At 41.4% G+C, this 246,624-nt stretch overlaps 17 protein-coding genes, 4 long non-coding RNA genes and 1 other non-coding gene across 41 annotated transcripts; 8 read left to right on the forward strand and 14 right to left on the reverse strand.

Moving 5' to 3' along the window:
• Positions 1-3,860: 3,860 nt before the first annotated feature.
• LOC130165350 (dTDP-D-glucose 4,6-dehydratase-like) lies at positions 3,861-8,943 on the reverse strand. Its single transcript, XM_056370559.1, has 12 exons — positions 8,724-8,943; positions 8,250-8,316; positions 8,022-8,090; positions 7,785-7,875; positions 7,542-7,690; positions 7,352-7,450; positions 7,150-7,209; positions 7,031-7,074; positions 6,751-6,916; positions 6,591-6,646; positions 6,261-6,358; positions 3,861-6,169 (listed from the first exon to the last, which is right to left on the reverse strand). The coding sequence occupies exons 1-12, from the start codon at positions 8,768-8,770 to the stop codon at positions 6,075-6,077; spliced, it is 1,041 nt and encodes a 346-aa protein (XP_056226534.1). The 5' UTR covers positions 8,771-8,943; the 3' UTR covers positions 3,861-6,074.
• A 466-nt stretch (positions 8,944-9,409) lies between these two features.
• gpr180 (G protein-coupled receptor 180) lies at positions 9,410-15,070 on the forward strand. Its single transcript, XM_056370075.1, has 10 exons — positions 9,410-9,642; positions 10,244-10,387; positions 10,534-10,628; positions 10,867-10,972; positions 11,428-11,608; positions 11,775-11,824; positions 11,987-12,144; positions 12,278-12,475; positions 12,561-12,638; positions 12,821-15,070. The coding sequence occupies exons 1-10, from the start codon at positions 9,504-9,506 to the stop codon at positions 12,974-12,976; spliced, it is 1,305 nt and encodes a 434-aa protein (XP_056226050.1). The 5' UTR covers positions 9,410-9,503; the 3' UTR covers positions 12,977-15,070.
• A 547-nt stretch (positions 15,071-15,617) lies between these two features.
• On the reverse strand, positions 15,618-15,699 carry trnas-cga (transfer RNA serine (anticodon CGA)). Its single transcript has one exon. It is a non-coding gene; the product is annotated as a tRNA-Ser (tRNA).
• A 758-nt stretch (positions 15,700-16,457) lies between these two features.
• Positions 16,458-18,352, forward strand: LOC130165125 (small integral membrane protein 11-like). The gene is made up of 3 exons (XM_056370076.1): positions 16,458-16,610; positions 17,439-17,654; positions 17,817-18,352. Exons 1-2 carry the CDS (start codon positions 16,596-16,598, stop codon positions 17,625-17,627), a joined length of 204 nt encoding a protein of 67 aa, XP_056226051.1. The 5' UTR covers positions 16,458-16,595; the 3' UTR covers positions 17,628-17,654; positions 17,817-18,352.
• Positions 18,353-18,495: 143 nt separating this feature from the next.
• On the reverse strand, positions 18,496-23,167 carry LOC130165126 (uncharacterized). 2 transcript variants are annotated; one of them, XR_008826722.1, is made up of 6 exons: positions 23,103-23,167; positions 22,797-22,919; positions 22,571-22,629; positions 22,332-22,430; positions 19,770-22,227; positions 18,496-19,248 (listed from the first exon to the last, which is right to left on the reverse strand). It is a non-coding gene; the product is annotated as an uncharacterized LOC130165126 (long non-coding RNA). The 2 variants fall into 2 exon arrangements; XR_008826721.1 differs by having other exon boundaries at positions 19,770-22,430.
• On the forward strand, positions 22,440-23,984 carry LOC130165127 (uncharacterized). The gene is made up of 2 exons (XR_008826723.1): positions 22,440-22,674; positions 22,820-23,984. It is a non-coding gene; the product is annotated as an uncharacterized LOC130165127 (long non-coding RNA).
• A 1,513-nt stretch (positions 23,985-25,497) lies between these two features.
• On the reverse strand, positions 25,498-36,128 carry LOC130165123 (protein NLRC3-like). 7 transcript variants are annotated; one of them, XM_056370071.1, is made up of 16 exons: positions 35,992-36,128; positions 34,178-34,255; positions 33,673-33,828; positions 33,209-33,328; positions 32,848-32,926; positions 32,475-32,700; positions 30,369-32,154; positions 30,087-30,260; positions 29,591-29,764; positions 29,453-29,499; positions 29,190-29,260; positions 27,509-27,569; positions 26,749-26,858; positions 26,564-26,664; positions 26,333-26,391; positions 25,498-26,187 (listed from the first exon to the last, which is right to left on the reverse strand). In XM_056370071.1, the coding sequence occupies exons 2-16, from the start codon at positions 34,234-34,236 to the stop codon at positions 26,138-26,140; spliced, it is 3,273 nt and encodes a 1,090-aa protein (XP_056226046.1). In that variant the 5' UTR covers positions 34,237-34,255; positions 35,992-36,128; the 3' UTR covers positions 25,498-26,137. The 7 variants fall into 7 exon arrangements, 6 of the variants coding, with proteins under 6 accessions (XP_056226046.1, XP_056226047.1, XP_056226045.1 ...); XM_056370072.1 differs by lacking the exon at positions 26,749-26,858; XM_056370070.1 differs by having other exon boundaries at positions 26,564-26,858.
• A 1,183-nt stretch (positions 36,129-37,311) lies between these two features.
• LOC130165344 (voltage-dependent L-type calcium channel subunit beta-4-like) lies at positions 37,312-61,027 on the reverse strand. Of its 5 annotated transcripts, none has more exons than XM_056370541.1 (14): positions 60,770-61,027; positions 59,296-59,379; positions 52,244-52,414; positions 51,972-52,094; positions 51,705-51,832; positions 49,058-49,134; positions 48,546-48,565; positions 46,859-46,939; positions 45,127-45,185; positions 44,740-44,849; positions 44,420-44,571; positions 43,202-43,297; positions 42,758-42,943; positions 37,312-42,293 (listed from the first exon to the last, which is right to left on the reverse strand). In XM_056370541.1, the coding sequence occupies exons 1-14, from the start codon at positions 60,830-60,832 to the stop codon at positions 42,033-42,035; spliced, it is 1,611 nt and encodes a 536-aa protein (XP_056226516.1). In that variant the 5' UTR covers positions 60,833-61,027; the 3' UTR covers positions 37,312-42,032. The 5 variants fall into 5 exon arrangements, with proteins under 5 accessions (XP_056226516.1, XP_056226515.1, XP_056226517.1 ...); XM_056370540.1 differs by having other exon boundaries at positions 37,312-42,296; positions 60,770-61,023; XM_056370542.1 differs by lacking the exon at positions 49,058-49,134 and having other exon boundaries at positions 37,312-42,296; positions 48,546-48,564; positions 60,770-61,020.
• A 4,674-nt stretch (positions 61,028-65,701) lies between these two features.
• On the reverse strand, positions 65,702-104,921 carry LOC130165403 (semaphorin-5B-like). 2 transcript variants are annotated; one of them, XM_056370649.1, is made up of 23 exons: positions 104,691-104,921; positions 97,391-97,447; positions 83,337-83,525; positions 79,893-79,992; positions 79,712-79,757; positions 79,327-79,389; positions 79,119-79,217; positions 78,695-78,908; positions 78,296-78,581; positions 77,973-78,108; positions 77,144-77,351; positions 76,842-77,049; positions 75,952-76,069; positions 75,584-75,768; positions 75,063-75,206; positions 74,618-74,765; positions 73,644-73,869; positions 72,419-72,640; positions 72,163-72,333; positions 70,464-70,613; positions 70,296-70,331; positions 69,497-69,708; positions 65,702-69,347 (listed from the first exon to the last, which is right to left on the reverse strand). In XM_056370649.1, the coding sequence occupies exons 3-23, from the start codon at positions 83,479-83,481 to the stop codon at positions 69,186-69,188; spliced, it is 3,279 nt and encodes a 1,092-aa protein (XP_056226624.1). In that variant the 5' UTR covers positions 83,482-83,525; positions 97,391-97,447; positions 104,691-104,921; the 3' UTR covers positions 65,702-69,185. The 2 variants fall into 2 exon arrangements, with proteins under 2 accessions (XP_056226624.1, XP_056226623.1); XM_056370648.1 differs by lacking the exons at positions 97,391-97,447; positions 104,691-104,921 and having other exon boundaries at positions 83,337-83,674.
• Positions 104,922-106,836: 1,915 nt separating this feature from the next.
• On the forward strand, positions 106,837-118,561 carry kpnb3 (karyopherin (importin) beta 3). Its single transcript, XM_056370196.1, has 26 exons — positions 106,837-106,991; positions 109,581-109,661; positions 110,503-110,695; positions 110,914-111,016; positions 111,101-111,197; positions 111,282-111,386; positions 112,230-112,352; positions 112,444-112,564; positions 112,668-112,755; positions 113,063-113,169; positions 113,299-113,423; positions 113,546-113,635; positions 113,754-113,927; positions 114,051-114,269; positions 114,364-114,447; positions 114,543-114,675; positions 114,897-115,018; positions 115,211-115,307; positions 115,473-115,645; positions 115,766-115,877; positions 116,016-116,071; positions 116,208-116,330; positions 116,523-116,742; positions 116,841-117,069; positions 117,150-117,291; positions 117,426-118,561. The coding sequence occupies exons 1-26, from the start codon at positions 106,914-106,916 to the stop codon at positions 117,510-117,512; spliced, it is 3,282 nt and encodes a 1,093-aa protein (XP_056226171.1). The 5' UTR covers positions 106,837-106,913; the 3' UTR covers positions 117,513-118,561.
• Positions 118,562-118,571: 10 nt separating this feature from the next.
• atg13 (ATG13 autophagy related 13 homolog (S. cerevisiae)) lies at positions 118,572-127,011 on the reverse strand. 2 transcript variants are annotated; one of them, XM_056370200.1, is made up of 18 exons: positions 126,844-127,011; positions 126,132-126,212; positions 125,759-125,839; positions 125,505-125,624; positions 125,164-125,210; positions 124,635-124,775; positions 124,408-124,448; positions 123,964-124,060; positions 123,740-123,847; positions 123,275-123,365; positions 122,996-123,094; positions 122,492-122,575; positions 122,016-122,125; positions 121,656-121,797; positions 121,227-121,304; positions 120,946-121,053; positions 120,630-120,758; positions 118,572-120,511 (listed from the first exon to the last, which is right to left on the reverse strand). In XM_056370200.1, exons 2-18 carry the CDS (start codon positions 126,198-126,200, stop codon positions 120,434-120,436), a joined length of 1,623 nt encoding a protein of 540 aa, XP_056226175.1. In that variant the 5' UTR covers positions 126,201-126,212; positions 126,844-127,011; the 3' UTR covers positions 118,572-120,433. The 2 variants fall into 2 exon arrangements, with proteins under 2 accessions (XP_056226175.1, XP_056226176.1); XM_056370201.1 differs by lacking the exon at positions 122,996-123,094.
• A 202-nt stretch (positions 127,012-127,213) lies between these two features.
• harbi1 (harbinger transposase derived 1) lies at positions 127,214-131,290 on the forward strand. The gene is made up of 7 exons (XM_056370203.1): positions 127,214-127,277; positions 127,960-128,125; positions 128,238-128,440; positions 128,606-128,693; positions 128,793-129,000; positions 129,093-129,268; positions 129,469-131,290. Exons 2-7 carry the CDS (start codon positions 127,961-127,963, stop codon positions 129,667-129,669), a joined length of 1,041 nt encoding a protein of 346 aa, XP_056226178.1. The 5' UTR covers positions 127,214-127,277; position 127,960; the 3' UTR covers positions 129,670-131,290.
• On the reverse strand, positions 129,804-162,786 carry creb3l1 (cAMP responsive element binding protein 3-like 1). Its single transcript, XM_056370202.1, has 13 exons — positions 162,420-162,786; positions 152,088-152,220; positions 150,362-150,448; positions 141,270-141,424; positions 141,082-141,163; positions 140,661-140,860; positions 139,491-139,637; positions 139,162-139,220; positions 136,523-136,591; positions 133,833-133,935; positions 133,582-133,735; positions 132,968-133,133; positions 129,804-132,882 (listed from the first exon to the last, which is right to left on the reverse strand). The coding sequence occupies exons 1-13, from the start codon at positions 162,528-162,530 to the stop codon at positions 132,846-132,848; spliced, it is 1,503 nt and encodes a 500-aa protein (XP_056226177.1). The 5' UTR covers positions 162,531-162,786; the 3' UTR covers positions 129,804-132,845.
• A 4,698-nt stretch (positions 162,787-167,484) lies between these two features.
• On the reverse strand, positions 167,485-172,438 carry zgc:110699 (uncharacterized protein LOC325371 homolog). Its single transcript, XM_056370206.1, has 8 exons — positions 172,336-172,438; positions 172,125-172,226; positions 170,685-170,741; positions 170,519-170,592; positions 169,875-170,013; positions 169,091-169,184; positions 168,709-168,780; positions 167,485-168,488 (listed from the first exon to the last, which is right to left on the reverse strand). The coding sequence occupies exons 2-8, from the start codon at positions 172,174-172,176 to the stop codon at positions 168,380-168,382; spliced, it is 597 nt and encodes a 198-aa protein (XP_056226181.1). The 5' UTR covers positions 172,177-172,226; positions 172,336-172,438; the 3' UTR covers positions 167,485-168,379.
• A 986-nt stretch (positions 172,439-173,424) lies between these two features.
• Positions 173,425-179,733, reverse strand: LOC130165189 (NADH-ubiquinone oxidoreductase 75 kDa subunit, mitochondrial-like). Its single transcript, XM_056370199.1, has 19 exons — positions 179,635-179,733; positions 178,516-178,592; positions 178,135-178,226; positions 177,595-177,702; positions 177,356-177,432; positions 177,193-177,274; positions 176,824-176,954; positions 176,527-176,712; positions 176,194-176,328; positions 175,895-176,009; positions 175,547-175,692; positions 175,327-175,455; positions 175,079-175,208; positions 174,829-174,989; positions 174,585-174,739; positions 174,275-174,450; positions 174,046-174,180; positions 173,840-173,912; positions 173,425-173,739 (listed from the first exon to the last, which is right to left on the reverse strand). Exons 2-19 carry the CDS (start codon positions 178,586-178,588, stop codon positions 173,648-173,650), a joined length of 2,196 nt encoding a protein of 731 aa, XP_056226174.1. The 5' UTR covers positions 178,589-178,592; positions 179,635-179,733; the 3' UTR covers positions 173,425-173,647.
• Positions 179,734-180,168: 435 nt separating this feature from the next.
• unc50 (unc-50 homolog (C. elegans)) lies at positions 180,169-183,501 on the forward strand. Its single transcript, XM_056370205.1, has 6 exons — positions 180,169-180,267; positions 180,919-181,190; positions 181,399-181,519; positions 181,604-181,743; positions 182,446-182,553; positions 182,820-183,501. The coding sequence occupies exons 2-6, from the start codon at positions 180,923-180,925 to the stop codon at positions 182,954-182,956; spliced, it is 774 nt and encodes a 257-aa protein (XP_056226180.1). The 5' UTR covers positions 180,169-180,267; positions 180,919-180,922; the 3' UTR covers positions 182,957-183,501.
• A 668-nt stretch (positions 183,502-184,169) lies between these two features.
• LOC130165194 (inosine-uridine preferring nucleoside hydrolase-like) lies at positions 184,170-186,930 on the reverse strand. The gene is made up of 8 exons (XM_056370204.1): positions 186,821-186,930; positions 185,950-186,124; positions 185,665-185,841; positions 185,409-185,520; positions 185,156-185,292; positions 184,833-184,910; positions 184,499-184,615; positions 184,170-184,401 (listed from the first exon to the last, which is right to left on the reverse strand). The coding sequence occupies exons 2-8, from the start codon at positions 186,121-186,123 to the stop codon at positions 184,249-184,251; spliced, it is 948 nt and encodes a 315-aa protein (XP_056226179.1). The 5' UTR covers position 186,124; positions 186,821-186,930; the 3' UTR covers positions 184,170-184,248.
• Positions 186,931-187,034: 104 nt separating this feature from the next.
• On the reverse strand, positions 187,035-200,287 carry LOC130165188 (protein-tyrosine kinase 2-beta-like). Of its 2 annotated transcripts, XM_056370198.1 has the most exons (31): positions 200,263-200,287; positions 200,104-200,163; positions 198,987-199,294; positions 197,954-198,132; positions 197,779-197,866; positions 197,440-197,519; positions 197,276-197,338; positions 196,784-196,838; positions 196,546-196,686; positions 196,174-196,245; positions 195,964-196,059; positions 195,427-195,544; positions 195,026-195,065; positions 194,740-194,771; positions 194,521-194,568; positions 193,741-193,835; positions 193,450-193,531; positions 192,248-192,348; positions 191,932-192,047; positions 191,602-191,702; positions 191,297-191,386; positions 190,871-191,075; positions 190,600-190,705; positions 190,120-190,167; positions 189,255-189,380; positions 188,892-188,924; positions 188,432-188,456; positions 188,251-188,291; positions 188,021-188,155; positions 187,818-187,898; positions 187,035-187,519 (listed from the first exon to the last, which is right to left on the reverse strand). In XM_056370198.1, the coding sequence occupies exons 3-31, from the start codon at positions 199,188-199,190 to the stop codon at positions 187,277-187,279; spliced, it is 2,844 nt and encodes a 947-aa protein (XP_056226173.1). In that variant the 5' UTR covers positions 199,191-199,294; positions 200,104-200,163; positions 200,263-200,287; the 3' UTR covers positions 187,035-187,276. The 2 variants fall into 2 exon arrangements, with proteins under 2 accessions (XP_056226173.1, XP_056226172.1); XM_056370197.1 differs by lacking the exons at positions 200,104-200,163; positions 200,263-200,287 and adding an exon at positions 199,418-199,638.
• Positions 200,288-202,036: 1,749 nt separating this feature from the next.
• LOC130165644 (uncharacterized) lies at positions 202,037-204,002 on the reverse strand. Its single transcript, XM_056371091.1, has 2 exons — positions 203,927-204,002; positions 202,037-202,699 (listed from the first exon to the last, which is right to left on the reverse strand). Exons 1-2 carry the CDS (start codon positions 203,951-203,953, stop codon positions 202,037-202,039), a joined length of 690 nt encoding a protein of 229 aa, XP_056227066.1. The 5' UTR covers positions 203,954-204,002.
• Positions 204,003-207,048: 3,046 nt separating this feature from the next.
• Positions 207,049-230,655, forward strand: arhgef7b (Rho guanine nucleotide exchange factor (GEF) 7b). Of its 5 annotated transcripts, XR_008826762.1 has the most exons (27): positions 207,049-207,484; positions 208,830-208,913; positions 212,282-212,366; positions 212,742-212,866; positions 212,998-213,202; positions 215,015-215,106; positions 216,899-216,993; positions 217,195-217,290; positions 218,122-218,244; positions 218,496-218,634; positions 218,842-218,901; positions 219,000-219,146; positions 219,327-219,413; positions 219,500-219,578; positions 220,320-220,456; positions 220,543-220,767; positions 220,983-221,076; positions 221,656-221,745; positions 222,238-222,396; positions 223,079-223,175; positions 223,447-223,501; positions 224,001-224,372; positions 228,168-228,288; positions 228,998-229,081; positions 229,485-229,584; positions 229,697-229,721; positions 229,941-230,655. XR_008826762.1 is itself a non-coding variant. In XM_056370400.1 (22 exons), the coding sequence occupies exons 1-22, from the start codon at positions 207,320-207,322 to the stop codon at positions 224,121-224,123; spliced, it is 2,562 nt and encodes an 853-aa protein (XP_056226375.1). In that variant the 5' UTR covers positions 207,049-207,319; the 3' UTR covers positions 224,124-226,718. The 5 variants fall into 5 exon arrangements, 1 of the variants encoding a protein (XP_056226375.1); XR_008826761.1 differs by lacking the exon at positions 229,697-229,721; XR_008826763.1 differs by lacking the exons at positions 228,168-228,288; positions 229,697-229,721.
• A 127-nt stretch (positions 230,656-230,782) lies between these two features.
• Positions 230,783-238,134, reverse strand: LOC130165285 (uncharacterized). The gene is made up of 6 exons (XR_008826765.1): positions 238,067-238,134; positions 237,749-237,883; positions 237,523-237,581; positions 237,299-237,382; positions 234,737-237,194; positions 230,783-234,210 (listed from the first exon to the last, which is right to left on the reverse strand). It is a non-coding gene; the product is annotated as an uncharacterized LOC130165285 (long non-coding RNA).
• LOC130165286 (uncharacterized) lies at positions 237,355-238,919 on the forward strand. 2 transcript variants are annotated; one of them, XR_008826767.1, is made up of 3 exons: positions 237,355-237,428; positions 237,539-237,626; positions 237,772-238,919. It is a non-coding gene; the product is annotated as an uncharacterized LOC130165286 (long non-coding RNA). The 2 variants fall into 2 exon arrangements; XR_008826766.1 differs by lacking the exon at positions 237,355-237,428 and having other exon boundaries at positions 237,501-237,626.
• Positions 238,920-246,624: the final 7,705 nt, after the last annotated feature.

Consider the following 246,624-nt stretch of genomic DNA (forward strand, 5'->3'; position numbering starts at 1 on the left):
TTAAATTGTTGACCAGAACTGTGTTTGAGGTGTCCCAATAAATTATTTTAGCACCAAACTCATGATATGAGTAACATACTATAGTTTCTACTGCAGCATTGGTGGACCGTCTCCATCTTAGATTTCTTACGAAAACTGTTGAGTATGAAGGAATAAGCAGCAGGAAGATAGAAATCAGTAACATGACAATATGTTGCAAATAATGTTGCAAATGACAATCAATTTTGAGGGATTTGCTTAGTTTAAAACTCACTTTACACATCAATAGAACTCTTTTAAGTTGCACTTTTTTTTAAATAGTCTTGGGGACACCTTGAAATGTAGAACCTTTTTTTAACCAGCTGACTTATGGACAGTTACTTGATAACTGGCCAATTCTAAACATGCACATCTGACTTCTAGCCTCCATGTTGGAGGAGGCTGAAGCTCATTACCTTCCAGGTAAAGATACACACTCCTTACTGTTGCATTACCTAATAGCGTCCTGAAATCCCCGTATTGTTGATGCTTTGGAGCTGTTTGGAGTTGGGACGTTTGGACGCTGGTACCAAACCAGGGTCTACCTTTAAATACTGACTGAATAACACAAATTTAGAGCTTGACTGAATTGTCATCTGACACTGTCACATATTCCCTGTGTGAGAAGGGATGTTGTCAGCATTTGTTACTTGAATCCATGGCTGTTGCCAACCACAAACGTAGTATGCAGCTAGTTTAGTCTCTTGTGTTTAATAAAAATGCTAAGTATGTTAAAATACCCTTCGGAAGAATATACAGCGTCAGAGACAAAACACTTGAATGAATCTGGTTCAGTGTGTAGACATTGCTGTGCCTTCTAACAGCCACTAGGGGGCAGATAGCATAACCATGTAAAAATGAAGGAATGACTGAGCATTTTACGTGTAGTGACGCAGATGCTAGGAACAGTTGTTTTGATACAAGATCTGAGTATATTGTTGAATGCTGGTAGTGTAGATAGTAATTTTTAATTTTTGAGTTATACAGCAGGGAGTCATGGAAGGTCAAACTTCAGTTTACCTCACTTTTCATCTTGTTTATAGAGCAATCTTGTCGAGTAGTAGTGTTCATAGTATGCACATAAATATGCAATGTATTTAGGTCTTTTTCTAGGGAAGACAGATTATATCTATCAGCTGTAATTACTTTTGAACTGTGTTGGAGCAACACTTAACTACCACTGTGCCCCAAACCCCCTACCCTCCTCATCAAAATCCCCGCTTCCCAGGGCACTGAACTTCTACAGTAAGTGCAATAGAGATCAGTTATTTGTGGCTTGCTTTCACTTTGCTGTCACCAAGATTCATGAGTTTTGTTAGGGCTGTTTTCTGTCTGTGCTCCGTTTGGATTAAAGCACAAACTGGCACAAGTGAAATCAGCTCAAATTCGTGCACGGTGCCTTGAATTGACTGAATCAATGATTCACTAAAGACTGAAACGTGGCAGTTAGGGCTGGGTATTTTTCAATATAGATGTAAAATCCAAGCAAAAGTAAATGCATTATGTAGGCGTGGGTATGAAGTCATCACAGTCATCAGTCCCCAGAATGGCAGACACACAAGTGTTGAACAGAGCAGGGTGCAATCACACTGAAAAACACAATTAAAACGTTGCTTCAAAAATTGTGTCGGCATTTAACTGCCGTTGTGTAACGCTGGCACAAACAAATTTATTAACCATTTCTTGTCATTGATGTTACATGTTTGATTAAATTCTCCGTGTTGACTTCCTTTTGTCAAATGGACCCCTGTCAGGACTGTTGAGCAGTAGGGCTCTGTGGACGGGAATATAGGTCAGTCAGTTGATGTACCACTTTGGACCAGGATGAATCCTAATGACCCCTGTAGCATTTGGTTGGACCATCAGTTGTACTAATTAGAAGTACAACATGCTCAGTTTTATTTCCTGTGAAAGAAATCCAGCACTTTAGTTTCAGGTTTTTGAATATTTTCAAAACCTTTTGATGCCTTAAATTCTAGGGTGATACCCAGCCCTAATGGAGCAGGTAGTGAAGTTGGTTACACTGTATACAGCGTTACCATGGCAACAGATACACTGACAGTGTCACCGTGGCAAAGGATTCCGTGTCACTACGGAAACTACCTTACCAGCAGGATTATTTTGATCGTCAGTGAACATTTAATGGTGCTATGCTCCCATTGCTGCGGCCTGCAGGCCCCTCTGTTGTAGAAAGACTTCAAACCCCAAGTTTTACAGGAAATACTTCAGTTACTTTGTTTAACCTTCAGCTAAAGTCTTCTGTAGCACATTTCCTTCAAAACCTCCGAGAGGTATGTGTGAGTGAGTGAGAGTGACTGAGGTGTAACACAGCAAGTGTCAAAAAGAGAGGTTTCTCCACAGTGTTGTGTGTGCGTGCGTGCGTGCGTGTGTGTGTGTGTGAGTGTGAGAGAGATGTTTGGACAGGTTCTTCCAGATATGAAACAGTTTTTCTTTTTTAGTTTGTTAGTTTTATTTTCTTTTTGTTAGTTTTTGTTTTGGGACCAGGTGGAGATCTAGTTAACAGCAAACCGTAGGATTCAGCTGTTTGCACACAGAGTTCTCGAGTCTACTTTCGCTGCTAGTTTGTGTAATTTATCAAGCATTTTTGAGAAATATTTATTTTTATAAGCCTAATACAAAAGTTGATATTTTACAAAGTGACTTGACCAAAAGACAGTAAACAAAAACACTGGCACTTGAATGTTGAATGTCATTGGTATGAGTGAAAATTTCTATTTTTCTGGGGTAGTGTGAGCTTTTTAATGTTAAAGATGCAACGTGTAGGGATTTCTCTTTGGATGTCACTGTTACAAGCTTTGATAATAACAAATGTAAAAAGGTTTTAAAAATCCAAACCCAAAAATAACAATACTGTCACTGGTGCCAAAACACTTAAAATCCCAATACACCAGTTCTCTGCTAAAGGCCAGTACAAGGGCACTCACACCATGTGCACATCTTTTTTCTGCCTCTTATCAGATGTAGTTTTCTGAAAACAAAGTGCAGTAGCGCTACAGGATGAAGTGTAACAACTTCCAGTATGTATAATTTTGTTTTGCGATATCCACATAACTGTAGTATCTGGAAATTCAGTTTAGAAACCATTTGTAGATAAAATAACCAGTTACGTTTGTCTGTTCTTGGCTAATACAATTAGCGGTTGTTTTTGTTTTCGATGCAAACCTCTCGAAAATCTGTCAGTAAACACGTCCGATGGCCATAACTGGGCTCTACTGTCATCTCCAACAACACGAGAAGATGTGCACGTGGTGTCAGTTGTTTTACAGTTAAAGTGACTGTGACATATGAAGAGAAACATCCTACACGGGTTACCTTTAAAGTCACATTGGACTCAGTATCAGATCCATAAACCTGTTTGTGCGACAGGTTCCATTGCCAATAATGAAAATCAACCATAAACAGCCATTTTTAATTGGCAAACAAAATTTGAGACAATACCACCATGTATGCCAAGGTTTGGATAAAAAAAATAAATAAAAAAATAACAAAATGTTACGATCAAAGACCATTTTGTAAAAAAAACAAACAAACATGCAGTACAAAAAACAAGTGTCCAGATTCTCTCCAAGTCAATTGTTGTTTTTGTTTTTTTCTTTTCATTTGAGTCTTTACACTTTTCCTTCCCGTTGATACCCTTGTTGTGAATGTCTGGCAAGTGGCGACCTTTAAAGTCTTCATAACACAGAATTAACTGTGGTTCTATTGCTATGTTGTTGTGATTTGCATATTTTCAGGCGTCAGTGTGTTAATGCTGTCACGGGGGAGCTTCTGGCCAATCAGAAATGAGGATCCATCCTGCTGTCTTTGTTAGAGTGACATGCTTTTTTTTTTCTTTTTTTTTTTTAATTGCAACTTGCAGCTGATCCATGGCTCTTCATCTGTCTTGCATGACAAGAATAATGTCATTAATTCCACTTTGCACAAACACTCAGTTATACTGGGACAAATCCATTTGTCCAATGACTGGAGCCTCAGTGGACCAGAAAGCAATGGAGCCAAAGTAAATCCACGATCATTAACAGATCAAACACATGGCGCACAGGCAAATAATCACATTTTACAGCCTCTTGTGTGCAATAACACAAAGTTTTGTGACGATAAGTTCATGGCTCTTCTGTAGTTGTTGTCAAATGGCAATCTGGGATGCAACGTACACAAAAAAAACACTTCACGGCTTCATTTCACTTTCAATGTGAGTAACTTTAGAAGGTGATCTATTGAGGAATGATTGCTGTTTAGAGAGAGATCTGAATTGAAATGGAGCCCAGTGTCGTCACCATTACCGACTGGCCAGATCCCCTTAATGTGGACACACAGCAGCACCGGCCTGGTAGTTAGTATTTGCTTTATGTATTAGTTTAGCAGTTGTGCACGAAGAGGAGCACTGCACGAAGAAAAAAAACTGTGCATATATTCTGATTTTACCACAAATAAAGGTTTGGATTTGCAAATGTAACTGGTGTTTTGATCTGTTTCTTCTTCTTCTTCTGTGTATGTGTGTCTTGTGCGAAGGATTGTTTGACAAGTGCCAGATAACTTGAAGATATTAAATATTAACTTTATTTGTTGTTAAATACATTCTACAGCATCATGATTAAAAACATTTAGAATGTGTGCAGTGTAAAAACACCTGACTGAGATGTCTGGACTTTGAATTAGCTCTGTTCCCTTCTCAACCTTTTATAATATGGCTGCTATTAAAACTAAAACATTTCAAACTAGTCAAAATACCATAAAAGGTTCACATTTTAAATTTGAAATGTGAAGTTGCACCTTCAGTACAGCTGCTAAAACTTGCTACACATGCTGGATGTTAGGGGCTGGCATAAACAGGGGTTTCCTTCTTCCTACTCTTGTCTGTCAGTACATTAACCTGCACGTAAGTAAGTAACCAGGTTTCAGCCGTCTTTCTGCGGAAACTGGATTTGTGAAAAGTCACGAAGAGGAGAAACCTGCTTGATTTCTCCAGGAAATTGCTTTCTCTCTCTCTGCCACATACACATGTAACCAGGTTTTTAATTGGCTAGCAAGACGCAGCCTCCAGCATTTGACTATTTGAATAATTCAGGCACATTTGCGCTTAAGGAAAAGCAGTGCTTTCATTACAGTCTGTCCACCTCTGAAAACAGAAGGAAGCTGCATATTGCACCACTACAACTGTTAAAATAAGGTCAGTATTGGGGGAGAAATCACATTCTAGGCAGATTTACAGTCAACGGGTTATTAAAGTGCATGTTAACACACGACCTTACCTTACTTACTGTGCATGTAAATGTACTGCCTGCGTCTTAACCTGTTCTGAGAGGCACCACTAAAATATTTGGTTGTTAGATTGACAAGCTGCCTGCTGGCTTTGAATCCTGCGCAAAAAGCCTGCAATCATACCCTGTGGAAATACATGAACGTACATGCCCCAAAAACTCATTCAAAAATGTCAAAATAAATTCAGGGTCTGACACAAGTGTGATGCTGCAGTTTGTCACATGGCAGCGAGGGATGAAGCTGTCTTTGATTTGTGCCTGTTTGGTTTTTCACAACTGTCACTGCAGCCCAGTTTGACCCGTTTCTGTCGGTGTTACCCCTCAGGGAAGTAAATAAAAACAGACTAGCATCCCGAATGCTGCCGCCTTTACAAGAGAGAGATTTAACATTGTTTCATGGAGCTTCCACATACTTCCACAGAGTATGTTTAAACATTTAAAGATTGTACATCAAAATTGAACAAGCCCAAGTTGAGCAAAATAAGACCACTTGTCAACATCAGCTGAATCAGTAATTAACATGAAGATAAAGTGCATTCATTTGAATGTTTGATTTGGTTGAAGGGAGGCGCTGCCTTCCTGTTGGCAGGCACTTCAGGGCCCGCTGGTCCAACGATCATTCAGAGACAGTTGAGAAGAATGAAGCAGCAGTGTTCTGTAGTTGTTCCTTGAGCTGTAAATCAGCCATAATAGCATCTGTGCTGCATAAATATCATCTGAAATTTGTTCAGTCGGCATCCTGTCAGTCGAGACACAGGGCACAGCAAAGGCCACTTATTTGCTGGGAGCTTTTTCAAGCTTGCTTCTGATTTGTCCTTGGTCCTTGCTTGTGTCTGACCAGAAGTCTGGGTTGTCTTGGTACCATTTGACTGTAAGATGCACAAAACACAGGAATTAATAGCACACATATAGAGATTTTATTTCTAGAGACCTGTGGTGTGTGTGTCTGTATTAGTATACCAGTCTGTCTGATGCCTTCAGCCCAGGACACCTCAGCTCTCCAGCCCAGCTGCTGCAGCTTCTCACAGTTGATGGGGTAGCGCAGGTCGACCCGCGGCCTGTAGAGCATCAGTACATTCAGATGTGTCTCTTGGTGATATGTGAAGACATAAGCTTTGATTTTTCTATGAAATATTTGCACACTGATGTGTCAGTCATCGTGTTAATAGCTGTAATAATAGAATTTGTGCAAGGGTGTGGCTATTTCCTGGAAGCATTACCTACCACTGCCTGGTAAATACTGAACTCGGAAAACATTCATACATTCATTTTTTTACTTTCTTGACTCACCTGTCGGGCACAAACTCGAGCCAGTCATTCACCTCAGAGTCTGGCACATTCTTGACCTAAAGAAAAAGAACACACTCTGTTTTAATAAGTGATAATTTTCTGAAAATTTGCTACCTCTTGCAAGAATGTTTTAAATTAGAAAAACACTTCCTAAACCCACCATCCTAATAAGCTCCCTGGCCAGCTGCATGATGGGAATCTCACAGCTCGTCCCTACATTGTATATTTCGCCCACAATCCCTTTCTCCAGAACCAGCAGGAAGGCACTGATGGCATCACTGACAAACAAGAAATGGCGGGATTTAGGGAGGGTTCCCTGGATGGTGCTGCGGTAAAGAGGAGAAAGAGAAACTTGATTTACTCTACTTTGTTTTTCTCTAAATATCAAACAACTACTGAAGCTGATTTATAACTACAAGGTTTCTCAGTAAAAACTTTACCATTTATTGTTCATTTGCAAGAGGGAGAGAAACCTCGGAATGACCTGAAAGATCAAGATGACAATTTATTAATTGAGAGAAACTAAAATTAGCAGCAGTTGTTAGTCAGGATATTATACCTTCTCCGTGTACTGCCTGGGCCCGTAGATGTTGTTGCTCCTGGTAATAACGATTGGGAACTGGTAACAGATAGAGAGCAGAATTTAACACACAAAGAAGCACAAAAATGTTTTTAAAGGCCTATAATTTATATAATTTAATACATCAATGTCATTTACATTTACTGTGTGTGTATGTGTGTGTGTGTGTGTGTGTATGTACCTTATATTTGTCCCAGTAGGATCTGACCAGGTACTCTGCAGCTGCTTTAGTGGCAGAATACGGGTTGGAGGGCCTCACTGGACTGCTCTCATCAAACACCTACAGGGAATGAAACGCCCGCTATCCAAGTCAATAAATGACCCAAACTCTGCATATCCACCCAACGATCTATCAAAGAGTCTCCACTGACCTCATCCAGACTGGCTCCATACACTTCATCAGTGCTGACGTAGATGAAGCGCTGCGGCTGGTGTCGGGCCTGATGGGCAGCTCCCAGTAAAACTCTGGTTCCATCGATGTTAACCTGCTGGAAACTGGACGGAGATTCAAACGACGACTCTGAGGGAACAAAAAACACAGTGAGTGGCAATTAAAAACAGTAACATCAGGCCGGTGTACAAGCCTAACCTGTGTGTGAACAACTGCTGCTCACCGACGTGTGTTTTGGCTGCTAAGTGGAAGATCACATCGATGTTTTCTGTGTTGAAGATGTGATTCACCAACCGTGAGTTACACACATCTCCCTGTTGAAGAAAGCAGTAGATTCAAATGGTTGTACCACTAATTCATTCAAATCATAATAGTACAAATGTCGCTGTCTACTTGTGGAAACCAGCTGCTCTCAGATTTTACCTTTAGTTGTACAACATTATTATACAGCAGCTCTCACCCTGATAAAGGTGTAGTTTGCTCTGTCTTCAATGCTCTCCAGACTCCTGGGGCTGCAGCAGTAATCCAACTGGAAAAGATCAGACACTGAGAAACACACTCACAGCCTCACACATGAGTATTTAATCCGTTATAGGAGAGTAATTCAACACTGAAACACATACGTCTATAGATCCTTTCATCCATCTGTGGACACACACACACACACACAGAGACAGTGAAGACTTACGTTATCCAGGTTAATAATTCTCCAGTCAGGGTGCCTGTTGACCAGTGAACACACGAGATGGGAACCACTGGGAGAGAGAGAGAGAGAGAGATGCAGTATATATATGTCAGAACATCTCAAAGAGTCATGTGTGCCCTGACTCACTGTCCTCTGTGTCTTTCCTGTAGTTCAGTTTTGAGGTATTTGTACTGTACTATTTTATTTTCTCCTACTTTATAACACAGATACTTGATAATTACCATAATTATTAAGATCAAAACCTGCATACTTGTTATTACAAACACCTACCTATAATAAACATTAAATACACTAAATGTAAAATACGTAGAATAAGCTGCTAATGTGTTAATGCAGCAGTAATAAAAGTCCAATATAATATATTCATGAGAGAGGTCAGGTATTGTTGCTTTAGGAAGCTACAATTAACATTAAGTTAATTGTTTGTAATGAATCGGAAGTGATGTCTGAACTCACATAAATCCAGAGCCTCCAGTCACCAGAACAGTGCTATTAAAGTCCATCCTCTGCTCTAGCTAATGTCACTTCACATTACTGTCTACATAATCACAACATCGTCACTGTTTTATATTCAGTCGTGGAGCCTCTATTCTACTATTACTTTACTATTTTACTCTATACTACTTCTCTATTTTCCTCTATGAAGCGGATTCGTTGTATAATGTGCAACAGTAGCGGGCTGTTTTACGGCAGTGTTGACACGTTGAAAAAGGGTGGGGCATTAAACGCAAGACGGCCGCTTTCTGTTCTCTGATTGGTCGTTCTGTGTGACGTACTCATAAAAGTGCTCTTTGATTGCGTGAATCTCAAATCAATCAAACTGTCAACGGTGCCTACCGGGCTGGGCAACGGTGTCAAGTGAGCTACAATAAACATATACTTTCCGGAAGTTTTTTTTCTAAATAAGAGTGTTCAACTTTTTGTCAATCTACTATTTGTCATAGATTACATATACTGAACCACGGTGGTGGAATATAACTAAGTACATTTCAATGATAATAAAATAAAACTTAATAAAAGTCTGTACTCCATTAATATGAATATTATTTGTACTTCATTTACTCGCCAAAAATAACACACATAACGCTTTTATTTGAGGGCGGAAAAACCTGACTTCCGTAACCCTAGGTAACTTTGAACAACTTGACGCAGCTGGTTTACTTCTGGCTTCGTGGCTCATTGAATTGAATAGCTAACGTTTATTTGTCGATAGCGTTAAACTGCAGAAGGGAAAAAATGTCGTGTTTACTGGTCACACTTGTAGCTGCAGTGCTGTTCAGTTCGGGGGCTTTGGGGAAAACTGTGACGGGACTTTTTAAGAGCGAAGTGGCGAGACAGCAGAATGGCCAGTTCATCACTAAATTCATGTACCAAGGTAACGATGCTGATGTGCTGCTGCTAACGTGTCACTTCACCAGTGCTTATATTCTCATTATACTGCCATTCATTTTAATGTGGCCTGAAGACACTGTGTTAGTATTCACTGTTTTTGTGTTGTTTATTTGCCACTGATGGGTGTAACTATGTCATCACTTTATCTGATAACTAATGAGTAACAGCATTTTAAATAACCACACTTTGTATTTTTTTTTTTTTTTTTGTAGTTAATAGCAAATTTTCCAGCATCATCAGATCATATTTTCATTTTTCATTATTTTTTTGTTTAGCCAGTGAGAGCTTCAGTAACTTGCTCCAGTATACTTCCTGTGAGGTTAGGGGTCCGCTACAGTAGGGTGGATGCTCACTGGAGGATTTGCTGGTTAAAACTTGTGGAGCCACCATGAGCAGGTCAGAGAGAAGCCACAGTATGTGTCATGGTTTGAAGGTTCAATTAAATCTCATTTTTCATTAGACTCTAAATTTCCCATGGCCCTTCAGTAAACCACTTAGCAATCAGTACAATAAGAGAAATGGTAGGAAACTCTTCCCACCAACCACTGATCCAACACCCTTTTCCCGTCTCTGTCTTTGTGTAGGTGATAATGGTCTGTTGGTGTGTCGACTGGACAACTCCGCTCTGGCTACAGAGAAGGAGTCCAGACTGCTGTTGTATCAGGATATGGACTCAGACCTGGACAACCTCAGCTGCACTGAGAGGCTTGCTAAAGCCCACTTCACCAGTAAGAACCAGCGTTTCCACTAATACCAAGTGCTGACTTGCGATATGATGGATGTGGTACAGCTGTATTGATGTATTCTTCTTATTCCTCTGCTCTCCTCGCTCCACGTTGTCACCTCATCTCATCTCTGCCTCCCCCTGCTTCAGTTTCTCTCCACAAAGAGGAGTTCAACCAGACGATCCCTCGCCAGTCCTCCCCCACAGCCTGGCAGGCCCTGTATACTGACAGATATACATGTCAGGTAACATGAACATTATAGATTCCTATGAAACTAACCCCCCTCCACCCCCCACCTCAACCACTGAATTTAAAGAAGTACATGCAGTAAGTGAAACAAAAGCTTAAACAACCGCAAAGATGTGTGGTTTTTAATATTTCTCCAGTTTCAGTGATTGTATTGATGCTGAGTACAGTGCACAGTCTTTTATCACACTTAAGTTTTTTTTTTTCCTCTCTCTGTTTCTTGTCTGTCTCTCCAGGAAAGCGCAGTGATTCCCTCTCATGCTGACCTCAGTTTTACTCTGTTGCTGTTGAACGCTGACTCAGCTGGGAATCCTCTGGAGCACTTCAGCGCAGAGGAGGCAGGTCAGACATCCCCGAATACTCCCATCAGCACAGCTAAGAGGCGTGTCGGTGTAATGTCCCCGGCTTCCAAGCGATAAACAAATATGTTTGTATTGATTCATAACAAATAAAAGATTATATTTTCTTCATAGATTTGTGCTTGAACCTGCAGGATTCTCTCTTAGAGCTCCTCTGCTTTATGCTTGTGTGATTTAAAAAAAAGATGTTTGTGTTAATTATTCATAGGATAGAAAGGATGTAATGGCCAGCTGCTGTGTCAAATCTGTCTCATAACTGTTCTCTGCACATATATGACATTATAACTGTAATGTAACTGGATGCTAGGATTTGTAGAGATTGCAAGGATTTGTCCTGGGGGATCTGCAACACTCATGTGCAACAAAATGTTTCCCCTTGACTCGATTTCCTCTCTCTCTCTCTTTCTCTCTCTCTCTCTCTCTCTCTCTCTCACTCAGGTCTCCACAGTTTTTACTTCCTCCTGCTGTTGGCCTACTTCATAGCCTGCTGCATCTACATCCAGCCTCTGTACCAGGCGCTGAGGAAAGGAGGTCCCATGAACACAGTCCTGAAAGTGCTCACCATGGCACTGGCGTTACAGGGCTGCTCTGCTCTCTGCAACTACATCCACCTGGCCAGGTAGATATGATCCACAGCCAGCGAGCAATTTTCACTTAGTCTGAATCACTGCTATTTAATGCCTATTCCACATATAGTTTTTAATCGTGTTACCTTTGCAGGGATGAATAAGAAGAATATGAAATAATGCCGTCGTGTTTTCTGTCCCTGATCTTGTGCTCTGCAGGTATTCTCGAGACGGTATTGGTATTCCTCTGATAGGCAGCCTGGCTGAGTGTAAGTTCCTCTTAATTAAACATGTCTCTTCTTTCCATTTGTGTTTATATCTGCTTCTGAAGTTAGATTCAGTAATAAGAGTAAGAGGAAATTCTCTGATGAAATAAAGAATGTTATATACCCTCTTCTTTTTTCACTTTTTCGGTTCCTGTCCCTGTGCAGTCTGGGATATGGTGTCCCAGGTGTCCATGCTGTACATGTTACTGAGTCTGTGTATGGGCTGGACTCTGAGTCGAGGCAGGAAGCCTCAGTCCAGACCTCTGCAGTGGGAACAGTCTCCGGCCTCCACGGCTGTCGCTGTTGGTGGAGTCGTTACACAGGTACGCAGATTTACACCGAAACTTTATTCAAAAAAATATTACAGGCTCATGATGTGCTTTTTTTTTTTTTAATGAAATTTGGTTCAGGAAATATGACTCAGAGCTCTTGAAAGTGAATCAGTGTAATTTTCAGGGGGTGCTGCTGCTGTGGGAGCAGTATTCAGAGTCAGAGAGTGACCATCACAGCTACCACGCCCAGCGGAGTCTGGCAGGTGTCCTCCTCATCGCTCTGAGAGTGGGCCTGGCCCTCCTCCTGGCCTCTGTCCTCTACCAGATCATCTCCACTGAAAGGAGCACCCTGAAGAGAGACTTCTACCTCTGCTTCGCCAAGGTAAACTACACCGTACACGAACCTGCATTCTCCAGACAAATATTCACCTCCAGCTCTTCACGTGGTCACGCGGTTTTCGTTGCAGGGATGCTTCCTGTGGTTCCTCTGTCACCCCGTCCTCGTCCTCATGTCTGTTGTCTTCAACGAGCACCAGAGGGAGAAGGTTTGAACACACAAACAAACAACATTTTAGCAAAGCACCACCATGAAGTGACATGTGATTGACCTTTGGCATTGAAGGTCTGCAGGATTGCAGAGAAACACAAAAGCTACTGAAGTTAAGATAAATCCACAAAATCCACATGGCGTCTTTAACCCTCTATCTCGTCGGTTCCTTCTCTGTAGGTGGTGACTATCGGCGTTATCCTCTGCCAATCCATCTCCATGGTGATCCTCTACCAGCTGTTCCTTTCTCGCTCTCTCTACTGGGAGGTCTCCTCTCTCTCCTCTGTGTCCCTGCCGCTCACCATGTCCAGGACAAACCACAGGGGGCGCTACTGAGCACATCCACTGTCACGACTCACCCGATCATCTCGGGAGGGAGGGAGAACCTGCAGCGACACCGAGGCTTCTCCTCACTGAACCCACGCTGTCAGAGGAGGGAGCATGAAGACGGAAAGGAGACGCTGAAGCGACTGCTCTCCTTTGCTGTTTCCTGGGAGAATAATCACCACTAGTACGCCAGTTACCAGGAAACAATAATACAGGTCAGAGACTGACCAGAGGACAATATTTACAGCAACGCCCTACCTCTAGTGACAGGTGATTTTTGACTGGACATTGCTGAGCAGGGGGACAAGTAATTTAACGCAGGACCACCTAGAGAGGAGACAGGAGGCTTTCAATAGGTGTCTCATGCTTTCCATGACACGCTAGATGTCCCAACTTGCCCAAGATTTAAAGGATGCATCTGCTGTTGAGAGTGAATCAAACGACAGTGCAGAAGGTAGAGATGGACGCAGGCCATGGTCTTCTTTTCTTCTTGTGAGGCTTATCGTTGTGTTTAAGGCAACTTCTCTGAATTTGCCCTGCACATTGAACAAGAAGTAGATCACATACCCAAAGAGATAGGTGGTTAAGATAGATTTTAGAAAGACACAAAGAAAAAGAAACTTTTTTTTTTCTGTCTTGAAGGATGATGCTGGGTGTTATTCTGTATTTTTCTTATTGCCAACAAATCCCATGAAAAGAGCAAAACCAACGATGCAACTCTCAATGATTTTCTCACTTTCCTCCTTTGTGCAAATGTGTAGCTCCCATATGTAATCACTCAGTAGCTTCCTAAAACAGCTGGGCACTGTAGCTTTTAGCAAACGTTACCGTTACAGGATAAATAGTGCACTTGTTGGGGACTAGTTTCAGCTGCGGATTAATACACATTTTGCACGCAAGTGGGAGTTAACGGTAGCAGAACGGTACAGTGTTTGACACGATAAAGGAACACATCAGCCAGTGCTGTTCATCGGTCCATCCACAGTAAGATAAACCAGGCTCCGATACACAGCAGGATCATCTAATTGTTGTTTTTGGTCTTCTCATCGGATTTCTTTTCACAATAAGAGAAAATATTGATAGATGGTTAGGTCAATAGATCATGTGATCATGGATTGACTGGATAGATAAAGGTGATGAATGCATAGGTCAAATTTGGACAGATTGATACAGTATGTTGACAGGTGGAGAAAAGGATTTTTAGAAGGCTAAATGTAAAGGATTGGTTTATTTTTTTGTTTTTGCACATCCAAAGTGATGAATATGAGCCAAAAGATGAGTGTGTGCCGTCCCCTGCACTCACACATCAAGCCGTGCTTTAAGTTATTTCCTCGCTCTCGACGTGAATTTATGAGCTGACAGCATGTGAGAACTGAACCTTTAAAATAATATAAACCGCATGACTTTTTCTATTTTTGATGTTTTGTGTAAAAAGCAGATCAGGACAAACCAAAGTGTTGTATAAATACATTCCAGTGATAATCCCAATTACACATCTTGATTGTTTCTCTCTCAGATTATTTATCTCTGGACACACTGTGACTCATTACCTTCACAGTGACTCTCAATAAAACTTTATTAATGTCATATGGTAGCCCAGTGGGAACAGGCCCATCTTTTCATTTAAGAATTTGACACTTTTCATCTGATGGAAATATGAATATAGAGAATGACATGGAGTGCACACAAATTTATTGTGCATTTATTTTTCAAAGAGAAGCTATACTTGAATATGTTTTGTTAATCACAAAATGTGCAGTCTGATCTGTTCTATTAGCTCTTGTTGCTGAAACAGTACATGTGTTTTCTGTGTAGCATGTGCTGTATTCGGGTGCAAGAGAGTTCATACTGTATTTTTAATTTGTCCCACAATGACAATCTTATTCTAATTAGACAACAACAAAATAAAAGGCCTCTGGTTGTACTGTGTGCTTAATATTTCATAATATTTCATCCTTAGGTTGTTGGAATTGCGTTTGGGTTTTTTTCTTGAGTTATCATGCATCACTTGTATTTATTTTCTGTAACCTGTGGAAATACAGGATCTGTGATCATGACAACTGTACACGGTAACTGTAATAAAACACATTTTAAAGAAAACTAGCAATCCCTTGTATCATCACTAATGTCCTTCATGCTGCAAGCTCAACTAATGTGACTAATTGATGTACATTAGTTAAAGGATCAGAGCATAAAACACCAGTCATTGGGACATTTACTATGAATAAAATACTGTTTTACTTTTGGGATTTGATGGACTCTTAACGCAGAGCAGAACAAAATAACCTTGGCCCACTTGGTAAAAGTAACCCAGTTTTTTTTTTTTTTCTTTTTTTACAGTTTTAAAGGCAAAAGAGTGGTCACTTCAGGTTTTTTTGTTCACTGCACTTTGTATGTGTTTAATTAATAAATAATAACAATTTTAGTGCCTAAAATCTATGCACAGTACTGTATGTTAAATCCCCTCTGTGAATAAAAAAACGGTGATGCATTACAAAAAAACAATTCAATTCAAGGGCTTCAAAATTGTAGACGCTAGAATAAATCATATATAAATTTTTAAACACACAGAGGACGGTGAAGCTATGCTTTTTGGCAAACCAATAATATTTCTGATGTAAAATTTAGGTAGGTGAAATAAATGAAACGTCGTCACGAACAGGATTCGAACCTGTGCGGGGAAACCCCATTGGATTTCGAGTCCAACGCCTTAACCTCTCGGCCACCGTGACTGTGCACGTCACAGCCGCGTACGCTAATTTATCAATGATTGTACGTAGACGCATGCGCTACTTTATATTTAAATGTTTTTTTGTCGGTTTTTATGACAATGTTTAATAATTGTTTGTACTTTGTATTAAGCTACGTTATACATGCAGGTAACGCAGCAGAAGCAGTTATTTAATAGTAAACGTGGCTAGATTTACCGTTAGCAAACACGTCAAGTTAGGTAATCAATCTGATCTTCGTTACTCCCCGAAGATTTAACAAATTTTTTGCTATGTCTGCAATTGTTTTTTTGAACGAGAAAACACCATTAAAGAAACCACAGCAACGTTGTGAAGGTCAACGCTTTCCTATTAAAGATAAATAGGGGTTCAGGAGATCCTTTGTCCCCACTGCCATCAGGCTGTATAACACCTCAGCCAAGGGAAGTATTTTAACCATCCATCCATCCATCCATCCATCCATCCATCCATCCATCCAGTAAAGTAGCTTAAATCTATTTATCTACTGGACTGACTAGATCCTTCTAGCAGGTTCTAGTCAATCTTGCTACACAAGACTGTCGAGAGTAATGATCTATTCTTGTTCTACAAAGAAAATTGTTCACAAAAGTTATTAATAAACATTAAAAAAAATGTATTGCATTTGAAAACACTTCATCGCAACTTTAAGTGCGCACAGAGTGGCTGAGGAACGCTAATAGGTCTGTTGAAAACGACAACCAGTTATATTTGATTCAGCACGTTGTTTTTCCCTGTGAGTTTGAACACAACACAGATTACGTCAAACAGAGACTGCATTTTGATTGGTCCTTCGCTACAAGACCCACCTTCTAAAAGGAATACCAATAGTAATCTGGCTGTCACAGTGAACAAGAGAAGTCAACACTATAGAAGATAAAATGATCAACTGGAAGGTAAATAAGCTAAAATATAATAATAATATAAAATAAGAGACACATTGAATGCCTTGTTATTACTGTAAAGTTGCCGTTTAATTTTTGCCTCGTATTTTCCCATTATTAGTCACAGCAGTCTCTAGCATAATGCTAACGTTAACAGCTGGCACGTCTCGCGTTATCTGTCACAACTAACTTTGCATTAATGTACATGGTAAAGTTACGGTTAAATATTGCGTGTGTCTGTCATGTCGTCTTCCTGTGTCGATGTTTGAGAAGTGTCAGGTAATGCCATTGATTCACTTCGGGGCTACGTGATATGGTAATGCGTTAATGCTAACCCTAGAAAGAGAATACAGGTGTCATGTGCTTATTAGGAAACCTGTGGGTTTTTTTTTTATTTGGGTTAGTATGTACAGAAATTTGAAAAGTATCAGTTTTTTAATGAGGTTTTGTGTATGACCTGCTACAACTACAAGCCCAGAATGCACATGGTTTGCAGCTGTTTCTCTCTCTCACACACTACCCCCCCTTTCTGTGACCAAATTAACTCCCACCTCCCATCTAGACAGCTGAGGCTTCTGTTGATGAGGGGGGGGGGGGGGGGGGGTGTCTTCTCGAGGATCCCTGGCTCTTCCACAGCTTTCTTTTCCCTTCTTTCATTTCCTGTTGTGCAATCACAAGTTTGTTATATTGTCATCATCATCATCATCATCGTGAAAAATTGGGCCGCTATGAAATCAGAGCTGCCCTGCGTCCTATACAAAAATGTACTTTGTTCTGTAAAAATGTCTGAAGGCAGAAAACACAAAGTCCACCTCAAAGATAAACTCTGTCTATCCTCAGGCTTTGGACAATGTCCCCGTCCTCCTGTACATCCTGGCCCTGAAGACACTGCTGCTATGTTTGGCATTCGCTGGGGTGAAGATCTACCAAAGCAAGAAAGCAGAGGCGGCCCTGATGAAGCAGCAGGCTGAGAAGAGGAGGCTGGCCCAACAGACGCAGGAGCTAATCGACAACTTGAAAGAGGACTGAGCAGAGGAGAGAAGCTGCCTTACACAGGTACGGCACGTTGTGTAGTCTAAAATAGATTGTTAAATTGATGTGCCTTCAGGGAATCTTTGATTAGGTGATAGCTGATGCAACAAAATATGAAGTGAATCAGTTGTATTGACAGGTTATTGTTCGAGATCCATCTTACAGTTTTCCTTTTCTCTTCTCCAGGGAAACATTTTACTGACCTGAGCAACAAGCCGCTTTCTCCAAGATGAGCCACATGTCTGGCTGTCAACAGGCAACAGGAGGGCTTTCCCGTGCTGCAGGAAACTGTTTGTGTTTGTAGGACTGGGACTGTTCACCATGTCAGTTTTATCTATCTTGTGTAAGTGTTTTACTGAAGCAGGTTTTTATAAGATTAAATCACAGCAGAAAACGTGGGCTCCTGAGATGACACTGAGTCCTGCTCAGTGAAAGAAACAATGCAGGTTTAGCATCATCTTGTCATTTGCCAAACATTCACTCTGCTTCCTCAAACATCATCTGCCTTGCTTATGCTCATTCAACTGCTCAGCTGAGACATCAGCCAGACACACAGAAAACAACTGTAACACTTGAATATATTTCAGTTTGTACACCACCAGATAGTTTGTCAAATGTGCTTATTCATATAAATACAGCATGGTGTTTATTCTGTGATATTCCTTTGAAATTGTCAATCAGCTTTGTAAGTTTTGTAATTATATTAAATCGTTTGTTCCACACGCTGTGATTCCAGTGAATTTTCTGTCAGTTAGAATAAAAATAAAAAACAGAATGTATTCCCTTTTAAATAACTTATATCTGACTGAATGTCTTTTGACACTGTCCACTCTACCCGAAAAGTAGTAAGATCAAATGAGATCTGAACTCGCAACCTCTGAGTCTGTAGAGTAGTCCTCTAACCCCTTCAGCCACTCTGTCAGAGGTGAAAACTTACAACTTAAATAATTCCAGGGTGTTTTAACCACAAGAGTTTCAGTCTTTCCTCTGTGTCGGCCCTTAAAAGTTCATATGATTGGCTGACATTTCAACATACAACCTGTACAACTGCTGTTTTTCGGGCAGCAGCCAAACACCCCCCTGTTCTCTACCCCGCTTAGTACGATCCGGGTTCCCCCTCCTATAAATCAAATTGGATTCTACCACCTCTCGTTTGACAGTCTGACCTTTCACCTTGGTTTGGAGGGAGCACGGATGGGAGCACATGCTACAAACATTTGGGTAAGTTCAATTCATTGAAATATCACTAAACAACTATGAAAATAAGTAACATCAAATGCCTTTGTGTTGCTCTTCCATTAACTTCCATGTCATGTCAAAGGAAATCAGAAGTGAGTAGTCTCAAATTCAAAATAACCAAATTATTCACAGTTAGCTAATTTGGCAGGCTGAGTTAGCCCCACATGCTCAAGCTTCCGTGTTGACTTTCAAACATCCTAACTGGTGATATCATTGATAGGAAATATTGGAAAAGGCAAAGAAAACTCAAAACAAAGGGTCCAGAGGGAAGGACGGTCTGCAGTTCTTTAGTCAGGAATTTGACACCACATTTCATGGTGTTTGTGTTTGTGTGCACTTCAGGTCTTCTCTGGCCCGTTTTCTCTCTTCAGTCAGCAGCCTGGACAGAAAACGTGTATAATTAACATTGACAAAAGGAAGATGTCATGATGAGCATCTCTGCTCAAAACATGGATAAAAATGAATAAAATCAAAAATGATTTACTTTGTCAGCATCTATTAAAGTATCTTACTGGTCTCAACATTGAACACCTGTAGCAGCCCTCAGACAACAAACATTTTCATAGACTGTAAAAAGTATATCTAAGGAGGCATGACAGGTAACTACATTACACAATTCACAATAGTGCTTATTTACCAAAGGTAATGACGAGACAGTATACTATGTTGTTGTTGTTGTTGTTGTTGTTGTTAGAAATCAGTGTTTGTGTAGTTATTGGTTGTTTTATTTTTGGAGCCTCTTTGTGTTTCTTCAAACATCCGGTGGAAGTTTAAGGGCACAACATTGTTTGTTTGTTTACTTACTAAAACATCAAAATGTAAAAATGTCCTGTATCAACATGTCTTTGTCTTCGTGTGTGTGTCAGGGCTTGAGGCCGGAGAGGTGGGGCTCGTGCTGACCTACGCCGTGACGCTGATAGGAAACTTCCAGTGGAGCGTGAGGCAGAGCGCGGAGGTGGAGAACATGGTGAGGACGGAGCCGCCGGTCCGGGGGGGTCGAGTCAGAGCCGGAGGGTCGGTGCGGGGACTCAATCAACCTCTTTATGTCCTCAGATGACCTCGGTGGAGCGGGTGGTGGAGCGCACAGCGCTGAAGAGCGAGGCACCCTGGGAGACCCAGAAGCGTCCTCCTGCCGACTGGCCCAGACTCATTCACATGCTGATTTTCTAACAGGTTGTAAAGTCCTTTTTCTTCATGTTTGTCCTCCTCAGACTCCGGCAGAGGGAGCATCCACCACCATCTACGCTGCAGTCGCCTCTGAGATGGAGGGAGTGGGGGGCTGTTACGTGTACAATGGCCAGAAGACGCAGTCCGCTGACCTTTCCTACGACTCTGAGCTCCAAACCGAGCTGTGGAAGAAGAGCTGTGAGCTCGCGGGCCTTCAGGAGAACTGATATCCTTCAGACTGATGCTACCTCACTTTATCATGTTTGACCGTCCACCTTGAGTTTTCCTCAGGAGCAAAAGCCACAAACCTTAAAGAGGAACAGTCAAAATAAATGTGTAAATTGTTTTAAGTTAACATGCAAGTCTGATCAGGCAAAACAAGTTAAAACAGCTTTAGACTCCACACGTGGGGCTTGGATCCAACTTCCTGATTTCTAATGGTTGAGATAATGTTCTATCACAGAGGCGTCTATCATCGGACCAGTGGGAAGGTCCTCCGAAACGTTGGTGTCTTCATTATAACAAAGCTGACTTTGTCTGTGAGACGTCAGCAGACCGATATATAATCCTGAATGCTGTTAGCCGATGTTTTCATTGTTTATGTGTGTCAAGTTTTGTGTGTTTTGTTTGAAGTTTATTCTCAGTTCTTTGGCTAACCACAACTCTGCCCAAACTTGAGAAATGGCTTGCTCATCTTAGGAACGCAAAGGATAACTCAATTCTTTTGATTCTTTATTTTCTTCCAGATGGGGAGGATGGAATAATAGAACAGAATGCATTGAATCGAACGGAATAGGTTGAAAACCTTAAAGATAATAGAAAGACATGCATTAGTTCAAAATAAATGCATACATAACATTTCCTTAAAGAATATTGAAGACTAAGACAAAGAATAAATGTTAATTTTCCAACTAATGACTCAATTCACCTAACACAAAAGTTTCAACTTAGAAAGCATGTTCTCAAATACAAATAGAAAAGCCTACAAAGCACATAACTTGGTTTGTCCTACCAGTTGCGTCTGTAATGATGAACATGAGCTGTAGCTGGCCTATTGTTCTTCAGCAGCAGCAGCAGCAGGTGAAAGAGTGACCTGAGCTCCTCGCCAAACATTTATAACTTCCCCTTCCTTGCTTCCTGTGCACATGGGTGCACCAAATTGTGTGGTTTCCCCCTGCCGGTTTGGAATGCATGCTGGGGAACCTGCCTGTGCATTTTGTGACTGGTTTTGACACAAAAATGTGTCAGAAATAAGATTTTTAATCCGGCGCCGACGTTTGGTAGCATGTTTTTATCTGCAGCGTTTGGTGGATGGGAGGCGATGCACTGTGTGAATGTATGACATGTGACTATTCAGAACAGTATTGAAACCGCATTGTATGTTAATATATGTAAGAACAGAGGCCTGTTGTGAAGGATGAGTTAGTACGATCTGAGTTTCCCCTTCTAAAAATCCAATTGGATGCTCCCACCTCCTGTTTGAAAGTCTGACCTTTCACCTTGGCTTGGAGGGAGCACATGCTACAAACAATTGGGTAAGTTCAATTCAATGAAATATCACTAAACAACTGTGAAAATAAGTAACATTTAATGTCTTTGTGTAGCTCTTCCATTAACTTCCAAGTCATGTCAAAGGAAATCATAGTAGTAGTAATTTAATTTGAAATTCTCTGTTGACTTTGAAACATGTTCACTGGTGATATTGATATAAAATGTAGGAAAAGGCAAAGAAAAATCCAAACAAAGAGGGGAAGACAGCCTGTGGTGCTTTAGGTAGAAAACTTTAAACCACAATTGTGTTTGTGTGCACTTGAGGTCTTCTCCAGGCCCTTTTCTCTGTTCATTCAGGAGCCTGGACAGAAGACAGACTTGTATAAATGACATTGACAAAACATATTATATTTTCTGACAGTTAAGGCTTTGCAGAAAACAGTGTGTATCTTTGCTTGTGCAATAGTTTGTTGCAATGGCATGAGGAGGACCAGCAGAGTCCAGCAGATCACTCCAACTCCAGCCTGAGATGTGCCACATTCACCCATGCTGTAGTAAAGAGACTGGAAGGTGGCCATCATTTATTTAAAGTATTTATTTAAAGACTTACTTCCTTACAAAAATACCAAAAACCACAACATTTTTTAAAACCAACCAAAAAATACTCACTTTGTTTCCAGCTGCTGAAACAAACAGAGGCCTGATGTGAAGGATGAGTTTTAATTGGGTGTGTATCTTAAGAGGGGAACTCAGTTAAACACAAGATCTAATCAATGTGGTGATATGTATACAAGCAATAGTCACCAGCAGATGTGTGTCCCGCGGCGTCCGGTCTGGTCCGATCCGGTCCGGTCAGTTGGACGTGGGAGGGCGGAGCGCCAAAGAGGAGGTGGAGGGTTCCAGCTGCATGTGTGTAAATGAGCAAAAAGACTTAGTCTAAAAGAGGCATGTAAGCAAAGAGCAAGAATATACAGTATTAATGTAAAGATTGTAAAAGTTGATTGCAGAGTAACTGATATGAAGTTTGTAAAAATGTGACGTACGTGATGTGTGTTCCAGGCGGCGGTCAGAGCTGAGGCCTGCCGACTGCGCCGTGATCCTTCTGTGAAAAATGAAAATGGATATAAGGTTTACATATGACACACTGGTATGAATGGCCAAATGATATTTTTGCTAAATAGCAAGAGTTTTGCTGATTAATTGCAATGAATAATATAAAAAATTGAATAGAGCATGTTTGTTTTGTGATCCTGATATGAGTGCCATTACCTTTTGTGATGGGTGGCCGCCAGCTTCCGGTGTGATGGACATGTGAGCGCAAGGAGTGAAGAGCCGGAGTTGGAGCGGCGTGCCGGTCCTGGTCCTGGTCCTGGTCTCCTGGTGGCGGGACATCTGCATTCAAAGAAGACACAAGCACAAAGTCAAAGTGTAAGTCCTGTACATTGCAATGAGAAGAACTCAAGAAACTGTTTCATTTGAGCTGCTTGGAAGTTAATGGAAGAACACAAAGGCATTTGATGTTAGTTATTCTTGCTAGTTGTTCAGTGATATTGAATTGAATTGAATTGAAGTTACCAGGAACGTTTGTAGCATGTGGTCCCGTCCGTGCTGCCGCCAAGCCGAGGTGAAAGGTCAGACTGTCCAACAGGAGGTGGATGGATCCAATTTGATTTATACAAGGGGGAACCCGGATCGTACCAAGCGGAGGAGAGAACAGAGGGGTGTTTGGCTGCTGCCCAAAACAGCAGTTGTACAGGTTGTATGTTGAAATCAGCCAATCACATGAACTTTGAGGGCTGACAATGAGATGACATTCACCTGCCTTCAATGTATGTACATATTCTAATTACATATAATACACTCGTTCTGATGTTAGTAATTATTGATTATGGATTTAAAAAATGTATAAATCACATAGTAATATAGTAGTCGAATGCGCACGTGTTGGACAGGACGTGTTCGACATGCTGGCAAATATTCACATTTAGTCTTTGACGTCAGAGAGAGGAAAACATTTAAAGGAGTTTTTAACTTTAATTCTGTATTAAAACATTTAAAATCATTATATATATATATATATATAATATATATATATATATATATATATATAGAGAGAGAGAGAGAGAGAGAGAGAGAGAGAGAGAGACAGAGAGTTATATTTTTTTAATTTAAATTGTACTGCTTTGATAATATGAAACAACTTATACAATACTGTACATTTTCCTAAATCCCTATAAAGTAAACCATTTGTAAACTTCAGTGGATTGATCCAGTTCTCAGATTACAGATTTACATCCAAAAAAAATGAATGTACTAAAATACTAAAGCGCCAGATTTACAGGTCATAGAGAAATATTCCACATAACTTTACCCCACAGAGCTGATGTTTCCTCAGTACGGAGGAGAAAGAAAAAGAAACAAAGCAATTATCCAATTAAATGTATCTGGTTGCTTGCACAGCTTTGTGTGGTTTTTGTGTTTCTTGTGAACATCATTTAACCTTATTCTCATTATAACAATAACTTAAGTTGATGTTTGAAGTCCATTCTTGTTTATCAGAAACAGTAGTTAAAAGCAAAATGAGTTCAATTTTTTATTTTGTATCTGAGCCCTTCAAGGATTTCTCCTGCATGTTGGCTGAAGAAGAAAATGTAATCACACAGAGGACAGAGTGAAAGAAGATGAAAAAGATGCTGTTTTTGCATCTAAGTCAGTGGCTCAAGGGGTTAGAGGGCTACTCTATAGACTCTGAGGTGAGGAGTTCAAATCTCATTCGATCTTACTACTTTTTGGGACCAACACACAGAGGACAGACTGGAAGAGGATGAGAAAGATGCTGTGTTTGCATCTGAGTCAGTGGCTCAAGGGGTTAGGGCGTTACTCTGTAGACCCAGAGGTTGAGTGTTCAAATCTTGTCTGACCTCACTTCTTATGAGACTCAGTGTATTTATGAAGTTCAACAGCCAGATAATGGCATGAAATGTGAGAAAGAAAGGCGACATTTGTGTGTGAGCTCAGGCTCTTAGAGGACTGCTTGGGAACCTCAAGGTCATGGGTTCGATTCCCGTGAGACTTATTTATGATTCTGACTAATTTATGAGGCCCAAGACCCAGAGTGAAGAGTGAAAAGCGCTCCGAGAGTAGTTCCGACAGCGAAGGGTGCTCGGTAGCGTGGTGGTTTGGTGTGTGTCACGAAGGTCGTGCAGGTGCGGTGACGGCTGGTTCGAATCCCCACGGTGGCTGGGGATCTGCAGCGGGAAGGAGCCAGGTGTGCTTCACAGAGAGATGCAAACAGAGGGTTATACAATATATAACAATAATTGGCTGGCAGTTTGCTAAAATTTCCAATAATGGGGGGGGGGGATAAAGGGGGGGGGGGTGCGTGAGGGAGCAGGGGGCGCGAGAGGGGGAGCAGAGGGGGGTGCGAGAGGGGGAGCAGAGGGGGGTGCGAAGGGGGGAGCAGGGGGGGAGCAGGGGGGGGGCCAGAGGGGGTGCGCAGGGGGGGGGCCAGAGGGGGTGCGCAGGGGGGGGGCCAGAGGGGGTGCGAAGGGGGGAGCAGGGGGGGGGCCAGAGGGGGTGCGCAGGGGGGGGGCCAGAGGGGGTGCGCAGGGGGGGAGCAGGGGGGGGGCCAGAGGGGGGGCCAAGGGGGGAGCAGAGGGGGCGAGAAGGGGGTGTAGGAGTAGAGAAGACGCGCGAAGCGCGATGCGCGACGCGCGAAGCGCGACGCGCGTCGCGAGTAGCCGCGTCGCAAGAAGAGAGTATCTGGTGACGCGCGAAGCGCGTCACAGCGACGCGCGAAGCGCGTCGCAACTGTCTTCGCGCGAAGCGCGCCGCGAGAAGAGGGAAGCGAGAAGAGGGAAGCGAGAAGAGAGTAGGAGAGTAGAGAGAGGGGGGAGTAGGAGAGTAGAGAGAGGGGGGTGAAGGAGAGTAGAGGGGGTGTAGGAGAGTAGATAGAGTTAATTTTAGTAGATAGAGTTAATTTTGTTTTTATTGCTTATATACATATCACCACATTGATTACATCTTGTGTTTAACATGTCAGGGCACACTTTCATTCTTAAAGTATATTTTTAGGGCTTTTTATGCCTTTAATGGACAGTACAATGGCGAGTGACAGGAAACGGGGAATAACATGCAGCGAAAGGCCATCCGATGCGGGACTCGAACCCGTGCCGACTGCAGCGAGGACTGTAGCATGTAAAAACGGGCGCCTGCTTAGACCACTACGCTACACGACATGTAATGAGCAGCATTTGACTAGTGTCTCACAGGATGGTAAAAGCCTGCTATATGACAACAAGTAGTTTTCTAAGACTTTTTTGATGTATTTGTTTGCAAATTTAAAGCAGCTTCTTACTGCATGACATTTGAAATATGTTAAGACACAAGTGTATCTGTGGAGTTCCCACTACTGAAGAATCCCAAACAGGTGTAACTAATCTACAATAGTGGCTTACAATTTTACAAATACAATTTTGTTTAGCAAAGAAAATAATGTACTTTACACATATAAATAAGATGTTATATAACATTGGAAATGTGTGTGTGTGTCCCGCGGCGTCCGGTCCGGTCCGGTCTGGTCCGATCCGGTACGGTCTGGTCCGGGCCAGTCAGTTGGACGTAGAAGGGCGGAGCGCCAAAGACGAGGTGGAGGTTCCAGCTGCATGTGTGTAAATGAGCAAAAAGACTTAGTCTAAAAGAGGCATGTAAGCAAAGAGCAAGAATATAGAGTATAAATGTAAAGATTGTAAAAGTAGGATTGATTGCAGAGTAACTGATATGAAGTTTGTAAAAATGTGACGTACGTGATGTGTGTTCCAGGCGGCGGTCAGAGCTGAGGCCTGCCGACTGCGCCGTGATCCTTCTGTGAAAAATGAAAATGGATATAAGGTTTACATATGACACACTGGTATGAATGGCCAAATGATATTTTTGCTAAATAGCAAGAGTTTTGCTGATTAATTGCAATGAATAATATAAAAAATTGAATAAAGCATGTTTGTTTTGTGATCCCGATATAATGAGAGTGCCATTACCTTGTGTGATGGACATGTGAGCGCAAGGGGTGAAGAGCTGGAGTTGGAGCGGTGTGCCGGCCGGTGCCGGTCCCGGTCCTGGTCTCCTGGTGGCGGGACATCTGCATTAAAAGAAGACACAGGCACATGTAGTGACAGACAGACTCTGTGGGCTGAGATGAGGGAGGGCGGGTACTCTGCCTGACATTTGAGCCGGCTGTGATGTGATCTGGTAGCGTTTGTGATTTGATGTTGAAGTTCCAAGTGGTCAGCATGCAGAGAAGAGAGCGAGCAGAGTCCATATGCAGCACACTTCCTTCCATGTTGTGAAAATACAGAGAAGAAAAAAGCAGACAAAGCGGCGACGGGCTGAATTTAAGACATAAGAAAGCTTGTAGAGAGACTTTTCCTCTGAAGATGAATGAGAATGTATAAAAGTTTAGAATAAAATGAAATGAGTGGTGTGAATTTTGTCCTGTCCCCGTTTGAGTCAAAGTGTAAGTCCTGTACATTCCGATTGTAATTGTAATCTGATATTTTGTCATTGGTAATTTTTAGAAAGAAGTGTTATTTTTATTGCCTTTGGCTGTATAATTTTTTTAATTTGAGCTGCATGGGTGAAATATACAGATAAGAGTGAATCGACATGACTGATGTTCTGTTCTGAGTGAGAAAGATTGAAGAGCTGCCACATGAAATAGGAGTTAATGTTCCCACACATGTAAAGTGGACTCATGCACAAGCAAAGATACACAGTGTTTTCTGCATAGTCTTATCAGAGCATGTGTGGTGAACTGGGCTTGCTAAGTTAGCTAAGTGTGAATAATTTGGTTATTTAGAATTTGAGAGCACTAAGTTGTGATTTTCTTTGACATGACTTGGAAGTTAATGGAAGAGCAACACAGAGGCATTTGATGTTAGTTATTTTGATAGTTGTTTAGTGATATTGAATTGAACTGAAGTTACCGGAATGTTTGTAGCATGTGGTCCCGTCCGTGCTGCCGCCAAGCCGAGGTGAAAGGTCAGACTGTCAAACAGGAGGTGGATGAATCCAATGTCATTTATAGAAGGGGGATCCTGGATCGTACTAAGCGGAGTAGAGAACAGAGGGGTGTTTGTGCTGCCCGAAACAGCAGTTGTGCAGGTTGTATGTTGAAATGTCAGCCAATCATATGAACTTTTAAGGGCCGACACTGAGAGGAAAGACTGAAGAAGTTTGAAAAGATCATTTGAGATAGCTGATTTGAGAGTGTAGGTTGAACTGTTGTGAGAGGCAATACATTTGTGAGGCCCAGCATCCAGATGAAAGGACTTATGAAAAGAACTTCATTGTGTCTCTGGCCAAATAGCTCAGGCTGTAAGAAGACTTCCCGGTGAATCAGGGGCTGTGGCTTCAATTCTTACATGATGCAATAAATTTATGAGGCCCAGCATCTAGATAATGACATAAGGACTGTGAGAAAGGAAGCTAAGCTCTATGACCAAATAGCCACTGGAGGGAGGGAGGGAGGGAGGGAGGGAGGGAGGACATGGGTAAAGGGGTGTGGGTGGTATATGGAGTGGGTAGCTACTTACACTACACTTGTACACTTATGTACTTACACTATTTATTTTGATCAGTCCCCCCCCCCCCCCCTTCTTGGTGACTACTGCATAACATAGCAACACATTGATTCGATTTTGTGTTTAATGAGTCAGGGCAGATTTTCATTGTTAAACATGTTTACTTTGTGTAAAGTATATTGTTTTTCTAAACTACCATTCTAGCTTAGCTATTACACAGTGACTCACAAGAGTGCTACTCTGACAAGTATTGGCAGCTAGTGAAATATATTCATCCAATAATCCCATTTTTGTAACAAAATAATATAGTCATCTGTAATATAGTATAGTACAATATAATAAATACTTGGGCATGAAGTCTTTATTTTTGCAGGATATGATAAAAATACTTAAAGGTTATATATATATATATATATATATACACACACACACACATAGAATCTTTACATATAACGCTATATGATTTTGGGTCCAACGTTTTCCCTGTCTACATGTCAACACTGAAAACTGAGTTTCTGAGCATCTTCATCCTGCATGCATTTTTGCAAAAGGTCAGTTTTCAGTGATCTAAATGCCTGTCTTCATGGACCCTGGCTACGCTACTGCTCTACGTCTACGGCTGGCACAGAAATGCTGAGGAGTTTAACTTCACCCCATATCCAAACCCAGCGTAAAGAGGTTCAGTGAATGTGGTGTTGAAGGTGTACAGGTGGGTCAGTGTGTCAGAGGAGACTCTGTAAAAGGACACAATGCCAGCAGGACAGTCCAAGTATACTGCCACTCTGTTAGAGACACAGGACGGGGAGGGAGGAAGGATGAGTGTCCCACTGTTGTTGTGCCAGGCATTGTATCCCCCATCAGTGCACGTCAGACTCCAGGACTGATCACTCCCTCCAAACTTGGAGCTATCGCCGTCTCCATTCCTTCCAATTCCCCTGTAACTCACAGCGATGTACACCTTTCCAACCCACTCCACCTCCCAGTAACAGCGACCAGTCAGACCCTTCTCACACAGCACCTGGGGCCAATAGTCAAATCTCTCTGGGTGATTAGGATACGGGTGCTCCTTCCTCAGGTCAGTCACCTTTTTGTTGCTTTCAGACAGTTTGAGGAACTTGTGTGCTGTGTTTGGGTCCAGCGTCAGTTCACAGAAATCTGATGGAGAGGACGACACACAATCAAAGACAATTAGCACATCAAAAGTCAAGCAAAGATTTGAAAATAACTCTAACTTTGGGGAACTGTTTTTGATTTTCATAAGGCGTGGAGGGTACACAGAATTCAGATTGAAAAATCCATCTATTTGATATGTTTTGTTTTCCTGAATCAAAGCAAAAACACACTTACACTTCCTCAAACCTGGTGTCAACCACTGAACTCCATGGGGGTCGACTCTGAAAGATAATAACATCAAGTCAGAAAAGAAAGCTCTCTTTGTCATGGTTAATGTGTGTGCACACTGTTATTGACAGCATCTCTCCATACTTGAGAGTGTCCAGTCTCTGGTGCGGATCCTTCAGTTCTTCAGACAGCTGCTTCACTCCAGAGTCTCCTGGATGATTGTAGCTAAGGTCCAGCTCTCTCAGGTGGGAGGGGTTGGAGCTCAGTGCTGAGGCCAGAGAAGCACAGCCTTCCTCTGTGATCAGACAGCCTGACAGCCTGCAAACACACAAAACAACACACATGGCAGATACTAGTGTAGCATATTGGTGTAGCTTAATGAATTTCCAAATCCAGTAGTGCTTGAATTAAAGAATGAAAAGTCCAATTTCCATTTCAGTCAAATATAAACCATATCAGCAACATGTTGTATCAGAAATTGGCATTACAACTACACAACTCCATACTTCTTTAAATTAAATGCTTCAAATCAGTTTTAGTCAAATATTAAATGGGTTTGTATGTTGGAGGTACGTCGGTGCCTTTGAAATAAATAAACTAATTGAAACAACACAGTAAAAATACAGACAACTGGTCTGACCTGAGAGCCTCCAGTGTACAGTGTGGACTCTCCAGACCAGCAGACAACAGCTTCACTCCTGAATCTTTCAGGTTATTGTTACTCAGGTCCAGCTCTCTCAGACTAGAGGATTGGGAGGTGAGAACTGAGGACAGAGCTTCACAACTTTTCTCCGAGAGGTTACAGCCACTCAGCCTGGAGAGGAAATAATAAGCAGAAAATGTTTTAAAAAAAAATCTTTCGATGTAAATCAATATTGTCACATTTAAAGCACTCTGGAATAAATACAAATCTCACACTTACAAAGCTTTCTTGGAGGCTTTGATCACTGGCATCAGCCTCAGAAGAGCCTCCTCTGAAGCAGAGTATTTCTTCAGGTCAAACACGTCCAGATCGTGTTCTGAAGACAGTAAGATGAAGACCAGAGCTGACCATTGAGCAGGAGACAGTTTGTCGGTAGTGAGACTTCCGGACCTCAAATACTGTTGGATCTCTTCTACCAGAGAAAGATCCTTCAACTCATTCAGACAGTGGAACAGATTGATGCTACTTTCTGGACAGGGGTTCTCCTCGATCTTCTTCTTGATGTCCTGGACTGTTTCCTGTTTGCTCCATGAGCCACTTCCTGTCTGTGTCAGCAGGCCTTGTAGGAGTGTCTGATTAGTCTGCAGTGAAAGACCCAGGAGGAAGCGGAGGAACAAGTCCAAGTGTCCATTTGGACTCTTCAAGGCTTCGTCCACAGCACTCTGGTAGAAATGTTTCTGTGTACATTTGACTTTTCTACTTTTAGACTGTTCTTCTGACAGCAGACTGACTCCAGAGTTGGTGAAGGTCAGATGGACATGAAGAGCAGCCAGAAACTCCTGAACACTCAGATGGACGAAGCAGAACACCTTGTCCTGGTACAGGCCTCTCTCCTCTTTAAAGATCTGTGTGAACACTCCCGAGTACACTGAGGCTGCTCTGATATCGATGCCACACTCCGTCAGGTCTGATTCATAGAAGGTCAGGTTTCCTTTCTGCAGCTGCTCGAAAGCCAGTTTTCCCAAAGACTCAATCATCTTCCTGCTCTCTGGACTCCAGTGTGGATCCGTCTCACGTTGTCCATGATACTTGACGTTGCTCAATTTGGACTGAACCACCAGGAAGTAGATGTACATCTCAGTCAGGGTCTTGGGCAGCTCTCCTCCCTCTCCGGTTTTCAACACCTCCTCCAGGACTGTAGCAGTGATCCAGCAGAAGACTGGGATGTGGCACATGATGTGGAGGCTTCGTGATGTCTTGATGTGGGAGATGATTTTGCTCGCTAGCTTCTCATCTGTGAACTTCTTCCTGAAGTACTCCTCCTTCTGTGGGTCAGTGAACCCTCTGACTTCTGTTGCCATGTCAATACACTCAGGCGGGATCTGATTGGCCGCTGCAGGTCGTGTGGTTATCCAGAGGCGAGCGGAGGGAAACAGTTTCCCCCTGATGAGGTTTGTCAGCAGCACGTCCACTGAGGTGGACTCTGTAACATCAGTCAGGATCTCAGTGTTGTGGAAGTCCAGGGGAAGTCGACACTCGTCCAGACCGTCCAAGATGAACACGACCTGGAACTGATCAAACCTGCAGATTCTTGCATCTTTGGTTTCAGTGAAAAAGTGATGAACAAGTTCCACCAAGCTGAACTTTTTCTCTTTCAGCACATTCAGCTCTCTGAAGGTGAATGGGAATGTGAACTGTATGTCCCGGTTGGCTTTGTCCTCAGCCCAGTCCAGAGTGAACTTCTGTGTTAAGACTGTTTTGCCAATGCCAGCCACTCCCTTTGTCATCACTGTTCTGATGGGTTCATTTCTTTCAAATGAAGGTTTAAAGATGGCTTCACATCTGATTTTTCTTTCAGTTTTTACCACTTTCTTTGATGCTGTTTCAATCTGCCGGACCTCATGTTCATCATTGACCTCTCCGGTCCCTCCCTCTGTGATGTAGAGCTCTGTGTAGATCTGATTCAGGAAGGTTGGGTTTCCTGCTTTAGCGATCCCCTCAAACACACACTGGAACTTCTCCTTTAGGTTCGATTTGAGGTTAAGCTGGCACATAGCAGGAGATCCTGAAAGAACAAACAACATTGTTGAGTATAGTTTTCAGAAAAAGAGCGACAAGCTCACAGGGCGTGTGGGGGCTGCAGTTGTAACGTAAGTGCTTCTTAGTACTTATTATAGCCAATCAGAAAGGCTCAGTTTGAGTGACTCTGAACGTCAAACTGTCAAAGTTCAGATGACCAATATATTGCCAAGATGTAAAATAAAGAAAGTGCTTAACGCAGACCAAAAATTCAGCTGTGAAACAACTTACAACTTCTTGATGTTTAATAAGCGTTTACTGCAAGTGGAAAAGAAAGATTTGTGAAGATGTGAGAAATCCTCTTACTGTTCTGCAGACACTCAGCCAGCTCCACTTGCTTCATACTCCTCAGGAAGTGCAGTGTGATCTTCAGAAATGCCTCTCTGCTGCTTCGCCTCTGCTCATCCTCACAACCTGACGACACCTCATCATCCCTGTGACTCCCTAAGCACCCTGGGTAATCCGGGCTCAGAACCTTCTGCATCTCGCTCAGCTCGTCCTTCACAAAAGCGACAATTTTCTCCTCCAGCAGCTGGAACAGAGAACTATATGAATGATAGATACTAAAATCACAGAGCCAAACATCAGATCCATGTTGAATCCACTGGTCTAAAAAGTGCAGCATGGAGATTAGTGTGAGCAGAATAGATGTAAAAGTAGATGCTTTACATGTACAGACCTTGAATATGGATTCCAGATGTGTTTGATGCTGCTGGGCAGACTGACCGCCGGGAACCTCTGGGATCTCCTCATCGAGTCTGTGGAGGAATCATGAACAAAAAACATGACGGCTCACAGTTTAACAATTTGGACATTTTTCCACATGTACGAAACGACCCAAAATTAATCCTGTATGTGGACTACTGATTACCATTAGCAAATTATTTCAAGCAGCATTTTTAAACATGTATTTGTATGTATGATTCCATCCCAAGTTATTTGATCCACATCCAGGTTGTTGATCACTGAAACCTCCCTTCTTGGGTATGCTCCTAATTGAGCCGGGTGTAACAGCATAAAAAGTGAATTAAACAGCTGACCTCTGTTCAGAACTGGGATGTCCATCTTTTAACATAAGAGGCACAGACATGGACTTGAGGGACACACAGCTGGGTCCAGGATCAGATTCTGGGTCAGAGGCCTCTGGTCTCTGGTGGAGCCTGGTAGATAGAGAAAAGACCATCAGAGAGGGGAAATCCCTCTTTAGTCTTCAACCACAGAAGCTGCTGAGAAAACACCAACAATCAGGTTTAAAGTAACACAGACCAGCAACATTCAGACCCAACTGCATGTGAAGACAGGATTACTTTACTGCACTCTACTGTGTTTTGTCCATCTCAGGCTGTTGGTGTCGCAGCATTGCTCTCTTTCATTGTCGGGTTGTATCTTGAGTGCACACTCGAGACTCGTTATCAGACCCGGTATCAGTAGATAATCAATATTCAAGGACTCATCAGGATCAGGGAAAAAAACTTTATGACATGCAGAGTTAGTAACAGCTCACCTCTGTTCAGGACATGAGAATCCATTTTTAAACATAAGAGGTATAGACATGGACTGGAGGGACACACAGCTGGGTTCATATTCTGGTTCAGATTCTGGTTCAGATTCTGGTTCAGGTTTAGGTTCAGGTTCAGGGGAGTCTGGTCTCTGAGAGATCCTGGAAGACAGAGACAAGACGAGGACTCAGAGGGAAACTCAGTTTTTGGTCTTTAATCATGTCTGTTATCGCTGCTTGAAGCTTCTCATTGACAATAAAACGCATCAAAGAAAAAGTCAAGTTTAACCTGCTGATTTGATCTTTTATTGGTTTTAAAAGCAGAACTTCTACATCTAACAAAGTATTTTTAAAGTGTCATATTGAGGCTCAACACGACAATACTTTCTGCTGAAAAAGTTTTAAATTGAAACTACTCCTTTAATAACATGTTACTCGACATAATGTTTTTTTTCCTGCAAAATAGTTTGTAATGCTGCTCAGGATATAGATCGGCAAAACGTTGACTTACGCTGTCTTTAAAGAAGGTTGTCTTTGGAGTAAAATGGCTGGTCTCTGGTGGCTCTTCATCGACACACAGATCAACTTCCTGCCAGCAAAATAACAAACACACATACACATTATAAATTATATTATAAATACATCAATTATTATCATTATTGATTAATCTGCCAATTCTTTTCTCAATTAACTGATTAATTGTTGTATAGAGCTTCAGAAATAAATTGATTAATTTATTAGTCAATTAAAAGAAAATTAATTGGCAACTATTTTAATAATCTATTAATAGGATAAAAAATATATTAATTGGTAAAAAGACGAAGCTTAAATATTCAACACAACCTAAATTCTTTAGTTGAAGAAATCAATAAAATTATTGGAGCAGCACACATTACAACACATTTCCTCTTTCAGTTGTGTTTCACTGTTTCTCTTCTCTTCTACTCTGTCTCTGTTCATTTCTACATTGTTATTGTTTTTATCTTTTTTAATGACGTCGCACTTATATATGATGTCATATTGGTTCTCCTGTTTCAATATTTTCTTCAAGAAATTAACATAGAAAAAAAGTATTATACACAATAAGAGCATGGAAATATATGATTCTATTTGTAATCATCTTTTCACAGCAGTTTGTTTTGCTGTTTGTCTTTGACATCTGATCTCTGTGTGTTACGGAACATCTAGAAACAACGTGGTATGGGGGGTATGGGCGGTTTTTCCAGTTAATATTTTTAGGTTGAGTGGAGGCACAAGGTCAGACCGCAGAGTTTCGTCCTCCTGGAATCAGATGGGGAACTGGTATTTTGGACTGAAAGGTTGCGTAATTTATGATATATATTGTTTTATGAGTCAGGAGCAGCCTACGGGTCAGGCGGGTTCGCCACCCATGTAATTTTTCTCCTTAAGGACACAGAGCTGTGAGTACAGGTGTTGTGCCAAAAAGTGACTTCCTGGTTATGGTATAATCTTCTAAATATAACTCTGATGAGTGATATGAAGTCATTTTGTGGCAGAAAAACCCTTTCAGTATCAAATTGGGAGCAGGAATCAATTTTTGGCAAGTAAAAAACTGCATTTTATGCATTACATTGGCCCTTTACAGAGTTTTCAATAGGTAAAGAGAACTGGTTCTGGTATAATCTTCTAAATATAACTGGTGAGCTATGAAGACATTTTGAGGCAGAAAATCCCTTTCAGTCCAACATTAGCAGATGGACTCAATTTTCGGCAAAGTAAAAAACGGCATTTTATGTGTTACATTGGCCTTTCACAGAGTTTTGAACTAGTGAAAAGTACTGGTTATGGTATAATCTTCAAATCATAATTGTGGTGAGTGATTTGAAGTAATTTTGGGGCAGAAAACCCTTTCAGTCCCATGCATACATAAGTCAGACATACATCATGTTAATTACAGTCTATTTAACAACGATATCAGACATAACAAACACACAAACATAAAAATAACGTTATTGACAAATCACGTTAATATCATGCCTGATTACACTATAAACAACAAACACGTTTATGGCGCTTTCAGCTTTAACAGGCTGCGCGCGCTCCCGCGACACAACACCGGTGTAAAAAAAAAAAAAAAAAACCCAGAATCTCTGTAATTAAAGCTGTGACTGTTACAGCTGGTTGTTTCTGACTGATTTTGTGACAAATCTGTACAGGTAAACACGAGCCCTGACTCAGCTGCTGTGAGGCACGTCACGCGCAAAAATATTTGGGGTGGAGGCTGAGCAGCGACTGTCTGGAGGTGAGCTGAGAGAAAAGCAGAATAAAGAGGACATAAAAGAGTGAAAAGAGGGAAAACTTTACCTGTAACCGCAGAGAACAAGGTGCGTGGTGACACGAGGATTCAATGCTTCTTGCGGACGCGTTCACTGCGAGCTGCGGACACCACCGACGTAAGGACGTTCTGCAATCCTCTGTCATCAAACAGGAAATTACCAGGAGGCGGGGTTTTCCACATCTCTGCCTCCTATCCTCAGATTTCAGTCCGTTGCAAAGAAACCGAAGTGTCCAACTTCTACTTTGTGCGGATATAACTTATGACAGATGTCACGTATAGTATCCAGATATCAGTTACATCAGATCAGTTAGCCAGTCTGTCTGTATTATTTGGATTCATATTTGTATATTAATCATTGCAACAACAACAAAAACAAAAAATATTTATTTGTATTTGTTATTTAGTGCAAACTAGCCTAATTACAATCAGGTCATTAAAAATAGGAAAGAAAAGAAAAGGAAAATAATATTAAATTAGCAGTTTCCAACACAGTTCATTTTTCTGAATCATAATTAGCTTTATTTTCACCTTTTCCTGTCGGTGATAAATGTCATTTCAGTTTGAATTTGATCCTAATAATAAAGTGTGAATCCTGTTAGTCACATGTCAGTGTAATGTGGTGTTGTACTGACTCAATGTGTCCTGTGGAGGGCAGTAGATGCTCCATTACTTCAGTCAACATCAGTATTAATGTGTATAAATATGAATGTGTTGTATGGAGAGAGCGGCAGTTACTCACTCTGACCACTGGAGGGCGATGATCACTCACACTCACATCTATTACATGGATGTGTTTCTTTCGTATGATTTCACCTCAACACTGAACAGGTCTGCTGGACTCTGCTGGTCCTCGTCTCCTCGACTGGGAAATCTGCACTAAAAGAACACATGCACACACAGAGACTTATTTCTTTCTTGCCTCCTTCCTGCTCTAACTGTTTCTGATTTCATGTACAAGCTACAGCTCCTCAGCAGGAAGAAAATGTGCTGAATAGAGTGGAAATATATTATCAAAATGGTACGGCTTGATACTGAATTATCACTTTTTTATGTTTTCTTTGGTATCAAATTAATCCGGTAACAGCTGTCTGTATATTACTGGCTACATTGCAACCAGGAACTGCTGAGAGCTAATTCGGCATGCTTTTACTGGTGCCAGTTTTGCCAAGATGTAAACAACTGAAGGATCAAAACCAAGGCTCAAGGTGTAGCCCACAGCTAACTCTATAACTCTATGGCAACATTACATGTTCACTTGCAAAAACACATGGAAGTACCTGCTTTTCAACACTAGATGTCAGGCATCACACAGGTTCAGGGTTTGGAGCTGGGTTACTGCTTAAAAATACTGAAAACACAAAAGTGATTTTATTGTGGTGCCAAAATTTCTGCCTTTTGCTTGTCAATGATTAAAAGTCGAGAGAAAGTGTGAATCAAAACATCAACAAAATACATCACAATACAAGAAAATGAGAGTGAATCTTGTTTGTTTTTTTGATAATCAAACATTCACTACAGTAAAAACATACTTTACACAAACTTTAGAACCACTCTTTTATTTTGAAAAAGAAATGTTTGAAGTCACTTGTAGCCTTGCCTTAAACACAATCACCTCCAATTTCATGTATTTTTCTTTAACTTCTTTTTATAAATTAGAATGGTATATTATGCATGCAATACCGCATTAGCCTCTTAGGTTTTCATCTTCCACAGAAAAAAAAAAACAAACAATAAACACAAAAATTCCCTTAAAAGTCCAGATGAAGCTGCTTGGAAAAGGGTGGTTGGTTGGAGAAGCCACAGCATGAAGCGATGTACACAGTTTGCGGTTGCATAGTACAGTACATGAAGATCCTCATTTTTAAAACAGCATGCCGTTTTTGTATTGCACATTACTGAAACTTTGTATACTGGACCTTGCTGTTGCTCCAAGCGTCCCACATGGGTCGTCGTCTCATTTCAGCACATGTATACAGCAAATAGCATCTCTCAAAGACATTATGTACATTTATTTGTTATAAAAATAATTGCCAGCAAATATTCATCTATTACTTTTCTACTGGAATAAATGTTTGTTCTTTTGCTTCTTTTGTTTCTTTTTTTCTTTTGTTTTACATTTTACCAAAGAAAAATCTCCCTATAAGTTTTGTATTTTGTGGTCACCTTGAGATTTTATCTGTGAAAAATAAAAACAATGAATTTTGTTTGGAGACAAAAGTTTGACCACAGGTAAAGGCGAAACAAATGTAAAAGAAAGCCAGGACGGGCAGTTTTTTTTTTGAGGTCGGTGAGTGTGGTGTTATTTTGTACTGATCTAATTCCACAGCTCAAAAGGGCAAATGTCTCTCATCATTTTAGGGCATTCACAAAGAGAGGGATGGTGGGGCGCTGGTCTGGAAATCCCTTCTGATTGTCTCAAGCAGCCCAGCTCAACATTGGTTGGTTTGATTTCAAATGGAAAATGGCTCCCTGTTCAATCAACCAATGGGATTTTTATGCTATGGGGCAGAATGAGACAGAAAAGCGTGCTTGTAAACAGTAGCATTATGCACTTTAACACCTTCTTTTTCATTTGCAGTCTTCTTTATGGGGAAAGAAATTCTTAAATTAATCTGTCCTTATAACAGATTCACATTGTAGGAACAGCTGCTCAAAAACCACCTTGATTTTTTTTTACTTCCTCTTTTGTGCTATACACATTGTTCAGCATTACTTTTTCCCTTTTATCCAGATCTATACAAAGTGATCCATCTATATGAGAAGATATGACCCCTATTCTCAAGTTTAAATCAATAAATTAGGAGCTGTTTGCACCAGAAAACATTTTCTCAGCATTTAATGTCAGGTCAGGCTTTAAGTTGTTGTCAGTGGCGTGAGGGGAGGAGGAAACTTATTCTAATTAGGTCTCTTCAAGACGTCTTGCAACTGTGTCATGCTGTAAAATTATTGGGGACAGTCAAATATCTTTTATGTAGGACAGAATTTATGTCAACAGCAGCATGAAATATCCTCCTGAATAGTGTTCTTAGTAATTAAAGGAGATATTATCAAGACTAAAAGAGGAAAGCTAAATCCTACGAGCAACCAGATTATTTATTCAACCTTTAGTATCCCTATGAATTACACTCATATTGGTTTTAGATAGCACTCTGTATAGATCTCAGACAAGAAACAACATTATGACTCAATATTTAAGGGAATGGATCATCTATTGAGCCAGTATTTATTTTTTAGAGGTTCATTCACTGCTTGTAAGGCAGCGAGCTAATCTGGTGCTGCAGCTGTCACTACTGTGCATCGTTGTTGTTAGAAGGGGAGAAGTCTAAAGGTTAAAAGTAGCTTCAAGATTCGTCCAAACATGCCAAAGAAAACTCTTTTTGACGGATGTGTTCTGTTTCACATTGTACACATTTGATATCAGAGAAAACAACAGGAAATTCAATTGTTTGTTTCACTTTGAAAAATATATTTCTCTGGCAGTGCGTCTGCATTGGTTTATGCCACAAGATGAAGGAACAATCTTGACTTACTAGAAAAAATAAATTGATTGTGAAAGTGTAAATAAAAAAGCATAAAAACTTTTTAAATGACATAATTCATTCATCAATTCATTTAGGTATTAATTTATGTCAGGTTTGGTCCTCCATACTGGTATAGAAAATAACATTACTTGAATTTTATGTGGGTTGTAGCATTTTGAGGCATTGCAATGCAAACTGTCTACTTGTGTGGTAAAACAACACAGAACAAAGACCAGTTGAAGACACACTGCCAGGGAAGTACGTGAAATAGTCAGCGCACATATCCCCCAACGGAAGCCAAGAGCAGCCAAAATGTTATAAACCTTATTATCTTCATATCTTTAGACTACAGACTGTTGAGATAACAAATTTTGCTCTAATGGCTGTTTTGTCACTCAAAGATAACGACTTAACTATCTCATAGTTTCAGGATAGCAAATGGTGCTTTATTTTGCCGGATGTCTTAAAGACATTTAAACTAAGGAAACACTGAGTATTTTTGTTCAATTTAATCTTTTATTTTGCCAAAAGTGTCATTATTTCAAAGCCTTGGCCTTAAAATGGGCTAGCTACCACGGTTTGTTATCTGAAAATGATAAGATAAGTCGTAATCACAAGACAATTTGATATCTTCAAAGAATAATATTTGTACAGTGTATTTTGATCATCACAACAAGCCTTGGAATCATGATTAGCAACCACAGCAGCTCTCTGCTTTCGTACAAAGCACCATGTTTGTTCGGTAAACGATTGCCCATGTTATCTCAACAGAACGTCTTTGTGAGGGCTGGGGCTATATCACTGTTTGACAGTTGTTTCAGTGCACTTTCTACCATATAACAAAATTCTGAATTAAGAGAAACTATTATCATTGTGAAGTCCCCTCATGCAGTCCACTCAAACTCTTCCTGAATGACATAAACCAACACTTTAAGTTTTCAGTGTGTCATTTCAGTGTATTTAGTTACAAACCTCATGGTTCCAGAAATATCATTCATCTGTAATCTGGGCCATCTTTTTCTTTTTTTTTTCTTTTTTTTTTCTTCTTTTTTTTTTGTTTTTTTCGGAGAAAAGTGCCCTATACTTCTACAAACATCAACTTGATTACAGAAGGGTTCTATTTTACGTTTGGAGGGAACATGCTCTGCAGTCAGGACAACATGCCAGCTACACAGAGAATGAACATGATGCAATCGATTCCTGCCATGTCACATTTTTAATGCTTTAATCCCCTAAAACCAACAGAAGGAACATTGATAGCAATTAACCAATTGCATGACTTACTATTGACTTGGTAACCAACATGTACACGTTTTGTTTTACCTCTAAATGACTGATTTCATTGCTAATAAATGCAAAACAACCTGTAGCTTCAGCAGCAGATGCTCCTTCAGGTCTGTCAAACTAAAAAAATAAATAAATAAAAAGTTCCAAATCTTATTATTCACGCTGGCAGGGGCAAAAACATCAGACAGAACATCCCAAACTGCTCGAAAGGTTCTCGCAGCGTTGGTTTTTATGCTGGTCCACATCTCAACAACATCAAATGCATCTCAAGTAGTATTTTGCTATTGTATTTCACTATACTATCTGACAGACTGTCACATCTATTTCCTTCTCTAACTCGCTAAGTGCTACCTGTTTAGAACAGAAGCAGTATTGCCTTCCCCTACAGTGTAACTGAGATCTGATCCCAGCACCATCAGAACCTGTTTCTGCTTATGACGGTGAGGGTCTTCACCCAAATGAAATCCTAAAGCTATGCTACAGAAAAGCTGGCCTTGCTCAAAGTGACTTTCAAATAGCAAAATAGTTTGGGAATGTGAAGCACCAGTTTTCAAAACTAGCAACCAAATATCATCTTCACGCCCCACCACAAACCCAGCACCTTCCGCCTATCCACAGTCAAGTGATTTAGAAAATTGGACCTCCGTGTCTACACCTCATCTCGGGAGAATCCAGAACGCTGGGTACAAAATATCAATGAAGTGGATGCGGAGGTTGATCATCTATCAGCATGCAATAAGCTAAATGGTGAGAGGATTTATACATGGCCCACAATAGGGGTCAGCAGCCTTCAGCAGTCTGTGTGCAATGGACCTCCCTCCGACCTGGTGCGATGTCCCAGGCACTTAGAAGCCCATACACCATCACCATCTGACCACTATCCATAATTAGCTTGCTGACACAGGCAACAAGCACAATCTGCGCTGCACGTCTGCTGAGCATCGTGTTAGTACAATCCCAAAAGGTCCCAGTAACATAAATTAGAGGAATTGATTTTACAGCATAAGTTAATGTTGGCATCCTGAACCTCTTGACTACTCACGCTGTTGATTGATGGGGTTGCCCTGGCAGCTTGATTAAAAACAAACACCTGAACATGACTTTGTTTGACTTTGAAAGAGAAAAATTGCCAGGTAGATAAAACAAATGAACGCAAACTAAAACAAAAAGGTACAATTTGGGACCATCTTGGCTCTGTTGCAGTGTTTATTTTGGGTGGTATCTGGGCCATTTGGGCCCCGGTGGTGATAGACTTGGGCTCAGAGCCGGTGCCGGGAGTCATGGCTGTAGCTGCCCGGTGAACTGCGATTGCGATGTGGCTTGTATGCATCCTGATAGGGGTCCTGGTAGTCCTGGTAGGGGTCCTGCTGTTCTCGGCTATGCTGTGAACCAGACGACATGCGGTTGCGTCCCTTGTGCGCCCGCTCGTTGTGGTAATTCTCGTCCGATGTCATCAGGTTGCGTCGTTCGTTCGGGGTGGAATGATCTCCCGTGTGGTTGCTCTGTCGCATTCTTTGGCTCTGCTAATCACATGGACACACCAAGGACACGGGTGAGGCTGGGGCAACAATGCAGTGCTCCGTTTTTCTTTTTATGCAACTGGTCAGAGGGAGAGCGTCTGAGCTCTTGTGGCCATGATGATATTTTGCTTTTCATGCTTCATAATCTCGGTCAGAGATTGAAAGGATGGTGAATTTCACTGACTGGCAGTGGGTCTGATGAAATGTATAAATATATATTTATCTATGTATATGTGTATATTCACTTTATAATACTCTATGTAGATTATGTACATTCAGGAACAATGTTTTGCTCATGCTATTGCTTCTCCATCTGTGTTATTAAACTGACATGGATTTCACTGGTCAAATGCTCATTTCTGGCAAAGAAATTTCATCACAACGATGGAATTAAATTGTATATTTTGGTCGCAAGAACTAACAGAAACACAAGGCTTTAAATTGTGATGGGATGGCTTCTGTACCTGCAGTCCAGAGATGCTGGTGGGATAGGGGGTGAGAGTGGTTGGGCCCAGGTTGCGTCCCAGCAGGGGGTTTAGGGGCGTTGCCATCGAGGTATGGGTTGCTTTCCAGTAGGCCTCCAGGTATTCGGCGAGATGCTCGCAGGCGTCCTCCAGCTGGTTCTCATCCAGGATGATGTCAAACATTTCCTGTTAGCAGCAGATGGTCGGAGGAAGGAAAGTAAGATGAAGGTAACGATGAAAATGAGATGGAGCGCTTATGATCTCCAGGCTGACACTGTATGTGAGGTCCTGCTGTGTTACTATGTACTGTGTAAAGAATGCTTTAACATAACACCGCGCACACAGAGAAACTGAAATAAGACACAAAATATAAGATTCAGGAAAGCTTTTAGATTTTGTGAAAAAGTGAAAGTCATCAGCCAGTATACGAGGATGGCCACTTACTGGGGGACACTGGGCCAATTTGTCTGCCGCCACAAGCTGGACATTCAGGTGTTTGCTCTGGGACTTTCCTCTGGACTTGACTAGCCTCTGCAGGACCTGGACGGCGGGATAAGAAAGTACATGATGCTCCAGTCATAATGAAAGTATCACAGCTTTGGCTGCACTCTTTTCAGGTCACTCAGTACCCTCCTCATCACATGCGCAGTGCAAAAGTGGTGGAGGGGTGTGGAAATTCTAGTTTATAATGAGCAACGGGGCATATTAAAAAACTGCAGATGTATGTGCTGTTTTTCCTCCTTTAGACTCGTCCATTCATATTGATAGTTAGTTTGAATATCTGTTTTTAATCATTTTATCATGTCTGTCTTTCTATTTATGGACTATTGATCTGAAATGAAGTGAATTGATTCATTAATTCATTACATGTCAGACATAAATTAAATAAACTATAAAAAATATGTAAGAGACCGCACTTCTAATGTGTATGCAGAATTATTGGAAGTATTTATAGAATCCTGTCTCCTGGTTTTACAGCCGATGTTGCTGCTTCCTGGTCGGTTTTACTGGGTCAGCTGTAGCAAAGCGAGCATTTTGCGTGCTAGGAGGAAGTGGTGTAAAACCAGTGAGAAAGACCAGAGTGCACCCTCTCAATCAAAACTTGAAGACACACATGAGTAGTATTTGGGAGGTTCTCAACTAGTCTGAGTGGTCATTACTGTAGCCCCAGTGTAGAGGGAAAAAGTGCAGCAGACGTACTCCTCCATGCAAAGGTGCCTTGGTGCAGATCTGAAACCAGACCTGTACTGACTCCACACACTACGGTTAAAAGTCTTGCGTTTCAGTCAGAGGCGTTCAAGTCCAGTATTTCATGCTGGTTTTGTAGGGAACACTGTGTTTGTGCTGAGCTCTTACACCAGTGGAGGGAAAGGATCAACCCGACATAGAGACTGTTACCTTTAACATGTCTAGGAGTTCTTGCTGTTGGTCTCCACCAACTGAATGACTCTGTGGGACAGTAGCTGTAGAGATCACATCATATGCTTAAGCTTTGTCCAGGCTTTACATGATTATTAGGTTGTAACCCACTAAATAAAATAGTTATGTGGATTCACAAAACACTACATAAAAACTAAATGCAACCAGCTGTTGAGTTAAACTGATCTTATTACTTTGAGATGTGTCTTTTATGTTTATCTGTCTCTTCCCATCATACAGTACCTTTGGCGAGGAGACCTTGACATGCACGATGATGGGGGCCAGGGAGGTCTTGAGCAGCTGGGCTGGGTGGTTGATGGTGTCAGCATCCAGCACCACCAGCTGCAGGGAGCGCGCCAACTCAAAGATCCTCTCGATCTCACTTTGCACCTCAGCTGATGAATCAATGATCAAATAGTTAATTAACAACACTTCCCTTAAATCAGCCCGTGCCACTGTCTATTTCAAATATGTAAGAGTTTAAAGGTGAAACGATTAGTCGATTTATTGATTAGTACTGAAAAGATAAACTGAGCACAGTGAAACATGTAGAGCTTTCTTACCTAAGCTGGAGCGAGTGTTGGATCTTTCAATGATGGCCCTCTTACTGGGGTTGTTGAGAACAGACCGCTTGGCTAATGATATATCTGCCGTGACACGTGTGATAGATATCCTGCAAAAATAGGACAAATATGAAAATATATACTTTTGCTCTTTTACATCTGCTATTGGAAAAAAAAAAATAAAACTCACATTCATCTTATGTGCAGCTGTAAATTCTGACCTGTACACTTTTTTTAAAAATTTTTGCTTCCTAGGGTGAAGAGAATCCAATGTAGACACACTAAAATGCAGTGATTTGCATCATTCCTCCACTTTATCCTGTAGTGTCCAAGACATGACTTTAACCAAAAACAAAAATAATCAAACTCTTGTCACACTTGTCTTACCTGCCATCAAATCTGTGCTTGAGGAAGTCAAACAGTGCTTTCTGCATCATGTCTGTCACCTGTGTAGACAAACAGAAGTTGTAAACAGCACTTATTGTTGTGGTTTCATTGTTTAAGATGGTTACTGGGTTGATTTAAGGTGCAGTTTATGTTGTTTTAAGGATTCAATCTTTTCCATGATTGTAACAGAAACATTATTCATGATTTTAGAATCACGTTTCTGTTTAATCCTGATCTGTCTATTTTATCTGTCTATAATCAATTTGACTGCTGTCTATTTAAGACAACACCTTTTCAAAAACATGTTTAATTTCAATGAGGCTTTCCTGGTTAAATACAAAATAACCTTGTGGCATTTATATCCAGCTGTTTCACTATGAAAACGAAACTCAACCCAGGTTCTGTCTGTGTTTAGCTTCAGTTCAAGTTTGGTTTCCTTCTTTGGTTTCTAATTGCAGGTGTAAATAGTAATGTAAATGTGCGTGTCTCTGTGTTAGAACTGCCACAGAATGATAATCTGTCCACAGTGTTTTCCCTGGCTCCTGCCCAGTGCATGCTGGGAGAGGCTCCAGCCCCCCCCCCCCCGTGACTCGAAATATGAATAAGCCCCCATCCATCAGGAGGACAAGACAGATGGCATTTCTTGTGTTGCTAAAAAACAAGATGACATATGATGCCTTATCTGACTAAACAGGATTGATCTGTCGTCATCAAATGTTTCCCATGTTACCAGCAGTGGAATAAATTAATGACGCTGACTTTTATTTTATTGTGACTTTAAATATTTTTGCAGTTCGTATTTTTTCTTTTGTCTATTGTGAATTTTAAACTCCATCCTTTGCGTTGTCCATGTTTTCAGTATCAGTATTATTGTAAAAAAGACACTTTTCTAAAAAGGTGTCACACTGATTTTTTCAATATCAAAAAACGTGACTAATGTTAAAGCGGTTGCTGGTTGTGATGAACCCACTGAAAATATCCCCCAGTTATTTGGAGCTATTCAGCTGCTCATTGTTTTGGTCTTACAGCCTTAAGCTCTACTGTGTATTTTAGAATAATCAGTTGTTGTTTCAGTCAGTGTTTGTCATCCTCATATTGAAAGCATTAAATGTTGTGAATGTTCCTAATACGACTTTAATGACTTAATGACTTTAAGCTCCATCCACATCCTCATTGTCTCCTAAATATAACTTGTAGGCGTCAGTATCTACATCCTTCTCATGTGACAGTTAACAGCTCTTGGGTTTCATCAACTTCTGTATTTCATGACAATTATAGAACTGTTTATTTTTACCAATATTTAGCACACGATTTGTAAACAGTGCCTTTATAGAAAGCAATGAAAGCAATGAAGGCAGTTAAAGGAAGATGCTCTTCCCAAAAAAGCTCAAATCTGCCAATTATACAACATATTTTCATGTGACCTCTTAGTCTCCTCATTAGTCTGGCTGCAATCTGGATGTTACGTGGGCGATGACACATTCACCATTAACTGCGCCAACAGCGAGCTATTTTGGGTGACTGAGGAAAAGACGTACAGGACTCAACTCCTTTCTGTAATCTTGTCATTTTTGCATCGGTAAAGATCCCATTTAATACGCTGTATATTTAAGCTTTCATTCAGTGATGCTGAATCAGTGATATTTACCGTGTGTGAAAAAAAAAAACAACTCTTAATCAGTGACAAAAGTAAAAGGATATTTTTGATTTTTTTCCAACAGTGGCGGCTCACCTCATAACCCTTGAGCGAGGGTCCCACCAGCACTACAGGCCTCATGGAGGGAACCACGTCGTACGGGGGAATGTGCTCCGTCTGTTGATGCAGAAATATTTTATCAGCAGTGGTCGACTCATCACAAGCAAAACAATGGACCCAAAATAACTCCACAGAAAACAGTGTTTCACATAAAACCAGAGAGTCAGCTGAAATTCAGTCACAATTAAATGTCTTAAATGGTATATTGTGATGTTGGGGCATGTAGCAAATGATAATGTACTAATTGTTGTAACTTGTCAAAATGTAATAACATGAAAAATGAAAATAAAACAATTTGCAAAGCAATTAATCCATGCAAAATGTCAAATCACTTTAACAGAGACTGTCTGCTTTACTTTTCCTGATAATATAGGACATTATTATTTGTTAATTTAATTAATGAATACATCTTTTGGCAAATGACCTCAATAAAAAATTTAGTTTCAAAACAATTAGCAGAACATGTTGTTACATATTGACCGGCTGATAACTACAGTCTACAGTCTAATCCATTCACACAATACCAGACCAAATATCACAATAAGAAGGAGCACCACAACACCGTACCATGCGAAAGAGATTATACTAGATATTAATAGATATTATGTAGATATGTAAATGACTTTGTTTAAAGATGCTGAGCTGACGAGCAAATGAAAAAATACTACAACATTCCTATAGTAATGTTAAAGCAACACACAAGTACGTTTCTTGGATTCACAGAATTCATGTAGTATATTCATCACTCCACAAAACTATATTCACGTCGATAGAGGAAGTTCATTCTTGACTTTAGGAACAGTAACTTAAAACAAACTCTAGACTGCATCTCATTGTCTTCCTGAGTGGGTGGAGTTTGGGCAGTTGTCACGGAGACAGTGCAGTAATATAGTGACTGTATTGTTCACTGAGCCATCTCCATGACAACTGAGTAAACTCCATCCACTGACGAATTTAATGACTCAATTTACCATCCTTTCAAAATAAGACATTTCTCTGCTGCAAGCTGACTGGTATTTCAGGTTCATCGATAACTAGTAGGTTACATTTCACAATGAGATATTTCAGTCGCTTCCACAGCAGCTGAAGGTGTCTTCACAATCAGCAAACTTTCTGAGAACATTCAGACTTCTTCCATTTCTAATTTAATAACTCCATGGACTTTGTTGTAGTCACACTTTTTCTTTTTTTTTTACTTTGGGTTAGGGTGATTTGGTGGTGTCAATCTTCTCATCTCACTCTTGGCAAGAAAGAAAATAAGCATATTTCCCAAAATGTGAAACTATTTCTTTGATATAGATGTTTTGGTCTGGTTGCCACTAAAGCTGAACTGCAAACCACATACATAACATGATGGACGAATACAGCAAGTAAAAAACAAAACAAAAACACAACTGCATTCCCAAAACTATTACCATCAAAAGTAGTAAAGTTGCAGTTATGACACGTGGCACTAAAGTACTTTGGCATCACAGGAATGGTGATGATTTGTCACTGTATACTTCAGTAGGGCTGGAGTATACAGTCATGTGTCCTAGGATGTGGCATGAGGTTGTAGTTTCCTATCTGACAAAATGTGTCAATGCTGCTACTTCCTGTTGTTTTCTGATGGAGAAGAGGCTAGTGGATGGTAAATGAGTAGGTTTTACCGTCACCAACTTACCACTTTCTGTTTCTGCTTTCCTGTGGGAGGGGAGAGAAGACAGCGACAGTGTCGTCAGTAGCTGCTGGCAGGGGAGGCGTCGCCATAATATCTCAGAAACATCCAAACATGCTTCACATGAGCAACTTTTCATCACAATTCTTAGCAAATGAAACCTATCAAGGATAACCAGCACGATATAATATGAAACATATAAACAAAAAGTGTTTCTATTGTCCTAAGGTTATATTCACAAAGTCACATGAGTGCAGTTCAGAGGGGGGTTCATAGTCTTGTCGTTGGGTTCACACTGTGGTAAGCTCCAGTCTCAGAGCGCCTGCAGTCCTCAACTGGAGGAAGAGGAGGATCATGGGAAAATGTACCAACAACTCTACACAGTGAACTTGTGCTCTATGCAGAGACATGGGAAGGCTTTAGAGTCTTATTCTCTCTATGTTGTTGCGGTTCAGGATGCTCGGTCTAATCTGGAAGCTGGCTATTAACAGCCCTCTCCCCCTGTCCGATTCTCTCACCTGCTGAGGATATTAGGGGTCGGATAGAGGCAGATACCTCATCCTCTACACTGGAAGAAGAGTTCCCTCCAGACTTACTGGAAAAGACAAGAGGGAATAAGAAAAAAAGACAGAAACACACCATGGTATTAATGCGGAAACCGACAAAAGGAAAAAAAATCAAAAATCAAAAATCAAAATCAATCAAAAATCAATGCTATCAAGGCTTAAACTAATCATTCACTGTAGAGGAAAGGTGTAAAACAGGCAAGGAAAATCAACTGCTAAATGTTCACGTTTAATCAGTAGTTTGGGGGTGATATCTGATTTCCTCTACTTGGCATCAAAAAATTGTGACACAATTGTTAACATAGACAGGACAGGCAGCCAATCCACTGATGCCAAAAGTCCATGGCCATAACAGTAAAGATTTTAAGGTGTAATGGCAGTAATACCAAGGACATATGAAGGCCTGCAGTTTACTCTCTTTGCCCAGATCACCATCAAAATCACATGCTTTATGGCTATTCCTCAACAAAATCTAAAAACCAGGTCACATTACCTAAGTTGTTCTTTCGTTACAGGTGCCCAGTTATTAAAGACTATTACTCTTTCTGATAAGGAGCTTCCTGCATGGTCCTTGTGTATCTGACTGAGACCTAGGCTGGCTTTAACACAGGATGAGAAAATGTGAGCAGCATGCAGCGAGAAGACGTTATGCTGAGTTCCATGCAGAAGATGGAAGTCTGAAGTTCCCAGCTGATGAGTTACAGTTACAGAGGACCATAATCCAGGAGTTAAAACACCCGTCAGATATTGACGATGTTAATTTGCTTCTAACTACTTGTGGAGACTAGTGAAGACTGCCATCATTATTTTCCAAATTCTTCAAAAACACCTTATTCACTATTTGCTCAATTTGTTGCTGAGTGTTACAATGGGAATTAAAGAAATGAACCAATGTCAACAGGAAACAGCTATTATTTTGAAAGTGCTGTAACTGTAAATTAATCATAGTGTGGCATTTTATTTCCTACATATTTTCTTGGTCACTTCTCCAGTAGATAGACATCAGAATTAATATGGAGATACTTATTGTTTAAAATGACATTTTACAGTGGTACATGTAAAACCAGATATTCTATCATAAACAGCTTTTCCATTAATTTTCTTTTTTTCCCATAAGTCCTGACTTTACATCATCTCTGGAAGGCAGCATACCTCACACTGTTTTCCAGTTAGTGAAAATGTAGTCCTGGTTAATGGGGTTTGAATGTCTCTCCTTGTCTGAGAGGCTTTGTGACAAAAAGCCACAGAAGTCAAGCTAGTAAGTGAAGCGCTGAAGCGTTCCAGTCTAGTAAGATTAGTATTAAACTCAACAACAAGGCTTGAGGAAGTACATGTGATTTACTGTACAAACTCTGGACGACAGAACCTTCAAGACACATTACACACACAAGGAAACTAGGAGGCTGATAGGAGCGCTAATTACAGCTATTGAAACTGTTTCGCTGGTACCGTCGGCATGAGTAGAAGTGATGGAGTAAATAGGAATGATTCATGAGCAGACCTGGGTCAAAATAGACTTCAAAATAAATCAGCGAGATTGACAGAGTCTAAGAGATTTTAGGGCTTTTACCAAGGAGCAAATGGACAGAATTTACACTGTCTGGTTAAAGAATGTTACTGTCTTTATTAGTCTCACCCAGGTCTGCTCAGGATGTATGGACAGACACCAGCTGTGTCTTTGACAACATAATTGAGCCTCCAGAGTACATTCAGCAACAAAATGTGTAAAATGTGAGGCTGACGAATACAATTTACTATTAAAAAAATTTCACTCTGCCTCTTAAATAATGAATTAAATGATAATTGTTTGTTCAACAGATGAAAAGTCGAAGATATTCAATTTACAGTAAATTACATGACAAAGAAAAGCAGCAAAATTGCATAATTTAGAAGCTGGAACTAACAAATGTTTCTGGTTGTTCAACTATTAATGAATGAGTTTTTTGTAAAGTTTATCTCCCAATTGTATTTCAATTTTTTTTTTGTTGATAACTCTCCAGTGGTAGTTACAGCCTGGTACAAAATGACCAAATGATACCACCTACAATTTTGTGCAGACTTGCTCAGCATTGTTTTGTTTGTCTACCACCGATACTCATAGAGTCGCATGATGGTTGAAGTCATAGCTTAAGGTAACGAGATAAAGTGGCGGAAAACTTGTAATGCCAACATCTGCAGCAGCTGTTCGGACATTAATGTACAACATAAAGCTTCAGCATGGAGATGGAAATAAAGGACAATGAAAAAATGGTCAGATTATATTTTTCAAGTTCAGACATTGAGCCTGTTCAGCTGCTTATTAGCCCCAAACAGGTAAAGTAAAAAATAGTCTCTTTTTGGAAAGTTTTTATTTCCTTCCTTCCAGTGATTTGATTTTTATCTTATTTTTGTTCTAAGACAGTTAAACACTTACATCACTTCGGTGCCATTAATGTTTGTTGTACAGTTGTCAATAAACCACATTTCCAATTAGTATGAAAAATAATGTACAGAAATGACCTCCAATATTCATTTTGTGTTTGCATTAACTGTTGGGCGACCATGTAAAGTTTAGTGTATGAATCCAACAGTGAGACCAGTGTGTTTTTCTGTTACTTACCCTTGGACTCGTCCTCTCTTTTGCTCCTGCTGGAGCCGGATGTTCTCGAGCTTCAGAGGGCTGGGGATGAAGCCGATCTCACAGCCCTCTTTCACTAACCGACCTATCCACCAGTCATTGTTGAACTTCTGAGGACGATAACATTAAAGAAAGCAAAAAAAAACAAAAAAACAAGGAAAATGGAAGATGTTTACATGATTAAGTTCATGTTTCACAGATTTTTGTGTGTGTGATTTTGTCATGTTTAATTAAAAAGTACACATGTACCTCTTTTATGTGGAGGAAATCCTTGGCGTCGAAGGAGATGGCTGTGGCTGGTACTGGAACATCCTCATCCAGTGCACCACAATAGCTGACGTTGGTCCTTACAGCAAATGCCACAGGTTTAGTCTAGAGGACGGAAAAACACACACAAACAAAATACAAATAATCACTGATCTAAAACATTTATCAGCCTTTAAGGACAAAAACAGTCCGTGTATGTGTGCATAGACATAGCCACAGATGAATCTGGTCAAGTCTTGTCACGAGTTGGCTACCTTGGCTCTCTCCAGTTGAATGGTGGCCTGCTGCTCCCTCTCCTGACGGCTCTGTCCCGGTCCTTGGCTCTGGCTTGGGCTCTGGCTCTGGACCTGGGCCTGCACCTCCCGCTCCTCCTCCAGAGAGACATCTGAGTCTGATGGTCTACTAGTATACGAATCAGCTGAGCCCTGCAAACAGAAACCACACCTTAGCTTTACTAAAAGTTGAGATACAAAACATACATTCTTGCTTCACATTCGTCTTCATTTGTCCTGCGATCTTGTGTGTGTGGGGGGGCCACTGGGAGGGTTTGGTCACCACGGAAATGTGTGAAACAATGGGAAAACATAGCCAGACCACACTCAAGTAATACAGCCCTACTACAGGCAACTAAAATAGTCTCACCTTTTCTGTCAGCCAGAGCTGCTGTAAAAATTTCACCCTGCACAGCCAGTACCGTACAGTAGGAAAATCTCCATTTAGAGTAACAGGAAACTAGATTGTAAAATGTATGATCAAAGCATGACTAATGCAGATGAACAGTAGCACTCTGCTCTTAATTCACTGACGATTCACTGTTGAAAACCCGTTGAGGAGAGAGCAGTCGGGAATCATGAGAAAAATTACACTCAACACCTCTTCACAGAGTGAGACCATGTTCCAAAGTCAAGGACTTAAACTGAAAATCCTGTGGACAGATGAACTAGAATGATCCGGATCGTCTCTGAATAGACCAAAAAGGCACAAAAGCTCTGAGGTTCATACAGACACGACACCGGCTGTGTTATAAAATGCACTGTAGCTTTATCTCATTGACTGTCAAATAATCAGAACTGCCAAGAACAATGAGATCAACTGAGAGAAAAAAAAAAAAAATTCTTTATGGAATCACTGACTGTCATAAGTTTAAGGGTTCACATCGTCTCGCATTGGGAGTGCCAAGTCCTGAGTGGTGGCTTGGCACCGTGAATGCAGACCAGGTGAAATGGATGATGTAGAAAAGAGCAGACTGCCAGGAGCATCTCAGACAAAGTGGAATTTCCATTCCTGTGCTGTCAGCAGTTTGTATGACCACACGCAGCCAATCTCACGTTTCCAGACAATACTGGAAAGACAGACAGATTTCTGCATCTTCTAGACAAGGAGTGACTTCTTTTTTTTTCTTTTTACTTCTCTCATACAATCATCCCATTCGGTCACAAAATGTGACACCAACAGAGCCCGAGCCCGAGAGAGTAGTGACCGTCAGGTGCCATGGGGCTCAGGTATCCACCCTCTATTGTGCTCACTTTCCACATATGATGGAGAACAGTACAACTTAAATGTAACATTATATAAAAATTACTGAACGTAGCGGCAACATGAACATCTCTGTCCAGAAAAAATATCCTGGTTAAAACAAAAAATATGAGATACAAGTCAAAATGTATATATAAAGTCAGAATTATAAGGTACTAAATCAAAAATGTGAGATAGTAAGCTCAAAGATAAAATATATTAACTAGTAGTTACATTATTGATATTCATATTTGATCATATTTCAGTAAGAAGCCTTTTTTCTCAAACGCCTTGTGGCTGTTTGTTATCTCCGCCAGCAACGTGTCTGTTGGTTTGTTCGGTTGTTTGTTTGTTTGTTTCACTTTCCTTAATACTGCTGCACATTTTCCTGAATTTCTCAAGAAATAATGTAAAAAAAACAACAACAACAACAAAAAAAACAGACATATTTATGGTGCAGATCCAGATGATAATCCAGATGTGGTGGAAGAAAATGCAGAATCTGCATTATACACAGAGTTGTGCTTAATATCAAGACTAAATAACAGTGCTATAAGAGGTAGACTTCTTGATGCGCTACACCGACATGCACAACCACAGATCACAGAAACAGCTTGAGATGACTAATAATCACGTATTTAAAGACCTACAGTCATTTATCAGCTTTTCCAACTAGCTTCATTTTCTTAATGCACGATAGAATATAGACAAGGGCACAGATACGTTCATAATGTTTAGCATAAGCAACATTACAGGGGCAGCAGAAGGACTTATCTATGTTTTGAAATTGGACAAAAATTGGATAAGTATGTACTCTGTATTATGTCATTAGCCCGACATGTGATACAAGATTGTTTGACCAGTTTACATTAGTAGTTACAGCTGCTAAAGCGTGTTATTGATTTCTAATCTATGATTTCATTTAGTTTTTGCATTGATCCTACACTATTTTGCCCATCAAGGAGGTTACAGAGGCTCTTAGTGGATATAAAAAATGGTATTTCTAAACTCGTGGTTTTGTGTTTTGTTTCCTTGCTGCACCTTTTCATTGGTCTCTCAGGACATGCTGGACTTGCAGTCGTCCACTGCCACACTGAGAGAATTCCAGTAATGCAATTTTCTTTTTTTTTGCTAGGACATGTCTGGACCAAGTGCCTCTTTCTGCTGTGTTAATCTAAACAATCAGCAGCTAATGATGATTCAATTAAGGAAGACCATTAGTCTCAAGAAGATCAATCAAGCTTGTCATCCCAGCTAAGCACTTTTTCGCTTTTTACAAGCTAGCAGTGGCAGGGCCTGACTTCAGCACACCGCTCATCTGGATTGTGTGCATGTAATCACAAAGTGCCACGTTCAGGAAACAATCAAGATTTCTTTTTTCTTTTTTTTTGAAAATACACAGATGAGAGGATTTTAGAAGAACAGAGTAAGAGATGCATCACTAACAGGAAAAATATTTCAGATGATTTTGGTAAAATGGGCATTCCTCCAATTTTACACATCAAGATCCGTTGGTGTATCATGATGAGTGCTACTCAGCCTTTGAAAACACTTGTATAATATCATGTATGGCTCCGGAGCAGCTTTGTCAAGACTAAGAAAATAACCCTGATGACATCATTATGACATCATCAGGGTTATTTTCTTAGTCTTGACAAAGCTGCTCAGCTTGGCAGTGGAGACTTGAAATCTTTAAGAGAAATCCTGTGTTACAAACATTGACAGAGAGACATTTATCAGGCAGGGAGTGCCTAGTGAAAAACGCTACAGAGTTGGATTATGGGAATTGTAGGATCCAGTGTTTTTGGGAATGAACCCATACTCTGAACTAAAAGTGATGATATCTAGTTCTTTTCACCCTTCTCTTCCCAAAATCTATCTCTTGCAAGTTCACCAAACTTTATGCATGTGCGATACTAGATTACTGGAGTAACCCGGTAACAGTCACAAATATGTTGATGTTAATCATGCAAGCATAAATTGTGTGGACTGTAATTGTGTGAGTGTATTTTCTTCTCGAGACCAATTTTGCCTCCATTTCTGAAAATCCTCTAGTCCAACACTAACAAGTCATCCTGAACATCATTTCGTTTGTCCGTGTGGAAGCGTTGAGGTCGCACTGTAGCATCTAAGCCATTATCCAATGGAGTAGCTTCAGCATGTGACTCATCAACATCAGAATCCACTTAATGACATCACGATGCATGTTCCACCGAGCCTCGGCAGAGCCTGTACAACACGCAGTCGCAGGGTCAGACAACGAAATACTCGGCTGCACATTTTTTAAAAAGTGATAAATGTAGAAATGTGACACAGGAGGATTTATCATTTGAGTGTGGCTGTGTAATGGGCAATAGGGGAGAAATGGGTAATTAACATCATTCCATCTTCCTCTTTGAAACAGGGCTAGGTCCATCTCTGAGAGGTACAGAGTGTGATGAGCACTAAATGGCTCCTCCTGGCTCTGGTGGCTTCCTGACAGCCGTTCTTACAGCCTCACAGGCGGATTGCAGCCACATATTCAGCACATACAGAACCACACATCACACGGACATACATATTTAGAGAAATATATACAGAAATGTGTGAATGTCACATGTCAGAAGCCATCTGCCTAATGTGCCCCCCCCCCCCCCACACACACACACACCAACACCCACCCACCCAACCCCCTTCCAGCCAAGCATAGCCCACGATCACGCTACAGTGTACTGTTGGCTAACCCATCAAAGGCCTCTTATGTGTGTTGGTGTGTGTGTGTGTGTGTGTGTGCACAGCTGAGCTACTTCCATCAATAAACACACAGCAAGAGAGAACAAAAGCAGATTCACGCGCACACATCCAAACACTCACCGCCTCCGAGTCTTCAAATCCATGCAGGTACAAATTGTCATACATGGAGGTTTGATATTCCAACGAGTGCCTCTAGAAGAATGAGGGGGAAAAATGAGAGTGGAGGCGGAGGAGGCAGGAGGGGGCACCACAGAGAAAAAAAAAAGGATGGATGGGGGGATGACGACAATCCCTTCTCTCCTCAGCAGAGAACAATAATTAAAAAAAAATATCTCCCCTCCCGTTGGATCACGCCTGGTCCTCCGGAGGCCCGTCACTTGATGGATGCAGCTTCTCCCTGATCCCACAGTGCTGCTGGCTGGCTCACATTATAGGATGGAGAGGCTCTCCCTGGAGGTAGCCCAATCCTGGCATTTCATTTCATCAGGCTTCCACGCGCGCGCACACACACACACACACACACACACACGCCCACACAGACACTCACATATACATATACACAGCGAGAGCAGCAGAGGCGGCAGCAGCAGCAGCAGCAGCAGCAGCGGAGCAGTGGATCCTTCCTCAATATCCAAGCCTGATGACAGAGCCAATGTGCAAGGAGCTGATTGGCTGGCTGGCTGTCCACTCAGCTTGGATGAGCGCTCTCCTTGATTTTTTTTTTTTTTTTTTTTTTTTGTGCGGGAGGTAGCGGGGAATCGGGGGAGGGGGGTGGAGGAGTAAGAGGGGAGCAGCATCCTCCATTTCCCTGTTACCTCTCATCCTCTCTCTGCTTATTTATTCTCTAGAGGGCAGAAAAATAGATTTAATCTGGCTCTGATAATAAAAGGAGGTCTTATGAATTTATACATTTGATCCATGTATTTAAAGGAATGGCAGTGTATTTCCTCTTGGGAATCAAATCATGAGTGACATATCTATACTACAGTAAAAATCTGAAAAAAAAAGAAAAAGACAGGCATATCATGCTTTGGTGTGTTTTAGGAACATCTAGGATTTTAGAAAGTCCAAGATCCCCACAATGCACCTCACCTGCCAATTGTTTTTGTGATGTTCGACTAAACTTTTAATTGGTTAATCATTTCAGCTTTACACTTCTTACATCCAAATGAATGAGAGGGTCAGTCAGTCTTTTTTATCACAGCATAAAATCTCAAATAGGCACTTTCTGAAATTGTGTGATTTCAGTCGATGACAGAATATATGCAATTTTGAAATTTGGCCATTTATTAATCCTGACGTGACGAAAAAATAACAACAATAATTTAGGAGAAGGTTTGATAAATGATGATATAAAATATGATAAGCAGCGAGGGGAAAATAGCACTTTCTTTACCTCAGAAGCCATAATGTCACAGCTGTAAATAAGAGACAGGATGTACTGTAATGAACAGTGAGTGCTCATGTTGAGGTCCAGTTCAGAGTCTTACTAAATGATGAGCCTCTGTCCAAATAAGTACAATTACAAACGTCAAGCAAATATACAGCACCATCAAACAGGCAGCCACAGCAACCACTTATACAGTACCTCCTCTAGACCGTCCCAAAACCCACTGACATCCATTAGCACCTGGTACAACTTGCTCAAAGTACTCAAACTCAAAGGAACTCTTCAAAACCCTTGTGTTTTGAAAACCTGTTAGAAATGTTCGCTAAAACCTGTGAAACCTATTCAAACCTCTGCATAGAAACTCTTTAAAACCTGCACTTAAACAACAGGCAGAAACATGCCTACTGTAGGTGTCAGGGTTTAGTGGGCACCCTTACTTACTGATGTTTTGATAAGTTAGGCCTGTGACACTTCAATACGGTTCAACAATGTGACTGTGTCCAATCTTAACAGACCTATTTGCAATACACCGCCATTGTCTCCACTTATGTTGACAAAAACAACTTATCCTCTATATTAAGTTACAAATAAAGTTACGTAACACAGCTGTAACTTACGTCAGAAACACTACACACTCTGTCTGCTGCCTACACGTTGCCGAAGCCGACATATTCTGCTTGGCACTTGATGATATGTAGTACTCCACGTCATGCCAGGGGCAACTTGCAGAGAGAGGGGGGCAGTCTGCATGTGAGCTGAGAAGTGAAGATTAATATGGAGGGTATTGCAAAATAAATAAATGCTTCTAAAATCTAATTTGTTCTCTGACAGACACCTGTGCTGCCACTTGGCTTTTGTCATTTATTATGGGAAGGAAATAATAAAAGCTGACCCTATAACACATGTAATTATGTTTTTTTTTCTCCATCCAACACACGACAATTTGCAGTCACATATGGATGTTATGCATATGTTTCCTGTGGGGTGCTAGAAAAGGAATAGTATTTCAGGGGGTGTCTTAATTGCATGTTTTTCTAATTAAAACCTATTAATATTCACTTCTAATGCTGCATATTTGGCTTTAGTCACAATATCATCTAACTTATGAGGAAAATATGCAATATATCTTATCCTCTGTTAAACAGTGAGTCTTTTTTTTTTCTGGGAAAAAAAAATCATGCTTTATGTAATAAAAAATTGAATGTGTTTAAATTAGCTTTCAGTCTTCTTTGTCTCCTCTCTTATCGGTGCACTGCAACCTTCTGTTCGCAGTGAATTACTGCCCTCTGCAGTCGACAGCCGCGTGCATCGTGTCGCTCCTGTGCCTGTTATGTGCTGGTAGAAGATGTGATACAAACAAGTGCAAAACAGGCTCACCAAAACATTGTTTGATTATCAGTATACTAGTGTTTTCAAGCAGGTCGTATCCTCTTCTCCATGAAGTTATCAGCCAAACTGTGGAAAACGCTTTCAGGACCCCCAGCATTACTGTGGTGTCATGAATAACGTCCCCATTTCAGGAGAAAAACCATTGAGATACAACAAGCAGTGATCCTGAAAGTAAATGTGCCAAATTATCTGACTTTTCTAAACTGGAAAAATCACTCCAATCCAGAAATGGCACAGTCATTGCTCTTACATCCCAGGCTTTTCTTTGCAGTGCACTACCTGTCTGAGGATGAAGCTGGTGGAGGTTGTGCTGCCATCTGACCTCTTGAGTCGGCTCCTCCTCGAATAAGTCCCTCGGTTCACCTGCGTGAGAAAAACAACATCTCAACCAGCAGGAAAACTTTTTTTTATCTACAAAACTTGTAGATAAAAAAATGCCACAGCACCCATATGACACATATAACACAACTAATCTTGCTTATGCTGTATGTTTTTGCATTGTGTGTGTGCCTTGCCTACTTATTTTTTCCTTACCACCTGACTTTTTCTTTTTCTTTTCTGAAAGTCCAAATATACCAGCAGTGGCCCTCCCCAGGGAGCTAAATTAATTATCTGCCAGTGATTTGCCCCATTTCTGTTCAAGTCTCCAGAGTTAATGACAATGTCACCGTTAAAACGTCAGAGCCTACTTCCCTGAATTCATAAAACAGGGCCATTAATCTGGGTCACCATCTCTCTTCTGTCTCCTTCTCTCCATGTCTCTCAATTCAAGCTAACGGCCAAAACCCAAGAAGAGATATGAAGGATAGAGTCTATGAATATCCTGCTATTAATAGCAATGATCAATTAAGCTGCAGAAACATAAATTATCAGCCACCTAACAGGGGCTCATACATTCACTTATCTTTATAGACAGACTATCGGGAGTCAAACACTGCAGATTTTTGGCAGAAGCTCTTACATTATTACACCTTAACAACAATTAAGTCCTTAAAGAAAGTACTTGATTATTCTGTTTTGTTTGCATCTTTTGACTTTAATAAAATGCCAGTGTTTAAATGTGATATTCCTCAGCGAAGCCCACCATGGTGCCTTGTGTGTACAATTACCTGATAAGTGAAAGAATCTCAGCAAGATGACATTAGATATTATTATTATTATTACATGAAACTTTACAGGGATTAACAGGACAACATGGTTACAGTATGACATTTAAATCATCAGGTTGAACTAAAGGTTGTATGACAAGAAATGTTTTTATTAATATTTGATGTAATTTCTTGACTCAGAGAGAGTTTATATCACTTTCTCCATCTGCCATATGTAATGCTGTACCATGTACATAAAGAACTTGCACCAAGCACTTCATTAATTTTACTTTTAGGTCATATGTGTCCAATATTATTATTACAGTAGATGGCTATTTCACAGTAGAATTTATGACTATTTGTCTTTGTTTTTATGTGAAACCAGTGCTAACAGTCAAGGCAAGTTTTCAAAGTGCGTCATGGCATTAACTTTTGAATTAATGTTGGTGCAATTTAAATTTCTACCAAGACTTTCTCTCTGTCTTAATTTAAAAAAAAGCCTGTCAGCCATTCCCAACCTCCCTGATATTTGAATGTAACATAACAGGTACAATAGTGAATATTGTTGGTTGAAGGTTTTAAAGTATTTGTATGTATCCCATAAACAAGGAAACTGTCGTATATTGAAGTAAAGCAGGTTTGAAGCTCAGGTAGAAATGACCGACCTGAAAGATGGGCGCCTGGATGCCCTCGCCAATCTTGTTCCGTATGTAGATGTGTCGGGACATCTCGGCCAGGACATCGGTCCAGAGGGCTGGCTGCTCCGGTCCAGCCCAGCGCAGGGGTGGCGGGTTCCGGGCTGCGTGCTCCAGCTTCACGCCACACAACAGAACATGAACGCTCGCTTCTCGCTGCTTTCCTCAACTGTCCACCTCGGGACAGGTGTTCAGCTTGTTCCTGCTGCGCGCGCTGGGACGGTTGTCATGCACACTGCCGCCGCTTGCGCCACTCAAAGCCAGGTGCACCTGAATGATGGACGGAACTATTTTAGAAACCGGGAGGGGTGGGCGGGGGCTTAATTTATCCTGAAGAGTAGCATAACTTTCTTAAAGAGGCACGAGGTAACTATTTTAAACACAAAAAGGAACTATTTTAGGCTCAATTAGGAAATAAGAAGAACTTAATTGCTATTTTACAATTTAAATAACACACACACACATACATATATATATAGTATATCAGATCACACCTACATATCAGACACACAAAACGACCACACACAGGTTCATAATGACCATAAAGAGATACAAGGAGACGCAAAATAAAAAATTTACCAGATCTAGCTACTAAATCATTTCCATTTGCAGTTAAAAACTACTAAAATGTCATACATACTAAATTCAATCATGGATCCAAAAATACACACAGATTTCAATCATTACACCCAACACTACGCAATATAGCCAATATAAATAATTCTATATATATATACAAACGTGTACTTATTACTAGTATGTGTCTATATTACAGAACAATCCTTTGGCTGAGGTCCAGGACAGCTCACCTGAACCAGTCCTGAAATAATAAAAATACCAGTAAGTTGGCATGATATTGGGCCCCCCCTGCAGAGGTCAGTTTTATGAAGCCATCTTGAATTATGCGTCATGTTTTTTCCCCATCTCTACAACCTTGAATTCTGCTAGTTCAGAAAGTAGGCAAATAAATAGGTCATGCATGTTTTGAGGGGACTGTGAAAGCCTCTGCAAAATCTTACTCTTTCATTAGATGTGTAGTCCATGGTTGATTTTAAGGTAAGTTTTCTTTCCTCTACCTGCACAGTTTTTCTTGTGCCACTGGCTGACATACAAAATATAATAATATAATAATTCACTCCCATGCTTAACGATTGCCAAAGCTTTCTTCAAAGGCTTTTTTACTCCCCAGACATACTGTTGTTTCATGCGGCCAAAGCACTTCCAACAAGCTTTTGGTTTATATCTGAACATTGTGTTCAAGCCATTTATTTTCTTTAGTGTTGAGATCACAGGTAAAGTTTCCATTTGATGACATTTCTGTGTGCAGATTGTGAAACAGACTTCATCTGCATCCTCTCTCTTTTTGTTCATTTTGGAGAATTATGTTGCTTCTTTGACTAAAATATACAAAATTGTTTGCAACATTTTGAAAAAGTACTGGAAATTAGAGGTAAATTAGAAGTATTTTAGTAGATAATGTTAATTATGCAGCTTGTGCAGCTTGTTCTTCCTCTCAGGAATATCTTTTCTCCCTTTGTCCAGCAGATGTCAGCATTATCAAAATAAAGGCAACAAGGGGAGAAAAAAAAAAAGCATCACAGCTAGTTTTTGGAGCCACTGGTGTGTGCAGAGCAGAGTGAGGTGTGTTTTCACTGCTTGGGCACTAGAGGGTGATATTGTACCACAAATACCTGAAATGACACAGAAAAGCAGCAGATTTCTACCTTCAACATCCAGCCACATCAGAGGATGCTACTGATGACCAGACAGGTTTAATCTCCATAACATTTTACACATGTAGCCTTTACTTGACGTGTTCATGTTAATTTCATCTTGCTTGGGGTTGAAACTTTAACCTTTATTGTGTAGGAATGCAGGATAGTCACTGATTTAGATGACATCATTTAACCATAATTGATGGCCCTTCCAATTATGTCATTAAGGCATCATGATGTTTGCATCAGACTCATTTCCACACAACCTCAGAGATGTGGAAAGTTCTTTCTTTCTTTCTTTAAAAGTTAAAAAAATCAATAACACCACTTGATGTGTTGGTGGTTCAGAAAATTGTGTCCATGCCGTGCAGAAGAACAGATACAGGCACGTTTTACATCTGTCTTGTGAAGTTTTACTGCTTACAGGAGCAATGTGTTGCTATGGCTTTTCTTCTTTCGACCCTTCAAGTGGACAAAAATAACCAAAGGACACGCCGCTCCTGATACATCTCCACTACTTAGTCAGACATCTAAGTCGATGAGTGGTCCGTGCTTTTTCTGCAAGGTACCGGAGTGTCTCAACGCTCACCTGTCTGATAAAGCAGTTATATCGACTGCCTCAAAATATCTTAGTCACTATGCTTTAGATAGCCATGTCTTCCTTCATGTAGTCTGTTAAACCTGTATACCCAGAGGAATAGTCCACATATAAACCCACTTTGTTTCCTGACACTGCACGATTCCCTTTAGACAGCCTCATGGATGAAAACATCCTGCTCCACTGGCACGGATACGGAAAGCAAACAGACATTTTGTTTGTAGCTCATACAGAGGACAAATTTCAGTGTAACAGCTCTCCGTATGTGTCTGAGCACTTTTGTGTCGCCCATCAAACAAATGAGAAAGACCCACTTTGTTTCATGGACTTATGTCTTCACATGTTCAGACACACTTTGATCAAACAAGTGAATGTGGTGGATTAACTGAGTTTAAAGTGGGAGGATTAAGCTGTTTTGCTCTGGTTTTGACTGGTCAGTGTTGTAGGAGGTTAACTTCAAGCCAAAGTTTCTGTCAACTGTACAAAACAAACCAGAATAAATGGGTGGAAAATAATATTTCCAAATAGTTTTTTGACTAAGTAGTTACGTGTTATGGCTCAGTGTTATGTTTAGGTATGAGGCCTATGGTTGGAATTATGAATTAGGTTAGAAAGCACATCCCCAAAAGATCCAGGGGTAAAATTTGAAAGTGAAGATTAGATTTTGTTGCCCTGAGTTTGACCTGTCAGGCAGATGGTTATGGTTGGGAACAGTTACAGCTGTTAGGATATTACAATTTTTTTTTATGAGATGACTGAAAAAGTCTACTTGGAATTAAAAGGAATTACAAGAAAATAAAAAAACTGTACATAACAGCTTTTTAAATATAAAACTTTACACTTCAAAAACTGTAAATAATAAAATAAGGTGCTAAGTAAGTGTGCAAGTAGACAATGAATGAACCCATTTTCATGAACACGAGTGCATCTTCTATATTCTGTGTAATATTTATGGACTTTTGCTCCAGTTTTTTTTTTTTTTTTTTCTTCCAGTTGCTAAAATTCCAATGAAAAAATAAATAAATAAACACGGAGCATACAGAGTACACGACGGTCGTCTATTTTGGTGTCCCAGTGGTTTTACCAGCAGATTAAATTCTCAGACAGCAGAGTAGTGCTGCTCATCGGACTATGAACAATAAACACTAGAGTGCAGCCTGTTCAGAGCAATGATGTGAGAAGTCAGTGGTTTAAAACATTTGGCAGTGGTTGGGTCGACACTGGTCTATTATTAAAAATGTGAGGTCATCCAATCACATGGAATAAAACAGATATTAAAACATTAAAGTCAATTGCCTGCACTCATTAAAACAATTTGTCCAATTTCTGTACGTTTCTATTCAAGTCTATCCCAGCATGCAATGTGTCAAGTACAACCGAGACACACATGCACATGAGTTACAGATGTTGTGTATTAAATAGTGTTTTAATCATGCAAGAATGTGGCAGTGAGGTGTGGCTTTTTCCACTTCAGGGCTGTTATTGCAGTGATCAGGCTCAGCACACTGCACAACCACCTGTCCAGTGTTAATGGGAAACACAAACAGGATTATAGCCTCGATCACGGGAAGCAGGATTTCCAAGAAGTGAGCCTCGCGGTGCTTTTTAGCTCACGGAAGCATTAATCCCCCAGACAGCAACAGATCTGATAGAAACTTTGGAAATCTATCAATACAACATCTGCATCAACCTCCTAAAAACATCTGTAAAACAGCATATATGTCCATTTAGGCTGTGTGAGTGCCTATGAGGGTTATGGGGCCAAGAGGAGCTAAGTGGAGTCCATATGGGAGCTTATCCTCAGCTACACCATGTGTCCATTTACAGTATAGTGACAAAGGAACAGTAGGGTCCAAATGGGTCCAAATGCCCTTCCCTTTTTCAGGTGCTTCTATTGCTTCTATTATTCAGCAGCCACAATCTCTTGACCTGAAATATAGAAACTTAATTGCCATGCTATACAGAGACCTGAAGGTCTTTACGACTTACCTGCCAGCTGTCTGCTCTCAAGTCCTGTCAATTATTAAAGACAAGAGGCAGGCTGATGGAGTGAAGTCACTAAAAGAGGAGCACCTTGTCTTCCTGCTTGTGCATCAGTCCGAACCACTTAAATGAGAAAAAAAAATCCACCTTAAATTGGTTAAAAAAAGCTTTCAGCAATGAACTCTTCACTTTTTTTTTTTTTTTTTTACATTTTGTTGTGTAGTGTTGGGATTTGGATAGTTGGCTAAACTGAATTATTTCCAGAAGACAAATGAGCTTAAATAAAGAAATAAAGATCAGAAAGAAGTGGAAGAAAATATTACCTCAGCTACTGTAGGTGCTGATTAATCAATAAGTCGATTGGCAGATTATTCAGCTACGTGTTTCATAATTGGTTTATCATTTGGACACTTTCTCAAGCAAAATGCTGAAAATTCAGACTCCAGCCTCTCAACTCTGAATATTTTCAATTTTTTTTCCCACAAATCTTTAACATCCTGTTGTAAAGTTCTATCATAGGTAAGGTAGGTTTTAATAAATAAAAAAATCACTATATCCTCTCTCTGTTAAAAATCATGGTTAAGCTTTTTGCATGGATAATCAAAATATTGGCACCAAAATTGATTTATTCATCTTGATTTTTTTTTTTACAGTGTGCATTATACAAAAATATAGAGTACCAAAAGTTCACAGTGTCCAAAAGGCAGTGATTAGTCATATTCACACCGATCATAATCAGCAGAAGTGTTTTTGGGAGCAAAACAAATTTCCATTTAGGGATCAATCAACAAATTGTGAGGATTTGCTGATATCAGATTTCACAACAAAGGCAAAACACAAACGTCTAAAAATGAGTGTTTCCATTGTCTTGGCCAAATACAAACAAACATATCTGTACAGTTTACACAAACATGTTTTGTATATTCATGTATCAGTGCATGCTGTTATTTGTACGCAAGCACCGAAACTTAAACACACACATTATCAGGGCTGTTTGTCTCATGCTACATAACACTGCAAATGTTGACACCTGAATTCATTTCGTGGTATTTACAATTCAGAAGCAAGATACTGTATGCAAGATACATTTCACAGCACAGATGAACTTAAATATCAACAATGTCGTCATGGAGAGAAGAAGAAAACTCAGATGGTGAATATTTGAACATGTTTTAAAGGTTTAACATTATTTAAAGCACCTATGTGTATATTTGTCTGTGACTTTAGTCAGATATTATCCTGGTGGTTTACAGTTTTGTTTGTAGAATAATGAGAAATCCCAGAAAATGTCAGATTCATGAATGTAGGGGGCGGGGTGAGTGTATATTTTTCATCTTACCAGCAGAAGTGGCTAAAATCTTTAAACACTACATATTGTGTCTTTCATAGCCTTATGATTTGTTTATTTTTTCAGCAGTACAACTTGTGAAAATGTTTTATTTTACATGTCTGTAATGTCAGAGTGATTCTTTTAATAATTTCAGCGACGCTTCCTGCAAACATCGGTACTTATTACAGGGAAAACAGAGACAGCTCAATCGCTAAACTTCCAGTTGATTAATTCCAATTAAATTTCCAGTCTTACGTCGGTGTACAGCGAGTCAGCTGAACGTGTTTACAGGCATGCATATTCACCATGTATGAATAACAACATATATAGAGAATAATGTTTCCAATAATAAAGGACACATGAATATCTTCTTGGTTTTAAATGGAGCAACACTATCAATGACGCTCCTGTTTCCCCCTGCAATCCGTACGAATGTATACAGTTTTTTTTTCCAGGAAACTTCTTGGAAATGATGTGTTTGTATATCACAGGGATCATGTAACACACAATCCACAGTTTGTTGAAATAAGCGGCAGAAAAGTGAGAAACATTTTTATATAAGTGTCTGATAAATGTCACACTTCATCCAGGAGGTGAGTGTCTGATCTCAAACCTCACATGCTTGAAAATTCACATACAGACAAACAACCATGCACACTCACATTCACATCTATGGACAATTTAGAATATCCACTTCATAGAAATTGTATGATTTTGGATTGTGGGAGGAAAATCATGCAAGGTCAAGGAATGTGTTTTTTTTCTCCAAATGTTCTCACTATTAGTTGTATTCAGAAGAATAAGAGAAAAAATAGTTATAGTCCATGAAAATCGCTTTTGCCTTGCCTTACATCAAACCAGTGTTTAGCATGTTTTATCAAAACAAATTTCAAAGTTATAACTTAATTAAAATTCTGCAGAACATTGTCTACATACAAGTCTTGTACTTGTACTAGTCAGTGTTTTCCACTCAGTTCAGTACACCATGAAAAAACAAGATATAAAGACTTGAAACCTGCTTGAGCAAGTTAATCCATCACAGTTATACATATTGTTGTGTTACTTTTGCCAAAGTTTTACCTTTTACCTTTTTGTTGAAAAGCCTGTGGCTGATTTATGATGTGTTCATGCGCTTGTGAGGGGCTCTGAAATGTACAGGTATAGCTGTATTTTATTTGGTGAGTTGTTGAGCAATAACCTTAATGCATTACAATCCAGAAAACAGGAGTGGGTGACAAAAATCAAAAAATGCCCCTTATATAGTAGAAAATCAATCTTTTTTTTTTTTTTTTCAGGAGATAGATACAACACCCCTAAAACAATTCATCTAATCTACTGACAGAAAAGTCAGCAGACTGCAGTGATGTACAGTACATAGTGAGGCTGGTCAAAGACGTCCTCTTCAGTGTTTTCTGCTGTGGACGCTGCTAAACATTAAAATTAAAGCAAATAAGCCAGAAATCTGCAAGTCTCTGTTCATTTGTTCCCTCCATTCACACGCAGTGAAGAATGATGTCGGGATGTTTTGTAGAACAGATAGTTTGTCTGTTTTTTTTTTGTTTTGTTTTTTTACAGATATCAGTCTTTACTGAGGCAACCGACACTTAGCAAGTGTCCAAGCTGCCTATATAGTCCATATACAGTATTACTAAGTCCTCTGAGCTCACCTGCCAAAAATGCATAAAATACATAACCAGCAGATGAGTCTCTTCTCAGTCCAGTGGAAATCCAGGTACGTACAGTGTCTGAAGTTTAGCTGAAGCCCTGGACCTCGGGGTCCTACCCTGCTTTCACACTGCCCTGAGCACAAGTGGAGCACCTCAGGGTGGGTGAAGTGAGAGGAGGTTTCAGTTGTAAGTGGGTGTTTGAGAGCATGGTTCCTCCTTGAGGAGGGGAGGGCGGCAGTAGGTTGGTAAATGTGCAAAGCCCTTCAAGAAATAGGATATTTTGGGTGATATGCTTATTTGCTTTGTTCCAGGGAGTGAAAAGAAAACATAAGCATCGATATCAATCTCATGTCTGTGCGTTAAGTACAGAGTTGCATTCAGGACGTAGCTGGCTATTTAGCTTTGCACGTAGACTGGAAGCAGGGGGAAACCTGGCTCTGTCCACACTGCCACTTTTGCCACTTTTTAAAAAACACTTTTAAAACCCGTACCTCATTTGTTTAATCCATTAAAAATGAGATGCAACTTGTTAGTTAGTAGCATTAGAGGTGTTGGTATGTGTGTGTTTTTGAATTCAGGCTAGCTGTTTCCCCTCTCTTCCAGTGTTTATGCTATGCTAAGCTAAGCTAACCATCTCCTGGCTCCAATGTGATATTTAACGGGCAAAATGAGAGTTGTATCTGCTAATCTAACATTCAGAAATAAAGTGTATTTCCCAAAATGTCAAACTATTCCTTTCATTTATTAATTACTTGTCCACTGTACCATGCTCTGAACCATCTCATACTGTCCTCTGCACACATGCAGCAACTTAAAAACTGCACATAATGCAGTGGTACGTGCCTCTCACACCTAAATACAATGGGATTTCACTGTGGTTGTCACAGAATTTAAAGATTGAAACTACTCTGTATTGAAGAAATAATGAGGAATACACAGATCAAAACAACTTACTGGAACATTAGAACATGATTTTGGTGTTTAAGACTTTCTCGACCAACAGGACAATCTATCATAATCTTGGTTGTATTTGTTTTGAATGAGGAAACCCTTCAGGTTGGTGTTTGTGGTAGTGTTAGAGCCTTGCCTCCTCTCAGCTGTGCATGTAGGTCCTGCAGGGAGAGTCTGGATGGAAGTCGTACTTGCTCAGGCTGGGAGGATAGTAGGTGGTGGTGAACATATTGCTGGAGGGCAGAGGGGAGGAGAAGTGGTTGCACGTCTCGTCGTTCACGTGGAGATTGTTCTTGTTTAGCGTCTACAGTGTAGAGACAAGATTTTTGTTGTCAGATAAAGGCACAAAGAGCAGCAATTAACAACTTTTCTCCCCCTTATTTTTTCTTGTCTCTCTACAGAGTCAAGATCAACCGACTGCACCACTGCTAAGACCTCATAAAACCAGCCTACCTTAAACTCCATGGGGATGTACTTCTCATTCTTTGGCGCGGTGTTGCCCTGCTTGTTGTAGGTGAGGTGGTTGGGTGTACTGGGGTGGATGACTGCTGACTCCGCCGACGGCCGGTTCAGGTGGTGGCAGTAGGTGTAGGCCAGCGCCGACAGTAACGCTGCAGCAAAGAAACTAGCTAGGCCCACCGCTACCAACTGGAACAAGGTGAAGGCTGGAAGCAGAGGGGTGGGAGCAGAGGGCAAAAAAACGGCGTCAACTTGCAGAAATAATAACTCTAACTCAGACTACACAATGAAAAGAAAACAAATAGCACATTCGATTTTGTGGAAGTGGAAATTGAATGGACTTATGGTAATTATAGGAGGGTGTAATTATTAAGATTCATCCTCTAGGGACCATGAATATCTAGAGGTTTTCAGAGATATCAAGTCGAGGGACAAGTGGCAGGAAACAAGGACTTCAAACTGAAAATTGATGTTACCTGGCTGCAATGAAACGTTAACAAAGGACCAATAATGGTTCCACACTTAAGCCTGTCCCACGCCACATGGGGCCAAAGCCACAAACAAAAGTCAATATGCTACCAACTGTGTGGTGCACAGGCGAAAAAAAAAAAAAAAAAAAGCCAATAACTTTGTAACCTTGGGACAATAACTAGGTGTTGCAGCATGTTCAGAGACTGCAATCAAACCGAGGTGACATTGACTTGCTTCGGATGCAACAGGAGAGAGGGAATTATAGTAATAGGTAAACACATACAGGAGATGAAATGGAAAGATGTCACTTGCTTTGACTTACATCCACAGCTGTGTTCCTCCTGTCCAGGTAGAATGACTGGAGAAAGACAAACAGAAAATATCAACTGCAGCTCAAATATCTCTTAATTTCTACAGACACAGAGTGAAGTCAGCATTACATTGCGTCTGATTAAACGTTTTAATCATCCTCATAAGACCATGTGTTTACCTGGCACCTCATGGGGCTGGCATGGCCTGGACTGGGTGAGGTTGCCCTGGCAGGGACTGGCCTCAGCCTCCTGTTCCTCGCCACAGCGTCGAGTGCGATGCTGCAGACCCTCGTCATCACAATCCCCCCACTCCGTCCACCCACCCCAACCTGATGACCAAAAGAAAAGAGCAGAGAGAAATAATGAAAGCTTGAGAGTCAGAGAGAGAACCTGAAACAAAGGCCAATAGCTGGGTTTCTTTCCAGGTAGGTGTTGCTTTAAATGAATCTCTTAACGCTATAATGCTTTTCTAAAATCTACATATACATAAAAAAAAAATGCTCAAATATCTCTTGGCTGAGGTAGAAAGGTTTGCATATTGATAAAAATAAGATGCCCTAAATGTTGACTGAAACAGATTTGTTCAATAAACGATGTTTTGGGATCTGCTTCTGTGTCCTTATCTTCTTGGTACATATCCTGCAGTGCAGACATAGCATCGGCATATCACTGCCAACCTATATTAAACACCTCCACTTCAAAAGAAAGCCCTAAAAAGATATTTATTTAGAAATTAATTGGATTATGTAACAAGACCTGGCCCACATGTGCTGGTTAGGAGATGACTCAGGAACAGCAGTAGGAATTCTGCATATTGGCTAACCCTAAAAAGACTGCAAGAGGTAGCTGTCTTGTCCTTCTCCTTACTGTGCATTCACACAGTCAGAAACAAAGTCAAACGGCCACTGACAGGAAGCCAGTGACCAGAGAAACTGTGTGGACGGCTAACAAGAAATGTTGGCCGCAGTGCAGTGGTCATCATCACTCAACAGCCAGAGTTCAGCCTCCTTGTGTTTCCTGCTGGGGTTATTTGTTTACTGAACAAAAGTGTAAAATGGATGAGAAGTTGATTACACCAATTTGCTTCCCATGTCTCTACTTACAAATGAATGGAGGTATACAACGGTTGCATCCATCCATCTTTGGATCAGTTGTAAAAATGTGAGGCTAGTTTATTAATGTTTTTTTTTTTTTATTTCTGACTTTGAGCCAATGCATGCTGGGATAAGCTCCAACAACCATGTTGTTTGCCTTCTGAACACAAATATTGATTCACCACTTGCTGTGTGGGTGAGATTTCCCATCAGCATCCATATAAACACCATTATTTAATCTAGGGTGACAGGGGGAATCTATGGAGAATATTTATGGTGTAATGATTATGATAAATGACAATAAGCTCTGTATAGCACTTTCCAAGCCAAAGTTACAAAGTCCTTAAACCTGGAAAAATGTCTAAAACAAAAAAAATGGTTGTCAAAATATGCAAAGTATTGTAATCCATAACAAATGATTTGTTGATGTGATAGAAGAAGATAAAAAATGACCAGATTTACATGGAGGAGAAAATTTCCTCAACAGGTTCTTAACATGAACATTCTGTGTCATCATTTTACTCACTGTGTGAATCTCTGATCTGATCAATGACTCCGAGAAAACTGCAAAGCCATTATGTGTGCACTCATTACATTACATTATTCATTTTACTCAAAAATCAGAAATCCCACAGAAGAACACAGTAGCTTTAAGGTTACTATAGCAGCTCTATGCTAACAGCTCTATCCATGTGGGGTGGGGGCGCTCCTTTTTTGTTTCAGCCACATTTTGTGTTTCACAGAAAAAACCTTCTGCAGTGCGACTTTACATATGCTTTCATACCTTCACAAGCGTGTGTGTTGCAGAGGGCCTCTTCGGTGTGCAGGCCTATACAGATGTCTCCTCCATTGGCAGGGGGTGGGTTGCTACACGTCCGAGTCCGCTGGTAGTGTCCGCCCCCACAGCTGGACGAGCACTGGGACCAGGAGGACCAGCAAGACCAGGCCCCACTCACTGGTACACACACATACAATAAACTTTATCTATACAATTTAAATTTTCTGCTTTTGCATCTAAACTGCCGAAACTTTGCAGTTACCTGGACAGGGTTGAGTGTTGCAGTCCTGATACTCCACAGGGGATCCTACGCAGGCGTTTGGGTTGGTCCTGCCCTCCGCCGTCGAGCAGCTACGTTTCCGGGTTCGGAAGCCTCTGGAACACTGCTGTGAACAGCTGGACCACGTTTCCCAGGATGCCCAGCGAGCACCTTGGGGCTGGGTCAGAGTTCGGCCACTAGTCTTCACCAAGTCTTCAACCAGGGCTGGAAAACACATTTTATTTGCTTTATTGAAAACTAAAATCACCATATATGAAGGAATGATTTTTTTCAGTCCTTCACATGATAAGAGAGAGAAAAGTGAAACAACTTTCACTCATCATCATTTGACACAACCTGCTAAATGAGTGAATGCTCAGAAAATCAAAGCTTTGAATTCTTTTTGAGATCAAATAAGAATCGCAGAACTTTATCTCTTTATTGCCAAACTCAGCAGACAGACAACTTGTCATGAAACATTAATTAGTGACGTGCAATGTGGGTCAGGTTGAAAAATGAACTGGTTTTCCCTGAACACCCACACACACACACATAAGCAGCCATAATCACAAATTATTTACATATGAATCAGGAGTAGTTCCTGAGGCTTCTAAATGAGGCCAGCACAAATATTTAATTCTGTTCTTTTTTTCTCTATTTGCAAGAGGATGAGAGCAGACACACAAAATGACATCTTCAGATCATCAGTTATTTTGGACTAAATATCCAAAATGATTTCATATCCAAATCCCATTTTTATGGTGTATGAAATAATCCAGAGTCCATGAAGAGGAACACCTGCATGTCCCTGAGGAGTGAAGGAAGTGGACATCTGCTTCCCCATAATGGTTCAATGATGTTTAATCAATCTGCTGATTGATATCCACAGACAGGAAACCAGCTGTGTTTATTATGGCAACCTGGGAGTTATGCCACCAAACAGCACTGTTTAAAAACCCAGACAGATGCAGTTTTATAGAGTTGGACCAGGCTTTGCTTTGCTCTCAACCTGTTTAATCCAAGTTAAGCAGCTGCACAAAAACAAAGACTCACAACATCAAACCTAAAAAGTTTCCCTCAGTGACACGGCCCCCGGGATACACCTGCATTCTAACGGGTAACCACTGCACCAGCTGTGCCTCAAAACGTGGCTGCATTTGTGATTTGCAGAGTGAGAAGGGAGAGAGTTGCTGATGTTAGTTGTTCCCCGCTAATTGTCTTTACTTACAGTCGGTCTGACAGGCTCCAGACCCGTCATTGGGACAGAACCGGGTCTCCATCTTCTTCTTGCCCAGCTGGAGCTGCTGGGGGTCGGGTAGCAGCGCCCGGCAGGTGTACCTGAATCTCTGCTCTTGTCGTGACCCATCATGACTGACATTGACTGGCATCCAGGGAGTCCAGGGGGTGTTGCGGCGTACTTCAGGGCAAGCCTCCAGGTTACAGACCTTATACTCCTGGAAGACACAATGGATGAAGCCTATAACCATTAATGCTAAAAAAAAAAAACTGTAAACCCATTTCTGTGTCACAGATTGAAGCTTGTTTGCTTTATCTCCCAAAGCCATACATCCCGTGTTTCCAGTAATTCACTCTTAACATCTTGCAGAGACACATTGCTACCCTAATAGATTCTGCTAAACAACGCTCATATTGCAGTTTTTCCTGGAGGGAGTTAATTATGCATCTAATTACTGTGCTGAATGGGACTATTTAAACAAGGCTGCATCTAGCTGTAGACATAAAATGATGCTTCACAGTTATTTCTTACGGAGCATATTAATCATGGTGTAAGAAATATAACATTAAAAATCTTCCATTTTACATATGCTGGCCTGCATCCACAGCTTAAACCCCAGGTCTCACTGATGGGTGTTAACACTGAAGCTCATATAAGACAGTATAGTGTAAGGCTAACAGAATGTGCCTGACACCAAACAGCTACAGTCTTTTTGCCATGCTAGCAAAGTGTCAGTTCATTTTTTTTGTGTTTTGATTCTTTTCAAGTTTGATGTGGTTTTATTTTATGGGTATTTATTTACTATGCTCTGCAAGTTTGGGGTAGATATTCATATTCCTCACAGAATTAACCCGTTCTCATTAAGAGATTTGCTCCGCTCTGGCTCCATCATCAGGTCTAATTGGAAACTTTGTGGACTGTGGACTGTAAATTTGTTATTTTTTAATATCCAAGCACTGCAATACCGTGGCACATCCAGGACAAGTGTTTCCGTTCTCACAGGTTCTGGTCCTGGAGTGGACCCCACCTCCACATTCAGCACTGCAGTGAGCCCAGGGGCTCCACGCTGTCCACAACACTGGCAGGGGACAAGGCTTTTTCTCATTGCACAGCCTGGAAACACAAAGACCTCACTTAGACTTGGTGTCAATAAAGACTCTTTATCTGGATTAACAGTAGTGAATGAATGATAAAGTCTACCTGGTTTTATTTATTGGCTGTGAAGCTTCAATGTTTCAGGAATACTTCAAATCTCAAACATCTGGCTGAAACAATGGTGACATTTGTGCCCAGACAGACAAGGTTTCTACTGATGTCATTTCTATCCAAAGTGGTGACGTTTTAAATCTTAACAATGCCTTGCAGTAATGATGACAGTGGTGATGATTACATCTTCACGTTCCTCCTCACCTCTCCTCTCGACCCTGGCCGACACAAATTCGACCGCCGTGGCGAGGCGAGGGGTTGTTGCAGGACCGCTGCCTCACTTCAAATCCGATGCCACAAGTGCTGCTGCACTGGCCCCATGAGGACCAGGGAGTCCAGCCGCCGTTCCTGAGGAGCAGGATGCGAGAGAGGAAATGTAAATACTGTTACATGTAACTCAGGAATCACAAGAGCTCCGCTTTCATCAACCTTGTTTCCAGTTAGGCCCACCGCTACCAAACGTTAGCAACTACCTCGCAAAGGTAGCAACAGCTGAAGATGATGAGCCAAATATTTCACAATGACAACTTCACAACTAGCTTCATTGCCTTCGACCTATTCATTAGTCCATTATCCACTCTCTCCTTTAATGAGGTGATATTAGGTTGTATTAATATACCAGATTTTCAGATTTAATAAACTAGATTTCCCTGGTAATTGATCTCTGAAGTACTGAAGATTACTCCTTGATTTGAGATTATGAATATCTGCATAAACAGATGTACCTAGAACAGTTTGCCACCTGGATGGTGGGGCCCTTGCATTCGACGCCACCACAGCGGGCCGCCGGTCCGTCACATGAGCGGGAGCGACACGCACAGCTGCTGATGGAGCCCTCGCCGTCATCGTGGTTACAGGGCTGCCACGGTGCCCAAGGTCCAAAACCACCATCCTGCGTTAGGTTCCTCATCTCCAGAAAGGATTTGAGGTGAACATGAAAAGTTAGATTTAATCTCAGGTAAATGAAAGAAGAATCAATGGATGGATGATAGTTTTTAGACATTTTTTACAAATTAACTTCCCATTACCAGCTAAGCATTTTTAAATACATTTAGAGTACGGACCCTTGCACAGGAGTAAGTGTGTGTCTTACTGGGCACTCTGTGATGTTTTGGGTCCACTGGTTCATGTTGGAGCTCTCCTCGATGGTGGTGCAGCGCTTCTGTTTGTGATCCCAGCCACAGTAGGGGTCCCGAGCTTCCATGCAGTAACTAATATGAGATCAAACAGTCAGTCAGTAATTGTTTAAGTTGCAGAATTTTCCAGATTCCCTGCGACACAGTCGTGTTTGCGATGAAATGCTGATTCAAAATGATGTCAAAAACTCCAGTAGTCTGCACATTTCGACAGTCTCCAATCAGCAGGATTGTCTAGTAAAGTATTTTCTCTCTATCAAAGAACTTCTGTTGTGTTTTAAGTAGCAGGACTGAGAGAGGGGCTAATATTGAAAAACTACTGTACATCATACAGTGTTTTGTAAGGTTGTCAGGATATTCTATTAGTGCATTCACTGTGAACAAATTCATTAACAGCCTACTTATTTAATGTCTGCTCTGAAGCTTGCCAAAATATGGACTGACAGTCCAAAAGTAGTTTCTTCACAGGGAAAATAAAATGGGCTCTTAACATAATCATCTTTGTCAGCGTTTGCTTTGGGTCTTTCAGACTTGGACACCCACGTGTGTTTGTGTCTTTAATGGCAGAGAGTTCATAAATCTTTTTTATTTTTAAGTTGAGTTAGTAGATTTGCACACTCACCGACACCAGCAGAAAATCCATAGACTGAGCAGGCTCACAGATCTTAAGTGTAACTTTTACTAAAAGATTGTGGGTTTGCATATGCTTTATACTTGAATTATATATTACATCTTATTCATACTGTTATATCTCCCTTGTTTTGTTCATCCTCCGTCAAAGCTGCGCTCTTTCTTTTTTGTTAAATTACTACAATAAACGTCTATACATCTGATAAAAGGACTGTACCGTTCGGAGGGATAGCTGGAGCATCGCTCTAATGGGATCTTCACCAATCTGTCATCAAGTCCCACAAACAAGGACCTGTCACTTTGGAGGATTTGCAGGCTCTTGATTGGCCCGATTTGCCCTTCAGGGAGGATCCTGAGCTCCTCCAGGTAGCAGCCATGGAGGCTTTTATTGGTTGTGGAGAGAGCCTTCAGGATGGTGCCATATTCTGTCAAGATGGAGTAGGAGAAAAGTTCTGTAAATCAGAAATGTAATTGATTATTTTATTTTTGGTCAGCCCCAGCTCTGTCCCTGTCACCCACCGGTGCCGATGTACATGACATGGTAGAGGGTGTCTCGGCCTTGCACGATGTCCACCACCAGTTTGGAGAAGCGCAGGTTGTCCTGGGTGAGCAGAGGGTTGATGGTCACCGGCTGGACCACGTCGTTCATCAGGAAGAGTCGCTGGGCGTCCTGGAGGCTGCGCTCCGTCAGGTTCCCCCCGGGTCCTCCCTCCTCCAGCGTGCCACACTGAAGATCGAAGAGGGAAGGCTCAGTGTGAAGTGTTCAGGATGTAGGTTGTTCAACAAAACACCCAAGTAGCTAATTTTACTGATTAGTTTGCCCTCAACCTAAGAAGATGAACTAAAAACAGACCTTTGTGATGCTGGTCATACACAGGTGTAACTAAGAACATTAATTCATACATTTCAATAGACAAGTCTGAGTCATCTGCTTGCCATTTTTAGCTGCAGGTTTGTATTACTGACAGTGTAAGTATATGCTAAATAAATGCAAATCAAAAATAACTAAACTATTGCATATGAAATGAGGAAATGCTTATATAATTTACAATGGCCCTACAGCTCAGCTTGGATAGGACTTTGTATATGTGTTGGAAACCTGCCAAGCACTTATTCCTGGAGGTTTATATGATGGTAATGAGCTTGAATTTTTATGCTATACTTCATGAGTTATCTCTGGACTTGCACAGAGATGAAATGCATGTCAGTCTTTTGAAACCACCTTTATAAGTTTTGGAGGGAAGGCTGTGAAATTGTGGAGGGACAGAGTTTCATATCTATCAACACTGTGAGAGAAAAACAGCGATGTGGATTGGAATCGTTTTTTGTCTGTGTAAATATGAATTACCTGAAAATTGGGTATGGGGTTTGGGGTGGAGAGCCAGGCGGTGCGGGGGTTCTCCTGGTAGCGGAAAGGTCCGTTGAACGCCTGGGTGATGGAGCTCAGATTGAAGGCGCAGACAGCTGAAGCTGATATGCTGTTCCTGAAGGAGGGGAGGATGTAATCATGGTCAGATTGCCGCAATTCAGTGTGAAAGGAAACAAGGAAGAAAACCTGAGGAAACATGGCAAGTTTTTTTTTTTTTTTGCAATACTCAGTGACAAGTTAACTGACAAAAAAAAATCCAGTGATATGCCTCTATAATGATGTTATTAATGCACATCACTCACACATTAGTGGTGAAGATGCCATAGATCAGGTCCTGCTCCGGTAAGTAAAAGGTGCTCTGCAGCTCGTTGTAGTAAAAGGGGATTTCTCCTGAGCGGGAGCAGTTGAGTCGGGCCTTCATGAACGTGGTCCAGGTGTCCTCCAACAGGAAACGACCGCCCATATCGTTCTTACAGACCCGGGCCACGCGAGAGAACACCATCTTCCCACAGTCGTTTTCTACCGCAGTTTCTCTCAAGAAGAAGTAGGCAAATCGACCAATCTCATAAACAGACACAAAATGAGGCTCTGGAGGACACATGAGGGGAAGAAAAAGTGGAAGATGTGATTTTCACAAACACACACACAGGTCAATACAGGGCTGAAGAAAACAGGACAAATCTGTGTGGTGCTCTGTTCACCATTCAGCCACTTGGAGTTGTACTGGGCACTGCGTAGTGGCGGCATGTTCCCCAGGCTCCGGTAGATGACTGGGTCACGCCCTGAGAAGTCGATCACTGTAGCAGCGTACAACTCGCCCTTCTCTGTTACCATGGCGGTGGAGTTGTGGCGTGGGTCATAGGGACATCGGGCAACACCATTCACTGTGTCCAACACCTGACTGATGTTACCAATCTGATGGAAAGACAGACAAAGGTTGTGAACAGAGCTGAAGTCATTTCAGGGAAAAGAGTGTCACTTCACTTAACACTTGTTTGAGGTTCTGTGGTGATGGAGTTTGTAAATTCTTGGTTTTAAGTTTGCTTTATTTTATCACTTATGCTGATGGTTGGATGATGCTGGCAGCTTGCATCATGACCGCTGCTGATAAGCTGTTGTACCAACCTGCCTAGTTATACAGACGGGGGTGAAAGCATTGGTCCCACATGTGAAGAGCGTCCGCCCACTGATCAACAAAACCCGGATGTAGTTTTGACATTCCTCCTGCAGACAAATACACCACACCATATTGTTCCTTTTTCATGAGAAAGCACTAACCTTCTATTGTTAATCCATTACAATGCATTTGGAACAGAGTGAACAAAGACTCTACCTCAGATTTGCCCTTGCTCTGACATGAGCGCCTTGTATCTTCATCAGGAGCCCATTCTGTCGCCTGAAGAAAGAAATACAAACATATTTTACTTTTAGGAATATGGACGACAAAGCCAGACAAAAAATTATAAGAACTTTAAATGATTTAAAATATTATATCTTTAAGTAATGATTGAACTCTTTATTTATTTTTAACATTATTTCTGAAAACATTTATTTTAATGAATATTTTATGTCTGAATATTATCTATTATATCTTTTTATTGTGTTTATATTTATTATTTATTTCTGTTAATTTTAATGCCGTGAAAGAAGCATTAAATGAACTCATATGATAAACATTTTTATCTCAGTCTATCATAAGCACTTTTGGTTAATGTTACCTCTATGAGGGAGGCGTTTCCCAAACTCAGTCTGAAGATGAAGTTTCTGAAAAATAAATATTTCACGTTGGAGGTGGAGCAGCAGAAGCACACCGACTGTAGTGGGTTTGTTAGATGGTTATGACTCTGAATCTTATGTGTACATTGCACTGTGTTGACTTTAGGTGCAGTTAGTTTTTACCTTGCTCCCACGATGAGCTGGTTTCTGCTCAGGTCCAGGGCCAGCTGGGAGAAATCCTTCACTCCTGGACGGGAGAACTCTGACACCCACGGCCTTAACGCTGTATGGAGAATGAAGGGTGGCAGGGAGGAAAGGGTTGACGGTTGCAGGAAAGGTTAAATAGATGGAGGAGGGGTGGAAAGGCGAGACAAAAAGGTACATTATGAGAGATGAACAATGAAGGGGAGAAAAAGGAGAGGAAAAAAGATTAATGAGAGGAGAGACCAACGGCAGGAGAATAAGAAGAGGAAAAAGAAGTGGGAGGAGCAGGATGATGAACGGGAACAGGAAGACAAGGTCCAAATCAGAAAGATGAAAATGAAGGGGGAGGAGAAGAATTAGAAAAGAAATGAGTTATACATTCTTTGCGTGGGAATCCCTCTTCAACAAATGGTAAGTCTTGAGTCCAAGGCTTCAACATGTCTTGGTATCTCACATTGCAGAGGCTAAAGATGATCTAACTAAACATTTATGGACAACATTTTTGACTGTTCTCTTGTTAAATAATTTACTTAATTAAAATTTGAGCCAAGGTCTGAAGCGTTTTGTTTCCCTGAAAACATTTTTTTTAGTCAGCTTCTACAAAAACATACAATTTTCTGCTATTTCTGTCATTTGTGTTTTCTAGCTTTTCTTTACAGTGGGCAGAGCTTTGTTCAGAAAAGAGGATGTCACACACATTGATGCGCCACAGTTTGACAGTATTTAAATATGTGATGACAGCTGTCTGTCAAATCTGATCAAATCACACCCACACAGTCCTGATGACGCAGATTAGCTGAGTTGTAAACTTGATAAATAACACCTTCAGCTCTGATTGTTGCTTCTGTACTCATGAGTCTTACAGAGAATATTCTAGTGTCCAACTCAAGGCCCACTTGAAAATTTAAAATATGTTGGTGGCACACATCCAACCCCAAAAGAATACGGAGCCAAAATAATGCGTTCTCAGAGCACTTCTTATTTGGATGGTAATGAACATTCAGGACCAAATTGAAAGCAGGATAAACATGTAGGAGGCTCATTCTTCCTTTTTTTTGTTTCCATTGTTGGAAAGTTGCCCTCATTGGCTTTTCACTGTGAAAATAAACAATGAAAACAGTTTTAATGTTTTTAAAGATCATTTTGTTTTAAAACATTTAAAAACATTATATATTTTTTTATAATTAAATTTTTTTTGTACAAATTATACTGTTTTGCAAATGATTTGTCGGCCCACTTGCAATACCTTTGCAGCCCAGAGGTTGGGAACCACTGTTCTACATAAAAACATGATGTTGACTATCTGACTATTTGACTCTCTGGTGGCAAAAATTTCATGAAACCGAGACACTTGAAAACGCTTGAAACTATCAACAACAAAAAAAGAACAATTTTGGATATAAAGTTGGAGTTGGATAGTGATATTTGATTAGTAACAGTTCCTCCTACTTAATGAGAACCATCAGACTGTGGTTAAAACCATCACAATTTTAAGAGGACAACTTTTGTATGTATGAAAAATCTATTATAAAAAGGGAGCAAACACACAATGTTTTCAGTTTTGCTCCCCTATCTTTGTCCTATTTTGGTATGTTTTACTTGATTCCGTCCCTGTACTTTTATTTGCCTTAAGTTAATTACGCTGTTGAAATAATCCAGTCTTTTCTTCTACCTTGTGAAGCACTTGTGACTTTGTTTTCATTGTTGTCATTATAGATTAAATTAAAACATATTGATTTAAAGCCTGTACCCAGGCAGGATGACAGCTGAACAAAACTGAACATCAAACAAGCCACTTTGGCATTTTTATATGCGCTCTGGGCAGAGTGAACAAACCACATAAAGTGCAACAAATTAATCCTTTCAACAATCTTTCAGAGCCTCACCAAAATTAATGCTGGGTCCTCTGATTTGAGGGTCGGCTTGTGGGGCAAATGTATCCAAAACAAAAACAGACCAGTTTGCCAGACGAGCACTTTGAGCTGAATGGAAACTGACATCCAGTCAAAATAATATTATCAAAGGCCCTTTCACAGGCGTTAGACAGCTGAAGAAGAACATTTAATGAGGCCAGGCTGCAGAAATAACTTTCAAAACATGTGCATGTGTTAATTTAATTTAAACCTGTATGTCTGTTATGTCTGATAAAATGTACAGATGCTCAAATAACTTTAAGTGCAAGTTCTTGATACACAAGGTAAACATGTAATTAATGCCACATGAGCTTTTAGCACTGCCAGACTTTAATTATCTCTATATTAAAACCAAGCCTCATTTGTTGAGATGCTCAGTCTTTATTAATCTCAAATAAAATGTGAAGCAACATTATGAAATATTATGAGCAAACAGTGTGTTATTACAAAACTGAACCATCACTCATCTGGCCTCAGGTCCACTTTGAAAAACAACGCATCATAAACACAAACCATCACTATCGCAACAATAGGGACCTATTAAATCCAAATTGTGTTTGTGCATTTGCCGGTGCACATAACGACCGGTGGCAATGCAGACAAACACAGACTGTCCAGGTAAGCACTCATATCTCAGCAGGGGAAGTGACTCTCTCTCCAGCAGCAGCTTTGTCCTAATGCGTCGCTCTCTGACCGCTCCAAGGTTAACTTAACCGGAATTAGCAAAGTCTATCAAACATGAAAACAGACGGAGGGAAACTAAAGGTGGACTGTTCGGTGAAACATTCCAGGAGTCCGCTTGTGCTGCTTTCATACAGATGTGCATAAGACACTGGTGTACTGATGGTGTGTGGTTTTCATATGCCCTATGTTTCTCTGTGATATTTTGTCTTTAACTTCCTGTCTGTGGGAATGTGTTGCATTATTTAAGTTGACATCTGCTGCCTGTGATCACCTTGTGCCTGCAGTTAACAGTCATGATGACTGTTCAGTATTAGTACTGTGTATTTCTAATGTGTGTACCATATGATATCATGACAGATAGTATTTGGGGGAGACTATTTCAAAGGTGCGCTGATACAATATTTCATCAGTCAAAACGCAGATTGAATTAAATATACAATGCAGGATTTTGATGTGGACTTATTTAACTTTACTTAAGATCATACACGTCCTGTTGTGTTTTGTGAAAAATGTGAATGATGTTAATAATTTAACACGCATCATCACACTGATAAGTAAAGCATCAGTGCTTTTGAAAGGTTTCATCATAGAAGCATCCAGCTCCTTATCACAACGCAGGCTAGATGAAGATAGTTCACTTTGCACCAAGGATCGTCTTTATAATTTGATGTATGCGATGGATGTAGGGGCGTCGTCGTGTAAGTGCATACTCAGCTAAGTGAACCTCTCTGGACAGAGACATTTGACTTGTGTTCACTAAAGCCCATCGATGGAAGGATGAATGAATGGATGGATGGGTGGCTATGAAACTTGACGATGCACTCACCTTGGTAGGAGACAACAGGATGTTCCTTTCTACTGCAGTCTGCAGGTTTGATGTGAGGCTGCTGCGACAGACAAACAGACGAACAGATGACCAGTACAAGGCCACAGGGGGAGAGGGCCCACGCCCCCCACCCTGACGTAAGCATAGTTACAACCACATCCAGTCTTCTATCAGGTCCTCGGGAAACACCTGTTGAAACAGAGGAGACAACCGTCACTTTAAGCATCAGTGAGAATCAAACACCAATGATTTCAATTTCCCCCCAGAAAGATCAAGAAATACTAATATCTAAAACCCCCTCTGTCCGCCTGTCCAGCTGCCCCTGTCCCTTTGCCGCCTCTGTCTGTCGGCTCTGGGTGTCCTGCCCCTCAGTGTCAGCAGGACTCGGTCACGGCTTATCCACCTCAAAAGACCAGAGCCGCCAATCTTTCTAACGCCGACTCTCAAGCCGAGGGTGCCATCAAGGGAGCTCTTCATGACTGAGGAGACCCATTCACAGACGAGACTGGGCCCAGAGCCAAACAGGGGGTGTGAACTTTGAACTGAGAGCCACATGAAGGGTCTTTGTGTCAACATCAAAATCCATTTATGTACATCAAATCTGCTCAAAGATGACTATCTGACGATGATGACCACATGCACAGGATTATAGCAAAGGCCCATTCAGGAAATTAGCTGCGTTAGTTGCATCAGAAAGCATTTACATTTACTGCGCAGTAACTTAAGACTTTGATATCAGCCATGCCTGTTTTTTATTCATGTAAAGATAAATAATTAACCTAATCTACTTGCTATAACAAGCTGTGCTACATGGATTCAAAGTGCCAGTATCTGAGTGTGTTTTTAATGCTGCTGGTTGTGATCGGCTGAACCGAAACAGGAGGAAATCAACGTTTAATCATGTTTGCCTATCTATGCCTTTGTTTCAGCATAGTGGAATTTCACCTTGAATTCTTATTGTTTCCTTCAGTACTGTGTTTTCAATGACAAGCACATCGCACCTGAAAATCTCCTTTCAAAAAGAGGAAGATCAGAATATGCTTGGAAACAGCTTCACCTGTTTTGTTCTGCTCCTTCACCTGCTTCCATTTCATTCAGCTCTATCTCTATTTTACGGGAGAGCGATCTGAGGAGTTCATTTCAGTGATGGCAAATAACTCCAACTGTCAGGTCAGCAGGTAAAACACAGCTGACAAATGTTGCTCTTTTTCTCGCCACTGTGGTGTCTGCAAACATATGGACATCCAGGTGCCAGATGGCAACTTCACTGCTACAGCGGTTTACATTTTACAGTTGGACATGAGTGCACTTATTTCTAGCATGAGATACACACAGTAGGGGATGAACCCAGCCTTGTCTTTTGTTTTCTTTTTTTCTCATTGTAATTGTGTCCTTAACAAAGTTGTATATTTCAAAAGACTCACATTTTAAAACCCTAGAGAGAAGATCTTAACAGCAGGAAGTGGGAAACATGCACACTTTTGATTATAAAGCTTTTTGAGTTGAGAGATAAACTTGAAGCAGTTAAACTGTCAGCTGACGTCCTTGGAGAAAAGCTCTTTGGTGCACACTTTCGGTTTATAAATTTGTCAGGCTTGAGGGATAAAGTAGTTTAAAATGACATAATCGTTAAGTTATTCTACACTACCGTTCAGCGGATTTGTTATTCTTTCATCGTAGCTCCCACTGTCTTTTGCTTGCATCTGCTGTGTGCTCTGGAGAATGGAAATGGTGAATGTCTGTCTACTGCTCCCCAGGAGGACTGAATGTGTGTGGAGGCAGAGGTTTTCCAACCTGCTGGGTTCGACATTGCTGCTTAATGAAGCGACAGGAACAGAGCCTCCACCGCTGGCCTCACTTTTGTTATGTGGCCATGCTCTTCTCACCGTGCAAAGGCCGGCCAGTGAGAGGCCTAATGTTCTGGGATTTGTCTGTTCAGTACAATGAGGGGGAGTAGCAGCAGATGTCAGTCAGATTCTTCAGGGGCAGTAGGAAATTCTCAGATTCAGATTCTCACCCTGTGATCAACTACATGCTTAGTTTAACAAGTCCTTGTATCTAAATGGCAACGTAGATTGTTTTACCACCATTTTGGTTCAGGTTTGGTTAAGCTGCAAAACAAACAGCACCCGAATGTGTAAAAGTGACTTCAAGACACACTGTATGCCCAACCATCCGCCCCGTCCCTCCCCCTGAGAGGTTTCGCTGTGCTTAAACGAAATCACGGTCGTCACCTTCGCTTCTGAGAGAGAACATTCATTAGTAGTGTCACAATGAGAGGTGAAGGCAGCAAAATGTAAATGTAGGTTGTTTTAAGCAATTAAACAAACAGCCAACGCTGTCATGGTTTGTTCTCCATACATACCTGCCTTCAGTTGTTTTCCACTCATCACTCCCTTGCTCACCCCATCTGCCAGCCACACCCACCTCGTCAGTCACTTCATTCACCTGTTCACTCAGCTGCAGCTCTTCAGCAATCAAGCCTGGTTAAAAGCTCCACTCTCCTCCACACTCACTGCCAGATTGTTCTTTGTTCCCATGAAAGACTTTCCAGCGTTTACTCTTCATCTGATCTCCCGGTTCCGACCCTGCCTGCTCCCGACCTACCCGCCTCGTCTCTGCCCTGGTAATTACTTCAGCCCTTCTGTTTTTGACCACGATTCTGCCTTGCCTCTTCCTGGTCTTCGTCTGCCTGTTCTCGGGGCTGCTCTGAGTCCTCCAGCTCCACTGCTGCAGCGTGTGAGTTCTCCTCGTTTCCCCATTGATCATCGCTGGGACAGAGTCCTCATCTCGACCATCGTGAGTGTTCCTGGGTTACTCACCTGCTGGTTTTTCGGTCCTCTGCCTGGTTCCGACCTACCCTCTGCCAGGTACGGCTGCCTCATCCACAGCTTTATTCTGGGCCCTCGGATTTTCCCCAAGCCCCTCAAAGACTGCCATTCCCCTTTTTTGAACTGTGTTTATTTACCTGCATCTAATAACAATAAAAGTCATTACCAATCATCGGTCCTAGTCGGTGCTGCTTTTGGGTCCAAACCTCACCCATTACAGTACAATCTGGCCAGTCATGGACCCAGCGCGCCCCCCGTCTCCACAGAACCGCTTTGAGAGAATAGAGGACGTTCTCCAGCGGCATGAAAGTATGATGGCGGCCGCCCTCACCCAGATCCAGCAGCTGTCATCCACCCTTGCTCAGGCAGTTGCTACGTCGAGGTCTCCTGAACCCCCAACACCACCACCACCACCGCCGCCTCCTTCTGGAGCCATCACCGAACCTCGGGTCGGCGCACCCGAGCGTTACGCTGGAGATCCTGACGGCTGTAACCCGTTCATCACGAACTGTTCCATTTTGTTTGCACTCCAGCCCCTCACGTTTTCCACTGAGGCAGCCCGGGTGGCCTTCACCATCAACCACCTCACGGGCCGCGCCCGTCTCTGGGGAACTGCGGAGTGGGAGAAGCAGACTCCTGCTTGCGCCTCCTTCCAGGCATTCTCAGAGGAGCTCCGCAAGGTTTTTGGAATGGGAGTTTCTGGGTCGGACGCAGCTCGTGACCTGCTGAGTCTTCGACAGGGGAATCAGACGGTGGCTGACTTCTCGATTGACTTCCGCACTCGAGCCCGCCAGAGCAGCTGGAATGAGTCGGCCCTCCGTGACTTCTTCCTCCACAGTCTGGCCGACTACATCAAGGATGAATTGGTGTCTCACGACCTCCCATCAACTCTGGACGGGATGATCGAGCTGGCCATCCGAGTGGACCTCCGTATTCAGGCCCGACGCCGTGAGAGGAGACGGGGAACAGCCAGTGGGAACCCTCCCTCACGACTTCGGGAGACCGCCTCAGATCCTGGTGCCGCCTCCTTTTCCGGCCCCCCGGCAGAGGCGTCCGAGCCAATGCAACTGGGTCGCACCAGTCTCTCCCCAAAGGAGAAGGAGCGACGTCGTCAGGCCAATCTGTGTTTATACTGTGGTCAGGCCGGCCATTTCGTCTCTCGCTGTCCAGCAAAAGCCAGGGCTCATCAGTAGGCGGGGATATACTGTTGAGCCAAGCTTCACCCAAAGCCTTCCCCAATCAAAGACCTGTGTTTCACGCCAGGCTCCTCCTCCCGGACGGTTCCCATGCCTTAGCTACATTCATCGACTCCGGGGCCGACGCCAACATCATTGATGAGGATCTAGCACTGCAGTTGGGGATAGACCGCATTCCCCTGCCTCATCCGATCCCTGCCAGGGCCCTCGATGGACACCTCCTGGGAACTGTCTCTCATCAGACCATCCCGGTACCCATGTTACTCTCAGGTAACCACCATGAGACTGTCCAATTTCATGTCCTACCATCCCCTTGTATCCCTCTGATTCTGGGGTATCCCTGGCTCCTCCGTCATAACCCCCACATTGACTGGGCTGCAGGGACCATCCTGGGGTGGAGCCCTTCCTGCCACCAGATCTGTCTGAGACACGCCAGCGTTCCCCAGCACTCAGCCTGTTCCAGCGTCATGCCTACCTTGTCCGGGGTTCCCCCCGAATACCATGACTTTCGAGAGGTGTTCAGCAAGGCCAAGGCCACATCCCTGCCTCCTCATCGCCCATATGACTGCGCCATTGACCTGCAGCCCGGCACCACTCCACCCAAGGGCCGTCTCTACTCTTTGTCCGGCCCAGAAAGAGAGGCTATGGAAGCCTACATCAATGACTCTCTGGCAGCAGGAATCATCCGACCCTCTTCTTCTCCTGCGGGGGCAGGGTTCTTCTTTGTCGAAAAGAAAGACAAGACACTGAGGCCATGCATCGATTATCGGGGCCTCAACGACATCACCATCAAGAATCGCTATCCACTCCCTCTCATCTCCTCAGCGTTTGAGCTTCTCCAGGGGGCCACCATATTCACAAAGTTAGATCTTCGCAACGCCTACCATCTAGTCCGCATCCGGGAGGGTGATGAGTGGAAGACTGCCTTCAACACCCCCTCCGGTCACTACGAATACCTGGTGATGCCCTTCGGTCTCACCAACGCCCCCGCTGTCTTCCAGGCCCTGGTTAATGACGTGCTCCGAGACATGCTCAACCGCTTTGTGTTCGTGTACTTGGATGACATCCTGATCTTCTCCAAGACCCGGGAGGAGCACGTCAGTCATGTTCAGGCAGTTCTCAAGCGCCTCCTCGAGAACTCTCTCTTCGTCAAAGCCGAGAAGTGTGAGTTTCATGCCTCTTCTGTCTCCTTCTTGGGCTACATTGTGGCTCCAGGTAGTCTGCAGATGGACCCGTCCAAGGTCTCAGCAGTCACGTCCTGGCCCATCCCTGACTCCCGCAAGCACCTGCAACGTTTCCTGGGGTTCGCCAACTTTTACCGCCGATTCATCCGCAACTACAGCACTGTCGCCGCCCCCCTCACAGCTCTCACATCCACCAAGGTGCCTTTCCACTGGACCTCTGCGGCTGATGAGGCCTTCCAGACTCTCAAGGCGTGTTTTACATCAGCGCCCATCCTTCAGGTTCCCGACCCAGACCGCCAGTTCGTTGTGGAGGTTGATGCCTCCGATGTTGGCGTGGGAGCCGTCCTGTCTCAGCGGGCTGCGTCAGATCAAAAGCTCCATCCCTGTGCCTTCTTCTCTCGTCGACTGTCCCCTGCTGAGAGGAACTATGACATCGGCAACCGGGAGCTGTTAGCCGTCAAGCTGGCCCTAGAGGTGTGGCGCCATTGGCTGGAGGGGACCAGACTGCCATTCCTGGTTTGGACTGATCATAAGAACCTAGAATACATCCGGACTGCCAAGAGACTGAACTCCCGCCAAGCCCGCTGGTCCCTCTTCTTCACACGATTCAACTTCTCCCTCTCCTATCGACCTGGATCCCGCAACATCAAGCCAGATGCCTTGTCGCGACAATTCAAGGGGGAGGGGGAGGCAAGGGAAGAGGCCGACTCCATCCTCCCGTATCCCTGTGTTATTGCTTCCCTGACCTGGGAGGTGGAGGAGAGGGTGAAAGCTGCTATGGAGAATCAACCAGGTCCTAGCGCCTGTCCCCCAAACCGTCTCTTTGTTCCTTCGGCTCTGAGGTCTGACGTACTCCAGTGGGCTCACTCCTCCAGACTTACCTGTCATCCTGGAATACGGAGGACTTGTGATGTATTAAAGCAGCGCTTCTGGTGGGCCACGCTGGAGGAGGACACTCGTGAGTACATCAATGCCTGTCCTGTCTGCAGTCAACACAAGCCTTCTCATCAGTCCCCTGCTGGGTTTTTGCATCCCCTTCCGGTGCCTCGGCGCCCATGGTCCCACATCTCCTTGGACTTCGTCACTGGTCTTCCCTCTTCTGATGGGAACACAGTCATTCTCACAGTGGTTGACCGGTTTAGCAAGATGGCTCATTTCATTCCTCTCTCCAAGATCCCCTCTGCCAAGAGACTGCTCAGCTGGTCCTGCTCCATATCTTCCGCCTCCATGGCCTTCCCACTGATGTGGTCTCAGACCGGGGCCCGCAGTTCACCTCCATCTTCTGGCGGGAGTTCTGCGCTCAGCTTGGGGCCTCCGTTAGTTTGTCCTCCGGTTTCCACCCCCAGTCCAATGGCCAAGCAGAACGCATGAACCAAGAGATGGAGACAACACTACGTTGTATGGTGTCACGGAACCCCTCCTCTTGGTCCCAGCAGCTCCTGTGGGTCGAATACGCCCACAACTCCCTCACCAGCTCGGCCACTGGCCTCTCCCCCTTTCAATGCTGTTATGGGTATCAACCTCCACTCTTCCCGGCCCTTGAGGGAGAGGCCACCTGCCCCTCTGTCCAGGCCTTCATCCGTCGTTGTCGCCGCACCTGGATCCAAGCTCGAGCAGCCCTTCTCCGAGCCTCTGATCGCTACTCCTCATCGGCCAACCGGCGTCGCACTCAAGCTCCGACTTACCAAGTGGGCCAAAAGGTTTGGCTCTCCACCCGGGACCTCCCTCTCCGGGTGGAATCCAGGAAGTTGGCTCCCAGATTCATCGGTCCTTTTCCCATACTGAAGGTCATCAACCCGGCGGCAGTGAGGCTTCAGCTCCCCCGGTCCATGCGCATCCACCCCACCTTCCATGTCTCTCGCGTCAAGCCTGTTTTGGAGAGCCCGCTGGTGCCCCCCACTCCTCCTCCACCGCCTCCTCGCCTTATCGATGGGGGTCCGGCCTACGCTGTTCGTCGCCTGCTGCGCTCCCGCCGTCGTGGTCGTGGGCTTCAATACCTGGTCGACTGGGATGGCTATGGTCCAGAGGAGAGGTCGTGGGTCCCTGCTGGTCACATTCTTGACCCTCGCCTCATCACCGATTTTCATCGGCAACACCCTGAACAACCCTCCAGGTCGACCTCCTCCGCTGGGGCTACACATCGGGGGCCATCCGTCCCTCCCATGCCTGTTGACTTGGAGGGGGAGGGGGTCTCTTCCTCCGAGGAGGACTCATCCTCGGATAACGAGGGTGCCCTCCTCCAGACCCCCTCCGCCCACCCGGCTGCTGTGATGGACTGGTCTGGCTCCGAGGAGTTTTAGTCCCTCCTCCTGGCCCCCTCCTCCCACCCGGCTTGGTGCGTTTTTGGGACGTCGGGAGCCGTCCCTTGAGGGGGGGGTTCTGTCATGGTTTGTTCTCCATACATACCTGCCTTCAGTTGTTTTCCACTCATCACTCCCTTGCTCACCCCATCTGCCAGCCACACCCACCTCGTCAGTCACTTCATTCACCTGTTCACTCAGCTGCAGCTCTTCAGCAATCAAGCCTGGTTAAAAGCTCCACTCTCCTCCACACTCACTGCCAGATTGTTCTTTGTTCCCATGAAAGACTTTCCAGCGTTTACTCTTCATCTGATCTCCCGGTTCCGACCCTGCCTGCTCCCGACCTACCCGCCTCGTCTCTGCCCTGGTAATTACTTCAGCCCTTCTGTTTTTGACCACGATTCTGCCTTGCCTCTTCCTGGTCTTCGTCTGCCTGTTCTCGGGGCTGCTCTGAGTCCTCCAGCTCCACTGCTGCAGCGTGTGAGTTCTCCTCGTTTCCCCATTGATCATCGCTGGGACAGAGTCCTCATCTCGACCATCGTGAGTGTTCCTGGGTTACTCACCTGCTGGTTTTTCGGTCCTCTGCCTGGTTCCGACCTACCCTCTGCCAGGTACGGCTGCCTCATCCACAGCTTTATTCTGGGCCCTCGGATTTTCCCCAAGCCCCTCAAAGACTGCCATTCCCCTTTTTTGAACTGTGTTTATTTACCTGCATCTAATAACAATAAAAGTCATTACCAATCATCGGTCCTAGTCGGTGCTGCTTTTGGGTCCAAACCTCACCCATTACAAACGCTTTCATTTCTCTGGTGAGGAACCTCAAAAGCTTGTGTGGGTTGTTTTGCTTTTTGGCAAATTAAAAGTGTCTGAGAGGCACGTCTTCTCCGTGCCTGTAGTAGGGCTGCAGCCAATAATTGTTTTAATTACTGATGAATCCATTGATTATTCTTAGCCATGCTCGAGGCAGGGTTCAATGGAGGACAATGTCAGTTGATCGGTCGGTCCACCACTTTACTCCAGACTGAAATATTTCAACAAATACTAATCTAGCGCCACCAGCAGGTCAAAAATATCAATATGTCCAAATACCTGCAAACTGATGAGTTGCTGATATGGTTGTCGACCCTCAGTCACGTTTTTGATTCAGATTGTTTAATCTATAGACGTAAAAAATATCCTGAAAAAATATCCAATGTTGTTTTGTCTGAACAAAAGCAGCAGAGCTTCACATTCAAGAATTTTGAACAAGCAAATGTTTTGTGTTTCTGCGTAATAAATGACTTCAACAATTACTTGATTTGGGAAATTGCTGCTGATTCATTTTCTGTTGATTGACTACTCAATTAATGTTACCCAATATAAAGTTGAGCAAGTTTTCAGTGCTTCTAAATGTGGCTCAAATGATGAGATCACGAGTCCTCGGTGAGTGTTGTGTTCATCAGAATCAGCCAAAACACTTTCTGCTGCCAAAAGTAAACAGGGTGTGACACGTAAAATATTTAAGATTTAGGTAAAAACAGCCTTGACTGAAATGTAGGAAGTATAACATTCAAGCCTAATAGTGTTTTCCTGAAGGCGTGAGCGTGTCAGAACATTCATTCATTCGTATAGCTGCCTGTGTTGGAAAAACACCATAAAGCCTTAACAACCTGTGAAGAGATTAGAAATACAGAGTCTCCGATTCATGTGACCTGTATGTGTTTGGACTGTGGGAGGAAAACCACAGGAACAGGGAGTGAACATGTGACCTCCACACACAGAGAGGAACACTGCCAAGATTTTAACCTCTGAGCCACCGAGCATAAAGTTTAAGATACAATTTCAAACTATGACAGGTGTGTACATCACAGCTGTGTTTGCCTTGTGTTTCCTCTCTGGATCGATCTACCTAACTTGCAGTGTGTGTCTTCCTGCGATTCCTTTGTGTGAATGAAAGCTCACTCAAACATTACCTTTCACCTCACTCAGAGAAACACAGATGCTAATGCGTCTGCTAAAAGCTTAGCACTGTCAGACACAGAGAAACAAACTGCTGTTTGCTCCACTCTAAAAAAACAGCTGTTGTGAAAGTAAAACTTTCATTTTGTAATAGCAGTTTAAAAAGAACAGATTCATTACATTTTGTCTCTTTGCTCTTAATCTTTTTCAAAATGTCAGGAGCTTTACTGAAGGATGTGAGCACCATGCTTCTCTTCCTCTCACAATACTTGAATGAGTAACAGGATATCTAATTAATTAGGATGTCTTCTTGCATGCAATCACAAACCCATAATAGTAGTTAGAATTGCTTTAGAAGTGTTTGCATAAATACCACATCACACTGCAGCCTGATGAGACAGGGCTGAATTAAATATATCTACGTGTTGAATGCTAAGATAAGAGAGCAGATAATCAGAGGAGGGGGGGAACATGAGGAATATGTGTGCCTGCCTGTTGGATCCGAGGAAGACAACCAGAGTAAGAAATACAGGTCTCACAACAGCTCTTCTGAATGCCATTCAGAAAATAGAACTTGACCAAAGCAATGATTAAAATTTGCCTTAAAGTCATTAAATGTGTGTCTAGCCCAGGAAAGGGCTCTGTTATCCATTAACTCTCAAGATTCACTGCTGATCTCCTTTAAAGACATATGCCCATATATAGACTGTTTACCTGCCCTCTCATTTTTCTACGACATTTATTACTACCACTTGATTTGTTGCATTTGTTGCTTATAATAGACGGCAGCAGCTTTAAATCAGTGGCTCCCAACATGTTTACTTGTCTACTGTGTCTACAGATGGTGACCAGTTCAACCACAAGGTGATTTATTTCATCTAAATATTTGTTAATGCACAAGCAAGCACGGCGATTAGATATAAACTGGGGGTGTTTCTCTGTTTCTTTGCAGAAAGTTACAAGAATTAGCTGCAGCCTCCAGACTTTCTCCTTCGCTGTTGGTGGAAATGTTGTGACACATTGACAAGTGTTTGGACAGAGTAGCAGTGTTCCTGCAGCACTTCATCACAGTTGTGCAAACTTTACACGCTGCAGAGGTTTTTTTTTCTCTCAGAAGACAAAGTGTAGCCAGTTATTGTACTGGTGTTTTTCTGGCAGTGACTAACCTGCATTTCTTGAAGATATTACATCTTTTTTCACATCCACCACTCCTGCTACACCCTTAAAAAAAACAGGGAATCTCAAGCTTTTAAAGCATGCATACAAAATTAAAGCAACACTATTCAAGCACTCTTGGCTTTGTCTTCAGACAAGCTGAAGGAGTAGAACATTTCAGTCTTTTCATGGCCCTCCCATGGTGTGTGTCACTTGGACACCTTCAACCCACAGCTTGTATATGAATGAGTTGATTTGATGAAGGCGTGGATGAACCTCTTTAGGATGAACAGGGCAGCCATGCTGACACCGTGAATGTGCTATTTCTCTTAGGTCAGGGTGAGTAAGACCTCTTCAGTCATACCTTACAAAAAGGGAATTATATGTTGTCACAAGATGCACCTTGAAAATGCTTAATAGCGCTTACACCGGCCACAAAATGAGCATACAGACAAATCCTCTTTAGTGAGGTGATATATGACAAGGAAATTAATTACAAGCAATTATTTCTTCATCCAGAAGCCCCGTAATTTGTTTCTCCATGGCATGAGAAATAAAAGAATAGAGTGCAGCATCTGACCCTTGTATGTCTGCCTCTTGTCTAAACTCTCTTCATCTGAGTACCTGGACTTCATCCAAATATCATTAAAAGAAACAGTGAATCCCCCCCCCCCCCCCATCTCCCTACACCCAAAAACATGGGATTGCAAATTCCTCCTCAAATAAAAAAAAAAAGACTCACAAAATAACAGCTGCTATCAAAAGTAAATCCCCCAAAAATCTCTCTGACTGTTGCAGCAGCAGCTCTCATCTGACAGTGACAGCCCTCACCTGTAAAAGGTAGTATTAAACACCCGTGAAGTCAGTTCATGGAGATTTGTTAGTTGGAGCAAATGGACACTGAGAGGGCATCCAGAGTCTCTCCATCAAAATATTCAGAGAGGACCATTTCCGAGGCAGTATTCCCAGCTCCTTCCTACCGGGGTGAATGGCCTCTCTGTGCAACCTGCCAACTATCTGCCAATGGCCGCTCTCTTTTACAAGTGAATAGACTGAGTTTAGCCACAGTTAAAAAGACACACTAACGTGCCATGGCTGCGCCACAATGGCCGCTCGGGTAATTTGCCAAACCTAATGATGCCGGTTTGGCCCCGGCGAGAGGAGGTAGAGAGCAGGAATCCTAAAGAGGCACACAGCTGCACCGATCCCTCTCTTCCTATCTCCCCTCGCTCCTCTCTGTCTCCCTCTGTTCTCTCGTCATGAACTCCATTTGTTTTACTTTCTGGAGCAAATGACATAGCTAGGCTGCATAACCAAACTCATACCCTCTGCATCCTCCTAAAGTGCTCCCTGTCTCTATCACTATCACACATCCTCCCTGAAGGAAATCCAGTAGTCAATAGACATGAAGGAAAATTCTCTACCACACTTATCAATATTTTCAACTGAGTAGCAGATCAAAATACTGCCCATATGAGATGTGAAAGGTAAGAGAATTCAGAAAATTGCAGAGAAATAACATCCATAGCATCTTTTAGCATCAACCTGCAAGTATCTGGTGGACACAGCGCAGCATTTAGCAGCTAAAGAGCAAAATGTTTTTCTCGAGAGTTGGTAGAGACCAAAGAGAAACTACAAAGAAATTAATGCTGAAGTTGCGCTCTGTCTGCTGGATGTGTAAATGGGCAGCAGTTTGTTAACAGCCTGTAATATGTGTGTGATTTCCCAAAGTGGCCAAAAAAATAAAATAAAATAATGATTATCACAAAGTGGATGGATGCAAAGACAAAGTTCCAACTGAAAGGCTGGATTTTTTTTCTTAAAAGACTGTTATATCTCTGGCAGGTTAAGGCACTATGTTCATGCTGACTTGGTTAAACAGATTGATGGACTGTTTTTTCAAAGTGCAGCCATCAATTACTATGTTGACAATCCACTGCACATGGACACTGGCCTTTCTTCACACGCACAGACACAAACAACAGCATCCAGGCATCAGTAGCCTTAAAAAACACCAAAGAATGTCTTTGAACAGAGACAGAGGTTAAGATCTCCAAACCGTACACAGTGCTGCACGACCACCTGTTAACACATGATCACGTGTACTAAGACGATGAGCATCAAAGGACTATTACTCTTTAAAAAAATGACCATAATACCAGTGTTTACTCATCTTACCAAGCTACTGCGAATGGATGAAAAATATTCAGGCTATTATGTTTTGTCATTTTACTGGTTAGTTGCAGAATAAAAATAATAATACATTTGGATTCCATTATGTCTGCATGATAAGTAGTTTGTCCATTTGGGAGTCCAAGCTCTCCTCACTTTTATTCTTAAATGCATTTTTGAGTGTACAATCAAATCTGTTTTGCAAAAACTATTGCACATTTACATATTGTACCATGCATTGTCTTGGTAAAAGTGCAGATACTTAAGTCTTAATATTCTAACTAATCCATTACATCGAATGTTGCTGTCATGGCAGAACAGCTCATAAAATCCAGTCCTTATTACAGACTGGACCACCATACTTGTGAAGGTTATTGTGACGCTAGAGATGTGACTATTTTTTTTTCCAGTGATGACTAATGGCTTATTCCATAAAAATTCCATTAAAGAACTAATCAAGTAAAGATTTGCAAGTCAACTTTGTGCCTATTAGTCATGTAATCAAGTATGAAGGGTGCCAGCCCTGTTGCCAGCAATTATTCTGGGGGAAAGTAATTGCAGTTTTTACATAAAATTCCCAGGTACCAGCTGCGTCTAGTCAAAAATATTCATCAGTATCCCAAGAACACTCTTCTTAGATAAAAAATAACAGGAAATTTAAAACATTGCAGTCAGTACAACCTGTGTCTCTTTCCTTACAAAAAGTCCTATTGCTCATCTATCGAATGATCAGGCAAAAAAAACAAAACAAAGAAAACACACATTCAGACATAATTTTAGAATCCAGACTGAGGTTATTGATCCGTGGTTAGGAGTCTCTTCCTCCTTTTCCCCTCTGCTTCTCTCTCCTGCACCATCCCCTTGCCAATTTCAGCACTAATGCCTCAGACAGAACAAAGGAAATATCCACCACAAATTACCTGAACCCCCCCTCTCCCTCCCCGAGTGTTAACACATCTATTCGTGCAACATGTAGCCACAGAAGTCAGAGAAGGAGTGATATACGCTGAGGATGGGAGTGAAATGAGGGGAAGGAGGGAGAGGTGAAGGGTCATGTTATACATCATTAAAGAAGAAATTAGCCTGCAGAGAGGAAACAGGCCGACAAACTGACAGGCACAAAAACAGGCACAAAAAGTAGGCGAGTTAAGACACAAAAACAGAAAGGACAACACAAAAGAATAAGTAATTGCACTGAAACTGCCAACCTCCACATGGGATACATGCAGGGAGGGACACACACGCTGCACACAGAAACATACAGGAAAATAAACTTACTCGTTCACCATCACCAAAACTGCTTCGAGAGACAAACGAGTGGCACGGATCCCGACGCTTCACATGGTGAGAGAGGGAGAGAGAGAGAGAGAGAGAGACAGAGGTATGAAAAACAAGAAAGAAAGAACTTGTTACACATCGACACACAGTGGCACGCTGACCAGAGTGTGTGCAGAGAGATGGGGGGGTGGGGGAGTGTGTGATGGGGGAGGTGGGGGAAGCAAAGGATTCCTGTTTGTGCAGAGCAAACTGTTAACTCTCTGAATAGAGAGTGGATGTCTGCCCTGTGTATGTGTGTGTGTGTGTGTGTGTGTGTGTGTGTGTGTGTGTGTGTGTGTGTGTGTATTGTTATGCCTGCAAGATCCATTTTTTTTTTTCCAGTTAGTTTTAGTATTGTGGTGTTTTTGCACTGCGTTCATCATACATCATTTGACAACAGGTTTATACTTGACCCTATAACTTAACAGGCTGATGCACTGACCCAGAACAGTGCACAACACTCAGCCAGTGGCGGATTGAAGAGAACATTATTTGCATACTGCTCCCTCCTGGTGAGTGCAGGTACGCACAAATCTCTGAGGAAAAACGTAACCAAGCAAAAACTACTTAAAGATCCTTAAAGATAATCAGCTTCCTGACCACCAGCAGCACAAAGGAGTAATGATCTCCACTACTCAACACAAGCAGTAATGTGAGAACAAAGAAAATGCAACAATTCACCGACAAAAGTAAAAAAGAGGAAGACTGCTTGATGAAAAACATGGATATAAACAATGTAGGATTTTGTAGCTAAAAATTGAATTATTCCAAAAATAAGTACTTGTACATATTCTTCTTGTATGTGTGTCTGTGTTTTTGAGGACAGATGCCACGTGACACCTTTTTTCTTCTAGTCATTTATTAAGCTATTTGGCATCTCCATCTTCTCAAATATGAGACTTTGCTGGGTTTGCTCCATTTTATAAATTCAAGTTATAATTTATAAAACAGAAAATCAATTTAATAATAAAAAACAGATGAAAATAATTGAGTTTCGGTCCTAACACAAAGAGAACCCACCTGAGGGGCACTGCTTTCTGGTAAAAGCAGAGTACTTGGCTAACTTCTTCAAACTATCACCGTCTAAATCAGTTCGTGAAGACAAAGACGAAGAAGTAAAAATCATTCCATGGATTCAAAATGAGCCTTGGTGTTGTTGTTTTGAACACAGCTGCAGTATCATCAGTGTGCAAATGAATCAGGAGACAGAGTCAACAACAAATGCCATTAGCTGAGACAAACATTTTGTTTGCCTGAACAAAGAAATCCAGTCTGGCCTCCAGAATCACCACCAATGACAGGAAGCATAAATACATGGCATTAATAAAATACTGAGAGTAGCTACATGACAGAAGTAAAGTTAGCCTGACAGTATCCACACATATACCATGAAAACACAAGTATAAATCAGTCCAGTGCACTACAGCATCTTTCAAGTTAGGGAAATTAAATGTGATGTTATGAGCCAAAGTCATACATTTTCTGTTTCTACATTTAACAACCACACGAGAAATGCCCTCACAGCTGAATCAACACCTCTGACGTTTCTGAGCACTGTTCAAACAGGTAATTTTTATGATAGTGCACTGGAGTACATTCGATTTTCCAGGTGCACAGATTTTGAGTCTATCCCCTGTAGTGTATGTTCCTTACCTTTGACCCTAGCGTCCCATTCAAATCCCATTGCATAATTTCACAAACACATTCTTTTCCTCATTCTTGAAAGGTTTTTGGTTTGTGATACATTTGTGATATTTACGTTACTGCTGAAGGGACTGTATAGGAGAGGCTGAAATACCAGAAAAATACTGTATCTAAATGTTTTTCTTCTTTAAATAGACCTTAAACATTCAGGTAGTTATTAGTCTAACATCCAAATTAACAACAGAACAGAATAGCCTAAAGTATTTTAGATGTTAATAAAGCAACTAATCAATTAAATTTCTTAATAAAATATCCTTAACTCAAATAGTTAATGAACTTTCAGTTACCACAGTCAAGAATCAGCCTGCAGACTCAAATTAAGTTTCTCTCAGGTTTAGCCTTTTGTCCACACTAATTTTTCTCATCTGAAAACTGCCTGGATAAATCTGATAATGGCGCCTTTTCAGTGTGGACGAGGAAAATTAAGCCTCTGGAAAAACAATAAGGGAAGCCTGATAAGTAAAATTAAAAAAAGAACACGATCTTTACGCTGAAAGCACTAGTATAGACACATCATTTTTGCACTTAAACGTTGTTTTCTAATTACCAAGCTTTGTGTGGACGCACTCTATGTCAAGTTCATCAACCCAACTCTTGTCTGTATCAACAAGCAGGAAGTACTGTTGACAGAGACACCAGTCAGGCATGGCTGTAGAAGTGGCTGCCAATCTGAGAAGACAAAGGGGTGACCTCTCATTTGGAAATTAATAGCACCAATTAATCACATCCACTGAAAAACGACAGGCTCGTTTAGCTTCCCGCGCACCCAGCAGAGCGTAAGACACAAATAACTTTTCCCGGCCTCATCCCCAACCGTTACAGAGCAGGAGATTCATCTCTCTCAGCCTCAGCCTCGCCACAGCAGAGTACCAAACCCCCCTGAGAGGATGAATGGCTCGCTCCTGTGCAAACTTCAGGATGACCTCCTCCGGCTCTGTTTTTACAGCCCTTCTGTCACTGCTGAGGCTGAAAGATTACAGGCACAGAGAGGTGCAGGGGAGAGCTGAGGAAAAGCCAAACCAGGGCCGGTTAAAGATGGCCAGCTGTTAATACTACAGAGGACAATGGACTACACTTCAACTAAAACCAGTGAATATGATAGTAACTGTTATATCACCTTGTATGATTCACAGACAGTATTTGTTTAGGGCTCTTTCAACCACCTGTGTTTGCCTCCACAAGATCTGCAGTTAAAATCAAGCAGCTGTTCTGAGCAGTTTTCACTCCCTCTACTCACAAGCTTAAAAGGTCACTTAAATGTCTTAGCTACACATGCCAAACACTGACGTATTTCAACTTAACTTTTAAAAATTGAAAACTGATTTTTATTTACACATCCAGCAGTTAAGGAACAATGGTATTATTCATTTGGAGTCATGTTTCTGGCCACCTGAAGTCCAATATTTACTCTCCTTTTAGCTCTGCTTAGCTCTACTCCAGCTGCTGAGGGAAACATCTGGCTCTTTAGCTGCGAAATGCTCCCTCCCTCACCAGCTAGTCACCAACTGTCTCTGACTGCTGTTTGGGGCTGGGCAGGTAGCATACAGTCTGTTTACAGAGCTCTGTTTGCTGAAAACAGCTGGCAGTTGTGTCTGGGAATGAAGTTGATCAGAGCGCTGATACTGAACCAACTGTATAGTTAAGTAACTTTTTACTGTTTTGATTAACTTTTTATGAACATAACAAAGATTAATTTCTGCCACAATTTCCCACAATTAAAGTCAAAATTCAAAGAAATTTTGTTTACTATCAAAGAATATTATTATTTAATTATTTGATTATCAAAATAGTTGCCAATTAAGTTTTTCCTGAATGACTAATTGGTTAATCCAGTAAGTGTTTCAACTCTAATGAGAAAATCAAAAAATATATATTTCCATTGAACGTAATATAGGCGAAAATTATGTTTTCTTTTAGCACATTCGCAGCATAGAAGCATGTTTTGTAGGAGACAAGGTTGAAAATGTACACCTGATCAAGTCCTGGTCCTATTCTACATATTTGTTTATGAATTAAAAAAGAATACCAGTTAATCTCCAGTGACTTCCATTAATCCACAACCAGCTGCAAAGGATGCCTGCAGTGGTTACCCAACAACTCTTAACCCCCAAAATCAGCACCCGACCCCCACCCGCAACCCCCATGTCACAGCCCTCAATGGATGCCTTGTCCATTACATAGCGCTTCACTGTGAAACGGAGTCTGTGTGTCACAAAGAAATATTGACTTTTAATACTTCAAACCTTCAGTTTGCGCCGTTTTAAACAAGCCTGGCTGTGTTGATTTTTGAAAACCCTGCAGTCACTGAGGTTTACCTTTCTACTGGAGCAATAAAACTCTGCTTACAGGAGTCACTCACACACACACACACACACACACACACACACACACACACACACACACACACACGTACACACACACACTCACACACACACTCACACACACACACACACACACACACACACACACACACACACACACACACACACACACACACACACACAAACAAAAACAGAGTTAAGATGCCCAGTGATGGAGAATCAAGGTTAAACACTATGACATTCTGGGAAATATGTTAATGTAAAAAGTTACGAGAAATATGGTAAATGTGAGGTATCAAATTCACCTAGCTTAACGTAGGTCTAGGACTAGCCTAGCTTAGCATAAAGGCTTGGAGCAAGTGGAAGGTGCTAGCCAAGCGCCATCAAAGTGAAGAAGAAAGGTATATTCTGAGTCTGACACCCCCAAACCTTATTTACTCTCCATAACTTGTTTATTTACTTGTGTAGAAATAGAAATGTAAAAATGAAATTGTGGTTTTTAGGAGCAGTTGGCCTTTGAGCTATTTCTTGACCAATTGGTGTCATGGCCGCAAACTCCTTACCAAAACTGTCACTAACTTTTGACTGAAAGGTTGCTCGTTTAAATCCCTGAATTGAAGCAGAACTGTTGAGAAACATGCGAGATGCTAAACGGCAAATGCTCATTCGCAGACGTAGGAGGGTTGCAGCTTTCTACTGCGTTTTCCAGGAGAAACATATAGTTCAAACAACTATCCCTGCATAAATAAAGGCTGAGCACACTCACACACAGTCAGAGAGTCGTCTGTGGAGTCTGGGCTGCGTGAGTGGAGAAAACCTTAACACCCAGCCGCCTGTCCATCAGCCCCTTCAGCACTAAACTTGCTCTCGCTTGCCTAATCCATCTTTCTCTCCTTTTCCACTTCAGCCTGACCTCATGTGAAACTGTGGAGGTCTGTGGGTAACACATCCAGGCGTCCGATTTAATGATTTAATGCCACTTCCATTTAGGGGTTATTTATCAGCAGCAGTAAGTCCTTGTAGGTAGTGGAAGACGCTTAGCAGCTCTGTTTTCAGTAGGTTTAAAGCTGACATTTAAAATGTGCCAGAAAATAAAATAAAAGCGCTAAAGTAAAATTTTTGACCATTAATTAACAATATATAATTCTGATAGTTCCTACATGATGGGTCTTAATCTCTCAGTGATGGCCTGCTACATGCTTTTACATTTTTAACATGTTTTTCCTGCCTTTCAAGTAGCCATTGGTTTCCATTCATTTTACTGTGGAATTAATAATAACCTGGCAATGACATATCGGAGAAGAAAAGAAACCAGTTGTAACAAGGATGTCAGGGAGCACTTGAATAACATGTGAAGCATTAAAACATTATCAGTTATAGCTCAGCAGATACTGGACTTTTTAAACCAAACCAATACTGATATTAGAGAGTTTGATACATCAGCTGATATTTCGTATTTTAACCAATATACTGTATGTACTGAGCTTGACAATTCACTGATGAAAATTAAACTTGCTGCTCTTTCTCGAATTCATGCACTGCTTATTGTTAGTCTTACCAACAACAGCAATGGAGACAAGAAGGAAGAGTGATGTCAGTGTGATACAGCAACAGTAACGCCTCGGCCCGGACAGCCACACATTGCTTGCTGCAAAAGTTGGTAACTGCAAAGCAACAATCATATTTGCACTATAAACAGCCTAAAAGGAGGGTTTCTCAACTTTTTCCTGGCAGTAACCTGCATTGAACTTCTCATGATGACCCAAGAAATTAAAGAGTTGACAAATGTTTGAGTATTTATAGACAGATTACAGATTATATATAACTATTTATCTATAACTGTTTAATAGAAATGTGTTGGAGGAAGCAAACAATTTACTGAGAATGATTCTATTCTGTTGCTGCTGTGGATGATAAAATGTGTGCTACAGAACATACTGAAGAATCAGCACTTTACAGGCAAGTATGTCTGGTGTAATGCTAAGGGAGGAAAGGCTCAGGGGCCACCAGGGTTCATCCTGAATTACATGAATATCTACAACAAATTTCAGAAATGGAAGAGACAAGAAGACCCAGGCTCCATCAGTTTTGATGCTGAGCTTATTATTCCCTTGTATAAACAGAGAACTACATGTAACGGACTGAGAACGGAGAGAATTTAGCTGTAGTCTGCATGTGCACATTACACCATTTGAAAACTGAGTGCAAAAACTGGAGCAAATCATAAGCTTATTTTAAACTTTATCAGAATTAGCTGTCATGTTTTTATATAATTAATAGTAAACCTGAACTTGACATGGATAATTTATTGTAAAGTGTTCATTATCATAGAATTATTGCACTTCTGCAAACTGCCACCTTTAACATTAAGTAGAAGAGGTACACCAATCTCCACTAAAATGTGGCAGTTTTTTTTATCGCCATACAAGAAATTACTTTTTTATGTTCATGAATAATGAGGATCTGCTTTCTTGAATTTACAGCAAATCAGTAAAAGTAGATACTCTCAGTTGAATTTACCATCAGATTTTAAGAAATAATGGAAATATTTGAAATTTATGCTTGTTTTTTGCACTCCACTACCAGAGCATGCAACAAAGCCCAGTTATCATCACCTAGGATTATTTCTAAAACTCCTGTAGATTAAACAAGAGCTTTGTTTAATATAACGATTGTTATGCAGCAGCCAACCATGAATAGCCTGTATCCAAAGTTTTGTTAAGCACTTGTCTGTCACCTACATTCCTTTACATTTTCTGATATTTGAGTGAATGCTATCGGCTAATATGTCGGATTTAAAGTAGAATTAGTTTTCTTTTTTCCTTTTTTTTTTAATTTTTTTTTACATAAGCAGCAATAAAGTGAATTAAAATAAAAATGATAACATTAATGGCATGAGCTACATTTTACTTTAACTAACTGTCAACTTCAAGAAATTGTTTCTAGCATTATCTTTTCCTCAATTAAATGTCCTTCTCCGACAGTAACTGCTCTGTGGTGAAGCCGAATGGGAAAGTGGTCCCGAACAAAAGGTTTTTTAAATGTTTCATGTTCATATGTGTTTTCCAGAAAGCTCGGCAACAATAAAACTTTCATTCTTAAATGGAGACCGGTGTTAATTCTTTCAACGTCGGGGCTAAATGGAACAAAAAACGATAATGAACGGGCTAAGTTCTTTCAATAGCTCACTTTAAAAAGACAGTTAATTAATGCGATCAAATGAATGTCGAGCTTACCTTTCACTTTTGTCTCATCATGGGATCCCCGCTGATTTAAGCTGTCTGCCTTCAGAGACGGAGATGATGCAGATTCACGGCAGCGGAGGTCTGAAGTGCTGCAGCCCTGTGAACGGTAGCAAATTACAGGTTTAACTCAGACCAGTAGGGGTGCTGTCATGAGACAAAACTGACCAAATAAACTCTGTAATAGTTAAAGCCTAGGAACAGGAGTGTGCCTCTGTATGTCTGAAAAGAGAGTTGCCATAATATTAATAACTGTCTGGGATTTCACATGAGTGTGTGTGTGTGTGTGTGTGTGTGTGTGTGTGTGTGTGTGTGGATATTTTCTGCTCACAAAACCTGCACGCCCATTAAATGACATAGTCAGTTCTGGAGATACATAGGGGGGTCATGTGAGAGAGACCAAGGTGAATACTGCACACACATGGATGTAGACCAAACCTACCTGTTGGCATATCTTTTTTCCAGTTTTTATATGTCTGACACAAATCTATATCACGTGAAAACTAACTTTGGATCATCCACTGAAACTTGTGGGTTGTGATAAAATTAATACTACATCAGAAGAATAAAATGGACAACAAATGGACTATGATACTGATATAGAGCAAATGAGACACAAGCAAACATCTACTTATCTGTTTTAACGCTAGCAGCTTTTTGATAGCCTTTCTGAGCTAGAAACATACAAATGACTTCATTTGCAGAGGTATGCAGGGCTAATTGAGAAAACTACTTTGCAGAAATCACTAAATAAAGCTTGGCTGCCATCTAGTGGAGAAATATGTTCACTCCACACTATGGTTAAATCCTATATAACTTGTATTTTAATCACATAAAACACATGAAATATCTGTATGTATAAAGGGACTTATTTTGCATTTGTAACATGATTATAATGTTTCTAAAGATGCCACATATGTCAGGATATTTGTCAAGAATTTTTCACTCAAATATGTATCATATAATCTAATTTCAATTAGGTGATAAATTATGATTATGACATTTTTTCTCCTATTCGCTTAATACTTAAAAGAAAAATACTTCCCAGTATCTTAATACAGTATTATTACCCCTCAGCCTTTATAATATTACATTCTATATATGTGAATTAACACAAAAGGACATTTCACCTTTTTGGAAGGGTAAATTTAAATCCTGTCTCCCCCACAACTGTATTTGTGGCAGTGTGGAGGGGGTTTGAAACATACAGCATTTACTGTTTGTGTTGGTATATCAAATGTATAGAAAATATGATTGAACAGTTAACTCAATAAATTAAATATGAAAAAATCAAAATAATTAACAAAAGTTTAGCAAGGACTACATGAGCTCAATCTTTATAACATCCTGGCTACAGCCCTGTTCAGCTACAGTAATTTTAGCTAACCACTTCTTCTATGGAGTCATAAACAATATTGGTGGAAGATAAGCATCCATATCCTTTACCTATTTAAAAATACCAGTGTGAAAATACTCTATCACAACTAAAAGTCTACCTTACTTAAGTAAAAGTAGCCTAGTAAGGTGTTAGAGAATTAGTAAGTAAAGTAAGATGACTTGCTAGGTAGCCAAGAAAAATGGCCCCTGGGGGAAAAATACATTATTGTATTATTAAATTATTATGAGTAATGCATATTTACCTGTTTGAGCAGGTTGAGGTGGAGCTGGGTAGGTTACTCAATAATAATTTTTCGTTTTTAAAACTCAACATGTTTTTTAATGTTAAATCTAAACCCGAAAAGTAACGAGTAACTGTAGCTTTCAATCAAATGTAGTGGACTAACTAGTATATTTACCTCTGAAATGTAGTGAAGCAGAAGTCGAAGTAACATAAAATGGAAAGTAACGTAAAAGTACCTCAACGTGGTACTCAAGTACTGTACTTGAGTGAATATACTTAGTTACTTTTCACAATTGGTAATGCACTGTTGTTTCCATTTTCCAAGCAATGATGCGGAAATTTCCCGCGCTTTACTAATTCACTATTAGCTAATAGGAACAACACTCACTTTCCTGAGTCGATTCCATCCAATCGGCGCTGAGAATCTATGTGAACCAATGGCATACGTGCGCTTCAGGCCTCTAGTCCAATGAACGGCGAGTAGAGTTGGTAAAGCAAACCAATGGGACGACAGCAGCATTGTGTGACCGAAGCAGGGTCAACCGGTCTCATTTCGCCGCTTCTCCACCCGGCTGGTCTTTTTGGATCTCACTGCAATGGCGGAACAGCAGCAGTTCTACCTCTTGCTGGGTAACCTGATGAGCCCTGACAACAATGTCAGGAAACAAGCAGAGGTAAGAGAATGAAACTTAGCTGTTTTCATGGCTGACAAGTTGAACGATCATAGAAAACGGCGCGGTCAGGTTAGCGAAAGCTAACCGCCTGTTAGCTACCCAGCCTGGCCGCGCGCGCAGTGAGCTTTCACGTCAAGCTCGGGGAGTCCACGTGCGATGTGGAGCCGACACCGAGTACTAGTCAGCTAACGCTAACTACCTCCACCATGTTGCGTAGTTATGTGGGCATAATATAGATCTCAGCGATACGAACCCAGTCGTGACAATGTGTGTTTCTGGGTGTTTGTGTAAAACTCATTCGGTTTGATTGAAAGTGAAACGATCCGTTTGTTGGGTACCAATCCTTATTTCGCCAGCTGACAGTGCTGCTAGTCTTCTAGCTAGTATAGTACAGGAAGTAGCATGAAGCTAAGTGCTGCTAGTTTTATAAGCTAGCAAGCTAGCGCTGGGGATAGTGGGTTACCAACATATTAAACACGGGGCTTTTGGGAATTTAATACGTACATTAATGTCATGTTATATACGTATAATAGCGAACGACAAACAGGGATACATTACAGATGGAGTTAGAGAGACAGCTCATTCAGAGGGCGAACTATCTTAGCAGTAACGTTACTTATGCTATGGCCTTCAGTCATTTTATGTGAAAGTCAGTATAACACAATAGTTAAACATGCTGTTTTCCTCCTTGTTTGGTTTGACGTTACTCATGAAGCGATTTATCTCAGTTTCAGCCACGTCACTAGAAAGGCTCGTCTCAGGTCATCCCCTCTCACTGGATTAGTTTCTCTGAGGATTTGTTTGGGATGAGTCTAGCTGGCCTGTTCACTTTCCCCCCCCACCACCACGATTAGCCTCTTGTCGCGGCAAAGCTTTGTTACCACAGTTTCCCTCTTCATGACCCGACTTTTTGGATGAGGTGGTTGAATCTTATCACACACACCCCACACCCCCCTCACTGGCAGTCAGCGTTTTTCTTTATAAAACACAGACTGTCTGCCGCGATGCTAAGCTCATTGGAATTCATCCTTTATAGAAACTCTCCCTTTCTGTCTTACACACATAATAGGAATTGATCCATCTGTAAAGGGCTTTAAACCCATATTTTAACAGCTAATGACTACAGCTACTGAACATTTGTAGATGTCCAGATCCCTGGTTTACCCCATCTGAGACATGATGAGGGGGTTGACAAACCATGAACCATGTAATTGTAATGGTCTTAAAGGTGTGAAGTGACCAAAGTGACAGAGGTGTGGTGGTTTTCCTCTATTTAGTGTTAGGGATATTTTGCTATAGCTAGTGGACATGTATTTCAATTCAGTATAGAAGCTGAAGATGGCACTTTTTTCATATACAAGGTGTGGCTATTAGATAATGAGGTTGATGCTGGTTCGGAAAGCCCTGCTGTTATTCTGTGGGCTACTTAAATGTTTAGAGCATGTTAAAAGCACTTGAGTGCTAGTTGATGTATGACAGACAATGATTGGCACTGGGATTCAGCAGTCACAAGAAACCAGATGGCTGAAACATCAGGTTATTGCAGGAGCTGTCTTAATCTATATTTACATGCACTGTAATAGTTGCTTACTTTAAACACATGTTATATGGCCATGCAGTTTCTATTTTAATGTGTTTGGTGAGTAATGACCTGTGCCTCACCATACTGTTGCCACAGTGATACTCCTCCCTCCTGGTTATTTGTCATGCAAATGTGTTCACTTATAACTGCCCAGGAAATCCATTCAAGGTTATTTTCACATATTCATGGTTTTCCATCAGACATCTGTGTTACCAGGGGTCATCTCAGTCCTATCAATTGATAAACAAAGCCATATTTCTTTTTGTTTACCTCCAGCACAGCTTGCACATGATTGCCAATGATATTTTCTGTAGAGCACACACCCAAGGTTCCACTGCATCCCTTTAAAGCCTCGTGTGTGTTTGCATTTCTCTCGTGGCTTTAATGAACCACTGTAAGACAACAAGTAGGCAGCACAAATTATGTATCAGAAAAGTGGTCTTTTATATGTAAATTTCCAACTTAGCCATGACATGAGAAATTGACATGGTTGTTTGATGTGGTAAAATGTGTTGGAGATTTGAGTTGTTCACACTGTGTTAAACACGTGGTTGCTGCTTCATCTCTTCCATTCTTGCTTGGCTACATTTTTCCAATGAAACTGTCCCAGTGTATTTGTAATTAAGTATTTATAACATAACAAGTTGGTAATTGGATGCAAACTTGGATGAGAGTGGCAGCTTCAGGTTGTTTGCGTTATCAGTATATTAACACAACAATGAGCAGTACTTCAGCTTTCAACTAAACCCCAGACTGACGACTCCAACATTACACATCTTATTTTGGCCTTATTTACAAGTTGGACTTTATTATCATCGTTTGCTTGAAATGTCACACAGCATGGAATTACAGACATGTGTAAAATGCCATTTCTTTGTGACTGCAATACAGTGAACATGACACTGGTAGAGATCTATTTTTCACGGTTATCTGTGGTGCTTCCGTCTGTAAGCGTGCACCCAATGGCATGTCTGATACATACCACTGTCCATTCATTTTCTTTGCAGGAGACCTATGACACTATCCCGGGCCAGAACAAGATTACATTCTTGCTGCAGGCTGTCAGAGATGCATCTGCTGCAGAGGAGGTTCGTACAAACACACATTCCATGACATGCTTTGTCCCTGCATTGAATTCACTTCACTTCACTTCAGTTCTTTTTTTTTTTTTTTTTTTTTTTTTTGTAAGTTTTCCTGTGACTTAAAACTGTGGTTAAACCTTGATAATTTGTTTGAGATGTCCTGAAATAGAAGTCTCACAGACACCTGCCAGCTAGGCGTTGACAAGTCCATATCCCTGGCCTTGGTATAAAGCATTGTTGTAGCAGGAACAATGAAGATTTGAGGTTAATGGTAGACAAAGTTCATGTGATGTTACATCATGTCCACAGTGGGAATCCTGTCAGCATAATTGCAATATGTTTGCTTTGAAGAGGTGCAGCATTGACGGCATTTTAAGAATGTAATGTGTCATCATATGCTGGCCCTTGCCCCAGCCTGACATGAAGACCTGTGAGTCACAGGTTTGGCATTTGGGCAGTTATGTTTACTCTGAATCCACCAGCTGCTTGGTCCCCCATGCGTCTCTCCTTTTCTTTACCTCAAGGCTGATATTTTTAGAGACTTGAAATGGGAGCAGGCAGAGAGGTGCTTGGCCCAGGGAGAGTGACTCTGCCTTTCTGAGATGCTGCAGGTTTTGTTAGGGTGGTTTTTATGCTTTTAGTGACAAATGACTGATTAAACATTCCAGCTCATTCCACATGTACAAGCTTTGGCAGCTGCAAACATAGTGGATGTCCTGTGACACTTATTGGTGTCAGTGTGTTATGTAGATCGTAAACTGCCAAAATAAATCTACAAGAAAGTTCTAGGATAAACTGATGGTGGGAAATGTGACATAATGTTGAAACCAATGTTTTATCCACTCAGGTCAAACAGATGGCAGCAGTGCTGCTGCGGCGGCTGCTGTCGTCGTCCTTCGAGGAGATCTACCCGGGCCTGACCGTGGAGATGCAGACAGCCATCAAGACAGAACTGCTGACCAGCATCCAGCAGGAGACCTCACCAAACATTCGCAAGAAGGTCTGCGACATTGCAGCTGAGCTGTCCCGCAACCTCATCGGTAATGATCCTCTGAGATGCTTGACAACCTGTTGAAGTTTTTAAGATGTGTGCTGACTGAACTAACACGGTACTTCCTACATTCTGGTAGTGTGTAACGAGGGCTGAGTGATGATTAATTATTGATAAACAAATGATCCATCCTATTTATATAATTATTTTATGATAAAATTGTCATACGGAACAGTAATCTCTGATTGTGGTGTCTTTTTAATTTAGATGATGATGGGAATAACCAGTGGCCGGAGGTGCTCAAGTTTCTATTTGACTCTGTCAACTCGGACAATGTTGGCCTGCGAGAAGCTGCCCTGCACATATTCTGGTGAGCCCCAGATAAAGTCAAACTACTCGTATGTTCAGGCAGAAGCCCCGGTGGGTGACTTATGTGCTTTGGCCTTTATTTTAGGAACTTTCCAGGAATATTTGGCAACCAGCAGCAGCATTATATGGAAGTCATCAAACGTATGCTTGTTCAGTGCATGCAGGACCAGGCAAACCCACACGTAAGATCTTGGGACACCTGTAGGGCAGTTCATTTCTGGATTGCTCTTCCTGCACATTTCATTAATAAAATATTTATCCCTCAGATTCGTACCCTGGCAGCTCGGGCTGCAGCATCCTTCGTTCTGTCCAATGAAAGCAACACAGCTCTGCTGAAGCACTTTGCTGACCTGCTGCCGGGAATCCTGCAGGTGAGACACCAAACCCCTGTTTGTTAGTCTCATGTGAACTGGCTCTGTACAGTGTCTACTACATTAGTTATAGGTGCAAACTGAGGGTTCTTGCAAGTTTTCAAGAAGTTGTTGTCCAGAGCAGTGTTGTGCTTGATGCCTGCATGTAATCCTTTGTACATAATGGCTTTTAAGCAGTCAGTACAAGTTAAGTCCTTTGAGAGACCTATTATTGATCTGATATATATGCATTAGATAATGCCAGCTTATAAACAGTAATGGGTCCATGTAAAAATGACGGCCTATTGAGTTACTTTGATTTACTGAGCTGTTTATGTGGGTCTCATTTCTCTGCATATTGTGTTTGATGGTCTAAACTCAGTATGTGGAAAGTAAATAAGAAAAGTCGTCTGCAAACAAAGGCTGGAGCTTCAAAGTTAGAGCAGCCGTGCTTCTTGCAGCTTGTTTTTCTTTACTGACGTAGCGTGTCTTATTATTCCTCGTCAGGCTTGGTAAGATGACCGTGTTTACACTGAAGAAAAAAATAAGGAAGTTGGTTTAAACTATACACACATTCACACACACAGGAAGACCAGTAGCTGCTCCTCCGAGTTGACACTTTTCTCACCACAAGACAATGAGACATCGCTCTAGATTAGAGGATTTATGATGTCCAGTATATCAGCATTTCACAACAGCTATAAAGTCTTCCGAGTCCTTACTAAGTTATATTGCAACAGTGTTTAGTGAGTTTGTTTAGTTTTTTTTCAGATTGTAGCTGCAGTATTAATGCAGCATTAGCAGCTTGCTGCAGCCAAATGGGTGTAGTTGCAACACTAACATTGTCATCTGTTCTTTGATCAGGCAGTGAACGAGTCCTGCTACCAGGGAGACGACTCGGTGCTCAAATCTTTAGTGGAAATTGCAGACACAGCACCCAAATACCTGAGACCCAACCTGGAGGCCACGCTGCAGCTCTGTCTGAAGGTGAGCCAGAGAGCAGATAATGCAAAGTATCACTTTGCTGTTCTTGATTAAATGTCTGATCATCTGCTTATCTCCACCCCTGTCTCCTCAGTTGTGTGCCGACACCAACCTGACTAACATGCAGAGGCAGTTGGCATTGGAGGTCATCGTCACCTTATCCGAGACGGCAGCAGCCATGCTGAGGAAACACACTGCCATTGTGGCTCAGAGTGGTGAGGATTTGCTTCACCATCATGTAACTTCACTTGGAGTTCCCATTCAAAGATGTTTGATAGAACAGTCTAGACAGTTGTGTTATTGATGTGTTGTCTTCAGTGCCCCAGATGCTGACTATGATGGTGGACCTCGAGGATGATGATGAGTGGGCCATGGCTGACGAGCTGGAGGATGATGATTTTGACAGGTAAGGCCTGGCACATCATCAGCAAGACGCAGCAGGACATCCACTCCAGGAGTTTGATTTTTTTTGTGGCTGATTTCTTCAACTTGAAACACCACCTCTAATTAAATACAAGATGGCAAAATTACATCATCTAAATTTAGAGAACTAAAGGATCATACTGTCTTGCAGTATCTGAATGCAGTGATTTACAGCGGGGTATCTTCAAAGACGCTTGCTGTTGCTGCAAAAAAGGCACAAAGTGCTCTATTGTCTAAATGTGGTCCTACACTTTCGTGTTTGAGTGAATTTGTTTCTGGTCACCCACCAGTAATGCTGTGGCTGGGGAGAGCGCTCTGGATAGAATCGCCTGTGGTCTGGGAGGAAAGATCATCTTGCCCATGATCAAACAGCACATCATGCAGATGCTGCAGAACCGTAAGTAAAAACCTACTGAAAACTGAAAGATTTTCAAACAAAGGGAAATAAATGGGTCAAGTGCTTCTTTTGTCAAGAAGTAAAATGGTCCCTGCAAACATGAGATTAACCCAATGTGTTTATTGCTAGCTGACTGGAAGTACCGCCACGCCGGGCTTATGGCGCTGTCGGCCATTGGTGAGGGCTGCCACCAGCAGATGGAGGCCATCCTCCAAGAGATTGTCAGCTTTGTCCTCCTCTTCTGCTCCGACCCTGTAAGAAACGCCTTCAAACTTGAAGTCTTTACAATCTGGTGGCTAACGTTACAGGATCTGTGTACACAGCAGTTGTTGTCTTGTATGGTGGTTTTGAGTTTGACTTCCTTTTCTCTCCTCAGCACCCAAGGGTCCGTTATGCTGCCTGCAATGCTATTGGACAGATGGCCACAGACTTCGCCCCAACCTTCCAAAAGAAATTCCACGATAAGGTATCTGAAGTGTTTTTCTGGTGGCTACATGTTCACTAGCTAATGTAGTTGGTTATGATTTTAGATTATCATTCAGCAGATCCATATTAGCTTGACCCTGTATCCTTCTCCCTCCCAGGTGATCTCAGCCCTGCTTCAGACCATGGAAGACCAGAGTAACCCTCGGGTGCAGGCGCATGCTGCTGCTGCCCTCATCAACTTTACAGAGGACTGTCCCAAGTCACTGCTCATCCCTTATCTGGACAGCTTGGTGCAGCACCTTCACGTCATTATGGTTGCCAAGTTGCAAGAGGTACAAATATTCAGGATCATAGCCAAAGAGAATGATGTGGTGTTTCTCGCAAACCCACTATTCAGTCCCTGCTAACACACACACTGTCTGGAATCTTAAGTGAGTCCTCTTCTCTCTACCCAGCTGATCCAGAAGGGCACCAAACTGGTCCTGGAGCAAGTGGTGACCTCCATCGCCTCAGTGGCCGACACAGCCGAGGAGAAGTTTGTGCCATATTACGACCTGTTCATGTCTTCGCTCAAGCACATTGTAGAAAACGCAGTGCAGAAGGAGCTGCGGCTGCTTCGCGGCAAGACCATAGAGTGCATCAGCCTCATCGGCCTGGCTGTTGGCAAGGAGAAGGTACGTCTGTGTAGCATGTGATCAAACTGTCCACTGAGATCTTCCCATTAAAGGATCTTTGCATGACCCATCCCTTTCTTTGTTCTGCCCCTAGTTCATGCCAGACGCCTCCGCCGTCATGCAGCTGCTCCTCAAAACCCAGACAGACTTCAATGACCTGGAAGATGACGATCCTCAGGTAGGATGACTTGGACGACCTTTGACCTATCCACTTTTCTTTATTTCTATTTCTGTGCAGTGAACTTGTCACGATTTTTTGTTTGCGTGGTTTAGATCTCATACATGATCTCAGCCTGGGCCAGGATGTGCAAGATCCTGGGGAAGGAGTTCCAGCAGTATCTGCCTGTGGTGATGGGCCCACTGATGAAGACGGCCTCCATCAAGCCTGAGGTGGCCCTCCTCGACAGTAAGCAACACTTTCAGCTGTGCACTGTGGACACCCAACTTGTCTGCAGATAATTTAAAAGGGAGCTCAGACGTTCACCAGATGAGGATGAGGAGACTCGCTTCACTTTGTCCCCTTTGTCTTCCTGCTGTTTTACACCTCTACTTTTGTTGCCACAGACATTTTAACACTTTTAACAAGATGAAAGACGCAGTACTTGAAAATGTGTTTCTGTGTTGTAGCCCAGGACATGGAGAACATATCAGAGGATGACGGCTGGGAGTTTGTGAACCTGGGAGACCAGCAGAGTTTTGGCATCAAGACGGCTGGCCTGGAGGAGAAGGCCACTGCCTGCCAGATGCTGGTGAGTAGAAGAGCACAGACGTATGTATGATTCTGTAAAACTAGGATCCTGAGGGGAGCCTGAAGCAGATACGGTAAAGCACCAGATGGGAGCACTGATGTAAATCCATTGTTTATCTTTACCTGTATCTAGATAGCGATGTTGTTGACAGTGTTCAGCCCTGCTAGTAAAATGATCTGTGGTGTTTTCCAGGTGTGTTATGCCAAAGAGCTGAAGGAGGGTTTTGTGGAGTACACGGAGCAGGTGGTGAAGCTGATGGTTCCTCTTCTCAAGTTCTACTTCCATGATGATATCCTTTCCTTATAGTCAGCAAACAACAGTACGATTGATGGCCAAAACTGACAAGGGATTCCAGTCTAACATCTAAAATATATTTTATTACTTTGTTGATTGATTAAATGAATTGTTCATCAGAACACCAGACTTGTTTTTGGCATTTCCTTAACTGTCTCACGTGTCAGGGTGGCAGCAGCTGAGTCCATGCCCCTGCTGCTGGAGTGTGCAAGGGTGCGAGGACCAGAGTACCTCACCCAGATGTGGCACTTCATGTGCGACGCTCTCATCAAGGCCATCGGCACCGAGCCAGACTCGGATGTCCTCTCAGAAATCATGCACTCTTTTGCCAAGGTAACTTCAGCACTATTACAAGCCTTTAGTGCCTTTTTGAAATTTATTTGAACGTTTTCAAAAGACGAAGTAACCATGTCCATTTTCTGATCGGACTGATGGGAGTTTGTTTTCTGTTAGTGTATTGAGTTGATGGGTGACGGGTGTCTGAACAACGAGCATTTTGAGGAGCTGGGTGGCATCCTAAAAGGAAAACTGGAGGAGCATTTCAAGAACCAGGAGCTCAGACAGGGTGAGGCTTCATCACAACCACAAAAACAATGAAATGCAAATCAATTTGTCAACATCGTCTTCCTTTTTATCTGTTTGTCCCTTTTATGAATTGGTAATGCCGTATAATCCTCACATGAACACTTTGTGTCCTTCACAGCCAAGAGACAGGATGAAGACTATGATGAGCAGGTGGAGGAAACATTACAAGACGAGGTAAATATTTTCATTTTAGTAAAGGACAAACCTGGAGGTCGTTTTGTTTAATAAATGCCACTTAAGATCCAATCTTGAGCTAATGATGATGTAAGACAGTAACGTCCCTCATTTGTTTTCCTCTTGTCACCTTCAGGATGAGAATGATGTGTACATCCTGACCAAAGTGTCAGACATCCTGCACTCAGTGTTCAGTAGTTACAAGGAGAAGGTGCTGCCTTGGTTTGAACAGCTGCTGCAGCTCATCGTCCAGCTAATAGTAAGTAACTGTTCCTCATCAGCAACCAATGAATGAATCTGTCAGTGGCCACTTCACAGAAAGCTGAGAGTATTTATTCATTTCAATAGTATTTCAGGCTTCAGGTTGAGGGGTTGTTGGACTATCATGTGACGCATCATATACTGAGTGAGATCAACAGTAGCTAATTTGGACTGCCCTGCTTGTGTCTAGTGTCCCAACAGGCCGTGGGCGGACAGACAGTGGGGTCTGTGTATCTTTGACGATGTGGTGGAGCACTGCAGCCCCTCCTCCTTCAAATACGCAGAGTATTTCTTGCGGCCGATGTTGCAGTCACTGTGTGACACGAGCCCTGAGGTTCGGCAGGCAGCCGCCTATGGTGTCGGTGTCATGGCTCAGTATGGAGGAGAAAACTACCGCCCATTCTGTACAGGTACAACCTGGCACTGGTCTTCACCTGTGATGATGTCAGGCAGGTTATTGCTTTTAGCTGATAACTCAATGATGTTTTTGTCTGTTTCCTTGGTCCAGAGGCCATCCCCCTGCTGGTCAGAGTCATCCAGGCAGCCGACTCGCGCTCCAAGGAAAACGTCAACGCCACAGAGAACTGCATTTCTGCTGTTGGAAAGGTTATGAGGTTTCGGCCAGAGTGCGTTAATGTCAATGAGATCCTTCCTCATTGGCTCAGCTGGCTACCGCTCAACGAGGACAAAGAGGAGGCCGTCCACACATTTGATTTTCTGTGTGACCTCATTGAGAGGTAACCCCCAAACTTTTCTGCATTAATTGTGTTGGAAATTGTGGTGTTCTCTCCTGCTGACTATTATCTTCTCTCCACAGCAACAACCCGATTGTCCTGGGGCCAGACAACTCCAACCTTCCCAAAATCTTCCTCATCATCGCAGACGGAGTTGCAAATGAATCAGTCAAGAGTGAAGACGCCTGCAGCAAACGGCTCGCAAATGTCATCCGTCAAGTACAGGTGAGTCATCACTTTGTCACAGTGCCAGGAAACTTCATCTGGGTTTGGATAAATAACTGAATGAATCCATTAGTAAGATAGCCTAAAATATGTTTTAGCTGCAGTCACACCAGATCTTTTTGTTGTACCTCCAGGTGTCGGCAGGATTATGGACACAGTGTGTATCGACACTGAACGAGACGCAGCAGAAAGCCATACAGGACCTACTGAACACTGCCTGAGCCTGAACCCCCGTCACCTCCCCGCTCTTTAAAAAGCCCATGAAGAAAAGTCGAGCTCCTGGATCTCCTCCATACACTCCCTCTTCTTCCTCCTGCTCTGATCTGTAGTGTGTATGGACGCCGGCTTCACCCCCATCACCACCCCCACCCTACTATTATATAACTCCACCTACATTCAGCCGACTGGGGGAGCAGGTTGGATATTTATGACAATGGAGGACATTGGCCATCCACCCAAAGACTTTCACCCTCTATCCAAGGAAGTGGGAACGAGAATGTCTCCATCATCCCCGTCTTATCACAGTTACATGTCTTCTATCTGGACGTTTTGTTTCCAACCATTCCCTGATGTTTGACTTGACGTGCCCAGAGGGACTCATTCTCCACGTAGCCCAACACAAACCCATTGGACAGTCAGGCTCAGAGGGGCCATAGTGGGGGGAAATGGGGACAGGACATTCTAGTGGACTGAGCAATTGAAATGAGGTGAAAATGCACACTGGGCAATCACTGCCTGTCTCCTGTGAATTTTTTTTTTTTTTCTTTTTGTATTTTTCTTTTATTTCTTTTTTCGTTCCGTGTTCCCAGTGTTACCTGGGGGGCAAACGGCCTCTGTCTGCCACAGCTTCAGAGGGTATGTTCCAAAAGTAACGGCATGTTTAAGTGGCTAACTCTAGAAAATATAAATAGTTAGGAAATTTACATCATCGTTGTCTGGGAAGAGTTGACATTGATTTTAGCATTTTTCCTCCATAGCCTTTCAGACAGCTGTTCACAGGAAGATGAAGAAGATGAAGGTGAAATGTTTAACGGTTCTCAGCCCCTTTTTAGGTCGCAGGGTAAGGGCAAGGGGCTCTCAGAGAAGAAGTGCAGAAATCTGTAGTTGGTCACAACCACAAAGGGTGTGACAAGTTGGAGGAACATGAATTGTAGACTATTCGTAAAATGCGTGCTACCATACTCTAAAACTTTATGGTTTTCGACCCTTTGCAGTCCTGCAGGTATGTAATGGAATTCAGAAAATACAACAATAAAATTCCATTTGAGAATTGTGGGAAATGAGTTCTGATTTATTTATTTATTTATTTATTTACCCAAAGTAATAGTCAGGTTGTTTTTGGGAAATACATTCACTTTCTCAGGAGAGTTGGATTAGACCATTGCCTCTTATGGAGCAGTGATTCCTGGAGGTTCTGCTGGTTGCCCGGTGACCTCCATGGCAACAGGACACTTAGTGACTGGACAGTTAAATTTTTTTTTCTACAGACTGAATAAACATGAGATCTTTACTGGGTGAGCTTTAGCGGTGCAGGAAGGTGAATTTAAAATAGATTTGGAATGGGCCCATCTATGTTAAGCTAATGGCCTGGTAAAATAACTTCTGACCCATATGTTAAGATGTTGGTCTCAAATTTGATAGTGACAATAGGGAATACTTTTCAAAGGGGGAAACAGATTTGCACACACCTGCTGCATATCATGAATGTATTTCCCAAAAGGCTATACAGAGTTGAAAGTAACGAGTAAACTAGAGCAGAAATGGGGTCTGTCGTGTTTATTGGCAGTGCGGTGTGCCTGCTGCATCCTGGTAAATGCTGTCCGATCACCCGAGACACCAGGCATTTGCTGACAGATATCAGTTGTTTCAACAGAGCAGCCATGCTTTATTAGGACACCTAGACCAACAACAAATGTTTAAATTAAAGCTTTCAACCAAACAGTCATGGATGGTGACCTGATGCCTTCTGTGGACAGCTGCAAATGTTTATCTCACCTTTACAAAATCCAAAAATATACATATGCATGTTGTACAGACTTTAGTTTATTAGGAAGGTAAAACTAATGAAACAGTCCTGCAATAAATCCTACTTTAAAATTTTAATGTTTAGTTTGGTGCCATTATATTATTATACAGAGGTGGACAAATATCAAACACCTCTGTATGCTCCAACAGCACCACGAACTAAACACTATAATTTTCATGAAGGTAGGATTTATTGCAGGGCTGTTGCATTAATTTTAGCTAAGTGTACTTTAACTGGCAAGGAAGCATAGTTCCACAACTCACTGGAATATGTGTGTTTTCTCTACACATAATGGCTGTAGTAAATTCACTTCAAATTCAATGGGCCCATTTGCTGACATTGAAGTTGGCAGTTTAAATCCCCAGTCCAGCTGGGAACACCTAGCTAGGGTAAATAATTAATGATTTTTTGCTGTTGAAACTCATCTATGTGAAGCTGGACACTTGAATTAAAACTCAAGACTTCCACTGTAAGGCTAAGTGCAATTTTCTTTGCCAAGTCCAGCTTTTTTTCAAAATTTTACTTTTAAAGAAAAAGCCTTTTCTGAGGCGCTTCACACAAACAGTACAGGTTTGATTTCTAGAGTAAGATCACTCATCTTTGACCTTTAGCTCGGATATGAGCAGAAGGGCTGTAATGTAAAGGAAACCTTCAGCAAGGTGGGAGAGATTATAGTGAACTACAATTGACAAAAGCTGTGTCTGTCCTTGAATTGCATGGCTGTCTAAAGTGACAGAAAACCACATGATCTGATTTTCTGATTAAACACTGATGACGAGCAGCTGTGTGCCATGTGGGAAAACAAAGATTTTCAGTTTGAATTAACACTACCAGATCAGATGAGAGGGTGGGGGAGGGGGGTACCAGTGTCAGAGGAAATAATACAGTATTTACAGTGAAGAGGACTATCTGTACAAGCTGGCAAGCGAAGTGAGCGTGCTGAACAGGAAAATGTCAGAAATGAGGAGCTTCACATTAAAACTTGGTGATTTAGTCTGACTGATTCTCACAGGACAAACAACTACAGAGTCTCCAGTCTGCCTCTACCTTTCACTCTTTTTTTTTTTCCTCCATCATCCATTTAGTCTTTTCCCACACGTAGTCCTCTCTCCTCCTCTACTGGAGCATGTCCACAAAAGCGTCAAACTCGTCTATGTTTTTCTCGTAGACGGCCAGTTTCTCTGGCAGCGAGTCCTGCAGAGAGAAAATGCAAATCACAGTTACAAAGTACATTCCTTCTCTGAATCTGCTGAATCACACCATGAAAACAAAGACTACATTAACAGTAAAACAAAAAAAAAAGGCACTCTACCAGGTCATCGGCCATTGACTGGGAGCTGATGTGTAGTGAGAGGCTGGCCAGTTGTGGAGGGTTCTGAAACTCTCTGTAGAAGGTGCCCAAATCCATCGGCAGCAAGTCGTCTTTAGAGAAGGCGGGTCGCTGCAAACATTTAATAACAAAACATTGTATCCATCTTTGAGAAAAAATTCTGTACTGTTAACCTGTTTCACAAACCCTATATCATGAATTATCATGGATGATATAGATTTTATACACTGTTGCACCTCTAAGGGAAGATCTGGACAGTAGTGAGTGGGTAGAGGAGACTTAAACAACAAGTACTTACAAAGTCGACCATGACGAAATCGTCCTGCTGCCCTGATCCCTCTGAGCCCTGAGAATGAAGGCTGGCCTGGAGGGGGGACGGGCAGGCAGGCGAGTCTGGAGGCTGCACCTGAACACACACACACATAATATCTCAATAAAACCTGTGACTTTATCTGCCAAATGTTTTTTTAGTTTTATCTGTTGTCAGTTTCAAGGCAGAACTAAATATTCTGTTGTTATGAGAACACTGGAAGTCAGTTCCATTATCAGACAACACATCAAAATAAGATCTACAGTTACCATGGGGTCATTCTCCTCCGAGTCCAGGCCCCGAGGAGCAAATGCAGCAAATGGCAGATCAAGACTGGCTGCTGTTATCTATACACACACACACACACACACACACACACACACACACACAGACACACAGACACACAGACACACAGACACACAGACACACACACACACACACACACACACACACACACACACACACACACACACACACACACACACACACACACACACACACACACACACACACACACACACACACACACACACACACACACACACACACACGGCTGAAGTCAGTGGACTCTTCATTGTTACGAACGTGACAAGGTCTCCTCAGACAATTCTGATGATGTTTTCTTTGTACTCATTTTAATTAACGTCACTATAAAACAATAGCGAGGATATGGTCAGATACAAAACGCCGGAAATTACCTGTGTGACGGGTTTATTGACAAAGGCTCCAACTTTCCTGGTGAACGCATTGAGAGACTCCACAGGGTCTGACGGAGAAACACTCCTCCTCCCTTCATCCCTCCTTCCTTCTCCACTCTGTGTCAGACCGTCATCATCACCGCTGGGAAGAGGAAAGAGACACGGTTAGAGCAGGTTTCAACAAGTTCATGTCTCTAAAGCTAGATAATGATCCACAAACTGGCCAACAAAAGGAAATCACTTAGTTGAGCTTGCACAACAAACAGGATGACACTCAACAACTAAACCACAAAAAAATCTTAATTAACATTTAGTTAGAAGTAGAGATGCTGAGTTCAGGAGACGTCAGGAGCAATTTACCTGCTGCCAGGTGTGTTGGCGGCATGCTCTACTGTCAGATGGGCATCTGCTCCATGATGAGGATGGGCAGGAACCAACACAACCCCGCCCTCCTTCCCAGCATGCAACATCTGAAGAGGAAAAACATGGGAAGAGTTATAGTGGATTAACTAGCTGCATTAGTCCCTCAAACTGACAAACTGCTATCTACTCTAATTATACTTCAACTCATCCTCAGTACAAGCCTCCACTACCAGTCGCCTCCAGCTACCCTGCCGGATTACAAGGCTCCATAACAAGCCACCTTTCCAATTTGGTTTTCGCAATTCACAGGAGAGGATTTTATCTTTATCGCTGACTCCTCTGTGGTGGAGGCACTCTGTCTAAATTAATATCAACAGATCTTTGGAGATATGATTACATCAGCCAGTGCTATTGGCTAAACTGATTCAGGCACTGCTATTTCTCTCAAAGGGAAGTGAACTGATGCGCATCACCTGGTTTGGATTGGCAGCAGGGTGACAAAGATCAGCAGCTCCTGCTAGAGCTGGAGGCTGGTAGGATAACCTGGAAGTGTAGAGCTAGAGAGAGAGAAACAGAGACAGAGACAAGAAGAAATATTCATCACTAAACATTAAGGATTTCAGGTTTAATTGTTTGTAGTGTAATACTGGAAGATGAGTGTGGTTTACTACTGTGGCACATGTGATGATAAAAGATTACGATGAAACTGGTCTAGTGAAGAGCAGCATTCGCATCAAACTGAAGCTACGATGCATAAAGCTCTGCACTGAAGGAAGTGATGAAACTTCAAAACACAGTCAAAAGGGATGATGGATAAAAAAATAAAAAAAAAAGTTTCTGATGCAACTCTGACACACCAAGAAGCAACACACACGCCAAAACAAAAGAGAGATCTGAGGGAACAAAAGAGTTGTTGAGTGCAATTTCGGGGTGTCTCACACACAGTCACACTCTCACAGTGACCGGTGCAGACTCACAGTGTGAGTGACAAGTCCAGGAGCCACTGGAAGCTGCAGACTGTCCAGAGGGAGGGGCTTAGACAGTTTAGAAGGAGAAGGACTCAGTGTACACACACACTGAGATAATGCAGACACACACACACACACACACACACGGATAAACGAACAATAAAAGGACAACAGGAAAGAAAACAGACAAAGAGAGAAAAGAGAAAGTGAAATGAAAAACAGGTATGAAAATGGAGAGAAGTCATAAGGTAAAGAGAAAGCTGAGAACAGCCAGTGAGTGTGTCCTACCTGAGAGGGAGGGGAGGTGGAGAAGGAGGTGGTGCAGACCTCCTGTGAATCCTGAACTCCTGCAAATAGTCCGTCATCCTCATCTGGAGCTCTGGACACACACATTCATTATAATTTACCTGATAAAGTTTTTATATTATATGTCTTAGATTTACACTTTTAAACTATTTTCTACCTAAAATCTCAACAGGAAATCTTCCTTCATTCTGTTGATCCAGTTGCGTCATATGTTTAAAAAATGAAATCAGACATAAGTGAGGAAGAGCTGATGCATCCAGTGTGACCTCCAGATGATGCAATTACATCACCTAAAAGCTCTCTATTGTTTATGATGAGGCTGAGACTCAGCTGCAGCACTGTGTCTTTGGTTGCTGTTTAAACCTGGGTGGAGTTGTGGGCATCAACATCAGCATTTTCATTATAAAATGAACAGTTACTTTCACCTGCAGAGCTTTGCGTAGCTACCTGTAGTTGCAGGGGTGTCCCACATTTGCAGGACGCAGATTGCTGCCCGGAGGGTCCACAAAGTGATCCACGATGATCCCCATGATAGGAGCTGACCGCTCAAACTGCCTGCAGAGGACGACAGAATGTTTTCATATATATCAGATTTTATATCTGAAATATTAGGCAATACTAACAAATGTGTTTCCACTTATAATAAGCAAACAATAACTAGTGTTAATTACCTGTTAGACATGAATGCCAGGTTGGTGCGGTAAGCACATGAAAGTGTGACTGTGCCAACAGGTGTGCCAACGACACCGACACGCACTGTCTGAAAACCTTAAAAACAAAAAGAAGCCTCAGTAAACAAAGCATTGTAGCTACTTTAATGCAGTTCACTTCAGACATGTTCGGTGCAACTTCCATTTCATTTATTCTAAATATGCTGTTTTGATAGGAACACAACTAGTGTGTAATTTATAATGTATTTGCTTCTTGTCCAGTTAATTTTTAATGTTACAGGCACACAATGTACAAAGAAGAACACCTCAGTATAATGCCTACTCTAAAATAGGTATATGTCATTGTGAGTGCATGATCTGGTGCACACTGGCTTTAAAGCCACTAGAGGCTCTTGCTGTCAGTGATTTAGGACATGTCAGTCAAGACGCTGAGTTTACAGTTACCTTCCCCTAATCCACTCAGCTGGACTTCCCCGAAGTAAATCCTGGAGAGACAGAAACCACACAAACATGTAACTTTAGACATCTGGAATGAACATTTTCTTGGAAAATAAGGCTAGAAATAAAAGCAGTGCAGCTGCAGACAAAATAGAGATGATAAAAGTCGGTGTAAGTTGACAGTAAGACAGATAAACCTATTTAACAGGACAAAGACAGAGACGTCCACACACCTGTATAATATGACATAGTCGTGTCCCTGCTTTCTGGACAGTTTGTAGGCAGGTGTCACTCTGGTGATGGCCAGGAGAGACTTCAGAAGGACAGACAGACGGTTGTATACTGTATATGACACCTTGATGTCCTTATCACACCTGCAACACAAACGCACAACATGACCTACATTACAACAGCACTTTAGAGATGTGATAAAACTACAAAATGTCACTAGTAACTCATTTATGACTCAACACAGCTGATGCTCGCTGCTGATGCTGTGGTCTGTATGTTATTTATACCTCTCCACAGTTCCCTCACAAACAAACTGTATGAATAGCGTAGGTATTAGACTGAGCCTAGCAGGGAGAAGCAGTCATCACAAGTGCTGCACATGATGAAGAAACCATTACAGCATCATTGTAAGGGCAACTGATTGTACTACAGATAAAGAGTTGTCGTCCAAGCATTGACAGATCTCTTATTTCATTAAACATTCCTTAACCATTTGAATAATAGAGCAATCACAATGTAAAACACACTCACTTTTCATTCATCTCCAGGCACCAAGTCTCCAACTCCATTGAGTCACCCTGAGTGGGACAGAAACAGACAGACAGATGACCAGAGGAACATAAAACAACTGGGACTAAAATAATAACTGTATTTTCATTTTTCACATTGAAAGGAGCAGATGAGTAGTCTCATGACCGAAATTCATAAAATACATAAAATGCTTTGCATGTTTTCAGCATTCAGACTCACACAGCAGTATAGCTAATGTGTGTCTTTTTGTCAATAAAATAAATCACCAACCACTCATGGTTTATAAGCCTGATACCTGGCATAATTACTTGTGATATTTTAATGAAGCTTAAAGGTTTTACCTCCGACGTCTTTAGGGAGATCTCAACACACATGGAGCGTCCGATGCCTGGAAGCTGACCAGCCAGTGCCTTCTTGGCTTCATGAGTCACCTCTGGGATGTCTTTGATTGCCAAATTAAACTAGAAATAACATCACAATGACTAAATTTTACACATGCAAAAAGACCAACAGTCATATCTACAGCTAAATAAGAGACATGTTTAAATCCAATCAATTACTGCAATAGAAAAATGGGATTAAGGAATTAGTTTACCCAGTCAGAGCCTGTAGGTGATGAGGAAGAACGAGTGCAGATTTTCTCTCCAAGACGGGCTTGGACTATCACCTGAACAGTCTACAAACACACAACCAGACATGAGAAACCAAACTGAACAGTCCTTAAAACAATCCATATGAAAATTCCTGACAGAATGATCCAGAGTAATAACAACACTCTTACTCTGGTGAAGTAATGATAAATAGTGGTAATTGAAAAAATGAACCAGTGGTTTAAGAAGTGTAACACATGACAGGCTTCAAGTATCCCTTTAGAAACCTGTAGTCAGTGACATGGCAAGATTCATATTTATCTGCACACACATGGAAAAACCTGTGCTGGGACAAAGACCATCATACAAGCCTCTTACCTTCAAGGCAAAGAACTTAATGAACTTGTCCAAGTCTTTTTTATCCTGAGGACTTAAGTCACTGTCCATGTTGACAAAACCCTGCAAGCCAACATTGCAGTTAGAGATGGACAGAAGACATACCACATGACTGTAATCCACTTTCAGATGTGTAAAACTAAAAAAACATTGTATTATTAAAATTATGAGCATAAGCTTGTTTTGCAACTGCATCCAAACCGTACTAAATTAAATTATCCTATAATTTATTGATGAGAAAAGGTGAATAAATGTAAAGTACAGTAAATGTAAATATTCACACTTTAATTCCCTCCTTTGGTTTTTTCTACAAGAAGTTCAATAACTTTAAAGATTAATTTTATTGTTTTGACGTTAACAAGCTGCCTGTAGCAATTAACATAAACTCTGCACACAATTGTTTTTAATTCTCCATAGCAAGTGAGGCCTCCACGTTGACATGAAATTAACAAGACCTGGGGGTCATGTTGGACACTGACAACCACCTTAGACTGTACACTACACCAGCTGGTACATTAAAATGTTACAATACCGCCATTTCATCGGTAATTTCTTAACGTTTGCGTTTCACGAAGGCGAAGCAGAGTCACTGGGTAGGTGATTCACTTGACAACTAGCGTTAGCCATTGGCTAATGTTAGCTAGCTAGCTGAAAACGACGCACTTTAATTTCACCACAAAGCAGCAACACTTACATTAGCGTTTCCCTTGACAATGAAGCTTCAGTAAAATAAAAACCAAGTTAACAAATGTGACTTGAAACGCCGCGCCCCACAAACATTTAAACGCTCATTTCAGATGTACACAACGTCAACAGCGGCTGTGCTACTCGTCTGTTTATCTTCTCCATGTCGACGTGTTTGGATAGCAGCACTTTCACAAAGGCACTTTCGTAGATTCTTGTTTTAAACGTATTTAAAATGTATACAGTGTCAAAAACACAAGAAACCACACTTCGGATGAGAAAAACAAACTAGATTCTTAATATCTTTTTTTTTTTTTTTTTTTACAGTAAACGTCAATCTATACATAAAAGACATGGTACCAATCTCTGTGTCGAATCTGCGAACGCAACGCATGTTAGGTGTTCCTGTGGCTTGTTTTGGTTGACAAATGCTGCATGACTTAGGTAAAGTAAGCGATTTTTTCTAAATAATGCATAAATGAACAATGCCTTCTTTTTCAGTTATGGCCATTTGCCTACGTGAATTCTTAGAGTTGTTTCCACGGGCACGCAAAATTGAAATTAGGACATTTTAAACACTAGGTAGCTAACTAGCTTACGTTAGCTGCATACTGATGATACGCTTTTAAACATGAGAACAGTTTTTCATGTTTTCAAAAACCTATCATTTTATAGGTTAGAGTCGACAATGAAAGGGGTAAATATGTCTAAATGTAATAGACACAATGAGCTCGATAGCCAGGTTTATCTCAATTCTATGTCTATGCAAACATACAGCAGCACAATTAAATGCATGCTGGAAAGTCATATCGTCACACATTTCTTCAGTGAGCAAAGGTTATATTGGCACCAAAATACAATGAAACTAAATGAAACTGCAGTGACATGTATTTGCAATATACAGCGCAAAAAGATATAATTTGTAAGGTAAGAAATAGAGAATTGGCAGTATCAATAGGTGTAAATGAAAAACATAACGGGACAACCTTGAAGCAGATTGTTATTTGTGGAAATGACTGTGTTTACAGAATGTAAATATATCACCATAAATGCCAAATAAGATTATAACAAGAATCCCATAATGCATCCAACTTATTTATTAATGTAAATGTATAACTACCTACAGCATGGCGATCCCTATAGCCATCTTGGACTGTGATCTACTCTTACATGGTCGAGGTCATAAGACCCTGGACCGCTTTGACCTGGACTCTGTCTCAGATAACTTCCTCCTAACACAATTTGGCTTCCCCAGAGAGTTTATTCTGTTTCTGGTGGAATTACTCAGAGAGGTGAGTATGTCCTCATCCTCAGTTTTTATTTCGCACTTAAAATAAACGTAGGTCTTTCTCAAATCTGCATAAACTACTATGTCGTGTTTCTCTTGTTATGTCTGTGTATTAGGCTCTATGTAGACGTACCCAGCGGTCCAGAGCCATCAGTCCTGAGGTCCAGGTATTGGCTGCTTTGGGCTTTTACACATCTGGCTCATTCCAGACATCTATGGGAGATACTATCGGGATCAGCCAGGCTTCGATGTCAAGATGTGTGTCCAATGTGACCAAAGCCCTGGTGGAGAAAGCTCCTCAGTTCATCATGTTCAACAGGTATGACACCATGCTATTGAACTGGTTTACAGAGATGACCTTTGTTCCTGTGGTATTAATATGCAGCTGTTGCATATATAGACAGATATTAAGAGTAAAAAGCATAAATTAAGCTTTATAGAAAGAGGAGGAAATGCATAATAACACAAATAGTTGTCCAAACAGGGATCCCTCCAGCAGAGAGCAGTCCTTCCAGGAGTTTCAGAGAGTTGCAGGATTTCCAGGAGTTCTGGGGGTGCTGGACTGTGTTCAGGTTTATTGTATTATACTATATCAACACTTTTGATCACTATGTATGTATTTGATGGTGACTGATCCCTCTTTCTCCCTGTTCTTTGCTCTTGATCTCCAGGTTGCCATCAAAGCTCCAAACAGCGAAGACTCGTCGTATGTGAACAAGAAGGGGTTTCACTCTGTGGGCTGCCAGCTGGTTTGTGATGCCCGAGGACTGTTACTCAGCGCAGAGACCCACTGGCCCGGTGGACTCAAAGACACCGATGTTCTAGAAAGATCTGCTCTCCACAAACAGCTGCAGGACACAGAGAAGGGCTGGCTGCTGGGTGAGATGCAGATTATAATCTTCCTGCATCACTCTGTAAAATCCCCTCGAGTTACATGTTGGTACAGAGGTAAGAGGTTTCCTGTTTCCTAGGTGACTGTCGTTACCCTCTGAGGAAGTGGTTGATGACCCCGGTTGACAAACCAGAATCCCCTGCAGAGTTTCGATATAATCTGGCCCACACTGCTACACATGAGATAGTGGACAGAACCTTCAGAGCCATCCAGACCAGATTCAGATGTCTAGATGGCACCAAAGGATACCTACAGGTACTTTCTTCTATTCTAGTCTGTTTTATTCCACTCTGTTCTATTCTGTTTCAAATATGTCACTGCCCAGTAATACATCAGAATGTATTTTGCAATTTTACATTTCTACAAACCACACTAAAAAATGGGTTCAGTTTTTCATTCACATTATGAGAAGTGTCATACATTTATCAAGGCCTCTGTTGTCATCTCCTGTGTAGTATTCTCCAGAGAGGAGCTCGTCCATCCTGCTGGCCTGCTGTGTCCTCCACAACGCCTCCCTGCAGTCTGGACTAGACGCCTGGACCCTGGAGAGGACCGACCCTCTGGAGCAGCCCGAGAGCCTGGAACAGAGACCTGAGGACCGCGACAGCCAGGCAGAGGACCTCAGACAACAGCTCATACTCAAACACTTCAGCTAAAGCACTGGCTGGACTCGGGACTCAAGTCGAGTTCATGAAGACGTCAAAGAGATGAAGATTATGTCAAGACTGGAACCAGAGCAAATCAAGTCACAAAAGTCACATATAAAGCAAGAACTTCTATAGACGCAGTGTTGCTGATGCAGTTTTTTAATATTTTGCTGGTTTCTACTCTACTGACTACACTAAGATAATATAGTTATATATGGAGGAACATGCAAGACACTATACAACAAACCAAGACAACATTATATCCAAACACATTTCAAACAACTGAACTCATTGGGAAGTGCTGGATTATTCTCTCTGGACTCCAAATGTTCATGGAGATGTTAGAATAATCAAGCACTTGCTGGTGTTGTACAACTATTCAAACTGTGTGAAGCTACTGTGTCGTCCAGGTTTCTTTACAAGTGGAAAAAGTCACCCTCCCTGCTATTTTTTAAAATCCCTCCCCACCTTCTTCCCCAAATATCCACTGTTTTTTCTCCTATTTTTTCCCTTTCCCACGTAATTCCACAGGTTAAAATCTTGGACTATGTCACAATACAAAAACAAGGCCCTTTATTTACAACATCTGCACATTAAGTTGTCATTATTTATGTACACTGGTGCATTAAGACTGTTAAAGGCGAGAATGACAGGATGGTTGTGCAACGGGCTGCAGTCACGTGATGTCTTTGTGTACGCTTAGCATGAGGGACACAAAATGAAATGAACAGAGAAGAAAAATAGAAAATCTTAGTGAACTGTAATGTTGTGAAGATCAAAAAGGATTTCTGGATGTTTTATGGTCAGAGTTTGTAATTGTTTCCTCAAGGATTTGGACTGGGACAGTGAAACATCTGTTTTCATAACTTTTAATTTGAAGGAATACCATGACGAGTATCATTGATTTTTCTCACATTGTCAGAATAGTGGTGAAGAAATAAAAACTTTTTTCTAATGTCCTGGTGTTCCTTCAAATTGTGGAGAGAACAAAGCTAGCGGTGTTTTACTTCCTGGAATGTTTTAGTCCCCTGATTGGCTTCATCAATATATACACACTTTCTACAAACAGGAATAAATACAACATGCACTGCTGTCGCATGAGCTCATTTAGTTAATGTTTTAGATGTTTCCTCTGCTGCTTCGAGGTCATAGGATGTTTTTATAGCAGAAAAATATTTATATTACACATTATTGACCGTATTATAATTTTTACAGGTTTGCAGTTGGTTTGTGATAAATTTCTTTGGCTTTCTGGGTCAAGAACTTTAACTTCTGGGTAAAATTGGATTTTTTTCAATTGATTTTTAAATCATAAGGGAATAAAAAAGACCTGCAGAGGTTTTCATACGACAGCAGTGAAACATAAAGACTGTATTACAGTTAAAAGACACAAACAGATCATGTCAAAGTTTTACAATCCATGACACACCATGTAAACTACACACCATCATGTAAAACTTCACATCATCCTAAATGCCAAAACACAACATACAATTCCTTTTTTTTTTTTGCATAAAATAAATATGCCCTTTTTTGATGCTCAGAATATATTATAAGTTGTATTTTTGTGTTTTTTTTGTAAACATTATTTAGAAAAATGAGACAATAAGATAAACTAACTTTAAAAACATTTCATTATTTCTTTTTTTGTTGCATAAATTAAATATGCTCTTTTTTGATGCTGCAAATATATTACATATACAATTTTTTAATTCCATAAAAATACTTTTATGTCATTCTTTCCCAACCTCTGTCAGAACCCCTTTAATGGTCCCTGGATATGAAAATATGGTTTCCTGCCCAAAAATAATATAGAGTTGTGGTCAGAATTTGAAAGTGAAAAACTACAACTTTAAAAAATGTAAAAATAAAACACATTACATGTTTATGTGTAACTCTAACTGAAAACCCATTACACAACTGGCTTTTCAAGCTGTTCTAACCAAAGCTGGCTCATAGCCAAGGTGATTTTGCCACAAAGCTTTTACTGCGATGCCCCCAAATACATTGAGAGGCATGTGAAATAAAATGTTTGGATTCTGAACATTCATCCAGTCCCTCAAGAGACTGGGGCCAGCTCTGATTTAAACAGTGTGTAATCTAGTTAGAGTTACATTTCCGCCTCTATAATCGTCTGTGTGGACATTAGGTGTAAGGCCAAGTTAGTCATATTTGACTGAAGCAAGTGAAAGGCACTTTTACACAGGATGTGTTTGTAGCAACTCATGTTGCATTCAAATGTGCTGTTCTAAAAGAGCTGAAATGATTACTCGATTAGCTGATGACAGAAAATGAATCAGCGACAATTCTGATAATCGATTAATCACCAAGGAAAAATGCCAAGAATTCTGTCTTTAGTTTCTCAAATGTGAGAATCTGAAAAAAAAAAGACATTTAAAGATGTCACTTTGACCTCTTGGAGACTGTGACAGGCCTTTTTCACAATTGTTTTACATTTTCTGGACTAAGTGATTAATTGATTAGTCAAAAGAATAACTGATAGATGACTCGATAATCACGATAATCATTTGTTGCAGCCCTTGATTAACATAAAGTAAGTGATTGGTTAAAAATTAAAGCAACGATCCAATGTAATGGATCTAGAGTACTAACACCACATTCTAACATACACCAAAATCCCACAGTGGAGGTCCGTCAAGTTTCCATATTTATGTTTTTGGGTATAAAGGTGCAGGATGTATCACTGTTTTCTCTTTGCTACATGGCGAGAGTGGCTGTTTTAGGTCTGTCATGACCATGTTTTTCATGTAATGTACGGTTGTTTAAGCTGAATATGGATGGATTAGTTGGGTATTGAATGAATTATTCTGTATTTAAATGCATAAAAATGGAAACTCCAATAATAAGGTCCCTTTAAAATCAAGTATTCAGGTGTAGCAGAGTCTGCTGAAGCAGAGAAGTGAAGCGTTACGTACGAGCAGGACGCTGGCTGTGGAGGATGAGTCGTGAAGTCTTGAAGCAGAGAAAGTCACTCGCTAGAAGGGATGATGATGATGATGATGATGATGATGATGATGGACTTGCTGACATAGTAATGTAGACACAGGTATGTTTTGGTCCAGTTGGATGTTGATATGAAGCCTGCTGAGCTCAGGACTCCGGAGGTTTTGGCTTTTTTAGGGGTCAGAGGTGAGAAGTCATGGGAGGAGGGGTCATGCGGTCTGTCAGAAAAACTCTGAGACTCCGTCTGGTTTTGTTTCTCTGAGGACAGAAGAGAGGAAATGAATTAATACTGTTTGATATGTAACAGAGAGAGATCACAGTATCAGTGGAGTGTGGTTCACACCTCCGGTCTAACTTGGGCCCAGTTGTCTGGTTGCTGTGGGCGTCAGCTGTGTAACGGCTTGTCTGGATGTGGGAGTGGGCTTCTGACTGTAGCCTCTCCCCTTCTGTCACTGAACTCTCCTCCAGTGGAGCCCCTTCATTGTAGAAGAGCAGGCTGCGGGAACGCACTGCAACACAAACACGCAGCAGTTTTCATGCTGTACATGTGAACATTTTTAAAATAGAATTAGAGCATTTGTATGCACTCATTTATCAAACATTATATTTGCTGTTTGAAGCTTTGTTTCAGTGCGATGGTTTTCAGTTTTTCTGACTTAAATTATTGTAAATTGAATATCTTCGGGGACATTTTAGGACATCATCTTGTAGAATTTCAGTTTGGGTACAGTCTAGCAGACCTTTTCTCTCACCACTCACAGGATGGGTCTTGGCACAACAGAGTGGTATTTAACATGATGACCGCCTGACTTCAGTGGTGGAAGTGGTTAAAGGAAGTGAATTTATAGGGAGGTGGAATGCATTTTAAGTCTTGAACTATAGACTGTTGAAATCTTGCCCTGAACGTCACAAACTGGTCATATACTGTCCACTGGGATGGTTTATTTCTAGACCTACCCTGACTGGTGGTGTAGAGGTCCGCTGACGGAAGAGGGGGAGGAGAGGAGGAAGAAGAGGTGGAGGACAAAGAGGAGGCGTGAGTGAGGAAGGAGAGGGGTGAGAGGCAGGGGGAGAAGGAGCCCAACACCAGGACAAAACACACAGCCACCATCTGCACAGAGAGAGGAACAAAACACTCCCGTCAATATATAATCATTATGTATATATTTTTTGTGTGTGAAGAACTTTAGAACTGCAGAAGTATTTACCATGAGGCATGTCCCTGTTTGAGTTGAGGCCATTTTACAAGAACGGGGAACAACTTTCCCTGAAATCAATGACTGGAGCTTCTGGAGCTGCTGTAGCAGAGACCTAGAGAGAACAAGACAGATACATTACAGAAGAATATTAAATAGCTGCTTTGTGTTAGAGTTATCCCCAGTATAAAAGAGCAGGAAGCAGTTTAAAGCCTATTGCCTTAGTCAAGGGCAGCCAGAGAACTTCTAATACAGGTGCCTTGGAGCACTTGGAGGAATCCAACACCTCAAGGAAGTTCAACCTGTTAAAATTCTTATATTTCAGTATTTCCAGATGGTCAAGGTCGGGATTAGAGCCTGATGATTTGTGCAGAGTCTGAGAGGAAGAGCAGCCTAAGAGGTTAAACTCGGGGCAGGAAGCACCCCTGTGATTCTGCCTCTTTAATGAGTATGTGTTTATGTCCATAGTGTGTGCATTCACACACATGGCTCGACTGTCCATCCACCACTAAGTACAGTATACTCAGCACATGTAAAGCCATTGGAAACCACAGGAAGAGTTACGCACACACTGAGACGTAGAGTTTATTTCACCTAAAATCTACGATGTCCCTCCAGAGAGTTTCTCTCCCCTTGTGTGCTGCTCCACTCTGGGTTGATTACAGTAAACTTTAACCACCTGATCTGCTGCTGTTTTGCCAGTTAGTAAAGAGCAGTAGAGTTGAACAGTGTACCGGAGGTAAAACACTTCGATAAAGTATATCAGTGGGATCTGGAGAGCAGGGTTCTGATGGTATGAGCTGTCAGGGGCTGTGAGGACACACTCTCGCCACTGAGTGGAGACAGAGAGCCAGTTACTGCCGCACACAGCGAACCAGCCCTCAGCAAGTCATTGAGTCATGTGATGAGTTAGAAACTAAACCAGACACTAAACGGGTTAATCATTCTATCACAGATTCTGTGATTAAACGAGACAATGAGTGGAGCTGTGAGTCAGTCTCCTGCTACATGTTATATTTTAAATTTCCATGCTGAGGTCTGTCACGTGCACCAGAGTGAAGCATTTTGCCAGCTGCAATAAATGTACATGGGATGATACTAACCAGCGTCAGTCACACAGGACTTTGATGTAAAACCACAGTAATTTACTGCTACAGTTATTGCTGCTTAAAATATACAGTGACTTCCAAAGGTCATGCTGGTTGACTGGGTGAATGAAAGTGTATGTAAATATTCAGCGCGAGACTGAAAAAATTAAATGAATGCATTAAATCAAAATGAGACAAACATTGCTCAGAGTTGTTATGAGTTGTTTTACGTCTAGGGACGCTTGGCTAGCACTTTCCTCTTGCTTCAAATGTTTTGTGCTAAGCTAGGCTAAGCATACCCTTAACCACTGGGCTGAACTGGGCTCACAGAGCTGACATCATTATAAATCTTCTCATCTGACAGCAAATAAACATCTGTGAAAAATCCCTGTTTGAGTGAGTGTCTGGTCAGATTTAATTGCAGTGAAAAAAAAAAAGCTTTGTGCGAAACAAATTTAACACTTTAAAAAACACATTTAATGCTGCATGGAATTGGAGTTAAAACTATTCTTGTACAACTAATAAACCAGTAACACGAACCCAGATCTGTATGAATCAGACATGCAGTACAGAAAAAACACTGCACGGAGAACAAAATGACCACTAATAACTGCATCTGGGGCATTTTTAGGAACTAGGAGCTTAAATTTAGTTCAGTCATTTAAGAACCTTTTTTTTTTTTTTTTTTTAAGACCCACACACATATTCTGGACTTTATGTGAGAATGAGTGTGCTGACTCATGTTTCCCACTTTGTGCCAAGTCATTGTTCCCCTGTGTGGTGGTTTCACATATTCATCTGAGGGAGAGAGAGAGAGTGTGTGTGTGTGTGTGTGTGTGTGTGTGTGTGTGTGTGTGTGTGGTGGGAAGGGAGGGGGTTGCCTACCATGATGAAAGCTACTGTTAACTCGCAGCTTTAATGACAGACTGACTCTGCCACAGACAGACAGACGGACTTTGTAGAGACACCCCCCCTCCTCTCAACCCTCAAACGTCTATCTCACCACACCCACCCACCCATCTACCCACCCACTCCATGATAATAGCAGATTGGTTTCATATTGTTATAATAACAGAGGAGACGAATGGAGCAGGGTGAGTCTAAACTTTGCTTATGGAGCAGATAAATTTCTCCTATAATTCTCTCAGTGTAATTCACTGTATATATACATCAAACGTTTTATACATACAGAGCATAAATACTAGTATGTATAACCTACAGTAGAGTACTTTTGTCCTTTGAAGACCACATGGCTGCAGCGTTTTTCTGGCTTGCAGTTATAATAATCGTTATTTCTCCAAGATAAATGAGAACCAGTTTCTCCAGCCCTGCTGCAACCAATCAGTCAACTCTCACATTATCAGGCTGCATTCTTTGCAAACTTGTTGCTGTCCTGTTGCTGTTTTCAGTGATGATAATCCAAACATCATTACATGAATCCTGGATCTGTGTTATAAATGTTTGGAGCCAACGCACAACAGCTTCAGTCTGTTCAGAGACACAGCGGCAAAACAACACTAATATCAGCCTGAGTGTGTGTGTGCGTGCGCGCGCGCGTGTGTGTGTGTGTGTTTGTGTGTGTGTGTGTGTGTGTGTGTGTGCAAGAAGCCTCACCTGTTGGCAGTCTCCAGGTTTTCTACTTTTCTCCATAGATCGCTGTTTTCTGACGTGTAGTTCTCCACCCTGATGCGCGCACACACACACACACACACACACACACACACACACACCACACACACACACACACACACACACACACAGATTTTTGTCAACATTTTGACTCTGCTACTCAGATCAGAAAGTTTGAAGCTTAAGAGAATCAAGAGTTATTCAGGTGGTTTCACTGAATTTGACTGACAATACACTTTCACTCTTAGCCACAGTAGAGACACGGCTCTATGAATAACACTGAATAACCACTTTGGTCCAGACTGAAATATCTCAACAACTATTGAATGGGTTACCATTATATTTTGCATCCAATAATGAGTCCTCATGAGTTTGTTGACCCCCTAACTTCTCCTGTAGCACCACCAGCAGGTTGACATTTTAATTTGTCCAATATTTTACTTCAAAACCGATGACATTCCCATCATCCTCAGCTGTGCTAAGTGGCAGATGTTACCATGCTGACATGGTAAACTAAGATGGTGAATCTATGGGACTTCAGGGGCTGTTTAGATGAGTATTGGACAGTTAACATTGGTTATATTTCAGCTTTTCATCCAAAAACAACTATTGAATACACTTGTAATGTACCTAAGAACTAATAAAAACAAGAATGGGATTATATAGACATTAGAAGAGAGAGCTGTCACATTTTATACCATTATGTCCTAACTGACATATTAGAGACAACGTGGATCATTTTAATTCAACATTGAGATTCTTTACAGATATTTTAGAAGTGTTCAAGCATTTTGAAATGACATTTAAACATCTTTTATTGAGATAAGAGATTCCTGCTCTAGACTGTCTCCCTCTCATCCCTTTTTCTTTTTCCTTCCTCTATCCTGTGTCATCTCTGCTAATCCTACTGATCTCAATTATCAATCCAACATCCTGCTAATCTCTCGCTCTCTTCCTCATAATCCTCCTGATCTCCTCCTCATTCATTCACATTCCTTCCAGCGAGTCGTCCTGCTGTTTTCTTTCGGTGGGGTCATGCAGTAATTCTGCCCTCGTCTTCAAAACAGACACAACAACACAAAGAGGATATAAAGAGGAGGATCTCTCTGTTTTTACCTCTGTTCTCCTGATTCAGTTGAAAGATAACACAACTCTCTCCTTACCCTGATGGGATTAATATGACGTTTTGTTACCACCTGTAGGAACCTCTATTGGTACTTATCAAAGGACTACACCAATTTACTTTATGCAACGTCAAAACACCCCCACATTTTCATCTCTCTTTCACTCTCGCTGTCGGAGTCTCTTTCGGTCTGACCCATGTGTTCAACAGGTTATTGGAGTCCCGCCATAGCAAAGAAAGGCCAGAATAACAAAGGAAAGAAAGGGAAGGAGGAGAAAGGATTTTCTGTTCACTTCTGAGGTTCTTTAATGAATCAGAAGACGTAGAGACAAGATGAGTGCTGGTGAAATCTAACCCCGCTATAACCTGTGTGTTTGTGGGTGTGCTGCCCCCAGTGTAATCCCCAGCAGAGCTGTAGCGTCTGTTACCGCACTCAGCTCTGAACCAGTTGGGAAAACCTCTAAATACAAAAACGGCATCTTAACTGAACTTCAACTGCCAAGTTCACTTCAGCATTACACAATTCTATCTTTTCTCTCTTTGCCAGTTGCATTTTTCATTTTCTGTGCTGGTCATGTACATAAAGAGCACACAATTATGTATAAAAAGGCCTATGGTTAGATTCAACTCATGGAAAACCTCACTGACCAACATGGCTGCCTTCTGGACCAAAGACAATACTCTAAAATACATTGTTAAAACAGCTCGGAAAAATGGAAGAAAAAGTTATTCATTCACTGCATTGACATCGCTTTGTAACTGGCATGATTTGGTTCTGATTCAATTCAAACAAACCTCCTTATTGTCCTACAACTACTAAAAGCACATCAATGATCCACACCGATGACATGAACACACACATACATACATGTACTGTCCTGCTGCTGTAAATACTCTGGAGCACAAAGTGTGTATCAATTCACGTATTAAAATAGTCCCCAATCAGTGCACTATTTACTCCTGTTTGCACAACCTTTGCTAAAAAGGACAGGGTAGGGAAGTCAAAAAGTTTTGAGAGAAAGATTCAGGCCTCAGCATGCTTCAAAAAGAGGGGTCATCTGACTGTCTGACTTCATCGACATATTGTACAACCCTGGTTATATGAAGCAAACTGACGCCTTAAAACGTCATTGGTTTTGGTATTTTCTTTGTTGACAAAAGAAAAACATAAAATAACACCAGAATTATCCTTAAAGATTCTGTCACTGTGCCACAAAGATCTGTTCACCAAATTCAAGGATTACAACTGATTCAGTTTTTAGTTTTGGATTAATTAAAGATCAATTTAGTAAAACTGGTGCAAACACTAAACACAGAATTTCTGATTTTAATAGTGGCCACTGAGATATTGTAGTATGGTAACTTTAATACCATTTGAGGGGACTATAATGAGAAAAAAAGTGTTTGGAAGTCACAAAATGACAGACAGATACAAAGGTAAACCAAAGAGGAGTGGAAAAGGAACGGAAAAATAAGGGCAAAGATTTTTTCCAAGCCTTACTTCTTCTCCAGACATTCCACATACTCTTTCTTCTTCCTCCGACTCTCCTGAGCTGAGATCTGGGAAGAAAAACAGACAAACATTATCTTCTTTTTTTCTAGAATTAGGTACCCTAATTAATTTCTTCAGGTGGAGCTACAGAGCAGCTGCAGGAAATGTTTGACATCATGAGACTATTTCAGTAACTATTTCTGTTTTAGCATCACCATTTGATTCTCAGTAATGCCCCCCCCCCCCAGTCAGTCAGAATCATTCTGTGAATAGCTTTTATTCAATCAGATGTTCAGTGCTGCTGTGAACATGAACAGAATAAAAGGTACTGTGTGTACCTTATTTTTAATCTTCCGTCTGACTCTCTTCAGTGCCTTCTCTTCACTCTTGGTGAGAGGAAGTTTGTTGGGTACTGGGTAACCCTCAGCAACCAGGGTCCTCTTCTCTTCTTCTGTCAGCATGAGGGGTCCTGAACCCTGCAACTTCTGCACAATGGAACACACACTTCAACAACCATGCAACAACAATTTATCTTCAAATAAACCCTGCATGGGACTGACTCATCACGTTTTCGTCCACATGAAGAGTTAAACTGATTCACCAAATTCTCAAAAGGTTCTGTGTCTGATTACCCACGTCAGCATGCATTCAAACACACTCACTCTTCTCTGAGAAAAGAGATAAATGAGGAAAAATACTGAAACCTGATGCTATGACAGACGGCATCAGCGTTTATCTGTTTACAACAAACTAACAAACTGAAACTCTCAAACTTCTTTGTCCCTTCATTTATGGATGTTATTGTTGAATAACTCCGAAACAGGATCCTGTTGCATCATGGCACAAGAACAATCCTTTAACATTTGTGCTGTTTTTTTTTGTTTTTTTTTACAGCAGTTCAGCTGTTCATTTCTTTGCTGACATTGAGCAATCCTGTATAAACATTTAAGGAATAACATTATGACATGAGTCCAAATGTGAATCATTTGCTCGGAAAAAAGCTGAATCAGACCGACAATGGTCAGACACTGAATATTCAGATTTTGACTGAATTTTGTAGGCAAATACTTGGACTGATTTAACCCTAAAACCACAGTTGTATCCCCACGATACAGTATCTGAAGTTAGGACAAAACTAATTCTCTATATTCACAGTGGCAGACAAGATAACAAAGGTAATGTAACGTACATCTCTGTCACAATACACAGTATAGTCAAATAATTTGTAACTATAACAAAATCTATACTCTTATCTCAACCCAGCCTGGATTTCAAGCATAATATGTTAATGGAGCAACAATTTTTACACAATGCACATTAGAGGTGGAATTTGTAATTGCCAAAATTATAGTAAACGTCAAATGTTTACCAAGCATATCTGCTGTTCTCTATTCGTGAACCATGAGCCATTAAATGAACAATAGTGTGTCAGTGAATATGCACCCACAGGCGGTAGCTCTAATGACTTTCATATAATCCCTGAGTGAGCATTATGTTCTTTTACTCACATGTGGTGCAGTGAGGAGAGGTGAAGAGGAGATGGCGGAGGAAGAGGATGAGGAGGAGGAAGAGGCACGACCTCCTGGTCTCTGTTGTGGTTGAGGGGAAGACGGGGGCAGAGGGAGGTGTGGGGAGGAGGGAGGCAGGGAGCCGTCACTGTCGCCGTGGTTACTGCTGGGAGGGGTGGGCGGGAGCTGGAGAGCGTCGTCTACAGAAGAGGACAGTGTTGAATGAGTGCTTCTATTTTAAACTGAGGATATACAAAAACACATCTGAATGTTTGGATCATGTTTTCTTGAAAAGATGGAAGAGACTGTGGTGATTAGATACATTTGTGTCACTTCCTATATTGATCAATTTTGCAGAATTGATCTGTGATGCCAGTGTAACATGTGGGTGTGTTTGTGCATCTGTCTGTGTTGCATGTACCGCTGGGCAGGCTGAGATACTGTCCAATCTCTCTGGGTTCATCTTTTATAGCCACTGGCTTCATATCATCTTGACTGCGCTCCTGCAGACAAACAACAAACACACAAACAGCAGTGATGCTGATGAACGAGCAGAGAAAATCAACAACATTATACAAAGTTTTTCATTGTGGTGGGGTGGATGCTAACCGTGTGTTTCCAAGCCGATCCTCTGTGTGGGGGGGCTGGGCTTAATATGAGGGGCGGGCCTTCCAGAGGCTGAGGATCTAACCTTTGGACCACATCAGGTTCCTCCTGTTTCACCAAGATGGCTGACAGGTCCTGACTGAAGCTCCATTCAAACTCTAAGGAAAAGACAGAATATCACAATAAATGTCCACATGTACATTGAAATGTGTCCATGTGGCGATGGGCAAACTGTATCATTTTGTAGGTCTGTGCTGAATCTCTATATTTAAAATACCTGTGAGAGTAGGCCTATGTTTTAAAACTACTACTACTACTAACTAACCCCAATAATGTAAAGTCATCTGCCATCATGAAAATCACATCTCTGTAAAGTTTCCTTATACTTGTGCTTAAATTTTTGTAGCAAATTTAGTAAACAACTGTATTTCTCTTCAAGGAGGCTTTGCTGTAGGTCTTCCAATGGGAAGTAACTGGTAGATTATAAATCACACTTTCAAAGAGCTTTCCCAAAACATTTGAGCACTTCCTGACCAGGCTGGTTATTACAGACTGCTGGACGAAGTCGCTCTGGCAACTGTGGTGCATAATTTGACTCCTGTGAGTGTGTATCTACCCTGAAATAAAAAGACAGGCTGAACCGTCAACTCGTCTTCAGTATCCCTCCTCAGAAAAGAAACAGTTGCAGCCTTTAAACACTGTCGAAAATATGCATAATTGAGTGACAACAATGAGCTGAGAGTACAATTTCAAAGGAGGTTCACCAAAACACAATGAGGATATATTTCTAGAAGCATGTGACAGGTACTCCAGTGTTTAGTCTGCCGTGACCTGCAGAAAGTATTTTTAGGGATATAAGTGCCTCTGCACGGCTGCAGAAAAGCTAGTCACTGGCACTCCTGGTGTATTTGTTGTCCTAGTGGGCAGGATGATGAGGAGGCTCTGGTCCTCCCTGCCAGCTCCTGAAATGAACTCTGGGAGGGACAGATATTTCTTGTGGAGCATCATCACAATTCTTCAGCAAAAACACATGTGAAGTGCAGAAAATTCATGTTTATCAAACAAAATGAACAATAGGGAACTACAATGACTGTCATCCAGTGATTCCCAACCAATAAAGCAGCTCAGCTAATATGAAAACACATTAATAAATATATAATAAAGAAATTAATATTATCCATCCGTATATTAGTGCTTGGCAGGAATACAAACATAAATAGAATATGAAATTGGTGTGAGGCTAATATTTAGCATGTTTATATTCATAATAACCTTTCAGACCCTTTACTCAGTAGTTGCACCTTTGGCAGCGATTACAGCCTCCAGTGTTCTTGGTTGTGACTCGACAAACTTTGCACACCTAGATTTGAGGATTTTTCTGCCATTCCTCTCTGCAGATCCTCTCAAGCTCAAGCTCAGCAGACATGGCACTTAAATTGAGACCCCGACAGTTCAATTTTGATTTCATCAGATCAGACAATCTTGCTTCTCACAGTCTGAGACTCCTTTAGGTGCTTTTTTTTTTTTTTATGCAGACTTTCACTGAGGAGAGGCTTCCGTCTGGTTAATCTGCCACAGAGCCGAGATAAGTGGAGCGCTGCAGTGATGGTTCTCCTTCTGGAGGTTTTTTAGGCTCCAGTCTCTGGGCTCTGCAGGCAGCTCCTTCCAGCAGCTCCTTCCACCTTGTGGATTGGGTTCTGCTTCTACAGGCAGGTATGTGTGCCTTTCCAAATCATGTCCAGTCATCTGGATTGACCCCAGGTGGACTCCAGTCAAGGTGCAGAAACATCTTAAAGATGATCAAGAGAAATTGGAGGCACCTGAGCTAAACTTCATAGCAAATTGTCTGAATACTTATGTCAATGCGATAATTCACTTTTTCCTTTTAATAAATGATTATTATCATTATGGGGTACTGAGTGTAGATTGATGAGGGAAAACATGAGTTTATACAGTTTTATCATAGGGCTGCAACATAACACAATATGAAAAAAGTGAAGGGCTCTGAATTCTTTCTGAATGCACTGTATTTAAGAGATTATATTATATTTAGACTTCACTGTCCTGTTGACTTTTCCAAAATTCCCTACAGTGGGTAAAGGGCAGCCTTGACTCCCACACAGCTTGGTCACCCATGTGAGAACCTCTTGCAACCACCATTGGACTTCTCTCTAACATTATAGGATATTATTCCACTCCGAGAGGGCCTGAAGAAATTCTTCCCACTGGGAAGAGTCTCCTCGAGGATGCCTCAAAAAACAAGATTACCGAGTTAGCTGGATAACTGCACTGAGGAAAGCCTGGAACAGCTGTTTTTCTGTTCATGCCCCAGATTTGGTCGTTTCCAGATTTTACTCTGCACACTATCCAGCTAACTTAATTTCTCTCTGAGGGACAGAATCCAGATGCTGCAGTCCACAGCGTTATATAATCCAGAGTTAACAGACTAGGTGGCCTTTCTCTGACGGGTCATCTCTGATCTTTCCATCAGGTTTCTCATTATATGAATTTAAAGGAGCCTTCTATCAATTTTTACACATGAAGAAGTGGTTTACTAGTCATGGGGAGTACTACTAAGCCTGCAAAGACTGGTGTATAATACCACCTGTGGCTCAAGGGGAACTTCTCTAATGATGGCGTAGTGATATCATCAGGGATTTGAGACAAGTTTAAAGTGTTATAAAATGGAGGTGTAGAGTTGTGGGTATTTACCAGGCAGACAGGGTCTAAGAAAGGTACTATCGAGCTGCAGAAGGAGCTTAACCTGTGCTACAGGACTAAAACTCAGGATGCCTTGACCTCTGTGACATCAGTTCTGACTGTTTCTTTTTCTTTCTACTATATAATGTTTTTGTGTCTGGACCATTACATCAAATAGGAATTACGTTCATGTCTTTTACACACATTTTCATACATATCTTCTCTGCAAAATAATGTTCTGTTTATTTGCACAGTGCTGGTTCACCCCACCGGAGCTGAACGTTCACAATGTGTGTTTTCAATTAAGTCGCTTTTAAAGGTGAAGTGATTAGGCACTGTTCCAAGGAAGCCTCATTAGGCAAAAGTCCAACTAACAGTCGATATGAGTGTTTTGTTTCAACTTTGACTTTAAATTCAAAAGTGAAACGATGAAACTTTTTAGAGGTAACCAAGAACTAAAAGGTAACTTCAGGTTGAGAAGGAGAGGTGTGTGATGTTTTATCAAGTCAGCATTTTCTCTTTGGAATAAAACACCAGGTGAGACACTTTGATGTTTGTCACAGCACACACATTCACCTAAAAGGCTCCCATGGTGTATGGAAAGAGAGCAGTAGCAGTTTAACAAGACAAGGGCTGCTGTGTGTGTGTGTGTGTTGGGAGTGAACGTCATTTTAATCACCTCCTGGTTTCCTAGCAACATTTTGCTGGTAAAATGCTCTGAAGTTTACAAGCCGTGTGTGTGTGTGTGTGTGTGTGTGTGTGTGTGTGTGTGTGTGTGTGTGTGTGTGTGTGTGTGTGTGTGTACGTGCGTGTGTGTGTGTGTGTGTTGGGCAGAAGCAGAGGGGGATGGAGGTGTGTGCCCATCAGAGAGCTGGTATCCTGTCCATCACTACAGCAGAGGATCCATCCTAAAAACAAATCTCTGCGGCCTCTTTCTGCTGGTTTAGACAAACCTAAAGCCAATAAGTTTCAAGCTCAACACTGTAATCTGTGGAGTCAATATCAGAAATAAACTCTGACTTCAAGATTGTCAAAAAATAACCATTTGGCTGGTTATGAGAGAAGTCTTGAGTTGATTTGCAAGATCAGTATCTGAGCCAATAGAGATGTTTATTAGTATCAGCTGAACTGGTTCTAATTAAATTCAGATTTTGAGTTCATTTTAGAGCAAAACAGCCACAAAGATGAACATGTACTGTTCATGCTGATCAGTAAACTTCATGGTAACCTGCCCATTATCCTATTGGATAAATATTTTCAGAGCAGACGTTTTGGCATGGCATAGCAGGAAAACCACAAGAGTGATTGATAACATTAAAAACAACTGCATTCCCTTTTCCCATTTCCATTTAGATGAGCTTGTGCTGGCACTGTGCATGCTGACTCACTGTCATGCCTTGCCGGGATACTTGATGGCACTGAGCCACCGTTGACATTTGTTTCACCTGCTCTTTCCCTGCTCTGATAAGTCGAAATGTCTGCTGTGAAAAAGGTCTGTCAGGACTTGCAGAGAAGTCGACATTTTGAACTGATGTTCGCACTAGAAGGAAGGTCAGGGGGTCACCACAAATATCAGGGTGGTCTTTAGGTTTTCAGATACCCTGACACGGACCAAAATGTTGGTGAAGAGGAAACTCTGACCTGGCGGAGGCTCTGGAGGGAAAGTCTGAGTGTTACCAAAATCATTATTATTTATACTGTGGTTTCAGCTCTGTTCTAGATCAGCAGAGTACATAATGAGCTGGATTTCAGAACACTGGAGTGCTAATGAATCAGCAAGGCGGCACATGTTAGTGTCATTACATCAACAACATGCGGTATATCCCTAGAGTCAGGTAAGGTAGGTATAGTGTGTGGCTGCAGCTAATAATTATTTCTTCTCTCCATTTGCTGATTATTTTCATTCTAATTAGTCATTGTTTGTTTTATAAAATGCCTGAAAATTGTGAGAAAAACATTTGACAATTTGAGAAAAACACAGGACACACAGAGGAAGCTGTGTGTCAGTGGGTGTAACATGTTAAGTTGAAGGGACACGGTGCTGCCATAGCACGGAAAACACAGCTGCACCTAATAAAGTAATTATGTGCAGTGACATGTCACTATTATTATCAAATTAGACATATCAGGCTCCCAGGTGTGGTGTTAACTCCAACCAGCTCATCAATACCTGTTTTTTAATATCAAAATTTTTGTTCAAATCTTTCCATAAATTGAATGATTTATTAGTACGGCCCTCACTGCTACCTCCAATGTGTCATTTGTTAATAATGTCACCGATCAGCCTGGCGACTCATTGACAGGAGAGATTAGGAGAAACAAATGGATTCAGTTTTTGGGTGGATGCACCGTTTACTTATTCTGTATATCCACTGTAGAAGTCAGACCCTCAGAGGTCTCTCCTAATGAGGCCGGCCCTGCTGCTAACCTCAGCCTCGTTAAGCCTCCTGCTCTCGTTAAGCCAGGGCTTGATTGGAAGCCTTCTACAAGGCTTTTAATGGATAACAGAAGCTGTTCGCTGTTAGCCAATGCAAAGGAAAACTGATCATCAGAGACCGAGTGACACATCTTTTGACAGTGTCACAGGGGAGGTTTGAGTTAAAAATAATATTCTGTTCATACTTACAACATGAACAGAGATAATATTAAGGACCTGATGGTTCCAACATGATCAAAATTGTCTTATAATTTTGAGCCTTGGCCCATCAGAGGACATTTTCCAAATAATGAAGGGACTGTTGATATAATGTGTTGCATCCCACATACAGAACAGGAGATAGAAAGTGGGGGATGCTGTGAGTGGAAGTAATAAAAGTAAAACCTGATCCTCTCAGTTACCATTTAATGGAATCTCTTTGGACGCTGTATTAACAGAAAAAAATAAAAGAAAGTCTGTGTGTGTGGGTAAAATCTTGTAAACTCAGGTAAGAAATCCTCTGATGGAGCAGTGGTTAATGACCAGAGGCTCCTGGCAGTCGCCACAGAGGAGAGGTGGTGACTGTGTTTGATCTCTGTGGGACAGCAGCTGTATTAAAACAATAGATGGAGCCGCACAGTAGGAGCTGTAGTAAAATACACAGCTTCTCTTTGACTGTATAAGAGCAACGAGACCACAGACAGAGAGAGAGAAAGAGAGAGAGGGTGAGACAAACACAGGAAAGCTAAAACTTGCTAAACTTCTTAAGTATCGATGATCCTGTATATGAATGTGTCTGGTGAGTGCCATAAAACACACAAACCGACAGATTTAAATGCTAAGCTACTGTGAAATGTATTGGCTTGTTGTGTTGTCCAGTTTGTACAATATCAACTGGGTATTATAACGTGCTCACATGGTGCAGTAAAGGTGTGTTTCATCATCATCTAAAAGTTAATAATAGTTGGGATCTACAGTGAGCTTCATCTGGCCACGGGTGAACACATGGGCTATGGTTTGATTTATTTTCATGTCATATCAACTATTATAGGAGTGTTAAAATGTTATGATCAATAAAATAAACCATTATTATTTTTTCCAGCCAAAAAACGACTTTAGACCCTTGTGGTTCCTCTGTAATTCAAACACTGCATCATGGGAGATATTTGAGCACTGTGGTCAAAGTGGGAGATTTTGTAGGGTCTCTTATCTGGCAGCTTCCTGGAAGAATATTTAATGATCCAAATTTTATCTGTGATCAGTTATGAGATCTGAACTTCTGCTTTTCTGATCTAAGAACCTTGTAATTCTACTTGGGCAGGACCTTAAACAGAGAAAGAGCCACTGATTAATTTTGTTTCTGAAAGGTCAACAACTTCTAACATCCCTAGGTGGTTAATTAAACGGCATCATCATGAAACATCATGATAAACTAACTGCTGCTCTTACTGCTGTGCTCTCAGTGGATGCTGAGAGCGCCTGGAAAAAGGCACAAAGTGCAGGGAGAGAGTCTCTTCTCTGCACTGAGCTTCATCTGAGATTAGAGTTGAATACCGTTGAAGAATTTACAGAATTTATGAGAAAATCTTGCCAGAACCTTCTGCCATTTCCCGGGAAAAATGCTTGTGAGAATCAGGGACTTTCAGTATGTGCTTTTGTGTTCACATTTATTGTGTATATGCTGAAACAAAATCACCTTCCCCAAATGCCACAAACAGTACCAAAGAACTAAAGAACAACATGCTGAAGTCTACCCTTGAAATGATTCACTATTATTATGGAGCAGCTGCAGCAGCCTAGTCAAAATAATTTAGATGCCAAAATGGCAAATAACACTTCAGCTGTGGCACAAAATATTTGTTCAAGTATAAAAGAGTAAAAAAAAAATCAGAATATTAAATGGTAGTGGTAAACTGCACAAAGTAAAAATCCCTTTTACAGGAATTAAGAAACTGGTTAATTTACAACTTTCCAGCAGCAATGGAAGTAAATCAAGCCTTGAAAGTTAAAGCAAACAGTTCCTACAGGTTGATGACTTACAAATCCTCTGTCTGTACGAAGGCAGTGTTGGAACAAACTGATGCATCATTCGGACAGTACTGTACTGCAGGAAGTAGTCCTATCTATCACTATCAGAATGGTGTGAAAAAGACTATCAGAAAGTATCAGGCCAGACTCGTCAGAGCTTCTTACTACAGCAAGATAATGAGCCAAAAAGAACCAGGTGGTGGCTTCACGTGATGAAGAGCAGCACAGTGTCTAGAATTACACCCCATGGAGCTGGTTTAAGATGAACTGAACACAAGGTGAAAGCAAGGCAGACAAGTGCAACACATTAATGGGAACTCGTGCAACATTGTTGGGATTCAAATTAAGAGATACTGAGGTATTAAACTATGTGCATTTCAATAACATGTGGAAAAACGGAGGTTTCTAAAACTTGTGAGCCGTAGTGTATATAATGGTCAATTCGCGCAGTTGATATACAGTAAGGTAGAGATGTAAAACTGTTGGAAAGTAAGTGCCACAAAGTTTATGCTCAGGATTTATGGAGCAGATGCAGGTTGTAAAAATGAAGTTTGGATGAAGTTCAATAATAAATAGACTGGAATAGATTCAAATGCAAATGATATGTGCTTTTCTGTCTGCATGTGTGTGTGCATGTGTGTGTTTGTGTGTGTATGTGTGTGTATGTATTCCATATGTGAGCTTGAGTTGACAGTTACACAACTACAGATGGAAACACACAAAAGTAATATATACCTTATAAATAGCCTGAAATCAAAGCTTGAATTTGAAGCAATGTTTGAACGCTTTATTTTATTAAGTAATATATCATTTTAATGGCATTTTAATCTACATAACTTTCTGCTTCCTTTGGCTTCAGTAAATTTACATTCTAACCAAAGCATACATGATTGGAGTGACTCTAACTCTATCTGACATTGATTTACAACCTGGATCTTATTTTCTCCTGAAGCTAATTATTATCTGCAGAAATATTCCATTTCACAGTACTGAGCTAAACACATGCACGCACTGGCAACGCATACATCAAACAGTTGTTTTTTTTTTTTTATGTGAATTACACTCCTTTTGCTCAATGTGCGGTTTTGGCAATACAGATAATCTGATATTCATACCAATAAAGTAGGATTTAATTGGATTAAGGGAGACAGAGAAAGATAGAAAACAGGAGAGTCAGATAGAGACAGGGAGAGAAAGTGAGAAAGATAACCTGACAGAAGAGAGAGAGAGAGAGAGAGAGAGAGAGAGACAGAGAGAGAGAGAGACAGAGAGAGAGAGAGAGAGAGAGAAAGACAGAGTTTCCGCTGGCTTCGGCTAAAGCTGCAGACTCAAAACCATATGCTTGTCATAGTGTTGTGTGAGCCTGTGTGTGTGTGTGTGTGTGTGTGTGTGAGTCTGTGTGTGTGTGTGTGTGTGTGAGTCTGTGTGTGTGTGTGTTAGGTGGGCAGGGCTTAGCTGGAGGAAAACTGCTCAGACTGGGATCCTGCTGTGAGCAGCAGGATCCCCGGGACAAATGGAGAAAGGACAGCAGACAGACAGACAGAATGAGACAGTCAGGTACAGACAGAGAAGGAGAGGAAGACAGCAGGGGATAATGGGGAAGATGAGTCACAAAGAGTGAGAAAGGCAGAAAGACAAAGACGAACAGAGCAGGGTTTGAAATACACAGTGTTTTTATGATGCACTCCTCCTACACACAACATAACAGACAACAGATTAAGCCAATCATCACACATATTATATGACAGACAGTGGATTCAGCCAATCAGAGTGTGTACTGTATGACAGACAGCAGGGTCAGACTGCATGTTAAGCGTTACATCAGAGAGGAACCTGAGCCAACCTGATAACCGGCGTGATAAAGAACCAGACTAAACATCAGCAGCAGATTTTCCAGGAAGCATAAACTAAGATAACTAAGAAGAAAATATGAAAATATCAAGTGACCTACCAGACTCTTGGTCCATTTTGATTGACAGCGCTGGGCTCTGGGGGGCGGAGTCTTCACTCAAAGAGTAGCTGTGCTCTGCTTGAATATCTGACAGATTCAAAAGCCTTTTTCAGTCATGGAATATGTACAATACACTGGTTTCATCTACCTGTTAAAGTAATGGCTGTTTGTCATTCAGATATAGGTGCCAGTTATGTACATGTTTATTGCCGCTTTGCAATACTGTGTTATCTGGGACTGGGAAGAGGGAGCGGTATAACAGGTGGAGCACAGCGTTGAGTTTAAGAGCAATGATATGAAGGAAGAAGAGCGCTCCAAGTTCTCTCACGGGCTCCATAAGTGATGGGTTTTATTATGTATTTTTCCATTAAGATAGCAAAATCTGATGTCTGTTTTACAATGTCAAACAGTGCACAGACCTATGATGACAAGCTGTTAAGTTGGGACTCTCATAATTTTATTTTCCTTATGCATATGAGATGATAATTTGGTACTAAAGTTATTGTGGTGCTCTTAAAAAGAGATGCATTTAAGCTCTCTCTATGCATATTTAACCTTGTGCTGCTGCGGCACAAGGTATATCAATATTAATTTGAAGGATTTCAATTCAGACTTGTTGTTAATGTTAAAATGTTCAACCCAGTTAGATTGACTTTTACAGTAAATTGACTTGTGGCTTTTTTAGACATGAGGCCAACATTTAGATCGCCCTCACATTTAAGTTAAGAGGTGGATGCGACAGTTATGAATCTATAAATTCAACATCTTTCAAAACACGTCCGTCAAAATGTTTTTACTGCTTCCTACAATCATAGCCATCTCACCGTGGAGGCCTCAGCCACTCTAGTGATCACGACACCAATGATTTGTCTCAAGTGACGAGTCTGACAAGTAGTGCTACATCCTTCTGACAGCTTCAACAGACTGAGAGAACCTACATTAACTCTGAGAAGGGAGACCAGGAGCCATTCATGCAGCTCTGGGAGTTTATTTTGCAAGTGAGTGCCTTGTGGTAGCTCAGCCGGCGGAAGCCTGAACCAACAGCTTAGGGCCTCCTCTTCACAGAGCCAGCACCTGCTAGGTGAGGGATAAAAGTCCAATGTGTTTCCTGCTGGTTAAGAGGCAGGAGTTTTGGATGTCTCAGACTTTGGCAGCAGAAACTGGCTCTCGGATCATGGAATTTGACTCTGGGGAAGGCCGAGACGGTTTGATTTCAGTGGTTGAGAAGTAACAACTTGATACAGTTGGTCTTCGTGCACAGAGTGTTGGCTTTCGAATTAAACCAAATAATGGGACTGGGGTCTTTCCTACCCAGACTTTGGCTGAGGAGTGGAACAACTGGCTGCTGCACTGTTGGAGGTTTGTCAAGGAAACAAGAAGGTCATCTACATGTGACTATGAGTGGAGCAGAAGAAAACTCTGCATTTTAAAGCAAGCAACTTCAAGACAGTGGTCGGGCATTGGAAAGAGTTCCACCAACCAACTTCTTTTACCTGCTGTGAGATTTTAATAATGGAAAAAATTAGGAATTCAGAGGAAACAACCGCTGTGCTCCAACCCCCTGGTGCATTTGTATTGGATTGCACTGTTAGGCATTACATACATTCATTTTCTGCACAAATCCCAGTGTGTTCTTGCATTTCAATACTGTGAGGAACTGTGGAGAACTGTACACGGCATGTGTGTTCTTGTAATGATAATTTTTCATAATAAAAGAGAAGCTGACCTGGACTGCTGTCTATGTCCATGTGTAAAAGGGAAGGTCTGTCTGCCAGCAGGGGTCGCTCTAATAGATGGTCGTCAAAGAAACTGTTGAATAATTCACTGCTGAAGTCGTCCATCTGATCACCTGAGAAAGGCTGGAACACATGAGGACACATGGAGACAAAAATAGTTATTTTATGCAATAAAATGGGAAATTGTTTTCTTTAGTTAGTTGCCACTCCAAATAAAGAAATATGCTGTGGTACATTGGATATAGCTGGTAAATTTGTACAGTCTGTGCAACAATTCAGCATCTAATGAAAACCATGTGTCTCCAAACTTAGTGATTTAGAATTTTTCATATAAACTGAAAGATTATGTTTACCTTTGTGGGTACTTAAGATAAAAAAAAAACCCATAGGATTTAGTGTTTTAAAAATGCATCGTCTTCTTACCTAATGACAAATGACCGGAGATACATGATTTCCACAGGGCAGTGAGGACACGTGAGGTGCCTTGCCTTGCAGTTATTCAGCTTGGAGTGTCCGGGAACTAAAGCTTATAAATATATTCCCATCAACCATACTTTCAACTATTAATGCTAACATAGCATGCTAACTTTCTACAGTTTGCATTTGTGGGTGTAATAATCTGCAAGTGTAAAGGATAAATGCTGAGATTTCTGCAACTGTTAATATGAAATCTTAAGACCTGGAAAAAGATACTTACTTACAGCTAATACTTATTTTCTATCAATAATTATTCTGCCAATTCTTTTCTTAATCAATCAATTGGTTGTTTGGTCTATAAAGTGTCAGAAAACTAGACAATCTAGACTGTGTTAATGGCATGGAGAGTCAGTGAGTGGGAAACAGCATTGATAGATTCATCCTCAGTGTGGATGAATGAGTCACTGAGCTGAGAGACGTTGTTCTGGAAGCCTGGGACAGCATGGTGCTCTGATTTCACTGCTTTACACGCACACAAACACATACACACACAATATGAGTCACCCTGCTCTTAAACAAACATGCACAAAGCAGTATAAAAGCATACACACACACACACACACACACACACACACACCACACACACACACACACACACACACACACATGGATTGGTTGGAACCTATTACTACACAAGTAAACTGTGCTTGGAGGCTCCTCACACAGACACAGTGACAGAAATAACTTAGATTTGATTAACAACAAATACAAAAATTGATTTACATGTTTTATTCCTGGAAATTAGCTTCAGTTCTGCCAGTGTGTCACAGCAGATTAAATCAGTCCAGTAGCAACAATGAAGACAGCGCTGAGATAATAAATATAGACCTAACTTCAATATTTTTTCAACAATGGATCACATGTGTAATGTGAAAGGGGTCACTTGTGGTGATGAACCAACAAAGAACTCATCCGACTCCACAGTTCCTCTCAGCTCTATGAAGCATTTCACCCTCTTTCGGTTCATTGTTCTGGGTTTTCCATCCTCACATACTCCACTCTCATCAAACAGCAGGCAGCTCTGATAAACCCCCTGCATGATACTTACCAGTAATATGTATGACACTATAATATGAAAACTGCAGTGCTTGTAGTCATGTCCATCACTGCAGAAGGAGAGGCATGGCGATGAAATAGAGTAAACAGAAACAAGCCAGTTTGTACAGGATGTACTGCAGGAGTATGGGAATCCCTGGTATGTTCTGCAATATTCTTTGCAAACAAGTACCACACCATCACACCTTCACACATGCATTATCTCAGTGTGTATGTGTGACTTTGCTTGGGAGATCAAGTGTGTCTGTGGTGTAAGTCTGGGACACACGCAGCTGTCTAATGAAACCACATGGAGTTAAGCACAAACACACACAGAAGGTAGGCATACAGACGGTGGGTAAAATAACAGGAGTGCATGACAAATAAAGAACTGCTGATGTTTTGAAACTCAACTGTGAACTGATGTGAGATTTGAACATATAAAGATACAAGAGAAATGCTTATTTAAAACACAACAAAAGCCATTAAACAGAGGAACCTGAAGATTTGTCTGCAGTAAGTATAACAAAAGAACAAGATTAATATAAGATTAATAGTGATTCAGTGATTAAATAAAAAGGGACTAAGAGTCAGCTGATTCTAGAATCAATAAAGGAACCATATCCACATTTGTATTTGAACATAAACTCAAGGCTAAGAGTAAAACAACTGAAAGCCACTGCACAAAAAGGTGTGTTCATGCACTTACTGATCCTGCAGCCATCCATACACAAACGAATACTCACCCATTCATAAACAAACGCACCCACGCGCAGGAATAGTAATACAGACAGAGCGGCCTTGTCCTCCTGCGGCACTAAACATTCAAACAATATCCCTTCAAATAACCGTGACACTGCCCCTTTAACTTTGCTCCATTAGGGAATATAGGTCACATTTAAGCTGGGCTGCATAAAAATAAACAGTGAAAAGTTTCCAAGATGGAGAAATGTGGCTGAAATTACTGAAATGATGGGAGAGGTGCAGGGAGAGAGAGGAAGCAGAGAAAGCATTTCAGTATGATCTAAAATTAGCTCTAGTAGCTGCATTAGTCCAACAGTAGTAGTGTTTATGTTGCGCTCTACTAACATTTTACTATATAGAGATTAACTCTTGTAGCTCCAGCGGTTGCAGCTTTGTACTGACCCTATTTTGCAATATTTAGTTGGGGTAGGTTTGTTATCCACTTGCTCACATCCAATGCACCTGGAGTCTGTGATTCAGCTCCCACCTACTACCAGCACAACCCTGTTTGAGGCTAATCTTTTTCTTATCCATCACCTGGCACCAAGATGTATCCATGGCACTGTTTGTTTTTTCTAAACCCACACAAACATGTCTAGCTAATCGGCGTGATGAAAACCTCCTCCTTTCAGGACTGGACGTGTACAGGCTGTGTCATTGACGTCTCCCTTCACTCCTGTGTTTTAGTTTACTAAGTGATAAAGAAATCTGACAGAAATTTAGCTAAATTGCACATTGATCCATATGGCACACACCCTAAAGGCACAAAACCTAGGGGTGGATTTCAGGTGGGATAAGGAAGGAGGGAAATGATGGAATGTGTCAAATCAAACCATACAGCCAAAAGAAATTATTAAATTGCCAGAAACTCCCAACCTTTCTTGTATCCTTCTCTGCCATCATTCATCTTTCACATCACTATGTACAACTTGTGCAACATATACAGAGAGATACACATGCAGTAGAAGCTGTTGTTGTTAGGTCAGAAAGCTTAATGAGCCCAGAGTGGTTCAGTGTTAGGTGGTTGGTGCTGGGACAGCTGCAGCCAGGGGTCTGGACCTTTCATTACCTGAAACACTCTGCCTTCTGCTGGGAAAAGAATCCCATTAGGGAGTGTTAGAGAGCAGTTGACACTTTTTATAGTTTATTTCGGTGCTGGGGTGTCATTAGGGGGGGATGGGGTTGAGATGTAAACCACACAGGGAAAGAGCCTGAGAAGACAGACGCAAGGAGTAATTATAAATGCAGAGAGAGACTCTGTTATGTCTGTAATTAACAGTGTTGAGTCTCAACACATCTCTCCCCTCTCCTTTCATTTGGATGCCTCACTGGTTCAGGTGAGACAGACAGAAAACGACCAAATGATTCATTTTGGCGTTAAGGCTTGAACGCTGGCTTAACTGTGCAGTCTGTTGGTAAGAGGAGCCACCTGCTGCACCTTCACAATCATACAGCAAATGAACCACATGCTCACAGACTTGTGAAGGAAATTTCCTTTCTGCAGTGCAATGATGAAGCAAAGCATTGCGATGAACTGGACTACTGAGAGCCAGTCCAAAAAGTTTATGTCATTATGGCATGAATATTGCAGTGGAAACCATCGTAAACTCTTCAGAACATCATGTAAAGGCCAAAGGCAAATACGCTGAAAAGAAAATGTTCTCGACAAGTTTCAAATTCAGCCCTCCAAACTACTGTCATTTGGATTCAATCAACTCTGCGTCTTCTGGTTGTTCTTAAATCCTGGTTTCTGATTTTTAGATTATTACTCAAGTGGGAGAAAGAAACCAAATTAAAGCATAAACTACATTTATTCTCAGCAGATCAAAGATGTCAAGAACAAGTGGTTTGGTATTTTGTGATTCATGTTTAGTAAAATAAAGTAAGCTGTTCTAGTATTACCTGATTATGAAGCATTACAACTATAACTGGAGACATACGACAGGCTTCCTCTATGCATGCAATTATTTTCACACAGATTATATTTTACTGCATCACGTGCCAGCCATAATTGTTAGCAATAGCTCTATTTGTGCATGTCAAAAAAACTGCAATACATAGTTATCTGCTTCTTAATGAATCCCAAGATTCCAAGTCAGAACTGGGTGTGATATCCAACAGTACGCAAGACGTCCTCAAAGCGATTGCTTTCTGGCACACATTCAATTCAAGCAGCAATGATGAGTCGATTAATCAAATAGTCGACTGACAGTAATTATTTTGAAAAAAAACTCCTGTTTCAGTCATTTTTTCAATAAAAATTTTCTGGATCCAGCTTCTAAAATGTGATGATTTAGGGCTTTTTTTCATCATACTTGACAGTAAACTGAATACTTTTGGGCTTTAGACTGTGGGTTTGACAAAACTTGCAATTTGAAGAGGTAATCTGGGGCTATGGGAAATGATCACATGCATTTTTCACTATTTTTTTGACATTTTAAAGACAAAATTATTAAGAAATTACTTGATAGCTGCAGCCCTACATTCAATGTTGTAAATGATCAAAAGTAATCTAAAGTATTGATTATGTTTTGGTTAAGTTTGGATAAAACATGCAATAACAGTTGTATAATACTCTAAATCTAGAATATTAAAAGAAAAAAAATTTAATCACAAATAACTGAAATTATCTCACTCCATTGGCAGGTTTTCTAACTGGTTTTTAAATAAGATATCAAAAGTCAGAAACATAAACATTTTTTGCAGTGTAAAATGAAATTGCAATTTTGAGAGACCAGAAAACATCATGTCATTATCTTATAACACTGCCTGCCACAGATAAGAAAATGGCAATGTTCTCGACTGTGTTTGGCTTCATGTGGTGATGTGTGGCTGCAGCGGGTTGGCTGTGTTTGGCTTCACATGAGCTACATTTAAGAGTGAGAGAGGAGGGAACCGAGGTGGTTAGTGTGTCTGTCAGTGTGTGTGTGTGTGTGTGAAGTGAACTGAGCTATAGTTCTCAGTAAAACAGCAGAAGTATTTTTCCTTCTCACACAGTCAGACTAACACACACACGCACACAAACACACATACACACACACACACACACTGCTGCATGCCTGCTCACATTCCTTCTGAAAGCTCAGCAGCCAATCGGCAATGGGCATGCAAATGAGATGGGTGTGTCTTTTTAAAGCTGGAGTACAGGGTCTGAACGGAGAGTAGAATAAAATAGAATAGAATAGAATAGAATATAATATAATAGAATAGAATAAAATAGAATACAATACAATACAATACAATAGAATGAGGAGAACAGCGAGATCAGAACATGACATGTAGACAAAAACATAAAATGGATGCAGGATAAAAAGTATGTGTAGAAGTGTGTGTGTGTGTGTGTGTGTGTGTGTGTGTGTGTGTGTTTGTCAGTAGAAAACTGAGAGAGAACACAGGGAGGTCAAAACACCTCACAGCTTGAACCTCCTGCACTGTCCTTACCTGACCTCACTGTTGCATGTGTGTGTGTATATATGTATATGTGCATCTTCTGATCCAGTTCTATACATTACATAATGACTTACAGCTGAACCGATCAGTCGATTAATTGATTCTTCAAGCGACAGAAGATAATTGCCAACTACTTTGATAGCCAATTAGTAATGAAGTAATTTTTAACTTTTAATCTTCTATCTTTCTATTTGATGCTTTTCATCATGATATATTAGAGTAATATGAATATCTTTGGATTTAGGACGGTGTAAAATTACAGTAGGTATTTTTCATTATTTTCTGACATTTTACAGACAAAAAAGTCAATGGATTGAGAAAATACTGAAAATAATCATCAGCTGAAGCCTGAAGTGAATGTGCACTGTGGTACACTTGTATTATAAGCTCACATCCATACTTTGCTAATTTATGTTCCATTCATACTCAACATGTTTTGAAAATGGCCCTCTGGTGTGGCACACAGTTAATAAAATGTTAAAATGGTGCACAGTGGTTACTATGGTTACAATGGCTTCTGGCCCTGCATGAATTTATGCTCAATAAATCCCATTTCTGGGCCTCAAACATAACAGAGAAGGAAATCAGTCCTAACTGACCCAAAAGTCTCAGAGTAACACTTCTCTTCAACTTTTAAAATCTCATCTTATCTAGAGCTGAAATAATTATGAGAAATAATTGATTGATCAATGTTTTAAATCATTTCAAGGAAAATCAAAACTTTCAAACTTCTCAAGTGAGAGGATTTGCTGCTTTTTTGGATTATGTGGTAGTGAATGGCTGGACAAAAAACGGAATATGAAGATGTCACCTTGGTCTCTGGGAAGCTGCGGTGGCAATTTTTCACAATTATCTCACAGTTTATAGACCAAATGACTAATCTATTTAATCATGAAAATAATTGTTGTTGCAGCCGTACTTTAATTTCCTCCAGGATTTAGGAGACCTACATGCAGAGCAGAGTTCCCGGTAGGAGGTAAATGATGTTATCCATGCATGATCCATGCTGGATGTTGTGGTCAAATGGTCCAGTGCACATGACGCATCGATGCAGATGGATCATGAGAGCAGTCGCGACCTTGAAGCATCTGTACAATTCACAAACTGTGAGCAAGGCATGTTCACAATTCAGTGATGGGATTTACCTCTACTCTGTGGAAAGACAGAAGGTTCATCAGTAACTTTAAAGTGCTACTCTACCACTCTGAGGATATCAAGACCTGCTTTAACCACAGTAATTCTGAGATTCCCACATTAATGGCGCATTTCTCTGTAAAATAATTAGCAGCCATCGGCCCTAATGATAATGATTGACAATTCACTTCATCTTTTTCTTCTTGTCCACACTGACTATTTCTTCAAGGGGTATCTATAGTGCACTGGAGGAGACAAATAAAATTCAAAGCAGGAAGTGTGTGTGAATACTTGCTGTACTGCACCAATGAAAACACTCCCCCCGCATTTAGTCGAACTGTACATATACAGCCTGTTGCACTGCCTCAATAAGCAAAACTGTGCTCTTCACTCATCTGTTCATACTGGCATTTTCCCAACACTGAAGCTGCTATAATCAATATTTTCATATAACAGTGGATGAAATGTGTGTAATGTGAAAGATGTTGTTCATGGTGACGAGCCAACACAGACTCTGCAGGTCCTCTCAACTCTTTGGAGCTTTATAGCATCTTTCCGCTCTTTCTTTGGATTTTATGCCCCAAAACTTTACTGTTCTGGTTCGGCCTCATTGCAAATGATTGTACGCTACCTGTGGAGCAAAACTTTGCATTTGGAGGCTGCGGATGCAAGTTGGTGGTGACATGTAAATAGGCATCTGTTTGCCGATAAGTTCATCATATCAATTTTTGTAAGATGATAAAATGTCAGTGTTGTGTTATGAGCTCATCTCTGATGCACAAATGGCCAAGAAATTTGTTAATGTGGGTTTAAACAAGTAAAATACAATCATCAATATTGAGAAAGGTAAATAGTGAAATAGAAAATAAATCTGGCAAATGTGAGTCAAGAGTTGCACGCTCTTTTACATATTATTACATTGCTAGCCATATAGAAAAATAATGGCGCAATTTCAATAGATTATCTGCTGTCAAAAAGTCAAAGCAGATCATGATCAAGTGTCCACTGTTGAGTTAGAGAGCCACTGAGAGCTGCTCGTATCAACATCCCATCCTTTTCCACACAAATGCAATAAAGAGGATGAACACAAAGTTGGAGATTGATAATGAGGAATAAACATAAATCTCCCTGTCATATAGTTAGTTTTCTGTCCATCAGTGACATCCAGAAGTTAATGATGCTGTGATTCACCATCCATACAACAAAGCTGCAGATTATAGACTGAGGAAAGTTCAAAATTTGGTCCATTCACTGGACTAAAATATGTATAAGTATTGTCTCATCAGCCGTCCTTTCCCATGTCCTCAGTGGTACAGCCCAGCCTAGCGGCTTCACAGCAGAGTGGACTACTTTATTTAGAACAGAGACAGAGGGGTACAAACCACAAGCAGACTGCTTGGCTGACTCACTGACTAGAATAGAGAAAAACTGTTTGAAAAAGAAAAAAAGAGAGAATGACACAGAATGGAAAAGGAGACATTGAGGATAGAATAGAAACAAAGATATTGTACTTCCTACTAACACAGTCACTGGTACTGTGATATTTATCAGAAAACTCTCAATGTGCCGTGGTGAAGCAGTTCTGTCTGTCCTCACTGTTTCCTCAAATTAAGAGTGCAAAGATCGGTCAAGCATGCCGTGCACAGAGGGCATGGCAGTGTACTTTTGGCATTTTGTGGTCGGAGGTGCCCAGCACACCCGCAGTTCTCTGGGAAACAGGGTGGGATGAAAAGGAATAAATTGCCATAAATTATGGGTAGGTAGCAGTCATGTCATCGCAGTTCCATTTTAATTGAGCCTGCATGAAACAATTCCCCATTAACACCCTGTACTATAAGCGGAGAAGTTTGTATTTTTCTTATTTAACACGTGTGTTTCCTGTCGCACCACTGTTGCATCTTCAACCAGCACAGTGAAGATTGTATTGATTAACAAGCATGATTCTGCTCGACCACATCCTGTTGTTCATTATAGCCACGGTTCGTCCTCTACTGAAATTAAAAGACACAATGTCTCAGGTGTTGTGGGAGGTGATGCATGCAGCTGTTGCCCCCAGTAACCTGTTGTTTTTGGATAAGGATATGGAGAGAGAAGTGGTGGGAGCAGGTGGTTTTCGGGGGGGCTCAGAAGATTTAATTGTCATCTGATTTTTCACAGGCTGTACTGTGTGTCTTCTGCCTCTGTAAAGTGTCACCTCGGGAGATTGTTACTGCAAAACTGAGTTATGTGCACATGAAAAGTGTACGATTATTCTGCAGTACCATGGAGCTAGTGGAGCAGGATTTAATTAAGTTAACTGCTGTAGATATGGCACACATGATTGTAAAATGACAGTGTATAAGTGAGATAAAACTTGCATATAAGCAGTTAATAGAAATCAGCAACAGCTAAGTAAAAGTTAGACTTATGAGTTAAGAATTAAAAGGTAGAGGCAATTAAAATATAAGAATAACCACCTTATTTCAATATTATTTGGGGTTGTAATTAGACATTATTCTCATTATCAATGAATCTACCAAACATTGTCTGAATTAATCTATTAAAAAAATGGCCATCACACATTCAAAGAGCTCATGGAGGCATCTTATGTCTCTGTTCTGTGCGTGTGTTAATATTTAAATGATTAATCAATCATCAAAACAGTTGCTGTCAGCTGACTAATCAATTCGTTGACCAATTATTTAAGATCTAATATTAAGTTGATTAAGTTGATACAACATGCCTTAATCCTAATTAAAGTTTGATTAGCAAAAACACTTGACAAGTTAATTGAAAAGTAATGAAGTCTTATATAGGCAATGTATTTACTGCACATTGGTCAATCAATATTTTGAAGCACATACACACACACACACACACACACACACACACACACACACAGAGAGAGAGAGAGAGAGAGAGAGAGAGAGAGAGAGAGAGAGAGAGAGAGAGAGAGAGAGAAAGAGAGAGAGAGAGAGAGAGAGAGAGAGAGAGAGAGACAGTAATAATCAGGTGTGCTGCTGGGGACTGCAACACCTGTCAGCTGAAAACAAACACACACACACTCACACACACACACACACCACACACACACACACACACACACACACACCACACACACACACACACACACACACACACACACACACACACACACACACACACACACACACAGTTAACCAGTATCTCGCCTCCAGCCTCTATGTTCCCAGTCTCACATATTGGTTTACACAATTACACACACACTTACGCACTCAGTGTACGAGCCCCGGATGTCAGTCAGGATCTAATAACTACACCGCCCTCCTGAGGTCCGGCTCCGGGCGGAACAGGCAGGAAAGGTGCGTTTGATTTAAGCGACTTTAAATGCAGGCATCTGACTTCTAGCAAGAAACAGCACAGCTGTGTAGTTCATACGCATCAACATGTAGAGAGTGGGATGAATTAATGACAAGCTAGGGAAAGTCGAGCTATAGGTAAATGCAATTAGCATGAAGACTCACCACATTAGTGAGGAAATCTCCGTCGCTGAGTTCCTCCAGGTCCAACAGGTTGGTGCCTCCGGACGGGTAGAGTTTCTCTGCTGTTAAACTGTCTAAGATAGACTCCATCATGACTGTCTGTGTCTGTGAGGCTCACTGGACTGATGGTCAGTAGCTCTGTAGACTGGCGGTGAACGCAAATCTTAAAATCAACTCATTAAAAACGCAGCGGTTTAGCGTCCTGCCGTTATTTTCACCGTCTGAACGTGTCCAGCTGCTGCTTTTCTTTCACTGACAAAAGTTGAAAAATGTCGAAATTTCACATCCTTCTCCTGCTGTGGCGGAGACGCTGCTATCCATCCAGCTGTGAGCGTGAAGCTGACTCTCCCCCCGCGTGTGCTGTCTCACCCACGCTACAATGAATATTCAGTGAAACCCCGCCCCGTGGCGTCAAATAACGAGCACGCGCATTAGCCTTAATTGTCCTCATTATCATAATTAAGGCCAATTACGTAAGTATACTTTTGAGTTCGTTTCAGAGGGAAATATTGTACTTTTTACTCAATGGTGGAAGAAGCATTTTGGCTTAGGTAAAAGTAGCAAGACCACAATGTAAAAATACTTGATTACAAGTAAAAGTAAAAGCATAAACATTTTACTTCATTAAAAGTACACAGGTTTTGGAAAAAAAGCACTTCAAGTATCAATTGTCAGTGTTTTATTATTATATTATTGGACTTTCTATGGTTTAATCAATAACAATGTCATGTTGAAATATTAATCTGATAAGTAACTAATAACTATAGCTAAATAATGATCTGAACTCCCTCTGACTCTAAGTCAAACAATGAAGTATCAGAAAATAAAGTAAAGTACTTTAAAAGTTTATTGTACAGAATTAGAGTAGATGTACCAAGTTACTTTTCACCATTGTTTTTACTCCAATGTATCTATCTTACATCTCATCAGCCAAAATAGGTGAAAATACCTTTTGGAGTGTACAGAGCCTTTGAGGGCCATGTTTAGTTTATTCATTTGATAGAGTTTTTTCATGTTTATGTGCATGGTTGCTGACTAATATGGCTTCCTGTGACACAGATGGAACTAGGCCCCTCTGAGAGTTATTAGTTCCACCTGGACTTGTCCAAACATCTGCTATAGAAAGGTCAATGGACAGGCAAGGAATGGACAGAGTGCATTGGATGTAATATTACCCCCTATAGGTAAGAGGGAATAATTGCAATTTGATTTAACTTGACATTATAATATGATAATCACAGTCTATGATGATCAGAAAACACTTTAAATGTGGCTCCAGCAACACTGAACAGAGTTACTGCAAACTTTGTTCATATCAATGACAAAAATGAGATTGTGATCTACCTGCACTCATCTTTGAGCCTTGGGAAAGACATATTGTGATATGTGCCTGTGGTGAGGAATGTGTGTGTGAAAGACAGAGAAAAAGACAAGTGGCTAAAGAGACTGTTTTGACACTCCAAGATACTGCCTCCAGCAACAACACACACACACACACACACACACACACACACACACACACACACACACACACACACACACACACACACACACACACACACACACAAGAAGGTGGGAATGAAACAGATATTTCTTCCTCTTCCATGATTACTGAGGCTCACCCCTCTCATTCTGCCCTAGATTGTTTCTCCTCTGAGACACCGAGACAGAGAGACGGAGAGATTGAACTACCTGTACAGCAAGGTGAGAGAAACTGTGTCCATTGTGTTGCAGGTATCAGAGGTGCGTGTGTTTTTGCACTGTAACTCTGACCTGTTACACAATCTGAATTGATTTCAGTGAAAGATGATACAAGTGTTGTTTATTTACTTATTTATATCTTTTAGCCACCAGCATTGCCATCCCTAGAGCCACTCAGTCTGTCAACCATTTTAGTCCAGACTGAAATATATCAACAGCTTGCCATGAAATTTGGCACAGGCATTCATGGTGCCCAGAGGACACATCATTACTGACTTAGGCAATCCCATGACTTCTCCTAAAGCACCACCATGAGGCTGGAATTTTTGGTTTTGTGTGAAATGTCTCAACATTAACTGGATGGATTGCGATGAAATGTTCATGTCCCCCTCAGATGACTTGTAATCCTTTAACTTTTCAACTTGTGGCATCTCCAGGTCCAAATTATGTGTTCCAGTATTTTGGTGTATGACAAAATACTTACAAATTCAATGATATTCCCATCAGTCTGTGCTTTGTGTTTAATGCTGATAGACTGTAAACATGGTAAATATTATATAAAATATAGAATATATATATAAGCTGAGCTGATACTTCTCATTTCTCTCAGATTTTTAAAGCAAATGGAACAGCTGGAAAATGTTTTGGACCTGTTTGGCTGTCGGTTCAGGAGGAGTCCTGCATGGCTCAGCTCTGGGGCCCTCAGCATTTATGCAATTCAGAGGTTTGGAGTCTCAGACTCTACTTAACAAGATCAGAAAACACTTCCAACATTCTTAGCCCCAGAGACTCAGGATTTCATTTGAACCCAAGGCCCCTCAGTGTATTGTTCGATCGAGGTCATTGCAGAGGGTGTGGTAGAGGTGAAAAGACAGAGCTCCTTTGTCATCACAGACTACAGTGATTACCATCAGGCATCTGTGTGTATGTTTTATGTTCCTATTCAAAGCCAGCTGTTACGTAACGATCTCCTGTTACTCTTCAACCTCTTTCCACCTGACTTCTTCTTATTTCCGTCCTTGTTTTTCTTTATCTCTGTTTTCCTTTTCGATCATTCCTGCTTTTTCTGCTTCCACCCCTCCTCTTTACTCCCTCTTTTCTCTATCCACATATCAGTTTACGGAGGTGTCCCACCACAAGGGACAGGATGTCTCTGTATTTCTATCACACATTGTGGTTTTGTGTAACTGTGGTGACCTTCCACTGACTACAGTAATTCTCTCCCTAAACTTGATTAATCCTAATTCACTTTTAAAGGTGCACTGTGGAGTTTTTGACCACCAGTTGCGCTGTGGAGCAATGTTTTCATGAGAGGACGACTATTTTGCTTGTATCACTTGTTGTGGTGGGCGATGTGATAACCAGCAGGACGGTAACGTATGTAGACAGTTGGACAAAATGTAGCAGTTTGCCAGTTAAAGAGGAAAAGAAGAACACTATAAACAGATGTAAAGAACTTACAACACACTTTGTGTTTACAAAAGTTTTATATAAGGCAGGAAATGCTTTCTACAAGTGTTTGTTGAAATGAAAACACTGTGTGGTACCTTTCATTTGAAACCCAAAACAAATATAATGCTATGGTTTTTATTACATCATTTTAATTATTATTTATAGCCTGAGTAGTGAGGATCTGTATCATTAAAGCACACATGCAGTTACCACCTGTCACCAGAGGTGTCGCCAAATTAATCACAACTGAAATCCTAAAGTTGTAATTGTTTTCTTTTTTTGCCACTTGGAAGCAGCAGAACGAGCTGTAAACACATGATCATATTATCACCTTATAAAGTTTTATAACCTGTATTCATGTCACTTCAGCGTGAAATCAACTTGATGGTGTGATGAATGGAAACAAATGGCTGTTGGCAACAAAGGAGAAACTCAATGCAGCTCAGCAGAGCTAAACATCAGTCAGCTTTTATGGAAAGCAAGTAAGGAGGTGCCCACCTCCTCCTGGACATGACAAACAGTCCAGGATGCACAAAGGCTGCATGATAAAGAATTTATGCCATTTTACATACTTAACTTTCACAAGGTAAATAACTGTTAACATTACATTGTATATTAACTGCTGATTCCATGTAAGACCTCAATGTAATTAATGTATTTATTTTATACAAACTTGACTTTTTGTCTGTTTGAATGCAAGAGCTCTCTGATTGGTTGTTCATCTGTTGATGCATGTCTTGAGAGGCAGCTTTCTGATTGGCTGTTGGTGTGATGCTGCAGGTATGACTCATCCTCTATTCCTGACACAGGGTTCTGACCTTTCATTTCCTTGGTGACCGCCGTGATGTCATCACCTCTTGTCGTCATTCATTGTTGTCATCATCCTCTTCTGCCGCCAGCTGTCTGTCTCTCGCATCCACATTGGGGATCGCTGGGTTGACAATTAAGAAGAGCGGTAACATCAAAGCACTGAGGTGGATAAAAACACAGTTTATGTGTCTGTGTGAGTCAATGATGGGTTCACTGTCACCACCAGACAATTAGTCCTTATATCGTCTCTCTATCTCAACCCCTGTGCTGACAGGCGCATTCACAGTAACACCCACTCATGACTGTGAATATAAATTCATACTTTGATATTAATGACCTCTATCTCGAGGCAGTGGTCAGGGCCGGCACAAGACTTTTTGGAGCTCGCAGCATCACTCCCCCCAACCGCACACCTTCACCACAACCACTCAACCTATAGCTGCACCTGAAATATACAGAATAGTATAGTAACTTGTACTAATGTTAGTGTACTGAGAAATAGCAAAATTTAACAGGAGAAGAGAAGCCAAAAGGAGACAGTAAATAACTCGGCCCACCACTGCCTTTTCTACTCCATTACGTCCAATACATGCATGTACTGCTGGCCATAAATATTATCAGAAAAATGGGTTTTAGTGTGAAGAAAATCTGAGTGATTGTGAGTTTGTGTTTGTACATAAAGCTCAGAGCGTGCATGTGGTTGGCTGGCAGGTGGTAGCTGGGTGGAGGAGTTGATGTATAATAAGTAGCGGGCAGACAGGGAGGTATGATGGAGAGTAAGTGCACAGTCAATTTTCCCATAATGTCTTTACAAGTGGCTGGAGATAGAGCAGACTGTATAAACAGTGTCGTCAGACTCAGTGTGGCTGAAACTGAGCAGCTCTTCTTCTTCTTCCTTTCTTTCTTTCTGCTCCTTACAGACAAATAAGATGCCAGAGGAGCCCATTGTTTTCCTTCCCTGTTATAGCCCGTCTTATTTTCTGGCGCTCTTTGTGTTGCTTTTTCCTCTCTGATCATGAAGTTCAGAAGTTCAGAGTGAGCAATGAGGAGAGAGGGATATGCAGGGAGAAAGACAGAAACGGAGTTGAATAACGCCAAGACTGTAATCAAAGCCAGCCTTATTCTTTTCACACTGTTACATCATCTACACACTCATACAACAGGGTCAAGTTTAACTGTCATTTATCTACAGATTGGACAGTTCACTGTTTGGCTTGAAGGATCTGTCTTTAAATTATCATGATGACATCGAACTATATAAATTAACTTGTTTGAAGACAGTGAAGTTGACAGAATATTAGACCCATATGTGATTCTTAAACATCTTAACACGCTGGTGTCACATCCTTCACTTTTCTGTGAAGGTTTTACACAAGTCAGGAATCGGTGCAGGCTTGTCGGCTTCTTCCTCAAACTGGACAAGGGGATCCACATGCATTTGGCCACCTAGTGCATTTGGCATACTGTGAGACTGTGACAAGCCTGCATCTCATGAAATGACAGTTGCTCCCTCTACTGGAGGATCAAACACAGGAGAACACAACCTCCTATGGACATACAGTAATATGCTTAAATGCTTGTAACTGAGCACCACTGTTTAATCATGCTAATGTGCAGCAGCCTGTAAAAAGAGACACATATTTAGCTTCAAGTTAGCTTATTGTATTACTACTGAAACTACAAAGATTTTGTCTTCCAAGTGGATTGATTTGTATGTAAAATTCAACTTAAAAAGGGACATCATCTGTTCTTGGAGGTGTATTTGAGCCACAAAAGAAGCAGTTTCCTTCTCTAATTAACTGCCCCGGACTCTAATCCAGGTTTATTAAGCTGTCTGCTGATTTTCCTCCATAAGAGGAGTCAACATATCTTTTTGTTTCAGTACTATGTGCTGATACCATAAAACCAGTCCGGAACAGACAACACACAAGTTTTCCAAAAATGTCCCACTGTGACTAGAACTGCTTAATTGGCTGTGGTCACCACTGCATGGTCTTCGATCGGGTCAGTTTCCTGGTCAGAGCGTGGCGAACCGTCAGCATGTAGGAGCGACGGTCGGGCAGAGGGCGCTGCTGATCCAACACCAACCTGTCCAACACAACAAACAAAACATCACCAATAATCACCAGTAACTGCCAAACTACGCGACACATCACAAACACTGGAAATGTGCACTTTATACTTTCCAAGCTGCTTCTGGAGTTGTCTCATCACTGTCCACAATTTATTTAATCTTTTCAGCTGTGAGTACACTTAAGTATGTCTCATTATCAGCACTCAGGTTAGATATGATACAGCTGCAACGCACCTAATGAGTTGAAACACTGTTGCTTCCACAGCTGATACAGCTTCAGCTACAGACAGCTCGTTGAAGCCGCACCTACACACACACACACACACAAGCACGCAATTTAATTTCACTTAATTAGCAAAGACAAATACAAGGCACTAGTATTTATCTACTTTACATATAAACATTATATACAGTGTATGTAAGTTACTCCAAACTGAGTGGGAAACTAATTAGATGCACAGTGACTCCATAAACTTGGCATCTTCTTCTTCCCTTTAAAGAATATAAAAATATATAAAGATATACAAGACCAATTAAAAAGTTTTGTATCAGTAGAAACTAATGACTACAGTAGAACGATGCAAACACACACACACACACACACAAACACACAAACCTTAAATCCTTGGCCAGTCTCTGTCCTTCCTCTGTTGTCACCTCCCGCCCTATTTCCAAATCTGCCTTATTGGCTACAAGCACTGTAGGAACAACTGAGACACACACACACACACACACACACACACACACACACACACACACACACACACACACACACAGAGCGTAGACAATAAAACCAAAGTGATGATGCTATCCTGTGTCCTGTTAACACTTGACCTACAGAGCACACGATGGTCTACCAAACATGGAATGTATGTCCACCTCGTGTGTGTGCGTGTGTGTGTGTGTGTGTGTGCGTGTGTGTGTGGAAAGATGACAATAGACAGACGTCAAACAGAGTATGAACAGAGACTCGCTGCACTTTAAGAGCAAACATAGCGAACACACTGTTCCTCTGCAGGTTCAACAGCTCGTGTGTTGGCTTGTTGTCTAAGTTACATTTCATGTCTCCAAGTCATTTTTATACAGAGCATTATACTGTCACTGTCACTGACACTATAATATATAATATAGTTTCTGTCGAGAGGCATCAGAGCTGCAATAATCTTATGGATGGCTTATAGATGTTATAACACATGCAGCATTTATCTTTATGTCATCAAATGAATGACATTAAAGCCCCTATGCACAAGATTTGAAAAGTTTTGACTGCAGCGTCTCCTAGTGGTGCTATTGAAAAAAATAAAAATGAAGACGTCCTGATGCAGGGTGTCACAGTCAGAGGAGGCTTTAGCACCTTTCCTTCAACGTTCCCTCTGTTAATGAGCGAGTTAGTTCCCTACCCAGACTCTGTTTGGTTTGGTCGATGAGTTTTTTGAGTCGTGGGACCTCCAGGAAGGTGAGGCGCTGCGTGATGGAGTAGAGCAGCAGGAAACCGTCAGCCCAGCGGATAGATGACTCCAGAGAGGCCGCAGAGCTCTCCTGGAGGAGATCACGTCTGATAAGTAACCATATGGGAAACACTGACTCACAAAAACATCAGCGAAACGTTGTCAGATTTATTGGCATTAATGAAGGAATAGTTCAACATTGGGGAATATGGTTTATAATATTTCCTCCTTTCACCAGTAGTTACATTATGCTGAACTTAATTAACCGCAAGCTAAAACAATTGGGTTAAAGATGAGGATGAGGTTTTGACTTTGATTAAATTTGACTTGCAAATTAAAGCGCCGCTGATGTTTGTCTGTTTTGTTCGGCCTCCATCAACTCAGAGAAAATTCAACGCAAGAAATCCTGACCTTACCTTTGAGCTAATCATGTTTTATGAATGAGGTTATATTATATATATATTATAACAAACACAACTGTGTTTCATCTCAGTTATAATTCTGCATGACTGGATGCATTGATGCTGATGCCATTTAAACACGTGTTTTGTGCTCTGTGACGCTACAAGGTAGTACAAGTAGAGACCCGAATTTACCTTACAAGCTATATCCAAGATCTCCAGATCAACAGCTTCCTGGTCCACCACCCGACTGCATCTGTAGGTCACCTCTGTGGTACAATAACACACACACACACACACACACAGTCAGAGGTAGAATGACGCAGTAATGTAAGCAAACGCAATTGTGATAAACATTTACCCTTTTTATGGTCGTACTCGCCGATGAAGCGCTTGGTCATGAAACGAACGCACAGTGCTAGAGACAAAAAACAGACTCAGTGACTTGGAGAGTGAACGGCCAAAAGCACAAGCACACACTCACTGAGTAATATTTCTCTTTTATACTGTACAGTTAGACACATGACATTTTATTTACACATTTGCATCTGATCTGTATGTTTATGTGTGTATGTTATGTGTGTGTATATGTTATTGTCGGTTTAAGAGTTTTCCCTGGCTTGTTTAAACAAACAGACAAGAGCTTTCTGTGTGTTTGGGGCGGAAGGCGTTTGGATGGGTTCATGTTTGTTTGACGTCTGTGTCTGTTGTTAGAGAGCTCACTGGATTTCCCTCACGCGGGACACATTAAAAGGTCATTCAGGCCTGTTCAGGTTGTTATTTGAGCCTTTACGGATGAGCTTTCATTCATTCTCAGGACCTACAACTTGTTGTTTACCTCCGTCAAATCACCGCCGCAGACATCACGAGCTGAGGTGTGGTGTCTCTGAGATATCTGCTGTTTAAAGCATCAAAAAAACAAAAAAACAAGTTGTCTGTCTGGAGGCGATGGTTGCTGGTTACTCTGGGCAACCCACAAACCTCAGCTGTCTTCACTAAAACTATGAGTGAAGTAATAGTATATGTGTAAACTGTGGTCAGCTGAGTTGTGTGGTTATTCTGGACAGCGTTTTGGAGCTGGGTTTTGTAAAATGTAATTCCACTCACATCCACTGTGAACTGAGTCTTTAAACCCCTGATGGAAACATTGCTTGCTTACACCTCTCCACATACAACTGTTCCTCTTACACTGATCTGATCCAACAAAATGCATTTCACTCAGAACTCAATTTCCATTTTTGGCAAACTAGGTGACCATCCTGCAGGTGAACACTTTATTTATTGACACTGCAATCTAGCAAACATGTCTGGTATGAAATAAATCTGCTGTAATTCAAGTGTCTAATAAAAACAGTCATATATTCACAGCATTTAAATCCAGGTTATGTGTGTAATCTTTGAGGTGTGGTCATAATGTTAGAGGTTATGTCTGCATTAACCATGCATGAAAAGCACAAAAGTCCCTGCAAAGCGATTTGTCATCCTGATCTGTTTTCCCACCATCCACCATCGGGAGACAGGCAGCGAGGTCACAGACATGGTCGGATATGTTTACGCTTCAACGCTCAGGTATAGGGGTCAACTTCAGACCTGTGCAAGGATTCCATATTAAGTAAAACCTCTTAAACCGAGACCCAAAAACTTGACCCTAAACTTAACCTCCTTTATTTCCTTGAGCTGGATTTTCCCCCCACACGATGAACATGTGACAGCACGTCCAAACATATGCTCTTACATAATCCAAACCATGCCAATTGTGCACCTCTGCCTTCTGGTCTACCTGTATTTGTGTGCAGTTCACCTGTTTTTCCAGTGTTCTGAGCTCCCAGAATGAGGAGTTTAACTGGAACCATTTTCCCGCTGGGCCCACTATTAGTCCACTGTTGGTCCCTGCATGAAAACCCTACAGAGAGGAGCGGAGAGTCAACGTTAAGTCACAATATATTTACACACAAATGATTACGGAGCTATGGAACTATAACTACTACACCGCAGGCTGCAATAATACTGACCTTTACGTAGAAATAACTTCCAGATATAGAGAGGAGTAAAATAATGAACTCAGTGTTCGGTCTCAAGACACTGAGCAGACTGGGAATGAAGGGAAGGGACTGTCTTCTCTCCTTTTCAGTGTGTTTAAGTGTGAGACTCTCTGCTTGTGTTTTGTTTTAAGAGCTCTCTCTCTCCCCCTCTCTCTCTCTCTCTCTCTCTCTCTCTGGGAACACTATATGACAAAAACCATTTGTTTGGAGGAGCCGTGTCCAGCTCCAGACACCAGTATCTCATTCCGGATCCATTCAAGACGCATAAACACACTTTTTAAAAGGGACTTTCAGCGACTTACAATCGCTCTGAAGATTTACCACTTATCCTGAAATGAAGATAAACTCGCTGTGACACCCAGTGTCGCCTCCAAATCAGAAGATTTACTCCCGCCTCGCTGTAATGGTTTTGAGACTCCGCTGAGTGCTGCTGAGCGTTCACAGCTCACTTTCAAATGTCAAGTCAACTGAATATAGGTTTGTTGTTGTGCACCCAAAAACAAAATCAGTGTGTGTGTGTGAGTCTTTAAACTGAAGCTGCACTTTAAGTCATTTAAACCCGTTTGTGAAGAATGATGGGCATTTGCCCCCTCGCCCAACTCACCAGTGAAGCTTTTTACAAATGTATCGTGAAGCCTCTTTTCTTTCAAACAACAACAAACAGTCCGAGGCGAGTGTGACTCACGCAGTGGCCTTGACATTATCTCCTGTGTGTCAGCAGGCCTGGGCTCAAAGCCAGATTAGACCACATTTCATCAGGGATTATTTTTGGCAAAGCTCGCCTGTGTCTTTTAACGTTTGAGGTATAACAGTTTAAAGTGCAATTTATTTTTTGCTGGAGGGGCAGAAGTTTATTTTCACAACCTGTAGATTATTTAGTGTAATACAAAAGCAAGGATGATGTTCCTGGTTTGTATGAACTGCTCTGCTTCTAAGAAATGACACCGAGTACCAAGTGCTCTCCAAATGTTCGCATTAGTTCACGCTGTTCAGAGCAGTGTAAGCAGTGAAGACAAACACTAATATGCAACACAATGACAGAAACCCACTAAACTGGAGTACAGACATTAGTAAGATTTTATTCATATTTCATACGTTTCTCGCTTTTATTCAACAAAGATCGCTCTCGGGGGCGAGAGCGATTTAATTGTGTACAACAAGCACCAAGGACAGCTTTAAGTTAAGGAGCAAGGCTGAGTTTCTTCAGAGAAGAGTGTGTTCTTTCAGCAGATGAGAGTTTTTTTTTTTTTTTGGTTGTTTGTGTGCGGGTGTTACTGGGTGTTCAGCAAACCGATGGCTCGTCGACAGCAGCGGCTCCTTCTGTGATGGCTTTGACACATTTGGCCATCGTCTGCGAAGCCCTGCTGATGGAGTCTGAGCACAGAAAAAAGGAGCAGGGGTTTAAGAAGTTTATTTTACAATTTTTATATGTATGAATTTTTTCCTGTGTATATATAAAAAAAGATACACTTACCTGTCATGTAGAAGTCCTTTGCTGTAAGTTGTGGTGGCACCAGAGGGGCTGCTGTGAGGTCCTGGTTCACTGCCTGAGAGAGTGAGGAAACGGTTGAATGAAGAGATCTGCCTGATAAATCATCTGAGGAATATGTGTGTATTTGTGTGTGTGTGTGTGTGTGTGTGTGTGTGTGTGTGTGTGTGTGTGTGTGTGTGTGTGTGTACCTTGGCAAGTTCATTTGCTTGTTTGAAGTAGTTCGCCTCCTCTACGTCCTCATAACGGACCAGATTAGGAGAAACCTCAGCTAATCTGGATCGGACCTCGTCCATAGAGTCGTAGGGCAGAGTCACACCAGCCAGCTGCAAACACACAGGGACATTTCTTTGGTCAAATTAACTGTTGATTTGCATTAATGAACACTTGTATATTCTATGTGAGCAACTTCCTGCTCACTTCAGACACAGCTCTGATGATCTTCCAGTCCTCTCGGGCCACTCCTGGTGCAGTGACGGCCACCCGGGTTTGTTGGCTCCTGCCTTCAGTGTTGACATAAGTGGCATTTTTCTCTGTGTATGCTGCGCCAGGTAGGATGATGTCTGCCATTGGTGCTCCTACATCACCGTGGTGACCTGGAGGAGTTGAAAACATATATAAATATATTATCAAAAATGAGTGATTTTGGATTCTTACTTTTACTCTCATGTTATCTACTGAATGCCTTGTGTGTGTGTGTGTGTTAATGTGTGTGTGTGTGTGTGTGTACCCTGATAGATGATGAGGCTGTCTTTAGGCAGGTCAGCTCTGGTGATGCAGCCGGCATCAGCTCCCAGCAGGAACAGCACTTTGGGTGGATTCTTCCTGATGGCGTCCACACCGGCCTTGTAACCCAGATCCAATGCTGCCACTTGACTCGCCACTCTGGTTACACACACACACACACACACAGTATGAGCAGGTGGCATCTCCTGTATTTCACTCATAGAGGCTTTAAAACGTTGCCACTGTACCTGTGCAGGACATTAAGGACTTTCCATCCCTCCTCCACTCCACTGCTGGTTCTGGCGTTCTGAGCGATGGTGGAGACGGTGCTCAAAATGGCGGCTCCGTCTTCTCTCTGCAGAGCGCTGCTGCCCACGATCACTACCGGACGCTTAGCAGCTGAAAGGACCTGGAGACAGAGGAAAGGAGAGGAAAAATTAAAATAAAAGTCCTGAGACGTCCAGCTGAGAACTGTCGAACTGTATGTGCGTCCATTACCTGGCAGAAGGGGTGTGTGCCGTTAGCCAGCTCCTTCAGCACTGAAGTGTCCTCTCCCAGGTGGTCGTATGTGTAGCTCAGGTCAACATTGTGACCCACCATGGCAACATGCAGCTCATTATGGAGCCAGCTGCCAGAGGAGGAATACAGGGCAGAAAGTTAGAGTGCAACTTTGTTGGGAAAGGGAGAAAGTAGCTCAGTAACAGTGAGCGAAATATTGACTGTAAAGTGTGATTTCTGGAGTTTACCTCTTGCGGATTCGGGCGTTGAACAGTGGGGCTTCATAACGTGGGTTGGTTCCTATGAGCAGCAGCAGGTCGCAGTCCTCAATGCCGGCGATGCGGGTGTTCAACAGGTAGTTGGAGCGCAGGTCAGTCCTGCAGAGGGAGCAAAAAATAATAACAACACTGTTGGAACACTTCACTTTGTTTAAGCTCATAACCTTCACAAACACATGAGCAGACTCACCCTGCCCCCGCTGTGGGGAAGACCTCCTCGGTGCAGAGGTTTTCTGAGTCGAGTCTGTTGAGGAGGTCTTTGAGGGAGATCAGAGCTTCGGCGTCGGCCATCCCTCCTGCTATGGCTGCGACCTCACTGCCCTGCACGCTCTGCAGCTACACACACACAGACAGGCATTTATGAATACAGGCAAGAAAATGTAATACAACTAAAATGCCAAAGAGGATGCCTCAGCTGTCATTAATGACCTCCAGTAACAGACTGAGACACATTTGGCTCCCTGAAAACAAAAACATGAATATCACCATCTCCCATCAACAACAAACAGGTCACATAAAGAAGCAAACACACACTTACTGCTCCAGCAACACGAGTGAGCGCGTCCTCCCAGGTGGTGGGGGTCAGCTGACCTGAATCATCCTTCACCATCGGCTGGGTCAACCTCTGTCTCTTCAGACCATCATATGCGAACCTGAGGATGCACGTGTTAGAATTGTAGTTCTTTAGTCGAGCTACATAGCAACAGATATAACTTTTTTTACGTGGATTCATTCAATCTGTTTCAATTTTCTTTAATTCACTCTTAACTTCCTTAATTCACTCTGAAACATGTTATCAGGTTTATACTTTCTGCCTTGGGTCTGTCTGTGACTCACCTGGTCTTGTCAGAGATCCATTCTTCGTTGACATCTTCATTCAGCCTGGGCATCACCCTCATTACCTCACCTCCTCTTGTGCTCACCACGATGTTACTGCCCACGGCGTCCAACACGTCGATCGACTCGGTTTTCCTGCAAAGACAGCAGAAGATGAGACCAAAGAAAAAGATACGACAGAATAGGACACAAAGATGAACACGCTAACTTTAAACTGCTAAAACAAATACTTTCCATGTTTTTAAAAAAAAAAAAAAAAGCTCAAATCTGCAGTAACGGACTAATCTGGATAATAGTCCACCAGCTTAACTGAAGTATCAGACTCGTTCCTACCTGGTCTCCCATGGTCGTGCGGTGAAAGCGTAGGGTTTGGACGTGAGCGCTCCAACAGGACAGACATCGATGACGTTCCCCGACAGCTCCGACATGAACATCTTCTCTACATACGTCCCGATCTGCAGGTTGTTTCCTCTTCCTGTTGTTCCCAAGTCTTCAACACCAGCGATCTCACTGGCAAAACTTCAAATAAAAACACACACACAGGAATGAATGAATGAATGAATGAATGAATGAATATGCAGTTAAGAGGATCTCATAAATTTCGCCACTTGAAAAGACCTAAGTACTTACCGGACGCAGCGTGTGCACTGGATGCAGCGGGTCATGATGGTTTTGATGAGAGGTCCAATGTTTTTGTCCTCCACTGCTCTCTTCGCTTCTGAGAAACGACTGCGGTCTGAACCAAACTGCATGGACTGATCCTGGTGACACAGCATACACGCAATTATTCAAAGATTTAGGCACCACAAACTCAATTCCATTCACTTCCATTGTTTTACAGTCACAGCTGATGCCTCAGCAGCAGCAGCAGCAGCAGCAGCTGTGTCTATTTGCATGGCAAGATACCACTAAGGATAAAGGAGAACATATGTTTTTTTTTTTTTTTTTTTTTGTAGGTGAACTGGCCTTTTAACTTCCACAACCTCATCCTTTAGTTACCTGCAGGTCACACTCTCCTCCTTGATCACAGATGGGGCAGTCCAGTGGGTGGTTGGCCAGCAGGAACTCCATCACTCCCTCTCTGAATGCACATTAAGAGTTTATTAACTAAGTTGACATTTTACAAGTTTTCCAAAAGACTGAATCGTATTTGAATTTGTACCTGGCTTTGCGTGTTTTCTCTGAGTTAGTGAGGATGTTCCAACCCTTCATAACGGGCATGGCACACGCTGCTACCGGCTGAGGGCACACGACAGCACACACACACATCAATTAGACATTAACACTGTAAACGTTTACAGCATTTTCTGACCCAAGGCATCTACTGTATCAGTGTTCTTTGTTACAAGTTGAGGCTAGTTCAGCTTAGTGCCTAAGGACAAAACAGATGCACTCTGTTACCTTTGGAGCTTTCTCAATCTCCACCAAACACATACGGCAGTTTCCTGCCACTGAGAGGCGCTCATGGTAACAGAACCTGGGGATCTGGATTCCTACTTTCTCACAGGCCTGAAAGGGAGAGGAAAGAGACATCAAGCAACAACAACAAGTTAGTAAAGCTACACTAATCTATTGTCTTACTGGCCCTACCCAAGTACTTGGTTCACTAACTGATGATACCTAAATAAATGAGGTTCTACCTCGTTATCCAGGCTCCTGAAATATGTTAGTGTTACAATTATCCCTTGAAACATGCCAGTAAGCTTTGGTAACACCAGGTCCTGAATTCTTTATTTTAACAATAAAACATTAATAATGTTGATTGTTTGAATGGCACATAATGTAGCAGATAGATTTTAGAGTAAATTATTGGCAGGACAACACAAATACCCTACAATAATGTCGACTGGTGAATACACGTAGATGCCAGAATCTACAGCACTAACAGACCATATAAAACGTCTGTATTAGCTTGCAGTTAAATAATTTGATGCTTCTTACCTGGAGGACAGTAGTTCCAGGCTCCACCTCCACTGGTTTCCCATCCACAAACACTTCCACCATGTTACTGGCAGCGCGCACTGGAGTACGCACTGAAATTGTAAACAAAAGGACACAGTTGTTGAAATGACCAGAAACTCTACCAATAAAATACATTTAAAATATACTGTTTCCATATAAGTGAGAAAAATGGACCAGAGGTACATCTTGAAATGAAGTAGACCTGCATTTGGTATGAATGTATATAAATATCCTTGGGTTAAATCTAAACTAACAAACATTGTGCTATACTCGAACTAGTGATTTTAAATACCCACACCCTGCACTAAGGAGAAGAACTGCTGTTGGTTACCTTGAGACACACACACATTTAGATCTTACCAGTGCTGGATGGAGCCCGGCTGCCTTTGGCAGCTCCGGCTAGAGCACGGCCGACGATCGGCAGTCGCAACATGACTCTGAATGAAAAACAGAGAGAAAGCAGCCAACATATGAGCTAACCTTTTTCTGACTGATAGCAAAGTGTACATCAGAATCCAAAGAGGGATCAATAGAATGAACTTGTAACAACTAAATTATTAATTAATAACAGTAACAGCCAGTGCTCTTAAGAGGTTTCTATTTTCTATATCACTTAGGTTTTTGTTGTTACACGATAGCTTAAAATTTGGGGTTTTTTCGGTGTTGCTATCTGTACAGTAAAGTAAAACAGTATGTTAATAAATGAGGAGTTTGCAAACTTAAGTATGCTTCTTGTTTCATCAGGGCTACTAAGTATGTCACTAATAACTATACAAAGTGTTGCTACAAGTTTTGAACATTAATATTTACTATTAAAAGTCTTATTAATTCTGATTAAAATCTGATAGCAGATTCAAATAGAATCTTTGGGGGTTCCAGGGTTTACAAAACATTATCAATGTGCTGAATATGAGGTACTAATGAATATTTTTGGGATTGAGGTCTTCAATCCCACATCTGGAACACTTGGAAGTTTCTTCTCCATAGACTGGACAGCCTTAAAAAATTATTAGAAGGTCCAGTGCATTGAGCAAGTCCAGCTAATACTCGAAGCACAGTGACAGCGTACATAACCAGAGATACTGAAGCTTGTGCTACTTAGCATGCTAGCTGTCACTGTCAACAACAACAAGTGTTATTCTCACTCAGACACGTAACGTTTCAAGGAGATAATGCACAGAGGTCAAAAGCAGATTCCCCGAAACATACTGAGATAATAACGCAACTACATATAGTTTTTGTTTTTAAGCAATGTGGACAGGAAAAGGAGCTAAAAGTAGCATGAACCTTCCAATGAGGGCTCCTTTTTGCAGGCTAACAGCGTTAGCTTAGAGAACTACTCAAGGGCACGGGCAGTGCAGTGTTGTCAGAGGGTAACTAAGGGTAATCAGGTCAAACACATAATTTCTCACTGGTCTGCAATTAAATAACATAAAGATTTAAACGTGCGTAAGTGCATTAAGTGTTTCTCGTTCTTACCTTTCGCTATTTGGCCTTCTTGACCAGAACAGCGGTGATGTGAGTTTTACAACCAGTCAAATAGCTATGGCTCTGTTAGCGGAAATAGCGTAGTGTTCTACTTCCGTTTGAAATGAGACCCCAGGTTTCACAATAAAAGTAACACCTTCACACAAAAAATAAACAAAAAGGTGTTTCTCTACCTGAATTAGTATTTAATTTAATAAGCATAATATACAGTTAGCATAAAACTTTCCAACATTTCTTTTATTGGAGAAATTCACTTATTTAACTTCAGTACTAATATTGTATTTGTGCATGTGCGTGTTACTGCACAGTTTATTAGAAATATCAATAAAAATGTGTATAGAGCTGTGTAGAGTGTAAAATTTCATTTAAAATATTTTTGAGGAATATGAATTTGACAGTAACATCCCATATTGTTTACCTGTTGATCTACTAAATTTGTTAATTCGTTTTCACAAAATAGATAGGTTCGGCTTTCACCTTCAACTACATTTCCCACAATGAACCGGGCGTTTACCGGAACTAGCTACGTGTTCATTTTCGCGACGGTTCAGGAAGCGTCTATAAACAGCTACAGAAACGAGCAATAGTTGGTGCTTTCTCCTGTGAAGGAGTACAGCAAAACAGGTAAATATTCTCCAGAACCAAGAAGTGTAATTGTTCAGCTGCTAAACAGTCACTGCTGAGTTTATGCCAGTTGTGTTACAAATGAGACTAACCAGGCCTTCTCATGTTATTAAACTAGTTAGCAACAAGCTAACTGTGGTTGCTAGCGTCCACTTAACTTAAATAAATTAAATATATCAGTGTTTTTCGTGGATGAAACTGATACTGCTCAATAGTTAACCGATGTTATTGGTTTTATAATAACGATTTTGCATACTTTTGAGCTTTTGGGTGTAGCTCAGTTAATGTATAGTTGTAGTGTAGGCTTGCAGTAGCACCCTCTGTTTCTGTGTCATCATGTGTCATTGTTGACTGATCAGTTACAGATGTATTATACATTTAAAAAGGTATATTTTAAATTTTATATTTGTCACTGTAAAGCTTAGGTTGCTCCTCCTCTACAGAGAAATCTTAGACCTAGATAACCTTCAGAATAAAACAAAACACCAGAGAGAAATCAGAACTTTACAAATCTAATAAATCAGACTGCATATGTCGCTCAAGTCTGCCATCTGACATAGTCTCAAAGCTTAATCTACCTATTTTTCTTCTCCTCTACCCTCCATCCTTTCCCCTTCCCCATTCATTGTGCACTTGAAATCTAATTTGCAGCACCATGTTGCCGACCACCTCGCCACACAGCAACGGTGCCCTTGGCTCCAGGGATGCTGCACGCCACACAGCGGGCGCCAAGCGCTACAAGTACCTGCGACGGCTGCTGCATTTCAGACAGATGGACTTTGAGTTTGCCCTGTGGCAAATGCTTTACTTGTTCACATCACCACAGAGGGTCTACCGCAACTTCCACTATAGGAAACAGACCAAAGACCAGTGGGCCAGGGACGATCCTGCTTTCCTGGTCGTGCTCAGCATCTGGCTGTGTGGTGAGTCTGTGCTCATCTGATGGTGCCAATATAAACAAGTCTTGGGAATAATATCTGTCTATTCATTTCCACACCTATTTGTTTTCCCTGTTGGATTATATTTAAAGAAACACTGGTGCATTGTGGTTCATTTGAATTGGTCTTAATGCTGCCAGTTGAATACTGATGTTGTCTCTGATAACTAAACACTGCCTGTATTTATCTGCAGTGTCAACAATAGGCTTTGGTCTGGTGCTGGACATGGGTGTCCTGGAGACTCTGAAACTGCTGTTGTGGGTGGTCTTTGTGGACTGCATAGGAGTCGGTCTGTTCATATCGACACTCATGTGGTGAGTCGCAAGTTGGTCTAGATTACTGTATGAAATGAAAGGAGTTGCAAGAAGTAATTGTTAATTTTCTTTTGTCTTTTCCAGGGTTATCAGCAACAAGTACCTGCTAAAGCAACCCAGCAAAAATTTTGATGTTGAATGGGGCTACGCATTTGATGTTCATCTCAATGCTTTCTACCCACTTCTAGTCATCCTGCATTTTCTGCAGCTCTTCTTCATCAACCGTGAGTAAATTGTGTCTCTGTGAGTTTTTTGAGTATGTCTGAAAGTACATGGTCCAATTTAGTTTTAAATGCAAATTTAAAAGTCCTGAAACCCATTCTTCGTCCACTGTTGACTTTGTTTTCTATATTTCTTTATTTTATATTATGAATAATTTGTAACAATATAGTTGCTCATTAAACTCCCACTAATGAAGACATGCAAAAAACTAACAGATGTGTTCTCTGCAATGACTTGTGTTACAGTTTGTATTTGGACAGTCAGTTGTATGCATAGTTAACTTAAACCTGTTCCATCTGGTGATAGACAAAAACAACACCTCTAACAAAGCCTTAGAAAGTGGAGTGTATCCGTCACACCGTGATGAACCAACACCGACAGAGTCTTGTGACATCTCTTTTAAGCTTATAGGTGCTTTTCACTTCATTTTGAATTTTTCTCCTTTGCTCTCGTGAATGATTCAACCTTCTTTGATATCAGTGGATTATTTAGTGGGTAAACCAGTTTTCGACCATACAAAAATATCTATCCCAAAAAAGTCTAAGAGGACACTGTCTTAAGTTTAGTTAATCAGCTATAAAATTGATACTCACAGTAATCCAGTGTGGCTTAATTTAGAAAGATGTGACAAAAACTACAAAAATGACCCGTTTGGATTAGTTTATCAGATGTTATGTCTGAACTTATTTGTTGTTGTTTTTTAGATATTGTCGTGATAAACTCCGACTGGTTCCTGGGATACTTCGTCGGGAACACTATGTGGCTGATCGCCATCGGTTATTATCTCTACATCACCTTCTTAGGGTACAATGGTAAGCCCCATTCACATTTTAATACAATATATTAAATTACTTTTGACTTTTTCTGTAAAAAAAAATAAGAGCAGAATAGACACTTTCTGCATGTATGCCACCTTTTTGGCAAAACAGGATTTCAGATCAGGTTCATACAATAGCCGGTCACATGTTTGTTTGTTTTGTTTTTTTCAAATTTCCATTTCAATGAGACTTTATAGATGTGTACTGTCAGCACAAAGTGTCTGCTGTCTGTAAACCGTCGTCTTGCGTTATCCTCACAGCTCTACCTTTCCTGAAGAACACGGTGGTGCTGCTCTACCCCTTCGCTCTGCTCGGCCTCATCTACGTCCTCTCTGTCTCTCTGGGCTGGAACTTCACTCAGGCTCTCTGCTGGTTTTACAAGTACCGAGTCCAGTAGAACCGGTTTGTCCCTGAGAGTGGACACTAGTTGCCTCCAGGCCCTCGTCGAAATCTGTTTTCAACTCACGCCTGTGTGACATCAAAACCATTTCCAGCTGCTGTCGGTCAACATCTGGTTGAGATGGACTCTGCCTCTGGTTGACTCTTAGTAAACTTGGACCTCTGGGTTGATTGAAGCTGACTGTTTCTTGACTCTCACTTGATTTTCTGTTTGGCTCTCCTGTTGAGCTGGAGCTCCAAAGTCAGTAAACAGCGATGTGTTTGGACTGGTTGCATAAACAAGGGGACAGATGAGACGCAGCTTTTATTGTTGTTCTTTTTGTATGATTTGTAAATAGTACTCTGGCAGGTTGTAATATATACACAGAGGTTTGTTTCTGAAGAGGTTGCTTTGTTTCTTTGAGTTTTCATAAAAAAAGAAAATGAAAATCCTGCTTATTAAAGAGAAGGAAGGAAAGTAGAGGAATGTGGGAAGCATTTTTTCCTTTTTTCCTTAAAGTGTACATTCCAAAGCACTTTCAATAAAGGGTTTTATTAAATTAAGTTACTGCAGTTTTACTTCCAGAGGAATAACTCAAAACCACGCTCTCTTGTTGCAGAATATTTGAGGTCTCTGGGGAGGGTTTTTTTTTTTTTTTTATACAATGCAAGATTTTGTAGTAACATGTTAAACCCTCACAGTGGCACTGTCGTTGCTGTAATGGGTGACTGGACGTGATCACATCGTGGTGCTGGAGTATCACAGTAATATTTGTGGTTTACCTCATGATGCGGATGCAACGTGAGGAATCTATAACTGAAAAAAAAAAATGGCATGATCACGTGTCTCCAGGTGCTCTGGTTTGACGATTCTAAATTGGCCATTAAAAAGAAAAACAAGTAATAATGACAATAAAAATGAATAATCATTTTGGAGTGGAATTGAATTTGTAAGATAAATAAGGTAAGACAGTGACAAGTGAGTATTGATAATGATATGATAATGGGGAATATGAATATTATTTACAATGGAAAAAATACATTTATGTAAGATATTGTATAACTTGAGAGCTGCTCATTTTCTCGTTTGCAAAAGACTGAAAAAAAAAAAGAATGCAAGAGGAAACAGGCTCTTCAACAAACTGCATGAAAGCAGTTTAAGATTTAAGAATACTCGTAACCGGTGGGCTTAGACCATGAAAAACAATGAGAAGAACAACTTTTAAACATGGTTGATAATTCGATCAGAGAAGCCATTTTTATTTATTTTGATGAACCAGATTCAGGCCTTTGGCTCGTTACCGCACCTTTCTACTTCACAGAATTCATGAGCATTTGCTTGAACTTCTCCAAGTCGACTTTCTTAATGATGACCGCCTTGTGTTTCTTCTTCATCTGCTCAATGTAGTCCAGCACCATCATGCCTCTGGTGTATTTCCCCTCCAGCTCCACCGTCACAGCAATCTGGGGAAGGGCGACAGGAAGTGATTTGAGCACTCCAAACAGATTTTTTTTTTTTTTTTTTTAAGAAAAAAAAGAAAGAAAAACAATGGCGGTTCACCTCCTCACTCTCTGTTATAATCGTGGGGTCGATGGCTGCAGCTATGGCGTAGGTGTCACAGGAATTGAACCCTTTCCCCTCTGTGGTCTCCTTTTGATATTCCGCTGACCTCGCTTTCTGCAGAGACGAGATGTTTACATGAGGTGTTACTGAGGATAATTCGGCACTGAAAGCAGACTGAGCAGCAGTCTCGACTCTAACATTAGAGTAAGAACATTGTGTAGACCTGTACTTGATCAAACGCTCTTGGTGTTGCATGTTGCATCATGTAACCCCACAGGTATTTGCTAGTGTCAGCACAGTATGATCATTTCCCTCTACATGTCTTTCTCACCGTCACTGTAAGGTTGGAAATCTTTTTAAAGAATTCAGCCTTCTCGGTGTTTTGGGCCAGCCACTGGTCATAGAAAGACTGAGGGGGAACAACAGAGAGTGATCAGTGTATAAATAAAGTCAATCAAATCATCATAAAATGGCATTTCTGCATGTTTTTCATGTTGCTTTAAATATAAATTACATAAAGATAGTTGAAATTTTATTGCTTTATCAATCCAGATATCTTTGGAATAAAAAAAAAGTCTTAATCTTCAGATAATGCTGATAATCTTTAAAGCATTGAAGGGTTAATCTCTTGTCATGTTCTGTTTTCAGCCTCACCCACGGCAGGCTGTTCCTGCAGCTGAACTCCCAGGAGGCGATGTAGGTGGGGCAGGTGTAGCGGTCCAACACGACGTAGGCCGCCTCAGGGTCAGCCACGAAGTTAAACTCTCCACATGCAGTGGTGTTACCCCTGGCTACACACACACACACACACACACACACACACACAGTTATTATTATTCTCAGTAATATAAGAGCAGAGATGCAAATCAAGAATTAAAGATGTGGCAGATTTCGGCAGTTGACCTACAGTTAATGTTTCCCCCCATCAGGTAGAGTGCCTTCAGTTTCTTAGGGAAGTTGGGGTCCAGTTGGACTGCAACAGCCAGGTTGGTGAGGGGGGCCGTGGCCACTAGAGTCACCTGCAGACGGCAGCAGCAGCAAAGCAACACATGCATCATCTTTATATTAAATATGCGTGTGAATTTGACATTTTCATGATTATGTTTTTTAGAATTGAAATGAATTAATTCATTTGCAAATAAAAGCCCTTGTGTTTGTCTCACCTCTCCAGGGTTTTGATTGACAATCTTGATCATGGCCTGCACAGCTTTTTTCTTCAGCAGCTCCAGGCCTGGAGCGTCCGGATCTGGGACATCTCCCAGTCCGTCCTTCCCATGGTAGTCTCCGGCATGTTGCTTACGGGCCAGCAGGGGCTTTCCACAGCCACGATACACTGGGATCTGTGGGGGTATGGCGAGGGCGAAGGTCAAACTTTCACACTGCCCTAAATCTACTCAACAACACCCCCCCCCCCCCATCAACACCCATGTATGAGGGCTCAAACTTACATCCAGCCTGTTGCAGACTTTCAGGACACGCAGTGTGTTCTTGATGACATTCTCCAGGGGGGTGTTGCCGTGGCAACAAGTGATCCCCAGGATCTCCACGTCGGGGGCCGCAAGGGCCACCATGATGGCCAGAGCATCATCCACCCCGGTGTCCATATCAATGATTAACTTCATCCTGTGTTAAACAGGAAGCCACAGTTCACATGTGAAGCCTGGTGCTTTCTAATAATACACACAAAATCTATCACATCCTGCAGACAGTGCAACACTGTTCCTGATCGACCAAAGAGCTGCAGGCTAAGGAACAGGTTTTTCACATGCACAGTGTGGAATTTATTGCACACACACTAGTCTGCTTGTTTGTGAAACACAGGGATCATAAGGATAAGGATGAGGCATTTTTCAACACTTAACAAAAACAAACCTTTTTCTAAAGGCTTAAGAGCTCAGTGCAGTGTCTGATTTTTAATGATATATACAGCATTAATAAAGTTAGCAGTTACAACTTTATCAAGGAATATTTTTTCCTTGAAGGCAAGGAAAAAATATTCCCACCCATATTTTATGGGTGTAGAGTTTAAATATGTGCTGTGCATTATTGAGCAGAAATTTTCCTCCATTCAGCATAAAATAAATGATATATCTTTAAGAAATTTAGCATGGAAACACTGCACTGTGGGTTTAAAATCTATTTTTAATCAATGAAACATGAGCATGTCTTATGATCAAGTCTCCACAAGACTGAAGCAATTTTCAAACATTAACAAGAGTTGCACATTTGAAACATTTTCACATGATGCTTGTAAATGATGGAAATATGTTTCATGGTTTGAAAATGATCTGAAATGAGAGTAAAATGTGAAATCCTCACCTGGAGAACAGATCCGGACGGTGTTGACTGCTGGAAAGTGGAGAGGCGTCTGCTGACTGCTCTAACCTGAAAGTGCATCAGGCTGTTAAGCTTTCTGCAATTGTAGGAAAGGGTGTGGTGTTCACTGTGGCAGTCAAACAGTTAAGACCATATCTTCTCATAGTTCCTCAGCAATAGTTGTCTTATAATAAACAGAATTTAAAAACACAGCATGTGCAGAATGTCATTCTCTTTAATAGTAAAAAAAAAAGTAAAGAATAAACAGTACAAATGTTTTTGCTTCTATACACTGTTGAAGTTTGATTTGTTCACCATCAAAATACTAATATATTATGATATATTTTATTTGGCATGAATACAGAGCATGAACAGAGCTTTTGTTGAAGCCAGCCTGAACTCCATGTCCTTGTTTTAAACCAGTCCATTCAACCAGCGGTGAACATCACTGCTCTCTTCTCATTTGCTCGAATCTCCTGCATCTCGAGAGTCGAGTGTGGGCTTGGCCAGGTTGGCCCTGACCCGAGCCTGGTCCACAGCGTCCAGCAGGTTTTTGGAGTCGAGGGCGAGAGTGTGAGCGGCCGCCAGCATCTGCCGCTGGCACTCCTCCTTCAGCGACGTCACCGAGTTCTGCTGGGCCAGTCGCATCTTATTGATCAGCTCCCCTAAGTCCTTGTTCAGCAGTTTCTTGGTGCCCTCGATCTGAGACGGAGAGGAGACGATCACATGATACAGTTTGGATTTTCACCAAATAAAAAACTCCTGGATTTTAATAGTAGTTTAAACTGATTGTCATTCAGATTCTATGTCCACAGACCCCAGAAGCAATCACTGTCATTTACAGTAAACTCGGTAAACTCTTTAATACTGGGCTCTTCTGTGTAGAGAAAGAAATGAAACAGCTGATAACGCTCTGTTGACACCATGCATGTATGTACCCCGTCACAAACATGAGGACAGACAATGGTGAACGCAAAGAGAGAGGAAGTGAGGCCTCTACCTCTGTGGTGACCGAGCAGTGCAGAGAAGGCAGGATCTCATCGACACTTTGAATCAGGCTGCGGAGAGTGACGCCCACTGCCTGGAGGTGAAGGTGATCGAGGGGAAATAAGAGATCAAATATGGTGGATGATTATAAATATAGACATTAATGCATTCTTGAATTGACTGTGAAGATGATCCACCGGTTGCTGATGGACCTACTTTGACAGCGGTGGGATACTCGGAGGCGGGCAGTGTGTTGACATCATTCTTCAGCTGGACCACCTGCTTCACCATCAGCATGACGCTGGTGTAAACCTGATCACCCGATCGGTCCAGCTCGGCTGTGGGGCGAGTCTACGACACAAAGCAACACGCCGCGTCACTGAACGGCTCCGTTTCAGCTCTAAAAGTTAACAGCTGTACAACACGTGACTCAGCTCAGAGGTTACCTGTGTGACTGGAGGAGGCATCGGAGGCTTCTCTGGAGGACCTGACACACAGACGGAATATATCTGTCAAAAGTGGCTTTGTGGCTTAAACATTATGAGGGTAACAGGTTTAGAAAAATAATAGCTTGTTTGTGAAGGCCACCAGAATGAAATTAGGTCTCTGGACTCAAACTGGACTCACCATTTTCTGGGCTTTTTTCAGGAGGCTGCAAAGACAGAGAAGAACGTATGAATTAATCAGTTTGAAAGGTTTTCAGTTACAAACTCCAGTTCCTGTTACAACTGTAAATTCACTTTCTATTTGTGGAGAAGATGAAAAAACTTTCTTTACTGTCTAACTGTTTTTACTCTTTACTGCCACCTTGTGGAGAAGAACCTAACTGCACAAATCTATAACGTCTCAGGTAGACTGGATTACCTTATATAGCCCCATTCAGGTGTTAATACTGGTTATTTATAGCATGAAAATCTTAAAAGTGCTTTAAATGTTGAATAATACATGAATAATGCTGAAGTTAAACCTTAAAAGAGGCAGAAAAATAAAGTAAACACGTGGCCAAACTACAGCTAAAAGACCATAGTACCATACTGAGCGTTTCCAGGTGTGACGGAATAAAAGAGGAATAAAAAGGACAGAGTACCTTGACAGGTGAATCCAGCCGCACGACGGGATCCTACAGAAAACACAAAAGCATCAGCGGCTGCGTTTGCACAATGTAGGAAACGTCGTTTCATTAAGACATTATAGCCACGTTACTGTGGGATGTTTGAACCTGTACACATGCTGAGATTTCATAACATTTAGTCATACGCATGTCATGGGCTTGCCAAAGATGTTTCCCTGGTGAGACATGTCACTCTGTCTCTTCTGTCATTTCTTCACAGGCTTTAGGCCACAAACTACTTCCTGTGTTGAGGAGTGAAAGGCATCTATGTTGAGGAGTGACAGGCATCTGTGTGTATGTGTGTGTGTGTGTGTGTGTGTGTGTGTGTGTGTGTGTTACCAGTTGTCTTTCTTCCTGCTCCAGCCACTGTTTATCCATCTGCATCTCTCTTCTTTGTCTTTGTAAAGTGTTCTCCACATGAGCTCTCTCTTTCTCCCACGCAGGCCTGGTATCCCTCTCTGGTGCCTACACACACACACACACACACACACACACACACCACACACACACACACACACACACACACACACACACACACACACACACACATCCTTTAAATATACCTCTTATTTTCACACTTGATATGATTCCTTTATATAACTTAGTGGTCCATAGTTGTCTCCTTTTTGTGGTTTCCCTCAAGTATTAAGAAAGTCACATGAGTTTGTGGCTCAGTCGAATCAGCAAGATTTTCACACAATGACTTAAAACGTCCTGCCACAGCCGTCGCTGCGGAACATGACTCAGCAACAAACTTCCCTCTTGTGTTGGCAAACTTTTTATCATAAAGCAGACTATATTTATTTATTACTTACATCTAGTAAGTGCAATGCATGTACATGATGCACACTATAGTATATTTATGTCTGTATGCATGTCACTTAGTATGTCGTCACCTTCCTAAAATAATGGCCTAAGTCATGTTTTGACAAAAATGTTTTTTTTGCCTAAATCACCCCCTCATGATGCTGGCCACCTCTGGTAAAATCGCCTGAATCCTCAGTTGAGAGGAACATGCAATTCTACCCCCGGTTGTATAATGGCCTATGTCAAAAGTGTGACTCTTTTGTTGAGTTTTTTGTGTTTCCTGAAAAACCTGAAAAAATGACTTAGGCCATTATTTTAAGAGGGTGTCGATGTGTGTGTGTGTGTGTGTGTGTGTGTGTGTGTGTGTGTGTGTGTGTGTGTGTGTGTGTTTGGACACCTGTTTGTGTGCAACCCGAGGAAGCGTGTTGCCTTGCACTCTGGATGGCTGGTGAGAGAGAGAGAAAGAGAAGGCAATAATTAAAAGTCTGTCAGTGTTGAGCCATCTGTATTCATTATTGTTCATCTGGCTCCTCCCCTTAACTTAACTGCTGGGGCCCACATTAAAAACCATTAGCCTAGCACATTTTTTTTTTTTTTTAAATTGTAACCGGCAACACAAAAAAAAAAAGGCGGCAACACAAACTGAACATGAACAGCTGAAAATAATTTATAGAGGTTACTGGTAAGTCTTCCAGTCACTAAATCTGCAGTCATTTTCACGCTTAGCTGCGGTCGCTGCACAAGATTCAGAATGTCTCTGCAAAGACAAGACACCACAAGGCTAGTTCTTGTCTTTAACCCTCATTGGTGTGACTGTGCAGATTTTAAGTTTATCTGACCATAGGGGCAGTAGCAGTTTCCAAGGTGCGGGTGGTACCTTGGGCGGAGGGTCTGTGTGGTTGGAGTTAAATGCTGGCGGGATGGCGTGCGACCTGTCCAACTTCACACCCCGCTCCCGCTCCAACTCCATCCTGTGGATCTCACTGTCAAATACACAGACAATCAGTTACAAATCACCATTTAAAGCTCTCATTCACCACCCGGACTGACTACACAGAGCTTGTTTTTTTTTTCACTTTCAATTATCTGACCTGAAATCCCAGCATGCAAAGCTGAAACAGCATATTTCAATTTGTGTGAGCGTGCACCTGAGGGAGCAGACGAGCTGGCTGAAGCTGGGCCGTGCCTGCGGCTCGTAGGCCCAGCAGCGGCTGAGCAGGGAGTAGATGGTGGGCGGACAGAGCTGCGGTTTGGGGAGTCGAGCTCCCGTCTCCAGCTGACTGATCACCTGCCCGTTCTCCAGCCAGAAGAACGGCTGCTGGGCCATGGAGAAGACCTCCCACACGCACACACCTGGTTGAAGGAGGGAAAGAGAAGGAAGAAAATATTAATAGCACAGTTCAATAGAATGCAATCCAGCACAACCCACAGCCTCTAGATTTATGATTCAACTCCTCTGACCCGGTCTCAGGGAAAAAAACACACACATCACTTTGAGTATCAGTCTCTACTCATGTTCAGACACAAGAAAAGATACAATCAAAAACTGCATGTAGAAGAGTTGGTTTCCTCACCGAACATCCAGACATCACTGGCTGTTGTGAAGCGTCTGAAGTTGATGGATTCGGGCGCCATCCATTTGATTGGTAATCGACTAATTGAGGCTGCAGAGGGAAGAGAAATGGACATCTGTCTTTACTTTTTATAAGTCGAACTTCTATTTCTCCAAAACCGAAAGAATAGAGGAGCGAGAATATGCTTGGATAAGTTTCCCCTCCTCTCATTTCAGAGCTGTAATGCTCTGAAATGTTCACCACAAACATCTGTGTGTGTGTGTGTGTGTGTGTGTGTGTGTGTGTGTGTGTGTGTGTGTGTGTACCTTTATAGTACTCTTGCTCGTCAATGTAGCGGGACAAGCCAAAGTCGCCGAGCTTGACGCATTCATGCGACGCCACCAACACATTTCTCACCGCTATATCTCTGCAGCATGCAGACAGAGAGGAAACCACACAGGAAAAAAAGATGAGGCAAAGAGCTGAAGGAACAGTTCTCACAGAAATAAAACATTATGCATGTAATTAGGTCAAATATTAAGTAGATATCTGCAGAACCTTGACACTTTATACCAAATAATAAGGTTAATTGTACCTGGTGCTCGTGTCAAACGCACTCTCTTTAGCTAAACATCTTTCTTTTCAGGCTGTGTTACCTGTGCACCATGTTGAGGCCCTCCAGGTACGCCAAGGCTTTGCAGATTTGCAGGCAGTAAACGATTAATGTTGCTCCACTCAGGACGTACTGCTGCTCCACGAGATACTGCCCCAGCTGACAGGGAAACAAAAACATCTACTGTTTCATTTTCATCTTCGAGGTATTTGCGCTCATTTTCTTATCAGTTTTTCTAGTTTCAACAATTCAAGGATTTAAAGGGGAGGTGTGTTCCCAACGCACAAAATAAAAGTGAGCCGGGAACTATTCATTCAGTGTTCAAAATATTCAACATGATTCCTTTGGAGCAAATGTACCTCTCCAAGCTCATACAGCTCCATGATGATCCAGACCGGATCGACCTCGCTGACTCCGATCAGACGCACGATGTGGGGATGATCCAGGTTTTTCATCAAGCCTTCAGCAGGAAGATCAGACCGTAACTTTTAGTCTCGATTTTATACTTTTCAGAGTGACATGTGTTTCTTTTTGTGTTTCCGGGTGATCAGCACCACTGGTGTAGCAACAGCGCTAGAGGCTTGTCCTCCAAACTATAATTAATATCAGTCAGTCAGACGAAACAGGAAGAGAGGAGGGACTGCAGCCATTTTGTGTACCAACATTGACCAGAGTGAACTTGAATCATTTGAATATCTGGCTCTTGATCTCAAAGCGGCATTACCAGTGCTCATGATTATATTACATCAACCACACTCACTATTGATATTAACCATATGAATATTAACTGCTCCTATAATCAGCGACCTCAGGTTGAACTCTGATGAAATCGAGGACTCACGTCCTCTCCTCTTAAACCTGAGGGCAGTGTTTGATACAGTTTTGATCAAGTTTAATAGCGCTGCCTTGTTCCATGATTACTCTCACTGTATTCGCTGCCAGCATCAGAGAGCACACTGTTTCCATAGTTACGCTGATGACACACAACTGTACATCTCTGCTGAGGCAAATGATGCTACAGATCAGAAACCACCTGTCTTTTGGCAATAAATAAATGGATGAGCAATAATTTCTACATGGACAAAACGGAAATCCTGCCGTTTAATAATCTGGTGAAATTCACTCAAGCTGGCGTGTCATTCAGCTCTGGAGCAAAGATCATGTGAGAGCTTCTGTCTCATACTGAGACCACCGCAGCCTTGAGTCTGTGCTTGTTCACAAAGCCACAACCAAGCAACAGGAAATCAACTATAGTAACATTCTGACTGACGAAACATAAAAAACCCTGACATGTTCCAAACAGAGATAGTCCACTCTTCTATCATCACACTGCACTTTATTTCTTCTTGTTCCTGCTTTATATTTTCTATTAAAGCAGTGATCGATCCTATTTTTCATGTCTTTAAATTCTGATGATTTCTGATTGATTTAACCTGTCAGAAGTTTTAAATTTCCCCTTTCTGCCAGGCTTTTGCAGTTGTGTCACACGTGTGTGTGACTGAGACGTGGATCAAAAGAAAGTGTTTTGAGGAAATAATCATGGCAGCGGCCTCGTACTCACCGGCCTCACTCAGAAACTTCTCCTTTACATCTGCTGAACAGTCCTTACATGTTTTGATGGCCACCTGGATCCTCTCCCCGGTCTGCAAACAAACACACACACACACACACACACACACACACACACACACACACACACACACACACACACACACACACACACACACACACACACACGCATTACATTCACCATGACAGTCTTTAATGTTTGGTGTTATTTAGAATTACTTGTTTTCTTAGTGTGATATTTGGTCATGAACTGTGCTGATACGTAAACAATAGATGAACTCACTGGACTTTTATAAACTCCAACATGAACCTCCCCGAAGAATCCCTCGCCCAAGATCCGACCCACGGTCACGTCATCTCTGCATATCCTGTATTTGTCTGGAAACACACACACACACACACACACACACACACACACACACACACACACAGAGACACACACACACACACACACACACACACACACACACAGAAAAAAAGGAAACAGAGACAATATTTGTTTAATGTACTGATGTTTTTGATGAAACTTTTTAACTATACCAGCAACTTAATCTTTGGAAAACTCAAATTGAAATTGTAAACGGGTGTACTCATGTACTCATTTTGACAACACTGTGCTGCATTCAGGTGCCTCAAGTAAACAAAGGCCTTGAAGTGCTAAAACCACGGGAACAAATGCAGGTGTACAGGTGAGCCACATGTTAAAACTTCTGCAGGTACTTCAGGGAAGAAAGAGCTTTATATACAACAACATGTTCGTGTTGATCGGGTCAAATGTTTTGGTTGAAACTGAAACTTGCGTCACAAAAAGTGCTTGTTCAGTCCAGGGTGAATTTTTCAGAGCAGTTTTGAAAGTTTTCTCCTTCCACCCTCTGTACAATAAAAAAATTCCACTTTTTCTAAAGTTGTCACATGTTGTAATGATTTTTCAACATGGTTCTTTCTCAAGGAGGAAGGAGAGCAAGATGATTTTGTTACTTTTAAAATGGACCTGTTTGTAATTAACTGATATTGATAGCAATGTGCTGCTGAGGGATATCAGGGTAAATAAATCTCTACTCACCAGCAGAGACTGCTTTGCCTTCTGGGATCTCAGCATAAATATCAGAGCCTGAAATTAGAGAAAGTGTTGAAATTGAAAGAAAGAAAAAAAAAAATCCTTCATTAAGTCATTATTGATTAGGCTAAAAATGAAACATTCAGGGGGCTGGAATAGAACCAAAAACACTATTAATATGCACCTTACATATCAGTGAATTTATAAATTGGTTATTAGACTTACTCAAACCTCTATCAGGACCTTTGGGGCCACCACTGGAAAAGAAATTTCAACTTTAAATCAAGCAGTCGATGACATTTCACCCACAAATCAGCCTGTTTGAAGTGCGCCACTTAAACAACTGTGACCTTTAGGTCAAAAACAGGCAAAAGATAAACATCTATCTATATATAGTACTCAAAAACTTTACCCATCAATTCACCAGCACAACGGAAAAAAGAAGTCAGAGTGTGTCATCTCCAGCGACATGTAGGAAACACTACTTTCCAATATGATTCATCACACGTACCATTTTGGGATGTCAGGAAGTTTCTGTCTTGCGTCTCTCCCTGTACAAACCAGATATTTTTCCTTTAGTTGTAGTTGTCAGTGCAACATGATTTATCTCAAAGGCCTAGAAAATCTACAGGAAGATGTCAGGTTTTTACTTGTACATCTCTGGACATTGTTCCTATCATTTTGTGATGTTTTAGTTACTAAGGGGAAGACGCGGCCTCATCGCTACGCAGCTTTATATTATTTTGCACCTGAAATTTGGTGTTTAATGTCGTCATAACCCAAACGTGCAAAAGTAAATCACAGGTAGTTCAATAACAGAAATGGCCCAGTGTGCAGCCAATCTTGGATAGATGAATATCTTTGGACTGGGATTGTTGCATTATTGATGTTGATGCATTATTGTTACTGTACCTTTGCTGGGTCTGATAATGAGCGAGCTCTCAGAGCTGCCGACCAGTCGACAGTAGCCATCGATCAGGTCGGCCATGTTCTCCGCCACAGCCAGGGAGGAGGTTTTCACTGACAGCGGCTGGAAGGTTTAACACACACGGTACTGTGTCTTTGCTTCAACTTGAAAAGCTTTGCACCTTAACCCCAACTGACTACAAATGCAACTCAAAGTTCAGAGAGACATTTTTGAATGTGTGAAAAGTTCAGGGAGACAGTTCATCTGGTCCTGTTCACATAAAAAAAAAAAACATCCTCCAGAGGAAGTCACTGCAGCTGTTCCAAGTAGTTCTTTACCAAACTACTCATTGTCATTTTTTTTTTTTTTTTACACTTTTTTGTGAGCATTAAACCAAAATTGTATGTAAACAAACAAAGCTGATCAGCTGCTGATGTAGCATCATATTCTCATACAGACACAAGAGTGGTATTAATCTTCTAATCTAACCCTCAGCAGGAAAGTGATTAAGACTGTGCCAAAAACAGGAAGTGTACTGATACCTGCTTGGCTCCCTCTATGTGCACAGTGAGCAGAGCCTGACCGTCACTCTCTGCAGAGCAGGAGATGCTGTGCACCTGAGAGAAGGCTGCCACGGGCTGCAAAACACACAAAGATATAAAAGTTCCAAACAAAGAAGGAATAAATAGAGAAATATATCTTTTTGTCGTTTAAATTAAAAATCGACAAAAGCTGAGAGAGTTCTAGCTCACTTTTGAGTTCTCAGTTTGTTGACTGATGCCCTCAGGGCTGATGACCAGGTCTATTGTTATGCTCCAGCTGTGCTATAGACACAGGAAACACAAACATACACATCATGATAATATAGGGCCAATATTTGCTTCTTTTACATCTTAGAACGTGCACAGTAATAACACATGAACATGTCTGAGCAGAAGAATCATTCCAGACTTTACTCAAGGGTCTATAAAACTGTGGTGAGACCGGCCTCAGTCTGTCCTATAAAGGTCAGAGGTCAATGTCAAAGTGGTCAGAGGCATTTTCCGCCTTACAATCTTTTTGGAGTTTACTCCTCGTTTGTTTCTGTGGATCATCCCATTGTGATAAAACTCTCAGACACTCACCACCAGCTGGCAGGCGAATCTCTCCTGTGTGTAGCTGTAGCACTGAGCCAGAGTGGTGAAGAACTTGGCCACGCACTGGTCCTGGTTCAGAGCGGAGTAGCCCTGAAACGTCTGTTGGATCAGCCGACGCAACTGCTTAGACTAACACACACGCGCGCACACACACACACAAGGGAAGATTAACACAGGATTTAGGCAGAAAAAATTAAACATCGAAACAGTTGCCCTGCCTCCTTACCTTCATGCTATCAATCAGCTCTCTGGGGAAGAACAGGTCCAGCCCCACGTCCTTCCTAATGGAGGAGAGTCAGAACACCATCGTGACACAAGCTCTCATTTTCAAAAGCGCGCAGAGCCGGATAAGCAAAACTCCACACCAACAGTTCTGATCACCATTCAGGCCCTTTGGTTTCATACTCTCTCGCTGTAGAACAGGGTTGCTCATCCGCAGCTTATTGAGCGTCAGGCAATGTATGTAGCTGTATGCTAACCACAGACTGCAACTGTTCATGTCATTGTGCCTCTGCATTTATCACCAATCCGGCCACTTGGTACCAAATGTGGTTTTCCTCTTTGTGGCCTTTGCACAGTAGTTAGCTAGCTAAAAGACATAATGTTACAGTGAAATATGACAACATTTCAAAGATTTGTTTAACACCTTTGCATGGGCAAACAACAAAGGCTTGATGTAAATGGTAAATTGCCATTAGCCTAAATGGTGGACACTTACTCCAATAGCTCAAAGTTGGACTTTTTCTCCAGTCCGTTTGGATTCATGTCTTTGAAGTATCTCCTGTTAAATACATTAATAAACAAACTGTCATTTTTTTTGCGAAAACCTGCAGCAGTAACAGATGAGCATCCTTCTTTTTTGAGTTGGTTGTTGCACAGTACCTAATCTCCAGACAACCGAGCTGTAGAGCCATCCCATCACTGACTTTTGAGGCGTACTGCTGCATGTAATCACTTCGTACCTGTGGTGAAGCACACACACACACACACACACACACACACACACACACACACACACACACACACACACACACACACACACACACACACACACACACACACACACACACACACACACAGTGTTCCAGTGACTGCAGCGGTTATAAACACTGACACCTAGAAACCTATTCCTGATTCTAAAACAAGTCCTTATCCAATATATATATATATAAAATCCTTATGGAAGAGCGAGACGGAGTCATACACTGGCACATCGCTGACCTGCTGGTAAAAGTAGAGCATGGTGGTTCTGTCGTTCTTGAATTTCTCCATGAAGTCTGACGGGATGTATCTGATCCTCAGGTCGTATCTGCACAAACAAACATCGCAGTTAGCTTTTCCCTTTTTCTACAGGAGGTGTGATGTCGCAAGAACGTGGGCCACCTGCTCGCCTGACCTCCACTCAGCCTCGAGGTGTTGCTGTTCATAGCGCTGGGTGAGCTCGGGCACCGGCAGGTCCGGGTGCAGCCAGTGGATCTCCGAGGACTTGAGGTGTTTGAGGAGGAGGCCGTAGCAGAGGTTGTGTTTTATCTCTGAACCCACACAGCCACTGGACAGCACCGCATTGATGACAGTCTGGGAGAGAGGTAAGACATTAATACGATCCTCTAAAAGCATGTGATGATTTTTTTTAAACGTGAGCAACAACATATGGATAAAAAACATATTGCAAATTACAGCATTCTGATCTTAATAAAAGGATCATCTACCTACTAAACATATTCAACAATGCCTCTGCAATTTTTCTTCCAGTATCTTAAATCTATAAAGGACTTCCTTGTTTTCTTTTCTTAGAGAGCAGTGTGAACAAGTACAGCAGAAAACATCAGAGTAAAGAACAATAGTTGAGAAGAAACGAAAGGGAACAGTGAGTACACTAAGCTTATAGCAAAGTATTGTTAAGTACATCAGAGTACAGAAAGGTACATTAGAGTACAATAAAGTGTACAATTATAGAGTACAATTAAGTGCAGAGTATAACAAAGTACAGTATAGTCAAGTACGACTGAGTACAGTACGGTAGAATACAGCAGTAGAGTGGTGAGAAGTATAGTGGGGTCAAGTGAAGTAGATTTGTGGATAACATATTACAAAACAGCAAAGTACAGTACAGTGGAAAAGAGTAAAGTACAATAGCGTGTAGGACAGTTAATTACGGAAAAGTATAGTAGAGTTGAGCCAAGTAAAAGACATCAGAGTACAGTACAGTGGAGTACAATAATGTACAGTAGAGTACAGTAGCATAAAGTAGAGTAATAATAGAATATATTAGTGAGGTAGTAGAGTATGGTACAGTAGAGTATATAGTAGAGCACAGTTGAGTATAATAGTGTACAGTAGAGTATAGTTGTGTATAGTTGTGTGCATTATAGTAAAGTAAAAAGTAAAGTACAGTAGAGTAAAGCAGAGTAGAGTAAACAGTAGAGTACCCTGACGGTCCAGTTCTCCTGACATTTGACCAGTTTGAAGTTCTTGCCCAGGTTGGAGTTGTTGCTAAGGAAACACACTTTGATGATCTTCGCCGGGAGGATGCTATCCCTGGCCACAATCGCCGTGGGAGACGCATCCGAGGAATCTGAGCGGCTGATGGGAGACATGCTCCTCCAGGACAGGGTGTCGGTGTCTCCCGACATCACATTCACACACCCTACTGCACAGACACACACATTGCTGTCGCACCTACACACTCACTTCACTCTCTCTCATACAGTCGCATACACGAAGGGATGCATTGAAGCTGGGGGACAGACGAGAGGTGGACACAACAATCACAATCATTGTGTGTTGGATGTGAAGAATTTAGAGAACATTCATTCGTCAGCAAACGATTCAACTCCTGCCGCGATCACTCTGTACTCACCCGTCTTGCACGAGCTCCACAGCTCAACACGTGAAATATACTGTCAGGCTTTATAACTGAAAACAAGACGACGCCAGCAACAAACTGCACTCGTATTACTTTTATAAGGATTCGTATCTTTGGTCTTCTTTAACAGGCGAACCCAGCAGACTTATCAAGCGTCCTAAAGAAGAGCCTCATCAGTATGTAAAAGAGGAAATGATACTCGCAGGCAAAGAAAAAAAAAAGGAAGTTGAACAGCAGCAACCAGAAAAACTTACAGAACTGATGAAACCGTCGCGTCACCCCCTATCTCGCATGCAATGGCACAGTCCAGCGCCAAAACCACAAACCACCCCCGCTGTGTAAAAAGGGGGCACGGCCTACAGCGCGCTCACTTCCCTTTCTAAAAGTTTTGATGAAGAAACGGGCTGCACAGGTGTAAAGGGTGATTTTTGGTCTGAGGAAGTTATTATAGAAGTGTTGCAGTATTTGTATAAGAACTTTTCTCAGAAGAAAATGAAAATCTAGTTAACATGTAGATAGGGTTTGGAAATTTCGCACCATCAACAGGTGGTGATTTATGTTTTCTCACCCACACTAGGATTGCTCTACAGATGCTGGCGGGTTGGTGGAGATCAAAATAGCTCGACAACTGCTGGAAAAATTACTATGAAATTTTGGACAGACACTCATGATACCTGTACCTTTTCTTGTCTTCTTTCCTCATCTCTTCATGTCCCTGTTCTTCTTTAATAGTTTCTCCTCTGTTAAAATAAATGGGAGACAAAAGGGAGTGATATTCAAAAATTAACAGATAACCGCACTTCATAAAATCTGGTAACATTAGATTAATGCATAATTACCTTTTACATGAGGGAATTCACACATGGTTTGCCCTCCCACCTCCCCTCCTCTCCTCTCCCCTCGCCTCCTCTCCACCCACCTCCCCTCCTCTCCTCTCCCCTCGCCTCCTCTCCACCCAGCTCCCCTCCTCTCTAAAAGAAAAATGAAGACAACAGGTTGTAGTTAAAATCAGGTAAACAGAGGCGTAATTTATCACAGCTAGAAATCTGATCATAAAATTACATATTACCTTTTATATGAGAGGGATCACACATGGTTTGCCCTCCCACTTCCTCTCCACTCCTCTCCCCTCGCCTCCTCTTTCTCTTAAAAGAAAAATGAAGACAAGCAGGTTGTAGTTACAACTTTAGAAATCAGGTAAACAAAGGTGTAATTTATCAATTTTGAAATCTGATAATAAAATGAAATATTTACCTGTTATATGAGAGTAATCACACATGGTTTGCCCTCCCACCTCCTCTCCTCCTCCTCCTCCCACATCCTCTCCTCTCCTCTCCTCTCCTCCTCTGTAAGGAAAAATGAAGACAAGTAGGTTGTTGTTAAAATCATGTAAACAGAGGCGTAATTTATCACAGCTTGAAATCTGATAACAGAATGAGATATAACCTTTTATATGAGAGGGATCACACATGGTTTGCCCTCCCACCTCCTCTCCTCCTCCTCCCACATCCTCTCCTCTCCTCCTCTGTAAAGGAAAAATGAAGACAAGCAGGTTGTAGTTAAAATACTGTAAACAAAAGTGTAATTTATCACAGCTAGAAATCTGTAAATAGAATAAAATATTTACCTTTTATATGAGAGGGATTGCACATGGTTTGCCCTCCCACCTCCTCTCCTCTCCTCCTCTCCCCTCTCCTCTCCTCTCAAAGAAAGATGAAGACAAGCAGGTTACAAATTTAAGTCAGGTAAACACACGTGTAATTTATCAAGCTTGAAATCTGATAATAAAATGAAAGTTGCATCTTACCTTTTCCTTTCTCTCCCATTCTTCTCCTCCTTCCATAATCTACACTAAACATCATCTAAACACTACCTCCATTACTTTGGTCGTTTCAATTACCCAGTTTGGACCCCTGTAACAGCTGCAACATGTTTCTTAACCATGTTGTTGTTACTATCACACCTTCTCCCACTACATCCCCCTTTTTCTAAATTGTGGACCCCTGCGCTGAGGTCCTCGTCACTGCAGACTCCTGTTGGTCGAGGGTGGGCGTCGACAGACATATGAACCCCCTTGACATGGTGCCGCCATCCTTTTATTTCTCTGTCACAGAGGAGCTTCACTGGGGGGTCGAAACACGTTGGAGGTTCACGCTACCCCCCCCAGATCAGACTCTCTCCGTGCAGACACCCTGCCTGAGTCATGGTGCAGCAACAAGAACGCGATTCTCACCAGAGCAAGGTAACCTTTAATCTAATGTAATATCATGTAATTCAAGCAATTCAATTCAAATACATTCAGAACAAAGTAATTCAATCAAAATTAATTTAAAGAAATTTGAATAAAATCAGTTCAATTCAATTCAAATAAATTATGTACAAGGTGATTCAAATAAATTCAATTCAAATACATTTCATTCAAATAAATTCAAAGTGATTCAAATAAACTGATTCAAATAAATCTAAAAGTTATTCAAAGAAATTGATTCAAAGAAATTCAAAGTGATTCCAATAAATTCAATTCAAATGACTTCAAAGAAATTAAAATAAACCCAATTCAAAGAAATTCAGTTCAAATGAACTCCAATCAATAAAGAAATAAAGAAGTCAAATTCAAGTTGAGGGGCAGAAGCGCTTACCTGGAGGCTTACCTTCAGGTTCAGCGGCTCTCTTGCGGCCCCTGCTCTCCATCAAAAGCCTCAGGTTCTTTACCCACCTCGGCTCACTGGACGGCTCCGGGGTTTCAGGGGGGCACGCCAACGGCTCACTGGCTGTCAGGGGTTGGTTGAAGGAGCTCCTCCTCACCTGCTTCCTCAGGACGATCTTCGTTGGATGTTGTGATGCCACAAGAGCCCAGTCCTTAAGCGGAGAGCTCTGGGGGGACCTAGGGCAGATGCTAGGGGAAAAGCTAGAGGAGGAGCGAGAGGAAGAGTGAGAGGAGGAGCTAGAGGAAGAGCGAGAGGAGGAGCTAGAAGAAGAACGAGAGGAGGAGCTAGAAGAAGAGCGAGAGGAGGAGCTAGAAGAAGAGCGAGAGGAGGAGCTAGAAGAAGAGCGAGAGGAGGAGCTAGAAGAAGAGCGAGAGGAGGAGCTAGAGGAAGAACGAGAGGAGGAGCTAGAGGAAGAGCGAGAGGAGCAAGTGAAGGTACCAGGTGTGGGGCCAGGTGGGGAGCCACTGTGGGAGGCTGGCCCTGGGCCCTGACGGAGGATGAGCCGTGGGATGGTTTGCCCGCTGGGGTTTGGAACCAGGGCCGTTGTCCAGGTGTAGCGTTGCGCCATCTGAAGGTGGAAATAAATGCAACCTTTAGGCCTCTGTTCCACATCACATTAACAAACCATGAACTGTTTTATCATAATAACTTAATGGAAAAGACATCACATCATTGAATTAAAATAACCACAATGCATTAATGCTCAAAAATAATGGTCATCAGCCACAAGTGGTAATTAGAGGACGCTGGCAACAAACACAAAATCATAAGAGGCGCCATACTTCCTGTTACAAGTCAGTGAATCATCAAAATGATTCTGCTGTTATTTACCAGTTAAATAGTTGCATAATGTGGCTTACATGTTAACGGTAAACTGAGAACATTCAGTCAGAATCTACTGATAAAAAAGATTTATTGTGTATTATTAATGATAAATAAGCATATGAAGTATTAGGCTGTAGTTCGTAATGATGGAGACACAGCACCTGGATTAAATTTCAAAGCCTTATCATTGCCCCAATGAATATCTGAACTTTTACCCAAAACTGCAAATATCACTTTACTTGAATAATTCATGCACTTACAGCCAAATCCTGATTACCAACTGGGCAAAGTGGGCAATTGCCCAGGGGCCCCTAAAGCCCCATGTGTACCTATAAGCATAGGTCATTCAAATGAGTTTTAAATACTGTTGTAACTACATGTATTACTCATGACATACAGCTCCAAGAGGTTAAACGATATGGAAATGTTAGTTTTATTTGTATTTTATCATATTTAAGAGTTTAAGGTGATTTCATGGTGATGTATGATTATGAAACGAACTAAGAAAGCAGCTTTTGCTCTCCTTATTCAAACTTCAGTCAGCACAGTCAAACGTCAGTCCCATTTGATTAATTTGCACAAGTAAGTGAAAATATTGCCAATATTGGCATTTGCATTAGTGAATGTTGAAGGTTCTGCAAGTCTCAACAGCAAAATACATTGAAAACAACATGGGTTCAAATTGTGTTAAAATCTCACGTCTGTCTTTTAAAAAGTCCTGTTGTCAGTGAAAGTCGGTCGTTAGTCGAGGTTCAGGTGCAAAAATCCGCAAGTCGATGTCTCTTTGTCAAAGAAATCGTCGAGTGAAAGTGCAAAACTGACTTTTTTTTTTTTTTTACCGACTGTTGTAAGGCTGTTTATTTTCAAACGAGGGTCTGATCTAAAAGATGCACCTGGAAACCAAACATGGCAACCATGGAACGCTCAGGTGTGTTCTAATAACATGACGTTTCTGACAGTCACATCTTACCTGCACAGGTTCCCCCCCCCCCAACATGGCGATGTGCGGACAGAAAGGAGAGAGCTCAAGCCAATAATTAACTATACAGAACTCCTCCCTGTCTGCTGTAAAAGGTTAGGGGTCACTCCTCAGTGCGGCTGTACGTGCGGCTTTGCGACAGTTTCACAGAAAGTGCGTATCAAAGATACATTAACCTGTTATAGGGGCAAAAATGTTGCTTAGGCTATATGCTCTTGCCTCCATGTTCCCATTAACCCACCCAGTCCTGCTCATAGACATATATACATATATATGTCTATATTATTATAAGATGGAATAATACCGTTTGTTTTGGTTTGTGACAGTTTGATTAAATCCAGCTTTACTAGGGATATGCAACATGTGAGCATAATTTAAAGTAAACAACACCAGAAACAAGGTCTGGATACTGAAATATCATGAATTCATGCATGATATTTATAGTACTTAGATTAATATCTAATGAATCATCAAAGTATTTTATTCACCTCATGCATATTTTTTATCAACTATTACTATAAATAAAGTATCTATCTATCTATCTATCTATCTATCTATCTATCTATCTATCTGTCTTTTTGTCCTCTTTCATTTTCATATTGGCTAATTGCATGTCTGCACACACAGGATAGCATCTTTGAGAGTGTTGCTGAGCTTTTGAGCTGTGCAATCTGCCTTCATACCAACCTGCCACATTTGCAACTTAAGATGACTTGGCATGAGTGGGTGCGTGTGAGAATTTGTTCCCATATGTTGATGTGTGACAGTAACTGCCAAAAAACTCCCCCACAAAATACTAAAATAGTTTGATACTATTTGCTGTCTAATTTTCCCAGTGACACTATAATGCTACCAGTTTGCAGGATTATGCAGATATACTGTGTATATTGGATGTCTAGATTGGTTTTCAAATGGATTGGGATGTGATCACTGTGAAGCGCCACATCCTTTTCATCAAACTATTCACTGAACCATCCAGTAGCCCTGTCACACACACCAACTTCAAGCGTTCAAACTGACAAACAAACATCAATCAAAACATATGTGAAAAGGACACCAGGTGTCACAGTTGCTGCAGTTGAGATTATTTATATTGAGTATATTGACTCTTGTCTTGTCACAGTGACGGGACCAGCACAGATGCAGCATCATTGCAGGCTGACTTTTTTTTTACAGGGTTGAACAGTGAGACCTAGATGTTACATTTACTGTCATGAGCAGCCATTTTGTTATTATTGAATTCTGGGTGGAAATTATTGTAATTATCATATACCATTATTATATTCATGGTCTACTTGCTTGCATTAAAGAGAGACTTCACACATAAAAGTGACACCAAACTTCATATGAATGCTGAGTGTGACATCCTGTTGTGCATTTCACACCCTCCACCCAGCCCTGATGCCTCCATGAAGCAGGCACAGTTCATTGTTAAGCATTTTACTAATTTGATGTGTATAAATAAAGCTGCACTAAAGAAGAATAGAAACATGGTGCAGAGATAGTCTCAAGCCATCAAAGCATTCTGTTTTCGTGAGGGAAAGCCCAGACACCACGGGCACCATCTTGCAGGTCATATTATTAGTCTTTATTATCATTAATATTTATTTTATTATTTTATTTTTTGTTGTTTAATCAGTCAACCATATATATACTGTATATGTCTTAATAAAGTTCTAGAAGCTATAATCTAATGTCTGAATACTCTCTACCGTTTCCTTAACTAGATTTCAAACTTAAACGGATTTGCAAACAAGTCTGTATGTAAATCTGGGCCAATGTACAGATGAATGAACAGGCATGGGTGTTGAAAATGAAATTAACAAACTGGAAACTCTGCCATCAGCAAAACCTATAAACTGAACTGTCCGCCAGAGGGCGTAACAGACCAGTTTAACACTGTTGACAAGAGGCTTTCAGTCAATTAATGAACAATAGCAGGAAGAAATAAACTTAACACAGGAGTTATGGTTCATTGAAAAAAACAGACTAAAGCATCCAGGATGCAGCATCCATATATACATGGTGTTGTAAATGGAGAAGACGATGCTGGATAGGGAAATAGATTTCATTTACATCAACTTTACAGCAACTATTTCAGTCTCTGACTCCATCAGATATAAAGTGCTGTACGGTTTTAATTGGCCTATTATCATCAATGGGACGGTCCTGTGATTGTGCTTCCGTCAAAAGACGTCAAACTCGTCAAAGATAGTTAGAGTTAAAACGGAGGTTATGGTTTTACCTTCAAAGTAAAAGTACTAAATGACTGACGCAGAGAGTGGGCTATTTACAGTGCGACTGGTGGAAGTATTTTGAGTTTTACCTAAATCTATTAAACTGACCAGTGCCTTGAATTAATTTTTGAGAGCACAATATATCGTATTGGCGATTGATACCCTTAATATTGACTATGATATGACTGAAAATGTTGAAATAAATATATAGAAAGCTGCTGTAATGTGATAATGATAGGCCTACCGCGTTTATAACTGTTAAATAAACTGTTCACATACATAGTATACATAGTGTACATAGGCCTACATTTACATCACTGAAGATATTGTTCAAAACGTATATGGCAACATGAATGAATGTGATTTATGATTTATTGTACAATAATATGTAGGTTTTAACAATTGCACACCACGTTCCCTGTGTTTAGCCCACTTTAATTGCATACTGTACTTGAATAATAGACTTTTATTAAAGCCTGTATCCTGTACATAAATATATAATGGACAATAGTTAAACAAACTTTTCATTTATTTCACTTATCATGCAAAATGCAGCTCAAAACGCTTTATAAGACAGAAAAGAAAAGGCCGGGCAATTTAAACAGCTGTTCAATATTAACGTACATTCAATACGACATATAACTACAGATGCCAATGAAGCTAAATCTTATTTCGAATATTGTTTTATTGTGCACTAAAAGCTTGACATACGATCGTCAAGCATAGGTCTTTAATTTGAAAGTTGACAGAGGAAGTCGTATTCTACAATATCTAATTGACACTGGCGCTGTTGCTACTTTGTGCACAAGCAAAGGTGATGCAGACATCCGCTCTGAGAGAGAGAGAGAGAGAGAGAGAGAGAGAGAGAGAGAGAGAGAGAGAGAGAGGGAGCAGTGAGGGACAATACGAAGCAGTTAAAGGAAGGAACCCCTTTTATTTCTCATTTCCACATCTATTTTTTCTATTTTGGAATAACAGCTGCACGATCCAACCAGAGTGCGTTGATTGTAATGGTCAAACAAGGCGGGGCTGACCCTCCTGTCTCATTTAGGACGCACCACAAGTAGGATAACGCAGACACTCCAGAGTGCTGCTGCCGCCGCCGCTGCTGCTGCTGTTGTTGTTTTATAACATTAGAAATTCAGGCATGAATTCCGCCGAACAGACGGTAACGTGGCTCATAACGCTGGGAGTCCTGGAGTCTCCCAAGAAAAGCATCTCGGACCCAGAGGCTTTCCTCCAGGCGTCCCTGCAGGATGGCGCGGTGCTGTGCAGGCTGCTGGAGCGACTCAGACCCGGGACAGTGGACAAAGTAAGTGGATGGAGGGCTCGAGCACTATGGAAGAAAAACAATACAACCTAAGATTAAAATATATACAATAGGCTATATAAAACACGAAAAACAACACAAAAGCAAAATAGACTACATCAATAGGCTAGAGGACTAGTACAAAATAGAAAAAACTGCCTTAACACAGTTACCATACATTATTCATAAGAAAATATTCAGAGATTTGTTTTTCACTTTGCCTATAAAGTGTTTTTTTTTTCTAAAGTCAAAAGGGATACGTTCTTTTAGACACATGTAGCCTAAATACTGGGAGTACTATTCTTACAACAGCAATTATTCATTGAAACAGGATGCTGTAGCTTTTTTGTTTTTCTTGTACAGGTTATCCTATAGTGCCCTTTGATTTTTCCTTTTTTTCTGTCCATAACTGCATATACTAGAAATACTGTAATACAACTACTTATAGTGAATGTAGACCAATTCAACAATTCAACAGTGTGTGTTTACTAGTACTACAGTGCAAATTATCTACTACTTTATTGTATAAACCTACTCATAGTTAATGCTGAGTCTCTAGTAGGCTTTTTTACATGTCAGTAATTTGAATGTAAAATTTGCATCACACACACACACACACACACACACACACACACACACACACACACACACACACACACACACACACACACAATGGACTATGAACCTGCGAACGTCATATCCTCCTTTGGCTTATCCAACTTCCCAGGAAGATTGTAGATCTGTGTCAGGTTAGCCTCAGTTAGCTGCAACTCAACACAGAGTGAGGCAATCTGTCTTTCAAAGTAAAGGCGTAAAACCCTCCAGTAGCCATGGCTCACCTCTTATTTTATTTATTTTACAAACTCTAGAAATAGCTTTGCCACAGCTAGTACAGATCATAGCCCACACTTTTGTGGAGGCATCAGACTTCTTTTCTTCTGTAAATAATATGTAGTTTTATTTTCTTTATGCGGTTTATCAAGATATTATAACAAAACTAAGACAAGACTGAAAACCTTAAGAAATAGAGACACTAACCTACAACTAATAGGTATCTAGTAGCTGCAAAAAGAGAATGGTATATGTAATTTTTTACCTAAAGGAACATATTAAACACGAAATGTATGAAAACCGAAACCAATTAATGTTTTAGTTTGAAAGCCAAAACCGGAAGTTTGACTCCTTACTCAAGCTAATTTGACACTAATAAGCAGCAAGTGACAAGTGCACCAGCAACGCCTGGAATAAGATTGTTTCCATGCGGAAAACCTTTAAACACCTTCGTTGACAGTTAATTAATATTTCAAGTCAGTGTTTGAAGCTAATTTTGCGACTTTTTGTTTTGTAGTTTTTCCAGGAACCGAGGAGCGACAGCGAGTATCAGAGGAACATTGCTGAGTTTGTTAAAGGCTGCGGGGCTTTCGGTGTGGAGGTGAGTTACCAGATTAAAAATGTATTTACTAATGCACTTCCACAGCATTTAGGCCAGGAAGCACATTACCCCAGACGTCCAGTAACCTATTTATCGTTTAAACCATCTTTTACAACTTGTGTATCCTACTGTTTATCAGTGACGTCTTTATCCTGTTTATATTGTTTAACTGTTACTCCTGTTGAAGCAGTTACAGAGACTGTGCTGTGGACCAGCCTGGAAAAGTTACCTTTAAATATGGCTGTGGTAAAGGAAATTCTTTATGGATATTCCTTTGTATTGAATTATAAAAGTATTAATAACGTGTCTGAATTTAGTTGTTTTGATCAGTTAAACGTATGTTTCGTAATGACTCAAGCATCTAAACACAGTGATACCCCCAATGGGTGTTAAATGATTAACTCTATTAACTTATAACTAATGGCTCTATTTGCCGCCAGAAATGTCAGAAATCCATTATAATCACTATAAATGTTAGTAAGTGTATTTATAGAAGACTATTAATCATTCAAGTCTGCATCTGTAAACTTTAATAAGTTACCTGTGGTCCAGGTAAATGGTCCAGTGATGTTTCAGAACCTGGCAACCCAAAAGTTATTTTCAGTAAATGATTTGTTGTCTATTACTGTAATAAAGCCATTAGTTAAACCCATACATAGATAATGTTTTAAGAGAAAGTGGTGCTACTTTCTGTAATAATGAAGTGGAATGTTATTAAAGGAGTAAATAGGAGGGTAAAGGCAGGCACACTGATAACAGTCATACGGACAGTGACACTTCCAATCTGCTCTTCTTAGTTGCTGTTTCCAAAAGATCTTTTTAAAGCTATAGTGTTTAATGTATTATTGCTGCTTGAGGGTGAGTTATCGTTCCTTTGTAGTTATGGAAACAAGAGGCAGAGATAAATGTGGATACACGGTTTTGGAATAGATCAACATATTGGGTAACATGTGCATGCATGTTGTTGTTATTGGTGATGATGACGATTATAGGCATAGGAGAGTTTCATGACGTTCTCAATGGTCTTGCAGAAGCGTTTCTACTCTGTGATGAAATCTCTGTGGAAAGCCATAAATATTTCTGCAGAAACTGTCAAATATAAAGTTGGAAATATTGAAATTGATACAAAATATTAGGCTGTTGGCGTTTCAAATGATCAGTATTGTTATCAGAGTGCAAAAGCACATATTAGGGTGCGTGTGTGTTTGCGCAACACTGGGTTAAACCAGGTTATATCCTGTCCCACAGTGGGAATGAGGAGAGGGTTAGTGTGGTACAAAATGACACCACACACACACACACACACACACACACACACACACACACTCAGACTATTGATCTTAGCCATGTTTTTCCATGGCCACAGCATCATAATGGAAAAGAGAAGATTATGCAACACAAGTCCTTGGCTGCAGATATATAACAAGGTTTTGCTCTAGACTTGGAAAATGATCTTGACGGGGAGAATGGTCTTTATAAAAAACCTTGAATCCATGGTAAAGGAGAAATGGAAAGAGAATGAAAGGATGAAATGGAGAAGGACAGAAGGGTGGGCTGATGTAATGCAACACACCAGGCAGCCAGTGGATTTTCCAATCAGGTTGATTAGATGCATGTCAGCCATGTTGCTGGAAGCCAAGGCCTCCATTACCAGCAGTCTCACTGACATCAGCGTAGTAATTCTCCCAGACAGTCATTGGACAAGCAGGGGAAGAGCCAGACTGCCTGTCCAATAGAGGAGGATTACAGAGTGCCAGTGTGAGTGTGGATGAATTTGGACTCCACGATTAACCAGAGCTGCACAATTAATCAGATAAAAGTCGCGGTCATAAATTTGGCTTCTGCTATTAATTAAGCCTAATCGGATGGGATATTGATTCCGTGCATTTAGTGTGCCTTCTCTGCAGCATTAATTCAAGCGCTCCCTATTATCAGGTAAGCTGTTTGACCAATCACAGGCGTTTGTTTTAAGCATGCTGTGTGTATGTAGTCTCTGCGTCCCACAGCTGTAGGCAAGAGTATTTTCACTACGGATGCAACCTGCAAAATGAAACTAACTGCATTTAATATGTGGTGATGAACATTTTTAATTTGGTTACATGCTATATTAATACCAATTTAAAGGGTTTAATCATAGATTTATGTTGCACAATGCAAAAACATAAAATGTGCAAGTGCAGTAAAACTAATTTATTTATAAAGATGAACAAATAATGTTCATGATAGACATCCTACATGTTGTTCTTAGTGTTTAAGTATTAATCAAATATATTGATCTGGAAATGAACCCTAGAACCAGTAGGGAGCACTAGTTACAGTAAATGCCTAAAATGTGTGCAAATGCAACAGTAACACTGACGTATTTCTACTGCAGGAGTGGATAGAAAGCCTCATACTGTACCTTGGCCAAATGCCAGTTGGAGAGGTGAAAGTGTGTATTAACTGTTGGGTCCATACTGCTTGGACTACGAATCAGCCTGTGTATATAAATCAGACTGAGAGGAAGACTTCATTAAACAACATTGTTTTTTTGTCTTTAAATTAAAGAGAACTTAACGTGAAGAAATGTAGAATTAGGATACTTCTTGCCATTTTCATCATGAGATAGTTTTACTGTAAATTAAAATGTTAAAGTACCACGTCAGAGTATTTATGCTTTGATTTTCACGCCCCAGATTGCTCCACCTTCACGCCTTGGGAGTGTAGAAGTCCGTCAGTGTGTGTAGTATACACAAGATTAGGGGCTTCAGAGGTATTTTGATTATAGCAGTGTGTGTGTGTGTGTGTGTGTGTGTGTGTGTGTGTGTGTGTGTGTGTGTGTGTGTGTGTGTGTGTGTGTGTGTGTGTGTGTGTGTGTGTGTGTGTGTGTGTGTGTGTGTGTGTGTGCATGTGCATGTGCGTGTGTGTGTGTGATGGGCAGATTACAAGGGGGAGCTCAGACTTTGAGTAATCCTGCTCCAGACTGCAGTTGGAGCAAAGATGTAAACCCCCACTAAACTCAGTGTTCCTTCATTTTTAGGTTGACGTAGCTAAATAAGAAGAGGGTATGGTAAATGCCAAAGCCATAATTTTTAAAAGTATGATTTTTCTTGTTGGATACATTCAGTTCCAGTGTGTTTTAGAAAACACAGCCTTTTTTTTGATCACCAACTGGAGGCCATAGGTCCCTTCCTTTCTATTTACCACCACATGCCTGTGTGAGATATGTGCATGGAAATGTCAGGAAGACAGCTTTGTGTCCTTGCTAATGTCACACCCTATAAATTTATTATGAACGTGTGTTGTCTCTCCTGCCTCAAAGCCCCTCAATGCTTTATTACTGGTCTAAAATGTATTTCATATTCTTTATTCGGTTTTCTCTTCTTTAGGCTTTTGAGGTCAATGACCTCCTGCAGGGACTGAACTTCTCCAAGGTGCTAAACTCCTTGGTTGCCCTCAGCAAAGCTACTGAAGGCAAGTGTGTGTGTGTGTGTGTGTGTGTGTGTGTGTGTGTGTGTGTGTGTGTGTGTGTGTGTGTGTGTGTGTGTGTGTGTGTGTTATGTTTGCAGTGTTTTTATCTTGTAATTTATTCCTTTTTGTCCTGTTTGGATGTGTGCTCTTGAAATGAATATTTCTTTTCATACTATTATTGGAACTACTTCTTTAGTGTAACTATAAGTATCATATGGAAAGCATAAATATAATATACCGTTTACATTATATGTAGAATGATTATATTTTGATAAAAGCTCTTTAGGGTGTTGTTAGTATTAATTTATTAGTATATCTTTACAAGGATTTCTAATGAGTTTTAACACGACCACTGATTGAAGGATTGTGTACTTGCAGATTTAGGTGTTTCTGGAGACAGTGTGTGTGTGCCGCACTCCGCAACACTGAGGATCAAGTCATTTGATTCTCTGAACACTCAGAGTCGCTCCTCTAAACTGCTGCAGCCTCAGTACCGCAGCCTGGTGAGTTACCATGACAACGACAGTAACAGAAGTCACATGTAATGACAGTAAACAAACACTGAGAGGGGTTAACTGTTATTACCCTACCTCTGAAGTCCTGCTCTTGTGTTTCTTATTCTCCTCGCTCCCAGGACATGTCGGAGGGAAGCGGGTGTGGCCATATGCTGGTCAAGGCGCGCTTTGCCTTTGAGCAGACCAATGAGGATGAACTCTCTTTCTCCAAGGGTGACATCATCAGTGTGAGCAGGCAGGAGGAGGGGGGCTGGTGGGAAGGCTCGATCAACGGCAAGACTGGGTGGTTCCCCAGCAACTATGTACGGGAGCTGAAAGGAAGCGGTGGGTGACGCTCTCGTTGCTTCAGATGATGTGCATCATTCATTTCCCCAGTCATTTATCAGAGCAGTGGGGAGACAATGAGCTGGTTTCTTATCATAGCTTTGGTCAAAGTTGATGGTTTGGTTAAATATACTGCATGTAAGTAGTTTTAATTGCAGTTTTAATTTAAACTGCAGTAAAATAAACATTTACTTTCTTGTGGTGAGGATTAAAACATATACTATTGTACATCAAACATTAGACCCAAACCGTTTAATAGAAATTTAGATTTTAGAAGATTTTCCCAAAGCAATGACACAGACCAACTACACACACAGATCCGCTGAAACAAACTGACTTCCTGCAGTCCTGCTCTTACTGATAATAACCTACTGACCTCTTTTAGTTGTAATATGATTTCTTAATGAAGTAGACTGGCCAAGTCGTCCTTGAAACATACTGCATCTGAGCTCAAATTTGTGTGTAGCATTTATCTTTGTTCGTTAGTTTGGATCAGAAATTTCCCACATGCGTAACCCTGTTTTAATTGAAGTGACCTGTTCCCTAATCTTGCAAATGAAGAAAACTTTAAGCACTAAATTCAGAGATGTAATCCCACTGATTTCTTTTTATAATGGCTGAAATTTAGTGTGAGGATACAGTGAGATAAGATTAAGGCATTTTTTTTCACCAGAAATGTAAAACAATAGGACTGTTTGTACTTGGTATAAAGACCTGAGTAACATATTTACTGAACTGTCAGTATCTGCAGGGTTTTTCTCTTGGGTTTACATAAATTGAGAAAAGCTGGGTCACCATGCAGTACTGAACTCTGAGCACTGAGTTCATGAGGCTGTTGACTGCTGCCCCCTGTGTTTGTAAGAGTCATGCCCCTGCAGGCGGCTTGACTGTGTTGGTTAGTTGTGTTGCTTTCTGAGGAGGGGAATGCAGGGAAGGAAGGAAGCTCCACATGCACACAATTGCAGGAAGTTCCAGAGCTGCTGTATAGAAAGAAACTTCCTGACTTGAAGCTTACAGCGAAAAAACAAGGACCATGATAACAACGTACTGAGGAATGGCAGGAGATTCATATGGCCATGGGGAGTTGTTTGATGAGTGAGATAACAGGCTTGCACAGGAGAGATGCAAACTAATGCTGGCTGTGATTATTTGTTAAGTAAACAGTGATGAATTGGAGGCTCCACATCCCTGTTATCTCGGTTTATTGACATGAATCATTGTTATTGAGACTGAGCCTTTGTGTTATGAAGAAGACACCGTACACCAATTATAGAATTATATCTATTATTGTATAGCAGTCCTTGGTTACTACTGTTACTCCTGTTTTAAGAACCTTTTTGCTGAACCTCCAGGACTAAGATCTGTATCTTTCATAGCATGCTAATTATCTCAGATTCAAATTTACATAGCTCTTTACTTTCTCCGGCCAGTCAGATGTCTTTAAGATGTGCATTCAGCTGCAGAGTATCTAGAAAATAGTCATTACTCTTTTGGCTTTACACTGTAATGTCTCCACAGTGAACTGAAGGGTTTGACAGTAACCAGGACAGTAAAATGACATGACATTGTCGAGTCAGTCATCGGTTGTCCTACATACTGTAATGCCCGCAACGTTGCCCTGCAGTGGGGAAATCCAAAAAGAGACATTTTTTTCTGTGTCCTTTTGTTGAATGTTGTTGTGAACATTGTATAATAGTTATAGTTATATGTAACAGATGTGCATTTAATTGAAATTACTTGGTTTTGTTCTAGTTTTTACTTGCAGCTGGTTTTTGTGTATAGACCATTAAAATGTCCTTTCTCTGTTTTTAGATAAGACATCAGACAAGCCAAAGTCTGGGACTTTAAAAAGTCCACCCAAAGGTTTTGATACTACTATCATCAGTAAGACCTACTACAATGTGGTGAGCATCATATTCTAACCTGTTTGTGTCTGCATGTGTGTTTGTGTGTGTGTGTGTGTTAAAACTGTGCTTACGATGCTTAAATATTCAAATAAACAATGAAAGAGGAAGGAAATGTCACTATTTTTAGAACAGAGGTTTAGTTTAGACTTTTGCCTTTTTGTGGCAAAGGAAACAAAATGATGTCTTCTGTGTTTGCTCTCTGTCTCTCCTGTTTCAGCTTTCAGTTAGACTGCAGGAGTGAACTGAGTAAATGGATGTTTGTCACATGTGTGTCTGCTCTTGTGGACTGTTAAAATCAATAATTTTTCATCCACTTAATGATTGTGTAGCTGTGTCTGCGTGCTCATAAGCATGTGTGATTTGTGGAGCCTGCGTGGCACCCCTGCATGTGTCATCTGTGTGTATGTGTGTGTGTGTGTGTGTGTGAGAGTGCAGCAGATGTAATGTAGGTTATTTCTTCCATTTCAGTGGTTTCTGGGGCAGCCTTGCCCCAGGGTTAGCTCCCGCTGCTGTGTGTGTATGCAAGAGTGTTGTGTATGTGTTTTAATAATGCAACAAGCTGCGCAGACTCTCTTGACAGTCTATCTTTGGTTGAGGTACCTGAGTCTCTCTCATACACACACAAACAAACACACACAGACCCTGCCTGAAGTCAAAGTTGTTCCCAGACAGAAATGCAAAAGAAAAAGAAGGTTTTTGTGCGTCTTCTAAAAGAGCCTCTCAAAGCTTTAGAACAGATGTTTGTATTAGGACATAGGCTTTAAGGTTTTTTTCTTTGTGTGTGTGTGTGTGTGTTTGTGGTCTCATGCTTTTGTTTCAAAAAAGTTAAACAATACCAGCATTTTCACAGTGTTCTTGTTGCCATCCTGTCTGCATCTTTTTACAAATTGATTTTTACATTCAGTTTTTTTTTTTACCTTGTTTTATTGCTTCAGTTGCAGTGAAATTTTTATTGTCTCCTGACCCGAAGGAGGACACAGCAACATGTGTGACTAAAATGCCACAATTCATTAGCAGAAACCTCATTCCTAAGAGGTTTCTGATTCTGGATATGGAGAGATTAGCCAATTAGCTTGTGGAGTCAGACCCGTTGAAAGCTACTCAAGCCAGTGTTGCAGCTCCCACATGGTCTGATATCTCTCTCCATTAGCTCTTTACAAAATGCTCTCCCACTTTATAAAACAACCTGCTCATAGAATCATATTTTGACCTGCCTGGATGTTGTGTTTGTGTCCTACCCGCAAAAAATGTCCTCATAGTGACATCAACAGAAAACAGGTTGTTGTCACATAAATGGCTGACATCTAAATGGTCAATTAATGACTTTAAATCAGGCTAATACTGATAACCAACCTAATGTCATTTCTGTGTCAGACCAACAGGCCAAAATCCAAAGATATTCAGTTTGCAGTGGCATTAAACAGAGAAAAACAACAAATCCTCACATAGAAGAAGCTTTAATCGGACGATCTTCTGGAATTTTTGCTTAAAAGTAATAGTCTCTGTCTTCCCTGTAATTAGTACCTAACACATCATTCCTTTTAGGATCTGTCCTATGAATTTACAGTTAAAATCACTTCCTACCAAGGGAAATATAGGAAAATATGGGACTTATAATATAAGGTGTTACTGACTGATGCAGTATTTGTTATGGGAATTGGGATTTTTACGGGCAAAAGCATATAGTATTGCCATTTTTAAATGTCTCTCATATCTTTTTCTATTACCCCTTCATTATATCTGTAAAAGTGAAATGTGTGTGTGTTTTTGTGGGTCATGTCTCTGTCAGGTCCTACAGAACATCCTGGAAGCAGAGAACGAATATTCAAGGGAGCTACAGAGTCTCCTGGGCTCATACCTGCGCTCACTTCACCCCACAGACAGGTAGAGTTATTTTTACTTCACTTTTTGTTGTGTTATTCAACAGAGTTGGGTTCTAGAGTTAGTGGTACATACACTAGTAATCTACAGCAATATCAATACAACCTATCCAATTATCACACTCATACCTGTGTACTGATCAGTCAGGATTACCCCGAGAGCACATTGTAATTATGAATGATGGCCCTCTCCTCTGTTTTGCAGACTCAGCGTTGTGGACATCGGTCACATTCAAGGAAATCTGGAGGAGATCTCAACCTTCCAGCAGATTTTGGTCCAGTCCTTAGAGGAGCACACTAAGTCAGTATATCCTTGTTTTTTGTCTGCTACAGATGTACTAACTATACCTAGCTGAAATAAGGCTTTTCTGTAATGCATTGTTGTCATCTCATATGGGAAGCTGTCAGATGCAGTTACTGTATTGATACAGTAGTGTTTTCACCATGAAACGGTAGCAACAGGTTTTTCTTGCACTAGTAGACTGCGACACTCCAAGTACTCTGTGCCTCTGTATAGGTTCTGTATCTGGTTCCAGCTCTTGTTTCAGAACACTGTGTAGCCTTTCAATTCTAACTTCTTTATTAAGTTCTTTTTGATTGCTTTTAATTTCATCCCCAGGTAGCAATAAAAAGTCTTAAAGACTCTTTAACTAGGATGCACAAATCCCTGATGAACTGCTTTTGCTAACATCCTGTTTAACTAACAAAGCAGACTGATGCCCGGTCCATCAGTTGGCCTCAGTGAAGGGTGATGAAGGCAGTCAGTGTAACAACAGAGACATCTAGTGGTAGATTGAGGTGTCTGCCACATTCAGTTCATATTTGAGTTCATGTTTGTCAGACTTTTTGTCATAAAAGGTGATTAATAAACACAGAAACAGTCCAAATATTGATTGTTTGGTATTGATAATTTTATATTATTCCCTAAATTAAGATGGTCTTAATGCCTTTATGTAAATGTTGTTTACCAGCCAGAAATTTCCTCAGTATTACATTCATTATACACATCCTGAATCCCAGAGCACCAGCTGATGCCCCATAATTATCATCTATTTAATCTTTACCTGACCGTGTGATTAAATGCCAGCACTGGCAGTAGCAAGTCTAACATTGTCAACTCATTTCTGTGCAGACTCCCAGAGAACCAGCAGAGGATCGGGGGGTTCTTCTTGAGTCTCATGCCCCAAATAAAAATCATCTATGTGGCCTACTGCTCCAACCACCCGTCTGCTGTCAATGTACTCACACAACACAGGTACCGTCAGAGACACAGTGTGTGTATGTATGCAAACAAGAAGACAAAGGTTTCTGCTCAACAGAGAAAAGAAAAATGTGTGTGTTTGTCCCAAAACAATGTGAATATATTCGGTGTGTGTGTGTGTGTGTGTGTGTGTGTGTGTGTGTGTGTGTGTGTGTGTGTGTGTGTGTGTGTGTGTGTGTGTGGTGTGTGTGTGTGTGTGTGTGTGTGTGTGTGTGTGTGTGTGTGTGTGTGTGTGTGTGTCACAGTGAGGAGCTGGGGGAGTACATGGAGTCAAAGGGGGCATCCACTCCAGGGATCCTGACTCTGACCACTAGTCTGAGTAAACCCTTCACCAGACTGGAGAGATACCCAACACTGCTAAAAGAACTGGACAGACACATGGAGGTAAGGCTTAATCTGTTTGCTTTTCTGTTTTTGACCTGCACAGATACAGACAACATTAAATATCATTCGTAACATAACAATGACTGGAGTGAAGCGAGCTACATTTTTTTCTGAGCAAGAAATTTATCTGAATCTCCATGCATGCAAAAAAATCTATTCAATGTGTTTCCATCTTTTATTTATTTCTTTTATTTGTCTTTGTCTTAGGACCAACACCCTGACAGAGCTGATCTCCACGCTTCCATGACGGCCTTCAAAACCCTTGCAGTAAGACACGCTTACACTGATCATCGATTATCAACATTCATCATCTCACAGAGAGTTTGTGAAGACATGTGCCTTTGTGTGCCTCTGTGTGTCTTCAGACCCAGTGTCAGGAGGTGAGGAAGAAGAAGGACCTGGAGTTGCAGATTTTAACAGAGCCAATCAGAAACTGGGAGGGAGATGACATCAGAACCCTCGGCCCTGTGCTGCACATGTCCCAGGCCACAGTCCACACACAGAACTGTCAGGTACCTATCAACATAAACAATGACACCATCATTATCTGTATGAAATAAAAGCCCTGTTTTTCAAACTAGTCATATCTCAGTTGTTTGTAAGAGAACCGACCCACATTATAAGTGGTTGATTGATCTGACCTGCCATTTAAACTAGAAGAGTTTTGGTTAACTAGTTACTTTGTCTTTCAGGAGTCAAATGAACGCTACCTCGTCCTCTTCCCTCATACACTGCTCATGCTGTCTGCCAGCCTGAGAATGAGTGGATTCATCTATCAAGTAAGTTTTAAATGAGATGAAAATTCAATGATGCTGTCTGTATGTTCTTCAACTAACCCTGTGTATTTGTCGGTGTGTCTCTGTAGGGGAGGATGCCATTATCAGGAATGCTCATCTCCAGAATAGAGGACGGAGAAAACCTGAGGAATGCTTTTGAAATATCCGGTCAGTCCTCTCTCTCATTTAACTAGTAGACCTTTCTGATTTCAGCTGAACTCCTTTATAAAAAAATCCCACATGATTTTAGCGTTTTAACATATCAGTTGAATAAGAGGAATTGAGAATCTGTTGATTCTTGCCAAATCGTGTTCCTGTTTCCTGGGAAAAATACCTGTCGGATCCTGGAATTTTTAGCATGTGTGCACCAATGGATAGTGTATTTTAAGAGGAATAATTATTATCACATAATATAAAGAAATATGAAAAAAGTAAAATCTGAAAATCTGAATAAATGTAATTCTATGAAGAATATTCCTAGGAATCCTGGGAAATGATACAAAATCTAAAACAAAAAAGCAACCAAAAAAGCAATTACTAAAGTAAGACAAACACCTATAAACTTATACAACCCTTTAAAAAGACAACATGACATCAGATCACATCAGCAGTATCACTCAGCAATCATACAGAGAGAAATCATCAAAGCAGAGAGTCACAAATACTAATTTCAATATCATTTTGTTGTGTTCAGTGGTGTTTCCACAGTCAGAGAAGCTCCCCACTAACTAATTTCAAGCTAGACCACTAGAAATGTATGCCCTTTGTCTGTGTGTTGTTCAGAGGAATTATGGGAAATGTAGGAAGCCACTAGCTCACTCTAAGTAGTGTTGTAGTGTTTATATGTGTGACCTATGCCTGCCACATAAACATATTTGTTTGTGTGTATGTGTGTGCGTTGCCGTACAGGTGGCCAGTGTGAGCGGATGCAGGTGGCGTGTAACAGTCAGCACGAGCTACAGGACTGGCTAGACCTTCTCACCAAACACACGCACACTCCGCCCGCACACACACACTCACACAAGCATCAGTCCGTCTGTCACACAGTGAGTCTCCATGTTTTGTGAAGAATAAATCAATTAGCCAGTTTGCCACCTGCTCCTCTCTTTAACCTCTCCTCTCCTCCGCCCAGCTGCCCTCTCACCCAGTCACTCCTGCCAGACACTCCGAGTCACGTGGAGTCAGCAGCGGACACACCTACCACACCCTTCCCCATCCCTCCTCATATGGGACGGCACACAATAGCAGCCCAATGTGGGGGCCCCTGGAGCCACCGAGTACCCCCAAACCCTGGAGCCTGAGCTGCCTTCGCCCTGCGCCTCCACTCCGGCCCTCCGCGGCTCTCTGCTACAAGGAGGTGCTGTTCACTGACATACAAAAATGAGTCAAGTTTATACTTCGGCTTTATGATATACAATATGTTTCTCAAAGCAGGAGTCATTTCACTTTCATTCACTTGAAATTACACAATGAAATTATGGCGATCAAAGCTTTATATGTTTCCCGAGTCCTGTTAAACTGGGATTAGAATAACATTCCTACTGTAAACATTTCAATCCCTTTTTTTTGTAGGATATGAGTAAAAGTCCTAAGAACATGAAGAAGCTGCTCCCTAAGAGGAAGCCAGAGAGGAAACCTTCAGAGGAGGACTTCACTGCCAGAAAGAGTAAGTACACAACTGAGCAACTGAAATAAAGAAAGCATAGTTAAGGAAGAATTTGCCTTTAGATTTCTTTGACAGTGTTTAATAATGATAATATATAATGATAATAATTTTAAATAAATGCAACACGCTGCACATGTATCTCTGTTGCTTTTACATGGGTTTTCATTTCTTTAAAGTTTATCTAAAAGGGATGAATGTCAGAATGTTAAATCAAAAATAATATGCCAATGCTATTCTGAACCAAAAGCAGCGACCGTTGAATAGTAAACACAGGGCCAGTTCATTAGCAAAAATAAGCCAGCCACAGATACTCTGTGTTTCATTTGTTTATTAATCGTGATTCTTGTCGTGGCCCAAAAATTCTGTCTGATTTAATACATTTTCATCAAATTTAACAATTAAAAAGATGTAGAATAATTACAAAATAAACTGATGATTTATATCCACAGTAGAAACACAGGCTGCACTGTTGGAAATAACTTTTTGTTTCCAATATGGCTGCCAGAGGGTGTGTAGTTGAAGGTCCTGTTCACAGTATTTAGAGACTTGAACTCCCTCTGTTCTGCCCTGGTGTCTCAGGTACAGCAGCTCTGGAGGAGGATGCTCAGATACTGAAAGTGATTGAGGCTTACTGTACCAGCGCCAAGACACGACAGACTCTCAACTCCAGTGAGTCTGCACACACAGATCAGTACATTCATATGTAAACACAGCATGAACACAGTATCATGACACATATGCTCACACACTGCTAGATGTGTGTTATATCTAACACTGTTTGTTCTCTGCTTTCATCTCTAACAATGTTTTTCTCTTTCCTCTCTTTTTATGTCTTTCCTTCATTCCTCTGCTTTCTCCATCCTCCAATTGTTGTTGTTTTCATTAACTGCTTGTTTGGTTTTATCCCTATTTTTTCCTTGTCTTATTTCCTTAAATTCAACATGTTTTATCCCACACAAACTATTTCCTTTTATTTCTGGTTGGTCTGGTTTATGGTTCACATTTATGTTTTAAAATATTTCCCCCACACCTACAATATGGTTTTTGTTCCAAACCCTAAACCCTTTTATCTAAAACGGTTTGTCCTCCTCCCATCATCTCCCTGACATTCAATTTGGTTTGTTCCACACCCCATCCACTGCTGGTTACTTTATGACACAGCCTGGCAAGGGACTGACCTCATGCACAACCATGTGCTTGCTGACACCAGCCTCACCATCGCTGGTGTCCCCGGCAACCTGCCATGTTCTGACCAATCAGAGGACTCGGATTATGACAGTATCTGGACCGCCCATAGTTACAGGACTGCCTCGTTTTCTCGTAAGATATCGGTGTCGCAAACCACAGACACACTGCTGAACCAGCTGGCTTACAACTAGAGACAGATGTGTGTGTGTATATATATGTATGTATATTTATATATATATATATATATATATATATCGACCCAGACCTTTCACCTGCTGTGTGTATGTGTGTGTGTTTCTTCGTACGTGCATGTATAGGAGCTGTGTTTGTGTATGAGCCTGTGTAGATTTCCATCATTGTAGCTTCAGCAAGCATATACACCATTTTACTGTATAGTATGTTTAAAGGTGGGTGTGTACTTCACTGTATGCAAACAAAATAAGCAGATGGACAAATTACAGGAGTCAAAGTACTTACTAGTCATTTAATCAGCAGCTTCCACACTGGGTGTTCCTCTGACACACTCATTTAGGGCTACAACTAACAATTATGTTTATTATCGACTAATTTACAGATTATTTTATTAACTGACATTGTTTGTTTTACGTGAGCAAATTGTGACATCATCTGGTGGTTGCTTGTTTGTACTTTGTAAGCCACCCCATCAATATTCAAGCCCCTCTGTAATTCCATGTTCAACACTTGGAATGACATAGTATGTTTGTGTACATGTACCCATGTTTGTGTTTGTCCATTTGTCATTCTGTGTGTGATGCACAGTTGATAACTTGGACTATTGTCTTTGCTCAATCAGGCTCCAGCAGGAAAGATGTTCACATGTTGTTCCCAGAAGAGGAGAAAATTATCGTGGAGGAAACCAGGAGCAACGGACAGACTGTGGTGGAGGAGAGGTGAGAGATGACGCTGCAAACGCAGATAATTCAGGCTCTGAAAGCGGTTGCTGTGGGAACAAGGAGTTGCTGAAAATAGAAGAGCACAACATCATAACATATGAACACACTAAACCAGGGGCAGCATGTATTCAGGGGTTTCCAAGTGATCAAGTGGAACATATCAAACTGTTTTATGAAAAAACAGTAAGAAAAGAAAGTGGTCTATCAGATGTCAAGTTTTCCTGTATCAGGCTTTCCACAGTAAAGCAGAGCTGTTCTGTTGCTGCAGGAGTCTGGTGGACACTGTGTACAGTCTCAAGGACGAGGTCCAGGAGCTCAAACAGGTGAGTCTGCAGTTTAATTTATTACTAACCTGAACTTGTCATTAGTTCAAACTGAGGTCCAAGAACCGCTGTGTCTCAGTTCTGAATGGCAACTGATTCCAAAGTCAGATGTATGTAGCTATTTAGCCACACACGTTAAAATTTGTGGAATTCAAAAGGATTAAGACCAACCTCTCCTCCTTTACCAGAGTTGCCAAACTGTGAATTCCTTCACATGAGCATTTGGATGGCCGAGCAAAGGATTATTTTAGATTATACCTAGATTGTTAAGTGGTTAAACTGGAGACAGGTGTTGGTGTTAAGCGGTCATTGTTGTGTTTTTGGACTGAATTTTACATGGATTGAGTGGTAAACACATTTTGAAGTTTTGAGTTTCCCTATTGGATGCTCCTGTCCTCATTTGGCCACATATTGTATCACCAATCAAGCTAAATAGTCCAAACAAAAAATAATCTTATATCACTCATCTTATATTGTATCACTTCCTGTCTTCCTCCAGGACAATAAGAGGATGAAGAGGACGCTGGAGGAGGAGCAGCGAGCGAGGAAAGAGCTGGAGAGGATCATCAGGAGAGTTCTGAAGAACATGAACGACCCAACCTGGGATGAGACTAACCTCTGAGATCGATATGTGTCTAAACATCATGGACAAGACTGGTTTTTGACTTTTAAATGACCAAATGACCTTTGACATTTGTTTAATGGACAGAAGCTGCCAACACTTCATCATGCTTCAACTTAACCTCACCATTTCCACTTGCTTTGACTTTCACAGTTACCTGTGTACCAAACTCTGGACCAAGAGAAAATGCCTGCTGGCCATCAGCAAAGCCATCCATCAGACTGTAAAGCTGTGAAGCCATATTAGCTGGTAGGCATAATGACATCACTTCCTGTCATGCTCCTTTACTTTTTCTAACAGCCTTTGGAGCATTGACAAAAGAATCACTTTTTCTCATTTACTTGTGTATTTATCTTTCATTCCTTGTGCTTATTTGCATTAAGTATAAAATTCCGCTATTGCCAGGACAGTATGTTATTGACTGGCCTTTTGTGGTTTATATATTTCAGAGAGATATCAGATCAGTATGTGAATAAAATCCCTCATTGAAACTTGAAATAGACAGTTTTTTCCACACTCCGCAGCAATTTTGTCTCAATTTCAAATGTTAAACAAACATATTATTATTATAGAATTATAATTTATGATAGATGATAAACAGACTCTAATAAACTATAAAGTTGGTTTATTTGTTATATCAAATACATTTTGAACTGAACCTAAATTTTACCAGCACTTATAAGTGACAGGATGAGATGAAAGTTCTGTGTAATGTGAAAGAATTGATTGAACTGTAGATGATATTATGTGAGCTTATCAAATCAAAATGAAGCTGGAGGGAAATTTTCTCAGGAATCAACCATCAGGGAGTTTCAGCTTTCAGCTTCGGCTCAACATTCATTTCAAATTTCAAGTTCGAAGCAATATTTAAAGGTGGACCACATGTTTGAGCCAAACAAGCTCGAAGAAATGAAAAGGTGGTTTGTGCTGAACATAACTGAGACAGGCTTATGAATACGCCAAAAGTTTCAGCAACCTTATGAATGACAAAACAAGCTCTCTATTTCACTGTGTCAATTTGAGGCAGAGAGAGAGAGGAAGTTTACTAGGCCAACAAACTGTTTAATGTTATACATCCACCCAAAGCTGCAGTTAGATTTACGCAAGTAACAAATGCAGCATCGCTGCCAGTTCATAGTTATTTAGTAAAAACTATGCAGAATCTTGTTTACCAGCAGTATGTTTTATATTCTTCCCAAATGTCCTTTTTTTTAACTCTTGGATAAGAGTTTTGAAGTGTTTTGGAATTTTTATGTTGAGAAATCAGCAGCCAAATGTGCAAGTATCACCTCTGAAAGTCCTTGCCCTGTTCAACACTTCACAAAATTTGAGAAATCACCTAATTAGATTATGAGCTGTTGATCACGCATCAAAGCCGGTGGCCTGGAAAGTGCAGTGTTTAATATCTGGACCTTTTTCTTCCGTGTCAAAGCCTCTTGAAATGTAGTGTCTGAACCAGGAAATTTAAATGATAAAATTTGAGTTAAGAAACGACATGGGAGCTGATGGCAAGACCACCAATACCATTACTGCCTTTTAAGTTACAAATTCAGGATTTTGAGTTTCCTGTACCTTTTTAAGATTAAGTAAATCTGTGTAAATATACTGTCACCACTTTTTGCTCCAGATGTCATTATTATGATGAAAAAACAAGACCTGTTCAAAGTATAAGCTGCGATACAGTCAAATACATTAGAAACTCTTCATATAATACAACTGCCCAGAATGTATGGAAATGTTAAATGATGCTCACTTTATAAATCAGCAGTAACATAAAGTAAACAAAAAAAATGAAATGTCATCAGGTACAATATCAACACTAAACAACGTTTTGAGTTTATAATAAATTTTTATTATAATATGCATTGTTATCATACTGTTAGTAGCTGCAAGATGTTCAGAGTCAGAGGCAAACAGATTGGGTGAACACTTGAGTCAGAACATTTCAACTGCAGTCATTTGATAATGAGGCGTTGAATTTCATAGGAAGAGGCCACTATGTCAGAGAAATGATCGACAGACACCATCACAGTCTTTAGCTCACTGCTTTTCGCTTGAAGACCAAAGTCCAAGCAATATAATACTGGAAAATGTTAATGTTTTTGTATGATTTTTACAATGTCAATATGCAACTTACTTTAAAATGATTTCTTATTTTTATATTTGTGATTGTGCTTTTATTCTTAACAGCTGGTTTTGATTTGTAAGACTTTTTATTTCCTACTTGACCTGGCTGATAACACTGAAGATGATTTGTGCAGGAAAGCGGCATGATTCTCATGAGCGTCAGTAGACGTGCCATGGGGTGGAATACAGTTATTTTGCTAAAGCTTTTTTCTTAAAGACTCCACCTACAAATTAACTTTAAATTAACTTTACTGAAATTAGAACTACACTAATGTAAGCTATGTAATACAGTATGTCAATTATTGACTCTAAAGTATGTATTTAACTGAAGTGACTGACGTAAATTTATTGTGTGTTCAAATGACAGTGATGAAGATGATAACAGTTGTTAATATGACAAGAATCATCCCCCTCTATTTATTTCATCCATTTGTTTGTCTGAATAAAATGTTGAATCAAACTGTTGAACCTCATGTCTCTAGTCGATCTATATTTCTGTGCAGGTAAAAGACTAGTTGTACCAACATTCAGTGACATTTATGAAAAGTAGTAGTTGCAAATAACACTTTATTGTTGATTGAGTTAATTCAAGTGACTTAATACACTGCTAACTTGAGAATTTCCCCCAGGATCTATAAAGTCTTATGTTTTCTTGTGTGAACCTATAATAGTATATGATTATTTGTTTGTTGATCATATTTTGTGTTATTAATCAGATAAGTAACTAGTACATAAAGTTATCAAATTAATATACAGGAGTAAAAATTACAATACTTGCCTCTGAATTGATGCAAATTATAAGTATAGTAGAAAAAGTATTCAAGCAAAGTAGAAGCAGCTAAAATTTGTACTTAAGTAATGTACTTCATTCAGTGTACTAAGTTAAATGCTAACAGTAGCTGTCTGAAGACTCCCTTGGTGATTTTCAGGATGTGGATTTGACTCTTAGGAGAGTCAGTCAATTTTGAAGTCTAACATCCAAAGTGAAGACATATAGGCTCTGGAAAACAAGCATCTGGCCAAATGGCTCAAGCTGTTAGAAGACTGCCCAGAAGGGCTGATGACATTGGTTAGATTCTTAGCAGTGTCAGTCAATTTTGAAGTGCAAATCGAAAGGGAAGACTCAAAGACTATAAGAAACAACAGTCAATAGCTCAGGCTGTTACACAACTGGCTGTAAGGTCTCAAGATGTGTGTTCGATTCTTCTTCTCTCAAAAGCTCTAAGAAGCAGGAGTCAAATGGCTAGCCAAATATCTCAGGCTTAAGAGGGTTAGCGGGCTTTATCTCTGACCGAACAGCTTAAGGGTTTAGAGTGCTACTCTAGAGAGTGAGTGGTTGTGAGTTCAAATCTCATTTGATCTTAGTATGTTTCAGAACAACACCCAGAGGAAAGTTTGAAAAAGAGGTGCTTTTTACCTCTGACTGAGCAGCTTAAGGGGTTAGAAGGATACTCTAAAGACTGAGAGGTTGTGAGTTCAACTCTCATTTGATCTTACTACTTTTAAGAACAACACCCAGAGGACAGAGTGAAAAGCTTTAAGAAAGATTTCTCATTGTGTCTGGCTTGATGGCTCAAAGGGTTAGATACCTGCACAGGAATTTTGAAGACATGGGTTCAAGCCCAGGCGGGTCCGACAGTAAGGTGGGAATTTAAAAGACTTGTTCGAATCCAGTCACTGTCAGTCTCCGGATCCCCACAGGGATGGGTAACCACCCATCTTACAATCCTCAGAGAAAGACACTAACACCTTCAGCTACTACTCCATAAACAATGAAATTATCTTTTCAAAGTTTTCAGTCTTTCCTCAGTGTCCGCCCTCAAAGTTCATATGATTGGCTGACATTTCAACATACAACCTGTACAACTGCTGTCTCAGGCAGCAACCAAACACCCCTCTGTTCTCTACCCTGCTTAGTACGATCCGGGTTCCCCTTTGTATAAATCACATTGGATTCTCCCACGTCCTGCTTGACAGTCTGACCTTTCACCTTGGCTTGGAGGGAGCATGGATGGGAGCACATGCTACAAACATTTGGGTAACTTCACTTCAATTAAATATCACTAAACAACTATCAAAATAAGTAACATTTAATGTCTTTGTGTAGCTCTTCCATTAACTTCCAAGTCATGTCAAAGGAAATCACAACTTAGTACTCTCAAATTCAAAATAACCAAATTATTCACACTTAGATAATTTAGCAAGCCCAGTTCACCCCACATGCTCAAGCTTATCTGTTGACTTTCAAACATCTTAACTCATGATATCCTTCATAGGAAATGTAGAGAGCTCCTTTTCATGGATGTTTTATGTGCATTCTAACTAATAATCATGTTAATAAACAAAATAAATATTTTTATCCAAACATAAAATTATTCAAATTTTTAACTTAAATTATTAAATGAACTTAAATTGTATGACTATCTCTAATGGCAGCTACAACCCTCTTTAAATTTAGTCTGTCAGTCTGTAGTTCAGTCTGTCAATTACAAAAACAAACTATTACTCGTGTCCACTTATCATTTTTACCATTCACAACTGCAATTCAAAATCGCATCTTGCACTTTTATCTTATCACCACCAGATCACGCCAAATCACCACCAATCACCTGTATGGAAACACGACTCAACCGTTTCAATATTTAACAATAAAACACACTCTAAGGCTCATTTTTTACATTGATCACTGCAGCTCAAACATTTACAACACCTCAAAACACTCACATTTGCTTTATTTCTTCTTACAGGTGGAGACGGCCGTTTATCAACATCACGCTCAACTGCGTCAGGACCATGAAAGCAGGAGGAGCTGGATGACTGTCTGCAGAGCGGTAAGAGGATTTCTTTTATCTTCACATATTTTACTCTTACACAGACACAAGGTGCTCACTTTTCAATTTTGTGGCTTACACTCTTACAACAGTAGAGAGAGACTTCATTTGGGAAAAAATACATGCATTTTCATCTCAATTTAGAGTACCCTCCAAGCCCTAAAAAACATATAAACCACCACCTGTAATTTCACATCATAGACATCACTTCTTCCTCTCAATAAAACTCACACTTCCCCAAATCTACCACAACTCTTCTTAGCCAAATTTCACTTGGCTTTGGTATTATTCTTTGGAATTAATCATCAAAACTCTTACTAGTTAGTAAAAATATCATTTGGGCATCATCATTCATAGGAGTGTCATATGTAACCCTTCTATCCATCTTCATTTTTTACATAAGGATCATGGCTCAATCAGCAGGCCTCAGCTCTGACCACCTCCTGTCATGTCACTTTTGCTCAACTGTCTGGACCCTCTGGACCACCTGGACAACACATCACGTAGGTGACATTTTTACAAACTTCATATCAATTCATCTGCAGTCAATCCTATATTTACAATCTTTACATTTATACTCTATATTCTTGCTCTTTGGTTACATGCCTCTTTTAGACTAAGTCTTTTTGCTGCTGCAACGGTATGTCACCATTTTCTTCTGCTGTACTGCCTTTAAATCCATATTAAATTTTAAATTACATTCAATTACAAAAACTCATCACACAATAGTCTTCATTTTTATTCAAGTCAGCATATCTTACTTCTCAATTCATTTTCATTTCATAGATTCTGCTAATTTACTATTACACACAAAAACTCTAAAAGATTATACCACTAATCCTCTTCTCTATAAATGCAGCTGGAACCCTCCACTTCCTCTTTGGCAGTCGGCCCTTCCACCTCCAACTGACTGGACTGGACCGGACCGGACCACACTGGACCGGACTGAACGCCAACACACATTTAACATGTCAGGGCAGATTTTCATTGTTAACATGTTATTTATATGTGTAAAGTACATTCTTTTCTTTGCTAAAGAAAATTCATGCTTCAACTAAACTACTATTCTAGCTTAGTAACACCTGTTTGTGATTCTTCAGTAGTGGGAACTTCAAAGATACACTTGTGTTTGAACAAATTTAAAATGTCATGCAGTAAGAAGTAGGTAGCTGAACAATAGCAATACAAAGAAGGCGTTTAGATCAGACTTGAACTTGAGTTATCCTTGACTTGGCACTTGTAAATCCCTGATATATGGTAATAAATAATAATAATAATTCAAATGTCATGCAGTAACAAGCTGCTTTAAATTTGCAAACACATACAACAGAATCCTCCTACTCAACTACTTAATCTTATGTAGCAGTATATTTGTTCAAACACAAGTGTATCTTTGAAGTTCCCACTACTGAAGAATCACAAACAGGTGTAACTAAGCTAGAATGGTAGTTAAGTTGAAGTATGAATTTTATTTAGCAAACAAAAAAATATACTTTACACATAACATGTTAAACACAAAATCTAATCAATGTGGTGATATGTTAAGCACTGATCAAAATAAAAAGTGAAGTGTGTTATGTCTCCCTGCTTCTTTTCCTTACACCTCACTTACTCCTCCCACCTCACTTACTCCACCCACCCCACGAGCTCCGCCCACATAAGTAACTGAACTCACATCGTCATAACTCCAAAGCAGTCCTCTAACAGCCTGAGCTATTTGGTAAGACACACTTTACCTTTCTTTTTCACAGTTCTTATGTCATTATTTGGATGCTAGACTTCATAAATTTACTGCCTCTTATAAGAATCAAACCCACAGTCCCTTAACTATCAGGCAGTCTTCTTACAGCCTGAGCTATTTGATCAGACAATTCCCTGCTATTTCTTACAGCCTTTGACTGTTTGCATGAACTTACAAACTCATCTAACTTAATTAGAATTGAAAGCAGTCCTCTAACAACCTGAGCTATTTAACCAGACAACAGAACCCCTTTCCTGTAGTTGTTTTGATTTGTTCTGTTCTCTACCCCGCTTAGTACAATCCAGGTTCCCCCTTCCGTAAATCAAATTGGATTCACCCACATCCTGTTTGACAGTCTGACCTTTTGCCTTGCCTTGGAGGTAGCACAGATGGGAGCACATGCTACAAACAATTGGGTAACTTCAATTCAATTAAATATCACTAAACAACTATGAAAATAAGTAACATCAAATGTCTTTGTGTAGCTCTTGTAGGGAAGGACGGCCTGTAGTTCTTTAGTCAGGAATTTTACACCGCATTTCATTCGTGTTTGTGTGCACTTCAGGTCTTCTCTGGCCCGTTTTCTCTCTTCATTCAGCAGCCTGGACAGAAAACGTGTATAAATAACATTGACAAAACATATTAAGCTGTGCTCCATCCAGCTATGGACTGCAGCTTTGTATCCTTCTCCTGGTCCTCAGCCTTCAGTTTCTCATAGTCTGACATGAGGCTCTCCTTCTCCTGTAACAAACCCTGGTTAACACTGTGAAAGAAACACAAATGCATACAAAAGTTAAACATTGTCACTTGACTTTGTATACGTCCACTTCGCCCACCATTTATTTGGTCAACATGTTCTATAAATGTCAAGCCAAAAATGTCCATGTGATTTAACAAAAAAAATAAAAACCTCAACTTAAGGTCCAATTTACAGCTTTTTCTGGAGCTTTGAAACACGTGTAACACTTACTCACATGCAAGACACTGAAGTGAAGAGCAAATGTTACTGGCGAAACCTAGGGCTTTTAAGCCCTCACACAGCCCCCAACAGCCTCTTTTGATTCACTGTGTAATAGCCATATACACACCCCTCCAAAAGTATTGGAACAGTGAGGCCAATTCCTTTATTTTTGCTGTAGACTGAAAACATTTGGGTTTGACACCAACAGATGAATATGAAACAAGAGATCAACATTTCAGCTTTTATTTCCAGGTATTTACATCTGGATTTGATACACAACTTAGAAGATAGCACCTTTTATTTTGAGCACACCCATTTTTCATGTGAGCAAGAGTATTGGAACATGTGACTGACAGGTGTGTATTGTTGCCCAGGTGTGTCCTATTAAATTGATTATTCAAACAATAAATAGCACTGAATGTCTACGCTCAGTTGCAGATTTGGATTTTATAGTTTTTATATATAGCATTTATAGTTAGAGGTGTAACTAACATGAAAACCAGAGAGCTTCTATGGGTGAAAAAAAAGCAATTGTGAAGCTGAGAAAAGAGGGAAAATCATCAGAGCCATAGCACAAACATTGGCCATAGCCAGTACAACCATTTTGAATGTCCTGAAGAAGAAAGAAACCACTGGTGTACTAAGTAACAGACCTCGAATGGGTAGGCCGAGGAAAACAGCAGCAGTTGACGACAGAAACATTGTGAGAGCTGTAAAGAAAGATCCTAAAACAACTGTTAGTGACATCAGCAACAACCTCCAGAGGGCAGGAGTGAAGGTATCAGAATCTACTGTTCGCAGAAGACTTCATGAACAAAAGAACAGAGGCTAGACCGGAAGATGCAAACCACTCATTAGCAAGAAGAATAAGAAGGCCAGGCTGGAATTTGCCAAAAAAGTACAGAGATGAGCCTAAAAAATTCTGGGACAAAGTTTTATGGACTGATGAGGTAAAGATTAACTTTTACCAAAGTGATGGAAAGGCTAAAGTTTGGAGAAGAAAGGATCCAAATATACAAGCTCATCTGTGAAACACGGTGGAGGTAATGTCATGGCTTGGGCTTGCATGGCTTCTTCTGGAATGGGCTCATTAATCTTCATTGATGATGTAACACATGATGGCAGCAGCAAAATGAACTCAGAAGTCTACAGAAACATTTTGTCTGCCAATTTAAAGAAAGATGCAACCAAACTGACTGGGAGATCATTCATCATGCAGCAAGATAATGACCCAAAACACACAACAAAGGAGTTCATCAGGGGCAAGAAGTGGAAGGTTTTAGACTGGCCAAGTCAATCTCCAGACTTAAACCCTATAGAGCATTTTACCTGCTAAAGAGGAGACTGAAGGGAGTAACCCCCCAAAATAAACAACAACTGAAAGAGGCTGCGGTGAAAGCCTGGAAAAGCATCACAAAAGAAGAATGCAAAAGTTTGGTGATGTCAATGGGTCACAGGCTTGATGCAGTTATTGCAAGCAAAGGATTTGCAAATAAATATGAAGTCTTATACACTTTAATCTATTTTAAGTCTATCTGTCCCAATACTTTTTCTCACCTAAAAAATTGGTGTTCTGTTACAAATAATGCTATCTTCTAAGTTGTGTATCAGATCCAGATGTAAATACCTGGAAATAAAAGCTGAAATGTTGATCTCTTGTCTCATATTCATCTTTTGATGTCAAACCCTATTAGATTGTAAAACTTGAATAAATCCAGGGTGATTTAACCACCAATCTTAGAATCCTTCGAGACAGACTCTAACACCTTGAGCTACTTATCCAGAGACAATGAAATGATCTTTCCAAAGTTTTTCTGTCTTTCCTCTCAGTGTCCGCCCTCAAAGTTCATATGATTGGCTGAGATTTCAACATACAACCAAACACCCCTCTGTTCTCTACCCCACTTAGTACAATCCGGGTTCCCCCTTCTATAAAACCAATTGGATTCACCCACCTCCTGTTTGACAGTCTGACCTTTCACCTTGGTTTGGAGGTAGCACGGATGGGAGCACATGCTACAAACAATTGGGTAACTTTAATTCAATTAAATATCACTAAACAACTATGAAAATAAGTAACATCAAATGCCTTTGTGTAGCTCTTCCATTAACTTCCATGTCATGTCAAAGGAAATCAGAAGTGAATAGTCTCAAATTCAAAATAACCAAATTATTCACAGTTAGCTAATTTGGCAGGCTGAGTTAGCCCCACATGCTCAAGCTTCCGTGTTGACTTTCAAACATCCTAACTGGTGATATCATTGATAGGAAATATTGGAAAAGGCAAAGAAAACTCAAAACAAAAGGTCCAGAGGGAAGGACGGTCTGCAGTTCTTTAGTCAGGAATTTGACACCACATTTCATGGTGTTTGTGTTTGTGTGCACTTCAGGTCTTCTCTGGCCCGTTTTCTCTCTTCAGTCAGCAGCCTGGACAGAAAACGTGTATAAATAACATTGACAAAAGGAAGATGTCATGATGAGCATCTCTGCTCAAAACATGGATAAAAATGAATAAAATCAAAAATGATTTACTTTGTCAGCATCTATTAAAGTATCTTACTGGTCTCGACATTGAACACCTGTAGCAGCCCTCAGACAACAAACATTTTCATAGACTGTAAAAAGTATATCTAAGGAGGCATGACAGGTAACTACATTACACAATTCACAATAGTGCTTATTTACCAAAGGTAATGACGAGACAGTATACTATGTTGTTGTTGTTGTTGTTGTTGTTAGAAATCAGTGTTTGTGTAGTTATTGGTTGTTTTATTTTTGGAGCCTCTTTGTGTTTCTTCAAACATCCGGTGGAAGTTTAAGGGCACAACATTGTTTGTTTGTTTACTTACTAAAACATCAAAATGTAAAAATGTCCTGTATCAACATGTCTTTGTCTTCGTGTGTGTGTGTGTGTGTCAGGGCTTGAGGCCGGAGAGGTGGGGCTCGTGCTGACCTACGCCGTGACGCTGATAGGAAACTTCCAGTGGAGCGTGAGGCAGAGCGCGGAGGTGGAGAACATGGTGAGGACGGAGCCGCCGGTCCGGGGGGGTCGAGTCAGAGCCGGAGGGTCGGTGCGGGGACTCAATCAACCTCTTTATGTCCTCAGATGACCTCGGTGGAGCGGGTGGTGGAGCGCACAGCGCTGAAGAGCGAGGCACCCTGGGAGACCCAGAAGCGTCCTCCTGCCGACTGGCCCAGACTCATTCACATGCTGATTTTCTAACAGGTTGTAAAGTCCTTTTTCTTCATGTTTGTCCTCCTCAGACTCCGGCAGAGGGAGCATCCACCACCATCTACGCTGCAGTCGCCTCTGAGATGGAGGGAGTGGGGGGCTGTTACGTGTACAATGGCCAGAAGACGCAGTCCGCTGACCTTTCCTACGACTCTGAGCTCCAAACCGAGCTGTGGAAGAAGAGCTGTGAGCTCGCGGGCCTTCAGGAGAACTGATATCCTTCAGACTGATGCTACCTCACTTTATCATGTTTGACCGTCCACCTTGAGTTTTCCTCAGGAGCAAAAGCCACAAACCTTAAAGAGGAACAGTCAAAATAAATGTGTAAATTGTTTTAAGTTAACATGCAAGTCTGATCAGGCAAAACAAGTTAAAACAGCTTTAGACTCCACACGTGGGGCTTGGATCCAACTTCCTGATTTCTAATGGTTGAGATAATGTTCTATCACAGAGGCGTCTATCATCGGACCAGTGGGAAGGTCCTCCGAAATGTTGGTGTCTTCATTATAACAAAGCTGACTTTGTCTGTGAGACGTCAGCAGACCGATATATAATCCTGAATGCTGTTAGCCGATGTTTTCATTGTTTATGTGTGTCAAGTTTTGTGTGTTTTGTTTGAAGTTTATTCTCAGTTCTTTGGCTAACCACAACTCTGCCCAAACTTGAGAAATGGCTTGCTCATCTTAGGAACGCAAAGGATAACTCAATTCTTTTGATTCTTTATTTTCTTCCAGATGGGGAGGATGGAATAATAGAACAGAATGCATTGAATCGAACGGAATAGGTTGAAAACCTTAAAGATAATAGAAAGACATGCATTAGTTCAAAATAAATGCATACATAACATTTCCTTAAAGAATATTGAAGACTAAGACAAAGAATAAATGTTAATTTTCCAACTAATGACTCAATTCACCTAACACAAAAGTTTCAACTTAGAAAGCATGTTCTCAAATACAAATAGAAAAGCCTACAAAGCACATAACTTGGTTTGTCCTACCAGTTGCGTCTGTAATGATGAACATGAGCTGTAGCTGGCCTATTGTTCTTCAGCAGCAGCAGCAGCAGGTGAAAGAGTGACCTGAGCTCCTCGCCAAACATTTATAACTTCCCCTTCCTTGCTTCCTGTGCACATGGGTGCACCAAATTGTGTGGTTTCCCCCTGCCGGTTTGGAATGCATGCTGGGGAACCTGCCTGTGCATTTTGTGACTGGTTTTGACACAAAAATGTGTCAGAAATAAGATTTTTAATCCGGCGCCGACGTTTGGTAGCATGTTTTTATCTGCAGCGTTTGGTGGATGGGACGCGATGCACTGTGTGAATGTATGACATGTGACTATTCAGAACAGTATTGAAACCGCATTGTATGTTAATATATGTAAGAACAGAGGCCTGTTGTGAAGGATGAGTTAGTACGATCTGAGTTTCCCCTTCTAAAAATCCAATTGGATGCTCCCACCTCCTGTTTGAAAGTCTGACCTTTCACCTTGGCTTGGAGGGAGCACATGCTACAAACAATTGGGTAAGTTCAATTCAATGAAATGTCACTAAACAACTGTGAAAATAAGTAACATTTAATGTCTTTGTGTAGCTCTTCCATTAACTTCCAAGTCATGTCAAAGGAAATCATAGTAGTAGTAATTTAATTTGAAATTCTCTGTTGACTTTGAAACATGTTCACTGGTGATATTGATATAAAATGTAGGAAAAGGCAAAGAAAAATCCAAACAAAGAGGGGAAGACAGCCTGTGGTGCTTTAGGTAGAAAACTTTAAACCACAATTGTGTTTGTGTGCACTTGAGGTCTTCTCCAGGCCCTTTTCTCTGTTCATTCAGGAGCCTGGACAGAAGACAGACTTGTATAAATGACATTGACAAAACATATTATATTTTCTGACAGTTAAGGCTTTGCAGAAAACAGTGTGTATCTTTGCTTGTGCAATAGTTTGTTGCAATGGCATGAGGAGGACCAGCAGAGTCCAGCAGATCACTCCAACTCCAGCCTGAGATGTGCCACATTCACCCATGCTGTAGTAAAGAGACTGGAAGGTGGCCATCATTTATTTAAAGTATTTATTTAAAGACTTACTTCCTTACAAAAATACCAAAAACCACAACATTTTTTAAAACCAACCAAAAAATACTCACTTTGTTTCCAGCTGCTGAAACAAACAGAGGCCTGATGTGAAGGATGAGTTTTAATTGGGTGTGTATCTTAAGAGGGGAACTCAGTTAAACACAAGATCTAATCAATGTGGTGATATGTATACAAGCAATAGTCACCAGCAGATGTGTGTCCCGCGGCGTCCGGTCCGGTCAGTTGGACGTGGGAGGGCGGAGCGCCAAAGAGGAGGTGGAGGGTTCCAGCTGCATGTGTGTAAATGAGCAAAAAGACTTAGTCTAAAAGAGGCATGTAAGCAAAGAGCAAGAATATACAGTATTAATGTAAAGATTGTAAAAGTTGATTGCAGAGTAACTGATATGAAGTTTGTAAAAATGTGACGTACGTGATGTGTGTTCCAGGCGGCGGTCAGAGCTGAGGCCTGTCGACTGCGCCGTGATCCTTCTGTGAAAAATGAAAATGGATATAAGGTTTACATATGACACACTGGTATGAATGGCCAAATGATATTTTTGCTAAATAGCAAGAGTTTTGCTGATTAATTGCAATGAATAATATAAAAAATTGAATAGAGCATGTTTGTTTTGTGATCCTGATATGAGTGCCATTACCTTTTGTGATGGGTGGCCGCCAGCTTCCGGTGTGATGGACATGTGAGCGCAAGGAGTGAAGAGCCGGAGTTGGAGCGGCGTGCCGGTCCTGGTCCTGGTCCTGGTCCTGGTCCTGGTCTCCTGGTGGCGGGACATCTGCATTCAAAGAAGACACAAGCACAAAGTCAAAGTGTAAGTCCTGTACATTGCAATGAGAAGAACTCAAGAAACTGTTTCATTTGAGCTGCTTGGAAGTTAATGGAAGAACACAAAGGCATTTGATGTTAGTTATTCTTGCTAGTTGTTCAGTGATATTGAATTGAATTGAATTGAAGTTACCAGGAACGTTTGTAGCATGTGGTTCCGTCCGTGCTGCCGCCAAGCCGAGGTGAAAGGTCAGACTGTCCAACAGGAGGTGGATGGATCCAATTTGATTTATACAAGGGGGAACCCGGATCGTACCAAGCGGAGGAGAGAACAGAGGGGTGTTTGGCTGCTGCCCAAAACAGCAGTTGTACAGGTTGTATGTTGAAATCAGCCAATCACATGAACTTTGAGGGCTGACAATGAGATGACATTCACCTGCCTTCAATGTATGTACATATTCTAATTACATATAATACACTCGTTCTGATGTTAGTAATTATTGATTATGGATTTAAAAAATGTATAAATCACATAGTAATATAGTAGTCGAATGCGCACGTGTTGGACAGGACGTGTTCGACATGCTGGCAAATATTCACATTTAGTCTTTGACGTCAGAGAGAGGAAAACATTTAAAGGAGTTTTTAACTTTAATTCTGTATTAAAACATTTAAAATCATTATATATATATATATATATATATAGAGAGAGAGAGAGAGAGAGAGAGAGAGAGACAGAGAGTTATATTTTTTTAATTTAAATTGTACTGCTTTGATAATATGAAACAACTTATACAATACTGTACATTTTCCTAAATCCCTATAAAGTAAACCATTTGTAAACTTCAGTGGATTGATCCAGTTCTCAGATTACAGATTTACATCCAAAAAAAATGAATGTACTAAAATACTAAAGCGCCAGATTTACAGGTCATAGAGAAATATTCCACATAACTTTACCCCACAGAGCTGATGTTTCCTCAGTACGGAGGAGAAAGAAAAAGAAACAAAGCAATTATCCAATTAAATGTATCTGGTTGCTTGCACAGCTTTGTGTGGTTTTTGTGTTTCTTGTGAACATCATTTAACCTTATTCTCATTATAACAATAACTTAAGTTGATGTTTGAAGTCCATTCTTGTTTATCAGAAACAGTAGTTAAAAGCAAAATGAGTTCAATTTTTTATTTTGTATCTGAGCCCTTCAAGGATTTCTCCTGCATGTTGGCTGAAGAAGAAAATGTAATCACACAGAGGACAGAGTGAAAGAAGATGAAAAAATGCTGTTTTTGCATCTAAGTCAGTGGCTCAAGGGGTTAGGGCGTTACTCTGTAGACCCAGAGGTTGAGTGTTCAAATCTTGTCTGACCTCACTTCTTATGAGACTCAGTGTATTTATGAAGTTCAACAGCCAGATAATGGCATGAAATGTGAGAAAGAAAGGCGACATTTGTGTGACCAAATAGCTCAGGCTCTTAGAGGACTGCTTGGGAACCTCAAGGTCATGGGTTCGATTCCCGTGAGACTTATTTATGATTCTGACTAATTTATGAGGCCCAAGACCCAGAGTGAAGAGTGAAAAGCGCTCCGAGAGTAGGTCCGACAGCGAAGGGTGCTCGGTAGCGTGGTGGTTTGGTGTGTGTCACGAAGGTCGTGCAGGTGCGGTTACGGCTGGTTCGAATCCCCACGGTGGCTGGGGATCTGCAGCGGGAAGGAGCCAGGTGTGCTTCACAGAGAGATGCAAACAGAGGGTTATACAATATATAACAATAATTGGCTGGCAGTTTGCTAAAATTTCCAATAATGGGGGGGGGGGATAAAGGGGGGGGGGGGTGCGTGAGGGAGCAGGGGGCACGGGAGGGGGAGCAGAGGGGTGCGAAGGGGGGAGCAGGGGGGGGCCAGAGGGGTGCGAAGGGGGGAGCAGGGGGGGGCCAGAGGGGTGCGAAGGGGGGAGCAGGGGGGGGCCAGAGGGGTGCGCAGGGGGGGGAGCAGAGGGGGCGAGAAGGGGGTGTAGGAGTGGAGAAGACGCGCGATGCGCGACGCGCGACGCGCGACGCGCGTCGCGAGTAGCCGCGTCGCAAGAAGAGAGTATCTGGTGACGCGCGAAGCGCGTCACAGCGACGCGCGAAGCGCGTCGCAACTGTCTTCGCGCGAAGCGCGCCGCGAGAAGAGGGAAGCGAGAAGAGGGAAGCGAGAAGAGAGTAGGAGAGTAGAGAGAGGGGGGTGAAGGAGAGTAGATAGAGTTAATTTTAGTAGATAGAGTTAATTTTGTTAATTTTGTTTTTATTGCTTATATACATATCACCACATTGATTACATCTTGTGTTTAACATGTCAGGGCACACTTTCATTCTTAAAGTATATTTTTAGGGCTTTTTATGCCTTTAATGGACAGTACAATGGCGAGTGACAGGAAACGGGGAATAACATGCAGCGAAAGGCCATCCGATGCGGGACTCGAACCCGTGCCGACTGCAGCGAGGACTGTAGCATGTAAAAACGGGCGCCTGCTTAGACCACTACGCTACACGACATGTAATGAGCAGCATTTGACTAGTGTCTGACAGGATGGTAAAAGCCTGCTATATGACAACAAGTAGTTTTCTAAGACTTTTTTGATGTATTTGTTTGCAAATTTAAAGCAGCTTCTTACTGCATGACATTTGAAATATGTTAAGACACAAGTGTATCTGTGGAGTTCCCACTACTGAAGAATCCCAAACAGGTGTAACTAATCTACAATAGTGGCTTACAATTTTACAAATACAATTTTGTTTAGCAAAGAAAATAATGTACTTTACACATATAAATAAGATGTTATATAACATTGGAAATGTGTGTGTGTGTCCCGCGGCGTCCGGTCCGGTCCGGTCCGGTCTGGTCCGATCCGGTACGGTCTGGTCCGGGCCAGTCAGTTGGACGTAGAAGGGCGGAGCGCCAAAGACGAGGTGGAGGTTCCAGCTGCATGTGTGTAAATGAGCAAAAAGACTTAGTCTAAAAGAGGCATGTAAGCAAAGAGCAAGAATATAGAGTATAAATGTAAAGATTGTAAAAGTTGATTGCAGAGTAACTGATATGAAGTTTGTAAAAATGTGACGTACGTGATGTGTGTTCCAGGCGGCGGTCAGAGCTGAGGCCTGCCGACTGCGCCGTGATCCTTCTGTGAAAAATGAAAATGGATATAAGGTTTACATATGACACACTGGTATGAATGGCCAAATGATATTTTTGCTAAATAGCAAGAGTTTTGCTGATTAATTGCAATGAATAATATAAAAAATTGAATAAAGCATGTTTGTTTTGTGATCCCGATATAATGAGAGTGCCATTACCTTGTGTGATGGACATGTGAGCGCAAGGGGTGAAGAGCTGGAGTTGGAGCGGTGTGCCGGCCGGTGCCGGTCCCGGTCCTGGTCTCCTGGTGGCGGGACATCTGCATTCAAAGAAGACACAGGCACATGTAGTGACAGACAGACTCTGTGGGCTGAGATGAGGGAGGGCGGGTACTCTGCCTGACATTTGAGCCGGCTGTGATGTGATCTGGTAGCGTTTGTGATTTGATGTTGAAGTTCCAAGTGGTCAGCATGCAGAGAAGAGAGCGAGCAGAGTCCATATGCAGCACACTTCCTTCCATGTTGTGAAAATACAGAGAAGAAAAAAGCAGACAAAGCGGCGACGGGCTGAATTTAAGACATAAGAAAGCTTGTAGAGAGACTTTTCCTCTGAAGATGAATGAGAATGTATAAAAGTTTAGAATAAAATGAAATGAGTGGTGTGAATTTTGTCCTGTCCCCGTTTGAGTCAAAGTGTAAGTCCTGTACATTCCGATTGTAATTGTAATCTGATATTTTGTCATTGGTAATTTTTAGAAAGAAGTGTTATTTTTATTGCCTTTGGCTGTATCATTTTTTTAATTTGAGCTGCATGGGTGAAATATACAGATAAGAGTGAAGCGACATGACTGATGTTCTGTTCTGAGTGAGAAAGATTGAAGAGCTGCCACATGAAATAGGAGTTAATGTTCCCACACATGTAAAGTGGACTCATGCACAAGCAAAGATACACAGTGTTTTCTGCATAGTCTTATCAGAGCATGTGTGGTGAACTGGGCTTGCTAAGTTAGCTAAGTGTGAATAATTTGGTTATTTAGAATTTGAGAGCACTAAGTTGTGATTTTCTTTGACATGACTTGGAAGTTAATGGAAGAGCAACACAGAGGCATTTGATGTTAGTTATTTTGATAGTTGTTCAGTGATATTGAATTGAACTGAAGTTACCGGAATGTTTGTAGCATGTGGTCCCGTCCGTGCTGCCTCCAAGCCGAGGTGAAAGGTCAGACTGTCAAACAGGAGGTGGACGAATCCAATTGGATTTATACAAGGGGGATCCCGGATTGTACTAAGCGGGGTAGAGAACAGAGGGGTGTTTGGCTGCTGCCCAAAACAGCAGTTGCACAGATTGTATGTTGAAATCTCAGCCAATCATATGAATCATATGGCCAACAATGAGAGGACAGACTGAAAAACTTTGAAAAGATAATTTCATTGTCTCTGGCCTAGTAGTTCAAGACTGACGCAGCTCTGATCGGATACCCGCCTCCAGGGCCCTCCACAGCTCTTCATCGGCATGCTGCCTGAAAGGATCCAGGTTCTTCCTCACGGTGTCGGTGAACAGCACCGGGTCCTGCAGCACACGGAGCGACAGACGCGCTGAAACCACAAGCTGCGCTTCCTTCGCATCCCAAACATCCTTCACTTCAATAACAGCTGCATTACACCGCAGTAAAGCCACTGTCATTACAAGAGTCTGAGCCAAATACCTCTGTCCACCTGGACTCCCGGAGCAGTCGCTCTGCACAAGACAAAGGCTGAACAATCACTGTGATCCCATTAAACACAATTGTAATAATAACGCCAGTAGGCTTTAACATACTTGGATTTCCTAAGTGTGAGTGAAACATAAAATGTGCATTATTTTAAAAGGAAACATGACACAGTGTGATTCCACAGGATGTAGAGTATAACCTTGTGTTTTCTGCCCTCTGCTGGACACTTTAAGTACACACAGTATACATGCATGCACTGTATGCTCCACTGCACCCCCACACACACATTCACACGCCTACACACTCATCAGCAGACACAGAGAGGCGTGTTCGTGTGATTAATGCTCTCTGATTTCACATTTCTTGCTAATTAGCAGCTGCTTGTATTACATTTTACTTAGCCTGTGTCGATAGAGCCATAGACACCATAATTACACGTTTAATTACTAGGAATGCGGGGTGGATGGGAAAGGGGGCGTGTCGAGCGGGGAAAGGGGCGGGGCGAGCGAGGTGGGCGGAGCGCGGTATGTGGGGTGGAGCTAGTGAGGTGGGTGGAGTAAGTGAGGTGGGAGGAGTAAGTGAGGTGTAAGGAAAAGAAGCAGGGAGACATAACACACTTCACTTTTTATTTTGATCAGTGCTTAACATATCACCACATTGATTAGATTTTGTGTTTAACATGTTATGTGTAAAGTATATTTTTTTGTTTGCTAAATAAAATTCATACTTCAACTTAACTACCATTGTAGCTTAGTTACACCTGTTTGTGATTCTTCAGTAGTGGGAACTTCAAAGATACACTTGTGTGCAAAATAAAACAGGACGTGCAAAAGTCCAAAACACACGACTTGTCGTTCCAAGTAGCCTGAGAACAGACATGCTTGTGAGAGTCAGGGGCCACCGGAGGCGGCACAGAGTCAGGGGCCACTGGAGGCGGCGCCCCAGCAGGAGGCGACCACACCAAGAGCCATGTGGGCTGAGTCAGGGCAAGAATCAATGGGGGTGGAGCCCTGGCAGGAACCACAAGTGGAGGGGACGTCACCGCTGGAGCCCGGAGAGGTGGTGACGTCACATCATGAACCAGGAGAGGCGGTGACGTCACATCAGTAGCCGTCGTCGACGCCGCTGGAGAACACGGAGCAGCGGCCGTTGACATCACAGGAAAGACAGGAGTAGTCGTCGACGCCGTGGGAGAACACGGAGCAGCGGCCGTTGACACCACAGGAGGGACAGGATCAGTCGCCGACGCCGCGGAAGAACACGGAGCAGCGGCCGCCGACACCACAGGAGAGACAGGAGTAGTCGTCGACGCCGCTGCTGGGGAACACGGAGCAGCGGCCGCCGACACCACAGGAGAGACAGGAACAGTCGGCGACGCCGCCGGGGAACACGGAGCAGCATCCGCCGACACCACAGGAGAGACAGGAGTAGTCGTCGACGCCGCTGGAGAACACGGCGCAGCGGCCGCCGACACCACAGGAGGGACAGGAATCGGTCGGACTGCCAACAGGAAACGAGGAGCAGGGATCAGCCGGACCACTGACCAGGAACCAGAGTCAGGAGTCAGCTGGACCGGCGACAGGACAAGAGGAGCAGGGGAGACTTTGTCCAGCCCACCCAATTCAGGAGCTAGGGAGGAATCGACCGGGACCCCCGACGCTGAGACAGCTGATGCGCCGGCCGGGATGGTCGACCCGGGAAGTGGGGCAGGAGCCGATGAAACGCCAACTGGAACCCCCGACACTGGAACAGCTGATGCGTCAGCCAGGGTAGTTGGCGAGGACTCCTTCCCACAGGGGAGTAGAGGTTCTGGACACCGGGGTAGCTGGGGCTTGGGCTGGAAGCTGGGGACCTTGGACTTTGGCCTGGGCTGGAAGCGAGAAACCTGGGGCTGGGGCCAAGGCCAAGCCTCCCCATGGCGACGCTGGGTCCATTTCTGGTCGGTTCGTTCTGTCACGGGTTTTGAGGTAAATTGGACCCAAGTGCAGTCAACTCTTGGGAGACGGTGCAGGCAGGTTTATTTAACCAAAATCCAAACGTGAACGTGACATGAACAGACATGAACAAAATGTGAAGACAACAGTACGTGAACAAACCCAGAACTAAAAAGACGAACCAACACAGACAAGGGGAGCACAAAGACTATATAGACACAGGAGGCAAGGTGATTGCACACAGGTGAAACACATTAGGGCGGGGCAGACAACCACCACAGACACAGGACCAAGACAGGAAGCAAAAACACTGACACACATGGAAACCAATTACAAAATAAAACAGGAAGTGCAAAAGTCCAAAACACAACTAACAAAAAGTGTCTGCCATAGCAAACCATGACAGGATGATATCTTAGTGTGTGGGAAGACGAGGAACAGCATGACAGGAGACTGAGCGTGCTGATGGAAAGGATCCGAAGCATCAACCTAAAGTTAAACAAAGACAAATGTAAGATCAGAAGGACAGAGATCGCATACGTCGGTCACATTCTGTCTGCAGAGGGAGTGAAACCAGACCAAGAGAAGGTCAGAGCTATACAGGACATGCCCGAACCAGACGACAAGGCAGGTCTGCTGAGGTTTTTAGGGATGCTTCAGTATCTGGCAAAGTTTGTCCCAAACCTCTCTGATGCGAGTGCGCTGCTCGGGAATCTCCTGGAGGTTGACGTAGCTTGGCATTGGGAGGCTGAGCAGCAGAAAAGCTTTGAAAAGCTGAAGATGCTTGTGAGCAAAGCCCCGGTGCTCAGGTATTTTGATGTGAAAAAGGATATGACACTGTCTGTGGACGCGAGCTCTGAAGGCCTGGGAGCAGTGTTAATCCAGGATGGACAGCCGGTGGCCTATGGCTCAAAAGCGCTGACTGAGTGTAGGTACGCACAGATCGAAAAAGAGCTCTTGGCAAATGTGTATGGGTGTGAGAAGTTCAAACAATATGTTTATGGAAAGACAGTGCATGTGGAATCAGACCACAAACCTTTAGAGACTGTGTTTAAGAAATCACTCCAGAAGGCTCCACCTAGACTGCAGAGGATGCTTATGAGTCTCCAACCTTATGATTTGCGGGTCAGCTACAAGCCTGGAAAGGAGCTCTATATCGCAGACACACTAAGTCGAGCTTACCTGAAAGAGAAACCAGAGCAACTCCTGGAGGATGAACTACAGGTTCATCAGCTAACAGCTCAACGACCAATCACAGATGAGAAACTGAATACATCCAGAACACAAACAGCGGCTGTTGAAGAAATGCAGATGGTCATAGAGATGGTTCAAACAGGATGGCAAGCAGAAATACGACATGTACCAGCAGACATCAGAAAATATTGGACATTCAAAGAGGAACTTACATGTGGTGATGGTCTACTCTTCAAGAACACACGACTTGTCGTTCCAAGTAGCCTGAGAGCAGACATGCTTGTGACAGTCCATGAAGCTCATCTTGGAGTTGTCAAATGTAAAGAAAGGGCGAGAGACGGAGGAGATTGAAGATGTTGTGTTAAAGTGTGCTGTCTGTAACACGTTCAGGCGGAACAACGCTAAAGAGCCACTCAAAGGTTGGGCAAAGGTTGGAGTAGATCTGTTCCACTATGAGCAAGGTGATTATTTGCTGTGTGTGGACTACTATTCAAAATACCCAGAAATTGCTAAACTCACAGAGATGACCAGCCGGCATGTGGTGACAGCCCTCAAATCGATGTTTGCAAGACATGGGATTCCAGACGAGGTCATGTCAGACAACGGTCCACAATTCACGAGTGCTAAGTTCAGGACATTTACAGAGAGCTGGGAGTTTGTACACACCAAATCCAGCCCGGGATTCGCTCAGTGTAATGGGGCGTTCGGGGCAGCATCATCACCATCATCACCCGGATGTGCAAACTATGGACTGAAACACATTGCCACTCAAGGACAAGGTCGCTTTGGTGAAGCATCCAT

Source organism: Seriola aureovittata, chromosome 24 (genome assembly GCF_021018895.1).
Source record: "Seriola aureovittata isolate HTS-2021-v1 ecotype China chromosome 24, ASM2101889v1, whole genome shotgun sequence".
Taxonomy (NCBI): Eukaryota; Metazoa; Chordata; class Actinopteri; order Carangiformes; family Carangidae; genus Seriola; species Seriola aureovittata.

Bases quoted from the DNA above. Each gene is read 5' to 3' on its own strand.
- LOC130165644 (XM_056371091.1), bottom strand. From the start codon at position 203,953: ATGTTGGGGGGGGGGGAACCTGTGCAG. The intron at 202,700-203,926 runs GTAAGATGTGAC...TTCCACCTTCAG, and splicing joins GGGGGGGGGAACCTGTGCAG to ATGGCGCAACGCTACACCTG.
- LOC130165123 (XM_056370069.1), bottom strand. From the start codon at position 34,236: ATGAAGAGCCACCAGAGACCAGCCATTTTACTCCAAAGACAACCTTCT. The intron at 29,765-30,086 runs GTCAGACCAGTT...GTGTGTTTGCAG, and splicing joins TGTACACTGGAGGCTCTCAG to GCTGTCAGGCTGTCTGATCA. The intron at 29,261-29,452 runs GTAAGTGTGTTT...CCTCTCCATCAG, and splicing joins GACACCAGGTTTGAGGAAGT to ATTTCTGTGAACTGACGCTG.
- gpr180 (XM_056370075.1), top strand. From the start codon at position 9,504: ATGTCGTGTTTACTGGTCACACTTGTAGCTGCAGTGCTGTTCAGTTCG. The intron at 11,609-11,774 runs GTAGATATGATC...TGTGCTCTGCAG, and splicing joins AACTACATCCACCTGGCCAG to GTATTCTCGAGACGGTATTG. The intron at 12,476-12,560 runs GTAAACTACACC...TTTTCGTTGCAG, and splicing joins TCTACCTCTGCTTCGCCAAG to GGATGCTTCCTGTGGTTCCT.
- arhgef7b (XM_056370400.1), top strand. From the start codon at position 207,320: ATGAATTCCGCCGAACAGACGGTAACGTGGCTCATAACGCTGGGAGTC. The intron at 219,414-219,499 runs GTAAGTTTTAAA...GTGTCTCTGTAG, and splicing joins TGAGTGGATTCATCTATCAA to GGGAGGATGCCATTATCAGG. The intron at 221,746-222,237 runs GTGAGTCTGCAC...TTTATGACACAG, and splicing joins ACGACAGACTCTCAACTCCA to CCTGGCAAGGGACTGACCTC.
- LOC130165344 (XM_056370540.1), bottom strand. From the start codon at position 60,832: ATGTCCCGACACATCTACATACGGAACAAGATTGGCGAGGGCATCCAG. The intron at 52,415-59,295 runs GTAGTGCACTGC...TTCTGTTTGCAG, and splicing joins CCAGCTTCATCCTCAGACAG to GGCTCAGCTGATTCGTATAC. The intron at 48,566-49,057 runs GTGAGAGAATCG...CCCCTCCCACAG, and splicing joins ACCCCTAATATCCTCAGCAG to GAAAGCAGAAACAGAAAGTG.
- harbi1 (XM_056370203.1), top strand. From the start codon at position 127,961: ATGGCGATCCCTATAGCCATCTTGGACTGTGATCTACTCTTACATGGT. The intron at 129,001-129,092 runs GTGAGATGCAGA...CCTGTTTCCTAG, and splicing joins AGAGAAGGGCTGGCTGCTGG to GTGACTGTCGTTACCCTCTG. The intron at 129,269-129,468 runs GTACTTTCTTCT...TCTCCTGTGTAG, and splicing joins GCACCAAAGGATACCTACAG to TATTCTCCAGAGAGGAGCTC.
- unc50 (XM_056370205.1), top strand. From the start codon at position 180,923: ATGTTGCCGACCACCTCGCCACACAGCAACGGTGCCCTTGGCTCCAGG. The intron at 181,520-181,603 runs GTGAGTCGCAAG...TGTCTTTTCCAG, and splicing joins TTCATATCGACACTCATGTG to GGTTATCAGCAACAAGTACC. The intron at 181,744-182,445 runs GTGAGTAAATTG...GTTGTTTTTTAG, and splicing joins GCAGCTCTTCTTCATCAACC to ATATTGTCGTGATAAACTCC.
- LOC130165194 (XM_056370204.1), bottom strand. From the start codon at position 186,123: ATGAAGTTAATCATTGATATGGACACCGGGGTGGATGATGCTCTGGCC. The intron at 185,842-185,949 runs GTAAGTTTGAGC...ATACCCCCACAG, and splicing joins AAGTCTGCAACAGGCTGGAT to ATCCCAGTGTATCGTGGCTG. The intron at 184,402-184,498 runs GTGAACCGCCAT...GCCCTTCCCCAG, and splicing joins TTATAACAGAGAGTGAGGAG to ATTGCTGTGACGGTGGAGCT.
- LOC130165350 (XM_056370559.1), bottom strand. From the start codon at position 8,770: ATGGACTTTAATAGCACTGTTCTGGTGACTGGAGGCTCTGGATTTAT. The intron at 7,876-8,021 runs GTGAGAGCTGCT...TTTCTTCAACAG, and splicing joins CAAACTACACCTTTATCAGG to GGAGATGTGTGTAACTCACG. The intron at 7,451-7,541 runs GTCAGTGGAGAC...CATTCCCTGTAG, and splicing joins ATGGAGCCAGTCTGGATGAG to GTGTTTGATGAGAGCAGTCC.
- LOC130165188 (XM_056370198.1), bottom strand. From the start codon at position 199,190: ATGTCGGGAGACACCGACACCCTGTCCTGGAGGAGCATGTCTCCCATC. The intron at 197,867-197,953 runs GTCAGGCGAGCA...TTGTTTGTGCAG, and splicing joins CACCTCGAGGCTGAGTGGAG to ATACGACCTGAGGATCAGAT. The intron at 188,156-188,250 runs GTAACCTCTGAG...TTTGTGTCGTAG, and splicing joins TGCCTCCTCCAGTCACACAG to ACTCGCCCCACAGCCGAGCT.
- creb3l1 (XM_056370202.1), bottom strand. From the start codon at position 162,530: ATGATGGAGTCTATCTTAGACAGTTTAACAGCAGAGAAACTCTACCCG. The intron at 150,449-152,087 runs GTCAGCTTCTCT...TGAATCTGTCAG, and splicing joins GGACATAGACAGCAGTCCAG to ATATTCAAGCAGAGCACAGC. The intron at 139,638-140,660 runs GTGAGTAAAAGA...TCCATTGTGCAG, and splicing joins CTCTCCTCACTGCACCACAT to AAGTTGCAGGGTTCAGGACC.
- LOC130165189 (XM_056370199.1), bottom strand. From the start codon at position 178,588: ATGTTGCGACTGCCGATCGTCGGCCGTGCTCTAGCCGGAGCTGCCAAA. The intron at 176,955-177,192 runs GTAACTAAAGGA...CTGTGTCACCAG, and splicing joins GAGGAGAGTGTGACCTGCAG to GATCAGTCCATGCAGTTTGG. The intron at 176,329-176,526 runs GTAGGAACGAGT...CTGTCTTTGCAG, and splicing joins GCACGACCATGGGAGACCAG to GAAAACCGAGTCGATCGACG.
- LOC130165403 (XM_056370648.1), bottom strand. From the start codon at position 83,562: ATGCTTAAAGTGACGGTTGTCTCCTCTGTTTCAACAGGTGTTTCCCGA. The intron at 74,766-75,062 runs GTGAGGAGGAAC...TTGTGTTTCCAG, and splicing joins GGCCAGGGTCGAGAGGAGAG to GCTGTGCAATGAGAAAAAGC. The intron at 69,709-70,295 runs GTAAGTCAAAGC...CTCTGCTTCCAG, and splicing joins GGAGGAACACAGCTGTGGAT to CCTTCACCTTGTTCCAGTTG.
- zgc:110699 (XM_056370206.1), bottom strand. From the start codon at position 172,176: ATGGTTCCAGTTAAACTCCTCATTCTGGGAGCTCAGAACACTGGAAAA. The intron at 170,593-170,684 runs GTAAATGTTTAT...ATTGTACCACAG, and splicing joins CGAGTACGACCATAAAAAGG to AGGTGACCTACAGATGCAGT. The intron at 168,489-168,708 runs GTGCGTTGCAGC...TGTGTTGGACAG, and splicing joins ACAGTGTTTCAACTCATTAG to GTTGGTGTTGGATCAGCAGC.
- kpnb3 (XM_056370196.1), top strand. From the start codon at position 106,914: ATGGCGGAACAGCAGCAGTTCTACCTCTTGCTGGGTAACCTGATGAGC. The intron at 110,696-110,913 runs GTAATGATCCTC...TTTTTAATTTAG, and splicing joins GCTGTCCCGCAACCTCATCG to ATGATGATGGGAATAACCAG. The intron at 116,072-116,207 runs GTAAATATTTTC...TGTCACCTTCAG, and splicing joins AGGAAACATTACAAGACGAG to GATGAGAATGATGTGTACAT.
- atg13 (XM_056370200.1), bottom strand. From the start codon at position 126,200: ATGGACAGTGACTTAAGTCCTCAGGATAAAAAAGACTTGGACAAGTTC. The intron at 125,840-126,131 runs GTAAGAGGCTTG...GTGTGTTTGTAG, and splicing joins TTAAGTTCTTTGCCTTGAAG to ACTGTTCAGGTGATAGTCCA. The intron at 120,512-120,629 runs GTAGAGTGCCTT...TTCTCTCTGCAG, and splicing joins AGTCAATGGCCGATGACCTG to GACTCGCTGCCAGAGAAACT.